The following is a 288,358-nucleotide window of genomic DNA, read 5'->3' as shown; positions in this document are numbered from 1 at the left end:
CAGCAGATGGTTTCTAAGCGATCGTCCTTCAGATGTCCTCACTCATAAAAATTCACATTAATGATGGTTATCATTGCAGCCTTGTTTATAATAGCAAAAGATTAAAAATAGCTGACGTGGTCAACAGGCCTGAGGGAAACATTGGGATTCGGTGACAAAGAATGAGGAAGCTCTCTAAGTTCCGAAATGGGAAATTGCCAAGACATATTGGTGAGTGGGAAAAGCAATGTGTGGGAGTGTATTAATGTAATACTAACGACAGTGTAACAATACAGATAGAATTGGTCATTGTGTATGTAAAATATTGTATAGGCAACATTAAAAGTCTAGAAAATTTTTTAAACCATATAAGGATTGTTTTTTTGTTTTTTTGTTTTTTGTTTTTAATGTATTATAGTTGGGCTCTGGCCAGTAGGCTCAGTGGTTAGAGTGTCAGCCCGTGCACCGAAGTGTTGCAGGTTTAATTCCCAGTCAAGGGCACATACCTGGATTCTAGGTTTCATCCCCAGCCTAGTCCAAATTTGTGCTGGAGGCAACCAATCAATGTGTCTGTCACATCTCTCTCTCTCTTTCCCTTTCTCTCTCTCTCTCTCTCTCTCTCTCTCTCTCTCTCTCTCCCCTCCCCCCATCCCTCCCTTCCACTCTCTCTAAAAATAAGTGGGGAAAATATCCTTTTGTGAGGATGAACAAAAAAATATATACATATACTGGTGGTTGGGAAACCTACATTTGCAAATGGGAACAGGGGTGGGAATAAAACTTTCCACTATATATCTTTTGAGAATTATTAAATCATGTGACTATAGAACCTATTCAAATAAATATATGTGATTAAGAAGAATCAAAACAGTGCAATGAATGTTAAGAGGGAGAAGGCCAGGACGAGACAGGAACTGTTAACAGGGGCCTGGCTTGGTTGCAGAGGAAGTAGCTTTTCAATGGAAACCTGATAGACAGATGGGCTCCGCAGCAGAGGGGTGAAGGAGGGCAGCCTGGGAAAAGGGAGCCCACGCACAGCAGCCCTGGGGAGGGCGGGAGCTTCGCCACAGGCCAGGAACGGGCAGAAGCCACTCTGGGGCTGGGATGCAGACACAAGCGTGTTGGGGAGACAGAGGGACGCGGTAGCTGACACAGAACAGGGGGTCAAATTGCACAGGCTGTGTTACAAAATGTGGGCTTGATCCTAAGGACAGTCGGAAGCCATTAAAGGGGCTTAAGCAGAAAAGTGATGGGATCAAGGTTATGTTTTGGATAGATTTCTCTGGAGCCTACGAGGAGAAGGGGACCGGAGGAAGCGTGAGTGGATGTTGACAACTCATATATCTGATAAACTGCTTTGGAGAACTATGTGGTGGTTTCTCCTAAAGTTAAACATACACCTACCCTGTGACCCGGCTGTTTCATTCCTAGGTATTTATTCAAGTTAAATGAAAACATATGCTCACAGAAATATTTGTACAAGAATTCTCATAGCAGCTGTATTTGTAATAGCAAACATGATGGCCCCCAGAAACCCACAAATTTCTATCAGAAGAATTCATAAGCAAATTGGGGGGTGTGTTTCTGGAGTGGAATTCTACTCGGCAGTAAAAAGGAAGGCACTCCTGACACAGACAATAGGAAAAAAACGGCACAGAAGTGTACATGCCGGGTGATCCCATTGCTGTGGGGCGAACTCCATGTATGGAAAAAGCTATCTGATGTCTACCGTGGTACACATCAGAAAGCAGTTGACTGGGGAGGAAGGGAAACTGACGTGAAAGAAAAAATGAAGGGATGTTCTGGGTGTTGGAAATGTTTTAAATCTTGCTGTACGTGGCCGTTACACAGTGTGTACAGCTGTCACAATTCATCAAAGGGAACAACCAAGAACCGTGCTTTTGATTGTATTAAGTGTACTTCAACAAACAAAAAAAGAGAGAAAAGGAAGAGTGGATACTGAGAAAGGTGGGAGGTGTTTACAGTAACCCAGGAGAAAGATGATGGTTGCCTGGTGACGATCGTGGGGATCAAATAAAACAACGTGTGTAAAGAGGGAAGCTTAGAAAGCCCGGTGCCAACCACAGAGCTGTGCACAGACATGGAAAAGTGAGAACTCCGTCCAACTTCACCCCTATCGAATGCTGGAGTAAATGTGGACATTGGGGATTGCCCCGAGGCAGTCCTGTCTGTTTGCAGGGGTGATTAATCATGATCTTCTTGTTGGTTTGTCACCATTTGGCAGGAAATGGATCCAATGACTGCTGAGATTCATAAGAACACTTGATTTGGCGGGGGGGGGGGGGGGGGGGAAGGGGGGGTAGGAGCTGCTTTTGCCAGGGATAGTTTTCTGCTGAAAACTGGCCTTTCCCAAACAAAAAAAGCATTCAGCTGCCGGGCTTGAGTCTTGGATTTATTTTTTTTGAATAATTAGGGTTTGAAGGATACAGAAGAAAGGAAGCAGACTGTCAGTTCCTCAGGCAGGGACCGTAATGATCAGTGACACGGCCACCCAGAGTTCGGGAGAGTTTGCTGGGAGCCAAGAGTGTGTGGGAAACACACGTGGGCTGCTTGAAGCATCTGCCTGAGTGCAGACAGGTCTGGAGAAACAGCTGTGCGGAAATCAGCCCAGAGCCATCTGAAGAGCTGGTCACTCACCATTGAACGGAGTCATATTTTTATGTGTGTTTGTTTTTTTCAAAGGCAATAAATTCCTAATTATTTGCTTTAATTTAATGGTGACTTACACACACACACACACACACACACACACACACACACCCATCATGTTCCATGAGCAGACACAGCTGGGTCCTTCCCATCCACACCAATGAACGCTAAACATCTGGGCGCCATTCTTGGGCCCTTTGTCCATCCAGAGGAGGCATCCCCACAGGCTCTTAGTCCCATGGGCTTCAGAGCAAGGAAGATCCTCTTCTGCACTGCGGTGGACATTTGTCATAGTTTTATTAGTTAAATCTGCCATCCAATTGTCATCCAATCCCTCTTTCTTTCTCTCCACCCCCCTCCCTTTTTTTTTTTTTAAATCCTCACCTGAGGATATTTTCCCATTGATTTAGAGAGAGTGGAAGAGAGAGGAAAGACAGAGAGAAATATTTATGTGAGAGAAACACATTGATCGGTTGCCTCTTGAATGCACCCTGACCAGGGCCCAGGCCAGGGAGGAGCTTGCAACCGAGGTACATACCCTTGATCGGAATCAAACCTGGGATCTTTGGGTCTGCAGGCCGACGCTCTATCCACTGAGCCAAACTGGCTAGGGCCCTCTTTCTTTATTAGGCTGATTTGTCTCAGTGTGATTTAGAACCCACCTTCCACATTGTAAGTGGACAGGATCTCTCTCTCTCTCTCTCTCTCTCTCTCTCTCTCTCTCTCTCTCTCTCTCACACACACACACACACACCCTCAGCCCTGCCACAGTCTGACCATAGGCAAGGGCCTTGGGCTTAGCCCGCTTGGTGGCTGGTGGTCTTCCCTGGAACTGGGAGTCTCCGGGGAGCCATAGAAGACGTGCCTGCAGCGGAGGCTCTCCGTGGAGACAGCTGGAAGTCATTTGTTCCGAAGCAGCCGAACCAGCACGCTGGCCAAGCTGCTGCTGCCCAGGCACCATGGCTGGGGCTCCTCGGGCCCCACCCTCTGACCCCCACCTCTGGATGGGGAAACAAGAGGGCTCGCACTCTGAAGGACAGGTCCATGCTCACACAACACATTATCATCAGAGCCAAAACTCACACCCAGACCTTTCCACTGTCCCCACTGCTTCCTTCCCCGCACAAGAATCTCCCTAATTTCCACCCACTTCTTAAGCTGTTCTCTCTATCCCCCAATATCCCTCCAATAAATTCCCTTTTCTAGGAGTGGCCTAGGGTCTGTTTTCATTGCTGGCACCCAGGACAGACACAACCATAAAGTAGTGATTTCATTTCCTACCGAGGCCTTCTCAGAAATGCTCCCCCTTGGTAGCTCAGGCACTCAGCCCCAGGCTTTGCTTTGAGGGCCTGGGGAAGACACCTAACCGGGTGGGCATGGGGCTGGGATAAGAGGATGAAAAAGAGGAAGGGAGCAGGGAAAGTGCCGTGTACTCCCCAGCTAGGCCCGAGGATCCAGTCGTGGTCAGCAGAGGCAGAGACTAATGGCGCCAGGTGATCTGATGATGGCACCAAGCTCTTGCCCTTGAGGTAACAACACAGGGAGGGAGGTGTTCCCACTTCGGGAGTGGGAAGAGTGAGGGTGGGGGAGGCTGAGACCTGCCTGGGGCCACACAGCACACCAGTGGCAGAACTGGAGTCAGACACAAATCTCATTTCTAAGCAGACCTGTAGGGACACTCTAATAAATGCACTGGCCAATGAGGGATGAGGGGGGGACCATGTGCCTCTTTTCTTGTATATGATTTCAGATTTGTACCCATGAGCTCACCTGGGCCTAGTGAAGGGACGAGATCATTGGATGATGTATTTATTTATTTTAAAAACACAAGGTAGAAAACCGCACCGAGCCCATGAAATGCAGAGCTGGGGGCGTGTCGGGCCTGTTTTGATTTAAGGGGAATGGATCCAGCTTGAGTGTAAATTTGAGACCATGTTCGCTTGTGTTACACTCTATTTCTTCAAATTACTTTTACGTGTCCCGTCTCATCGATTCCCCCCACTTCTGGGCGAGGAAACTGAGGCCTAGGATGTGAAATGATGTGCCCATGCTCCCACGACATATTATCACCTGAACCCAAGCCCAAGCCCAGACCTTTCACAGGCCAGCAATTAGCATCGCACCGATCGAGTTCAATGTAACAAGGTGACTTGGGTTGAGTTGTCCTGATGATCTGAGTTAGCCTCCTGGCATTATTCAGGTAAATAGTAGTCCCCCAGCTCCTTCCAAACACATTCAATCTCTTTCCCTGTCATTTTCTTCGCCTTTCCCCCTGCAATCCTCCTCTCCTCCCCCCTCCGCCTCCATTTCTCCATTAATCTCCCTCTCTTTTTTTCCTCCCTTCCTCTCCTCCTCTCACAAACACATTTGTTTTCTTACGTGGGGATGGTGTCGTGTTGATGGGCTGGGTGAAATGAGAAGTCTCTTTTAAGTCCCTGGAAGCAGAATATTTTCTTACGGATTTTTTGATTGTTTGGACTGTTTTGCCAGGCTAATGAAAAAAGGCTCCGAGGTCCCCTTATCTCAGGCCCACCAGAGGATGCCTTCAAGTTTTTGTTTTTGTTTCCAAGCTGGCTCCTTACAAATGCGTCCAGAAGGTCACTCTTGGGTCCCCGAGATAGCGGTGGGTGATCAATCACACACAGGACATCAGCATCACAGAGGATAGTCCGTGAATGGGGGGACCAGGGGAAGGAGAGCGGACCCTGAGCCGTGCGGAGCTGTGAGCTCGGTGAAGGTGATCTGATGGATGGCTTCCTCCTCAAGTTCCTGGGACAGGCACAGGTACCTCCTGGCTGCGCATGCCCCCTGACGTTTTACTCCAAATACGTAAAGATACACGTACATAAAAGCCTTCGACATTCCCAGATAAGTTGGTCATTGCAACTGAGCAAAATATAAAGACTGTGCTTAAAAGCTCCACGTGGGGTCCCCAGACAAGTCATTCAAAACCAACAGAGGGGAGTCGGTCCTGGCTTTGCCAAGGACAAGCTTTGTGAGCTCAGCACCTCCCCTGACTTCTCTCAAATAAAGTAATGGCCTCTGTGCCAAGTGCTGTGGAAGGACAGCATGGAAACGCTGGGAGCCAGGAGCTCACCATTAGGATCCTTCCCTGACCCCCAAAGGCAGTGTGTGTGGCTTTTTTATTTGCTTGCTTTGTTTTGAACTGCTTTTCAAGTTAATATATTTCATGTTTTCTTGGCTAGTTATTTCCAAGTCATCATTATTATCCACCAACCACTACCAATCTCTTTATTGCCTACTGTTTAATTGCCCCAACAATTGTAAAAGTTGATCACCATTTTCCATCGATCACTGAGGCTCAGAGAGGTTAAGTAACCTACTCACGCTCACACAGCTGGGCAGTTGCAGAACTGGGATTTGAATCCCCAACTGTCGACTCCAAAGCTCATGCTCCTTCTACGATACCGTGCTGCTTCAGGTATGTATGTGCAGCCACTCAGGGATCAATGCTTAATTTGCAGAACCAATTGCAGAGGAAGACTATGGGGCCCTTTGGTTAAAAATGTCACGACAGCAACAGGAGGACGTTCAACAACGCACGAGGCCTTTCTAAGGACGGGGCCTTCAGTGACTGCCCAGGCTGTGCACCCACAAAGCCTGCCCTGCCAGCCACAATTCACTTCGCAGATGTCATCTCCTGTCAAGGAGCAAAAGCATCCTGGCGATGGGCAGACCACAGGGCAGGATTTTCCAGGGCTCAGGCTTCATGGGCAGGTTTCCTGATGCTACCCAGAGGGTCAGCGTGGACTTGGGGGAACTCATGGGCGCTGTGAGGTAGCTTTCTCAGAGTAGGAACTTTTTTTTTTATGTGGAGAAAGGTACCTAGTCTTCTGCTCATAAGGGTGCTGACCACACCCTTATCTTTAAGGAGGGGAACAAATGGAACACAGCTAAATACTTCTTAGCCTCTCTCTCTTTTTAATATATATATATATATATATATATATATATATATATATATATATATATGTGTGTGTGTGTGTGTGTGTGTGTGTGTGTGTGTGTGTGTGTGTGTTTATTGATTTGAGAGAGAGAGAGAAGGGAGAAAGATAGAGATGGAAACGCCTAATCGGCTGCCTCCAACACATGCCCTACTGGGGATTGAGCCCGCAACCCGGGCACGTGTCCTGACCAGGAATTGAACCGATGAACTCTTAGTTCCTGGGTCTACACTAAACCACGGAGCCACACCGGCCTGACTTAGCCTTTTTTTTTTTTTTAAATGCAGACCAGACCTGTAGGTGTGCCTTAACCAAAGGCAGTGGAGGCAAAGCAGCAGGGCTTTGCAGCTGCTGGTTTATAAGCTTCCCTCCTGAAGGGAGGTGTCAACTCCTGTGGACCCAGGAGAGATTCTGGCCAAAAGGCCCACCCTTTTGGTCAATGATTCTTAATCAGTGTGGTATTTAATCGTTTGAGGTCATAGACTCATCATCTATGAAACTATGGGCTATCTCCCCAGAAAGAAAAGACACGTATGTACACAAAATACTTTGCATACAATGATAGACTCCCTGTATTGACCCCAAATTAAAAACAAAACCAAACCCTGTTTGAGACCATAGCTCCCCCAATTATAAAATTCTACAATGTTAGACCCAGACATAAACTTAGAGATCATTGCCATGAAAACATTTCCTTCCTCAGGGGTGAAGGCTGAGGTCACCTTGGATAATAAATGGTTCTACACATTTTCAAAGACTGACTCTCCTGATGGTCAACCCTACCCTTAAACTAGTTCCTCCACTCCTAATTTGCTCCTATCAAAACACAGTAGCCAACCTAATGCCACAAATGGCTGGTGTCAGGACATCAGTGAACATTTGTGGAGCACGCAGAAAAGCCAGGCACAAGTTCTTGTCCTTAAAAAGCTGGTATATGTCTAGGGGAGAGACTCAGCAAAAATAGAGAGTAGTGTGATCGTGCAATGATAGATGTTCAAGCAAGATAGACGGGTGACCTGGAGGAGGGAGCTCTCAGCTCCTCATGGGGGAGGACCCCAGGGGAGGAAGCAGTTACACAAGGTCTTTTTTTAAAATACCTATTTTTATTAATTTCAGAGAGGAAGGGAGAGAGAGAGAAAGAGAGAAAGAGAGAGAACATCAATGATGAGAGAGAATCATTGATCAGCTGCCTCCTGCACATTCCCCACTGGGGATCGAGCCTGCAACCCGTACATATGCTCTGACCAGGAATCCAACTGCAACTTCTTTGTTCACAGGTCAATGCTCAATCACAGAACCACACCAGCCAGGCTATACAGGGTCTTAAAAAATGAGCACAGGGCCATGAAGGAAACAGTCTTTTGGCCTGTGCAAAGGCAGAGCAGGGTGAGACTGCAGGAGGTGTATGGGAACTGGAAGTGGTCAGGATTCGCTAGAACCTAGGCTGTGTCTGAGGAACTGGTGGGAGCGGGGGCTGGCCGAGGAAGAGGGGGTTGAAGACTGGGACTTTGGCTATCACACTGAGGGGTTGAACCTAAGGAAGAATGTCAGCTTGAGTGATGGATTAAGGAGTCTCTTCCTGAGGATGGTGCAAGGAGGCAGATATCCATCTGTCCCGGATGGCCTTCTGAGGCTGGGGGTGGGGATAAGGACTGAGCAAGCAGGCTCTCTGAGATCCCTATCACTTCTCTCTTTCGAAATCAGCCGCAGCCAAACCCAAGAGAACACAAGAAAGGCCCTGTGAAGCATTCATAAATGACAGGCAATCAGCCTAACATATATCTCTAAGATGTCAATGAGATTTATTCACCAGAAAGGTACCATTCCTCTGCACTAAGATGGCATCATGGCCCTTCTCACCAATACAGATACATTATTTTCACTTAAATTTTTTAAATTTAAAAACTGAACTCAGTTTGATATACTGATGTGTTTCCTCTATAAGGCCTCACATTTTTTTTCATTCATTCTTAAAATTGAACCCATTTAGCCTTGGGGGATGGGCTGACTCTGAGGAAATATTAATCTTTCTTGAGAACATGTCCAGAAACACAAAAGGCTGCTCTTCCCATGTCACTATTCTCAGGATTTCTAGGCATTGTGGGCACTAAGTAGTTCTTGGAAGGGGTGTGTTTTCTAAATGCAAAATAAAAACTTCTAAGTATTATAACAGGATGAAGCCGATTGTTGGTCCTGATGGTGTTTTCCCCTTATTCACCACTAGGTGTCACAAGAAACCCGGTTTAAAAGGAACAAAGCTTCAACATTGCTGACCTGAAGAAAACAATTCCCTCTAGTGTTCAGATTTTTTCAGTTAAAAATATATATTTTTTTTTTTAGAGTAAAAATTGCAAATGTTCAGAGCTCTCTCTCCCGTAGCCACATAATGGTTTTACTCCCTCAGACTACCTGCGAATAAGATGGACAGTACAGAATCACACCAAACGGGTTCTTGTTGAAATAGCCACAGTAAACGCACATGGTAACAGGAAATTCCATTGCATTTGCACCATTTATTTAATAAAAATAATCTCTGCGATTATTTGCATTTATTTTTGAAGGAGGATGTTTTTCCTTCCTCAGAATAAGTTCAGGAAATGGGTGAAGTGTTCAGGAAGTTAGCTAAATGCTGATGTAAATCCAAAAGGAAGGTCTGTTGTTTGAAAAAGAAAAAAGAAAAAAAAGAAAAAAAAAAAAAGGCCCAAAAGAGCTAGGAAGTGCTTCTCTCTTTCACTTATGGAAAATGTTATACAGAATTCCTGATTTAAGAGGAAGAGGACTAGGAAAAATGTGTGTGCCCATGATATCTTTTTCCGTGGATCTGGTTGGGCCGACCAGACTGGCACTGATAACAAACAGTAGCCGGCAAAGAAAACTGTGTCGAGAAATGAAATCCAGATAGGAGACGTGACTGGGATTAAGTTTGTACTTAAATTAAACCCTTGCTAAGGAATGTGCATCAGCTAATCCAGGATATATGTATGCCTTGATAGGAAACTGAGTCCGAAAGAGGTGGCGGGGATCCCTTTGCACTATATAAACAACTAAACAGGAGGTTCTCCTCACAGGCACCCTGGGTCTTCAGCCACCAACAAATGGTGTCCTGCTGACCCAGGACGGTGAGGGAGAGAGTCTCACTGGGGAGATCCCGGCTCTTCAGGGTGCTGTGATCCTCCCCAGCCCTGTGGCCAGGAGGTTGTTATTTATCTGTGCTCGCTGTGCAGGGAGTGTGCTGTATCAGGTGTACAGAGCAAACACCGGCAGTTGAGAAAGCAAAGATTCGGCTCATTGAGCAGTGCCATGGAGGACACAGTTTGTTGTGGTTCCTGTGAAAATCGCTCCCTCCTTCCCATCTCTCTGCCATCACCTTCCTTCAGGCCTTCCTGTCTCAGTCCAGACTGGTCTGCCCGCCTCCAGTTTGCCTTCTCTCCAGCCACCAGACCGCAGCCAGGGCGAGCTCTGAAAGACACCCACAGGGATGTGAGCCTTCCTTGCCCTCAAACTCGGGCCGCCTACCCTGTGCCCAGCTCCGGAGAGCACAACCTCCGAGGCCTTTCGTAACTCGGCCCACCTGCTCTCCCACTCCAAGGATCTCCGGTTCCAGTTACAGTGAACGACTCACTGCCCTGCAACTCCCCACAGGCAGTTCTCAGCCAAGTGGATCACACATTTATTCTCTCACTCTGGGTCAAGGAGGCCATGCACTCTGTTGAACTTCTGTAGAACAGTCTCTGGATGCACAGAAATGTGACAGGAGAGAAGCAAGAGAACCGGGCCCAAAGGATACAGGGCAGACATACTGCACAGACCCACCTACTGGGTGCAAGTGATATAAACCAGCATGTGTGCTGGAAAAAATGCTCCTGATTAAATGCCTCCGATGGCCCAAGAGGAGTAAGTTTGAATTTTATTTTTTGTTTGAAATTCTATTTTTTGCATGTTGAATCCAGAGGGTGGTTTTGGTGAGCGGACCAAGTCATCTTTTCCTTAAAAAAACAAAACATATCTTATTGATTTTTTTACAGAGAGGAAGGGAGAGGGAGAGAGAGTAAGAAGCATCAATCAGATGCCTCCTGCACGCCCCCTACTGGGGATGTGCCTGCAACTAAAGTACATGCCCTTGACAGGAATCGAACTTGGGACCTTTGAGTCCGCAGACCTATGCTCTATCCATAGAGCCAAACAAGTTAGGGCAAGTGGACCAAGTCTTAAGGAGTCATGGTCTCTGGGATCCATCCCTTTTCCATTTTTCCTCTTCCCCATGCCCTCACTACACACACATTTACCTATTGAGGCAGACATGGCCTTCCAGGGATCAAATGGTGAGATGACAGCTGTCCAGAAAATGTTTTCCCATTGAGCACTCAGAAGCTGTTCTGTCCATGCTGAACCAACAAGGCCCTGGAACTTCGGTTAGGAAGCAATTGGAGGTAAATGTGATCGGACTAGCAGCGCTGATCCTTTAGGGTAGGGACAAGGGAGGCATGTGGTTTGCTGCCACGAACTTCTGGAGGCAAGGGTTGTGTCTTACTTATCTTAGGGTCCCCTACAGTGCCCTCCCAGGACAGTGGCTGCCACAGGACGGACCCTCATTCAGCTATTCAACAAATATTTACTAAGCAGTAGAGGATTTGTTTTTCCAGGTTTGGAGTTTTAAGCTTGTTAATAACAGCTGAATTCTTTCTCTGTTTTGTCATCTGCACTTTTGGACTCGGAGTCGGACCTTGTCTTTCATGGTTTTCCCAATCATCCCTCTCTCCCTTCCCAGCCCACTCTGATGTCTGCATACAGTAGGCTCCCAGTAAATATTTGCTGGGGAGGAGGAGGAGGAGGAGAAAAAAGCTGGAAGAGAGACAACTTCACAATAAGCAACACAGCGGGTAGGTGATCATTCTGAGATCCATCTTGGAGGTTAGAGAATTTTCTCTGAGGCTTTTGTCTAATCATGTTTCCAGAAAGTTCCGCCTCTGTACAGGCTCTTGTGGTCACCTTTGGTTTCTTTCCTGTGCTGGCCACATTTGTCACCAAAGCACCTCAGCTTCCTCTTCCTCCCTCTCAACCCTCCTTCCTTTCTTCCACAGATATTCCTGTAAGTCATGTTCAGAGGGCACACAGGTAGGCACCCTCGGGTGCTCAGAGTGATCCTCCGTGAGCTCAGTGTGGTGGGGGCTAGACCATTACAGACCATGCAATGAAGTCTCCCGGAGTTGAAAACGCAGAGGCGTACACTTACCAATGGCAAGAAGGAAGGGAGGCAGGACAGGGCAAGTAGGAGGGTCAGGGGAATCTTCCAAGACAAGATGACCTAAGACTCTACTCTTGAAGGAAGAATAGACACACCCTGATAGAAGAAAGAGGGAAGGGGTTACAGGCGAGGAGAAACACTTAAAAAGGCTAGGGAATGATAGGAAACAATGGAACTAGATTTCCTATGTGCCTTATCAACTCCATCTCTTGCTTTATACTCTACCCATTTACCTTGTAGCAAGTGAAGTGATGTAACCCTCAGGCAGTTTAGAAAATGTAGATAGCCAATCATTTAATCTCTTAAAGAGAAAGGCAATGATAACGTGGGCTAGCCGAGAGATTAAGCAGGTTCTTGGGTGCTTATGGGAAATGGGAGGCTGATGAAAATCAGGCAATGAATGTGAAATGTACAACATTTTATTTTTTTATTCTCTCTCCCTGAGAGCTGAGAAGTTGGAATTCTTTGCTGTGTGGAGGGTGAATCCATGGGTTTTCTTAGATGAGATAAAAAAATGAGGACAGAGTTCTTCTAGGAATTTCAGGTGGGGCCAACGTCTATTCTGAAAGCCTTTTGGACTAAACCTTTGCAGGTCCAACATTTTCAAAAACATTTAACGAGACGGTCCCAGTCCTACTGGAGTGTAGGGCTGGGACCATCTCGTTAGGACAACACCCTTCTCTGAGTGTGGTTTATTTCTGTTCACAGAACCTTGGAAGGCAGGAGGCCAAGCTGACCTCTTTAGTCAAGAGTCAACTCAGCTTTAAAATTATGATTGCATGTGAAAGCTAAAATGGGAAAGAGAAAAAAAATCAGTTCTCAGAACAGAAATGCTAAAAACCCTTGGGGCCACATTCCAGTCAAGGTCTTGGCCCTGTGTGCAGAGTGCTCCCCTTGGGGGTGGCTGGGCAGGAGAACAGCCGAGACCAGCTCAAATCAGTTGAGTGTCAGGGGTCACGGGGTTTATTCTAAAGGTGCTCAGCTTTCAGATAAAGAAATGTATCAGAGTGATTATGCTCCATAAACCTTAAAAACAGAAGCTCATGGCTGGCTAAAGCACTTACCCATTTCCAATGAACTATGTGCCATGATTAAAGAAACCAGAAGAATAGAGTAGGTATTGGTTTCCTAGAGCTGCAATAACAAACTGTGTGACTAGAGCACACAGTTCTGGGGCCTAGAAGTCTGAAATTGAGGTCTGCTCTGGTTGGCTCCTATTGAGGCCTCTCTTCTAGCTTCAGGAGGTTGCCTGCAATCCTTGGTGTTTCTTGCCTGGCCGACAGCTACATCACTCTAATCTCGGCCTCTGCCTTCACTTGTGTTTTCTTCTCTGTGCACTTGTCCAAATGTCCCTTATTGTAAAGATGGTCAGTCCTAATCTATTGTAGTACAAGCTTGTCTTAAATTGATGATGTCTGTCTGTAAAGACCCTATTTCAAAATAAGTTCACATTTACAGGCATGATGGTTAGGACTTCAACATGTCTTTTGGGTGGACACAGTTCAACCCATAATGGACTGTAAGAAAAACAAAAATGAAACCCTGGGCAAGGCCTGAGAAGACCTGGTGTCCAACCTCCCACCTCCTATTGGGGTTCCCTTGGACTCTCAGAGTTTCTGTCCTCCTCTCTAAAGCAGAGCAGTGCCTGCTCACTTTACAGATGCCATGAGAATAATATAATTTCCTTATTTTATTAATAATAATTTAAAAAATATTTTCTACTTGGAGAGTATTTCTACGAGTGCAAAGGATTATGAATTCATTTCAGATTGTGCCGACTTTTCCTTAACTTCATAACTACTTAATGGGTGGGTAATAAAATGAGAAACATGGCCAGTTTTACAGGGAAGAGAATTTAAACTACATGCTCCCCTTCATTTATGTTTTGAGATAAAAGTACAATAGCAATCTGCAGGGAACAGTAGTGCAGATCCCTGTGCCCCGGGCTTTTTACTCACACCAGCACAGGGTGGTACTTAGGTGAAACTAACGGGTAAAAAGCAATTAAAAGGCAAACCAAGAGGTCCTGGCTGGTATGGCTCAGTTGGTTGAGCATTGTCCCATGCACCCAGAGGTCACCATTCCATTACTAGTCAGGGCCCAGACCCAGGTTGAAGGCTTGATCCCCAGTAGAGGGCCTGCAAAAAGCAGCTGATTCATGTTTCTCTTGCTCCCCATCTCTCGCTAAAAATCAATAAAAAACATATATATATATATATATATATATATATATATATATATATATATATATATTTTTTTTTTTTTTTTAAAGGCAAACCAAGAGAGTCAATGTTCTCCTCTGGGACATTGCAGACATATCCAGGGGTAGTGACTCCTTTTCCCCTCCGTCTGTGTGGTCTGCGACCATGTCCTGAGAATGGCTTTGAATCTGCTTTGTCTGATGGTTTTTCTGAATTTGGGGACACAGACCACCCAACTTATAAAATTAGCTTAAACCGTCATTTTCCTGGCTGACTGATGCAACATACATACTTCCATGTCTGTTACACAAAATAGGACCATTGTATAGCCAGAAATAAAAATCTGCAGTCAGAAATAAAAAAGCCCCCTTTAAGAGGCCTAAAGCTCTTAGCAGTGATAGGGAAACACTGTCAGGCCAGCAGATTAAGTCAAAGGGACTTGAAAGGTGTATAAAAATCTCCAAACATATGGGAGGTGCCAAGAGGAGGTACCATGCAATGAGAGCCTGAGAACCATAGTTCTGTCCAAAGCATCATGTGACCACCTGGGCTTTCGTGAGGAGCACAGTAGTGACAAATGCTATTGACCTTGGACCTTGGGGGTTTGCTGACCCAGGAGAAACCCCAGAGGGGAAACACAGCCCCAGCGAAAAGAAACAAAGAGGCTCTCAGAAAGAAGCTCTCCATTGGCCCTGCAAACGGAATTCCCCGTTTCTCAGTGCTGGGTGTGTGTGCTTCAGGAATATGCCCATCACACACGAGGTAATAAACAAAAGTTTATTTTCCTTTAATACAAAAATTAAATAGCAAAGTTTATTTATTTATTTATTTTTGTACAGCGATAAATTAGAAATTTACAGTACAGACATCAATGCAGACACACGTTTTGTACATCCTTAAAGGCAGGGTCCGTTTCCTTTGACGGTCAGCAATGCGTTCAGGGCATGGGTAGCCGAGTTTGCCTGGTACCTCTACGTCGAACATCTGAAAGCTTCCAGGTTGGCCTCGAGGTGGCTGGGGCTGCAGGGAGGCACTGGGCTCTGGGGAAAGGGCCACAGAGCACGAGCTTCCCTGAGGTCTGAGCAGGCTGAGGCACATTCATCTTTTCACAGATCCAGCTGGTGTTTATCCCACCCTTCCTACCATGGGCTCAGGGGGCCTTCATCCTCAGACCTTTTAAAGTCCTACATCTCTGTGAGGTAGAAAAAAATTCAGAACCACCAAGATTTAGAACCAGCCCCGTGGTGAGAGACCCAGAAAGCGGCCTGCTCCGGCCCAAGCCCACCGCCGAGAGGGGCCGGAGCCCGTCGGCGGGGCAGGAAAGGTGACACCTGGGAGGCCCGGTGGGCCCAGCCATCACGGGGCACGGCTGCTCTTGCTCTTGCCCCTCTCCTCAGAAGCCTCTGGGATGACAGTGGTCAGGTACTGACTGTCACAGGGGGATCAGGGAGCTACAGAAGCTGGAAGGGCTCACACGGGACCGCAAACAGGTCCACTACCAATCACCTGGGTGAAGACTGGAAAATTTGCTGGTGCAAAGAAGGAGGGAAACAGATAAACCAGAAACAGAAACAAGCTACTCAAGGGCAATGGGGCTTAGAAAAGGCCTGCTTGGGGGGGCGGGGGAGGGGAGGAGCTCTGGCCAGGCCACAGTGAAGCAAAATATATTATTTAAGCCTCTGGTATCTGATCCTAGGTAGGAGCAAAATGCTCTCCTAGGAGTTTCCAAGATCTGCGAACTAGGCCAGAGGAAAAACGATAACCTGGGTCCTTTGCCAGACATGATACAAACCCAGCCGGGGACTCTGAACCCAAATACAATAAAGGAGCAAACCCAGCCGGGGACTCTGAACCCAAATACAATAAAAGAGTCCAGTGACTCAACATACTTGGCTGAAATGGCAACTCTCTCCAATCTCCTCCATCACAGATTGAAATTCAGGATGTAGATAGATTCAGGGGGAAGGGGGGTGGGGAGGCGGGGAGAGGGGCGTTTCAAGAGTCTGTGCTCTTTGTCTTCCTTCCCTACCTGCTGCTGAGGTCACCTCACCAGAATCCAGAATCCAAAGATTGCCCCATCCTGGTGAAATCCCTCTCCACTGAGTGCCCTCCGGGGCTGACTTCCTCCTCTTGACCTTAGGCCTCAGCTTAGCTCCCAGCAGAGTGAGCACTGAATTCAGTGACCAAGAGGCGGGGGTGGGGGGTGGGGAGGATGGGGGGGTGGGCAGGGAGGACAGGGCTGGGGGTGCTGGTAAAGCCACAGCTCAGAACTGGATACAGAAGCTTCCTGCACTCTGGGTTTGGGGGTGCAGGTGAGGGAGTGACCCGGGAGAGGAAAGTCAGAGAGCATCTCAGGAGAAGAGCGTCACCCCTTCTCAGGTTTCAGGCCCCTGAGCGAGCTGCCAGCTCAGAAGCAGCCTCGAGAGCAGGAAGCAGGTCTCCATAGAGGAAAAAGGATATGAATCAACCAAGTAGCACAACCAGATGGTTCTGGCCAGTTCCACCCTACCCCACATCACTCTGCCCTGAGACGCGGCCTTAGTGAGGGAGGAGAAAGGAGTCTGTCAGAGAGGAGGCTGGACAGGTGCCCTTAGGCTCTGCTGGATAAAATCTCCGGAGGCCTAGGCATGTATAAGAAGCTACAAATACACCTACGTATTCTAGATTTCAGATTTCCGAGAAAACAACAACCCTAACCTTTTTTCCTAGAATGATTGTCCGCAAATGTCTTTGTGCAAGCTGCATGGAACACCCCAAGCCCTGAACTGCCTACCCCCAAAGCCACAGTAGATATGGGAGCTCACGTGCTCACAGCCGGTTTCATCGTGTTCCTAGGGACTTCCCGAACACGTCAGGACACAGCGGTTGCTTCCTGTCAGAGCCCCGTCATCGATTTGCAGGGAATTCTGGGAAGGGATCAGAGATGCATCAACGACAGAAAGGCCCAAGAGGAGGTTTAGGGGATGAAGACAGTGAAAGAGATGGCCATTCAGACACACCCACACCTTCCCAAAACCAATGTGGAAGTTCAGCAGCCCTAGAACCATCACGGTCTAGGTCAGTGAGAACAGAGCTTTCCCTCCATGCCATCACCTATCACAGGGCTTACACAAAGTTGGTGCTCAAGCAATGTGCTAATAATTGACCTTTTTTTGTTTGCTTTTTTTTTTTTTTTTTTAGACAAAACCAATGTAAGAGGTGATGGGACCACTTTAGGGTAATTGGTGATTGACTCCTTAGCCACAAGCTCCTTTCCTGAAACCATGAACACTCTCCATGGCCCAGGGTGTGAAAGGAGAGACCCATCACCCGGTGACACTGCCAAGGCCAGTAATCCGGCCTTCATCCACAGCCACTTCTGATCAAGTACACTGCCCCCCAGGAGGCGAGAGCTTTGCTAGGGAGACAAGTTGTCAAGGCACAGAACTCAGAGCCCAGGTTCACTCAAGGACTCTTATTGTCATCATGATTTCTGCATCATTCCCAAATATTGAGCACCTACTCTGTGCCCTCTGCCAGGTGCTGCCTTGGTCACACAATCGCCAAAACATTACAAAGAACATTGCATGACAGACCCCAGCAGGCTGACAGCAAGGCCAGTGCCGGGCTGCACAGTCCTTCCCTTGCCTGGGCCAGAGGCTCTGAACAACTCCCAAGACACCAGAGCAGAGCGTGAGTAAGGGCAGGCTCTGCCCCTGGGTGCAGGCTCCAGGGCCCTGGCCAGCTATGGGAACTGTCTGCAAGCAGCCAGGGAGTTCACTTGTACATTTCATAAGCAATGCAGTCTCCGATGGAGTTCAACTGGTCCTTCCAACGACCCTTTCTCATGCTCCTGGAGCCCTGACCCCGGAGGCCAACCAAGGTGCTCACTCCCAGCAGCCCACTCCCCACCCCCCTGCCTACTTAGTGACTGTCTCTAAAAACGCCAGACTTTCTCTTCCAGAACCTGCAACAAGGCCTTAGATGCATCTTCATCTCAGACTGCTCAAGAATGACACAAAAGCAGAGGAGAGAAGGAAAATGTCAAACCATGAGCATAATGCTCAAACAAACAAAAAGCCATGCTTATTTCCAGAATTTGCCTACCTATTTGGAATTCTGAGTCCCTGGAGATGTTTTTTCCATTAAACAAGAAGTGATAAAAGAGCTTTCCTACCTGTTTTTTGTTTTGTTTTGTTTTTTTAAAGTGGGGCATGAATAAATAAATAAAGGAGCCATTGCAAAGTAGTCGCTGAAGCAGACAGGTAAGAGTTACAAGGAGAACAACCTGCGACAGTGTCAACAATTTGTCCCAGAGATCTGGCGATTAGAAGGCCTAAGGCGGGTTAAGAGAAAGGCCAGTTACAATTTTAAAAGAACTGCAACTTTGGCGAGGCTGCTAGGGGGTACCCCCTTGTAAGGAACATAAAGCATACATTTTAAAAGCTCTGGATACCTCCGCAAAAGGCAATTAAGACCTGTGCTGTTAGAGTTTGCAGTTCATTTCATATGGTCTACACTTTATTCCCTACAAGCCAATCGGCTGCTGGCTGGCATTCTGGAGATTCATTAGGCACCATATAAATACTCCAGGCCACACTGCCTCCAATGAAATCTTATACGGAGCCTTTGCCAATTACTGGGAAACAATTATACACCAAGTAGTTGGATTAGCTGTCCTTAGTCCCCTCTACAACTCTGAGAAAGTCCCCATTGTGGCAGGTAGACCAGACTTTTCCGATAACATTCTTATGCTAAAAGAAAAAAATAAAAGGCACTATCATTCCGAAAATGCAAGTTGACCACAGTTTGAAAGTCAGTTCAGTATACTTATTATGTCATGGTCCAAGAATGTGCTTTTAATTGTAATTGACACACACACACAAATTACACAGTTAATCTGTGTGAATGCAAAGTTGCCAAGAAACTTAACATTTTAGCTCTTCCAGACTGGCGTCTGCACAGATGCAATCACACAAAGTAAAATATATTAAGTCCCCGTTGCTCAATGCAACAGGTCTCTGGGGTCGGTAAGGTAAGTGGACTTGGTAAATCTCATTTTCCTTTGAATCAAGTGATTGTCAGAAAGTGAATCACCCTTCCTTCCCCCCTCATTAGGCACGCTGCAGTGCAAAAGTTCCTATAAAAATGCCTATTTTGAGTTATTAATGTAAGATGAAAAAAAAAAAAAAACCAAAAAAACAAAACAGCAGCAGCCTCGAACAGACATGTTGAAATTTAAGAAGAAGGGAGAGAAGAAAAATCCGGGGAATACCTTATGTGTGTTTGTACAGTACTTTTGTTTGTTCAAACAATTCTTTTTTATGACAAAGGCACTGAAAGATTCTGACACCACCTCTTGGGAGAGCAATCCTCAAGTTCTAAACAGCAGACAATGCACCACCGAAAATGTTTATGTTAGATCAGCCAAACTATAAAACTCGTGTGACACGTCTCTGAACCCGGCATTTCCAGTGTTTATAGATTGCTTTGCTATCTGAAAGACCCAGTTAGTATTTTAAATTTTAAAGAGTTAAAAAAAAATTTAATCTTTCTCCCAGCAAGTTACCTTACTCACAGCTCACATCCCACCCCTCAGGGAACAGCAGCATCGCTGGGATCTAGGCAAGGACCTCCACGCTCCAAGCTGCGACCTGCTAAAGTGATCAATGTTATGATTTTTCACAGCTTTGAAAGCCTCTAACTGGCTTTTCCGTTTTGGATTATTCCAAAGTCTGCAGCAAAATCATTCGTTTTAGGATGCTGGGGTGAGAGGGAGAAGGGAGTAGGGGAAGGGGGTCCCCTTAGGGTGGTTGGTTTGTTCAAACTGAGATTCATTGCATGAAACGTTTAGTGGCATTTGCGTCGAAATGCTGGCATGTCCCCCCCCCGTCAAAATTTGGGAAGCGTGGAGGCTGGCTAGCTTCACACCACCGTTTCATTGCCTTTCCCAGGCTTTACCCAACCGTTCACTCTTTTTTCTCTCTTTACCTTCCCAGAATTCACCAATCGGTTGGAACACTTCTGCCAGGTGTGAAGCGTTTTGGCAGACCAAATCCACATGCCGGAGGTGATGCCCACCAGCAGAGACATAAAGATTTTCAACATCTCGACGGCCATATTGGAGTCGTCCGCGGAATAGCGGAAAATCGCCCAGTTGGAGATTTCATAGAAATAACAGGCGATCACGCAGGTGGCGGGAACCGTGTACAGGACCGAGAAGACCCCGATCTTGACCATCAGCCTTTCCAACTTGTCCGTCTTTGTCCCGTCCTTCTGAAGATTCGACCGGATTTTGAACAAGGCCACCAGGCCTGCGGCGATGAACAGAGTTCCGATCACCAGGTAAGTGAACAGGGGGGCCACCACGAAGCCGGTGAGGGCGTCGAGGTTCTGGTTCCCCACGTAGCACAGGCCCGTGAGTTCATCCGCGTCCACCAGCCTCATGATCAAGATGACGATCGTCTTCACCGCGGGGATGGCCCAGGCGGCGATGTGGAAATAGGAGCTGTGCATTTCAATGGCCTCGTGACCCCACTTGAGTCCGGCTGCCAAAAACCAGGTGAGCGTCAGGATGACCCACCAGATGGAGCTGGCCATTCCGAAAAAGTACATCAGCAAGAAAATGATTGCACATCCTGTGTTCTTAAGTCCTTCTTGGATGAGAACGGGTTCTGCTGCCTCTTCAAAATCGCAGGATATCCTCTCCCGGCCCACCGTCAGCCTGACAATATAAGCGATGCTATAAATATTATAGCACATACTGAGAAATATGATGGGGCGCTCCGGGTAGGAAAACCTGGAGGAGTCGATGAGGAAGGTCAGCACGGTGAAGGCGGTGGAGATGAAGCACAGGCTGGCCCACACGGCCATCCAGACGTCGGTGAACTCCTTGGCCGAGCGGCTGTACAGGCCGGCGTCGTAGCCACACTTGAGGACGCAGTTCAGGCTCCTTTTCACCCAGATGTACTGATCGGAGTTGGTTCCCACGGAATGGCACTCTTCCCCGGGCTGGATGGAGTTTTTGTGGGGTAGCGGCACCTCCTCGTCTCCCGGCCCCTCCATGCACATGTGGTTGTGGTCATTCTGGGGCGGGAACTTGCTGCAGTTCAGGCTCTCCGGCCAGGCAAACCCGAATTCCTTCAGGACAGGTTCACAGCGTCTCTTGACAGAAAGGCACATGCCGCCGCAGGGGCCGATGGGGATGTTGATCTTCTCTGTGCACATTGGCACATACACGGAACAAAGGAAGAACTGGAAAAGTAACGACACGGGCAAAGAAAACAGTGACTTGGGGGTATGACCAAACGCTTGCACAAAGCAGAGTTGTGAATGCTTCCAGGCATAGCACACAACTACTTTTAAACCTGCCTATCGAGAGTCTGACCATTCATGCTGACCTCAAACAGGGATGCCTAGTAATCCCCTACACACTTTTCTTCTTTGGGGTCTGGTAATCCTTTCCAGGGGAACATAAGTAAACAAATGTATAAAAAGGACCCAAAGAATTATATAATCCCCTTTTGTACAATGCTTAATAAGCCTTAAAAGACTAACTTGGGAGTTCTCCCTCCCTTCTCAGCTACTATTTGAAAGAGCTGAACAGACTAATCAAATCATAGTCATTTTGGTGACGGGTGATTTATTTTTCTCTTCTTTTTAAAAAAATATATTTTTATTGATTTCAGCGAGGAAGGAGAGGGAGAGATAGAAACATCAATGATGAGAGAGAATCGTTGGTAGGCTGCCTCCTGTATGCCCCACACTGGGGATCGAGCCCACAACCCGGGCATGTGCCCTTGACAGGAATCGAACCCAGGACCCTTCAGTCCGCAGGCCAATGCTCTATTCTCTGAGCCAAACCAGCTAGGGCTGGGTGACTTATTTTTCATCCCCATTTCTTTCTTTCTTTTTTTTCTTTTTCTTTTTTTTTTTTTTGTTGTTAATATTTTATTGATTTTTTTTTTTTTTTTGAGAGAGAGGAAGGGAGACGGATAGAGAGTTAGAAACATTGATGAGAAGAAAACATTGATCAGCTGCCTCTTTGTATACCCCCTACTGGGTATGTGCCCGCAATCAAGATACATGCCCTTGACCTGAATCAAACCTGGGACCCTTGAGTCCGCAGGTTTACGCTCTATCTGAGCCAAAACGGTTAGGGCCCCCATTCCTTTATCACCATAAAAATAAAAATAAAGGCAAAAAAAAAAAAAGCAGACCCACCTCTTCTGTTAATATTCTCTCTTTTCTGTACTTTATCCCTTAAAATTATTGTTCATATCGAAACAGAAAGTATCCTAATTGAGATACTGTTAGACCCAGTGAGGGGACGCCGGAGGGGATGCATGTTGAGGCCTCTGGTCACCAGGGGTTCGTTTGGCCAGGTTTCCACTTTGAATAATAATGAAGCACAATAGGAAAATATAAATGTTAAGTCCCTGACACTGCAGGACCAGCAGGGGAGAGTGCAGTTGCTGTCCTCAATTCCTCCAGCATTGATAAACAGTCTGCTTGGCTCCTTACAGATGTTGTCTATGAAGTCTAGAGTTACAAGTAACTATTTTCCAGCATGTAAAGGGATCCAGTCCTGTCCTTCAAAACAGCTTGGCTGCCTCCCCAGGATACAAGCAATTAAAAAATATATATCCCTGGAAAAGCTGTTTCTCCAACAACAACAAAAAAAATAAATTGCCACTGATGTCAGGATATGCACTGTTTCCAAACCGAGAGCTAGAGGATCATTTCTTAAGCTTTTATAACCTAGTTCTGAAGGTCTGGAGCTTCCAGAGGGACACTTCACCAGCAACGGGTCTAATCCCAGCCATCTTTCTGAAACCACAATCTAACTTTTAAAATGACCCATATAAAAACACGCACCTAGTCAGTAAGCTGCCTGCTTGTTTCTTATCTCTAAGAAGACATGACCAGGACCACTGATTTCAAAAGCTTTTAGCCTGGACAACGATCCCCTATTTTCACGAATCTCCCTCTTTTCTAAAATAAAATAAAATAAAATAAAATAAAATAAAATAAAATAAAAATCACTCATAGCCTCATCAAACAAAACACAAGTGTTAGCACTTTTTAAAAATGTCCTTTCAATCGTTTTTCTTTTCCAATGAATAGGGTGTTGTTTTTGTAAGACCGTAATCACCCTGTACAGGCAAATTCTTTCTTCACTTATAACTGTAGGATGAACACGTTTTGTATCATTACATAAGCTTAAAAAAGTTGTCATGACTGCAAACAACAACAACAATCTCCCAATATGAGAACTACCTTCTTCCAACATACAGACTACCTTTTCCCCCAAGCTGTGTTTTCTCCCCCTCCAAGTACTAAACCTGCCCTCCACCCTGAGGATAAGAATAATCTCCAGCCAATGCAACCATTCCTTTCTGCATGACCTCTAACGTCAGGCGGGCCCCACGATTCGGGGCCACTCCTTAGAAAACGGGGCAGTGGTGTTTCCTTTAGCAAACCACCCAGAAATATGGGGGAGAAACGAGGTCGGTGAGGGAGAAGTTCCCAGCTCCTGCCTTATCTCTGCTTCCAAGTCTCAGCTGCAGCTGGCTGCCCCGCCGGGGACTCGTCCACTGAGCAGCGGCGGCCAGAATCCTTGGCAGAGATAACCCTCAGCTCCACTGGGGTTAGGGGCTTGGCCAGACACGGTGGGCAGGGGAGAAAAACGGAAGGGCGGGGTGTACGAGTGGGTTCTCTCGCGGGCCAGATGACTTACACAACGTTTTGGCTTCCAGTCCCTGAGAAGGGACAGGCAAGTGGGGGTGGGGATGGAAATCACTTTTTCAGGATTATACCCTTCAGCCTAGAAAGCGGGCAGGCGGAGGGGGGGGGGTGTAGGGGGGGGGGGTCTCGATTTAGTAAGGTTTCCACCGAATTAGTGTGGGGCGTCCCTGCCCAAGGGTTTCGCCAGGGGTGGAGGGTGGGGAGTGGGGGGATGGGGTGGGGGCGCCCACCTGCAGCTGGCTGGAGCAGCCGTACTGGATGAGCGGCGTGAAAGTTGTCAGCTGCAGCTCGGCGTCCGTCTGCAGCTCGTGCCCCACCAGGTTGGGCATCTTGGTCACGTTGTAGCCCAGGTTCTGGCACATGGAGATGCGGATGGGGTCGCAGCGCCGCTCCTCCTCGTCCCCAAAGCCCCGAGCCGGCCCCGAGAGCAGCAGCAGCCCCAGCAGCAGCCGCAGACGGAGACCGGCGCCCCCGGGCGCCCCCGGGACGCTCGGCCCTGCGCCCCGCCAGGCCATGGCCAGAGCCGGGGGGCAGCGGCGGCGGGGGCTGCTCCAGCAGACACCCCCAGTTTGCACGGGGGGTCGCGCTGCTCCCAGCTCCGGGGCTAGGGAGTGTGATCAGGCGCCAACCAAGGGCGACGAGGGTGCAGCAGCGGTCGGCTCTCCAGCAGCTGCGCGCAACTGTGCGGGGTGTTAGGCTCCCCGGGGCGAGGCCGAGAGACGGGCTGCTCGGGTCATGGCTGCAGGCGGCGAGCCTCGGACCCAGCGCCCAGCCGCGTCGGCTCGGGGGTCTCCGCGAAGCCCGCCAGCGCCCAGCGCCGCGCCGCTCTCACCGCCCGAGCCCTCCCGGGCGCTACAAGTTCGCTGGGCGGTGGCGGGGCTGGACGGACAGCGCGCGCGTCCAATGGGCGGGCGCTGTGGGCAGCGGGGGGCGGGGCCAGTCTGCCGCTGGAGTGCCAGGCCCCGCCCGCCCGCCGCCCTCCCCGCTCCCCCTCTTCTCCCCTCCCCGGAGCGCCCCGCCCCGCTTCCCGGCTCTCACTTTCCTCCCACCCGCTCCGCCGGGTTCAGGGGCTGGGCAGGGATGGAGTCGAGTCCCTCCGGCGGGGACAGCCGGCCCCCTCCCTCCTCTCCCAGGTGAGAAGTGCTCCCAGAATGGGTGGGCTTCCCTTTCCTTTTCCAGCGGTCACCTCGCTCCACGGCCACCTCCCCCACGTCAGGCAGAGAAACCCGTACAAAGAGCACGGGATTGGGATTTGCCAAGATGTGTGGCTTTAAAATCCCGGCTGTGTGACCTTGAGCAAATTGCACAACCTCTCGGCGCCCGCCGTTCTCCCAGTCCTTACAGAGACGTGGGAGGATGAGCGGTATAAAGCGTAAAAAGCGCTTAGCTCGGTGCCTGGTACAGCCCGCGCCCCGCAGCTCCGACCACTCCCGTCTTGTTCGGGTGGGAGCCCGGCCCCCGCTCCCCGCCCCCAGGCTCCGCCGACCCGCGCCCGCGCGCCCGCCCGGGAGCCCTGCCTCCCGCCTCCTGTGGGGGAGGCGCCCCGGAGCGGAGCAGCCGGGCGGCCGAGGGTCTCGCGCTCCGATTTCCTCGCCGCATGGAATGAAATTCCACAGGGGGATTGGAGAGGAAATGAAGCCGGGAAGCTCCGTGCTTCTCGGCCCGCCGCCCTTCCTGTCTCGGGGACACGGTTTCTAAATAAGGTTGGGAGGGAGAGAGGGCGGGAGGGGAGAGGCTGGACCTGCTCTAGAGAAGAAAGGGAGGGGGAGATGGGCTAGAAAGCGCCCAGCTACAGGGGCTCCCCTCTTCCTGGGTCCCAGGCATCCTTCCCTGCAGCCTGTATCTCTTTCTAACTTCTGCCTAGGATCCTGGGGATCTGGGGACCATGCGACCTGGTTTCAATCCAACTTAACCCCTCTCTCATTCTCAGCCCTCCCCGACCTGCACCCCCTCCTCCTCCCCAGAGCTGTGGGCTAGCTCCCCCTCTCAGGTTTTCAAGTGGGCCAGGGGAACCCTCAGCAGGTGGATTCCTAAGCCATGTACTTGTTGCTTTACCGATGTCAAGGTACTGTGAGTCTCAGCCTCTATCTGGCCATCCGTGAAATGAGTAAGCTCATGTCTGCATCACACAGTTGTTCTAGGCGTTAAATGAGGGAAATACCTGTAAGTCACTTAGCTCCGTGTCTGGCACAGTGTCTGGCAAGTGCCGACTATCTTAGTTATTGATGTGGGACAGCCTCTAGCTTCCGGCACTGTGCCAAAGTCACCTCCAGCTGCCCAGGTCTGAGGATCTGGGTGAAGAGCTTTCTTCTCTTTTTCTGAGATCTTCTGTCCAACACATGCCACTGTTTTCCTGGGGTTGGTGACAGGGACCACGTTTTTGTGGGTGCTTGTACCCTCCCACGTCAGCTAAGTCTGGCATATGGCGGAGGCTGGATATAAGTTGGAAGGAGGTCTGTGCCACTAGTGCTCATATTGTTTTGTAGTTTTAGTTTGGCAACTATTTCCTTGGCTAAAGGAAATACTGGAATCAACTTTTTTGTGTGTGTGTTTGGCTCTGTACCAGAACTGTGTTATACACATAGAAGCTGCACTGTCTCCAGCCATCATCATCATCATCATCATCATCATCATCATCATCATCTCCTGGGGAAGGAGACTCCACTAGCCTGGGAAAGAGATGAAGAAACTGAGGCTAGAACCAAAGTGATAGAAAATGAAAGATCAGTCAAACCAGGGCTCAAAAGCAGCCTTTCTGAGATGGGGAACAAAGTCGTTTCTCCAGAAAATTTCCCAGCAGGAGATTGACATACTCGGCAGTAGGGTTAAAGCTTCTGTATGCCTGTGCTGAGTAACACATGAGACCATTGGCCTACATAGATGAATAAATCATTAGGTGTATACATCAAGTCAATAGATGATCCCCACCCTCTAGGACTCACAGGAGACAAAGCATAAACAGGCAACTGTAACTCAATGCAGTAAAAGCACAGGGAGAACTTTAGGTGAATCCAAAGTAGAGGTAGCTACGTTAGGAGGGCTGCTCAAAGGGAGACTGTTGCAGGGATTCTGAGCTACTCAGAGAGCAGCGCTAGTGAGCAATGGCACTTCTCCTAGGGCACTTGCAGGGAGGACAGCAGGGTTTGCTTTGCGCTAAAGATATGTGAACATGGTTTATTAAACAGTGACCTCCATGAAGACAAGGAGCAGGTGCTGTCCCTTGCCTGGGGCCTGGCACATACAGGGAACATCGTTAAGTGCTGGGTGAACGAGTACTGTTAACAGATCAATAACAAATAACTCCTATTGAACTTACACCAGATTAAGGGTTAAGTGCTTTACATGCATATTATCTCTTTTATTTTGCACAACAGCTTGAGAAAACTCATGTTCTGGGCGGTTAAGCAATTTGCCCAAGACTACACAATAAGTGACAGAAAAGGGCCCAGATGCATGTCCACCTAGACCAGGTCTTGTGTGCAGTGCACGGTGCTGCTCTCCCCGAGGACACTTTGGACACTCAGTCATCTCTATAGTTAAAGGTGACCCTTTTATGTTCTGGGGCCCCTTGTACCTGGCCCTGGCCTCCCTGCCTCATCTTGCTTGAAGCAACTGTCTCCTTTCAGAACACTCGGAAGAAGAAGGCCATTCCCTGTCAGAAGCTTTTCCTGTCAACAGCTTTTCTTTCCCTGCATGGAACTCATCGCAGGTATTTTCCAAAAAAAGAAAGCCAGGGGAGTCACATTTCAGTCTGAATGTGGAAAGAAAACAAAGACCACAACTTAGAGCTAAGTCTGAATGGCCTGGAGCCCCTCAGCCTCCCTCTCGCAGAGTGGTTTACACAGTCGCCAGTCTGCTCCTGGTGACAGGCATGGCATGTTTGTCTTTGTTGCAGAAAACACTTCCAAGCCGAGGGCTATCCACCCTGTGACATGCAAAGCATTTAGGAGCAGAAGACAGGGACACATGAATAGGACCTTCCATTAGCCTCGCAGTGAAGGGCAGGCCATGGGCCCCTAGTGGCTCTGGCCCGAGTGCCCGGGTAGCTCCCTCTCTCCACTCTCTTAGGACACATGCAGCACACTCTGGAGGTGCAACAAACATGACTTGGGGGGCAGTTGGAGGGCTCTCTATTTGCATCTAATGAGAGGCCGGGTTCTAATTAACTCCTGTGATGTGTTAATTTTTCAACCTGACATTTTCTGCTCTAATAGATTCTTGTAATGGTTCCTAAATTAAAGGCTGCATTTAAAGACTAGCGTTTAGGTTAAAATCCACCACCTAGGGGGGTTGGGGTGGGGTGGGGGGTGTAAACATCCTTTCCTTCGTAAGGAAAACCTCTCATTTGCAGTTTTTTTGCTAACCCAATTAAGTGCTGAAGTAGTCACTCCAGAGCCTGCTTTTCATTTTCGGCGAAACAATCCAAACTAATCCATATTCAGTAGCTTCCAAGAAAAGTCTTATTCCAACCACTCACGAAGAAACCAGCTTCTTTGAATCTGGACAGAACATTTAGAACTCACAAAGAGCTGTCTTGATGGAAAATGCGAGAAAGTGGTTCATTATCAACCTGTTTAGTTTTTTGGGGGTGGAATTCACTGGAACTAAAACCTCACAGGATTGGCAATTCACTGTGGAAAACAGAAGCCTAAGGAGAAGTCATGCCACAGCCTATTAGTTTATAGATAGTCAAGGTGCTACATCTTCTCCAGTACCCAAACTAGCTATAAAACAGGGTAAAGTGGAACCCTAACCCTAACCCTAACCGGAATCTTGCTTGAAGAGGAAGAATCAAAGGCCCCAAGCGGTTAAGTAACAACTCTTAAAGGGCAGAGCCAAACCTTCTTTTTATCTATTGCACCACTCACCAGCAGAGAAGAATCCAGTCACCACAGAGCTCTTGCATGTCAAGGAATCAGAGCCCTGTTCCTCCTATCAAGTGTAAGACAGTACATAAAACATTCTATCTCTTGGTGGAGATGGTTTAATATATAGGTGGGTAACCATGAACCTTTGCAGGAGACAAAAAATAATGCAAACACATCCACAACTTCATTTCATTTCAATATTTATCAGTAAAGCCACTAGCCAATGTTTAGTGACAGGTTATTATGGGCATGTCACTGAGAGGTCTTTTTTGAACTCATGTCGCAGTCTCCTTTCAGTCACTCACTCCTTAGCTCTGCTTTATTTTCTTCACTAGAGGCCCGGTGCACGAATTTGTGGGGTCCCTCGGCCTGGCCAGCAATCGAGGCCTATTGTGGTGCCAGCTGGCTGAGGGGAGGGACCCTGGGAGTTTGGCTGTGGGAGCGCACTGAACACCAGTGTACAGCTCCTGCATTGAGTGTCTGCCCCTTATGGTCAGTGCACATCATTGTTCTGGTTGTTCCAATAGTCCCAGGCGTTTGGTTGTAATTGTTGCTTAGACATATATATGTGTGTGCAGATATATATGTGTTAATTAGAGGCCCAGTGCACAAAATTCATGCACTATGTATGTGTGTATGGGGGGAGGGGGGGAGGGAGGCAGGTCCCCTCAGTCCAGCCTGCACTCTCTCCAATCTGGGATCCCTTGGCCTAAACCGGCAGTTGGACATTCCTCTCACAATTTGGAGCCACTGGCTCCTAACTGTTCACCTGCCTGTCTGCCTGATCACCCCCAACTGACCCCTGCTGGCCTGGTTGCCTCAACTTTCCTCCCGCCAGCTTGGTTGCCCCTCATTGCCCTCCCCATGGCCTGGTCGCCCCCAACTGCCCCCCCTCTGCTGGCCTGGTCACCCCTAACTTCCCTCCGCTGCCAGTCTGGTCTCCCCTTACTGCTTCCCCTGCCAGCCTGGTCACCCCCATTTGCCCCCCTCTGCCTACCTGGTTGCCCCTAACTCTCCCCCCTCCACTGGCCTGGTCACCCTTCACTCCTCCCCACCCCCCGCCATGTGGTCATCCCCAACTGCCCCCCTGATGGCCTGGTTGCCCCCAACTGCACCCCCCCACCAGCCTGGTCGCCCCAACTGCTCCCCCTGCCTGCCTGGTTGCCCCATGCAGCCTGCTGTTCAGTCGTTTGGTCATCCCTCACTAACCCCCCTGCTGGCCTTGTCATCCCACAAAACATGTTGTTCGGTAGTCCATCCAGTTGTTTTGGTCATGATGGCCCCTGGCTTTTTATATATTGGGATAGATGGCACTCACAGATGTCTATAACTGGTTTGGTGGTTTACTTGCTTATTTAATTTTCTCTTTCTACCACCTGAAAAGAAGCTTCACAAGAATAGGGTCTTAGCGATCTTCTTCACTAAAATATACCTGGTGCCTAGGGAATGCTCAATAAATATTTGTTAAATGAATAAACTTACATAGTACCTGCTGTTGTTCTCCCTGTTTTACAGTTGAGGATACAGAGTCTCAGAAAGATTAAGAAACTTGCCTCAGGTCCCACAGTAAATGGCAGAGTTGATATTCCAACACAGGTTCATCTGACTCCTCAGCATATGCTTTTGACCATTATGCATACTCCAGTGGCTCCACAGTGTCCTCTAGGTGTGAAGTGCCTTATAGGGTATTGGAGATGGAATCCGTGCTAATCAGCTAGTTCCTTGCTTAGTCATTGAAGTTAATCAGTTAACAGCTATGTATTTACTGAGTCTGTATAGTATGCACTGCTAAGTTAACTAAATTATTCCTCCAATTGGGACAGACATTCAGGATGACTCATTTATCACATTTTGAGAATTTCCAAATGTCTGCATTTTTATGTGATCTTTCCTTAGTAGCTCTCAAATTATCAGTTTCAAGAATTTGACTAAATTTTAAGCCTCCCTACCTTAATTTTTTTCCATGATCTCTTTGGCTTTAAGAATCCCTACTAGGGTTTAATTTCTATTCTAAAATGAGAAGAAAAGGGCACATTTTAAGAAAACAATTTTCAGGAACATACAAAAAACAAACAAACAGCTGATAGCATCTGTTAGACTACAGAGGCTGGGAAAGAACCTTCCAGATCATTATTACAGAACCTCACTCAAAAGCCAAGACCCAGAGGGTGGAGATGACTTATCTAAGATAGGCTTAGAACTAAATATTCTTTTCTTTCCCTCTAGGAATCTTTCCACCATATCACAATGACTTCCTTCTACCCTCTTACCTGGGAAACAAGGGTTGTTGTCAGAACCAGGTTATGCTAAATAGCAGCAGACCCATTGATCATATCTGAAGCTTCAGATATACAGGGAGTTAGGTCATAGATTGTTCTGTCTAACCAGGTCCTTTCTCTTACTTAATAATACCACCACACATTACCACTCTCATGCAAAGAATAACTAAACATGCCTCAGCTGCCAATCCCTCATCTACCTCAGCCACTCCATTCCCCCTTCCACCTTGCCTAAACATTGTATTTTGGAAAAGCTGTATCAAATGACTTCCTAAATTTTGCTTCTGTGACTGCCATAGCCTCCCTTGAGGAGTAAGCCAAAGCATCCCTACTAGTGAATTCTGAATTATAGCATCCCCATGAGGCTGGAGCGGTGGGAGTTATATGGCTCGGGGAATATCAGAACTGAAAAAACAGTCTCAGAGACCAAGGAGTCTACCTCATCACCTCATTTGCAGATAAATGTGGGTATTGAGAGAAAAGGAAATGTTGACTGTACACTTTGATAATGCTAGCTAGATACAAAGCAAGGCTAGAAACCAGGCCTTCTGGCTTCGAAGATCAGTATTTATTATATGATGCTGGAGTCTTGGCAGAAGGGACACAGTGAGCCCTGGGGAAAAGGTGTTAACCGAAATACAATGTCTTTTCAGCAAGAAAATCAGGGAATTCTGTTTCCTTTTTAGAATTAAGCTACACCATAGTAACTCTCTACAGGAAAAGCAAAAGCAATATATTTTTTAAAAAATCATCCTAGGACTTTTGTGATAATTAAAGAGATACATATATGGAGGTCCTTACCACTTGGCATGGAAAAGCCTATTAGTTTTTCTTGTGGCATTGAGTTAAACTTGCCTATATCGTGGTGCTTAAATCCAAGATTTCTCCACTTCTCATTCTACTTGTGTTTTTTTGGTGCCTCTTAGTACAGGTGAACTTCCTGGGCATAAATTCATCTTATCTATAATAATAAAAGGGTAATATATTAATTAGACCAGATGTCTTCTGGATATCATTCTGGACATCCTTCCTGATGAAGCCGAGGCTAGAGGGAAGCCAGCCCGGGTCCCAGATGCCTGCGGTGGCCAGAGGCGGGGAACCCAGGTCCCAGGTGCCGGAGGGAAGCTCCATACTGTCTTCCACAGTGGCAGCCAGGGAAAGGAAGGCCTAATCTTGCACAAATTTTTGTGCATCAGGCCTCTAGTCCTATATAATAAAAGGTTAATATACAAATAGACCGAAGAGCAGAACGGCCAGTCACTATGATGTGCACTGACCACCAGGGGGCAGTCGCTACTCCCTGGTGGTCAGTGCACTCCCACAAGGGGAGTACCGCTCAGCTAGAAACCAGGCTCATGGCAGGCTGAATTTGTGCATCAGGCCTCAAGTATTCTATATAAATAGTGCCCTCTGGAGCTCTACAATATGTATCTCTTTATATTATGGTAGGACAGCAAATAATAGCTAAAGTGCTTTATCAATGTTAATATGATACTATCAAAGGTAAGGACTATTCTTATGTCTATTTGTCAGCGTCAGAAAAGAAGATTTGAAGATAGATCAGAGCAAGCAAATTAAGCCAGAGAGATCTGATTAGAAACTCTAACTTGACAGTTTACTAGTTCTGTGATGCAGACCAACTCTAACTTTCTGAGCTTCATTGTCTATAGCTTTAACATGGGAATAGTAAAAATAATGGCAGACACTGTTGGCTATTTAGCCAGTAGCCTCCCCATACCCTACTTGCCCAATCCCAACCTTTCTTTCTAACAATAATATGTCAATATCACATGCTTCAAAAGAAGATGAGCTCTTTCATAGTCCTAGAGCCTGGGGATAAATCTCTTCCCTTGCAAATGATTGGTTTAGGAATGGGTATATAACATAATTATAGCCAAGTATAAATGGAGCATAGGTTGGAAGGGCTCATCTTTTAGGACATTTTCCTTAAGATTTGCTTTTTCTCACTTTAGCTTTTGGATGTTATGACTGAAACTGTTATTGCTTTCTTGCTACCAAAAACAGTATAGGCCAAATGCTGAAGATGAATGTGGGGTTAATTTTTTCCTTAATTTTTAAAAATTTGTATATATATATATATATATATATATATATATATATATACACACACACACACGTGTGTGTGTGTGTGTGTGTGTGTGTGTGTGTGTGTGATTACTGGATCAAATGGGAGTTCCATTTTTAACTTTTTGAGGTAACTCCATACTGTCTTCCACAGTGGCTGCACCAGTCTGCATTCCCACCAGCAGTGCAGGAGGGTTCCTTTTTCTCTACATCCTTGCCAGCACTTGTCATTTATTGATTTGTTGATGATAGCCATTCTGACAGGTGTGAGATGGTATATCATTGTTGTTTTGATTTGCATTTCTCGCGTAATTAGTGACTTTGAGCATGTTTTCATATGTCTCTCGGCCTTCTGTATGTCCTCTTTCGAAAAGTGTCCATTTACATCCTTTGACCATTTTTTGATCGGATTGTTTATCTTCCTTTTGTTAAGTTATATGAGTTATCTTTAAATTTTGGAGATTAAGCCCTTATCAGAAATATCATTGGCAAATATATTCTCCCATGCAGTGGGGTTTAAGCCACTTTTAATTGGGTTTTCTATTTCTTGCACCTGAAGGTATCATAACTGACCCAGACATCAAGCAAGTAGACATATAAAAATTTATGGGTGGTCAGTAAATATTAGTTCTCTTCTTAGCATCATAGAGCAAGACTCTTTAATAATGATAATCCCTTAAATAGTTTAGTCCTTTGTCACAGAGTGCTTTCATAGGCATTTTTCTAATACACTATGAATTTCTTAAAGATTGAGACCACATTTAATTAATTTCTAGCTCAACAGGTGTTGAATGTATCTTAGACTATATCGATCTTTTAACATATTTCCTCTTCATTGATGTTCACTTGGAAGTAATTATCTAGGAACTGGACAAAGTGAACTTGACACAACTCTAGATGTATACCTCATGATACAATTGGTAATAGGACACCTTAATTTGATACTTTGGCAAACCTTATATTGAAAGTGATGTGCTTATATAGGATGTACTATTATCTAGGGCCTATGCTATATGGAAGGCATCATTAACTTAATAATTAACCTATCATGTGAACATTCCCTGTCTGTTAGGATTGCCACCAAGGACAGAATTAGGCTGCTTGGAAGGGCTTGGGTAACGTAGGGCTCTAAGAAGAGCAATAGAAAGTGCCAGATGTGACTCTAAAAAGGAAACAAGAATTTTAAGAATAGATCGCTATCACCTAGCTTCCTCTGCCTGCTGGAGGATATGGTCTTCTCTATACTACAGATCAGAACCAAGAAAGGGAGAGAGGAGGATCCCTATGAGACATCATTCCGTGTATATATTGGGAGAACGGGGTGTGGAGTGGAAGGAGGTTATCAAGGGAAAGGAAGTCTATGGCTGTTTGCAGCTTTGAGCTTTTTCCAAGAGGAAGAGCCTTTTTAAGGAACATTCAACACTTAACCATGAATCCCATGTAGTCTGTGTGAATGAAGGGAACCCTTGTCCAGCAAACCCTTCTTTATGGGTTTTCCCCAGCAAGGCTGTGAGGAAGTGATTAATATCATTTCAACAGCTATTCCCTCATTTAAGCCCTACCGATTCCAGAATATAGAAGGAAATGCATTTGGCATCTAGTACCCCAAGTAATGGTGTCAGTAGTTTTTCAGACCCTGCCTTGAGTACTACTGATTAGGAACTTTTGAGCTGGGCAACATATTTTGAGGAGAGACCTGCCAGCTAATTACTTTGATAGGCTTAATCTGTGAGGATAGGTCATGTGGATAGGAGAGTTAGGTCGAGAGTATGAGGCTTAGGTATTCTCTGTAGGAGATCCTCACTACGGTCCCCTATGCCCACAAGAGGGACCTTTACCCTGAACAAAAGGGCATGCACAATGTCAGGGCTGCTTCTAGCCCATGTTCTGTGAGAATTAGTAAAATCATCCCCTCTATGGGACACTGAGCACAGGGTTCATGGTTAGGTGAGAAAAGTAGAGCTGTATTTCAGCCCCACTTTCTCAGAGTGGGGTGCCTTTGTATACGGTACAATCTATTCAACCATATGGGATGGTTTTACATTATATGCAACCCTCTCATTTTAAAAAAATATATTTTATTGATCTTTCACAGAGAGGAAAGGAGATGGATAGAGAGCTAGAAACATCGATGAGAGAGAAACATCCATCAGCTGCTTCCTGCACACCCCCTACTGGGAATGTTCGTGAAACCAACGTACATGCCCTTGACCAGAGCCGAACCTGGGACCCTTCAGTCCATAGGCCGACGCTCTATCCATTGAGCCAAACCGGTTTTGGCCTCTCATTGGTTTTCACCAAGTGAGGATCATAGTAATCTGAGGATTAATAAAAAAAAATGTAATATGGTTTTTTGGGGGTCCCCAGTAGAACCCTAACTAAATAGCATTCTTTTTCTGATTGGGTTCAAAAGAAATGAATGAATGAATGAATGAATGAATATACATATAAATAAGCTAGCCAAAAATATTACCTTTATTATTGACAGAGCTAGACTGATCAGTAGATGCTACAGCTCTTTATTCACTGACTATTCAGGTACTGAATAGACACTATTTTTGAAACACCCCACACAACAATTTTGGGAAGTAAATATTATGATCCCTGTTTTGTAAATAAGGAAACTGAGTTTGTACGTTGGAGAATTCAAACGCAGGCCTGACTAGACCCATAGCTACCCCCATCTTCTTACTTGGCACCGCGACTTCTGGAGACCAGCTGGAACTTCCACAACCAGAACCTAATGAAATCAACCAGCAATTCTTAGGAGATTTCCAAAATTGTCCTCTGGCAGAGTTTTTTCCTTTCCCCAGGGTTCTCCTTTGGCACAAGCTAAAAAGGCCTGGCTCCTCCAGCTGATGTAGAAATGTGTAAAGCCTCAAGTCCTCCCATTCCAGGTTATTTTTCATTGCCCCTGGGAGCATTAGGTCTAATGCCAGCACGGATGTACTATTTTGAAGCTAAATGCATTTCTCAGAAGACTCAGGCATGGTGCCATTTCAAGGTTCTATTTTATATCATCACCCAGGTCTTTGGGCCACGGTGCAATGTTGCTGCCCAAGTTGCTTTGTCTGGTGTTTTGCCTCCCAAGCATGTTGGGGAGACTACATGCACAAACCCCCATATCCAAGGGCTGTTTTGCTCTCATGGCTTTCCTCATTCCAAAGATACATTTTTTCCTTCTTAGGTCAGGGTCCTTAGAAGCCCAGCCTGAGATGAGTTGTGTTTAAGAGACCTATTGAGTGTTTTCAAGGAGAAAGAGAACGAGAGAAACAAGGTAGGACAGGGAAAAGAGGCGAAACAAGGTTTTGGCTTCAGCTGGAGCCTGGTTTCGGCTAGATCCCATGGGGAGCTCTGGAGCACAAATTGCACCACAGGGTTAGCCTTGCCTTAAGATTAGGAGGACTGGCCTTTTGTACTCACCCCACCCCCTACGCCCCTGGCTGTGGAAGCCACATGCATATGCATGTAGCCTCCTGGTCAAGGTGGCTTCCTCTTAGCAATGGGCAATTCTCCAGAGAAGGGTGTAGCTGTGAGCTGTATTAACCAACTCTCCCAATAGCTCCAGAGACTGTCTGGTAAAAGGGATCTGGACAGGGCACCAGCACTGGTTCTGAATCCTAAGACATAAAAACCACTTGGCTCTGAGTGTTGGTTCTTTAATCTCAGAGATCCCAAAGATTATGCCTCACTGTCTATTCCTTTTTGCACATTTAATTGGTGAGTAAGCCAAGGTAAAAATCACAGAGCAGAATGGTCCTACATTTTCAAGTAGCTGTGACTAAAGATAATGTGAAAGCAGCATTCACCTATTTCAACATTCAGCCAGCCTGCTGAAATGCCTCACTCTGACCGCTACAACATAAATTTCATTTTCTATTCATGTTCATGACCAACAATACTGCACAGTTCACTCTTACAGTATGACCAATAGGTGGCACCAGAAACACCCACACTTAGTCTAACAAATTTAGGCCTTTTATATGTATTTGCTAAAATTTAAATTCTTCTCTGCTTAGATTATTTTCTTGTTGGAAGGCACTCAGAGCTTTAAATCCAATTCCAAACTTGGTAACTTACAGTTCCTCGTTTGCTGTTTGACCTCATTCTTGTAGGGTTATTTGAGTATATAACATATATATAAAAAAAATAGGGTGATAGGGCCAGTGAATTCAGAAAGAAAACATCTATTCATTAGCAAAAGGAAGGAAAAAAGGCCGGACTCCTGCATCCTTTTCCTTCAAGGTCTCTTGAGTGTATAAATGCCGAAGATTATTAGGAAATATTTGAATAACAGGATAAAAAGTCAAGGATACTGCTCCAAAACATGAACTTTATTCCCCACTGAAAACAGACTTGGATGGCAACCAAGCTGTTCAAGTATTGCCCTGGCCAATATCTGACCACAGGGCTCCACTCCGGGAAAGGTCTCTGAGTCCAATGTTCACCATTTTCAAGTTGGTTTCTTTTGAACTTTGTACTTTATTGTTGGTGAAGGGAAGTAAAGGGGGAGGGGTGCTGCATCTTCCAAATTTTTTTTCCCCCCCAACAATCAAGCATTGCATTCCAAAGAGCAGAATGGCTTAAGCAGACAAAACACTGAACTGAGAATTCGACCATTGTCATTATTTGATTCTCCAAGTAAAACTGTATGGTTTTATTGACCAGTGTCACCCAAATAGATTCAATAAAAATAAAAATAAAAATTTTTTAACAATGGGGATACTGATTCTTAGAAATATCATTTAGGTCTAGCCAGGACTTCAATCCAGTTTCTCTGACTCCAAGGCCAAGTTAAACCTAGATACTCCATGAGCTCACCATGCAAACTGGGACAAATCATCTCACCTCGCTGGACTTCAGTTTTATTTATAATGTGAGAGTCTGGACTGCAGGCCCCAGGACACCTTCCAGTTAGAAATCGCCAGATTCTGAATAGTACGTGTGGAGTGCGGTGTCCTGTGTACTGATAGGGATGGGAGGTGTGGTTTGGCCCATAGTCAGTAGGAAGGGAGGGTAAAACTCACTTTGATAGTGTTCCAAAGTGGAAGGTGACACGGCTGTTATACAATGCGTTCAACAGTCTGCTTCTTGTATTGGGGGGCGAGGGGGGAGGTGGGGATGGAGGGAGTAAATACCGGGTCCTGATTAGCCTTTCCGATACCTGTCGTCAGCTTATTATGCCGTAAACATTGTGCCTCTGGGAGCTTTCCTTTCCCAATGAAACAGTCCTGGCATTTGGAATTCCTCTTTCCATGGCATCCTCTTCTGCCTTGCATGCCGCGAATTATTTTCACTGCCCTTCCCTGAACCTTTACTATTTTTGCTCTGCCTTTTGGACAGCAAGGCTGATCAAATGGGGGTTTTAAAAAAAAGTTTCATTACATAAAAGATAGAGGCAGCAGGACTCTTCAAGGATACATGTGGATTCCTTCCCCAAACGTATCTCCATACTGTGAATGGGAAAAGTCAGGAGAAAGGAAGAACAGAAACTAGCCTTCATTGAGTGCCTAAGTGTGCCAGGCTGTCTGCTAAGTCCATTCGATATATATATATATATATATTTTTTTAATTTGTTTTTTTTATTATTTTTTTGCTTTCTTTTTAAAAATACTTTATTGTTGTAAGTTTTACATATGTCTCCTTTCCCCTTTGACCTCTCCCCACCTGCTTCTGCCCCCCAGTACATGCCCCCAACCCCTATTGTCTGTGTTCATTGGTCATGCTTATATGAATGGATGGTTGATTTCCTTCCCCACCCCTCCTCATCCTTCCCTGCTCCATATCTTATCTCTCTTCATCCTCTCGGATGGGGGGCAGTGTTGTATGTAGTAGAGAGATCTGGCCTCTGATCAAGGCCCTCACACTGCTCACCATGCAACTCTGGGCAATCTATGTAACCTTAGGCTTCCTTAGTGAGACAGTGTACACTGGGTACTCAATATTAGCCCAGAGTTAGTGCTCAGTGAATGTTAGCCACTGCCATTACTATTACCTCAAAGGGCAGGTCTTACTGAGTTCACACCAGATGAGAAAACTTAGGAAATTAAGTAAAAGATTTTCAAACTCATATTGATCTGACATTGTAATGGCTATCTGTTGTTCGTTTTCCCAGCACCCCCTCTTTCCCCAGGGAAACCATTCTACCTTCTCCCAACCCCCAACAATTTGCTAGGACAGACCCTATAGCAGTCAAAGATTGAACTCCAGCCAAAACCAGTTTGACTCGGTGGATAGAGCATCGGTCTGTGGACTGAAAGGTCCCAGGTTCCATTCCGGTGAAGGGCAAGTACATTGGTTGCAGGCACATCCCCAGTGGGGGGTGTGCAGGAGGCAGCTGGTCGATGTTTCTCTCTCAACGATGTTTCTGGTTCTCTGTCCCTCTCCCTTCCTCTCTGTAAAAAATCAATAATATATATATATTTTTTAAAAAGATTGAATCAGGCAGCCTGATTCAAATCTCAGATCTTATTAGCTACATAACTTTGCACAGACTCCTTAACCTTTCTGAGCCTTAGTTTCTTTGTCTAACAAATAGGGATTATAAAAGTTACTGCAAAAGTTAAATAAACCAATACAAATAAAGTAAGTGCGGCAGTGCCTGACACCGTGAGTACTCATCAAGTGTAAAGTATTATTCTTTTTACCTTACCTGTTTCCTAGCTACAGGATTGGGCACATGACTCAGTTTGGCCAATCAGAGTGACCTATCTTCTTCTTTACCATGATTGGTCTAGGGTAGGGTCAGCAAATTTTCCCTGTGAAGAGCAGATAGCAGTATTTTAGGCTTTGTTGGCTATATAGTCCATGTCACCATTACTCAATTCTACCTTTATAACAGAATACAGACATAGTCAATACATAAAGGAACGGGTGTGGTGTTTCCTCTAAAAGAGAAATTTGTGGGCACTGAAAATTTGATTTTCATGTAACTTTAAAGTGTTACAAAATATTATCCTCCTTTGGTTCTTTTTTCCTCTCAACCATTTAAACATGACACAGCCATTCTTATTAGCTTGTGTACTGAACAGGAGGTGTCGATTGGATTTGGCCTATGGGTGGTAGTTTGTTGCTTGATGCTTTGTTGACTCCTGGTCGAAGGAATGAGCATGTGACCCACAAAGGGTCCAAGTCCTGCTATGAGATAGAATTCATGGACACTGGGAGATAGTGTGTGTTTCTTCCTCTGGGTCATGATTCCTGTGTCTGTCTTCCTTCCCACATGGAGAGATGCTATCTGTGTCAGGAGAGAATGAAGTCAACAGTAAAAAGAATCAGAGCAAAGCGGAGCCAGTTAAGAGACTGAGAAAGAGAGATGGAGCCCTGAAAACTTCATTTGAGTCTCTAGATCTAGCCATGCCTACTAGCTCCATGAGCAAATACAGTCCTTTTTTTTTGAAAAATGCTTTGAGTCAGTTTGGTCACCTACCATGAGAGAATTCTGATAGAGACTTACTGGACTCATTTCCTTACATTATGTAATATCACCTTACAAAATTATTGTTATTATTATTTAAAATAATATTTTATTGATTTCAGAAAGGAAGAGAGAGAGAGAGAGAGAGAGAGAGAGAGAGAGAGAGAGAGAGAGAGAGAGAGAGAGAAACATCAATGATAAGAGAGAATCATTGATTAGCTGCCTCTTGCACACCCCACACTGGAGATCGAACCCGCAACCTGGGTATTTGCCCTGATCAGGAATCAAACCGTGACTTCCTGATTCATAGGTGGACACTCAACCGCTAAGCCACACCGGCCAGGCTCACCTTGCAAAATAATTAAGAAGTTCTTCTATTTTCTACTGTATTGTGTATTGTGTATTTACACTGGGGCCAGGTAGTTTGGTAATAGCTTTCACATGTGACCTCTCATTTACTTCTTACATCAACCCTCTGAGATCGGCGTTATTTTCCTCAAGCACAGAGACACATTTGATGCCAGTAGACTGCTTGCTTGGCTCCAATGTTGGTGGCAGATTGGAGCAGCTTGAGAGAATTTTTAAGGAGGTGGGGAATGAACTGCACAGGTCCCTTTTCTGTCCACCATACTCCACAAGGAAGAGTAAACTCTGTCAGGGCACGCTTAATCCCTTTTCTGGGAAGGAGAGCATGTACTGATTAGGAATTCCCAGTGTTCCCTCTGGCCATTCTGGGCAGTGGGGTGTGGCAGTTTCTTGCCCAGCTGCCCAGCAGAGAGTGGACAAGCAGCTGAAGTACGCTGATGAACAGCCTGGGTTAATCCAGGCTGCAGTTTGCAACTCCCTTGCAGGACCCATCCAGGATTTCCTTTAGAAGTATCACTTCACAGCAGCTGGCTGGCTTGACTTGGCCAACTGCTTGACCTCTGGCTGCACAGGGGGATTCAGCAGGTAGATGTTGGCCAGGCTGAGGAGCAGGCACACCCTGAGCTCCTTAGGACAGAACAGAAAGGCTTGTACAAACAGGGTTTGTATGATGGAGCCAGCAAAAATGATCCTCCACATCCGTTAACCCTCACCCTGATACATCAAGCCCTTGGAGTTTGGGAATGAAGACAAAGAACTACTGTATCAATAGTTTGAGGCTTGAATCCCTCCTTAGGCTCTGGGAGTTATAAGGTAGAGAATTTTGTTATTTTATGTTTACCTGACAATTCAGTAAAGTAGCAGGTACAAAGTAATATTTTTTTTTATCACCTAATTCATACTTGGCCCTGAGCATGGCACAAAGAATATTTGAGTGGATAAGTAGATGAGTCCTAGCATCTGCTTTCATAAGACAGGAAATGACTGAGAGGACACTACCTTGATGAGTTCCCCTCTTTGTTACTTTCCGGAACTCTTAGAAGTCACGTGATCTCTTATGAACATCTACACTACCCTTTAGTGCAATGGAGTAGAAAGTTACGTCATTTCACACCGCATTTTATTTATTCGCAGTGATTTTCCTAAGTACACCCTAGTAGCCTGAAAGAATTCGTGCATCTATGGATGAAAAAGGGGCCACATAATAAATCTGACAAGCTTAGGGGAGGACCACTATGGCTATATGGAGTCTTTTGTGGTTCCATATAAATTCTGGAATGATTTGTTCTAGTCTTGTAAATATGCCATTGGAATTTTGATAAGGATTGCATTAAATCTATAGATTGCTTTGGGTGGTATGGACATTTTAATGATATTAATGTTTCCTATCCATGAGCATGGTATATGCTTTCTTTACTGTCCTATAATTTTCTGAGTACAGGTCTTTTACCTCTTTGGTTAAATTTATTCCTAGGTGTGTTTTTTAAATGTAATCGTAAACAGGATTGTTTTCTTAATTTCTCTTTATCATAGTTCGTTATTGTATAAAAAATGCAATTGATTTCTGAATGTTACTTTTGTACTTGCTACTTTAGTGAATTCATTTATTAGTTCTGACAGTATTTTTGGTTGAATCTTTATGGTTCTCTTTATAGAGAGAGTATCATGTAATCTGCAACTTATAACAGTCTTACTTATTCCTTTTCAATTTTTTTAATTAAGGTATTATATGTGTACATATCTTACCATTGCCCTTTTCAATTTGAATGCCCTTTCTTCCTCCCTTCCTCCTTTCTTCCCTCCCTTCCTTTTTCCTTTTTCCTTTTCTTTCTTTCTCCTTTTCTTTCTTTCTTTCTCCTTTTCTTTCTTTCTTTCTCCTTTTCTTTCTGTCTCTCTCCTTTTCTGTCTCTCTCCTTTTCTGTCTCTCTCCTTTTCTGTCTTTCTTTCTTTCTTTCTTTCTTTCTTTCTTTCTTTCTTTCTTTCTTTCTTTCTCCTTTTCTTTCTTTCTTTCTTTCTTTCTTTCTTTCTTTCTTTCTTTCTTCTTTCTTTCTTTCTTTCTTTCTTTCTTTCTTTCTTTCTTTCTTTCTTTCTTTCTTTCTTTTCTTTTCTTTTCTTTTCTTTTCTTTCTTTCATCTGATTGCTGTGGCCAAGACTTCCAAACTATGTTGAATAAGAGTGGTAAAAGTGGACATTGTTGCCTTGTTCCTAATGTTAAGGAAAACACTTTTAGCTCTTTACTATTGAATATGGTGTTAACTGTGGGTTTGTCATATATAGCCTTTATTATGTTGATTTATGTTCCCTCTATTCCCACTTTGGCGAGACTTTTGCTGGGTTTTGTCAAATGTTTTTTTCAGTATCTATTGGTAAGATCAGAATATTTTTATCTTTCATTTTGTTTATATCATGTATTACAGTTAAGTGATTTGTGTATATTGAATCAGCCTTGCATCCCAGGAATGAACCCCTCTTGATCATGGTGTTTGATCTTTTAAATGTATTGCTGAATTCAGTTTGCTAATATTTTGCATCTATGTTCATCAAGAATATATGTCTTTAATTCCCCTCCCCCCCTTTTTTTTGGTAATGTTTTTGGTTTTGAAATCGGGGTAGTGCTGGCCTTGTAAAAATGAGCTTGGGAAATCTTTGGTAAAATTCACCTGTGAAGCTATCTAGCCCAGGATTTTTGTTTGTTGGAATTTTTGATTACTGATTTGATTTTGTTAGTAGTAATTGGTTTGTTTAGATTTTATGTGTTTTTTTTTTTTTTTTTTTTTCTTGATTCAGTCTTGGAAGATTGTATGTTTCTAGGAATGTATGCATTTCTTCCAGATTGTCCAATTTGTTCATAGTATTTTTTTTTTTATAATCCTTTGTATTTCTATGGTGTCAGTTATTATTTCTCCTCTTTCATTTCTGACTTTATTTATTTGGATTCTCTCTTTTTTTTTCTTGATGAGTCTGGCTAAACGTTTATCAATTTTGTTCATCTTTTCAAAGAACCAGCTTTTGCCTTCATTGATCTTTTGCATTTTTTTAGACTCTATTTTTGCTTATTTCCGCTCTGATCTTTATTATTTTCTTCCTTCTACTAACTTTGGACTTTGTTTGCCATTATTATTTTAGATCCTTTAGGTATAAAGTAAGATGTTTATTTGATATTTTTCTTGTTTTTTGAGGAAGGCCTCTATTACTATGAATTTCCCTCTTAGGACTGCTTTTACTATGTTCTATAGATTTTGGGTCATCGTGTTTTCATTTTCATTTGTTTTGAGGTATCTTTTTATTTCTCCCTTAATCTCATTGCTAACCCATTTTTTTTAAACCATGTTATTTAGCCTCCATGTACTTGTATGTTTCCCAGTATTTTTCTTAAAATTGATTCCTACTTTTATATCATTGTGGTCATATCATTTATATGATCTCAGTCTTCTTAAATTTATTGAGACTTATTTTGTGGCTTAACATGTGGTCTATCCTAAAAAAATGTTTCACTTAAAAAGAGTGTATATTCTGCTGCTTTGAAATGAAATTCTCTAAAAATATCAATTAAATACATCTGGTCTAAAGTGCCATTTAAGGCTGATGTTTCCTTGTTGCCTCTTGCTTGGGTATTAAAGTCCCCTATTTTGACTGCATTATTATCAGTCTTTCTCTTTATATTTCTCAATAGTTGTTTTACATGTTTATATATGCCTATGTTGGGTATATAAATGTTTACAAGTGTTATTATATCCTCTTGTTAGATTGGCCACTTTATCATAATGAAATGTTCTTCAGTGATTTTTTTCAAATAGGTTCTCAATTTCTTTTTTTTAATAATTTGTTTTTATTGATTTCAGAGAGGAAGGGAGTAGATCAAGCCCACAACCCAGGCATGTGTCCTTGACTGGAATCAAACCTGGGATCCTTCAGTCCACAGGACAATGCTCTATCCACTGACCCTAACTGCCTAGGGTGGTTCTCAATTTCTTGTTCAGTCTCTTCTCCTTCTAGAACCCCAATGGTGTGGTTGTTGTTATGCTTGATGTTGTCCCAGAGGTCCCTAACAATCCTAAATTTTTTCTTTTTTCTATTCTGATGGGTGTTTTCTGCTCCCTGTCTGCCAATCACTGATTTGATCCTCTGCTCTAATATTCTTTTAGTTCCTTCTAGTGTATTCTTGTTTTCAGTTAATTTATTCTTCTTTTCTGACTGGTTCTTTTTCATGGTTTCTATGTCCTTTTTATGTATACTGTCTCTTTGTTGAAGTTCTCACTAAGTTCATCTATTCTTCCTCTAAATTAATTGAACATTCTTATAACCAGAGTTTCAAACTCTGTATCTAGTAGATTGTTTTCCCTTTTCATTTAGTTGGTATTTTTGTTTGCTAGTTTGTGGGTTTTTTTGGTAAGTGTTCTCCTGTACTTTCATTTGAGGCATGCTTTTTTGTCTCCTCATTATGGCTGCTTCTCTGTTTGTTTCTCTGCATTAGGTACATCTGCTATATCTCCCAGTCTTGGCAGGGTGGCCGTATGTGGTTCCGTGGGCTCCAGTGGTGCTGTCTCTCTGAACCAGGTGCTCCAGGAGTGTCCCTGCATGGGTTTTGTGTGCCCTCTTGTTGTAGCTGAGCCTTGATTGCTATTGGCACATCAGTGAGTGGGGTTAAACCTCAGGCTGACTGGCTGTGAGGATTGGCCACAACCACACTATATGAGCTACTGTGTGGAGTCTAACCCCATTGAGCTACTCTGTGGAGTCTAACCCCAAGGGCTCTGTGCCTGCTGACACCGTTTGTGGAACTAACCTGAAGCATGGGCCAAGAGCAGCCACCTGCAAGGTACAGCCACCAGAAGAGCCCTGGTGTGTGAGCTGTGTGGGACAGGGTCCCAGGGAGTCACCATGGTGTCCACTAGGTTAATGCAGACTCAGATTTGGTGCTGGTGCTGGGCCTGGGGCTGACCAGCAAGAGGGAAATAGCAAGCTGAGGCCAGCTGCCACCTGCCTGGGGCCTGTGAACCCGAGAGCCTTTATTAAGTCAGCAGCCCACGCCAAGGCTGGCCGCTAGCTGCTGAAAGCTCATATAGACATTTTTTTTTGCTGAACCCTAACCAAGCTGAAATAAAATGATAAGTGCTGAAAATTTTAAGCAGAGTTTTTTTTAGAAGAAAAGTATTTAAAGTGGAGAAAGAGGGCCAAGTAGGGGAAAATGTGCAAAAAGGTGAAAAATTGGAGCTTGGCTATTTCCTGCCTAGCAGTCAGGCTGTGAACTCAATTCCCTCTTGCTTATTCTTAGGGCAAGGCTGAGCTATCAAGCTATAAATTCTACCAGTGTAAGTGTGAAGAATGTGGAGATTAATGTGGGGAAGTCTTCATTTCAGCAGAAGGGGTACAATAGTGGCCAGCTGGAGATGGAAGACAGAACACATCCCAAGTGTGAGCCAGCGGAGATTTGAAATTAGAATCAGGGCTCAACCTATGTTTAGGCTTTAAGATTCTGATTGTAAGTGGATAGGGCTGGCGAGTTGTTGGAGGAAATTTTGTAGAGACCTGACGTGACACAGCATTGATTTGCCAAGATAAAATTATTGGCAATATTTATCAGATCATTTCAGTCAATGCATTTCTGGGCAAGGGACCTGGTGACCTGGAGAGGAAGGGTGAAAGAAGAGGACAGCCCTGCAGAGGTGAGCTGCGGAAGGTCAGCTGATGCCTAGAGAGCCCATCTGGCTTTGCCATCAAAGGCAGCTGGAGAGAGACGGGTTGTCTAAACAACTTGCCAAATTTCCAGTGGGTTATGGATGACACCCTCCATTGGAACTCGTGGCCTGGGATCCAGGCCTGGAGCTGACTTTGGAACTTATTGTAGAGGATCATTTTTATCGGGAAGTGTGGTTTGGAATGTAAAACTGTTGAGGACTCTGACTATCTTTGAACATCAATGTTTGTTGGCATAAACGAAGGCTCTCTGGGTTCTTGGATATTTAACAACACCCTATTTCCTCACTATGGTTAGACTACATATAAACAATGACTGTGTGGGAACTAAGAATTCAAGGATGATGACCCTCTTAAGGTATGTTTTCAGTGGAAGGCTTTAAAACTACATTCTCTTGCCCTAACTGGTTTGGCTCAGTGGATACCCAGTGGGGTAGAGGGGGTGTGCAGGAGGCAGCTGATCAATGTTTCTCTCTCATCGATGTTTCTGACTCTCTATCTCTTTCTCTTCCTCTCTGTAAAAAATAAATAAAATATATTTTTTAAAAATTAAAAAAAATAAAACTATATTCTCTTAATAAAAATCACCCAAAGTAATAATACTTTTCTATATTATCTTAATGGCCAGAACATGGGAACTCTGTACCAACTCTAAAGTTGGGTAACCCATTTAACCTCTGTGAGCCATTTTCCTTTCCTTTAACCTGAAGGTAATAGTACCTTCTATTCTTCCGACAGAGGTTTTTATCAAAGTGAAATAAGAGAGCATGAGACCAAGTACTTATGTATGAGAAGTGATTCAATTGCATTACATGAAAAAGGGTTGAGAATCTGGTTTTAAATCCCAATTCTATGATTTACCACCTGTATAATCTTGGGTATGTTTCCTAACTTGTTTGTGCCTCACTCTTCTGATTTCTAACTACCTCTCCAAAAAATTGTAAAGACTGGCCCAGCCAGAGTGACTCAGTTGGTTAAGCATCATCTTGTGCACTGAAAGGTTGCAGGTTTGATTCCCAGTCAGGACTCATATTTGTGTTGAAGGTTTGATCCCTGGCTGGCACACCTACCAACTGTGCCAACTGATTAGTTTCTTTCTCTCTCTCTTTCTCTCCTCTTTCTCTTCTCTCTAAGCATGTCCTCAGGTGAGGATTAAAAAAAAAGTTGTGAAGACTGAATAAAGAAAGGATCTTGCTTAGAGATGGGGTGATACATTATACTGCATATGGTTATGACTCTTCTTAAGCAAGAAATACATGCTAAGTTTTTAGACTAGTATTTTACCTGGTAATGATAAATGCTAATTATTATCATTCATGTTTCTACCAGATATGGGGGGAAAAAACACAAAAACACAACACTTGCAGGAAGAATTTTTCTTGTTTCTCTAAAGAATGGTTGAGTAAAAGAGAAATCCATTCAATCCATGCAAAACCACCTAGGCTTTATTGGATCTAGAACTTTATCCACCGCTTTCGGAAATCCTGTTTCACAAGAATTTTCATTTTACTCAAATAGGAACAATGGAGGGACTAAAACCACTAACAGTATTTAATGCACAGGCAAAACCCAAACTGGGGATAGGCCTTGGCCATGATTCCTCAGCAATAACTTTGTAGCAACCACAGCCCCACAAAAATAATGTTCTGCCAGAAGCCTCAAAGCCAGGGTGGTGTCCTGCCACTAACTCACCACAAGAGATTGTATCAAAACAGTGGGGAAGAAGGAGCCCACATTCAAAAAAATTACAGGACAAAGAAACGCCAAGTCCAAAATATTCATAGGCAGAATGCATAATAACATTCATACTTGAGAGACCTAACTACACTAGGACGCTTTAGCTAGTAAAAACTTACGACAGGGTAAGAAAATTGGGTAAGCTTGCTAGAAAGCTAATAAAACACCTAGATATTTATTTTTCTAGCCCAAGGACCTAATAGTTACATCAAATTTTTTTCTGCTCATTACATCTTTTGGGAAGCAGTTCTATTTGTGTGTTTAATGAGTTTCTGAAAATGTATATGAAAAGTTTAATATATAAAAACCGAGCAATAGCCTTATATGTTATGTGAAGAATTTTATCCCCAAGAGCTAAAAAAAATTATAAAGTCCCTAGTAGATGTTATAAATGTTTTAATCTTGGGTTAAAAATAGAAACCTTGGTGTTACATGACATCTACGTGATTGTTAAAATTTTTGAAAACACAGTTAAACATTAAATACAGACAAATATTTATTTAAAATATATATATATATTTATTGATTTCAGAGAGGAAGGGAAAGGGAGAGAGAGATAGAAACATCAGTGATGAGAGATAATCATTAGATCAGCTGCCTCCTGCATGCCCCCTACTGAGGCTTGAGCCCAAAACCCAGGCATGTGCCCTTGACTGGAATTGAACTCGGGATTGTTCAGTCCAAAGGCCAATGCTCTCTCTACTAAGCCAAACCAACTAAGGGCAATACAAATATTTCTTATCTAAACTAATTACTTACCTCAAATTCTTCTCTTAGCCACCTTGAAATGACATTTTTTTAAATATATATTTTTTATTGATTTCAGAGAGGAAGGGAGAGGGAGAGAGAGAGAGAAACATCAATGATGAGAGAGAATTACTGATTAACTGCCTCCTGCACGTCCCTATTGGGGATCAAGCCTGCAACCCGGCATGTGCCCTTGACCAGAAATGAACCCAGGACTCTTTAGTCTACAGGCTGATGCTCTCTCCACTGAGCCAAACCAGCTAGGGCAAAATGACATTTTTTTAGATATACGATATTGAGTTAGTGTTAGGAAGAAGAACTTCCTTTTATTTTTTAAAAAATAATTATTTATTGTTGAAAGTATTACATATGTCCCCTTCTTTCCCCCATTGACTCCCTCCACCTACCCCCACCCCCACCTCTGCCCCACCCCAGGCCTCACCACCCTATTATCTATGTCCATGGGTTAGGCATATATACATACAAGGTCTTTAGTTGATTACCTCCCACTCACCTATCCTCCCCCACCCTCCTTATGAGATCTGCACTTTGTTCCATGCCAGTCTCTGGATCCACTCTGTCCATCAGTTTATTTTGTTACGTACTTAGATTCCACATATGAGTGAGATGTGATACTTGTCTTTCTCTGACTGACTTATTTCACTTAGCATAATATTCTCCAGGTCCCAGAAAGGAGAACTTTCTGATGAAAGTGTACAATTACTGGCGTGGGCAGGGCATTTTGCACAGGAATGAGCAACCTAATATATAGATTTTGATGCTATCAGTTTTCTGTCAAATTTCTATCTGGGATTAAGGTGGTAGAATGAACCTAGCCGGTTTCACTCAGTGGTTGATCATCGACCTATGAACCAGGAAGTCAGGTTTCAATTCCAGTCAGGACACAGGCATGGGTTGTAGGCTTGGCCCCCAATGTGGGGCATGCAGGAGGCAGCCGATAATGATCCTCTCACTGGTGTTTCTATCTGTCTCTCCCTCCTTCTTCCTTCCTTTCGGAAGTCAATGCAATATATTTTTTAAAAAGGTAGGATGATCATACAAGTCAACCTTGCTTCACCCACCCTTTAATATACTCATAATAACATAATTGAATAAAAAAAAAAAACCTTAGGGTTGGCATATTTAGCAAAAAATACATGATGTTCAGATAAATAATAAATAATTTTCTAGTATAAATATGTTCCAAATGCAGTGTTTTGGACTTATTATATTTGCCTGGCAACCATAAAAAGAATAAATCCATAACACTGCCATCAGCAGATCATAATTATGAAGAATTTTGGTTGCATCAGATTGGATTTGTCCTGTAATTCTACTTCTGTATTTACCTGATAGAAATGAAAAGGCATGTCGACAGAATGTTCACAGCAGCTTTATTTATAGTAGTTAAAAAAAACACCTAGAAACAACCAAATACTCATCAGCTGTATTATGGATAAACAATTTGAATTTGTCTGTCTAACAAGTCCCCAGGTGTGCTGACGTTGCTGCTTCAGGCGCCATACTTAAGGAACTATTGTTCTAGAAAAATTTATAAAATAGATTGTATCCGAAAGAAAGATAAAAGATCAAAAGAAACTGCCAGCTCAGCTGAAACCAGTTTGGCTCAGTGGATAGAGCATTGGTCTGCGGACTGAAAGGTCCCGGGTTCGATTCCAGTCAAGGGCACGTACCTTGGTTGCGGGCACATCCCCCGTGGGGGGTGTGCAAGAGGCAGCTGGTCGATGTATCTCTCTCATCGACGTTTCTAACTCTCAATTCCTCTCTGTGTAAAAATCAATAAAATATATTTTAAAAAAGAAAAAAGAAACTGCCAGCTCAGCTCAGAGACATGGTGACGACGAGTCAAGAACAGAGGCCTAGCCTAGGATAATTAATTATCTGGGTAATTAATTTCAGACCTGCATCCTGAAGAGTAAAGCCAGCCATGTCCCTGATCTCCCCACATCACCACCACCCAGTGGTCAGATAGAATCTGGGTTATAACCCCAAGAGAATGTGAACTTCCTACCTGGGGAGGGATAGTGATATATGGGAGTAAAAGGCTGAGAGAGATAAATCGAAACTTCCAAAATGGACTCGGAAGGAATAAACAATGAAAGTCATCTTTGTGTAGCTAAAAAATTCATGGACGTCCTGCAATGCCAAAGTGGCGTCCTCCCTGTCTGCCATGAGGGGAGGAAATGGGGGTGGAGAGGGCAAGGAGTCTTCAGCCTGCCTACCTGCCCCATGCCCAAGTCCCTAACGTGGAGTCTCTTGGTCAAATTCCGACCCACTCAGATGAAGATCACAGCTGCCCATTCTTTTAGGGGAGTGGCCTGCAGGGGGAGCCCATGTCAGGTACCTGAAGCCATAAACATATGAACAGACAACTAGGGATCACCAAGCATCTGAGCATCACCAGACATCAAGACTAGGAAGGGATAAGAAGGTCAGAAGAAGCAGGGATAACTCAGAAGACAGAGGAGACTCGGAAAGAAACACTAATTTGCATACTAGGATATATTTGAGAGGCTATGGCATGCATAAAACAAAAACACGAACGCAATCATAGCCTGAGACTGTAAAGAAATGTAATAGAAACTAAACACGGCTGAGGACTGTGTCTCTTACTGTCCCTCTCTTATTTTCTTTGTAAGAAATAATGGCAAGATGCAATAAAATATGCACAGAAAGCTGTGGAATAGAGAAAGATGGGATCCTGCCAAGGCAGAGCTGTGGGTTGGCAGGTGGTGCAGCCGTGGGATTCCTCCAACTGCTCATGAAACTGCGAGTGCAGGAAACTCCAGATTGGGTGTGGGAAAGGGGTTTTAGGGTGACATGTGTAATGTGTGAAAATCGGGTCGTATGAAATTTGAATATGTGAAAGTTAAGAACCATCTGTGTTCACATTCCGCTGGGCTTTCCCCAGAGCTTAGTCATCTAAATCCTTCAGCTTAAACCCAAGGTCACCATAACAAGAACTAGTATCTGTATATCACTCTGCTACTTAATGGCTTACAAAACCCTTCCACTCATTATTATAATTAATTCTGATCTTGGGAAGCAGCTAATGGCCCTAGTTCTATCCTTGAAGGAACAGAGGCAGCCAGCAATTTGAATCTTCCTTCCAGGAAATACAAAGACTTGTCAGAAAGGCAGTTTGCAAACTGCTTCCCAGAGGACGATCTGCAGATTGTTGATCCCGTGGGACCGTGGTTTTTAAACTGTAGTGTGCATCAGAATTGCTTGGGTGGCTTGTGGGAAAAAAACCACAGATTGCTGCCCCTACTTCTCCCCACTAACTCACCCCCTCCCTCCCCCCTCCAGTTTCTGATTCAGATGGTCTGGATGGAGCCAGAGAATTTACATTTCTAACAAATTCTTAAGTGCTGCTGCTACTGCTGGTCCAGGGGGTCCACACTTTGAGAACCTCTACCACAGGTATTCTCTGAACAAAGGATCCCAGGGTCAAATTGAGAGGTGTTTATTATGTAATAGAATGCAAAATAGCTTCTACTCTATAAGGGGAGGAGTAGGAAACATGAGACTGGTTATCCTATACTAGAGGCCTGATGCAAAAAATTCATGCAAGAGTAGGCCTTCCTCCCCTGGCTGTTGGCACCAGCTACCCTCTGGCACTTGGGACTTGGGCTTCACTACTCTGGGCTGCCCACAGGCACTCGGGATCTGGGCTGGATTCCCCAGGGCTGGCTTCCCTCTGGCCCTGGCTTTGTCAGGAAGGTCGCCTGGAATGATGTTTGGCCTAATTAGCATTGTTGTTTATAGGTAATAAAAGGGTAATATGCAAATTGACTGAATGGCAGAACGACTGGTCACTATGGCATGCACTGACCACCAGGGGGCAGATGCTCAATGCAGGAGCTATCCCCTGGTGATCAGTGTACTCCCATAAAGGAAGTGCCACTCAGCCAGAAGCTGGACTGATGGCTGGCGAGCACAGTGGGAATGTTAGGAGTGCAGTGCTAAGGATGTCCAACTGATGAGGGGCCTAAGCCATCAGTTAGACATCCCTTGAGGGCTTCTGGACTGCGAGAGGGTGCAGGCCAGGCTGAAGAACATCCTCTCCCCCCCCCCCCCCAGTGCATGAATTTTGTGCACCAGTACTCCAGTATTAGAATATTAGGTAAATAATTTTATTTTAAGAATATTTTAAAATGCTATAAGTGTCTTATCTTTTAAACTAAAATGGAGGGCAAAGATATAATGTACAGAAAAATAACTAAAATAAAAGATCTTCTACAAAGCTTAATGAAAAATTCTTAATGATCTGGGAAAATGTTTATGATGTACAATAGGATCTTGACCATGGACCTTAACATAGATCTATCTTTTTCTCTGTGAAAGAGACAGAGAGAAATAGAAGGAATTCCCCCAGAATTCTTAACAGTGATTATCTTTGAATTTTGAGCATATGCATATTTAGTGGATTTTTTTGTGCTTTCTATTTCATGGTATGTACATAATATTTATGCAGTCAGGAAAATAAATCTATAATTTGTTTAACAGGTGCTTAGGAATCTGTTAGGAATCTCAATTTTTAAAAATCCTCATTTTTTTAAAGACCACCTTTAAAATCCTACCTCTTTTGTTTACACAAACTCTCTGATAGAATTACACATTTCTTGTAACATAATTCAGACAAAAGGCAATTGGGGGCTATTTACCAGTGCACAAGAGGGATTATACCATTAAATCAACTAGGATTAAATTATCACGTTTCATTGCTTATAGGCTGTAATTAAGGCAAGTCCAAACTAGACTAATCTTTTCTCGTTTTTTCCCCTTGCTCTCCCTAATAATCTAATTTTGTCTTCTTGCCTACCATTTTTATGTATTTTACCCTACCGTGTTTGAAAACTACACCAAAGTTACAGGCCAACTTCTGATGATAAATGTCTTGTCAAACTTAGAAATGTTGGTAAGTAAATTTGTACATATTTTGATAAGCTGATTGCAGCAACCACATATCAAGAGAGTAGGGTCCTATGGTACAGGTTCATACTCTACAAATTTCATATAGGGAATTATTCTCTTAAAAATGTATTAAATCAAAATTAGCTAAATTTAAATAAAATCCTAGATAAATTCAGTGTAATTTGGGCTTGGGGGGGACAATAGGCAGCTTAAATCATCCTGGGACTATTTTTATTTTTTAAAATATAATTTTATTGAATTCAGAGAGGAAGAGAGAGGGACAGAGAGATAGAAACATCAATGATGAGTGAGAATAATTGATCGGCTGCTTCCTGCACACCCCCCTCCTGAAGATGGCAGAATCAAACCTGGGTCCCTTCAATCTGCAGGCTGATGCTCTACTGAGCCAAATAATTCTAATTTCTGTAATAGGTTCATGAAAACACCCCTTCAAATATTCAGTAGTACTGTATATATTGTGTATCTATTAAGTGCCCAATTCTGTAAGATCTACAAGAAGTTTCCTGCCATAAAGGAGCTTCCCTTTAAATCGGTAGAGATAAGATTCACACATATGAAGCAATAAAAGACAAACGAAGGACACTGTACCTGAGTGGCTCAGCGAAGTCAGCCCACTTCACAAGGGCGGGGCTACATCCAAGGCATCGCCACACCCTGTAAGCAAGACTGCAGCAGATCGGTGGTAGTTCAGGGTGTCAGCAGGATAGCAGATACTTAAAATATAGAGCAGGTTCTTGCTCTAGGAAGTCTTCAGCCAGGGGGCATTCCTCCTTTTTATCTCCTGCTTGCAGCCTTCTGAGCATTTATGATCCACTGCAAGCTCATGAGGGAAATAGACAAGACAGAGTATTTCCTCTCTTTTTTTTAAAAAAAATAAAATAAAGATATCACATTTATTTATTATCCTTTTTTAATCCTCACATGAGGATATTTTTCCATTGATTTTTTAAAATATATTTTATTGATTTTTTACAGAGAGAAAGGGAGAGAGATAGTTAGAAACATTGATGAGAGAGAAACATCGATCAGCTGCCTCCTGCAACCAAGGTACATGCCCTTGACCGGAATCGAACCTGGGACCCTTCAGTCTGCAGGCCGACGCTCTATCCACTGAGCCAAACTGGCTAGGGACAGAGTATTTCCTCTTAAGGAAGTATGACAGCTAAAATGCTTTTGGCTGTACATAAGTGAAAAGCCTATTCAAATGGACACAATAAAAAGGAAATTGCAGATCTCACAAGATAGCACAGCTTAAGGGTGGTTGCCAGTATATCAGGATTAGAGGCTCCTGTTAAGCAACCAGGTTTCTTTACCTGCACCTGTCCGCCTCCATCCTCAGGCTGGTAGCAGAACAGCTGCTGCAGTGCCAGGAGGCACTCCCAGGTGTGGGCATAGTCCAGAGCAGGATAGGCAAACTGGGACCCATGGGCCAAATTCAAACCACCACCTAATTTTGTAAATAAGGTTTTATTGGGACACAAGTTCCTTTACATGTTACTTGTGGCTGCTTTCATCTTATAACAGAAAATCTGAGTAGTTGCAATAAAGCATTTGAAAAGTTCTATCTGCCCAATAATTGATCCATACTTGTACCAACATTTTTTGGATACTGTCTTTCTCTGCATGGTACTTTAAGCTGAGACACACACACACACACACACACACACACACACACACACACACCGTTATTTTAAAGACAGATCCCAGACACTTGCTTCTCTAAAACTTATTTCCAAACTGCTTAACTCTGAACGTTTTCAAATCCTTGTTCCTTGTTGCTCCCCATCCTTGGACTGATTACGTACGCTCTGTCCTGTCTTCCTGCAGGTTTAGTATCTCCTTTAAGGGGCTCTCTTCCCCGCTGAGCCTGGTTCTTCAATAAGCTGAGGCGGGAGAGTCCTGGCAGGGGAGGAGAGGAAGGGAAAATAAGGTACCAGCTAATGAGGGTCTCCAGGGAGCCACGCGTTGTGCAGACCACCCACAACATGGCTGTCTTTCCATGGGAAGGCCGCTGCAGGCAGGCGTGAGGAACCTTGGCAAGAGGCTGAGGAAGGTGAGGCAGAAGAACACTTTCATTCATAGTTACTAGAGAAAGATTGTTGTTTTTTTTCCCAAAAAAAATTTCTTTTTTTTTTACAATTACCTGGGATTTTTTTTTTTTTTTTTTTTTTTTTTTCATACTCAGACTCCTGCTAAACTAGTTATTCTTTCAGCTCCTTCCCTTTCCTCGTCTTTCTGAGGCAGTGGGAAATTCTAGAGTGAAACTAGAGATGACTGAAAAAAAAAATCCATTTCAAGGTGACTTATTCTTAAAAGAAGTTTATATAATATGGTAACAATACTGATTGCAGAGGGAATGATGTCAATTTTCTGTGAAATGAAATGTTAAGAGAACTATTATTGATTGAGCCTCTACTGTATATTTTGTATATTAATCTCACCTCATATTCACAATAAGCCTGTCATATATTAACATTACTTCAGAATAGATTTGGCTGCAAAATGCAGGAAACCTAACCACAGTGGTCTAAAAAATTATAGGTTTTGTAATCCAGTAGGTGGTGCTGGTATTTATTCAGCTTCTCAGTGATGACATCTAGGAGTTAGTTTCTTTTTCGGAATCACTATCGTTAGCAAGTCAACATGTAGTCTTTGCTTGTCATCTCATGATTACAAGATGACTGCTTTAGCTCCAGATACCATATTCACATCCAAGGTAGAATTGGGAGGATAGTATAGGGCCACCACATTAGTCTCTTTTCTTTCCTTTCTTTCTTTCTTTCTTTCTTTCTTTCTTTCTTTCTTTCTTTCTTTCTTTCTTTCTTTCTTTCTTTTCTTCTTCTTCTTCTTCTTCTTCTTCTTCTTCTTCTTCTTCTTCTTCTTCTTCTTCTCCTCCTCCTCCTCCTCCTCCTCCTCCTCCTCCTCCTCCTCCTCCTCCTTCTTCTTCTTCTTCTTCTTCTTCTTCTTCTTCTTTTTAATCAGGGAAGCAAAATCTTAGCTGTCATACTTCCACAGTGGTTCAATGATTGAGCGTTGACCTATGAACCAGGAGATCATAGTTTGATTCCTGGTCAGGGGACATACCTGGGTTGCAGGCTCGATCCCCAGTGGAGGGTGTGCAGGAGGCAGATGATCAATGATTTTCTCTCATTATCGATGTTTCTTATCTCTCCTGACCTCTCTGAAATAAAAAAAAAAAAAAAAAAAATACAAGCTTTTTTGTTTTTTTTTTAACTTTCCAGAACCCCCCACTTCAGACTTCTACTTAGGTATCATTGGCCAGAACTGGCGATGGATGCCTTCAGTTGCAAAGGAAGTGGAGAAAGCAGGCACTAGGATGGTCAGGGTGGCCTTACACTAGAGATGAGCAGACAGCTACCGATTCTGGACACTGCCTGTTTTTGTCAATAAAGCGTTGTTGCAACATAGCCACACCCATTCATTTAAGTATTGTGCATGCTTGTTTTCATGCTACAATGGCAGGCTTGTGGCAGGAACTCCATAGCCTGAAAAATCTAAAATTTAATGTTAAAATTTTAACAGAAAAGTTTGCCAACCCCCACCTTCATTTAGGGTATGCCATTACTTAGGTTATGCACTTTCCTCCCCCAGACAAAACTGCGAGAGCTCCTGGTAGCAAAAGGAGGGGCACACGGTCCCTGGGTGGGCCACCAACATTATCTGCCACATGGCTATTGTTACCTGTTTTAGAAGAGGAGACAGGCTCAGAGAGGTTACGTAAACCTGCCCAAGATGAGTGTAGTCCTAAGTTCAAACTCAAGGCTTTCTGATTTCATGTCATTTTGACCATATCATATTCTTGTGAGTTTTCTCATCTCACAGGAGAAATGGGTGATGAAAAGATATGGAGAAATGTAGAGAAACCCACCTGTTATTCAATTCAGCCATTAGACAAGCTGTAGAAAAAGACAGAGAGCCAATGAATCTATCTTACTAGGTTCACAAAATAATGAAGCTTATAGTTTTTTTTTTTAATATATTTTATTGATTTTTTTACAGAGAGGAAGAGAGAGGGATAGAGAGTTAGAAACATTGATGAGAGAGAATCATTGATCAGCTGCCTCTTGCATATCCGCAACCAAGGTACATGACCTCGACCAGAATCGAACCTGGGACCTTTCAGTCTGCAGGCCGACGCTCTATCCACTGAGCCAAACCAGTTTCGGCAGCTTATAGTTTTAAATTGTGTTTTGATGCTGACTTCCCATGTTGTTTTCTTTGCACTACATAGCTAGTAGACTGTGATCTATTTCAGGATAGTTATTTTTTCCTTTCTATCTTTTTCTCCCCAGCACCTCACATAGTGTTTAACACAGAATCAGGACTCAAAGTGTGTCTCATATACCACTCATGTTTGCATATATTACCTCCCGAGTGAGGCTGTGAAGTACACCAGTGGATACCCACTCTGCACTCGACATACAGAATGCCTGGATGACATCCGCACCCCCACAGTGACCGCTGGGACTGAAAAGGATTGCAGGTGCAGTGTAAGGGCAACACAAGTCACCTTTTGACCTGGCTGGTTAGTCCCTTCTGTGTGTGATGGCCACAGCTTCTGTGTGAGTCTCAGACCTCAGCCTTGGGCTGCCTCTGTCCCTTTTATTTCCTCCGCAACCTTGAAACAAATGCACAAGGGTTAAGAGAGCCAACAATAGCATTCTCTGGGACAAAGGAAAAGGGCCAAGTTTTGAAAGGAAGAAGGCTTCAGCAAATGTATTTTTCTTCTTTTGTCTCTTAATTTTTCCATAAGTCAATCTAAGGGGAACTGGAAGAAACCACTCCTCTTCCCATCCTTCATTCCAGATGTCTCAATGTTTCTCAAAAGCCCTTCACCTCTCTTGTCTGCAGGTCTTAACTATTTCCTTAGCCTGGAAAACCCTTTTCTCTCCTAACCCCATTTACCTTCCTCAGGCTAACTCCTCTTGTAAGGCAAGGTTTTCCTTCCTATAAGTCAATTTCCTTTCTCAATAGTTGAAGATGTTCCTGATACCACAGCCATAGCCCAATTGTCTGTCTGCCTGTCTGTCTCTTGCATGAGTCTGTAAGCAAAACCTCGCCGGCTTATCCTGTGTGTCCAATTAATAATTGGCAACCGAGAGAATGGGAACCGGAGTAAGAATTCAGAGGGCCCCTACCCCTTCTTCCCATGGGCCAGGCCAGGGAATTCCAACTGGCATGTGATCCCCTCTTCCCCAGAGGTTTCTGTTTGTTCCTGGGACTTTGGAAAGCATTACCAGCGTCTTTGTTTGGAGATCTTATCTCCCTCCTTCAGCACCGGGTGTCTTGCTCCTCTATCTCTCCGGCCAGGCATTCCTCTGCTGCCAGGGCCATCCATCTCAGCTCTTTAAGCGGTGGAGCCTGGGTCCCGGACAGAGTGTAAAAGCCACAGTGTAATCTCGCTTTCTTTCAGGGCCACTGACCAGCAGAAACAAAGACTCTGCTGATAGGGCTCTCCTGATGCAGACCAGCCAGTGGCCCTGTAGTGTTTAAAATTCCTTATCTGGCATTGCTTGCAAATCGGCAGGCCCACAGGTCAGTGGAGGCTTATCTCCAGAGCTGGCGCTTCAAAGCGATGATGCTCCCCACTCCCCTGGGCAGATAGCAGTGTCAGTGAGAGGCAGAAGTAATTGGGATCAGTCAACTCAACACATAACACAACCCATTAACTGTCTTTTAAAAAATATTTTTAATTGATAGTATTACAGTTATCATTCATCCCCCCCTCACTCTCTCCTCCCTATTTTTTTTTCTTTTTAATTTTTCAATCACAGTTGACATTCAATATTATATTCGTTTCAGGTGTACAGCATAGCAGTTATACATTTACATAACTGACAAGTGATCCCCTCCCGTAAATCGTGCACCCACCCATTATAGTTATTACCATACGACTGACTATATTCCTTACCATTAGCTGTTTTCTAAAAGCAAAGTTTATTTTTGCTGTTTTTTCTCCATTGTAAAAGTAATCAGTGTTCATTATTAAAAATTTGGGCCCGGCTGGTTTGGCTCAGTGGATAGAGCATCGGCCTGCAGTCTGAAGCGTCCCAGGTTCAATTCCAGCCAAGGACACATGCCAGGTTGCGGACTCAATCCGAAGTAGGGGGTGTGCAGGGGGCAGCCAATCAATGATTCCCTGTCATCATTGATGTTTCTATCTCTCTCTCCCTCTCCCTTTCTCTCTGAAATCAATAAAAATATATTTTTTAAAAATTTGGTAAATAACAAAAAGTAGAAAGAAAAAATATCTTAGTAATTTAGCATATTTAATATGTTTCTCTTTAGTCTTTCGCTGGATTATTTCTTTAATAGTTGTGCTCATATACATCCTATCTAATAAGAGGGAATATGCAAATTGACCATCACACCATCACAAAGATGGCAGCACCCATAGCCACAAGATGGCAGTGCCCAGTCATTTCAGCCCCACTGGAGTCCCCCAGTCCTGGGGGGTTAGCCACTGAGAGCTGGCAATGTGTGTGGCCTGGTGGAATGCAAAGAACACTTGTGTCATTGCAGGCTGGGCTGAGGGACGCCCTCCCCCCGCCCATGCACAAATTTCATGCACCAGGCCTCTAGTTTTAAATCACAGTGCCATGAACTTGGGGTGCATATATTTTTTTGGATTTCTTCGGATATATTCCCAGAAGTGGAATCATGGATCATAAAGCATTTCTTTCTTCTTTTTTAAAAAAATATATTTTTATTGATTTCAGAGAGGAAGGGAGAGGGAGAGAGAGATAGAAGCATCAATGATGAGAGAAAATCATTGATCAGCTGCCTCCTGCACACTCCCCACAGGGGATTGAAACAGCAGCCCAGGCATCTGCTCTTAACTGGAATCAAACCAGAATCAAACTGGGACCCTTCAGTCCACAAGTCGACGCTCTATTCACTGAGCCAAACCAGTTAGGGCATGAGTTTTTATTCTTGCATATGGTATAAGAAGATGGCCTAGTTTCATATTTTTGCATGTATCTGCCCAATTTTCCTAGCACCATTTATTAAATAGACTATCTTTACCCATTTTATGTTTTTGCCTCCTTTGCCAAATATTAATTGACATAGAAATGCGGGATTATTTCTGGGCTCTCTATTCTGTCCCATGGATCCATATATCTATTTTTATGCCAGCACCATGCTGTTTCGATTACTCTGGTATTGTGGTAAATTTTGATATCAGGTAGCATTTGTTTCTTTGTTTTCTTGCTTGTTTTGGTGTAAGGAAAGATGGTTTATTCAAGAGCTGGCAGCCTGAGTAGATGGGGGACTCTCTTCCCAAAGACCATTTTAACATCTCAGTGCAGACAGAGTTTTTTATAAGGAGGGAGAGGGAAAACAGATCAAAGGGAGGGGACTGAAGAGTTCTCTATGCACACACCAAAGAGTCTACTCTGATGAGGACTTCAGACTAGTTAAGTGATGGACTGGTGTGTGCCATCCCTGGTTTTGGTTTTGTCATCCTGGTTTTACCTTTGAAGGTTAGTAAATGCCTGAAGCTGGACTGCCTAAAGGTCAGAGTCTGCATTTTTTGAAGCTAGTTCCTAGAATCCTTACGCAAACATACTGTTTATCAGTTTAGTTTATTACAAAAGGTTGTGACTCAAGAACAGGCCAGGGGGGAAAAATGAACAAGGCAGATATGAGGAAAGGACACAGAGTGTACACGACCTCTGTGAGTGCACCCACATCTTCATGTGTTCACCGTGAAGCTTGCATGTTTTTTTTAGTTGGGTAGGGAAAAAAAATTTATAATTGGCTCAATTAGCATTTCTTTCAGTATTATTGAGATTAAATGTTTTTTCTCAAATAAGTTTTTTTTTTTTTTTTTTTTAAATAATCTATGTCCTTTTGCACCTCTCTATTGGGCCATTTACTATTTTTTCTTATTAATTTTCATGTGAGTTAATTGTTATCTTCCATATATACTGTGGATACTTTATTCATGTTCGTTGCTTTCCATTTGATTTTGTTTTTTCTGGGGTACAGAATAACATCTTTGGGCTACTCCAATGTATTGCTTTTTAATATTGTGTTACCTTTTGTTACTTTTAAACAGCCATCTTCCTAGAGATTTGATAACCATTTTTTTCTTTCTTTGCTTTTATTATGTTTGTTAGTTTGTTTAGCTTAGGAGGGAAGTGATTAAGAACCCAAAATCTATTTTTTTTTTAAAAAAAACCTCCAAATCTAGAGGTCAGACTGCCTGAATTCAAATACCAGCTCTACCACCCATCAGCTTCATAAATTACTTAAACTCAGCACCTCAATTCTCTCATCTGCACAATGGGGACACAAATGTACATGCACGTCAAACAGCTGTTGTGACAAATCAATATATGTTCTTAGAAGCTTACAGTTAAGTGCTATGTAAGTTTAATGTATTAATATTTATTTGTTGTAGATTTAAAATATGATAGCTAAGCTCTATTTTCCTGCTTTAAAAAAAATTGCTTAATTCCCTCGCAGAACCTTCCACCTGCTCTCAGTGCCACAGGCTACGACTATGCTGTGATTGGCAGCAGCTCAGGTGGGCTGGTCAGTGTGCCTCAGGCTGCCAAGCTGGATGCCAGGGTCGCCGTGGTGGAGAGCCACCAGCTGGGTGGCACTTGCATGAATGTCGAGCATGTACCCAAAAAGGTAATGTGAAACAGCCGTCCACTCTGAATTCATGCATGATCATGTTGATTATGGCTTTCAAAGTTGTGATAAGTAAGTTCAGCGGGTGAGTTATTAAGGAAAAGCGGGATGCCTCGATGAGCCACCTGAACGGCATCTATCAAAATAACCTAACCAAGGCCCATAGAGAAATCATCCCTGGCCATGCAAGGTTCACCTGTGATCCCAAGCCCACAGCAGAGATCAATGGGGGGAAATCCACTGCTCCTCCCACCCTGACTGCAACAGGCAGGTGGCGCACCCTCACATCCGCAGGAGAGCCACCCCCGTGCCAGGTGCCAGCCTAGGACTAGCCAGTGATGGATGTCTTTCAACTGGAAGATTGCCTGGACCAGTGGTTCTCAACCTTCCTAATGCCATGACCCTTTAATACAGTTCCTCATGGTTGTGGTGACCCCCAACCATAAAATTATTTTTGTTGCTGCTTCACAACTGTAATTTTGCTACTGTTATGAATCGTAATGTAAATATCTGATATGCAGGATGTCTTAGGCGACCCCTGTGAAAGGATCGTTCGACTCCCAAAGGGGTCACGACCCACAGGTTGAGAACCACTGGCCTAGATGCAGGATACATTACTAGGGAGATGGCTGGGATCCTTTCTGCTCTGGGACCACTCCTGATCTGGCATGATAAGGGACTTAGAAATTTTGATATAAGAATCAATTCCAACTACAATAAAGAGCTGGAGAATGCTGGCACAGAGGCCCTGAGTACTTGCAGGTCAGGAAGTTGAAAAGACGTAACTCGGGCTTGGAATTCTGCATGGTTACTTCAGTTCCTGGTAGGAAACCCACCTTGACCACAATTCCAGATGTCGACTGGCTGCTCTGGGCCAACTGGGTGGGACCAAATTCCGGGGGCCTGGATTTAAACAAACTGGGGATCCAAACTGGTGACAAAGGTCATCTCATAAAAGCAACACATAATTTTTAATAATTTAAAACATAAGAAATAGTAAAATAAGGGAGATAGGTCTCTTGTACTATAGTTTTTTAGACAAAGGACACATCCTTGAAGCAGTTTTGTAACATACAGAGCACAGTCCTTGGCTCCAAAAACAACAAGAAATGATTCTGGGCACTTGCATTCTTTAAATGTGAACATCAAACGTGGGAAAGGTTTCAGGAGGCTGGTCGCATAATGAGGGACATTTTAGAAGTGATTCCAGAGAGAGAGGGACTCAATAACTTCCGAAGTCCTTTCCTCTGCTAAGAGTTCACAGTTCAATGAAAGATTTCAGTTTTTTCATGTGTGCTTGTCATTTTACTTTTTCCCCCTTAAAAACAATTTCCCAAAATCTGAAAATAAAATCAGTCTTCTTAAAAAAATTGCTTATTTTTTAAAAAATGTTTTTCACAGTTTTACCTACTTATTTTGTTGTTGTTGTTGTTTTGTTTTTTTGAGGATAGAATTTTAGTCATGCTCCTAAAAAAATTTCAATGAGAATTTTTCTGGGCAAGGCCAGTATCTGTAGAATCCGCACATTATCTCTCCTCCGGTGTGGATTCTATAGCATGGTAAGAGGCAGTGGTAAGAGCCACTGCTAGCTGGCTGACCTTGGTCAAGTTAGTTCCCTGAGATTTAGTTTTCTTATCTCTAAAATAAAGTAGAAATATTAATAATAGTACCTGGAATAAGCCAGATGTCCACTATGATATGGACAAAATATGATATAATCATACAATTGAATGTTATTTGGTCATAAAAAGGAATAGAGTATGATATATGCTATAACATGGATGAACCTTGAAAACATTATGCTAAGTGAAAAAGTCAGTCCCCAATGACCACATATTTTATGATTCCACTTATTGAAATGTACAGAACTGTAGAGACAAAATGTAATTTAGTGGTTGCTTAGAGCTTGAGAAGATGGGAAACTGGAGGGTGAAAACTAATGGCTACCAGGTTTCTAGTTTAGTTTCTTATGGTTTGAGGTGATTGCTAGTATCAAGAGTATGTGCCTGCATTTTTGTTGCAAAGGAGGAAGACTACTACGCTGGAAAATTATACTTAAATATGGGAATTTCCCCGAACATAGAAAGGCTATTCAAAAAACAAAGTCATGATGATAATCATATACCTAATATAAGAACAAAGATAAACTCCCAGGAAACCCAAAACCTGAGGTGGACAGAGAGAGAGAATCCCTAGAAGAATACAGAGAAGGAAAGGTGATATAGATGGAAAGAAAAGACACAAAGAAAAATAATGGAAGATAATGGATTAAAGAATTTCAAGGAGGGAGTAGTGATCAAGAGTGTTAGTATCCTATCTAATTAAGAAGGAATATGCTAATTGAACCTCACACAATCGCAAAGATGGCAGTGCCCACAGCCAATAAGGAGGGAATATACTAATTGACTGCCTCGCCCTCAAAGATGGTGGCACCCACAGCCAAAAGATGGTGGTGCCCAGTCCCCTCAGCCCTGTCAAGGCTGGACCCACCCCCAGGCAGGCCTGGCCACTCTGCACACCTGCCTCTGGAGTTTCCCAGTCACCTCAGTCCCCCAGCCACTTAGGGCTGGCCTGAGGCACCAGCAAGCCTCAGATGGCAGCTGCCCAGCTTCCCAGGGCCACCCAAGGCTCAGGTACCAGGGCCAGCCGAGACTTGCGCTGCTGTCAGTGTCAGTGGCAGCAGTAGAGGTGTGATGGGGAGTTGTCTTCTCCTGATTGCCAGGTTGCCTCCCACCCCTGAGGGCTCCCAGACTGTGACAGGGGGCAGGCTGAGCTGAGGGATCGCCCCTCCAGTGCATGAATTTTCATGCACTGAGCTTCTAGTTATACAGAAGTCAGATCAAACAAAGACTGAGAATTATCCATTAGTGTTAGCTATTAGGAGGTCATTCCTATCCTTAGTAAGAGAAATTTCATTAGTTTGATAAGGAGGATCCCGAATTTTAATGGGCTAAAAAGTAAATGGAAGATAATGATAGAAAGACATGTACTCTCTGCCCTAGCTGGTTTGCTTCAGTGAATAGAGCATTGGCCTGTGGACCTAGGGTCCTGGGTTTAATTCTGGTCAAGGGCACAAGACCAGTTTGTGAGCTTGATCCCCAGTAGAGAGCATACAGGAGGCAGCCAATCAATGATTCTTTCTCATTATTAATATTCTTATCTCTCTCCCTTCCTCTCTGAAATCAATAAAAATATTTTTAAAAAGGAAGAGAGAGAGAGAGAGAGAGAGAGAGAGAGAGAGAGAGAGAGAGAGAAAGAGAGAGAGAGAGAGAGAGAGAGACTCTCTCAAGACTTGGGGAGCCAGTGCTAGCATGTGGGTGTTTTAATAAACATATTTAATCCTTATGAAGTAGTGACTATTATTACCCCTCTATTATAGGTGCAAAAAGGCTTTGAGACCCAAGGTTATGTAAGGAGCAGACTGGGTCTCACACCCAGACTTGTCTGACGTCAGAAAGAACTCTTCTGCCCTGAATCACACTGCCAGCTTTTTATAATGGCTGTGTGTTTTAGGTCAGCCTCCATAATCACAGATTCACAGCCTAGGAAGTGATTTGAACTTCATTTCATTCTTGTTTGTTCTTCAGTGGTTCTTTCCAAGATCCTTAAAGCCAGAAAATATCCATTCCGCATCCTCTCTTCATGCTATATTTATTCCCCTGTTATACTTGTTTTTGAATTATTTCTTCCTCTTCGGGCAATACAAGTCTGATTGTTTTAATTTCCCCCTCTGAAGAACTTCCCATCTTCTCCACTTCCTCCCACTTGCTTCGACAAGTGCTGACTTCCTCCTTGTCTCCAGGGCCAGCCAAGTCATGCAGCCTTGACCAGTTAGAACATGCATCGCTCTGGTCACTGTGATAAATATAGGGATACGCTTGCAAACAAATTCAAGCCACTGCAAAGCGCTTCCAAGACTTACAACATACTGTTGTGAAAGAAGTCTTATTTTCTGTCAGGCCACAATCTTGGAGGATATAGGCCTAGCGCTTCTGGAAGCCATCTTCCCTGTACATAAAATCTGAGAACGAGGCCTGCACTTGGGAGAGCAGACCCACAAGATGAGAGAGTTGGGGTTCCAATGAGCCCCAATCAAGCCCCACTGGAGGCCAGCACCTCGGTACTTTTCTTTACATGAGCCAATACTTTTTGTTCGTTTGTTTAAGTCAGTCCGAGTGGGATTTTCTCTCGCTTGACAGAAACCAAGAAAGAGCTAATGTGTGTCCTGCATATTTTCTCCCCCAACAGAACGGTAGCCGTGGAGTACCCGAACTTTTCCCTCGTTCTTGGTGCTTCACCCCCACCAGTACCTAGGATGCTGCCTTGTATGTAGTAAGTGCTCAGTACATGCCTGATGGGTTCAGGGGAATTGAATGAGGTCTCATTCTGCAGCAGTCCCTGACAGGCGCTTCAGAAAAGCTTCTTGTCTCTAAGCTTGCTGCCTGTTGCTTTTGTCCCTTAGTCACAACAGCCGTCTGCAGAGGAAGTTTCAAATATTTGATCTTTCTGTTTGAGTCCATGGTAAACTGGAATTTGGCGTAAACACGTCCTTGGAATGCTCACGGCATGCTCCAACAGCACAGCTCAGAGCAGGCCGAGTGGGTTCCTCTAGCAGTGACTCAAAAAATCAAGTGCTCACCCCAGTCCTTTGTTAAAAAACAAAACAAAACCAAAACACCTAAAAACTGTTTTTTTCTCTGGGGGTTAATTCCTTTCACACAAAGAGGTTGACATCCTCTCAAATAAAAAAGCCGAGAATGAGGAGATTTTTTTTTCTGTTGCTGTGAACACTTGGCAGCAATTCTATATCAAAACGGCCATAAGCTACTGCGGTTGTGTACAGTGCAGGAACACTGCTCTTTGGAGCTGGGCTCATTAAACAGGAAAAACATAGAGAGAAAGAAGTACTTTCAGAACACATGGAGGAACACTGTTAAACGCCCTGTCAGCTATGGACAACTGGAAAATCCGGATTGGCTTGTACCATTAACTGCTGAGGTTGTTGTTTCCCATTGAAATATGTTCAGGAGAACTTTCTACCATAGCTGTATGATAAAACAAAAACATGAGAGGATATACAGAGAGTTGATCATATTAAGATTCCAATTCATTGTAACTGACCCTTACTGAGTCCTTATTATGTGGCAGATACTGTTGCAAGCATTTTACACACATTAGTAATAAGTAGGGGCCATTTTTACCTCCATTTTACAGATATGAAACTGAGGTACAGCATGATTTCTTAACTTGCTCAAGGTGGCACAGCCTGTAATGGGAAAGCTAGGATTCATACCAGGTAGTCTTCTTCCAGAGCTTCTGTTCTTAACCATCATGCTTTGCTGCCTCTCTGAATATTTGCACAGACAAATGGATACATTTGTGGAACTATGGGAATGTGATATTTGGGGAAAGCCACCTTGCACCATCGATTAAAATTTAAAGTACACACGCACATACACAGATACATTGACGTGAAAATTTAGGCGCATGCTCTACAGAAGTAATAGGTATATACTAAAGGGTTTATAGACCAGAATATTTATTGCAACATTGTTGGTAAGAACTGGAAAATCCTGAATGTCCAGGAATAAGTGAAAATAGATTTAACTGTGACACAATCATATTTGGCAGTTATGTTTTGAACGAATCTGGTCTCAATCTATTGATCTGGAAGTACATCCATGTTCACTAATGAAATGAGAAAAGAAAATAGCAAAGGACTGTGTTGTGTGATGCATTTTTATAAAACAATGATCAAATAATATATGATTATGTGAAAAAAATTTTTGAATTTTGGTTGTTTTTGCAGTGGGTTCAAGTGTAAACACGAAATAAGTAAAAGGGAGCAGAGAAGAGTTTGGTGAAGAAGAAAATAATAGTAAATAATGGTAGCTAACATTTATTGAGTGCTTATTCTGTGTCAGGCATGGTGCCTAATACAAAATTTCTCATTTAATTTTATGAACTTTGTACACTTGTAATCCCCTTTTATACACCAGAACACACTTTGGAAGTTGAGTTGTTGAAGATCAGTCAACAAATAGGTTGCAAAAACATGATTCGAATATAATGCTGATTGGCCCAAAGCCCATGATCTTGACCATCACACTGTAGTCAGAAAAGAAGGTGGGGCCAGAAGGTGGGGATTCTTGTTCACATGGTTAAAAAGGTTATAAAAGGAATGCTTCTCTTGATGTGATATATTTAATTTTTCATAATAAACACACACCTAAATAAAACCACAAGGATCTAGTTTCCTTGGATTGTCACTCTGATCTCATGTCTAGAATAAATTGCCATGAACTATTCCGATTCTTTCAACATGGGAACTTTGCACTCAGCCAGCTGGCTGGTCAGTCATAAGCTGAGCATACACTGCGTAGGACAGGGCCTTGTGGTGAAATTAAGACCAGCCTCAGGGGAAATGCAGAGTAGCAGGGATTGGCTCCAGGTTTCCAACCTGCTGTGCAGGCAGCCCAGGAAGGTGTTTTGATTATAGTTGCCCTGTGGGGATTCATGTCCTTCTTGAGTTGGCCAGGGAGTCTGCCTCACATTGGCACTCTGGATTCTCTCCAGACTCAGTCTGAAAAGGCCTGTGTTCTCAATTTTATTAAGAAAGTGAGCTTCCGGAGACCCCTTGGTCTCATGGGTCACCCATCATATGCCAGATGTTCTGAGTGAACAAAGCTAATGCCAATGATAAAGAAGATAAAACCATGATGACCTCATTTATTATTCTGGAATCCAAGTAAATTACATCTCTTCAATATCTTCAATTAGCTGCTCTGCCTTCATTTGCAGAAAGTCCAATACAGGGTGGGACAAAAGTAGGTTCATGTTGTTCATATGGAAAATAATACAATAATTTCCAAATTATCACACAAGAACAAACTCCATGTTTCATGTACTCATGTAAACCTAATTTTGCCTCACCCTGTATCTCTTTCCCCTGAACTATTCAAGAATTTGAAACATTTCCTTAATCCAAAGGGTTATAACCCACTTCCAAAAGCCAAGTTGAGAGAAAACTGGTGAATTGGTCAATGCAAAAGTTACTGTTTTTCTGCCACGCTGGGTCCCTGCTGTTCCCTCACTGGGCTTGACTTCGGCTGTGGTAATACCATTGCTGGTCCAGGTCCTGATCTGCTGCATGATTCACCAGTGTTTGCCCTCGAGGTTCAGCTCCTTGGCTCACTTAGTACACAGTCCTGGTGTTCTGATTGTTTCCCAGTAGCATTCTCATTTGTTGGGCCCACCCTTCCAACGACAGCCCTTCACTTAAGAATGGTACCTTTCAGGGGCCCTTCATCTTCTTTCATGCCAACAGGTCTCAGGCAGCACCATCCCCATCCATCTGAGTTCCAGTGACCTTGAACTTCAAAGAGAAAGGGTCAGAGCCCTTTTATTTCCTCTTAAGACTGCCTCCTTGTACCACTTCAGGGGCACCATCCATATTGTATTCAGAAGGAATTGTATTCCTCTGACTTGGTACTATACATCCCTCAGGGTGTATGCCTCAAACATCTTCAGAGTATAGGCATCCATCACATCGATTACAGTATGAATGGTGCCCCCTGAAGTGGTGCAACTCAGCACTAACCGCAATCCCAGCTTTCTATCCAAAGGGAAGTGGAAAGAATAGATATTTCAATACTAAGACACTCCATTATTCCCTTCTTCCAAGGCAATAGGTCTCTTGTAGTTGTATAATTAAGTAGGGTTTCTCAACTCATTCTTTCAAAACAAAGATCTGCTTCAAAGTGATTCTCTGAAGCTTATTTTTTTTAAATAAAACATAATTTCTGCTCCTCCAGGCACCCCATTACACAAATAATAATAGCTATCATTTATTCAGTTGACATGGGGCATACTTTACATGCATTATCTCATCTCTCATAGAAGAATGCTGAGTCTAATAATGGAGCTAACATGTACAGAAATTATAGTACAAAGTAGAATGTGAAAAAAAAAAATTATATGAGTGAGGTAAGAGCCAAGCGCCAAGAGAAGGAATATTTCCAGCCAGAGGAGAGAAGCAATATTTCCAGCCAGAGAGGCCCATTCAATCAACATCCAGCACAGAAGTATTGTCTGTGTTTTTATGTCCTGGTCTCAAGAATCTCACAGACCCTGGGCAAAAGGAGAAGGAAATAGGTCATCTTGGCAGTATGATGTCATCTGATGACTGCAATATGGCCATCAGGGCAGGCTCCTTGGAAGAGGTGGCACATGAGCTACAAGCATCGGAGGTTTGGGGGGGGCTTCTGAACAGACAAGGATGGGTTGCACCTGGATCTCATTATACCAGCCCCGTCCTCTAGAAGAGAGAGAGAGAAACAAGGGGTTGTTAACCTCCCTCCCCTCCATTCGATTCTCCTCCAAGGGCCTAATTTTGAAGCTTTTAATGGTAACCAGCCCTTCCCCTCTGTACAACTGGCTTTCCTCCCACCGAAGATTGCACTGCACTTTTCCCTACTTAGCTCCATTCCGTTTGTGACCTCCTCTCCAATTTACCAATTCTGATTCACATCCTCCATTTTTGCTCCCACTGAGAAGAAACAGCCGACTTTTGGACTTCCAAACCTCCTGGACAAAGGCCAAGCTTCCATAAACTCCAGAATATTATTGCGTGAATTAAAATGTTCACATGGTATCCGCCATGCCGTTACTCCAACATTTATTTTGGAAAATATTACATTTGGAAAATGGGAAGCATTCCAGAGTATTCTCTAACCTTGAAATATCAGTTAGACATAAGGGTATTTTGAGATCATTTCTTGCTCAAAAGTTAGCAAACAATCTGTACAATTAGTCACATAAAATTTCCTTAAATAACATTAGCTAAGGGCTCTGGGGCTTTAAAAAAAATGCCTATAGAATATTTGTGGAGAAATTTGGGGCAGAAAGCTGCAATTCTAACTCTGAAGCAAACTTTCAAAATGCCTTTGAGTTAAATCCCACTTGGCTCTTACTGCGCATTGCTCTTCCAATCACTGATGATTAGACCTTGCTCAGTTGCACTTGGAAAAATTCCAAGATCTTATATGCTTCAAACTCAATCCCTCTGGCTACAAGAGGCAAAGCAGCCTAGAGCCATTGACAAAACTACGCCTAAACCTGAAGGCTGAGGCACCTGGGAGCCCAAGGGGCCCACACATATTCCTCTTTTTGCCATTGGTTTCTCCTGAGCTTGGTTTTGCAGTGCTAAAGTCCCAAGAAAAGAATGCCAAGGGGTCTGCTGTCCCAGGAGGGTCTTATTGATGCACCTCATTCTTTAATGTGGCTCAGTCTCCAGTGTCTATGTTACATTTGCAGTGGCCACAATGCAAGTGAGAATGAAGAGTCTTGAGAAATAAGAAATCCTGATGTGATGGGCAGGTTTCAGTCACTGTGTGTTCTTTCAGGCTTGGAAATTTGATAATATTTGACACTCAACATTGCCAACCATCCCTTTTATAAAAAATAAAGTGCTATACACAAACCTGTGTGAATGAATAAAGGAAAAATAGAAAGGTGTGTACCAACAGACAACAATTTACCTCTGGATAAAGAAGTGTAATTAGATGGCGGTAATGACAGGCTATTGATTTACATATATCATTTTTATTACATTGACATTGTATTTATGTAGTGTGTGAATAAACATAAAGAAAAGTGGTAAAAATAAAATGAAAAATATTTCTTAAAAGAACTAAGTGTAATTCTATGTTCTAATATAGAAAGCTATCCAAGAAATGTTAAATTAAAAGTAGCAAGTTTAAAGTGGTATCATAATTCAATTTTGGGGAAAATGTAAATATATCCACACATAATTAGTAGTATGTGCATAGAAAAAATTATGAGGAGCATACAATAAATTATTGCTTTGGTTATTTCTGGGAGATGGGATGAAAGGGAGTTTTAGCTTTGAACATTGTATAGTCCCTAAAATATTTAAATTTTTAATATTAGCACCTCATTTTTTTTCTAACAAACAAATTTTCTAACAATCACCAATATAGTATTATGTTCTAATTTACTAGATATTGCCCCCAAAAGACCAGTGTATAACACTACATAGTCTGATCTGAACAGCTAATTCACACCCCAACCCAAATGATAATATTCATGGGAGGTTTTCATGTGCAATAAAGATTTCAGCTTTCATATCTATACCAAACCCTCAACAAATAGTTCTTCCTACAACAAATTTTCTTATTCTTTAAAAAAAAAAATTGATTTTAGAGAGGAAGGGAGAGGGAGATAGAAATATCAATGATGAGAGAGAATCATTGATCAGCTGCCTCTCACATGCTCCACTGAGGAGATGGAGCCCACATCCTGGGCATGTGCCCCGACTGAGAATCAAACCATGATCCCTTGGTTTATAGATCCACGGTAGCCAGGCAATTCCCTTATTCTTTTTATTCTCCTGGTAAACTCCTATTTATCCTTTAAAACCCAGCTCAACTATTAGCTTTTCTCTACTCCTTATGAGAATGTCTAAGCAAAATGAGAGGTGTCTCAGTGTAACATCTCCCTGCTTGGGTGGAGTGTAAGTGCCCCAAAGGGTAAGAAGGGCATCTGCATTGGTGTTGAGGGACCAGGGTGAGAAAAGATTAGTAAATAAGTAAATTTATTTATTTATTTTCTTTTAAAAAGTATATTTTTATTTACTTCAGAGAGGCAGGGAGAAGAGAGGGAGGGATAGAAACACCAATGATGGGAGAGAATCATTGATCATCTGCCTCTTGCAGGGACCTCAGCCCACAATCTAAGCATGTGCCCTTGACCAAAATCGAACCCAGGACCCTTCAGTCTGCAGGCTATCACTTTATCCACTGAGCCAAACCAGCTGGGGCATAAGTAAATTTATTAATTGGAGGTTTTTTACTATCAGAGTTACAAATATGGAACAGGAGAAAACTAGAATGAATTTTATGATGCTAGGTTGGAATTGGAGGCTCTCATATTTCCAATATAGAAATAGAGACAGAAATAAATGTAGATGCAAGTAACATAATATATATTAGAAATAAGTAATATATATTGTAAGATACACACACACACACACACACACACACACACACACACACACAGACAGACACACACTTCATTTGAAAGGCTTAGGAGCAGCAACATCCCATAGCAAGGAGGCATACTTAGCATCTTCATTTTGATATACTGTTTTTTAATAAAAGGGACCATAGTTCTTTGCAGGTTGGCTGATTTCAATGCTGGGGCAATGAAAGTGAAAATAGAAATGAACAAAAATAGATACAGAGGCAGAGAAGCATCAAACAGGCCATCAAACTTTAGTGGGAAGGCAGGGAGGGTAAGGGACAGGTAAGAGATCACCCAAAGGACTTGTATGCATGCCTATAAGCATAACTAATGGACACAGACACTAGAGGGGGTTGGGGTGGCCAGGAGGAGGTCAATGGGAGCAAAAGTAGACATATGTAATACTATATGTAATACTCTAAACAATAAAAATAAATAAATAAATAAACAAATAAATAAATGAATAAATACAAAAATAAAAATAAATCTAGACATCTTGTGCCAAAAAACAATAAAGGAGTGTTAAAAAATGATGGGGACATGTCTAAAGACCACAAGAGACAACTTGAGGGGCTCCCACTGGTTATACCTGGGACATTTGAGTAACAAAATATGTAATAATAGTGGATCTTAGCCTACTGGATACAATAGGAATCCGTGATTATATACTGATGTAAATAAATAAATAGAATGTTTAATGAGGAAATGGATATTTATATAGTCTTAAGGTTCTCCCTCATTGAAAACATATTAATTACAAAGAGAAATAGAATGACTTCATAGTGGACAAGTCTGGCAGACACCATCTTGATCAACTAATCAAAGTACCCATATCCAGTAATGGAACAAATCAAAATTGCATGCCATCTGATAGGATGCAATGAGAAGACATGATGTCACTTTTATGATATTCCTTTCTGAGGTGCATAACCAGAATCTTATCGTGAGAAAACTCCAGCAACAAATTGAGGGTCATTTGACAAATGAAATGGCCTGCAATTTTAAAATGTCAAGGTCATAAAAATCAAGGAAAGACAGGAATTTTTCAGAGTGAGGAGACTAAAGAGAGATGAGATAAATACAGCATGATTTTATACTGTTCTTTTACTTTAAAAGATGTTTTATGAACAATTATTAAAACTTGAGTAGGATCTGAGGAATAGAGAGTAGTCTATTGACATTGATTTTCCTGGTTTGGATGGGTTTTCTTTGGTTCTATAAGAAAATGTTGTTTGTAGGAAATACTAAAGTATTTGAGAGTACTAGGGCACCATGTTAACTGCTAACAAATAGTTCAGAAAAAAAGTTTTTGTACTCTTCTTGTAACTTTTTTGTAAGTTTGAATCTATTTCCAAATTAAAAGTTTGTTTATTTTAAATATATTTTTATTGATTTCAGATAGGAAGGAAGAGGGAGAGAGATAGAAACATCAACAATGAGAGAGAATCATTGATCGGCTACCTCCTACATGCCCCCGACCAGGGACTGAGTCTGCAACCTGGGCATATGCCCTGACCGGGAATCAAATCTTGACCTCCTGGTTCATAGGTTGATGCTCAGCTGCTGAGCCACACCGGTTGAGCTAAAATGTAAAAAAAAATATTAAAAACTCTAAAAAAAAATCCCAGGTAGACTCAAAGCATCTTTATTGGATTAGAAGCTCCCTGGATGACCCCAATGTTTAGTATTGGAAACTATTGGATTAAATAATATGATGCATTCCTTGATCTAATTTGAAGCCCATTAGATTAGAATCTCCAGAATTTAAGTCTGGATACTTTTTAAGATTTATTTACAATCAGTTCTTGGGATCTGAGAAGCTTGAGAATCATTAAAATTCATCGTGGAGGTCACTGAATTTTTTTGTCAAAGGCATGCAAGGTGTGGCAGTTTAGTATCAAAATAGTGCATTATGTTTGTACATCAAGGAACACGAGGAGGCCTGATCAAGCTTTCTACATCCTATTGCCAAAGAATAGGACCTTGGGGCAGCAGAGAACTGCTGCCAGGAGAAAGGTAGCCCTGGAGACCATCTAGATAGTCACTGTACTAGTAGCTGAGGGCATGAAAAGGTCTGTTGTTTGAGAGAGGACTGAAAATAGCTGTATTTTTATAGTTGAAAAGGAAAGTAGACTGGCCTCTGGTGGGACTCCGGGACTGGAATGGCAGTGGATTTGTAGTCTGTGTAGAAGTGACACCTGAGCCCATCTGAGTAAGTGTCATAGGACTAACTGGGGGGCTTGGAGAGCAATTGCATCTTGTAGGAAGGAGATCCAGTGGGGCCATTCTCTGTTGGTAATGGCACTGAGAGAATGGAGTCCCTCCATCAAAGTCCCATGCTGGCCTGTGCAGTGAATTGGGCCAGCAGTGGCATCTGGCAGGACCTGGACAACAGTGGGCATCCACTTTCCTTTTTTTAAAATATATTTTTATTGATTTCAGAGAAGGAAGGGAGAGGGAGAGAGAAAAAGAGATAGAAACATCAACGATGAGAGAGAATCGTTGATTGGCTGCCTCCTGCGCACCCCCTACTGGGGATCGAGCCCACAACCCAGGCATGTGCCCTTGACCAGAATCAAACTTGGGACCCTTCAGTCTGCAGGCCAACACTCTATTCATTGGGCCAAACCAGCTAGGGCTCCACTTTCAACAGCAACACCTTGGGGCATCAAGGACTAGTGTAGACACTGGATCCCAAGGCTTAGCTTAGCTTGAAGTAGAAGTCAAATGGCTCTCCTAAGAGGGCAGTAGACACCCTCCAGCATTCTTAGAAGATCCAGAAGAAAGGGAAAGGGTCTTAAGAATGTGACACAAGATTCACACTTACCTAGCCTGAGCAGCTCAAGTCACTTTTCCTTTAATTAGGAGACTTAGTCATGTGATCATAATTCTACCTTCAGCGTTGAGGAGTTTATATACCAGCTCCATTTCAGTGGACCTGCTTTGATTTCTACTGGACTGCTCGGCACATGTTGGGATCCAGTACATGATTACGGACGAATAGATAATCAGATGTGATTTCCACAAATCCAACTGGGAACTCATGTTAGACCTGCTTTTGTATTCTGCAAACCTTACATTAAACAAGTTACTAAGACACCAGGACTACATTTTATAGTGTATTCCAGATGCATATACCCAGTCTCCCACACCTCACCAGACTATGATTAAAAATGAGGTCAGGTTTACGTTATAAAGTCCAAATTACTGTGGCTCAAACTTTCATCTTCTCTGATGACAGGAAGTCTCACTTTTTACGAGGCTCCTCTTCATAAATAGGTCTTTGCACCTCCCAGTTGCTCACGTGTTCCACAAACCCATACTGTCCCCGCCACCTCTGTGGCTTTAGATTGCTTATCACATCCCATCCCCCCTCTTCCATGGTCACCTGTCACTCTCTGAAATTTTGCAATTGAACCCACCACATCTACACTGATTTTAGGGGAGGATTTTCTTCCCTTTACTAAATGTTTCTAAAGGTAGACACATACACACACACACACACACACACACACACACACACACACACATATATCTTTACTGATTTCAGAGAGGAAAGAAGAAGGAGAGAGAGAAAGATAGAGACATCAATGATGAGAGAGACACATCAATTGGTTGCCTCCTGCATGTGCCCTGACAAGGGCCAGGGATCAAGCCTGCAACCGAGGTGCATACCCTTGACTGGAATTGAACCCAGGACCCTTCAGTTCACAGGCCAACGCTCTATGCACTGAGCCAAACAGGCTAGAGCCAGACCCTTTTTAAAATTTCCTGCATCATAACAGGGCCTAGGATGTACCATTTAACAAAATTTTTACAAAATGGTGAAGGATACGAGAAAGGAATTCTAAAACTGACAAACTTAGAAATGGTTATGAATTCTGAATGCTCTTAGACTCGACAGCCAAAGTACAGGCTTTCAGGGCCTTGAAGTTGCCTTCCTGCCTAGTTCCCAGGCTCGGGTTGGGCTCTCTGGCAGGGTCTGCTTATCTTCTCCCTGTGGAGGTGACCTCCAGTGAGTTTGTCCTACGGAAAGCCCACGCCCCCAAACTCTGGCAGCCCCAGGAGAGCAACACATTTCTCCCTGTGGTCTCGCATCTCAGGCCTGCCTTCCCTACCCTCGTTTCCTATGCACTTCCTCTGGGGAAACTCCAATGGGGTCAGGTCTGTTCCTGTGGCCTCTGTGATATCATCACATAAAAGTGAAATATCCAATGGAGAACATTCCCCAAGCCCAGGTTTGAATATTACCACGTGTGAGATATTCACAGGCCAGTCTTCTTGGACTCAGCCTAGTGCAGCCCTATTTCCTTTTTGGCATTTTATCCACATGAAGTAAAAACCCAGACTGTAGCTTCCCTGTGGTCCCAGAATCTTCACCTGCAATCTCCTGTGAGAAGCTCTTTAAACAGGAAGCTCAAGAATCTCTACCCAGGTAAACAATCCCACCCTGGCTGGGGCATTCTACACCCACATCTTCCAGGAAACAGTGCTCCCACCTACAGGGATGCCACTCTGCCCATAACTAAGGCCGATTTTAATGTTATTCTGCAGAAAAGTTCAGATCTCTGAAGCCACAGTTGTCACACTTACATTCCAGAAAAGGGTCTGGTTCAATATTAGTATATCTAATTCATACATTCTGATCCTTTCCTCCAAACCAAGGATGAATCTGCCTCAAAATGAAGGAAAGTTTCTACCTCTGGAAAACTACTTGAAGATCTGAAATGACCACATTCAAGCCACTATCCCCACCCCAGCCTTCACAAAGTTTGGGCTCATTTTTGTCAGGGCTCCCGTTACAGGTACTGTGGACCTGTGATTCCCAGGATCTCTGCTTTCCACAGGGGTCTCACTCCTGAAGGGGCTTCCAGCTCTGACGTGAGGGTGAGGGAAACTGCCTGGAAACTCCATCCAGGGCACACAGCCCATTCCCGGTAATGTAAATATGGAATTAATTTTGACTTCTTTTTCTTGAACCTCAGCTATCTGACATGTCAGCATTCATTCAAAAAGAATTTTATAAAGGTTAAAGAACTAGAGTTAGCCAATTAGTGAACCTGAGATTCTTTAGGGATTCCATTTCTGGAGTCATAGGTCACTCAGAATTATATGGACTTGGAGGTGTGGATTTTAGTGGGTTTAGGTTGTATAGATTGTCAACTCAGATAAATGGAAGCAAAGGTGGATTTTCCTCAATACATTCTTGAGTGGACTTTAAATTGTATAATTAACAACAGCTGGCAAGTGCTCATGTCTTTTCCATTTATATTGGCCACTAGCCCAAACAATCAAAATGGGTTTTTGCAAATCATAAACTTAAAAATCGTCATTGGGGAATGCCAATTAAAGAGAAATTAAATCCTCACCCCAGGACATGTTCATTGAGTTTTAGAGAGAAGGGGAAGCGATTGAACCGGCAACCTAGGTGTGTGCCCTGACCTGGAATTGAACCTGCGACCTTTCGGTGTCTGGGATGATACTCCTACCAACTGAGCCATATGGGCCTGGACGGGGAGGCCATGTTTAACTAAAAAACAAAACAAAACAAACAAAACACAACTAGATACACAGAATGCAGAGAAGAGTCACAGAGAACTTTCCATTCTGTTCTCTTGCCTTCAGTTCCAGTCATTTCAGTGTTTATTGCCTACTATGTGCCAGACACTGTGCTAGGTCTTATAGTTGCTATCGAGATGAAAGAGCAAACCTATCATTGAATTCCTTTCCTCCTGGTTATGGGATAGAGGGGAGGGGGATGGCAGAAAATACTTTTAACTAAAATGTTAAAACTACAAGGCTGTTCTCAGTTGGTAACAGAGGTATGAACATGTGCTGTGGAAGCACAGAGAAGAGCAACTAACTCTACCCAGAAGGCTTCACAGAGAAGGTGCAGTTGAGTCATATATTGAAAGGTGAGTTAGAAAAGATCAGCAAAAGAAGAGACAAGAAGCCCTGGCTGTTTTGGCTCAATGGATAGAGCATCAGCCCATGGACTAAAATGTCCTGGGTTTGATTGGTTGAGGCACATGTAGGAGGCAACCAATTGATGTGTCTCTCTCATATAGATGTTTTTCTTTCTGTGTCTCTCCCCTTTCTTTCTACTCTCTCTAAAAATCAAAAGGAAACTATCCTCGGATGAGGATTAACAAACAATAAAAAGAGACAAGGATTTCAATATTTGTTTGATGCCTATCCTTCCTACTAGACTGACTATAATTCCATGAAGGTAGGGACTGGTTCTTGTTCAATGTTATATCTCTGGTATCCAAGTCAGCACTTAGCACATCTCTATTATAAAAAACCCATGGCCATGATGCCGTCACACCGTCACAACCAAATGCCAAAAGGTACCTGCTGAACGCCATATGATTTCTTCATGGGAACAAGTAAGTGTTGCTCTGTTCAATTCTCATCTTCCAACGAATGTCAATTTAAGTGCTCCTGAGAAGCAAAGGTTAGGGGAGGAAACTATTCTTATCTCCATCCACAACTGTCTTCAAGGTGAGCCGGGCTGTGCCCACAGTGAGATGTGCCCTGATGGGCGGGGACTTGACTCTGGGTCCCGTGGCGACCGGGTCTGGGTCTAGTGTGATTTTGCATGGTGGCCTCTAGTATTAAAATAATTGTTGACCAACTAAACAAATAGTATCTTAGGTAAATAGAAATATACGTACAATAGCAAAGGTGGGGTGAGCCAAAATAGGTTTATAGTTCCAAGTATGTGAAACACAGTTTATTCTTGTATTATTCATATGAATAATCTGCTTCTTTCCCCATCCTGCAAATAATAGGATGATTTTCCTAGGATATGGTTTAGAACATGAGCACCCGTTAGTTCCTGGAAAGGAAAGCAATGTGTCCTAAAACAGCTCAAAAGAGCGAGCACTAGAGAACAAGCTAGAAGATCTGAGTTCTAGTCCCAGCCCTGTTATTAACCACTTACATGACTTTGAATCATAGATTAGCCTATACAACCCTCAGTTTTCTTACTCATAAAATAGTTTGTAAAAGTTTATTTTTATAATCCTATATAATAAAAGGCTAATATGCAAATTGTTCCATCAACTGGGAGTTCCACTGGGAATTCAACCAGGAGGCCCAACTGGCCGGCCAACTACCCTCAGCACCTCCCCTGGCCGGCCCCATCCCTAATTGACCCCCTCCCACCCCAATTAGGGGTGGGGCTGGCCCGCAAACTGCCCACAGCCCCTCCCCCTGGCCAGAACAGCCTGATTGGCCCCGATCAGGGCTGGAGGACCAGACCCCACCTGTGCACAAATTCATGCACCAGGCCTTTAGCATTATATATTATTAAAAAATGAAATAAAGAATGTAGTATTTATTGCATCTTTTCCTTTTTTTTCTGAATGCAAAATTAATACATGCATCCAAGCTGTAATATGGCCTATGAAATACATACTGATCATTTCTCCCTCCCTTCTTTACCAAAATTTCAGTACTGACAAAATAGATGAATAAATACTCAAAAGTAAGGAATGTGTAATCAAACGAGAAAGCTGAGTCTCCTGCCACGTCAAAGCTGCTGCTCTTGGTCATGTGCTTCCCTGGCCAGGGCCTTCTAGTTCTCTCTAAGCTAGCCAAGGAGATGAACAGATAGAAAGTCTGAAACAATGAAAAGCTAAGCAGCATTAAGGTTACAGAGATTTTAGCATCAGCCTATTTTAAAAAGTTTTGTGCCGTGGATCTCCCTGGCTGCTTAGGCATTTTTAAAAGGTTTTGTGCCATGGATCTCCCTGGCTGCTTAGGAAGATCCTTCTGCCTTAGTCTGATCAGCCTGCTGTAACAGAAAACCACAGACCTGGTGGCTTGTAACAACAGAAAAGGAGGCTCAAAAGTTCAAAATCATGGTGCCAGCATGGTCAAATTCTGGTGGGGCCTTTTTCCTGGTTCACAGCCACTGTCTTCTTGCTGTGTCCTCACGTGGCAGAAGGGACAGGCTACCCGTGGTCAGCAAACTGCAGCTCGCGAGCCACATGCGGCGCTTTGGCCCCTTGAGTGTGGCTCTCTCATAAAATACCACGGCCTGGGCGAGTCTATTTTGAAGAAGTGGCGTTAGAAGAAGTTTAAGTTTAAAAAATTTGGCTCTCAAAAGAAATTTCAATCGTTGTACTGTTGATATTTGGCTCTGTTGACTAGTGAGTTTGCTGACCACTGGCTAAGCTCTTGGGGGCCTCTGTTATAAGGGGACCTCCTAATAATATCACATTGAACACTGGGATGTCTACATAGGAATTTGGAGGGACAAGAACATTCAGATCAGAGCATCTTTTCAGAATAATACATTTAAATGCATAAAATTAAAATATACAAGGTTATAAAAGAAATTATACTGAAATACAATTTTTAAAATATTACAATTTTGGGATATACTACCATATTAACAAATTAAATAACAAGGTCTCACAGTTGACTATCATTTTTAATATGTCTGAAAAATGTAATAAAATTGAAATATAATATGAAAATGTCTGTGATTTCTATTGGTGATAATGTCACAGATACTGCCAAAACTCCTGTGGTTTCTTGCCTATATTCAGATGGTGGAAAAATAGGATATTTCAGTTAAAAGTTAGTGAAAATAAAATTGTAATTATATTTCAGTCAAGTCCATGGACTCCCCTGAATTCTACCCACAGACCCCAGGTTAAAAAAGACTGATAGAATTTCTAGATTTCCTAAGAGCAGAGAAGATGTGATTCTTTAATTTTCTAGAACTGAAAAAACACATGATAGTTCAGATTTAAAAAGTTTACTAAATTCCGGCATAATAATGCAAAAAAAAAAAAAAAATGAAATAAAGAAGCATGACAAGAAACATATGGTAAAACACCAGCAATAAAGAGAAAACCCCCAAAACAACCTGAGTAGAAAGACAAATAACAAATAGCACTGAAATCTAATGAGCAAAATCCTTTGCAAGAAAACAATGAAGAAATATTTTTTAAACACTGAAATTTCCTTTGAATCTATAATTATATTTATAATGAATAATTATCATTAGTTTGAGGTAGAATAAGATAAAATTGAACATATGAATATAGAACAATTAGCAGTTCTGAACTAAAATAAACTCTAGTAAGAAAAAATATAATCCAGAAGGGAATATTGGAATGCAAGTATAATGTATATTAATTTGGAAAAATTAAGTAATATAGTAATATAAAATAAAAAGTGAAAGAGCTCTGTCATAATCTTTTATTTGTTGTGTATTCTCCTATATCTCTTTAATGCCCATGTAAACATGCACACAAATACATACATAATACAAAATACCTTTTATTCTTTAAATAACAAGCTCCCTCTATATAAAATGGTTTCTTGGTTTCTCCCCTCACCCCTCATTCAATGGAATATAGTGCCATCCTTCAATATTGTTATATGCAGATCTACTTCACTCTTTTTTGCTATCACATTCTACAATATGGATATATCATTATTCATTTAACACATTCCTAACATGGACATTTATATTGTTTTTAATAGTTGTTCTCTTATAAATAACTAGTGGCCCAGTGCATGAAATTGGTGCACATTAAAAGAGAATTAATTAGAGGAAATATTTGAATATTGCTATTTGCCCTTTCTCTATAATAGAAGTGTTGGAGATGAAAGAAAAATAGTAAAATGCATATGAAAACCTTCCTCCTGTCAGAGTCTGGGGCACGCCTCGGGACTCAGAGTCAAGTCCCCACCCACCCACTCACACCTCAAAATCACAGGAGACCCAGGCCCAGCCGGCCCCACCCCAGTCAAGTCCTGCATGGCAGGGAGTGCAGCTTTAGGTCCCCTGGCCCAGTGTTAGGGCAGAGAACATGGCTTCAGGTGGCCCAGCCTGGCCTCAGGTCCCCCACCCCAGCTTGAGGGCATGAGGGTGCGAGGGCAAGATAATCATTTGCATATTAGCTCCTTATTAGGACTAGATGCCCAGTGCACAAAATTCATGCATGGGGGGGGGGGCATCTCCTCAGCCCAGCCTGTACCCTTTCCCATCCAGGACCCCTTGGGGAATGTCTGTCAGCTGGTTTAGGCCCTCTCACAATTCTGGAATTCTGGCTCCTAATTGCTCACCTGCCTGCCTGTCTGGTTGCCCCTAACTTCACCTCCCTGCCAGCCAAGTTGCTCCTAACTCCCCCCCCCCCCCCAAGGGCCTAGCCATCCCTTATTGCCCCCACTGCTGGCTTGGTCATCTCACACAGCCTGCTTGTTCAGTCGTTTGGTAGTCCCTCTCTAATCCCACTGCTGGCCTGGTCGTAGGCAGCCATCTTGTGTGGGTATGAGGGCCAATTTGCATATTACCTCTATATTATATAGGATACTTGGAGAAATTTTCTGTCAGTTTTTCTATAGAATAGAGGGCTAGAATTAGAAGTGTTGGGTAAAAGATGAAGATGCTACCAAAATGACTTCTAAAAATATTGCTAACTTAAAGACTCGCTATAAGCATATGAAGTACAATATTTTATTTTAAATATATTTATTTATTGATTTCAGAGAGGAAAGGAGGAGAAAGAGATAGAAACATCAATGATGAGAGAGAATCATTCATTGGCTGCCTCCTGCATGGCCCCCACTGGGGATTGAGCCCGCAACCCAGGCATGTTTCGTTGGTCGGAATTGATCCTGGGACCCTTCAGTCTGCAGGCTGGCATTCTATTCACTGAGCCAAGCCTGCTAGAGCTGAAGTACAATATTTTAAAGAGGACAAAAAATGGAGATAATTTGGTTGTGAATTTTATTTTACAAATGACAAAAATAAGCATTACTTTGAGTGCACAGGAGAAATGGCTTTGTCCTTCAGACCAAATGTGCAAAACACTTTTCCAAAATTGATCACGAACTAATTTAAACAGATTTAGTGATGAAGAAACTCTTCAATTCTTCAGGTTTTATTCCATTAAAAGCAGACCATCAAATAAATCCTTGCAAATAATCTATTTTCATAAGGTAATCTTAGTGAGAAAAACCCCTGCCTTTGAATTTGATTCTAAACATGGTGGAGCACTGATTAGTGCAGTGAGAGTGATAAGATCCTTGATAAAAAGAATCTAAGTCATCTTAGAATTTGTAACATTCTAATATGTTAAGAATGTAATTGCTGGGCAGGTTTAGACATGTACTTAAAACTTTGAGAAGACAGGTACTGAAAAGTTCTGAGAGAGAAAAAGGCCTTTTACTTGAATCTTCAAATTAGAGTAAAACTATAGAGTGCTAACTATAAAAGGTCAACTATAAAGGTATTCTTTAAATTGTGTTTTACTAATTCAGCAAATATTTGAGTGTGCCTATGTAGTAGACACTGGGTTAGGCACCGAAGACATTAAATCTAATTTGGAGGATATTGTAGTTTGTAAGAACTTAATGTATTTGATATAAATTAATTCTCTAAATTATTTAAAATGTACCCCCATTTAAAGCAAAAATGTATCCCCGCTTTTGAATATATTTTTATTGATTTCAGAGAGAGGAAGGGAGAAATAGAAACATCAATGAGCACTGACCGGTTGCTTCTTGCATGCCCCAAACTGAAGGTGGATGGAGCCATCTTACTTTTCTAAGTTGTGAAAAATTGGAAAATCAGGTTAGAAAAAAAGGCACCTCACTAAGGAAGGACACACAATCTGGGCATGTGTCCTGACCTGGAATGAACTGTGACCTCCGGTTTCATAGGTCAACACTCAACCATTGAGCCACTCTGGCCAGGCTATATCCCCATTTTACAAATGAGTAACATCAATTGCAGAGAGGCAAAAATAGCCTTTATTTTAAAAGATTATATGGACGGCCTACTAGAGCACCATCTGACATACAAAGAAATACAAGAGATGGTCCCTGCCTTCAAAGCACTTTACAGTTTTAAGTACCAGAATTTCAAAAAGTATTAACAAAACATAGAGCCTTCACAAAGAAAAATAAAATGCTGGTACTTTGTGTCATGCATAGATTTTCAAAGGACTTATGAAAAGTTAGAAAAACAAGTTAGAAAAAGAGGCACCTCATCGAGGAAGAACATACAAGAGTAGCAGTAAGAACTCTAAGGATGTAGCTACACCCCAAAATGAATAATTGTTTGAGTCTCATTATGGTCAACAAATAAGACATTGTAGTTATGTTTGGACTTAGGTAAGAAAGCTGGGCCCTACATTTTGGAGGCCAATTATGTAATCTAAATGGGTGAAAAGTAGAATGCAAAATGATTAACTCCCCTTTTGTTTTTATATTTTAATTAAAAATAATTATCACTTATTAGAAAAAAAAAAATAAGGCCAACTGAAGCCCAAGGAGGCTGAGGAGACAATAAGAATTTAGCTACTTTCCATGAATTCCAGTGTCCAGGTTCATGGAACTATATGTATCATGGAACTATGTAACTTGTAGATATTACAGAATTGTGGAGCCTATGGATAGTTTTATGTGCTCATGGATAGTTTGAGAGGATCAGAAACTTGAGCTCGGACTCATGTTGTTCCAATACTTTAAAAAGTAAAGTATAAAAGACCATTTCTAGAAACTATAAACTGAGGTGTCCTGGGATGGTAAGCCAAAAATTCTAATGGGAGTCAGTTATTTGTTCCCTCAAAATAGTGCAGTTTCACACTAGTATTCTAAGTGCTGAGGGAAAGTGTAAAGATGACAAATAGGCGATCGATTTTGCCTCTTAGAAACTGGAAGTTTAATATGGAGTTAAGGAAGTAAACCAAAAGCAAGCAAATCAATAAGAAATGAATTCTAAATATTTTTGTCTTGCTTTCTTCTTTTCTTAAAAAATATTTTTATTGATTTCAGAGAGGAAGGGAGAGGGAGAGGGAGATAGAAACATTAATGATGAGAGAGAATCATTGATTGGCTGCTTCCTGAATACCCCCTACTGGGGATCGAGCCTGCAACCCTGGCAAGTGCCCTGACTGGGAATCAAACCATGATCTCCTGGTTCATAGGTTGATGCTCAACCACTGAGCCACACACACCGGATGGGCTTGCTTTCTTCTTTAAGGAGAAGATGCAGTGCTTTGAAATTTCTCTCTGCCAAGTCTTTCATTTACTGTTTATTCAATATTTTATTGTAAAACTTTTGTTCTTTGTGCAAGGCACTGTGCTATGTGGTACAGAAAATAATAAAGAAGAATCAAAAGTAAATTTTGCCTTTAAGGAGCTTACAGTAAGAGGGAGTTGTATTAAAAATTTTAAATGCAAGTGTCTTAGGTTGTGGGGGCTGATATAACAAAAATACTATAGACCGAGTGATTTAAACAACAAACATCTGTTTCTCACTGTTTTGGAAGCTGAGGAGTCCATGATGAAGGCACCAGCTGATTCCATGTCAGGTGAGGACCAGCTTCCTGGTTCACAGCCCGTGCCTTTGGGCTGTGTTCTCACAAGGTGGAAGCTATTGATAAGGGTCCTAGGAGTCTTTTATAAAAGCACCAGTCCCTTTCCTGATGGCTCCATCTCGTTATCTAGTCACATCCCAGAAGCCCCATCTCCTAATACCAACACATTGTGAGTTAGAATTTCTACATGAATTTGGGGTGGGTGAGAATGACACAAACCACCAGTCTACTGCAGTTAGTGATGAAGATCAGCTTGCATTCGTTCATTTAAAACAAGCTGTACAGTTGCACATATATTCATTTGAAACAGGAGGGTCAAAGAAGGATCACTTACCCTTTGAGACAACATGGAGGACCTGGAGAGTATTATGGTAAGTAAAATAAGGCAGAGATAGACAAATATCACATGATCTCACTTATCTGTGGAGTCTAATGAACCAAGTAAACTGATGAATAAAATAGAACAGGGGGCATGGAAACATGGAACAGACGATGGAATCTCAGAGGGAAGGGAGGCAGGAGCCAGGTGGAGGGAGATTAAACAAAGAATTTATATGCATTACCCAAGGACACTGATAATAGGGTGGTAAAGGCCTGGGGCAGGATGGGAATTGAGTGGAGAGGGATATGGGAGAAAAACTGGGGATATCTGTAATATTCTCAACAATAAAGATCATAAAAAAGAAAAAGAGAGGTCATGCAGCCCATGAGGGCAAACGAAAATAAACTGAGATTAGCCAGTTGTTTCACAGGTAGCCTCGGGTGGTTGTGTTTGGCAGAAGACAGTGTGGTAGATACTAAACAAATCTCATTTACCTTCCTTTTCATTTCCCATCGTCCTTTGAAATTAGGTTGGCGACAGATTCTGAACATGGATGTAAGCAGAGTAATTTAGATCACTTCAAGTCCTGGCCCTTTAAAATAAGAATAATTAATCCGAAACTATCAATAGTAAAGTTAATCTTATGCCTGCAACCAGTGGAGGCCCAATAAAGATGAAGGGGACCTTTAACCTTGAATCACTTCTTGGAGGTGCATTGCCCTGAAAAGCTGGCCAACCTGCTCTGGACTTTTTGTGATCACAGAATAAGCCTTTCTTATCTTAAGCCTCAGAGATTTAGGGGTGTATTTGGTACATCGGTATAGTTTAACTTTCTTGGCTAATACCCACAAATTGCCAAGGTCAGAAACGAGGTTTTGACAGCACACCAAGGGAGGCTCTGTCACAAAACAAGGCTAAGCGACACAAGCAAGCTTATAAATGAATGTATAAAGCAAAATTCCAATTTATTAAAGGGCAGGGAGAATGAAAAGAAGCCTTCTCATACAAACTAGGGTGTCGATGCTGCTACGGTCAATCCCTTTCTCTCCCTCAAGACAGGCCTGCATGAGAAATCAAGCCATCATCAAAGTTTGCTTGGAGCACCTGTCGTCCAGAAAAAGGACATTTGTCAGATGGATCACATGCTGAGTGACATCCTTCCAACAGAGCTCATGTATCCATGTCATTGTAAAGATGGTTTTGTCAGTGCAAGGTCCTTGTCCTGCAGTTCCCACTCCCCTAAGCCTATGATGCCTCAATGGCCTCGGTGGCTGTCCCTTTTTGTACTTCCATTCCTACCAGCTTTTCTTTTTAGGCATATTATTGACTCAGTCTAACCTTTTAGACAGATGTGACTGGCCTTGGAAGCATTGCTTTTAGATATTTGCTTCTAACTATTCTGTATGGATTTTGTATTTTTCCTCTCACAGAACCATCATAAATCTTTTACTTTCAAATTCTGTGGTGGGAGCAGCAGGAGTCTGAAGTGGGGGAGGCCGGTGTCCTTCGCCATGTTCTCCAAGTGCCAATAACTTCCTCAGACCAATACAGACCCTGGGAATTCCAAGGTCAGTGTGCCTGGATATTTTGTAAGGTTGTTTGAGAGCATTTTGTAGACTTCTTGGAAGGCTTGGAGGATGGTGAGAAAATTCTTATCGGAGGATGGAGAAAAAGGCACCCTTGTTATGTAGTGGAGAAAAAATTGGCAACACTCTTGCCTGCTGAATTGTGGAAAATAAAAAATATCTCTAACACTCAGGTGCATTTGGTTAAGGAAAGTGCTAGGCAGAATGTTGAAAAGTATCAGTTGATTAAAAAAATTTTTTTTAAATCATAGGTAGAGATGAGATAAATGAATTATTTACTTTTTAAGCATAATTTAGAGGCAATATAAAAAACCTAGGGTCGCCGGAACCGGTTTGGCTCAATGGATAGAGCGTCGGCTTGGGGACTGAAAGGTCCCAGGTTCGATTCCGGTCAAGGGCATGTACCTTGGTTGCGGGCATATCCCCAGTAGGGGGTATGCAAGAGGCAGCTGATCCATGACTCTCTCTCATTGATGTTCTAACTCTCTGTCTCTCTCCCTTCCTCTCTGTACAAAATCAATAAAATATATTTAAAAACAAAACAAAACAAAAAAAACACTGTAAAGATATTTAAAACTATTCTCCTTAGACCCCATCAGCTTGATAAGAGGGCTTCTAAATATTTGAAGGGCATTTCCCAAGAGTTTACTGACTCTCAGCTTGAGATGGAAAAATGTCTTTCTCAAAGACATTTGTGGGTATGGTCTTTTAAAAATAGAGTGATTATAATTTGATATATAGGAATCTCCCCAAATTTTAAAGAGAATTATATTGGCAGAAGATGGAAAATGTCTTCCTCAAAGAGATTTGTGAGTATGGCCTTTTAAAAATAGAGTGGTTATAATTTGATATATAAGAATCCCCCCAAATTTTAAAGGGAATTATATTGGCAGAAGCACTACCTGCTTGGACCAAAAGAGTATAAGAATCTCACAATACAAAAACTTTCAATTCCTATATGGCAAAAGTTTACATTTACATCTCAAAATGGAATATGATATTTAAAATAAAATAATGTGAAGAAAATTGTGAAGTTATGTTGCAACCACAATTAGCAGCAAAACCAAAATTATATGCAGCTATTTTGAAAAGCTTGCCTCATTATCAACAAAGAGAATGTGTATCTGAATGCTGCTGGAGTCGAGGTCCCAGTGTCTTTGCCATTGTGCTCATGCCTGATATGCATTTCGTTAATGACCACATGTAAAACCGAACAATTTAGTGTTGTTAAGCCCTCTGCACGAGATTCTTCTTCATTGATATCTTCAAACCAGAGTCTTCAATTTTCAGCTTGGCAGATCGTCAAAGCTTTGAATTCAGCCACAAGTTGCCAGATTAGTTTCCTTCATTTGCTGTGTATCTTCTTTGAAGAAACTCTGCTGCACCTTGTTGATGAACTCCAAGACTTTTTTTTTTTTTTTTAATGACAAGAAGCAACAATGAAGTCCCAAGAGTATATCCCGTCAAGCTACTGGTCATCGGCAGCCTAAAAGAATAAATGGCCCATGCAGACACAGTCTGTAACATCACCATTAAACCTGGTGGCAGCATGATGAGGAACCTTTCTTTTGAAAAAACAGCCTGAGGTATTTTATAATCCTATATAATAAAGATGCAATATGCAAATGGTCGTTACACCCTGAAGCATAACAACCAACTACATAGATGGGATCGTGGATCAGCTGGGGGTTGGAGCAGCCAAGAGCTACAGGAGGGGGCAGGGCAGCAAGCTCTAGTGGGGGTGGGAGGGCCGGAGGGAGCTACTGGAGGACAGGGCAGCTGCGGAGAGCTACAGGAGGGTGGCAGCGAGCTACTGGTGCACAGATTCATGAGTAGGGCTACTAGTAGTACCTTATAAAGCAATATACAAATGTAAGCTACTGGTTTACAAACTGCTGCATTTTGCAGTCTTCCCCTCCCCCCAACCCCCCCAAATCTAAAAGCACAGATAACCTTCCCTGAGACCTGTATCAATGCCTTCCCACTCTGGAATTTCTACAGCAGCGACAGACAGCAAAGATACAGAGTACACTTTCAATTCCTTTGAATCTGAAACTTTGTCTGAAATTGTCTCTTTGCCATCCAACTCATTAGCACTGTCATCTAATACCTGTGGCAACCATAACTGTGCCCTTCCCTTCTCAAATATCTTTAAGCCTCAAGTCTCCATTTCACAGTTAATTAAAATAAATTGCCTGTTTTTAATTGTATATAAAAATTTTCCTTAGTTATTGGTATTTTCTGTGCCACATGGAAAACATTATAATGTTTATCATTATGCACGCAAACTACATGAGCTATTGCATTCAAAAGCAACTGATAGCAACCATATTAATTGTTTGGTGATTAAAACAATATTCTTTAAGTATTATACATCCTAACAGGATAGTTTGATATGTATATTTAGCCTTTTACTTTATCTGAAACATGTTAGAAATTTTTGGGTTGATGTGTAACACATTTTATCTTTTTCCACTTAAAAGCAGGCTCCCATTTAGAAATTTCTTGCAGAACATCAGATTTTTACAGATGGATTATTAAATTTAGGTAAGATAATCATGCATTGCTCTTCCTATAATTTCGGAGGACAAATTCATGCTGTATTTCTGATTTATATCTTCATTGGAGAATTTTAAGAAATCATTGTAATTATCTGTTCCTATTCTACATTGTGTATAAGGTGTGCTATGGGGTAGGGGTGGGGAGAGGGGTAGGATAACTTGAGCAGGAGAGCTGTCTTTGGTCCTGAGGAAGCTGCTGGAATAACCGGGGTAACTGCACAGGACTTCAGGTTGTCCCCTTGGAAAGGGGAGGGTATATTTATCTGTGGGAAGCAGGATGTGCTCTGATATTTGGGTAGCCAGAGGCATAGAACTGTGTAGGGCAATGCTGGCTGTCCCCAATATCTGTTCTTATTTTGCTCAGTAATGAAACCTGAAAAAGCTAGCTGGCAGTAGTCCAACCAATAAACAAAGACTACATTTCCCAGCCTCTCTTGCAACCAAGTGTGCCCATGTGACTAAGTTTGGGCCAATGGGATGTAAGGAGAAGTACTTTGCATACATCTTTTGGGAAGTTTTCTTAAAGAGAAGTATATCCTCTTTTCCTCTTTTGCTGGTCTTCCCTGCTTAGCATGTGGATGTCTTGGCTCAAGGTGAAGCAGCCCTCTTAGAAGTCAGGGTGGAAATGAGAGGTAACAGCAGAGCAACCTGTCAGAGGAGTCTGGGATCCCTGTTGGTAATGGAACCAGTGTCTTAGCCTAAGTCAGTTTATATTGTATTTACCTGAGTGAGAAATGCATATCTTTTCATCACTGTTATTTGGGCTTTTCATTTAATGACTACTCCTCTTTTTTTTTTTTTTTTTCCTTTAAATAAGTATCTTGTGCCAAGACCTGTTTGGCTCAGTGGATAGAACATCGGCCTGCGGACTGAAAGGTCCCAGGTTCGATTCCAGTCAGATGGCATTTGACTGTAATTTAATAAGGGATTTTCCTCAAGCAAGGCTACTACATGGCCTCCCATTTCTTTCCAAGTGATGAACATCCTTGATATCATCCAAGCCATATACTTGCTACTCATGTTTAATCCCTGTAAGTTTTTTTAAATGGCATATTTAGAGCTAGCATAAATCACCATGCTTTTCAAAGGCGTGCTTTCGGAAGCCCAGAATATAAATACTATGTCTTCTTTCTTAGACTTTGGTTCTGTGTGTCCCATCTTACAAAGCAAATCGACAGTCATTCAAAGGCAGCAACTTCACAAAAGATGTGTAGGGGTTCTCTACAGTCTCATCCAAGATCTACTCTACTTTCTCTGTGGTTATTTGACTTTTGTCAGTGCTTAAAGAGGAGAGAACTGCTTTCTTTCTTGTTTTTATCTCCTCTTGTGAAGTAGAAGATATTCTCACTTTCATATTGTGGAGCCTAAGAAAAAAGATACCTACTGAAAAGGAATTGCTGGGGCTCAATTCAAAACACACACACACACACACACACACACACACAACAGAGCCTACAGCCATTTCTACATAGGGCCTCTTATGCAAACCACACTTCAGGGAGAATCCTGCAGTAAGGCGAACTGCCTGCCTGCACTGTGTTCCTGTTATCTGAGCCAGCTTTATAAGGAGGTTCCAGGAGTGGTATGTCAGCCAACAGGACTGAGGCTTCACCTGTCTCACTGGATCTGTGCAGCTATATGTCATCATCGTCACCAATCACTCAAAGAATCTCCATTCTGACTAATCAATAAAACTTGGAGGATGTGGAGTCCTCATTTGCATGAAGACAAACCAATCAGGGGTTAGGTGCCATTACTTCTGTTTACACACGTCAGCTCCTCTCTGGCCCTTTTCCTATTCGTGGGAGACTGAAGGACTGTGTTCCCTGGCCCCAGCAGAGCAGCACAGGGCAGAGCAGTGCAGACCAGAGCAGAGGGGAACTGCCTAGCAGGAAAGGGGCCCGGTCCCAGGGCCACCTGAAGCAGTGCTGTTCCACAACGAGTGCAGCTTCGTTATTGAACGGTAACACTATCGAGCTGTTTCACAGCCGTGCTGTCTCACGGTTGAGCTGTTTGCACTCAATAACGCTTCCTTCTTCACCGCACACCAAACTGGGAATTCCTGTTGGTGTTGACACCAACGACCATCCGTTGACAGTATCATTAAAACCTTTAGTGACTTCATCGCTCATTGCAACTGCATAAGCCTCAGTACAGTGCCTGTGGCTGTAGTGGCAGCTCTGACTCCGTGGCACTGCAAGGAGGAGGAGGAGAAGAAACCTTGTCTCTTTTGATCACATGCTGCTCAGTAAATATTTGCAGAACGAATGAAGGAAGGCTATATTAAAATAGGGTTCATCTAAAGGTAAGAAGCTCCTGCATTAAGAAACAACAGAATGTAGAATCCCAAGGAAACTGAGAGGTTATTGTAGGTGAGGAAACTGACATGTAGAGTGGTTGTAGGACACTCAGCTCCCTTGTTATGCCAGTAGTTGGCAAAGCTCTCTAGTCGGGCTTTTACTAAATGGATGATGAGTACTTGTCCTGGGTGCAACACCCAAGACTGCTCAGTGTCCCAGGGATTGTACAGGATAACCTATGGCCCTTTCCCCACACAGGAAGTGTATGGACAGAGCCAACATTTCTCAAGCCCTTTCAGGCCCCTTTCAAGCTTAGAAAGCCCAGCCATTGGGAACAGCGCGGTTGCAACCAGCAGGCAGCCTTCGCTAGTCATTACCTGGCACTCTAAAGAAGGGGAGCTCTCCAGGGTTCAATTCCCATTAAGGGCATGTACCTTGGTCGTGGGCACATCCCCAGTGGGGGTGTGCAGGAGGCAGCTGATCAATATTGCTCTCTCATCGATGTTTCTAACTCTCTATCCTTCTCATTTCCTCTCTGTAAAAAAAAAAAAAAAAAAAATCAATAAAATATATTAAAAAAAAATAATAAAGAAGGGAGCTGCCCAGTATAGTTGTCAGGCTCTCCCCTGGCAACCAGCTGCCTTTCCCCAGCTCCTCACAAAAACTTTTAATCCCTTTCTTCCACTGCCCTTCGTTCTACTTGGCCTTGCTTGGAGAGGACAGGGACTGTGGCACAATGTGACCCAAGTCAGCCACCAACATGGCACATCCAACCAACCAGGCGCTCTGTGGCCAGGGCGGGGCCTCAGGGAGGCAGGCGCGTCCCAGGGCAGCGGCGCGCGCGCGCACCTCCCGGCCGGACTCGGAGCGGCGGGCGCGCGCCCCCGGCTGGCGGGCGGGAGCGCGCACGCTCCGCCTCCCCCCCCCCCCCCGCCTCCCGGCGCGCGCCCCGCCCCCTCACGCCGCGATACGCCGAGCGCTCAACATCCGAGGACTCCGGCCCCGAGTAACCCCGCCGGCGCGACCTTTCCCCTCCATCCCCCACCCCCGGGCCCGCCCCCGGCGCCCGCGGTGGTTGGGCGCGCGCACCCGTCCTCCCTCCCCGCCTCCTCCCCACCTCCCTCTCCCTCCCAACCCCGGCTCACCCCTCCGCGTCCCCTCCGCGCTTCTCTGCTCGTCATGGCGGCGCTCAGCAAGTCCATCCCTCATAACTGCTACGAGATCGGCCACACTTGGCACCCTTCCTGCGGGGTGTCCTTCCTGCAGATCACGGGGGGCGCCCTGGAGGAGTCCCTGCGGATCTACATCCCCCTGTACCTGGTGAGACCCCGCAGCGCCGCCCCCGGGCGAGTTCGGGCTGGAGGGTGGGCCTGGGGGTGGGGGCAGTCCGGCTCCCCCGAGAGGCTCGGGGAACTCGCCCTGTGTCTGTTTCTCATGTGGAGGGTCAGAGTGTTTTGGGATTTTTTTTTTTTCGGGGGGGGAGGGGGGGAGGGAGGGTATTGGGATTGGGGAGGTCCCCAAGGGGCGGATGTCCCAAATCCTACTCCGGGTTGGGAGAAGGGGGAGGGGAACTTAGAGGTTGAGCTGTCATCTACATGCCTGTGTTTTGGGCCGGGGATGGGCTCCCAAGTCTGGGATTTAAAAGTTTAAAATTGTGACTGCAGGGACCTGCGTGATTTTTGCTCTCTCTCTCTGCCTGGAGGTGGAGAGGTCAGCGAGGCGACGAGAAATGGCCTGCCATCTTTCCTCATGTAAAATCCCTCTGTTCCCCCCATCCTCATTTTTTTTTTTTTTTTTTAAAGGACATAATTGACAGCAAGTTCATGTGACCAGAGATCTTGTCTCAGTTTGGAATGGCAGGATTGTGGCTTGAGGGTTTTGCAAGTTTTTTTTTTTTTTTTTTTTTTTGCAAGCTCCCAAAGCAGACAGACACCTTGGTTAAGATTTTTTCCGTGGTGATTTAAAGGGTGTTTCCAAGTCTTAGAGTCAGTGAAGGTGATTAGATCTTAGTTTATGGGAAGTAGGTCCTCTAAGTACTCAGCTTTACTTGTCATTGGTTTGGAGTTTTTAATAGAGAATATTTGAAAATATGTGTATGTATCACTTTACTGTTATTAGTTTGGAGTTCTAAATAGAGAATATTTGAAAATATGTATATGTATCACTGAGGACTGGTAAGGAAGTTTGTTCTTCGATGCTCTGACCAACATGTTTTTTTTTTTTTTAATAACCTGGTTCTTGGTATTAACGATTTATTACTTTGATTATCAAAGTTCAGTCTCTATTTTGTCACCCAATATGCATCTGTGTCCTAAGAAGGCAGAGGTCATGTTGTTTGTATTTCCTGAAAGTTTCATTCAGTATTCAATGGGTGGCTACTTCTCACCTCTCATTCAGTGATGATTTGAATTTATACCCTACTGTGCCTAGAACTGTGTCATAGCCATACTTGTAGTACTTGAACAGTTTGATTACTTATTACGGAGATAACACAGAAGATGGTAACATATCTCTGAGATTTCAGAAGCCATTTTTATTTTTATCATATAGACGGATGCCTTTCAAATCTGAATATGTTAGGAATCTCCTGGCAAGCATGTTATGATAGGGGTTCTGACTTAGCAGGTCTGGGTGGGGCCCGGGATTTTGCATGCCTGACAAATTCCCAGGTAATATAGATGCTGCTAGACTTAAGAGCCACACTTTGAATAGTAAGAACTGAGAGTGGAGGCCAATAGTAATAAACTTGTTACTGGAGCTGGAAATTTATCCCTTGATTTTCTTTGGCAAAGGTGCATGTTTATCTGTCTGCTTTTCCACAGGCATGTGTTCAGTCTGTAGTTCAGTGTTTGTTTTCCTTAATAGAACACCTACAAACATTTTTGAGCTCTTGGTATGTTCAATAATACAAAAAGATTGTCTCTGCCCTTATGGGGTTATGATGTATGTAGGGAGAGAGTTTATGCTATGTAATTTCTCTTTTGAAAATCTGTAATACTTTTATGCTGCTCTACTCATTCATTCGACAACTGTTTGCTGAGTGTTTGACGGTTGTCATAACTACACCCTAGACAACTTATTGGTATCTTCCATGATAGGGAAGTTCAGGGGGAAGCAACAGATATTTCTGTCCTTCTATTCCAGCAGTTGAGGTGTCAGGAAAGATTTGTGTTTTAGTGCTATGTCTTCAACTTTTAAATATTCTTGATGGTAAATTCTCCATCGTATTTGGCCTGTATCCCTTACAGCTGTGTATTTAAACTTTGGGTTGCTGTTTAGAAGTGGTTGTGAAATAGAATTTGTGGGAATTGACCCGTATTTTATTTTAAGAGAATAGAAAAAAAATTAGAGTCCATTGCAGGCACTAAACATAAACATTATTTTAAGACAGTTTTAGTTATATTTGTATCTGTGGCTGGGGCTACTTGGAACATATATAGCAACACTTTGCTCTTTATCAGTGTTGGGTAGTTATTGATTACGTGTGTAATTTCAGATGCCACAATACAGGTTGGTAGGGGAAGAAGTGGCCTTTTAAAAGGGATTAGAGATGTGAATTTGAATCTCTGCTCCATCAGCTACAGGCTGTTTGACTTTTTGCATGTTACTTTGACTTTCTCTGTAAGAATTTAAGATAAATCATATATATATATAGTTAATCCTTACCAGAGGATGTTTTCCCATTGATTTTTAGAGAGAGTGTAGGTAGGGGGAGAGGCACAGAAAGAGAAACTATGTAAGAGAGACACATCAATTGATTGCCTTCCCCACCAAGGCCAGTACATGCCCTTGACCTAAATTGGACCCAGCATTCTTCAGTCCTCAGGCTAGCACTCTGTTCACTGAGCCAAACCAGCTAGGACTGTATCACATATTTTCTAGTTCCTAATAGGTCTTGAATAATTAGGCCATTTTTTTCCCCCAGAAGATTATTATAAGCATGGTTTATTGCTATTTTAAGGGCATAAATGGGGCAATAGGGTGTAGGAATAGCAGCTATCACATAGTAGGGCCCTCATAAAGTGTTGCAATTATTAAAATAGTGCATTCATTATAATTAATGTCTCTATCTCCTGTTAGAATGGTGGTTTGTATTCAGTGCTAGCACAGTACCTCAGTGAATGCTTAATAAGTGTCTGAATGAGTACAGGACTGAATGAATAAACTCAGGAATAGCTCAGGAGTAAAGAGATATTCCACAGTTCTAAAGTAATGCCAGAGAGAATGGAAGGACAGTCTTAGAGGCATTTGACAAGAGGTATTTCACAGAAAAAATGAACAGGACACAGAGACTGACAATGTTAGGGGTGGCCGAAACCGGTTCGGCTCAATGGATAGAGCGTCGGCTTGGGGACTGAAAGGTCCCAGGTTCGATTCCTGTCAAGGGTATATACCTTGGTTGTGGGCATATCCCCAGTAGGGGGTGTGCAAGAGGCAGCTGATCGATGACTCTCTCTCATTGATGTTTCTAACTATCTCTCTCACTTCCTCTCTGTACAAAATCAATAAAATATATTTAAAAAAAATATTAGGGGTGGTGTGCTGACTGGTTTATGCTTCTAGGATTTCAAGCCATTGATGCTGTTTCCAACATTGATAGAAGTTTTGAAGGCAAACTGATTTAGGGGGAAACTTTTAATTATGTGTTTTCTGGAGCTTATAAAATGTGTCCTGTATATTTGCTTTTTATTATAACCTAGGGACCTGGTGCATGAAATTCATGCATGCGGGGGGGTGTCCCTCAGTGTGACCTGCACCCTCTCCAATCTGGAAGTCCTTGGGGATGTCTTACTGACAGCTTAGGCCTCCTCCCCATGGTCTCTGCTCTCTGAAGACCTGCCTGCTTGATGCCACCACAGGTGTCTGCTCTCTGTGGAGGCCTGCTTGCCCTTTGCTGCCACAGACACGAACAAGCAGGGCCCTGCTGTCTACTCTCTGGCTTGCTGCCACAGGGGCAAGCAGGGCCCTGCTGTCTGCTTGCTTGCTAGCTGCAGAGGATGTTCCTGCCCCACCCCGGCCACTTGCAAGAGCACCTGGGAGTGCCTGGGCCCCTGGGATGTTCCCACCCCGCCCCCAGCCACTTGGTGCCTGCAGGCCTGGAGCGACTGGGGCAAACCAGGACCCTGGGGGGCTGTTGCAGACCTACATGCAGGCCTACAGGCTCAGAGCGGCCTGGCTCCCAAAGATGCCTGTTCATGGGATGCAGGTCGCATGACTCAGTGTGCACACAAGCTGCTGCAGGGTAGGAACATCTGTTGTGTTCCTGCCCCGCCCCCGGCTGCTCCATGCCTGTGTGTATAGGCCCAGAGTGGCTTGGGGTCGTTCCTGGACCCTGGCTGCTCCGGGCCTATGTGTGGGCCTATAGGCTCAGAGCAGTTTGGGTCAAGAGGACGCCTGTCGCTGGGACCCAGGCCACTTAGTGCTGGTGCATGTGCAAGTGGCTGCCCCGCCCCTGGCCGCTTGGTGCCTGTGTATGCAAATTAACCTTACAGCTTTGCCGGGTTAATTTACATACTCACTCCTGATTGGCTGGTGGGCATCATCTTTTTTTATTAGTGTAGATATTATCCTTATGTTTTGCACTAAACTGATTGCTTTTGTTCCTTTTATATTTCTTGTTTGGTTCAATGCATCTATTCTCATGCTTCTTTTTCATTTTGTGTCCATAGCTGTTCTTAGTATTTGCCTTATAATGCTTAAACCATGTTGAAATGTAGATCACTAAATCTTTTTAATAGTGAATCTGTGTTTTCATATTTTGTAAAAAACATCCATCTTCATCATTGATTCATTTCATGTAGTTTTTTTTAAAAAAGAATCCTATGTATGTTGTACAATATGCTAACATTTTATGCATGTTCCAAAATGTATTTCAGAAAGTTATATTTTGTTGAAGGTTAGTTATTGCCACATATTCACATATGAAATACTGGTTACAGTGTTTAAACTGTAGCCTATTACTAAAATTAAGGAAAGCATAGTACCTCCATAATTTATGGCAATTTAGAATGCACAATTGTCCATTTAGGGGGATTCTATGCTGTTCAGGTTCTTAGGTGCCTTCTCTAAGAAGGAAAACTTGTTCACTCATCTCAGGTTGTTTTAAGACCTTTCTTACTTTTGCTATTCCTAGGTGACTTAACTAAGGACTACCAGATAAGGGTATTGACATTTACCTTTAGCTGACTCTTTTTGGGAAGGAATGAATTAAAATCTGCTTTTAAAATTGACCTTTAGATGTATGTTTAAACCCTTCTTCAGAATATGAAAATATTTACTTAATATTTACTTCCTTTGAACCTTTTAATCTAACAATTTTGTTATGATATAGAGGCTCAATTAATCATCTCTAGACTCAATTAAAATTTAAGTAAGAGCTGGAATTTTTAGGATTAAAAAACAATTTATGGACAGTCTTTAGCTGCTAAAGACTTTAAAACCATTCACTGAAGAAATCAATTCAGTGATATTGAATACGGGTTTGTTTTTTTTTGTTCTTTTTTTTAATGTTCTCATAGTTTCATTTTATGGGGAAAATGGCAATTCTATAAAACTTAACTACACTTACAAGAGGCTGTTTGGATTTCTGTACTTTAATATGGCTTAGGTAGCAGGATCCTAGATTCTGGGATCAAGTTGCCTGTTAGAATTCTAGTTTACTATTTACTAGCTGGGTAATCTCAGACAAATGATCTAACCATTCTTAGCCTCAATTTCTGTGTCTGTAGTATTGGAGGAAAATAAATTTTCACTCTAGATATCTTTGTGAGGATTTAATGAAATAAAATATGTAAAGTGCTTCTTGCACATAGTATGGACTGAATTTTTAAAGGCAGTGGATTAGCAGGTGTTTTAGAGGAAATGAGATCAGCAATCAGAGAGAGAGAGAGAGAGAGAGATCATACCAACTGCTGAGAATATCTGTCTGGATTATTTGACTTTTGGAAATCATGTAATTTTTAAATAATGTGGACTATTCCCCTTGTGATTATTTTGCTTGAAGCCTACTTTAGGGGGTAGAATTGAGGGACTCTTATCTTTCTATTCAAAGAGTAAATGATGATTATTATACTACTAGAGGCCCGGTGCATGAAATTTGTGCACAGGTGGTATGTATGTCCCTCAGCCCAGCCTGCAACCTCTCCAATCTGGGACCCCTTGAAGTATGTCCAATTGCCCTCTTCTACTGAAATTGGGCCTAAACGGGCAGTCGGACATCCCTCTCATAGTCTAGGACTGCTGGCTCCCAACTGCTCTCCTGCCTGCCTTTCTGATTGTCCATAACTGCTTCTGCCTGCCAGCCTGATCACCCCCTAACCACTCCCCTGGCAACCTGATTGCCCCTAACTGCCCTTCCTTGCAGACCTGGTCACCCATAGCTGCCCTTCCCTGAAGGCCTGGTCACTCCTAACTGCCCTCCCCTGCAGGCTTAATCACCCCTAACTGCCCTCCCCTGCTGGCCATCTTGTGGCACCCATCTTATGTCCACATGGGAACAGCCATCTTGTGTGTTGGAGTGATAGTCAATTTGCATATTACTCTTTTATTAGATAGGATAGAGGCCTCGTACTTGGGTGGGGCCCAGCTGGTTTGCCCTGAGGGGTGTCCTGGATCAGGGTGGGAGTTCCCTTGTCGGGATGGCCTGGCCATGCCCCCCGACAACCCAAGTGAGGCCCTGGAATCTAGGATTTATTTTTCTTCTATAATTGAAACTTTTTAACCTTGAGCAGAGGCCTGGGTTGGCTAGGGTGTGCAGGAAGCTTGGCTTCCTCCATTACTGATGAAACCAAACCTCTTGCTCACTCTGTGGCCTCAGCCATCTTGGTTGGGTTAATTTGCATACTCACCCCTGATTGGCTGGTGGGTGTAGCAGAGGTATGGTCAATTTGCATATTACTCTTTTATTAGATGGTATTTGTTATCCTTTGGAGATGTAACAGTCATTTGGTCTTTTTCTTTTAAATGAGCAATTAAATGATGAATTTTCCTGTTCATTAATATGACATTTTGAGTTTGTTGAACTTGTTTTTATTTATTTATTTATTTTTAAAGATTTATGCACTTGTTTATTTATTTAGTTAGTTAGTTAGTTTGCTGCTGCTGTTGTTAATTTTCACTGGAGGATATTTTTCCATTGATTTTTTTTTTTTTTTTTTTTAGAAAGAATGGAAGGAAGGGGGAGAAACAGAGAGAGGGAACACATCAATGTGAGAGAGACACATTGATTGGTTGCCTTTACCCACACTGGGGCCAAGGCCAGGGCCAGAAATTGTGCCTGCAACTGAGGTAGGTGCACTTGACCAGAAATTATGCCTGCAACTGTGGTAGGTGCACTGGGACCCTTCAATCTGCAGACTAGCACACTGTTCACTGAGCCACATAGGCTAGGGCTGAATTTGTTCTTATATGTTACTTGTTTGTTATTCTTTGGCTGATCTCTTGAGTACAAAGAACAGTTCCAGTACATCATTCACAGTTGGAAGTTGAAGATTTACTATTGCACTATACACTTGCTCAACCTATTTGTGTAGCAACTATCTCTGAATATACCTGGCCCAATCTGGCTTACTTTGACCTTTTAGTTATATAGATTAAGAAAACAAAATTAACATTGGAATATAGGATTTCAATAATTATGACTCATTACTGTTCATATTTCTGAGTTAGTTGATTCTTTTTTCCCCCAGCTTACTTTATTTAAAAAAAAAATTTGTTTATTGTTGAAAGTATTACATATGTCTCCTTTTTCCCTCTTGACCTCTCCCATCCACTCTCCCCTGCCCCCCTCAGCACAGGCCCTCACCCCCCTTCCTTCTGTGTCTATTGGTTATGCTTATATGCATGCATATAAGTCCTTTGGTTGATCTCTTACCCTCCCTCCAATAAAACAGATATTTGGTGGATTAAAAAAGATTAAAAAGCCTTCAAATTCTTAAGTATTTTTCAATCCCAACATTATTTCCTTTTGTGTACTCATTAGAAAATTCTCTTCAAATCAAAAGGAGTTCTCCTCTGTCTGGGACAGTTATCCTCTCTAATAAAATAAAACTGGTCCTCTCTGTCGTAACAGGTTTTCCATCAGGTTGTCTTCGTACCCAACTCTCTAGTTGACTCACTGTGATACAGATTATTTTGGATAACCAAACCTCTTATTTACTATTTAGAAAATTATATTTGTCATGAATTTTCACTCTTTAAAACATAGTTTTGATTATTTGCTGATAAATATTGATTAAAAAATATACACTAATGGAGAAGGACTGAGATTTGATGATTAGGTTTAATAATAGCTGAACCTATACTATTAGTATTGGAATATTTGTTTCCTATTCACTTACCAGTTATTTAAATGAGTCTGCTATTTTTAGGGTGTTGTGTATAGCAGTGTTTTTCAACCTTTTTTGGGCAAAGGCACACTTGTTTCATGAAAAAAATCACGAGGCACACCACCATTAGAAAATGTTAAAAAATTTAACTCTGTGCCTATATTGACTATATATAAAGTAATTCTCTTGAATAGGAATCAAATAAACACAAAGAAAGTATTTTATAATTACTTTATTACGAAATATTAAGTAAACAAAATAGTGAAAAATTATAAAATTCTTGTCTTGTCTGCACCTACGGCACACCAGGCAACAGCGGTTGAAAAACGCTGGTGTATAGCATCTATGTGCTATGTTGTATGGTGGAGAATAAGAAAATGACCTTTTAGTTATCATAGATTAAGGATAGTTGCTACACAAATAGGTGGAGAATAAGAAAATGCACTGGAGCCCTCACTAGTTTGGCTCAGTGAATAGAGCGTCGGCCCGCAGAACAAAGGGTCCTGGGTTCAATCCCGATCAAGGGTATGTACCTCGGTTGCAGGCTTCTCCCCAGACCAGGCCCTGGTCGGAACTCATGCAGAAGGCAACGAATCACTGTGTTTCTCTCACATCGATATTTCTCTCTCTCTATCACTGTCTATAAAAATCAATGGAAAAATATCCTCAGGTGAGAATTAATTTAAAAAAAAAAGAAAGAAGAAAAAGAGAATAAAAAATGAAAGGGAAAATGCACCAGGCATACTTTTTTCGTTGAGAGTTTATAGTCTAAGTGGGAAGATTAAGCATGTATTATCCTGTAATAAAAAGTCATGAGTTAAATACTCTATGTTATAGATAAAATGGTTTGAGAGATCATAGGTAGAAGATCACATTTGACTGAGAGATAAGGGTAACTTAATGAGAGAGGTGGCAGTTTAATACCAGACCTTGAAGGAAAAGTAGGATTTGGAAAGGTAGAAATGGTGGTGAGCAAAGATGTTCAGGTAAAATAGAATATGGTATGCTTTGAGGAATGACAGATGAAATTTAGGCTTTACTTGATGTAGTAGGCAGTCAATAAAGGTTGCCAACAGGGGGTAGTATGCTTGAAGTTGTTTCATAAAGTTAATGTGGCAGTGATATATAGACCTGTTAGATTTAGTGGCTCAGGTGTAAAGTAGGGGAAATAATCAAATGAAGCCAGGAGATTTTAAGCCTTGTTGTTGGGGTGGTAGAAGTTAGTACCTTGGGAAAAGGCACATATTTTCAGTGAAATATGTTGATTGCTTGGGGGCCTGTTGACTTTTACCTACTAGTGCAATATATGAGTAGAGATTGACCAGGAGGTATTGAGAAACATAGAGGTGCTATTCTAGAGAGAAGGTGGGGCTAGAGATTCAGGTTTAGATATCCTAAGAATTCGAAGCGCTGGTAGGTCAACAAGGAAGAGAGGTCCTTCAACTGAATGTTTAGAAAGAGAAGACAACCCGAGGAATATTCATGCGTGGAGTAGAGGAGGAAGCAAGAAAGCAAGCAGCAGTTAGATATGAAGAAGTTGAGAAGAGAGTGTTTTAGAGATGTCTTGAGCAGAGAGTCTTTGGAAGTATTGTTAAGAGGTGGGAAGAACATGGACTTGAATCTAGGTCCTGCCGCTAATTAACGTTGATTGCATTTCAGACCATTTTCCCTTTTGCATATTTCCTTCTAATAGACATAATCACACTATTTTTTTTTGTTGCTTTTTTTTGTTTTTTTTTGTATTCTGTTTTGTTATTTAGGGCAGAGCTCTTGATTTCTGAGGAATATCTTAAATTGGACAACAAGTTGTCAAAAAAGCACATGAACATTTCTAAGGAGTGAATGACTAGAGAAAAATAATCTTGTCTCATATTTGTGCATAAGCAATATAAGTAATTGCTTTTATTGATTATGAAAGATGACCTGGGTTGAAAGTCTGGAACGCAAACTTATGTTCCATAAACCTATCTGTATAAGTTTTATTACTGTTAAAAATATGAAAATACTTTGACATAGATTTATAATTTATTCATGAAATATTTATTGAATATCTACCAGGCATTATGCTAGGTGATAATTAGGAAAGGGGAGTTCATTCAAGTGACTGCTTAACAAAGATTTAAAGAAAAAGTCTTGGAAAGTCTTTTCAAATGTGTTGGTACAGTTTCTTGTATTACTTGTATAGTATAGTGAATGTGAAATATCTTTACATTCCCAAGGACTATACCAGCTACATACTAATTTATAATATTATTTGGTGCTTCGATAATTAAGAGTCTTAAAACATTTTATCATAACATGCTGTTGTATTGAAGATGTGTGTGAATCTCTGTTGATCCTAAGACTTTTAAATTGTCTTTTGATTAATCACCAACCCTAGCTTCCTTTCTACTAATGGATCTCCTCTAAAAGAGTATTGTGATTTGAGATATTTTTTGTGTGTTTTTATTCATGCTTAATATGAGATGAATCTGTTTTATCTTGGGAAACTAGGAGTAACTATATTAATAATCTATACAAATAAGAGAGGGATATGCAAATTAGCCAGGATTCTGTAATGTCACTGCCAAACAGCAGGGACCTGAGGCTGCATGGCACCTGGCCAGGGCGAGGGACCTCAGGCTGAGCCCCCTGCCTCTGGCTGGGCTAGACTGGGGACCGCAGGCCACGCCCTCCTCCCCCGCAGGTCTTCACAGGGACCTCAGGCCTCACTCCCCACCTGGCTGGCCTTGATGGGGGACCTCAGGTTACACCCCCTGCCCTGGTGCTGGGCTGGGAGACCTCAGGCCACACCTCCTGCCCCAACTCTGGGCCTAGGGATCTGAGGCTTCAAACACCCGCCCCCCTCCGTCTGGAGGAGCTTGATGGGGGTGGGGCTGGCCGAGTCTGGGTGTCATGTGTTTTCGAAGTATGTGTAGAATGGTGGGCAGGGACTTGATTCTAGGTTCCGAGATGTGCCCCAGACTCTGACAGGAGAGAGATTTTCATATACATTTTACTAATTTTCTTTCATCTCTGATACTTCTATTGTAGAGAAAGGTCAAATAGCAATATTCAAATATTTCCTCTAATTAATTCCCTTTTAATGTGCACAAATTTCATGCACTAGGCCACTGATAGTAAATATTTGTTAATGGACCTTATTTATTTGTTATTCAAATTAGTATTATGAATTGATAATACAAATCAATGAGGATTTCATAATTATACATGGGTAGAATCAATAATTCAAGTGAATGAATATAGGTTTTAAGTTATTTTGTTTTTAGCAGTATTGAAAAATATTCAGTGAAATGAATTTATGCATGAAATTATGAAAAGAAAGAAGAATGCTAGATCAAGTGTCATCAGATTAGAGCAGGTTTATTTCTAAGAATGCTGAATTTACAGTGTTTTCAGCTTATTACCATTTATTTTGTATAGTCTTTTGACTCATTACATGTGTCAGGTTGCTTTTGTTTCTTGATGCCAACTAGATCTTTAGAGTTTGGATTGTGATTAGTCCAGTTTGGGAGTTGTTTTGAAGGATTCTGTATCTGTTGGCAGTGACAGAGGAGGCTTGTTCGGATCATTCTTGATTTCTAAACCTTGAAGAAAGTAGTCCTGTATCTCAGAAACTCACAAGCCCAGAAGACATTGAATTAATCAGGATCAGACTGAGTTTCAGACTGTGCTTACTGTTCCATTTGGAGCGCATGGAGTGTGTTACAACAATTATTTACTTTACTTTGAATTTCATTTCCTCTTACTCTTTTCACCCCTCATTTTAATTTTTTTAATATTACAGATTGCCTACAATGTGTCAGAAATACCAGGGCATGGGAATGAGATGAGATATTTGTGGACATTATAATTAAGGGGAAGATACACACACACACACACACAGATTCAACTGTGATAAGTGCTATTAAAAAGTACAGGGTTTTATACGGGAGTGTTACAAGAGGACGCATTCTAGTGTGGTGGGTTTGGGAAGGCTTTCCCAATGAAGTGACATAGTGAGTATGTGAATATATATGAAGTGAATATGTACAAGGCCAGTCAGAAAGAGAGGCTATTTGATGATTTCTTAAATCCAATGCCCGGGTCAAGAATTTGATTTCTTCTCTTTAGAATTTGGGCTTTACTTAAACTTGAAGCTAATGTCAGTAATAAAACATTTCAGACCATATAAATACCTTAACAGATTCTCTGAAATTGAACCTCTATTCTAATAAAATCTATATTTTAGTTAAGGTAGTCAGAAAGTTTTAATTACAAATGTTAGACAAACTGTCTTAACAAGTTTGTCTTCACCCTTTAAAGGTAAATGAAGACAAGAAGAAAAAATAAAAGAGATACAAATTAGAAAGGAGGAAGTAAAACTGTCATTATTCGCAGATGATATGATATTGTACATAGAAAACCCTAAAGACTCCATAAAAAACACTGCTAGATTGAGTGAATGAATTCTGCAATGTAGCAGGATACAAAATTAACACCCAGAAATCCATGGCATTTTTATACACTAATTAGAGGTCTGGTGCACGGAATTCATGCACAGGGGGAGAGGGGTTTCCCCCTCAGCCTGGCCTGTGCCCTCTTGCAATCCGGACCCCTCAGGTAGGGTCCCTGGGCCTGGCCAGCGAACAGGGTCTTTTGGGGCTTTTCTTCTCCTGCTGCTGGCAGCTGGCCCCACTCCTGCTGGTGCCACTGCTTACTATTTGTGCAGCGCTGCTCCCCCCTCCACCGCCACCGGTCACTTTCCTCTGTGGATGACAGGCATGGGGTGTGATTGCTTGGCTGGTCTGGGTCTCCCTCTGCAGGACAATAGCTGGCTGGCCCACACACCCACTACACATTGCTGGCCGGTGGCCCGGGCCTCCCTCTGTGGGGTGATTGATCGTGGGGCTCCAAGATTGATTGCTCTACAGAGGGAGACCCACCCACCCAGCTGGGGCTACATGATTGATTGCCATGCAGAGGGCAGAGGGTGGTCTGGGCCTCCCTCTTTAGGGCAATCATGGGGTGATGGCAGGGCCCCCTGACCAATTGTATTGAACCCATCTTGGCTGTCCTGGTGCCAGTGTGTGTGTCATAGGGTGGTCATCTGGAAGGTCGTCTGGATGGTCTTTCTGCTGTTCAGCCATTCAGTTGATTTGCATATTATGCTTTTATTATTATAGATAATGAACTCTCAGAAAGAAACTAAAAAAAAAAAAAAAATCCACTTACCATTGCAACAAAAAAATTAAGATACTTAGGAATAAACTTAACCAAGGAGGTAAAAGACCTATACTCTGAAAACTACAGGACCTTGAAAAAAGATAAAGAGGAGGATATAAACAAGTGGAAGAATATACTATGTTCATGAATTGGTAGAATCAACATCATTACAATGCTGTACTACCCAAAACAAGCTATAGATTCACGCAATCCCTACAAATGGCAGATTTCACAGAATAAATACTCCAAAATTTATCTGGAACCAAAAAGACCACGAATAGCTGCAATAATCTTGAAAAAGAAGAACAAAGGTGGAAAAATCACAATATCACATATCAAGTTATACTACAAAGCCACTGTACTCAAAGTAGCCTGGTCCTGGCACAAGAACAGGCATTAGAGATTAATGGAACAAAACAGAAACCCCAAATTTTGAACCAAGCCATTATACTCAATATTTGACAAAGGAGGCAAGAGCATACAAGGGAGTAAAGACATACAATAAATAGTGTTGGGAAAATTGGACTGGTACACACAAAAAAATGAAATTAGACCATCAACTTATACCATACACAAGAATAAACTGAAAATGGATAAAAGACCTAAATGTAAGTCGTGAAACCATAAAAATCTTAGAAGAAACTGTAGGCAACAAAATCTCAGACATTTCTCATACCAGTATGCCCATTGATACATTTCCTAGGGCAAAGTAATGAAGGAGAAAATAAACAAATGGGACTTCATCAAAATAAAAAGCTTCTGCATAGCAAAATAAACCATCAACAAAATGAAAAGAGAGCCCACTGCATGGGTGAACATATTTGCCAATGATACATCCAATAAGGGGTTAATTTCCAAAATATATAATAAACTCATACAACTTAACAAACTGAAGATAAACAATCCAATTAAAAAATGGACAAAGGACCTAATAGACATTTCTCCAAAGTGGACATATAGAAGGCCACAAGCCATATGAAAAAATACTCAGTCACTTATCTGAGAGATGCAAATTACAATGACAATGAGGTATAACAACCATCAGAATGGCTATCATCAACCAATGACAAGTATTGGCAAGGATGTGGAGGAATGGGACCCTTAGTACACTACTGGTGGGAATGCAGACTGGTACAACCACTGTTGAAAACAATATGGAGTTTCCTCAAAAAATTAAAAATGGAACTCTCATTTGACCCAGTGATCCCACATCTAGGGATATATCCTAAGAAATCAGAAACACCAACCAGAAAGAATATATGCACCCCTATGTTCATAGCAGCACAATTTACAATAGATAAGATTTGGAAACAACCCAAGTGCCCATCAACAGATGAGTGGATTAAAAAAACAGTGGTATATCTATATAATGGAATATTACACAGCTGTAAAAAAAGAAAGAACTCTTACCATTTGCAACAGCATGGATGGACCTGGAGAGTATTATACTAAGCAAAATAAGCCAGTCAGAGAAAGATATGTATCACATGATCCTACCCATGTGTAGATTGTAATGAACAAAATAATTGATAAACAAAATAGACCCAGAGACATAGAAGCATGGGACAGACTGCCGAATCTCAGATGGAAGGCAGGAGCAAGTGGGTGGAACTTGTAGGCATATAATGTATAACCTATGGACACAGACAGTGGGGAAGGCCTGCCGTAGGGGGTGGAGATGGGCTGGAAGAGGTCAGTTGGGGGACAAAGGAAATGTATATAATCAACAAGAAAATATTTTTAAGAAATAAAAAAGTTATTTTTAAAAAAGAACTTCTGTGAAACTTCTGCGAATCCTCTGTACAGGAACTTGTGCCTGTTTATGTTTTGTAGCATATACCAACATATATTATGCTAGATTCTTAATATGTATTTATTTTTTGGGTCATTGCTTTCTTTTATGCCTTCAGTAGAACAAAAATCATTCATTTTATTTTACTTTTCATAATTTTTTATAGCTAGTATGTTTTTTGTCATATAATAATCATATTTGAATAACTGAATGAGTTTCTCTGATTTATGTCCTTGATTTTCTCTAATATCCAGGCTGATAAAATCTGTAACGGATTTTTAATTTAGCATTCAACTTCAATTTGAATTACACTTTATTTTTTCCACTTAACATATAGTATTAATTTTCTTAAAATTTTTTTTTTTTAAATTGAATTCAGAGAGAGGAAAAGAAGAAAAAGAGAGAGAGAGCTAGAAGCACCAATGATGAGAGAGAATCATGGATTGGTTGCCTCCTGCATACCCCTACTGGGGATTGAGCCCACAAAATGGGCATGTGCCCTGACTGGGAATTGAACCATGACCTTTTGGTTCATAGGTTGATGCAGAACCACTGAGCCACACCGGCTGGGCTATATTTCACTTTTTGTTTAGAACTTTTTCTTAATAATCCTCACTTTATATTTTTCCATTTATTTATTTATTTATTTATTTATTTATTTATTACTTTAAAAATATATTTTTATTGATTTCAGAGGGAGGAAGGGAGAGGGAGAGAGAGAAATATCAATGAGAAAGCATCATCGATGAACTGCCTCCTGCAAACCCCCAGGGGAACTGTCCCACAACTTGGGCACCCTGACCGAAATCAAAACCTAACTTCCTGGTTCATTGGTTGATACTCAACCACTGAGCAACAGGCTCCATTGAGAGTGAAAAGGAGGGAGAGGGAGAGAGAGAGAAACATTGATGTGAGAGAGACACATTGATTGGTTCTTCCTACAAACACCCTGACGGTCTGGGGAATGGACTTGCAACCCAGGTACATGTCCTTGACCAGGAATCAAATCATGATCCTTAGGTGGGCTGGCTGACTTTCTACCACTGAGCAACACTGGCCAGGGCTAAAACTGTTTTTTTTTAAGGCATAAGTATTTACCTCAACATTTGGTGGTTACTCATTTTATGGCCTATGTCATAATTCCTTTGTGTATTTTTTTTTTTACCCATTATTCCTTCAATAAATTAAAGTGTTTTCTGTTTCAGAAATTATATTTTTTATAGAGGAACCAGTAAAATACCAGTTTTTACTTTAATTTAAAAATATATGTTGTTATTCAGTAGCTTCCATCTAAGTCCTAATTTAAGTGGAAAAGTTGGTTGGATTAAAGAAAGACTTTCTCTTTTCAGATTGCAGCAATTCTCCGGAAACGAAAATTAGACTATTATTTACACAGACTACTCCCCGAGATCCTGCAATCTGCTTCATTTCTGACTGCTAATGGGGCCTTGTATATGGCCTTCTTTTGCATTTTAAGGTTGGTATTCATAATCATTAGTGGAGGTTAATACAAATTCCTGTGTTGAAACGGAAACGAACAGATGTTTATATAAATGTGCAGGTCACTGCTTGTATTTTTTTTCCTCTTTGTGAAATGACATTTATTTATCCCAAGGAAAGCTTGTAAAACCAGGAGTTGTGCGCCTCTTGCTCTAAAGATGTAACATAAACTTCAAATGACTGCTGTGATTAAATAGCAAAAGTATTTTACTTTATCACACAATTTTCTGAGGGCTACTGTGTTTACCAAGTTGTTGATGAGGATTTTTTAACTTTTCATTTTCATAAATAATGGATTCAAAGCAGTTATCCATGATATAGGTTAAGTCCACATGCAGTGAATAACTTCAAAAGGACTATAAACTATCCGTGTTTAAATATAAAACAGTAAGTTAGTTTCTGGCATATCCTACTGATGAAACTTTTGGTCCTGATTCAGTCTTATGCACCTTATTTGGAGACATGCTTCAAACAATGTAGATGTAGTTGGAAGTCAGTTTTTAGTCCTGTGATATGCCTAACATATTTATTAAATATTTACTTTTTATCTTTCCCCTACTGAATATTGAAAGCCCAAGTTAGTGTGTTTTTAATCTGTTAATTTTAAAATGCTAACTTTATATGGCTCTCATATTAGTGTGATCAAATTTAATGTCATTCAAAGTTCTGCAGGTATAGTTTAGCTACAATTAAAAATATTTCCAAATGTTTTTTAGAGATATTTCCCTTAGAACATTAGTACTTACAAATGTTCAGATTATGCATAAAGTAATTAATAAGGTTTATAGTAAGTAGTATTGTGAGTATGTCATGTCTTTAAATTGACCTGGAAATCTGTGTAAGAAACTCTTTATCAGGTGGTCTCTGGAAAGTTTCTAACATTTGTTAAAACTCTAAAACTAAGTTGTAAGATAACTAGGTTTTTAAAGAATTACAGTAATAATAAATTGCTATTGCAGCATATTTCTTTAGGTTCCATGAACCTATTTGGTTAAGTTGTTGAAACATAAACTACTTAAAATAAGGTAACATCTGTATTTCTCCAGTAATTGAATCATTGAGTTATTTTCCTTTAGTTTTTACATTCAGTAACTTCTTAAGTTCTTTGTGGATTTTATATTGGATTTATACAGTTTTCTCAGGCAGAAGGTTTCTGATGTCCGTTTTGGAAATACCCATTTATATATGCTTAGTAGGTTTTCTAATTCTTTAAAGCTAAGCTTCATTTTAAAAGATCATTTCATCTTTAATTCTTAGCCTTATTTGTGGATATCTCAGGACATATTGTCTTTGAAAGGAAAAAAAAGGTCTTCCTAACATCTCCATTTTTTTTCTCTTTAAAAATCTAAGCATCTAATGGTTTTATATAATGTGTGAGACACTATGCAGTGTCTTACTTTCAAGGGACATATTCTAGTAAGTGAAAAATTATATAAACATATAACTAAAGTAGAAACACTTTTTAGTAAGTGCTGTAAGAAAGAGTTATCAATGGTGATAGAAGCAAAGAGGGAGAGACATTTATTGAATATTATGTGTAAAAATGATAGTAATTATTGTAATAACAGTTAACATTTTCTTTGTATTTTCTAAAAGCTGTGTATGGTGCTAGGAAATATTTCATGTAGTCCTTATAACAATATGAGATTGACAATATTTTTCTCATTTGATAGATAAGGAAGTTGAGAACACAGAGGGTTTGCATAGCGAGTGATGTTGAATCCAGGAATTACTAAATGAATATGATCGGAGGAGAGATGTCTGTTAGTTTGCTATTGTCTGATGAGAGATAGTGAGGGTCTTATCTAAGACTAGGGGCAGTAGGTTGGAGTGGAATTTGAGAGATTAATTGCATATGAAATGATTTTTAATGTATAGGGTAAGGGAGAAAGAGAAGCCAAGGATGTCTCCAAGTTAGCTTCTGGCATATCCTACTGATGAAACTTATGCATGGATAGGTAGTTGTTGTTGCCAGTAACCTAGGAAAATAGGGGAGAGAGAATAAGTTCATGAGGAAGGAGAGAGAGATCATGAGTTTGTCTTTGGATATGTTGAGTTTGAGGTGCTGTGGACATTTCAATAGAGTGTGTACTGAGAAGGGGAGCTTCTATTTGTAATAACTGAAATTTATAACTGTAATAACAAACCAGAAATTTCGTATGAACATTCCAAATTTGAATTTCAGGAGGATACTTGGAAAATTCTACTCATGGAGTCCTGGCTTTGGTGCCGCTTTGCCAGCATCTTATGTGGCCATTCTAATTGAAAGAAAAAGCAGGTAAAATTTTACATATCTACATATTTAATTGAACTGATTTACTGTCCCCCATGTCAACTAGAATTTTTTTTTCTAGTTGCTTATTGTTTACTTTAGTCCCGGTATGAGAAATATTTCCATATATCTTTTTCAGTCTTGCAGATATGTTATGGAAAATTTAATTTTATACTTTTATTATTTATATTTATTAAGCCTAAAAATATAAAGATTAACATAGAGCAATCATACCAATTAATCTTGATTTACTAAAAATTAGAGTTCTTTGATGTGCCTAACTAAGATATGGCATACACAAATTGTAATTTAAAAATCTTCATAATCAGAATACCATGATCATACCTAAGAAAATTAACAAGTTATTTTTTTATTATCATCTAGATTTTTAATTTGATTCAGGGTCATCGAGTGACCTTTGTTAAGTCAATTGTTATTTTTAAGGCACCTTATTTATAAAAGTATTTTCAACCTGAAAATGTTCTATGTGAAATAATGAGATTTCTATAAAATGCTACAAACTGTTACGTACATAATTGTTCAGTCAGCTAAACAGTTGAGTTAAAGCTTTTGTACAAAAATTTTTTTGTCATCTCATGAGTAATTATTGCTGAAAACTGCATTGATTCCATCTTTATCCCAGAGAATCAAGATGGGGTCATGTATTAAGGGGTCATGTATTAATCAAGATGAGGTCATCTTTCAATTTATGAAAATGTTTATTGTAATCATCAATCTGCTGGTAAGATCCAATGATAAGATAGATCTTATTAGATAACCAAATGTTTACTTAAACCACCAGAAACCATTTTAAATGATTTTTTATACAAACTAGAGGCCCGGTGCTTGAAATTTGTGCACTGGGGGGAGGGAGAGTGGATTCCTCAGCCCAGCCTGCCCCCTCTCATAGTCTGGGAGCTCTCAGGGGATGTCCTACTGACAGCTTAGGCCACTCCTCTGTGGAAGGTGACTGGCTGATCAGGGAAGGGCCCCATTACCCCACTGCTATTGCCACTGCCAGCCGCTGCAGTCTCCAAGGTGTTTTCATCAACTCCAACTCCAGTCCCTTCATCACGAAAAAAATGACAACTTTCTTAAGGCATTTTCACGATGTTTTTTTCATAGGATATGACATTTCTTTCTTTTTTTTAATCCTCACCTGAGGATATTTTTCCATTGATTTTTAGAGAGCGTGGAAGAAAGAGGGAAAGACAAAAAGAAACTTCAATATGAGAGGGACACTTTGATTATTTGCCTTCTGTATGAGCCCTGACCTGGGCCCTGGCCAGGGAGAAGCCTGCAACCTAGGTACATGCCCTTGATCAGAATCGAACTCGAACCCTATGGTTCACAGGCCGAAGCTCCATCCACTGAGCCAAACCAGGTAGGGTAGGATATGATATTTCTCAGCCCCTTCAGCAGTGGACCTTCATTTTTTTTTTCTCTAAGAGCGAGGTGGAAAAATGCTAGATCACCTTCTTGGATTCTTATTACTCAAGTTACCAAGAGCACTGTGAGTGGTGTACCTGGAGCTTAGCAATGAGCAGTCCGAAAGGTGTTTCCTCTACAGCTCACGTGCAGAGGCGGAACTGCTGGTGCACTGCAGCTGGAGTAGGCCCCCCTGCCTGTGTCCACTCCGGTGCGGCAGCCTGGGCAGGCCCCCTTTCTCTGTCTCTGTCTCTGCTCTGGGCCTCACCTGAGTACACAGCCTACTCCTGACCTGTTGTGACTATTATGGCATCCTGGCCTAATTTGCATATTACTTCTTTTTACAGATAGATAGATAGATAGAATCTACATTTTTGTGTTCTCTGTTTGATTATATCATAAATCTTTTGGATTACTAAAATTTTTTAAAATCAAAGGATTGGTAGATGCTATTACCACATCATAATCAAGTCAGTAGTGCTGGAAACATAGGTTATCCTACTTGAGAGGACAGTTCAGAATATATAGTAATTAAGAGTGTGTATTATGGAGCTGTTCAATGTACAGCTTAGCTGGCTCTGCCACCTTTTGTGTGACTTCCATGGCTTATTCCTTACCTGAAAAACGGGTAGTGATAATTTACTCAGATAGTTATTCAGAGGATTAAATAAGTTAATATAGGTAAAAGTGTTTAAAACAGTGCTTGACACACAGTGTTAGGTTAATTGTTAAGTATCCTTATTGTTTTTTGCTCATGAGTAATGACAGTTATTCTGGTGGTTCTTGATCAATTTAAAAATGAATATTGGTTTTGGAAATATGATCTCAAAATATTTTACTCATAGATAGGTCTTATTTTTATAATTTTAGTTTAAAGTAATTAAATGTTTCTTTGAAGAACAGCATTTGTTTAAATATAACACCAATTAAAATTGTGCTATTGATATTAAAAGCTATAGCTTCTTTAAAAAACAAAACAAAAACTATTGGACTGGTGTACAGATTCATGCACTGGCCAGCAATCAGGGCTGGTCGGGGCCACTCTACCAGTCCCGAATGGGGACAATTGGGCGGGCTGGCCGGGGGATGGAACCATGGGAGGTTGGCTGGCTGTGGGAAGTTGGCTATGGGAGCACAATGACCACCAGGGGGCAGCTCCTGCATTTAGTGTCATAGCTACTGGCCTGTTGTCTGATTGGTCATAACTGTTGGTTAGGCTTTATATATATATTTATATATATATTGATTTCAGAGAAGAAGAGAAAGAGTGGTAGAAACATCAATGATGAGAGAGTCATTGATTGGCTGCCTCCTGCATGCCCCCTTCTAGGGACTGAGCCCAAAACCTGGGCATGTATCCTTACTGGGAATCAAACCATGACCTTGTGGTTTATAGGTTGACATTCAACCACTGAGCCACATTCAATGGGCAAAAACTATAACTTCTTAAAGCATAAGGAGGTTTCTTGGAAGTGATGTGATTACTTGGATTTTGGTTACTAATTTATTTTCTATTATTTTTATTTACTTTTGATAGGGAGCTTTATAAAAAAAGATACTTTTTGCTTTTATTTCATTTAAGTGAACTACTGCCCTAGTGTTTTGTTTGTAGACACTAAGTATTCACAAAAAGTTTATACACCTGTTTTAAATATTAATTGGAATGGTCTTACTGTTTTAAAAACCTAATAAAAATTTTAAGTCTAGCTTCTCTGTAAGTACTATACCTTTGTTGCTGAAGAAAAATTGATCCTTACCTTACTGTGATTGTTATGCAGTTGAACTCTGTGATATATGCTGATTTACTTCTGTTTATTAGGTAATGCATTAAATGCATAGAAATAGTTCTTTAGTTCTTTTCATTGAGGGTTATATATGCACTAGCAGGGGTCTTCAAACTACGGCCTGCGGGCCACATGCGGCCCGCAGAGGAGTCTGATCCGGCCCGCCAGGTTTTTTGGGCAGTGAGCGCAGCCGAGGCGTTACAGTAGGAATTAGTAGTTCATATAGTCCGGCCCTCCAGCTCTCTGAGGGACCGTGATCTGGGACCCACTTTAAAAAGTTTGAGGACCCCTGCACTAGAGGCCTGATACACCAAATTTGTGCAAGAGTAGGCCTTCCTCCTAAGTACCCATCAGCAGATGAGTGGATTAAAAAACTGTGGTACATCTACACAATGGAATACTATATTGAGGTAAAAGAGGAAATTCTTAACATTTGTAACAGCAGGGATGGTACTGGAGAGCATAATTTTAAGTGAAATAAACCAATCAGAGAAAGATAAATATCACATGATCTCACTCATTTGTGGAATATAATGAACAACATAAACTGATGAAGATAAACAGATCCATAGACAGAGAAGCATCCATCAGACCGTCAAACCTTAGAGGGAAGGTAGGGGATGGTATGAATAAAGGGGAGCGATCAATCATAGACTTGCATGTGTGCATATAAGCCTAACCAATGGACACAGACAACAGGGGTGTAAGGGCATGAGTGGAGGTGTGGGTGGGCAATGAGGCGATAAGGACACATATGTAATGCCTTAATCAATAAAGAAAAAAAAATATTTTAAAAAATTAAAAAAAAACATTAGCAGTGAACATGCATTTATCACTGGGAAATAGACACTCTGCCACATTGCTTTTGAAATCATCTGGGCAGCCTTGAATGAACTGATAGCAGTTTCATTAAAGGCTTGTTGGTGTAACTGTAAACAAAACAAAACAAAACAAACAAAAGAGTAGGCCTTCCCCCAGCTGCCGGCACCCGCTTCTCTCTGGCACCCGGCTCCCAGCACCCAGGCTTCCCTCCAGCACCCGGGACCCAGGCTTCCCTCTGGCCACCAGCAGGCACCCAGGACCCAGGCTTCTCTCTGGCCACCTTGCAGCCCTGGCTTCATCTGGAAGGTCTCCTAGTCAAATTAGCATATTGCCCTTTTATTAGTATAGATATGTATGTGTCAACCACAAATCCTAGTTTGGGGTCTAATTAAAACTTTAAATTTTAATTTTTTAGTATTATTCAGAAGCTAGTGACTTTTTTTATAAAGCAGGTTTTAAAAATGTTTTTGGGATTGACCTTAAAACATAACAAAATAAGTAGTTTTGCTCTGTTTTAAGGAAGTCTGGTCTGTGTTTATCTGGAATTGTGTAAAAGTTAACTTAGACTTTTTTATAGTTTTGAAAAATTATTTCTTACTAATCAAATTTTAAATATTTTAATAAATTAAGCATCAAAATCCTTTAATGGATGATAATTAGTTTGTAAAGGTTGAAGTTATTTATATTTTAAAATTATTATATCTAGTGACTGAAATGAAGCATATTAATATTACTAGAGGCCTGGTGCACGAAATTCGTGCATGGTCTGTATGCGGAGCGGGGGGGGGGGGGGTGGTCACTTAGCCCACCCTGCACCCTCTCCAATCTGGGACCTCTTGAGGGATGTCCGACTGCCCGTTTAGGCCCGATCCTACTGGGCTCACAATCCAGGACAGCTGGCTCCCAACTGTTCGCCTACCTGCCTTCCTGATTGCCCCTAACAACCTCTGCTTGCCAGACTGATCATCCCCTAACCACTGCCCTGTCAGCCTGATTGATGTCTAACTCCTCCCTTGCCAGCCTGTTTGCCCAATCTACAGAGTCTCCACTCTGGGATTCCTCTCACAATCCAGGACTGCTGGCTCCCAACTGCTCCTCTGCCTGCCTTTCTGATTGTCCCTAACTGCTTCTGCCTGCCAGCCTGATCACCCCCTAACCACTCCCCTGCCAGCCTGATTGATGTCTAATTGCTCCCCTACCAGCCTGATTGCTCCCAACTTCCCTCCTCTGCAGGCCTGGCCACCCCTAACTGTTCTCCCCTGCAGACTTGGTTTCTCTTAACTGCCCTCCCTTGCAGGCCTGGTGCCTCCCAACTGCCCTCCCCTGCTGGCCATTTTGTGGTGGCCATCTTGTGCCAACATGGGGGCAGAATCTTTGACCACATGGGGACAGCCATATTGTGTGTTGGAGTGATGGTCAATATGTATATTACTCTTTTATTAGATAGGATAGAGGCCTGGTGCATGGGTGTGGGCCAGCTGGTTTGCCCTGAAGGGTGTCCTGGATCAGGGTGGGGGTTCCTTTGGGACATGGGGTGGCCTGGGTGAGGGGCCTGTGGTAGTTTGCAGCCAGCCATAACCCCCCCCCCCCCCCTCAGTGACCCAAATGGAGGCCCTGGTATCTGGAATTTATTTACCTTCTACAATTGAAACTTTGTAGCCTGGAGCAGAGCCAAGCTTCCTGCTTACTTCAGCTGCCACCATCTCTGTTTGGTTTTATGTATCTTCTATAATTGAAACTTTGTAGCCCGAGTGGAGGCCTAGGCTGGCCAGGGCACGTGGAGAGCTTTGCTTCTTCTGTTGTCAGGGGCAACCCTAGCCTGTTCTTTTCAGCTCCGGCAGAGGCCATTTTTTTCTTGGGATTTATCTTCTATAATTAAAACTTTGTATCTTTGAGTGGAGGCCTGGTCAGGCCAGGGTGTGTGGAAAGCTTGATTTCCTCTATTGAAACCCAAGCCTCTCAACTGCTCTCTTTGGCTACAGCCATCTTGGTTGGGGTTAATTTGCATACTTGCTCTGATTGGCTGCTGGGCATGGCTGTTGGGTGTGGCTTGAGCAAAGTGATGGTTAATTTGCATATTACTCTTTTATTAGGTAGGATAGTTTTTACTTTAGGGAAAAGAAGTTTGTAATTGTACCTTTAATTCACAAGGAAAATCAATGATATGTTGATGTGGAAAGCCAATAGGCAGCTTGAAATGTGAGAAGCATTATAGTTATAAAAATAAAATTGGGGTGTTTTTTTCTTATAAGTGGTCATTGAAGCTATGGGAGAGGATCACAGTATAAAAGCCCAGAATACCCTTGTATGAGTTTAGAAGTTAGAAAACAATAACATTTAAGGAGTTAGTTGTCAATTGAAACATGTATGCATTCTGTCTCTTTTAAAATAAATATTAGTAATATATATGAAAGAGTGGAAGAAATATTATGTGGGAGGTTAGTATTATTTTCCAATTAGCAGCAATAGTCCTAATTTTTAAATCTCTGGAGCTGTTATTTAATAGTGAAATCATTACTATGAGATTATACATGTTGGACTCAATTGTATAATTTGAATTTAAAAAAAAATATTTAATCAAGTAAGAACATACAATATGGTTACACACACACATATACACATGCACATATGGTGGATATATATACATACATATATACATACATGTATACACATACATACACACACACACATATGTGTATATATAAATATATATATCCATCATCTTTTCCAGTCTCCCTCTCTCCTTTTATAGAATTAAGTGTGCTTTGCCAGCTAGTTCTTGACACTCTGTAAGAGGGCAGCTTACTTAAATCTTAATCACATCACCATGGGGTTCTGAGAAAGCTTTGAAGTTGTTTCCAGGGTTTCTTAAAAAATTTGTGCCACAATGAACTGTGATCATAGTAACTCAGCAGGAAGCATTGGTAACATCTAGTTTATCTGTAGGTGGGCTGTTAAGAACTAGTCTTCTCTTTCTTTTTCTAGGAAGTGCTTTGTTTGTGGTTCAGAGAGAAGTTATTCTGATGGATTTTGTTTCTTGGAATTGCTTTGGAATTTGCTTTGATTTTTAGTACTAGTTTAGGTAAATTAAAACTGCAGGGTGCTCAAGAAATGGACATGGATTAAAATATCAAAAATCGCTTATTTATTCTAAGCTTACTCAAGGGTTAGTTGTTAAATTTCACTGTTGCAGTTATGAAATTCCTAAAGTAATTATGACCAAAATGAAATTAATGGATTAAATGTAAATGTAAATATAAGTATGAAAGAATACCATATATTTTGTCCATAAATTTTTGCTATCTTCAAGTTTCATGTCATGCTATATGTCATGCTATCTTCACAGAAAGAAAATTAATTTGGTTTTATAATTAAGAATATTATCTTATTCGTATATAATTCTTTTAGTAAGAGTAGATATCACTACTCTTAAGAGAAGGATTTAACTTTTCTGCTTGTGTGTGACTCTTGGTTATTGATGTTACCCTAATTTTTCTTTATATAATTGATTTAAAATAAGTACTATTAGAACATCTTTGATTTAGAATTTTTGATAGAAGTTGGTAAGATTGGTAAAGACTAGTTGTCAAAATTTCAATTGTACAAATCATAGAAAAGAAGAGCTAGAAGGCACCTTACAGGTCATCCTATCAGTGATTTTAAAATTCTTTGTAGAGCAGCAGTAGAATTCAGTTGTTCTGCTGAGGTGCGTTAGGACCTGCTGAAGAGGGACATTGGGGTGGGCTGGGAGGGAGTTGTGGCTCAGTGGGCATGCCCTTTCAACCAGAGTAGGTCCAGTATGATGTTTACATATTGGTGATATATGAAAGTATTTTTTTTCTTTAAATAGTTTTTATATTTAAAAATGTAAATTAGAAAACTAGTTTTATTGCCTATTTTAGTGATACGGAGTACTGGAGAATTAAAGTTAACTGAAACCCTGATTTCCTAACTTCATTTCAACGTGTTCACGTAAATCATACTGTCTCTATGTGGCTTTAGTAATAATAAAAATCTTATTAAGCCCTTTTAAATAATGAACTATCAGACTGGATCTGACATCAAGAGGATTTCATTGACAATGTTATTATCAAGACCTGGACAATTGGTACTTATTTTTTAAAAAGTTTTTTTTTCTTTTCTTTGAATACTAAAAATGTTTATAATTGAAACTCAGGTAAGTTTCAGAGTTTGTTATTTGAACTCTGCCCTTAAACTCTTAAAACACCTATTTCCTACAGAATAGGATATGTTTCATTCATGGTCTCATGTATGATAAGTTAGATAAAATAACTAAAGGCATAAAATTGTCCCTATTTTTTAGTTTTTAGCTGAATTCTTATAAAGTAAACTTGGTAAATATGCATTTTTTTGTAGAGTGTTTCGAAGTTTTGTTTGTCCTTTGGCATTAGAAAGTTCACTTAGTGCCTGACTTCTCACTTAACAGTGGAGGTAGAACCAAGGTGACTTTGTATGATTTGTAATCATATCTAATGAGCTATTGTATTTTGTGTGAAACAAATAGAAGATCTGATTTTTTGAATAAATTTGCATTAAGTTAGAATTGTTTTGGTTTTGACTTTTTGTCAAGATAAATTCATTAGGATTCTTTATTAAATTTAGAATTCTCTAGTATACTGTAAAACAACGATTTACAACTTGTTTTCATTTTGTGGTATACATAAACTAATTACTAAAATTCTGCAGCATACCAAAACATATTTTTCATCAATCTGACAAAAAAAGGTATAATTTTGGTTCATTCACATCAGATGACTATTGTTGTGTTGGCTGTTGTTATTATTTTTATTTAACAGTCTAAGGGAAACCAAGTCAATGCCCCTTACTAAATAGTTAGGTATTGAATTAAAAATTCTTGCGACACACCAGTTGAAAATTGATGATATAGACTAATAGCAAATTATAGTATTCTTCCTATTAATAATAAGATAATAATTATTTTAAAAATTAAGATATAATTAACCTATAAGCCATTGTATTATAATAGTTTCAGGTATATAATATAATGATTTGATATTGCTATGTGCTCTCCACAATAAGCTTACTAGGCAATTGAAATTTAAAAAAATTTAAATTAATAAACATTAAACAGAATGAATCTATTTAGATCTGACTATTGGGGTATTGAAAAATTAGTTCAGCATAATCTACCCCTTTTTCTCAACTCCTGATAATTATTTTGATATATTTTTCAAAAATGATAAAGTGATCATTAAGTCAAATTAATTCTTAATCTCTTTTTAAAATTATTTTCAGGAGAGGGCTGCTCACAATTTATATGGCCAACTTGGTAAGTAATTTTTTTTGTTTTTTGTTTTGAGGGTTTTCCATGCGTTTTTAAATCTTTTTAAATATTAAGTTCCCTTAAAAAATAAAAATAAAGGAAAGCTGCTAAAATTTGAGAATATTTTTTGTCTCTATTTTTGAAGGATATATACAAACGTTTGAGAGAGGCTTGATGCCTCTGGTTTATTCCTGTCACATATGACTGGATTTCACCTATTTCAGGGGGAAAGTGATTCACAGGCCCGTGCCCTTTATGACATTTTTAGAAAGCATAGACATTCATCTTTGATAGGATCTATATCTATATCTGTGTATCTCTATACATCTTTATTTAAATTTCATATTATGTTTCTGTTGCCATTTATTATGGGAAAAATGGTGTAAGGTGAGCTCTTATGAAGTATGTTCTTCTTCCACATCAACACAGCATTGGTTCTATCTTCAAACACTCAGCATATCCTATTTAATAAAAGCCTAGTATGCTAAGTGTCCAGTCGTCCATTCAACCAAAGTGTAATGTGCTAATGATATGCTAAGGTCACTCAACTTCTTGCTGAGGCATGTACTGACCACCAGGGGTCAGAAAGTCAACTGTTAGACCAGTTGCTATGACGTGCACTGACTATGAGGGGGCAGACAGTCAACCAGTTGACATGACGTGCACCAGGAGGCAGATGCTCTGACCAGTAGGTGAGTTTGCTGCTGGGGTCCAGCCAATCAGGACTGATCGAGACAGGCCTGACATGCCTTGGAGCCCTCCTGTGGTCCCTTTCCAGCTGGCCAACCTCCCATGTCCCTCCCTGGCTCCGATCATGCATTGGTGGGGATCCCTTGGCCTGGCCTGTGTCCTCTTGCAATCTAGGACTCCTCAGTGGATGTTGGAGAGTGGTTTCAGCGCCATCCCACAGGCTAGGTTAAGGGACTCCACAGGTGCATGAATTCGTGCACTGAGCCTCTAGTGTAGGGGTGTCGAACTCAATCAGAGAAGGGGCCAAAATCTAAAATCCTGCCTAAATCGCGGGCCGAATGGTTTACTGAACAGTCATAAACTGACAATGTCATAAACTGACAGCGGAGTGCAGTGATGACAGCGCGGTGCGGGCCATATTGCAAGGCCTGGCGGGCTGGATTTGGCCCGCGGGCCTTGTGTTTGACACATGTGCTCTAGTGTAATAAAATAATTAGCTAGGCTTCTAAATTTCTGAGTTTACAGAAGTGAAATTAATGTTAACTAGTCTGGTATTCTTTATGGAAAATATGTAATTAAAATTATGTAATTTTCACTGTCACCTTCAGATTTATTTTTTTTATTTTTTATTTTATTTTTTAAAAATATATTTTATTGATTTTGTACAGAGAGGAAGGGAGAGAGATAGAGAGTTAGAAACATCGATGAGAGAGAGTCATCGATCAGCTGCCTCTTGCACACCCCCTACTGGGGATCTGCCCGCAACCAAGGTACATGCCCTTGACCGGAATCGAACCTGGGACCCTTCAGTCCCTGAGCCGATGCTCTATCCATTGAGCCAAACCGGTCCCGGCTCAACTTCAGATTTAAATAAGTATATTAAAATCTTTTAAAGTTGTTTAGAATTAAAAGGCAACATTGGAAAATTTAGTTAAAAGATAAATATTTATTTACTTGATACGTTCTTGAATTCTGTAACAAGAAAATATAATTCAGAATTATATTTACCAATTCATTTCAGTTACAGATTATGTAATTTTTGCTCTGAACTTACCATGCGTCAGTTACTGTGTTCATATGCTCATAGGCAACCAAGAGATAGTCCTTGCACTTATGGAGCTGGCTGTCCAATGGAGAAGTCACAATTTATAATAATAAAAGTGTAACATGCTAATTAAACTGGACATCCCTTCGGATGACCTTTCAGACGAAGCCAAGGCTGCAAGGGAAGCCCAGGTCCCTGGTGCCTGAGGGAAGCCCGTGCCGGTGGCCAGGGGAAGGCAGGCCTACTCTTGCATAAATTTCATGCATCAGGCTTCAAGTAGAAATAATAATATTTGAAAAGGACTGAAAGACAAATAATAAGGTACTGTGGAAACCGTATTAGTAGCAGCAAGTCATTCTGGGTGCTGCTTTCCTTTCTTATTAAAAAACAGCAACACTTAAAAAATATTATGTTTGCATACTAGAATGGATTTGATTTTAATGTGTTTTTTTTTTGTTTAGCCATGCACATGCTTTTCTGTACTACCACATGGTAGATACTTTAGTACCCAAATGCTGCATATATTTATCACTTATCTTTAAAGTCTAAGTAAACTTTCACAAACTTTTTTTATATTACCTGCTTTAGGTTGTAAATTCCTGAAAGGAAGATCTTTGACTTTGATATAATCATTATTGGAAAGTGCCCTTAAAATATTGTATTTTTTTTTAAGATTAAACTTTTTATATTGAAACTAGAGGCCTAGTGCACAAAATTTGTACATGGGAGGGGGGTCCCCCTCAGTCCAGCCTGCACCCTTTCCAAACCGGGACCCCTTAGGGGATGTCCGACTGCCTAAACTGGTAGTCAGGTATCCCTCTTACATCCTGGACCACTGGCTCCTAATTGTTCACCTGCCTGCCTGCCTGCCTGCCTGGTTGCCCCTAGCTGGCTCCCTGCCGGCCTGGTCACCCCTAACTGCCCCTTGCTGCCAGCCAGATCGCCCCAGCTGCCCCCTTCCTAACTGCCCTCCTAACTGCCTGGTTTCTCCTAACTGCCCTCCTTGCTGTCCTGGTCACCCCTTACTGTCCCCCTGTCGGCCTGGTCACCCCAACTGCCCCCCTCTGCTGGCCTGGTTGCCCCTAACTGCCCCCTCCCCTGCCAGCCTGGTTGCCTCTCAGTGCCCCCCCCACCCCACCAGTTAATTGCCCCCAACTGCACCCCCCAGCCGACCTGATCGCCTTCAACTCTCCCCTCTGCTGGCCTGGTCACCCCAAACTGCCTCCCTTTCTGACCTGGTCGCTCTCATCTCCCTCCCTCTGCTGGCCTGCTCACCCCTAACTGCCCCTCCTGCTGTCCTAGTCGTCCCTGACTGCCCCACCACTGCAGGCCTACCAACTACCCCCCTTGCTGGCCTGGTTGCCCCTCACAGCCTCCCTCCACCCTCGGCCGGCCTGGTTGCCCCATGCAGCCTGCTTGTTCGGTCATTTGTTCGTCCCTCACCCCCCTGCTGGCTTGGTTGTAGGCAGCAATCTTGTGAGGGAATGAGGGTTAATTTGCACATTACCTCTTTATTATATAGGATAATCCTAGATTTATCTGTGGTTTAAGAAATAATAGATTTGTAGTCTTTACCTAGTTTCCTTTAGTAGTGCTATCTTATAGTAGCATGAGAATCACGATATTTCCAGATATTTATTGTAGACAAGAGAGAGAATAGTTGTTTCACTGCAAGGATCCCCCTGCAGCTCTTGGGTAACTACATCCAATTTCCCCTTATTCTTACCACTCTCCTCCCAGTTAACCTCTGGCAACCTCTCATTTATTCTTTACTCCCATAATTCTATAATACCTATAGTTATTTTAGGAGTGGTATATAAATAGAATCATATAGTAGAGACTATTTGTGATTAGCTGTTTAATTTAGCATAATTTCCTGCCAATTCATTCAAGTTGCACATACCACTAGTTCATTCCTCTTTATTGCTGACTAGTGTTCAATGGTGTGGCTATATTAATTTATCCATTCACCTATTGGAGGATAGCTGGCTTGTTTCCGTTTTTTTGGCTATCCTAAACAATAAAAGCCTAATATACAAATTGACTGAATGGTGGAATGACTGGTGGAATGACCAGTAGCTATGAGACACACTGACCACTAGGTGGCAGATGCTCAACACAGGAGCTGCCCCCATCCTGCAGGCCCCAGGCCAACCAAGGCAGGTGCCAGCTGGGTGCCCCTTAATTACCCCACCAGTTGCCCTACAGATCATCCCTGATAGCCAGCCAGGTCTAGGAACCCTACCCGTGCACGAATTTTGTGCACCAGGCCTCTAGTTACAAATAAAGCTGCTATAAATATTCTGGTGCAGCTTTTTGTGTGAGTGTGAGTTTTTATTTTTCTAGGCTAATTGCCCATGAGTGTGATTGCCAGGTCCTATGGTAGTTGCTGTTTGTTTTTTACAGAAATTTTTAACTGTTTTTCAGAGTGACTATACCATGTTGTTGTGATAGTTTCTAGTTTAGAATAACCTTTGAGTATCTAGTTCTTTCTAAATGAAAAACTTTTTTGGGGAGGGGCATTTGTCTGTTAACTAGATTTGTACTCTCTGTCCAGATTAATAAAATTCAGTATTAGAAAAGTTTTTCAAAAAATGAAAAATATGAATTGGTCTTATTCTTTGTCAATCAGTTATAAAGATTCTGTCATTAAAAAATTTAATGAGACTAAAGGCTTTACATATAGATTTTGACTATGTCTAAAGGAAAGTGAATCTAATCTGCACATGATATATTCTGGATACTAATGATAATCCAATAAGCTTCATCTTCCCTTTATCTAAAGAGCCTTTTATTTATATTGATATTATGTAACTGTTACTATAGTAACAGGGTGATGGTTTCAGAATAAGTAAGAATTTAAGTATTTTTAGAGGTACTGAATTAAGCTTTAAGAATTAACTTTGCTTTATAACTTTATATTGCTTATTAGACTTAGTTGAAATTGTTGAGTTAAAACATCAACAATAAAATTCCTAAATATTGGGAGGTTTTATTTAAAAAAATTTTTAATTGTATTTAGGTATGTGTTTCTGATTTGGAAAGTACAGAAAAGCATAAAGAAGAAAGTAAAAGTTTATAATTTTACTGTGTAGTAATTTACCAATATTTTAGTGTTTGTTTTTTCTTATTTCATTCCTTTTTCTCCAGTGTATCTCATAAATGCACAGACAAAGATGTATACTCACATTATACACTATATGCCTATTTTTAAAATTGGGGGCATATTGTTTTGTGACATTTTTTGTTACTGTGCCAGACAGTTATTATTATTTTAATTGTATTGTTTTATTTTTATTTAATTTATTGGAGTGATATTGGCCAATAAAACCATACAGGTTTCAAGTGTACAATTCTATAGCACATCACCGCTGTTGCTCATGATGATGATTTTTGGAGGGTTGTCTCCTACCTTTTCACTTCTTGACCATGTCTTCATTATGAGTTGATTCTATACATACACACATACACAGCCCCACTCAAAATGTTGGGAACAGTGAAATAGTAACTATTTGGTTAGAAATAATATAATTTTGTTAGATTTGGCTGTGACATTTATTTATTCTTCAATTACACTGCTATGCCTTTGAATAATAATAAAAGAATATGCAGAACTGACTCCATATTATCTTTATCATCTTTGTCTTTATTTTTATCAGTGAACATTTATTTATTAAGTACAAAGCATTTTGGTAGGTGTTGGGCACAAATATAAGCAATTAATTTGTCCTTAAATTTTAATTTAGTTGAGGGAACAATGTATAACTAGATGTAGATTTAAAATGAATAAGTAATTAATTGTCCAGGATAGCATATTCATGTCAAATATTTTGTTAACAGTTACATTTCTTTGAACTTCAAAAAAGAAAGTTAGTTTTTGGCTGGGGCAATCAGAGGAGGTTTTATGATTTACTTGGGATTTGAACCTTGAAGAAAGGAGAGGACTTGGAGGAAGCTCCATCTTAGAGATGTGTCAAAAAGGCACAAAATTCTTGCCTTTCCAAGGATTGCCAAGTTCGGCCAAGGTTTAGGAAAAACTGCAAACAAAGGATAAGAGCATCTATTGTGTTAGATACCGTAGGTGAAACAGGAATTATGAAAATAATAGTCATTGCTTCTGAGGACCTTAAATATTACTGGGGGAGAGAACTATGTAAATCAATGGCAGGTAAAACACCTCTCTGCTTTTTTTTTTTAGTGTTGATAGTTATCTCAAAGTAGAAAACAGTACATTGTTTATACTATGTAATTATGAATATGAATTTTGCTAGTTATGTTTGTGTTATGTTGTGGGGTCAGGTAAAAAACTATATACTTTAAATAAGAGATATCTCTATTAATGCTTTTTTTAATTACAAAAATATCTTCCCTTGGGCTCCCCTGTAGTTACTCTTGTTATGCATAATTACCTTTTAGTAAGTTCTGCTAAATCTCAGTTATTAGACCAGTGGTTTATAATTGAAATGATTAACACTTTTAAAAATTAAAAACTTAAGTCAGTTGAATTAATACCCATCTGAAAATGCTGTTTTTTTGTTAAATGTTAGTAAACACATTTTGGAAGAAAAAGTATACAATTTTTCAACCAGTATAGTTTTTTAGTTTTTAGAATTGTTAGAAAAATAATTGTTAAGGTGTAAAATGTATAGAAGGTATGTAGAAAAGGTATAAAATAAAGAATTAAATATTTTTCTGGCTTCTGCCCAAGGTATGGCTATAAAATGATGGAAACATTTTCCTGGGGCTAATGTGCCAGAACCAATTACCCACAAGCACACCAGCTGCTAGGATGCCACAGTGTGATTAAGCGAGAGCACATAGCTTTGGCTAGTGTGGCTTAGTTGGTTTGGTGATGGGTTTGATTCCCTGTCAAAGCACATGCTCAGGTTGTGGGTTCATTCCCCAGTGGAGGCACTTATGGGAAGCAACTGATCGATGTTTCTCTCTCACATTGATGTTTCTGTCTCTCTCCCCCCTTCCTTCCTCTCTATCCCTAAAATAAATGAAAACATATCCTCTGTGAGGATTAAATAAATAAATTCAGAAAAGAGAACACATAAATTTTATGTTCACATGATTTCCTTTTGTTTTGTTGGTTGTTACAATGACTGAGGATTTCAGTCTTTCAAAATTCATCATATGCTGCTTGTAGTTATTTAAAATGCAATGTCAAATTTAGTTTAATTATAATTTATGACATTTAAAAGTCTTTCTATTTAAGTTCTTCTGAAAACTTCTCTCTGCAATTTCTTTTATGCCACTAACCATTCAACAATGCATGCATTTTAAGATTGTAAACATATATCTAGTAGGTTTGTTACTAGCATTTGTTTTTTAACTTTAAACATGCACTGTCTTTGAATAAAACATCTGTACTTGATTTTTCAAACATAGGGCTTGAAAATGTTGATTCAAATGTGTTCTTATAAAGCTACTTCAATTTAATTAGATTCAGCAGGCATATATTAAATCAGTGCTGTGCTAGGCACGTTAGGATACAAAAGAAATACAAAATGGATTGTAAACTAGTTGGAGAAATTTGACAGATGAAATAGAAAGAAATAAACTGAAAGTATTAAATTTAAAAACAGCTATAAACACCCTATCTCAAATCGCTCCTCTAAGCCTTCCCTGTGCAGCAAATGGTATCAACCATCCATCCAATTGCTCAGGTTAGAAACATAGGATCTTTAATTCTTTTCTTCTCCTTATACTCCTAGTCCAATCCATTAGGAAATCTTACTCTACTTCTAAAATATATTCTGGATCATAGAGTGACTACCTCCACAGTTAGTCTGAGGCTTCCTGTAGCCTGAACCTTACCATCTCCGGTCGGAGCTATCTTTATAACCTAACTGGCTTACATCTTTCCATTCTTGTTGTCCTATAATCTCTCTTCCAGATAGGAGTTAGAGTCATTGGAAATACAAGGTAGAGCATGTCTGACTTCTGCTTAAACTCAGAAAATCCTTTCCTTCCCATGACACCCCAGATACAATTCAAATGACTCACTGTGCCTTTTAGGGATTTGTGTAAGCAGCTTCCCCACACCTCTTTATTCTGTAATGCATAATTTCTATTTTTCATGGCATTATAAGTACTGAAATTGTCTTATTTATTTCTTTTCTCACTGTCTATAAGCTGCTTAAGAGCAATGACGCTTGCTTGCTTACTGACATGTCCCTAGAACCTACAAACAGCACTTAGCATATCTTATCTAATAAAAGAGTAATATGCAAATTGACCATACCTCTGTTACACCACCAGCCACACCCATCAGCCTATCAGAGTGAGTATGCATATTAACCCCAACCAAGATGGCTGCAGCCACAGAGAGCAGGAGGGAGGCTTGAGTTTCCCAGGCAATGGAGGAAGCCAAACTTTCTGCCTGCCCTTGCTGGCCTAAGCCTCCACTCAAGGATACAAAGTTTCAATTATAGAAGGTAGACAAATCCAAACAGAAATGGCAGTAGCCACTGAACAAGCAGAAAGCTTGGCTCTGCTCCAGGCTACAAAGTTTCAATTGAAGAAGGTAAATAAATTCCAGATACCAGGGCCTCTGTTTGGGTTGCTGAGGGGTGTGGCTGGCCTGCAAACAGCTATAGAAAATATACAGGCCTCTTGCCCATGCCGCCTCACGCCTCAAGGGAACCCCCACCCTGATCCGGGACACCCTTCAGGGCAAACCAGCGGGTCCCCACCCATACACCAGGCCTCTATCCTATCTAATAAAAGAGTAATATGCAGATTGACCACTCCAACACACAGGATCAAGATAGCTGCCCCCATGTGGACACAAGATGGCCACCACAAGATGGCCAGTAGGGGAGGGCAGTTGGGAGGCACCAGGCCTGCAAGGGAGGGCAATTGGGAGGCACCAGGCCTGTAAGGGAGGGCAGTTGGGAGTGATCAACCCTGCAGGGGAGGGCAGTTAGAGATGACCAGGCCAGCAGAGGAGGGAAGTTGGGGGTAAACAGGCTGGCAAGGGAGCAGTTAGACATCAATCAGGCTGGCAGGCAGAAGCAGTTAGGAGCAATCAGGAAGGCAGGCAGGTGAACAGTTGGGAGCCAGCAGTCCTGGATTGTGGGATCGGGCTTTCCAAGATAAATTCCCTTTCCATAATAAAAGAGATTCATCTACGCATATTTCTCGTTCACATACATAAAAACTTTTAAACTTTTCTGACAAATTAATTGTTGATTGGATCAATTTTATATGTTTTTTTATTATATAAAGGTTGGAGATATAAAAAATATAAGTAAATAATATGTAATACGAAAATAGGTAGGTAAGTGTAAGTACGTACCCGTCACTGCTCACCCAGAACATGTCCACCACTCTCAATAGCGAAATTATACTGATTCCCTCCGTGTCTTAAATTCATGTGGAGACATGTATGGGTGACTAATACCTTTATTGTTCAGAAATATACGTCCCGCCCGTTTCAGGGCATGACATATATTTCAAGGACGTATTCATACGTTCTACCCGTACCCGATATTGTTTATGTTTGACGTATTTATACGTCCCGCTCGGTTAACAGGTTAAAGTTTCCATGGCTCACTTGATCACAAAGGTGGGCATAGAGATTTTCCCAGAGACTGTAGTCAACCTTGTGAGCATGGAAAGGGGAATTGTTAGAGACTCTTTTTTTCACCTTTTGTTGGACAATTTAATGCCATGTTTTCAAGATATAGTCATATTGTTGTATTACTTTGAACTTGACACTGTTTTGAAGACCTCTGTGAGTTACTTTGTATGCTTCCAATGCATTGCTTCTGATTATTGCATACTGCACCAGGATATCCATGCCCTATTATACTTTATAGTAGCTTTATTGAGATATAAATAACAAACCATAAAATTTACTCCTTAAAATTTATCATCCAGCTGTTTTTAGTGTACTCACAGAGCTGTGCACCCATCACTATTCTCTAATTTTAGGATATTTCATCTGCTACATTTTACTTGTTCATTCTTCCAGAAATGGATATTCAGTTACTTCCATTTCTCAACATCACAAAGCAATGTGGTGATGAATATATTTACACAACCATTTTATGAGTTTCTCTGGGTGTGCATGGCTACAGGCTAAGAAGGTGGATTTTAGATTACATACTTCCTGATAAAAGGACAGAATTGTCTTGGGATGTGAGAAAATATTATTCTAGTTCATTTGGAGTTAGATTTATTTTTACTTTCAGAGAGAATTTTGTCTTGTGTTTCTTTGACTTGTATTTCTATTTGAATAATTTGACTATTCATCCTAGGAACTTCAGAGTTGTATGTTGAACTTTGAAACTAATAGGGACTCTGATATAAGTGGCTTGAAGGACTGCTACAGAGTCAAAAAGACCGAAGGAAAAGAAAGGTGTCATTTCTTTTTGGGCATGGATTATTATCATTATTCAACTAGTCTTTATGTACTTTTGTTTTCTGCTTGCCTTGTAAAGATAACATAAGATATATATTAAAAAATTGAAAGGCAAATATAAAGAAAATATTAAATATAAAAAAGCAGATATAAAGAAGCAGAATTTTACAAAGGAATATAAATAAAAGAGATATAAGAAGGAAAATACAAAAGAACCCATATACTCAGCATTTGGCTTCAATGGACACCTGAAGGAGGATGTGGCTCCTGTTTACTGCTGGTAGGAGTGAGTGGTCTCTATTGACACCCTTGGTTGGGAGTAGTTACCAGCTGGTGAGGATGAAAGCCTCAGCTCTCTACCTGGTTTTCTCTGAATTTCCCCTGCTCAGGGTGATGGGGCACCTTGTTTACAGCCTTGTGAAAGTGGAAGTCTAGGCTCTCCCCTTGGTCACAGATTGTTTGTTTTTTTCTGTTGTGTTTGGCTGGAGTATAATGGTTATTGTCTAAAAATTTCTGTTTTGATAAGCTGCCTTTGTACTGGTCATAAGACAGAGCAGGTTTTTATCTGTGCTTATTAACATTTCCAGTTTGTGGGCTTCTCCAGCTCCAAGTCTGGGATACATAAGGCAAAACGAAAACCTAGGTATTTACCATGGTGTCATTCTTAGGATTGTAAGATCTCTAGATGGTCTACTTTCTTCTTTCTACCTTTCAGCCTTTTAAAATTCGTTTTATATGTAATGTCTAGGATTTTTAGTTGTAATTAATGGGAGGAGTAGAGAAAATATGTATACCTGAATTTCCCAGAAGTCCTTCTTCACATAGAAATTTTATAAGGTAATCAAAAACATTCAAGCACACAAGGAAACAAGGCACCAAACAAGATCTGGCAAAAACAACAAAAGAAAAATACACTTTCAGAGAGTACATGTATTGGAATTATCTGAAAATGTTATAAAACAAGTGTATTTATTATGTTTAAAGTAAAAGATGACTTTTGATTCAGGCCAAATTGGAGTAATGGGGAACAAATTTACACTTCTGCCTGAAACAACAAAATAAATGAAATAACAGTTTTCAAGACATTGTACATTAAGCAATGAAGGATGATGATACCTTAGAGTTTGGAAACTAGATTGCAGATATGGTTATAGGTTGGGAGCTTTCAATATCAATTTCCCTGCTATTAGGATGTATAGACCCAAAATTAGTATAACAAAATACTAATTCTTACTCAAACATCTTTCTTAGATTAATACTCTCATTGTCCTTGTCAGTCTCAGATGATGTTGGATATTGCAGATATTTGACAATTCAATGTAGATTCATTCCAAAGAATTGAAAAATAAAATTGCAGATCTTGTAAAAGGGCATTTCATGTAGCCCTTAAAAGTTTATATTTCTGAACAAATTAAATCACAGAGAAGTGTGGCATTTAGTGGCTAAAGAAACTTTTTGAAATGTATTTTTATTTTTTAAAGTAAGGTTCCAGTTAGACCATTTCCTCACTATTTACTCTGAAATTTTACTTCTTGTTTTAAGTTGATCAAAATTCTCTTTGTGTGTTTTTAAAACAATTATTGTTAGGTACTGTGGACCTTCTAAAGTCCTTTTTAAAAAATTAAATTACATCAAGGAAAAAAAGAACTTAGATTGTAGCTTAGGAGCCCAACCATCCTCCCATATAATAAAGAGATAATATGCAAATTAACACTCATGCCCTTACAAGATGACTGCCTGGGAGGTGGACCTTTTGACGCTGACTGGCATAGAAACTGACCAATCAGGACCAAAACTGGGTGAATTTCCAGGAGCCAGTGGCTGCCTAAGAGGTGGAGCTTTTGATACTTACTGGCATAGAAACTGACCAATTGAAACAAATCTGGGTGAACTTCCAGGAGCCAATGGCTGCCTAGGAGACAGAGCTTTTGACACTGACTGGCATAGAAACTGACTAATCAGAACCTGAAATGGGTGAACTGTGAAGACAGAACCTAAGGTGGGGACTGAGGAGAGGTTTTAAGTGCAACAGCTGTTTGGTGTAAAGTGTAAGAAAGTGTTTCAATTTTTTAATGACTGGTTTGGCAATATAGTGCATATGGCTGGCTATCAGTCCAGATATAGGGATAGTGTATTTTTGTCTACCAAGAGCATCTCCTCCTGCTGGAAAAAACTCCTCCCAGCCCTCCATTTAAGCAGTCTAATTCTATATAATCTATCTATTCTAATAAGGGTAATATGCTAATTTTAGACTGTGTTGACCGGCCATCTTCTGTATGTCTAATTTCCTTCCAGACAAAGCCATGATGGTGGGGGTCAAGGCAGAGACAGTTAGGGGCAATCCGGTCACCAGGGGAGCAGGGGAGAGCAGTTAGGGGCAAGGTCAGGCCAGTAGGGGAGGCAGTTAGAGGTGATTAGATAGTCAGCCAGGCAGGAAGGCAGGTGAGTGGTTAGGACCCTGCGTTCCCAGATTGCTAGAGGGATGTCTGACTGCCGGTTTAGGATCAGGTCTAAACCGGCAGTCAGACATCCCTCAAGAGGTCCCCGATTGGAGAGGATGTAGGCCAGGCTGAGGGGAACCCCCCCCTCGCCCCCCCCCCCCCCCCAGCCAATAGTGTGTGTGTGTGTGTGTGTGTGTGTGTGTGTGTGTATAGTCACTCTTAAGTGATCAGTCAACCATTCGACCAGTTGATCATTTGACTAGTCGCTATGACGCATACTGACTACCAGGAGGCAGATGCTCAATGCTGTCCCCTGGTGGTCAGTATGCTCCCACAATGGGAGCATCACTCAGCGAGCTTACCAAGTGGGGGCAGCAGAGGCTGCAGGCACAGAGGGGCCGGGATAAGCAGGAGCTCCCATATGGTGCCCAAGCTGGGCTTGGGCTCCTTGGCTGCCTGCTGCTTCTTTGCATATTACTACATCCCTCAGAGGTTGGACTGCCAGTTTCAGCCCAATCCCCTGAGGAGTCCTGGATTGTGAGAGGGCAGGGGCCAGGCTGAGGGACCCCACCAGTCTTCTAGTAAGAATATAAAATCTATGCACCAAGCCTCTAGTAAGAATATAAAATCATTATTCGGCCATTCAGTATATTGGACTTAGTTCACAGAGCTAAGATTGCTTTTTGGATAGTTTCTTCCAGCTGTCAGAGAGTTATAGTTTATACTGATAAGATAAAATAAAGTTCATTATATGGCTGGTAATGTAAGGCTTTCAATGAGCTACTCATGAGAGTTGTATATGTTGGAGTAATGGACTGCAGAATAATGCTTACTCTATTTTTATATGTGTTACAAACCACTGTTAATCAGAAGGGCAAAAGAAACAGTACTTGGGGTGGTGAACACACAATACAGTGTACACATGATGTGTTGTGGAATTGTACACTTGAGACTTGTATAATCGTTAACCAGCATCACCCCAATAAATTCAATAAGGAGGAAAAGAAAAAAAACACAGTACTGACGCCGATTGCAAATTGAGGGATATATCTGTACAGACTTTGAAAGTAATTGTACAGATTAGTCAACCAAATATGCAGTACTTGTGCATTTTACAATAGAGGCTTTGGCTAGCTAGTCCTGCAAATAGCTCAAAAAACAGTAGTCTAAAATAGACGACAGAACCACTCCTCAGTATATTCACACATAGTTACCTTTATTTGTTTTCTTTGAACCCAAGAAAAGCAGCATTTACAAAGAATTTTGGTGTGACCTTGAATGTGCAGATCTGTAAAAGAAGCCCTGATAATAAGCCAGAGATGGGGACTGATTATGTACTTAATGACTTAATTTATATTGTAGTTTTAAAAATATACTAAAGAAATTTGTTTTATTTTAAGAACTTTTAGAAGCCAGATTTTAAGGAACATTTGTGTACTGTTTATATTGTGTTAGTAAAATAATAATATAATCAAAGCTTTTGACATTTTGTTGATACCATCTTAATAATTAAACCTAAATTCTAGGTCATTTTAGTTTAGGGACTTTTTGGAAATGATTTTAGTGACTTTATTTTGAAAGATTTCTGTCTCTATATTTCAAGTTGAACATTTTAAAATGTAATATAAAGTGATATTATTGGATGTGAGAGCTGTGGTTTATCTCTACCTCATGACAGTCCCTCTTTATTTCAGTAAATGCTTTAATAGTCACCTTCACTTTATATTTATGTAATTGACTTAACTAACTTTGAGGTTTACAAATTGTGTAATTTAACAGCTTAGCTGGCATGACTTTTCTGTTTTTTACATCTAGGTGATATTAGGTAAATAAATTTAGAAACATTCACTCTTGAGTACTTACATTTAGAAATATTAACTCTTGATTCTGCTTTTAAAAATACTATTTAAACAGAGGTTTTCTTATAACTTTAAAATTTTTTCTTTTTAAAACAAAATATATTTTTATAATAGCAGTTTCATGTTATAAATGAAAAAAAAAGTAAAGCATGTAGTATTTAAATTCATAATTGGGCTGGTCATTTTTGAATTCAGTCTAAGAAGGTGTTTGGGAAACTTGTAGCGTAATCTTAGAAACTTATTAAACTGATTTGTGTAGATTTTGGTTTATTTAATACATCAGCAAAATATATAAAAAATATCCATCTGTTGTTTACTTTTCATTTATAAGAGTATAGATTAAAGATAATTTTAGTTACTTTAGCAAGCCTAAAGATTAAAAATAGGTTTATAAAATCATTGTTCAATTTTTACTCTCGAAGAAAATAAAATAAGATTAATCTTGTTATTGTTTTATAGTTTTGACTTCCCTCTGGCCATTGGTATATATATCTTGGCTATTAATTGATGTGTTACAATTGCATGTATTGACATAGTTTACAATGAAAAATTCCACATTTTCTAGATCTAGAATTGACAAAATTCATCTGGATAATTGCTAGTCTTTATAAACATACTTTTATTGTGCTTAAAATCAGAAAACAATGACGTTTGAAAACCTATGCTTTTCTAACATATGGCTTCAATTTGCATTCTAATCAGAATATGGAAGTCATTACTCTGACATCTGAAACTGAAGTAGCAATAAAAAATTATCACTAACAGGACAGCAGACACAATTTAAGTTTTATTACTGGGTGGCCTTTTTGCAACTTTCCTGAATGTAATTGATTCCAGATATTAGAAAATTGCAATTATGAAATTTACTTTGGATGCATTTAAGATGGACTGTCTTAATAGAATTTGTATAAATTAGTGATCAATATCTAGTACATAGTTACACATATTAATATTAAAATTTATAGCATATGTGTACAAACACACACACACTCACACACACTCACACACACACACACACACACACACACACACATTCAAATGGGTGTATATAAATGTATAGATGAAGAACCAAAAAGATTACTTTGAAAATGCTAAATGGCTTAATTATAGTTACTATCTCTGAAATGGAAATGTTGATGAAAAAAGAATTTTAGATTTTATCCTAACTATTATTTTAAGTCATATAGTGAGATGGATATATTCTATAAGAAAGTAATTTATAACAGATTAAATTTTATTAATTTCTAAAGTTTACTTGAACTAAAGTATATCACAGTTATTTAAAGCACTTCAATAAATTATTAAAGCAAATTAATCAAGAAAATAAATGCATTGTTCTATAATGTTGTTGTCTTAAATTTTTAAGATAATCTTAATTTATGCATTCAGCAAGTATATTTAGACTACTCACATGTTCCAAACATGGGGCTAAGTGGTGGGGGAAAAGGATGAATTTATCCTTGAGAAACTCAAGGTTTAATGAAGAGATAGTACCAACAAATATACATTACAATATAATATGGTCAATAGTATTTTAGCAATGTGGAGGAAGGGCAGAACAAATTGCTCGGTAATGTTAATGTGAGGAAACTATTACTGAGGAGGCTATATTTGAAGGATTAGTAAAGATTTTCCAGGAAGATAAGCAAGACAAAAGGAATTCTCATTAGAGGGAGCATTATTCGAAGAAAACTAGAATCCTGAGTTGCCTTGACATATTTAGTAATCGTTTGCTTATTTATTCATTCTTTATTCACTTATATTTATTGTGCACCTCTGTACCAGACAGTGTGTTGAGTGCTATGGATGTCATAGTGAACTTGACAGACATGCATCATAAAATTCACTTTAGTGTGGAAGAATAAACAAGTAATTAAAATCAGAACGGGTGTTACAAAGGAAAGCATAGAGTGTTATAAGGTGTACTAGTGTGTGTAAGTACAACTATAATATTGAAGAAACTTCTGGAATATTGAGAAGTGATATAAGATGGGACTGGATAGTGGTTGGGGTCTATTTTGAAAGGCAATATACTGAGCATAGGAGTTTAAATAATATCTCATAAAAGTGAACTATAGGTATACTATAGCATGATCAAACTTTCCATTTTAGGATAAACACTCTGAAAGTACCAGAATGGCTTAGAATAGGAATACTGTTATAACATGGCCAATTGGGATGTTTTCAGTGTTTAGCCAGTAAAATGTTTTAATTGCTTAGAATTGGCATTTAGACTGGAAAGAGAAGATTAGGGAGTGTCAATCTATATCTGAATTTTTAAATTATGTTTTCAATTCTATTTGATACTATTTTCAGGAGGCTTCTATTGCATATTATCTGCCGAACATAAGTGACTCAATAAAGTGAATTAATCCTTCCTTTTTACCCAGCTTCTCCTTAACAATTAATGTTATCTAACTTATTTCACAAAATAAGACATATCAGACTATTCTTGATGAATACCTTTGCATTTTGCTAGTCTTTGGCCAAATTTTGATTTACATTAAAATATTAAACCATTTACCAGGATAAAAATCCCTTTTTTTTTGTTTTGTTTTGTTTAAACTTTCATTTACTATTTAGCTACTACTTAGTCGTCTCTCACTGGTGCAAATCTATTTTCGTGCTCTGTTATTTGTGACCTGGGCTAATGTTTAAGAAGAGGTATTGGCCAACTTGTTCTGTGTAGAGCCAGATAGTAAATATTTCCAGCTTGGGGGGGCCATGTGGTCTCTGTGGTAACTATTCAACTTTGAAAATGTAAGACAAAAGCAGCCACAGGCAATATGTAAAAAAAAATACTATGACTGTACTCCAATAAAACTTCCTTTATAGGTACTGAAATTTGCATTTTATATCATTTTTACATGTCAAGAAAGACAGTTCTTTTGATTGAAAAAAACCTATTTGTATTATTTGCCTAGGGGTACTGTAACCAGTTCCCACAAACTAGGGGGTTGAAGACAACAGAAATATAGTTTTACAAGTTCTAGAGGCCAGGAATCTTGGTCTGCAGGGCCATGCTCCCTGAGTCTTTGGAAGAGTCCTTCATTACCTCTTCCAGCTTCAGGTGGCTCCTGGAAATCCTCAGATTCCTTGGCTTTAAGCTGCATTGTTCCAATTCCTGACTTTGTTGTCGCATGGCTTTCTTCCTTGTTTCTGTATCCATCACCTTTTCCCTTCTCTTGTAGACACCAGCCATTGGACTTAGAGTTCACTCTAATCTTCTATGACTTCACCTTGCTTCCATTTGCAAAGACCCTATTTCAAAAAAGGTTACATTTACAGATATTGGGATTACAATTTCAACATATCTTTTAGAGGGCCAATATTTGCCCTATATTACTATTTAAAAATATAGAAAACATTCTTAGCTGGTGGGCCATGCTAACTAGGTGGTAGGATGAATTTGGCCCATGGCTGTATTTGTTAACTCCTGATCTAGCCCAGTTGGCTTTTCATTTATTCTCTGATTAAACATCTTATCCTTATTGGGAAACAAGATGAGAATTAACATTTATTGAGCCCCTACTATCTTCCAGACATTTTGCTGAGTGTCTTGACATTAATTATTACACTGGTAAGCTCTTCCAGACTTGATATTTTATTTTAATCACCTTTTTATTCTAAGGAGATAGATTTTGAGAAGATCTTGTGAAAGTATTCAGGGAGAGTGAACATTAAGTAAATAGACCCCTTGATGCATTTGATTTGTAGCCAAGAAGACTGTTATGGCCATACAGAATGATGTGAAATGATATTGTAAAGATAGGTAGAGGAGAGTTTATATTAGGACATTGTTGGCTGTGATGAGTTCAGATTTTATTTTACATCTACTAGAAAACCATTGGAGAATTAAACAGAGTGATATGATGTGATTTGCCTTTTAGTTACTCTAGCTGATTTGGGAAGAAATAATTGTAGGGGAGATGGGGAGCAGTATAGGAAGTCTGGGGGCCAGCTCTCAGGCTATTGGAGAGATGATTATAAGAGCTCCTGAAAAGTTAAATGTCATGTAAAATTATTTTAATTAAACTTTACAGATAACTTTTGTAAGTGAAGATAAATTTTGGTTAGCCTTAAAAATTTATACAAATTTGTTTGACTTGTTTACTAAAGACAAATTTGCAGTCAGTGTGTGGACCATGTGTCTTCTCACCACATCTCCCACCCATTTTCTTAGTGTGGAGAAATAGTATTATGTTAAGATCTGCTATGGGCATACTCCAGTACATTTTTACTTTTACCAGTGAAATGTACTTAGTTATTTATATATATATATATATATATATATATATATATATATATATATATATATATATATAAAAGCCTAAGGGATCAAACGACCAGATGTCTGTATGACTGGTCGCTATGATGCACATTGACCACCAGGGGGCAGACACTCAACGCAGGAGCTGCCCTTGGTGGTCAATGCACTCCCACAGCCAACCTTCTATAGCCCCCTCCTCCTGGCTGGTCGGCCCCAATGGCCCTGATCGGATCAGCTGGCCAACCGCCTGTGGCCCCTTCCCCCTGGCCTGCTGGCCTGATGTCCCGAATCTGGGCAACCAGCCTCCTGTGGCCCCTCCCACCAGCCAACCTCCTGTCACCTCGATTGTCTCTGATCACTGGCCAGGCCAAGGGACCTCACCCCTGCACAAATTTGGTGGGATCCTGCACGAATTGCATCCTGATATCTTGAGCCAGAGATAAAGGGATGAATTCTAGCTAGCATGACATTAGTTACCCATAATCTTGAGAATACCCATGAGTGTATTGTTAATAACCATCTTAGCATTCATGATGTAAAAAAGGTTAAAACCCCTATTCCAAGTGAAAGGTAACCTTAAAGTGCTATGCAAATATAGAATACTAGAGGCCCGGTACATGGATTTGTGCACTGGTGGGGTCCCTTGGCCTGGCCTGTGGGGATTGGGTCAAAATCAGCAGTCTGACATCCCCCGAGGGGTCCCAGAGTGTGAGAGGACACTTTGCAAAGTTGCTGTCACTCAGCAGCTGCTTCATTGAGTGTCTTCCCCCTGGTGGGCAGTGCGTGTCATAGTTACTGGCTGATTGGCTGGTTGGCTGGTTGCTTAGGCATATATATATACATATATATATATATATATATGTATATATATATATATATATGTAAAATTCACAGGATTACTATAAATCTTCATTGATCATTTTGAAAAATAATTATAATTCACATTTTTTTCAGTAGGCTTGAAACAAATCTTTGTAGCTGTGTCTTTATAATTCTGGACTATTGTGCCTATGTATATAAATGTATATTTTTACATGATAGTAGCACCAAAAGTTTTAATTTAGTTTAATTTCACTTTTATCAAATATTTAAAAATATTTCATCAAACAATTGTTGATAATTATTCTTTCATTAAAAGTGAATTTACGTGATCATAATAAAAATTAAATTAACTTTCTAGAAAAATTTAGTATACTGTATTCCTTTTTTTGTTTGTTTGGGAAGGAAATTTAGTACTTGCTAACAGTGTACAGATTTATAAGTGCTATAGATTTCTTTTTTATCATATAGCACACTATTTATATGTATACATACTTGTGAGAGAAAGGGACTCTTTGATTGAACCATTATGAACCTGACATTTTTAAAGAGACATGTTTCCCATTTTTTTGGTGTTAAAAATTGCTAATAAAGTTTCTATTAAGTATGGACTGTGCATATTTGGAAGTACTAGAAAGGCAGTATTACATTTAAATAAGGTTAAGTAGGCATCTAATTACTCAGTAGGCAAAGATACTGTATGTGTTTACAAAATTTATATTAGGATTCTGAATTTTTATTGGTGTAACTTATGATGGAAATAAAAGTCAACAGCAGAAGCAAACAAGTACAGGAAATAGTGAGAAATAGTGGAATTAAGGGGGAAAGATTAAGAACTGGAATTTATTACATTCTTTTTAAGAACACACGTACAAGTATAGATTAAAAAAGGCTTAAGTTTATTTACGATATATTTTTTATTAACAGCCCAAACCTAGTAGAAGCCAACATTGATTGAGAAGTTTTGGATTTTTTCCAATTTCTGTTTACTTTGTTCAACCCATAACAAGGTAATCTGGTTTCTTTTGACTTAAATAAGACAAAGAATTCCATATTGAGTCATTGTTTATAGGTTGTTAAATATTTTAGTTTGGTGTCTGAGGATAATGTTTAGCATTGTGTTCAATTAGTGTGAACTAACTAGTTCAAGTGCCAGATTCTTAAATGTTTTACTGCAATTAATACAAAATTCTAAGGGCTCCATTCATTATAAGTCACTTGCTCCATGGGTGCCAGCTGCACGGTCTCCGTAAGCAGGCTTTTTTGGAGAATAATCAAGACTCATGGCCTCCAGGTTTGTGGCACCGGAATTTCACTTTCTGACACATCACTGTTTATTTTTATGAGCCACTCTGTTTTCATTCCTAGTTCTTCCTCCTGTTTTAAATTATGTTTGGAATTGAATTTGTATGATACTCCCGTGTAGTTAGAAATGAGTGTAATTTGGTAGAGCATACTGGAAAGGTGTAACAATAAACAAACAAACAAAACTTTTTGTAATTTAGGATGCTTATTCGTCTTCAGTAGATGAAATTTTCAACCAATTAACTATAGCAGTAATGTTTCTTCCTACTGCTGTTAGCGTCAGATATCTGTAAAATGATGAGGAAGGCAGATTTTTTGTTTGGTTCTTTCCAACTTCTTTTTCAGTATCTTTGTTCCTATTTCTGTTTTTCTTTAGGTGCCTATCTTTGTCAGCTAAGTTTTCATAAGTTTCCTGTGTCCAGAGATATTTGCAATTTAATGCAGATATTTGTTAATGAATAAAAAATCCTGAGTGTCCAACAGAATACAATAATGCAAATGTGGTTTCAGGCACTGTGGGAGGAAATGAAGATCTGTTTTGGAGGTGAGAGGGACTTTCAACATCTTTTACATCCAAAAGTGCTCTGCCTGATCATGCTGGGTCTAAAGTTTACTTGAGTGTTATTGTGTCCAGCTCCAGTTATTCTCTGAATTTGTTTCACAGAGAAATTGCTGTATAGTTGTATAGTCTAGTAAAACTCTTGGCTTTTAACCTTTTATAATTTCCCATTAAGAATATTGGAGCTGGAAAACACATCTACACTTTGATGACACTTTTTATCCTGGTCTTGATTGCATGTGTGTGCATGCATGTTAGCATGTATGATTGCACATATGTATATGCATGTACAGAGATACTTGAATCTTTCTAACCCTCTGAGTAGGTCTTTGCTCCAGCTGTTCCAACTCTCTGAATACTCTCTCTCTCTTTTTTTTTTTAAAAAAAATTTTACCCCTTGAATGTTTCTTTTACTTAAGAGAATCTTTAGCAGAACAAGTATTTGTGACTTTCTTGCTATCAAGAGAAGGTTAAGGAAATGCTTTTGATTACTGAGTTATCACTGTACCATTTTTAGTAACATTAAGTAGGTAGCAGGAAAGTATTTATTGAAGAAATGAGTAAGTTTACGACTGGGGTGTTTCTCAGCATCTAGAAGGATTCAATTTAGTGCTCTGACTGTCTGATCATGCTGGGTCTAAAGTTTACTTGAGTGTTATTAGGAAATTGGAGAAGAGGCTGTGTGTAAATTAATAAAGAGACTAGACATGAAATATAAATTTGGAAGGCATTTTGGGGAGCCTAGCTTCAGTAACCAAGTTCTCTGAATTTCTGGACCCCTAGCTTTTTATTAACACAAATTGCCCTTAGGCAAAGCACATAAACATATCAAAGGCAAGGTTTGGTATACAGTAGGCATTGTCAGGTTGGAGGAGTTGCCTTGGTCTGTTCCAATACCAGGCCATAATATATGCAGATTTTCAGGTTTGGGGAAATGCTTTTATCTATTCCAGCAGCAATAATATGTATCTTCAGCCCTGCTGAATATAGAAGCCCATCAACCTTGCATTTATTATGACATGCTGAAATTAGCTTCCAGCAGTTTATGTCAGAGTTTCTTTAGATATTTTCAAGATACTTAAACTTTTTTTTTGTTAATCCTGACAAAAAATATTACTAGGAAATAATGAGAACTGTTATCTGTTGTTGGTAGGAGTACAAATTAGTACAACTTTGGAAAACACTTGGCTCTTTTTTTCTTTTTTTTTTTAATCCTCATCTGAGGATATTTTTTTTCTGTTGATTTTCAGAGAGAGTGGAGGGAGAAGGAGAGCCAGAGAAACACAGAGGTGAAATAGCCACATTTATTGGTTGCTTCCTATATGCCCCTGACCCAGGCAGGGAGCATACAACCAAGGTACATGCCCTTGACTGGAATTGAACCCTGGACCTTTCAGTCTGTAGGCCAATGCTCTATCCACTGAGCCAAACTGGCGAGGGCCACTTTGGCTCTTTATAATAAAATTGAATGTACACACATTTTACAATTCATCAATCTATTCCTTGAATATGTACTAGAAATATTTTTAATCATGTGTATCAGGAGAAACCAACCAGAATGTTTAGAGCAGCAAGTTTATAATTTTAAAGTTTCATCTCAAGGATACATCAGCAGTTGATTATTAGATAAGTAAATTATGTATTCATATACTATATGGCTTAGAAGCCTCAGGCTGGTTCTAAGAAGCAGTAATTTAAACTATTTCTTCTGAATGCCCATGCTATTTCTTTTTTGAAAATTAAACAGCTTTAAGTTTATTTTTCTTATGGTTATAGCTTAACACTGTGAATATCTGGGGCTTTTGCATCTTTTTAGTGTCTCATTTTATGATTTATAACTTCTGTTTTCCTTTAAAAAAAAAGTATTAGTGCTATGGCTGTAGTTGAAATCTATAGTGAAGTTTATATGATCAACAGAGTTTGTGTGTGTGTGTGAGTGTGTGAGGGATACATGTTCCATACTGTTTTGTAAATAATCTAAAACTGTTTACATTCTCTTTTTGGACAGAATGAGCCCCAAATTATTAAAATATAAGTATTTAGGAAACTATTTCATAATTCTGCAGACATCTAGAACCCAGAATATTTAAGGACTGATAAATAAATGTGGAGTTCTACTCCATGAAAAAGATTTTTTTTAACAAATTCTGAGGTGAGGCTGATTTTTCACTGGGCTTATAAATACAAAACATTGGGTGAGATTAGATGACTCCAACGATAGGAATTTAACTAATTTAAAACATGTAATAGCTACTCATTCACATGTATTTTGTATTTGAATGCTAGTAGCTGGGTAACTAACTACCAGTGACAGAGTTTAAGTACATTTACTTTTTTAAAGTATGTTACAAGGAATCTTAAGAGTAGCAGTTTCAGGATTCAGTGATGTCACCTAAAACTCAGGCTTTTAAAATAAATTCCATGATGATAGTGATGGTAGTGAAGAATATACAATTCTGATTTTTTTCTGGGAGGACTTGGATGAATAGATTAGAATTTAGGACATAACTTCTTGAAAGTAATGTTCTATTGATATTTTGGAAACCATATGATTGAGATTCTGACATCATAGAAAAGGAATGGCCTTCATTATTCCCAGTTCTTCCTTCTGATTTTCCCTCTCCTTAGTGTTCTTTTCATGGTCTATAGAGATTAGACTGTGCTTCTGGAAATTATAATCTTTATTAATGTACTCTTGGTACCGTAGTGTGAAGTGAGTAGCTGTTACATTTTTTAAATTGATAAATTCATATGGGTAGAGTCATCTAATATCACCCAAGTTTTTGTATTTATTAAATTAATTTAGTTGAATAATAGATGCTATTTAAACAAAAATGTATTTTTATTTATTTCAGAGAGGAGAGAGACATGGAAACATCAATGATGAGAGAGAATTGTTGATAGGCTGCCTCTTGCATTACTCCTACTGGGGATCAAGCCCATAACCCTGACTGGGAATCCAACAGTGACATCCTGGTTCACAGGTTGATGCACAACCACAGAGCCACACGGCCGGGCCATGTTATTTCTCATTTATGTGTTTTGTTAGAATATTTTTCTTTTTCTTTTTTGCCTTGGTATATGACCTTCTATTTTCATTTTTCTTTTTAGGTTGTATGTACAGGGGTGAATAAAAGCAGATTTACAGTTGTTCATATGGAAAATAATCCTATGAAATAAAAGCCTAATATGCTAAATGTCTGGTTGTCTGGATGGTCATTCAACCAATCAAAGTGTAATATGCTAATGATATGCTAAGGCACTCAACCACTTGCTATGATGTGCACTGACCACCAGGGTGCTGATGCTCCAACTGGTAGGTTAGCTTGCTGGTGGGGTCTGGCTGGTCAGGACTGAGCGAGATGGGCTGGACATGCCCTGGAGCCTTCCCATGGTCCCTCCCCTGCTGGCCAACCTCCAGTGTCCCTCTCTAGCCCTGATCCTGGTCAGGTCCCTCGGCCTGGCCTGCACCCTCTCACAATCCATGCTGAGGAAACCCCCTCTCCCCCCGAGTGCAAGAATTTGTGCACTCAGCCTCTAGTACAATAATAATAACATGGAATAAACCCTGTGTTTCATGTACTCACAACTGTAAACCTATTTTTGCCCACCCCTGTATATACTTTTTAAAACTAGACTTAATTTTCAGAGCAATTGTAGCTTTATAGAAAATTTGAGCAGAAAGTATAGATAGTTCCATATTTTTTCTTCCCCCTTTCACCTATTATTAACAATTTACATTGGTGTGGGACATTTATTACAATTGTTAATCGTTATTTGACAAACCTACCTATATTGATACCTTATTATTAACTAAAACTCATAGTTGACATTAGGGTACTATCTTTGTTTTGTACAGGTCTATGGATTTTGACAAATGTATAATGTCATCTATCATTATAGTATTATTATAGAGGCCTGATGCACAAAATTTGTGCGAGGGGCTCGCCACTCGCAACCCTGGCTTTGTCCAGAAGGTCGTCTAGAAGGTTGTTTAGCTTTTATTATTATAGATGGGATAGTTTTATTGCACTAAAAATCCCATGTTCTATCTATTCATTAGTCCCTAACAACCATTGATCTTTTCACTGTCTTCATATTTTTGCCTTTTCTAGAATGGAAAAGTTGTTTATTTTTATTATTAGGTTGTCATATAAAAAAAGAAAAGAAAACATTTTACTTCTTTTTAATCTGGATGCCTTTATTTTCCTTATATAATTCCATTTGCTTGGACTTTCGCTATCATATTGAATTTAAATTGAGCTGACATTTTTTCCATTGAGAAAGTTCCCCTCTATTTCTAGTTTGTTTGTTTTTTAAAATCCTCACCCAAGGATACTTTTCCATTGATTTTTAGATAGAGTGGAAGAGAGAGGGAAAAACAGAGAGAAATATGGATGTGAGAGAAAGACATCAATTGGTTGCCTCCTGCACACACCCTAATCAAGTCCCTGGCTGGGGAGGAGCTTACAACCTAAGTAAATGCCCTTGACTGGAATTGAACCTGGGACCCTTCGGTCCATAGGCTGATGCTCTATGGTAGGGGTGTCGAACTCAATCAGAGAAGGGGCCAAAATCTAAAATCCAGCCTAAATCGCGGGCCGAATGGTTTACTGAACAGTCATAAACTGACAATGTCATAAACTGACAGCGGAGTGCAGTGATGACAGCGTGGTGCGGGCCACATTGCAAGGCCTGGCGGGCTGGATTTGGCCCGCGGGCCTTGTGTTTGACACATGTGTTCTATGGGCTGAACCAGACCGGTTAGGGCTCTATTCCTAGTTTTTTATGAAAGTTTTTATTATCAGGAATATATGTCAGATGTTTTTTCCATATCTATAGAGGTGATCATGCGGTTTTGTTTTTTAGTTTGGTAGAGTGAGTTATATATTTCAATGTTTGCATTTAAATTAATCTAGACTAAACCTCACTTGATATATAATTCTTTTTATATGTTGTTGAATTCAGTCTACTCAAATTTTAAGCATATTTATATCTGTGTTCATGGGGGTTTTCTTGTAATGTTTTTGTCTGATTTGGCTAGAGTAAGTCAAGAAACATTTCCTTCTTTTGAGATTTCTGGAAGAGTTTGTGTAGTTGTGGAATTATTTCTTCTCTAAATGTTTGTAAGAATGTATTAGTGAAGTTTTTTTTGTGTGAGTAGGTGCTTAATTACTATTTCATTTTTAAAAATAGATATAGAGTTACTTAGATTTCAGTTTTCAAAATTCACTATATTGGGAAACATTGGTTAATAACATTGCATACATTTCAGATGTACAACTTTATAATATGTCTCTGTGCTCTCTATCTAATATATTTCTTTTTATGTAAGTCTTGATAATTTGTATCTTCCAAGTAATTTATCTATTTCATTTAAACTGTCAAGTTAATTGGCATAAAATTGTTTATGTATTCCTTGATTATTTTTTTAATTTCTGAATAATTTTTAGTGATATTACTTCATTCCTGATAATAGTAATTCATGCCTTCTCTCCTTTTTTCAAATTATAGTGCAGCTTGAGAAATGTTTTATATGTATCTGAAAATAATGTTTTTGCTTTTGTTTAGTGTAGTGTTCTATATACAGCAATTAAGTTAAGTTGATTGGTAAGTCTTCCAGGCTCATTTGATTTTCTCTCTATTATCTCATCATTTATTGTAAAATCTCTGACTATAATTGTGGATTTATCTTATTTGTCCATGTAGTTGTATCCATTTTTGACTCATGTTTTTTAGATCTCTGTTTTTGAATGCACAAATATTTAAATTTGTGTCCTCTTAATGAATTGATTCTTTTATTCTTATGAAATGGCCTTTATCTCTGGTTTCATAATCCTCTATCTAAAAAAAATCACTTGCAAGAGAATGGCATTAACATTATTATTATTTTTAAAATATATTTTATCGATTTTTTACAGAAAGGAAGGGGGAGGAATAGAGAGTTAGAAACATCAATGAGAGAGAAACATTGATCAGCTGCCTCCTGGAGCACACCCCCTACTGGGGATGTGCCAGCAACCAAGATACATGCTCTTGACCAGAATGGAGACTGGGATCCTTCAGTCCTGTCCACTGAGCCAAAGTTAGGGCAACATTATTGATTTAGTTAAGCCAGTAGCCTTGTAAAAGAAGGTAGAAGGTAGATTTTGTTGGAATAGGGAAAGGAAGTGAATGAAGGGGCAGGTATGTTGTATAGTCATCTAACAATTACTACATATGCTGACTAAATGAAAGATCATATTTATTTTTTCTATGTTTTAACATTTTTTATTGAATTTATTTGGGTTGGCATTGATCAATAAAATTATATGGGTTTCAGGTGTACAATTCTATAATACACCATCTATATTTTGTATTGTGTGTTCACCAAGTCTCATTTCATTACCATTTTTCTCCTCTTTACTATCTTCTACCTCCCCAGACCTCCCTTTCCCTCTGGTAATCACCATACTGTTGTCTATGTCCCTGAGGGTTTTTTTTTCTTTAAATTAATCCCTTCACTTTTTTTCACCAAGCCTCACCTCCCCACCTCCCATGAAAGGTCAAATTTAGGTATAATTTTTTATACCCCTCTTTTGAATATGAAGTTAAGCAGACTCTCAGTTATTATAATATTTGATATTATCATCATTCAATGGATATGAAAATTCAGTTGAAAGGAAGACTCAACTCTATTATTTTGTTTTGAAACCAAATTGAAGCATAATTCTAAATTTCAACTTTTGTATTTTTGTTTCTTCTTATTCTTTCTTAGTTTGAGTCTAAGACCAAGAAGATGACTGTGGGAGAAAAACCCCCCATCCTTTTCTTAAGGTTTATTTTGTTCAAAGAGGAAAAGTAGAACATAACACAGTACATACGCTATTCCATCCTGTCACATTGGATAGAACATGACAGGACATATATTTACAAAAGTACTCTCCTTTAGAGCCAGATGACTGCTGTCAATTTGAAAGCAAACCATCTGCTTATTGTTTAAATTCCTGGATAACTTACCAACCCACATCTGTAAACAGAAGTAACATTCTTTATAGCCTTAAAACTGCTGCTAAGGTCTGTTGTCGTCATATACAATGCATATTTGCTGTGTACTGAAGGAAAACAGATTTTGACATGTAAGATGTCTAAAAAGATCAAGTTGATTTCATTAACATGAAAGGCTAGTGAATTTTATCTTCAGTATTTACAATTGTTATAATAAAGTTTGGGACATATTTGTTCATACCTTGGTTAAAACCCATAACCAAAAACTGTCAACCAATAAGTGCTCAATTGATGTATTCCAAACAACTACTTACTTATTAGCTCTTAATTATTGCATTCATTAAACATTTATTGTTTCTCTGGTGTTAAGTGCTAGGGGTATAAATGGCGAGTGAAATGCAACCTAGAGTCTAATGAGAATGAATTAGAAATTACTATAAAGGATATTGTAAAAAGTATAATGCTATAAGTATTAATTGTAGTATTATATGTTGTTGAGAGAAATAAAAGATTCAGGAATGACAAGTTTTTGCTTGGGCAAATGGGTAGATGGAAACACAGGTACAAGAACGTGTATAAGAACAATTGGTCAGTTTTATATATAGTACTTATTTTTCTTAATTATCAAGTTAAGTATATAGGAGAGTAATGGTGCTTAAATGGTGATATGTGCAGAATTTTGAATGGAATGTAGAGATTTCCTAATATTCAATAGTTTACCCTGCTTGTATTCCTAAGTCTTCTTATGAGTGTGACAAGCCTACTCTATTGTTTTATCCATTCTAGGTCATTCATCTCTCGCATTTATTGTTGGCTTTAGTATTTCTGCTAATTTTTTTCTACTTTGGTCACTACTCTACATCTGCCTAAATTGATATGAATTTAAGATGAAAGGTAAACATGTCTCATTTCTAAAGAAATTTTCATTAGGATAATACTAGGCTTTTCTGTAATGATTGGTGGAAATTAAATTCCCAATTAATTGAGAATTGCGTTGGTGAGGGGGGCAGGTGTACATTCTTTTTAAAGACAGTTTTATTTATATTTAGTTAACATCACCTGTTATAAGTATACAATTTGATGAATTCTGACAGATGTTTATAGTTACGTGACTACAACCACAATCATGATGCAGAATATTTCTCTCTTTTTCCCTAAAAACTCCCTCTTTCTCCTTTGCAGTCAGTTCCCTCCCCCATATCCCAAGTCCCAAGCAATCACTAATCTACTGTCTGTCAGTATAATTTTGGTTTTTCTACAGTTCATACAAATGGACATATGTTTTTATTTCTCTTGGGTAGATACCTAGGGATAGAATTTCTGGGTCTTATGGTAAAGTGTATGTTTAACTTTATAGAAGACTGTCCAACTTTTTCCTAAAGTGACTGTAACATGTTTTATTTCCACTAGAAATGTGAGGGATCCAGTAGCTCTGTATTCCCATTGTCACTTGGTATTGTCATTCTTTTTACTTTTAGCCATTCTGGTGCATGTTTAATGGTATCTCATTGTGGTTTTAATTTGCATTTCCCTAAAGATTAATGATGTTGAACCTTTTTTGTTGATTTTTTTGCCCATTTATATATGTATGTATGCATGTCTGTCTGTCTGTCTGTCTGTCTGTCTATCTATCTATCTATCTGTCATCTATCTATCTATCTATCTATCTATCTATCTATCTATCTATCATCTATCTCTAACTAGCTAGCTAAGTGACCAAATGACTGATCGACCAGACAAGACACACACTGACCACCAGGGGGCAGACACGCAGGAGCTGCCTCCTGTGGTCAGTGTGCTCCCACAGCGGGAGTGCCGCTCAGCTGACCAACCTGTTTCAGCAGCCCACCAGCCAGCGGTAGCCACTCACTTCCTCAGTAGTCCTGCAGGTCCAATCTCAGAGAACGAGCCAGGCACCCATGGACTGGCACCACCTCCTGGGAGTCGGCCTCGTGGCCCTTCTAGATGCTCTGTAAGGAAGAAATGATATAAAAGCGGCAGCCAGGTGAGAGCAACAACTGGCATGAATGTCAGCAGGACGTATCTGGATCCTGGGCCAGCAAAGGCATCCCACCGCCTACCCTACCACCTTTAGAATGGGGGCCAGACGCAGGGCTTGGGTGCAAACCTGTGGCAAGTGCACTGGGGCCCAGATGAGTGGCAGGGACAGGCAGGAGCAGTCAGTGGCATTGGACTGCTGGTTTTGACCCAATCCCCACAGGCCATGCTGAGGGACCCCGCCCGTGCACAAATTCGTGCAAAGTGCCTCTAATATGTGTGCATATATGTATATATGTATATATTCCCCCAAAGGTATACACACTATGAATAATTATTAATTCTAATATTTCTTTTCAGATTTAACCTGTTGGAATTAATAGTTTTTCAAAGTGTGTTTATATATTTTGGGACATCCAGTATATGGGTGTGTGTGTGTGTGTATTTATTAGGGTGTCTGTATATACACATCTATATATATTGAAATCTTTTGCTCTCTAGTTTATTTAGTTATATGTCTTATTTTTGAGTTGTAAGAGTTATTTATATATTCTGAATGCAAGTGGTTTGCTAGATGTATATTTGCAGTTATTTTCTGTGAGTAGCTTGCTTTTTCATTTTCTCAATTAAGTGTTTCAAAGAACAAAGAGCTTTTAATTTCATTGAAGCACTTTTATCAATATATGGTTTTCTGATGCTGCATAAGAACACTCAACATTTAGTGGCTAAAAATAGCAGCAGTGTTTACTTTGTATGGATCTGCAGTCTGGGAAGGGCTTGCCCAGAATAGACCATGGCTGCTCTCCTTGACATCAGCTGGTGCAGCTTGGAAGCTAAGGGCTGGGATCATTTGAAGACTCACTCACATGAATGGCTTCTGGGTTTGGAGTATGTGAATAGATAGATGTTGGAATACCTGTGGCACCTCTCTATTTCTATGTAGTTTCTCTAGCATGCTGATTTTCAGTCTTTTTCACTTCATGGCATACTTGAATTAATTACTGAAATTCTGCAGCAGACAAAATACATATTTTTGCCAATCTGACAGAAAAATAGGAATAATTTTGATTCATTAACACTGGGTGACTATTGTATTGGCTATTGTCATTTTGTTGTTGTTATTAATCTTCAACTGAGGATAATTTTTCTATTGATTTTTTTTTTCTTTAGAGAGAAGGGAAGGAAGGAGGGAGCTGGAAAAAGAAAGAGTGAGAGAGAAGAGAAAGAAACATTGATGTGAGGGAGACACATCAATTGGTTGCCTTATACCTGCACCCCAACTGGGGATGGGGGTCAAACCAGCAACCTAGTTGTGTGCCCTTGACCGAGAATTTAACCTATGCACAGGCCAGTGCTCTAACTACTTAGCAACAATGGTCAGGGCTGTTGTCACTTTTTTACTTGACAATCTAAGGGAAAAGAGGTCAGTGCCCCTGACTAGTCAGGTTTTGCATGTTTAAAAAATTCTTGTAGCGCATTAGTTGAAAAATCTCTGCTCTTAGCATTAGCATGCTAGCTTTAAGGCAGTTAGATTTGTTACTTGGTGGTTCCTGGATCCTAAGGCACATGTCCTAAGAAAGTGAGGACAGCAGTTAGAAGTCACTTTGCCTTTTATGAGTTAGCTTTAAAATCAGCATCATTTCTGACTCATTATGTTTGTTACAGTTACAAAGGCAGTTTCAAGTATCCTCTGTTCATGAGATATGGGATAGGATGTATATGAGTGTGGCCATCTTTGGACAATATAATCTGCTGGAATTAATTAATTTTTTAAATGTTTTGTTCTCTCCCCTCTATATAACATATCTTTGCCTAAATGAAGATTATAAAATATTTTTCAGTATATTCTTGAAGTAGATTTATGGTTTGATTTCTAACATTAAAAATCTATGTTCCATTTTGAGTTAGTTTTTGTATTTGGAGGAAAGGTTGAACTGAGGTTCACATATTTCTGTTTGGAAATACAGTTGTTACATTTTCATTGGGTGACAAGACTATTCTTTCTCCAGTACCTTGGTACCTTTGTAGAAAATCAATTGAACAACACAGTGAGGGTCTATTTCTGGATTGTAACCTTATGCTAATTCCACACTGTATTGATTGCTGAAGCCTTCAAATCACGTGGGATAGGTCTGCCAACTTTGTTCATTTTTAACATTGTTTTGGCTATATTTTATTGTGGAGTTGTTTTTCTTCTCCTTTTGTTGTTGTTGTTGTTGTTGTTGTTGTTGTTTTTTGCATTTCTGTATAAATTTTAGAGGCATATTGTCAGTTTTTACAGAAATGTCAGGATTTAGTTCACAGGCCATATTTTGATGATCCCTGGTGTAAAGAAATCTATTCCTTTTATGATGAATGATTGGCCACGTAAACTACTATTTCTTACCATGTGGGATTAATCTAAATGTCAATTTTTTTTTTCATGAAGAGGAAAGTATTACTTTCAAATTTCTAGTTTGAAGTAAACATTGGAATTCAGTCTATCTAACCCTGTCTTTGGGTCACACATTTTACCAGGTGTTCTTCAATTGCCTCTGTAATAGTATGATTATAGTTTGAAAATTAATATATAAGCATAACATAGATGGAGATGCAGTCATTCCAATATAAGTTCTGTGTTTGATGCTACTTTGGGTCTGTCCCATTTATGTGCCACTCATGGGTCATTCTAGGACTTGGTTGGTGGTAGTTTTTTGTTTGTTTGTTTTTTAATCCTTACCCAAGGGTATTTTTCCATTGATTTTAGAGAGAGTGGAAGAGAGAGGGAAAGACAGAGAGAAACATCGATGTGAAAGAAACACATCAACTGGTTGCTTCCTGCACGTGCCCTGACCAGAGCCTGGGCCAGGGAGGAGCCTGCAACCGAAGTATGTGCCCTCGATCGGAATTGAACCCATGACCCTTTGGTCTACAGGCCAACGCTCTATCCATTGAGCCAAACCGGCTAGGGATTGTTTGGTAGTTTTAACTGTAGTTTTGTTCCCAAAACCTTTGCTTTGCTGCTTGGGTCTGTTCTGTGCCTATTCTTATTCGGGGTGAACCCTGTACTTGTGCCAGTTCAAACAGGTTTAGGGAAACTCCTTTTCTAGCTGTCCTTACTGGGATTACCCCTGTATTCTCTCTGACACACTGGCTCTCCTTTTCCTGGTCCTCTGTCCAGAAAGATGGCATTTCTCTTAGTTTTAGTGGCCTGCACTGCTGTCACAATTGCAGAAACTCACAGAACCTCTCATTGAGACAAAATGGCTAGAGAAAAAGTGACTGAAATAGATAATGGGGAGTCTTCCTCTTTTCTTTCAACTGCTAAGCTCCTCTTTTCGCGTACCTTTGACCAGAAAAACAGGATATTTTTTCCAGTTTTAACTACTGGCACTGCTGCTTCTTGGGACCTATCCTTAGGGCCAAATTAAGATAAAAAAAGAAAAAAAAAAAAAAGAAAAGAAAAGAAAAGAAAAAGAACAAAAGAAAACAGTCCCAACAACCAGGAATTAATTTCCTACACATAATCTGACCCACTTGGTCCCTTTTCCCTGTTTTCTGCCCAGAAAGATAGAGTTTCTCTTAGAGGGTTTTCTATAGGCAGCTATTTGGAAAAATGAGAATGATCATGGTTTGGGGACATCGCAAAGATCTTGGTTGCTATGACAATGTGTTTATGTAATTTGAGGCACGTTATTAGATTTGTATCATGCACTGCTTCTTGTGGGAGAAGCTGATAGCTAACGCTCAGTTGTCTTATTTTGTATTTTTATCATCATAAGGAAGGAAAGCAGCTGGTGCTTAAAAGCCTCAGTATTTAACATTTTCTTCTCTGGTCAGGAAAAAAAGCTAGGGAATGAACTTTGAATATGATTTCTGTTGACTTTTGCTAAATATTCTTGAAATAGTATAAGTTTTCTACTTTTCTGATTGACTTGACATGAATTATAGTAATAATGGCCATATAGCATGATGTAATAATTGTAGTTGATTATTTTATATAGTACGATAGGCCTGGTGCATGAGAATTTATGCACTGAAGGGGGGTTCGCTCAGCCTGGCCTGCCCCCTCTCACAGTCTGGGAGCCCTCATGGGCAGAAGGTGACCTGGCAATCAGGGGAAGTTGACGCCCCATCACACCTCTACTGCTGCCACTGCTAGCAACACAAGCCTCAGCCAGCCCTGGTTACCTGAGCCTCAGCCAGCCATGGTTACCTCGGTGGCTAGGCAGCTGCCATCTGTGGCTTGCCTTCACCTCTGGCAAGTCCTGGGCAGCTGTACAGCTACCATCCAAGGCTTGCCTGATCCTCGGATGTCAGCTGGGCAGCTACCATCTGAGGTTTGTCTGCACCTCAGGCCAGCCCTGAGCAGTTGGGAGGCTATGGAGACTGGGGGACTCTGGAGGCAGGCGCTGGCTGAGGGAACTGGGCGCCGCCATCTTTGAGGGCATGGCAGTGAATTATCATATTCCATCCTTATTGGCTGTGGGCGCAGCCACCTTTGAAGGTGGGGCAGTCAATTAGCATATTCCCTCCTTATTGGCTGTGGGCACTGTCATCTTTGTGATGGTGTGAAGGTTAATTAGCATATTCCCTCTTTATTAGATAGGTTAATGCCTTCATAATGTCAACATTTTTTTTGGATGTGTGTTAAAAGTTAAATTTAACTCATATTAAATATTGCAGATGTAGCCTGGCTGGTGTTGCTCAGGGTTAAGCATTGACCTATGAACCAGGAGGTCATGGTTCCATTCCGTCAGGGCACATGCCAAAGTTGAGCAACTGGGAGGCTGAGAGGAGTTGGGGACTCTGGAGGCAGGCGCCGGCTGAGGGGACTGGGTGCCGCCATCTTGTGGCTGAGAGCACCACCAGCTTTTAGGGCATGGCAGTCAATTAGCATATTCCCTTTTTATTGGCTGTGGGCACCAACATCTTTGCAATGGTGCAAGGGTTAATTAGCATATTTTCTCTTTATTAGATAGGATCCTTTAAATTGCCAATTGATGTAATTTTTAATTGCAATCTGATTATTGACTTTTAAAATAGAATTGGAATTCTTCATTTTCTTTGAGATATTAACAGTAATATAATTATCATTTTTTTTAGCACTTACAGTTTCTTTTGAATTACGTACTTTTATTATGCTTATTTTGCTAATGATTAATTTGAGCTCAAAGCAGTGAAGTTGTTTGGCTGAGGTCACACATTTCACAAATGGCAAAACTAGAGTTTGAACCCAACAGTCTGTTTCTAAAATTTTCTCTCTTAATCTTTATGTTGTATATTGTTATGTATTTCTCAAGGTGCCGCCAATACATAAGTCAAAGATGTGATTCATGCCCTTCATGACCTCACTGTTTAGCCGATGAACTAAACAATAGAGAGTCATAAAACAGGGTAAAGTGCTGTGACTCTGACAAAGATTTTTGTTTTTCAGATTCACATCTGTGACTAAGGCTCATTCATCTTTGATCTTTCATTGGTCCATTTCTTAATTTTACGTTTTAAAAATCAAAATTAGTATTTCTCAAACAACTTTGCATCTTCAGAAAGTGCTGCCCTAAACTAAATCTTGGATTCATTATTTCATATTTATCTAGCTCTTTACAGAGTTTTTTATGCATAACAGGAAGAGAAGTTGATATTAGGAGGGCAGAGCTTAGAGGGTTTGAATGCCCTCCTTAAGATTGCCTAGATAGTAAGTAGTGGAAATAAGATAACAAGAAATATATTGCTTGGTTAATAAATAAGTATTTGCTAAATATAATAACTTCATGTTAGATTAACTCACTGAAGTCTTAATATAATACTTTAAGTTATTACAATCATACTGCTTTTCAAGGTAAAAGTATATCAAGAATATATTTCTTCACGTTAATTTTACTTATTTTGTGTTGGTTTAATGAATTAAAAAGTATTATTCTGTAAGAGCATGAGTCTCTATTGAATTTGGATTGTTTTCACTCTGGGAGCTACTCAAGGTGGTACTGGCTGGTATTATAACATTTCCCCAGAATTTTGTTTTAAATCTGTTTTATATTTTAGTATAACAAAAATTGATACTTTTGATTTTTTGCTTATTATTATTACCAAATAGTACAGGTGCATGGTAGCATGTTAGAATAGAAAAAGAAAAATACCCTCATATGAACTTGTATATTTCTGCATATCTTCTTTGAATTGCACATATACACAAACACAAAGATCCAGTACAGAATCTTGCATTTGTTTTAGCTAGATTTCATGCCTAAGTCTTTTATCTAGCATTCTTCTTAAAAAGTCTCTCTTGGTAGGTAACCTGTGATGTATAGGTGTGTTTCCCCCTCCCCCCCCCACGCCCCCCGCCATCACTGACAGAAAATGTTTAATGAATGTTTTTAGTATTTGTAGTATTAATCACTTTAGTTGTTACCAAAACTCAAGGAGAGAGAAATTTCAGTCAAGAATTTGCTGGTGGTAAATTTACAAAGGTTGAAAATTTGCCCTGTATCTCATTGTTTTGGACATTTGTTAGTCATTGTTTGGATGCAAGTAAATTAAAAGCAATCTTTTTAGTGGAGGTCAAAAGGATGTTGTACACTCCAGTGCCTCCCTATAGAATCAAAGGAAGCTGAGCTCAATTGACCAAGTGCTATTAGAATGAGACATCCTTAAACATGTTGGTGATGAAATAAATCAATTTAGTTGGAAAGAAAGATTGAATTTAGTATTCTTCTTCTACTGTGGAAAGTGCAGAAAAAAGAATTAGATCTTCAAACAGCCTGGGCTTTTGTCACACAAAAATGCAAGTTATTTGATCTGGTTTCGTTGTTGCATATTTTATTCCAAGTGCTTGCTGCCTCTGCCTTTTCCCTTTTGCTCCTCAGATATACACAGTAACTAATCTGACTTAGGTGAGTACTGTCACCAGTCACATCACTAGATCAGATAAGGACTAAAAAGAAACAGGAAGATGGAAGATATAATTTAATATCCATATCATTAGAAATAGAAAAAAAAAACCAAAACCAAAACCCATCATTGGTGAGAATTTCTTTCCTTTAGTAACATTTCCATAAATAGTTCTTTCATCATCAAGGTGTGTGTTTTAGTAAAATCTGTTATAGCAAAGTCATTCATTTATAAGTTGAGTTTTATTTGGGAATGTGCATAAACCTCTCTCTCTTCCCATTACTAACCTGTTTAACTCTCAGTAAATTATAGGTTGGAATTATATTTATATTGTTCTACAATCACAAAATTTAGTGTAGTGTTTGCCCTAACATGTTTTATTTTCTCTTTTGTTTTCTTTATTTTTCCTCCCTATACCCTCTTCCACCCTCCCCGCAGCAATCATCACACTGTTGTCCCAGTTTTCTCATTTAAAAAATTTTCTAACTTAGCATTTAGACACTAACTCCCCACCACTGTGTATGTGTGTGTGTGTGTGTGTGTGTGTGTGTGTCTGTGTGTGTGTGTGTGTAAGATTACTACCCCTCACAGCTAAAAGTGTGATCGTGTTACAGAAACTATGGATGATTCATTTTCATCCAAAAATCTTTGAAGGAGATCCACACCTAAGAGTAATTTTAAGTATAAGATTAGTGACATTTGGGGAGTTCCCCCCCATTTGTTTGAAAGATAAACTTGATTTATTTAATTTGTAGAGTTCCCTGAGAGATTATCTCTACATTTTGAGTATAAAACAATTGTGACACTGTGTTGTTAATATTGACCTTGTTTTATTCATTTATTTATTTATTTTAACTTTTTTGACAATCTGAACTTTAATAAATGAATTCTGACCTCTGTGGGGAAAATGTTAGAAAAAAATTGCTTTTATTTCTAAGTTACATGCTGTATTTTACCAATAAAGTTGAATTAAAAGGAGTTACCTTTTAATCCATATCCTTTCTAGCTCATTTTTCCTTCACAATTCTTAAACCATGAATTTTGCAAAACATGATTTGCAATAACAGAGACTTATGATTTTCAACCTGAGCTGGACTTTTAGTAATGCATGGTAGTTAGTTCTGTGTTCCTTTCCCTTTTTTTTTCCTTTTACATGTATGACATACTCTTACCCTTATCCTTAAGTTAGTATCTTTGTCACTCTCAGAAGGTTATCCTGTCTCCTATTTCAGATGGAAAGGGAGGGGGGATAAGAGGAGAGCAGGGGTAAAGGCAGAGAGAGGGAGAGAATTTACCTACTATATTTGACCTTTTTCCCTCTGCAGGAATCTCATTCAATATCCATTTTCTTCCTGTTTCTATAAATTCTCCCACCTTACTGAGTACTTGTACTTAGTCATTAAGAACAAGCTTTCATCTCTTCTATCCTAAAAATTATCCTGTTATCAATTTTCTCTCAACTCTGCTCTTTCTACCCTGTTTCCCCGAAAATAAGACAGTGTCTTATATTAATTTTAAATTTTTGCTCCCAAAGATGCGCTAGGTCTTATTTTCAGGGGATGTCTTAATTTTCTAAGAATACGGTACACATTTATTGTTAAATGAAAATAAAGGAAATTTATTACCTGTATACGGTACGGTAGTACGGTAGTTGTCAACACAAACCAGACAAACTGTGAATCCTACAGTATCAAGAATTTACTCATTTATTCAATGACAATCATATCATCATCTTCTGGAACATCATCATAACAATCCAATTTCTGAATTTCCTGGTGAATTTCTTGTGACTCCGTTTCTTTTAGAATCAGTGGACCAAATCTCTCATGTTTAGCCTAGGGGGGCCTTGTTTTCAGGGGGATGCCTTATATTTCACTTAGAAGGAAACCTGTGAGTAGGTCTTATTTTCAGAGGATGTCTTATTTTCTGGGAAACACAGTAGCAACAACTCCATCTCATTCTTTACATTTATTGCTAATCTTTTGAGTTTACTTACTATTGCCTTTATATCCTTCTATTCAGGCCTCAACTATATTCTTTAAAAAAATTTTAAATTGAATTTATTGGGGTGACATTAGTTAATAAAATTATGTAGGTTTTAGGTGTACAGTTCTATAATAGCATCATCTGTATATTGTATTGTGTGTTCACTACCCCAAGTCAAATCTCCTTCCATTATCATTTATGCCCCTTTCACTTACTCTCTTCCACCTCCCCCCTTTCCCTTTCCTAATCACCAGATTGTTGTGTTTCTGAGTTTATTTTTTTCATAATCTCTTTATCTTTTTCACACAACTATCTATTGTATAAAAGCCTAATTGGCCTTTAGACTGGTAGCTATGACATTCACTGACCACAGGGGGCAGATACTCAATGCACAGGCATGGAAACATGGAATAGGCTGATGAATCTCAGAGGAAAGGGGGAAGGTGAGGAAAGGCATGACAAGATTAACCAAAGAGCTTATATATATACTAGAGGCCTGGTGCATGGATTTGTGCACCAGTGGGGTCCCTTGGCCTGGCCTGCAGGAATTGGGCCGAAACCAGCAGTCAGACATCTCCCAAGGAGTCCTAGATTGCGAGAGGGTGCAGGCCAGGCTGAGGGACCCCACACTTCGGGCCTATAGCATTCTTATAAGCACTAGTCTGTTATAATTGTGCAGTATTTTTTATCTCTTTGTAAGATTTTACATTGATTTCTTATTCCTTTAGAACAGTGGTTCTCAACCTTTCTAATGCCTCGACTCTTTAATACAGTTCCTCATTTTGTGGTGACCCCCAACCATAAAATTATTTTCGTTGCTACTTCATAGCTGTAATTTTGCAACTGTTAATGAATAGAAATGTAATTATTTGTGTTTTCTGATGGTCTTGGGTGACCCTGCTAGTGGTTCTCAACCTGTGAGAACTGCTGCTGTAGAGTCTAAGACCATCGGAAAATACAGATATTTACATTTCTATTCATAGCAGATAAAAAAAGTTTTTATCAAGAATTTACAAGTAGTTTAAGCAGTCAAATAGTATGCTGCAAAACTAGAAAAAGAGAACCCTTCTTCATGCCTTCTAGTGCCTGATCTCCACCATTGAGAGGCACCCATTTGCAATCCTTTTTATCATTTCTTCTGCTACTGACTTCCTTATATCCAAATTAACATGTTACACTGATTTTTGTATACATACATCAATTTTCTTACAATTTCCTCCAATTTTCCAGTTCTCCTGGACTTCTTAAAATTTTAAGTTTTCTTTTTTTGTTCATATACTAATTATTAAAATTGATGTTTAGTAGAGAATTTTTTGGATTTCATTTTCAATTATTAAAGGATGGTAATGCGTTTCTCTTATGCCAGATTAAAAAATAATAGCACATATTGAACAGAGGAACTTGCGTCCTCTCTTTTCCAACAGAATTCTCTCATGCAGTCCTTTCCTTTCAGCCTCATTGGTATCTTACTCATCTCTGTCTGTGCCAAGCGTGATTTTACCTACTGGCCTCTGAACTGGCCCCTTCTGAATGGAACACCCCTATTATGGCCTGAACATTTGTGTCCCCCTAAAATTCATTTTGAAAACTTACCTCCCAGTGTGATGCTGTTAGGAGTAGGGCCTTTGGGAGGTGATTAGGATTAGATGAGATCAGAAGGGCTTTGCCCTCATGAATGGGGTTTAGCATCCCTGTGAAAGTACAGAGAGAGCTTGCTTCTGTTTGCTCCCTGCCACAGGGGATACAAGAAGATAGTCACCTGGGAGCCGGGAAGCATGTCCTTACCAGACATTGAGTCATGAAGCTTATCCCTTATATTATTTCTAAGAGTTTTATAGTTTTAGCTCTTACATTTAGGTTTTTTTTAAAATCCCTTTTGAATTAATTTTCGCATATGGTATAAGGTAAGGGTTCAGCTTCATTCTTTAGCATGTGGATATCTAGTTTTCCCAGCAGCATTTGTTGGAAAGACTGCCCTTTTCCCGTTTGAATGGTCTTGATACCCTTTATTGAATATTATTGGACCATATATATAAGGGTTTATTTTTGTGCTCTATTCTATTTCATTGGCCTATATTTCTGTCTTATGACAATATCACACTGCTGTTTGATTACTATAGCTTCATATAGTAAGTTTTGAAATTAGGAAGTGTGACTTCTCCAAGTTTTTTCCTCCTTTTCAAGTTTGTTTTCACTATTTAGGTTCCTTATAAAATTTAGGATGGATTTTTGTATTTCTGCAAAAAAGAAAAAAAAAAAAGGGGGAATCACTAAGATGTCAATACTGCCCAAATAACTTTGGGCAGTATTGACATCTTAGTGATATTAAATCTTTCCAATTTGTGAACATAGGATGCTTAGCCATTTGTTTATGTGTTCTTTAATCTTTTCAGCAGTGTTTTGTAGTTCTCAATGAACAAGTCTTTTGCTTTTTTAGCTAAATTTATTCCAAAGGTTTTTTTTTTTTTTTTATGCTATTGTAAATAGAATTCTTAATTTCCTTTTAGGGTTATTTATTATTAGTGTATAGAAACCAATACATCTTTTTTTGTGTTATTTAATATATTACATTACTGAATTACTTCATCTTTTGTCAGTATTTCACTGGCAGACAAGTGATTTGAATTAAATTTAAATGGAAACTAAAAACCAGAACAATTTCTGATTTGAATGCAAGTATTAAATTTTTATTTTATTAAAAATATTTTAATTGATTTCAGAGAGGAAGGGAGAGGGAGAGAGTGATAAAAACATTAATGATGAGAGCGGGTCATTGATTGGGCTCCCTCCTGCATGCCCCCCACTGGGTATCAAGCTTGAGATGTGGGCATGTACTTTGACAGGGAATTGAACTGTGACCTTCTGGTTCATAAGTCGACACTCAAACACTGAGTCACGCCAGCTAGGCTAAATTTTTATTTAATCTTTGTTAATTAAACTAAGGTTTAAGCTTATGTACGTGTACTAATTTGGACTATAGGTCTGAAAAAATACTTGCAAATCAAAATTACCTTAAAAAATTTAGTTTGAACTCTTGATGTCATTAAAAGCTTTTAGAATTGATATTTCTGGCCGAAAACCGGTTTGGCTCAGTGGTAGAGCGTCGGTCTGTGGACTGAAAGGTCCCAGATTTGATTCTGGTCAAGGGCATGTACATTGGTTGCAGGCACATCCCCGGTAGGGGGTGTGCAAGAGGCAGCTGGTCGATGTTTCTCATCGACGTTTCTAGCTCTCTATCCCTCTCTCCTCCTCTCTGAAAAAATCAATAAAATATATATTTAGAAATGATATTTCTGGAGTATAAGTTAGAGCTTGTAGCTTTTACTGTGCCTTATTCATGTTTCTCTAGAAGTTGCTGAAAATGTCTTTTACAGTTTGGAGGTGGGATTGATCATTCTAGATGATTTTTTTCTTTTACAGGCCACAGAAACATTATTTAGAATGGGCGTAGCAAGAGGAACCATCACAACCTTAAGAAATGGAGAAGTAAGATGATAATTTTGATATAATTATTAATTCTTAAAGATATATACATATTTTTAAAAATATAGTTTTATTGATTTTAGAGAGAGGTAGGGAGAGAGAGAGATAAATAGAAATATTAATGATGAGAGAGAATCATTGATCTGCTGCCTTCTGCATGCCCCCTGCATCTCTGGCCTGTGCCCTGACCAGGAATGAAACCACGACTTCCTGGTTCATGGCTCAACCACTGACCCACACCGGCCAGTCTAATTATTAGTTCTTAATTCATAGAACACCACTTAAAAATGTGAATTTTATGATGCTTTATGTAACAAATTGAGAAAAACCTGTTGTATATCTGACCTAATAATCTATTTTAAGTAATTCAGTCATATTGGAACCTGATCTAGGGCTGAAAATGAATTGCTGAGCCTTTTAATCTTTACTTACCAATTGTTTTTATGCTTAAAAGAAAATGACATTTTGTTTAATAACAACTTCTGGAAATATATATTTTTTAATGAAAATAATCCCATACTTTCCCCTTCGTTTTCTGTTTTATGCTCTATAGAGCTGATACTTTTTTCTTAGGATAAAATAATTTGAAATGCTGATATTTATTACAGATTAAGAGAGACAGAGGGAAAGGGATGGAGAGAAGAAGAGAAAAAGGAGGGGAGAGAGAGAAATGGAATTTAGTCTGCTCTTTCTTATAGTAGAGGCTCAAGATACAGATTTTAAATTTTGACTTTTGTATTTCTACCAATTCTTAAAAAAGATTCTACCACCTGAAATACATTTTATTCAAAACTTACTAGTCTAATTATCATTCTACTTTATAAAATGTATTGGTCAATATATATGCTTGTTAGGTAAAAATGTACAGTCATTTGGAAATCATAGACTCTTAAATGGCAAATATCTTTGGTATTAATTTGTAACATATTTTTGTATGAAAAAGACAAGTGACCCCTTTGTATTCTCAACAAACTTAGTATGTGGTGCCAGCTTAAGAAAACATTCTCATTAATAAAGTCAGATATATTTATCTACTTCGAATGTGTCAAAATGAATATCCGTAAATTACTAATAATTTAGTAATTACTGTGTATTTTCTCATGGGGGAATGAACTTTTGAACTTTATCTTCTGTAATAAGAAGGTTGGGAAAATGCATGGAAGGCAGTTTTATAAGAAATCTGAGCACACCAACACATATTGGATATGTACCTATTTGTGGAAGTAGTTAAAGCAGCTGTATTTTGATCTATTTCTCCCTCAGATTGCTACAGGTGACTAACCTGGTTAACAGGTATTAATGTTGGATAAAGTGTCTTTAAATTTTTTAAAAAAATAATAGTTTATTGATTTTTAGAGAGAGAGGAAGGGAGAGAAGCATCCATGTGAGAGTGCAACGTCGAATGGCTGTCTCCTGCCCCCCGCGTCCCCTTCTCCCCCAGGTCTGAGCCCCAAACCTGGGCATGTGCCCTGACTGGGAATCGAACCTGCAGTCCTTTGGTGCACAGGATGATACCCAACCAACTGAGCCACACCGGCCAGAGCAATGTTGGACAAAGTTTCTAACATAAAATTGAAACTGGAAGAAGTACATTTTCCCCCTTACATTTTAAGATCCCTAAAGATGGACTGTGTCTTCCAGTCAGTGGCACCTATAGTCACCATTCACTATTATTCATATTTATGATTCATATTTAACATCTCTTAAATTGTGAGATTTCTTATAAGACTATGATATTTTAGAGTTGATAATGTATGGTAATATTTTGTATTTTAAAAATTATAGTGAAATGATATAGTAAATATCCAGTAAATGGTAAGTAGGATAGGCCACTAATTAGTATTAATTATTTGAATTTTAGAAGTAGAATATTAAAACAAAGCAAATATATTATTGAATATGTGTATGTATATGGGTGGCATACACATATTGCAGATGATGGTGGGCTGAGTGCTATATAATATGGTTCCTGTTTTTAGAGTAACTCCCTGTCTGCTGGAGGAAACAATTTTATCAATACTTGAAAAAAAAAAATCTGGAAAGAATAGAAATGCTTAGTTTAGGTGGAGTATGGAAGTAACCAGAGTGCAGATTCCACTTGAAATGTGCTAAATTTTAGTATGAAGGCAATAACAGAGATATCATTTGGGAGTATGAGATAAACAAAAAGGTTAACGATATAAGGAATTTTTTAAAACAGAAGCAGAAATCACCATGTTTATCATAATGGAAAATTTTTGATATGTTAAGAGGAGAGTGGCACAGATTACTTATCCTACAGCCTTTAAAAAATTGTCCTAGCCCATTACCACAAAATTATTTGTTAAACGGGATTAATAAGTAACCCTATGGCAATTATATCTGGTAGGAGGACTAAAGATTGGAATATCTAAATTAAAAAAAGAACAGCTTTTGAGTAAATTTGTTATCTGGATGTGTGATGACACTTAACTCTGCTAGCTTACCTTTCACTGTGATCTGTCACTATGTCTACATTTTGTCTACCTAATTGGACATTTCTGCTTGGACATTTTAAGATGTTGAAATTTGAAAACATGGCTCCTCTCTGAAAGTAAAAAGGTGTTTTTGAAAGAGTCTGAAACGTACTTTATAAATTATAATGAATCGTTGGAGAGTTTAAGCAAAGAAGTGATATCTTTTAAAATCTTCATCACAATTCTGCAAGGGAATAATTATTATGCCCATTTTATAGATAAACCGAGGCTCAGAGAAGTGATCAAACAGCCAGGAAATGGGAGAGCTGGGAATTAAACTCCAATAAGACTCCAAAGCCTATATGTCCCCACTATACAATGCAATCTCCCTCAATGTAATTTGCTTTACTTGACTAAAGTTTTCTAATCATTCAGTTGTCCTATAATTTGACAGTTGAAAATAGCATAGTAATTAAGACTCCAAGATGATAGAATCAGCCAGATTTTTAATGCATTCTCATTATCACTATTATTTATTCAAATATGTAATATATGACATAAAAATGAATAGAAAAAATGCTGACTCTTTCACAATTCTGTTTTGGGATAGATGTCTAGCCATGTTGATGTGCACTTTGCACAATCCTGTATATGAGCTACCTGAATTTTTGTATCTTGATTAAGTTACATAAGCTAGAAAGCAGATAATTTTCTGGGTAGAATATTTTAAAATGTGTTCTTTATTTTGGGGTGGCAACTGAACTCAACACCCGGGCATGCGCCCTGGACAGGAATCGAACCATTATTATTATTATTATTATTATTATTATTATTATTTTCACTATTCCTCTTTTAATATCACCTTAAAAAATATGTGTGTTTAACAGGTAAAGTGTTAGTATTTCAAATAGTGAAGTCTCTGAGGCCTTGTGGCTAGTCAAATGCCAGTAGCTAGTGGCTTGTAAAATCTAATTGAATGAGCAGATATTGACAGAGCATCTTAAAGCAGATGTGACACATGGCACTGGAATCAGATCTAGTTTCCTTTTCTTTCTTCTCTAAATATTAATTGAGTGCCAGGCACTGTTGTAGGTGCTGGTTTTTAAATGTATATAAAACTAAAATGGTTCCTACTCTTAGGAAGCTTTTCAGTCTAGTGGCTGAGCCCATAACCTGCCACTTGAACTTTGCCAGTCAGTATCATCTTCTGTAAATGGGATAAAAGCATGATGCATTACTCTGTGAGAAATAAGTTAGACAATATGTATAAAGCCACTAGCACAATATATGGCACAAAGCAAGTATTTTAGAGTTTAACCTGTACTAAATGGTAGCTATTTTTTTAATGTAATTAAACATGATGAAGTGTTTCTTTTTATATTAGAGTGAGTACATGGAGAGCTTGGGATTGTGTTTATTTATAACAGTGTGAACTGATACTGGTAGTGAAAGACAGACTTTAGATATTATGGGGGTCAATAGCTGTATTAAAAGCAGTGTTATTGGTACTTTTGAATGAACATTTCCTTCCTATGGGACTCAAGATTTTCAGGTCAGAGCATATTGTCAGTGCCCTCTGCTGTCTAGTTCCAATAGCTCAGTAACAGAGAGAGTATATGGTCAGTTATAACTGAATACTGCTAATCATAATTTTGTTTCTACATCTAGAATAAACATAGTAGGGAGAAGTGTAATCTTACAGAAAAGCTAACATGTGCAAATAAATAAGAATGCTATTTAAAAAACAAGGTAAAGCCATTACATAATGAAGATTCAGTTCTGATAATTGCAAGATTTATTTGGGCAAAATTCCTACTGAGAATGGTAAGATGCTAACCTTTCAGAAATGCAGACTAAGGCTCATATGGTCCTGTCAAGAAAAATGGGATTACCTCTTCTGCAATAAGACCTCTGCTTTATGTATTGTATTTTAATAGAAGAAAATATTAAGATACTTTACACATGTCTGTTGCATTGAAGTATACTCTTTGTTAACTTGATTAGCTATCTCTCATATCTCCATATCACCTAAAGAAAAAGAAAAAATAATTCTCACCACTCTGGAAGGTTCCCAAATAACTCAAGTCTATTGATTTTTTTCTTCTGTGAGTGATTTACAAATTATATGTTTATTAATAAACTATACAAACAACCTATTAGAATTTAGCCCAGAAAAGTTATTATGTTTTTTCTTCAAGCAGAAGATAGAATGTAGTTTAAAAAAAAACTATACATATATATATTTATGAAAAATGGATCATATCTAAAGAAGGAGAAAAGAAATAAGTATGGGAAAGTATCTAGACAGAAAAATTAAGGCCTAGAGAATTTTTATAACAAGCAAGATATAGTCAAGGAAGTTGCAAACCTGTTTCTAATGAAGTGGGAAGTTATCTCTGAGATAACTGGAGCTGCTGGTCATTATTTCAGGATGATGAAAGATTAAATGAGGCTTCAAGCAAGTTGTGGAATTGTTACCTTGCTCATTTACAAAAAGTTGTTTTCTTTAGTAGCCATCAATCTGGATGGCATAGATATTGAACTGCCAGACACAGAAGACGGGTCTAAGTAACATCTTCAGTTCTCCAATTCTATGAATCAAAACATGTTACATTTTGGCAGGTGCTTAGAAAATTTAGAGTCCATGCCAGAATTGCATAATAAAACATTGAGCTTTAGAACTTGTATTTTATTCTTGCTGAAATATTTTATCATTGTCACTAAATCTCTTTAAATGGATCATCACATTCTGTGCTATGGGATTTCATACTCCTGATGAACAAACTGAGTTTATTTGGAAAATTCTGGTGAAGATAAAGAAGGCCAAGGGCCAAAGTGAGGTTTGAAAAATATCAGATACAGTGTTTAAACTTGGTGGTCTTGTCTGTACCAACTTCGTTTGTGCCTTTATGTACGAGATAATTGTCTTTTGAAATGCCCATATTTTCTTCACAATAGTAACTCTTTTGATTTAAATACAAAAATAAATGTGCCACAATTTTGCCCTTAAACAGAATAAACAATATCTGGACAATATCTGGCTAACTATGGAACACTTAGGTTTTATTTTTCAAAAATTGGAAGGATTCTTAAGATAACATCAATTTGTTTTGATCCTAATAACAGCGTTAGGCCAGGAAAGCAATTATTTCCACATGGGCAAGGCCAGTCCCAACTACTTCCTGTCCACCAACTGCTCATGAACTTAAACTTGCTTACCTTGGTTTATATAGCTGGATGTGGTTGAATGCATTAGGAAATGCAGGCTCTACTTAAAGTCTTCAGAGATATAGAAAACATTTCTTTATATAAAGGATTTTTGTGTATAATGTTCAGCAGCAAGTAATTTAAACTTTTTGAATTACCAAGGGAATTTAATTTCATACACATACATACGTATAATTATGACCATTTTGTTTATACATCTTTTCTCTTTGTTGACTCTTGACTGCATTCTTAATAGGTGAGTTTGTTATGTAGAGACAAATATTACTTATGGTGGTTGAGTAGGGACATGGCCGATCAGAAATGAAAGGATTTGTAATAAGTGATGTGGTTGATTATTCCAGTGATGAGCCTAATCCTAAAGCTATCACCATGAATCACTCCCATTAGCATAGCAGACATTCCTATCACTAAGGAAATTTCAAGGACTTTTGAATCTGTGTACCAGGAACTGGGAACAGAGACCAGATATATTCCTTGTTATAGCATAGCCTATAGATTTGCCTTTTCTGAAAACTTTGTATACAGGTATCCCCCAAAAATGTATACACACTTCCACAGCTGGATAGCTCAATTTTGAAAATGAAATGTATTTAAATAAAAACTGCCTTTATAACTCTTCAAAGTGTATGTATAGATTTTTTGGTCACTCTGTTTATAGAATTATACAATATGTATTCTTTTGTTTCTGACTTCTTTCACTTAGCATGTTTTAAGGTTCATCCATATTAGTTTTCTTTTTCATGACTGAGTGGTATTCTATTGTATGGATATTTTGTTTATCTATTAACTAGTTAATGAACATTTGGATTATCTCTAGTTTTTGGCTATTATGTATACTTCCGTGAGCATTTGCATAGAAGTCATTGCTCTGACATATATTTAAATGTCTCTTGGGTTGATACTTCAGAGTAGAATTGCGAGGTCATATGAATAAATTTTTAAGAAAAGTGGCAGTACCATTTTACATTTCTAGTGTCAACGGATAAGGGATCCAGTTTGTCAGATTTTTTGTCATCATTTGTCATTATCAGTCCTTTTTATTACAGCTATTCTAGAAACATGTAGTGGTATCTATCTTATTGTGGTTGTAATTTGTACTTCTCTAATGATCTTGGACATCTTTTTATGTGTTTTATTAGTCATTATTTTTGGTGAAATATCTAGAAATTCTGGATACAAATCTCTTATTAAATATGATTTGAAAATAAATATACTTTCCCAAGTCAATGGCCTGTCTATTTTCTAAGTAGTATCTTTTTTTAAAAGAAAAAGTTCTAAATGTTGATAAAGTACCATTTATTAATATTTTTTTGTCTCATATCCAAGGAATTTTTCCTAACCCAGGGTCACGATTTTCTTTTATGTTTTTTTTCCTAGAAATTTTATGAATTTTGGTTTTATATTTAGATGTATGATTCACTTTGACTTGATTTTTGCATATGATATTTTGCATATGTACATCCAATTATCCCAGCAGCCTTTGTTAAAGAAAAAAAAAAGTCTTCTTTGCCTACTGAGTTGACTTTGCCAAAAATCAATTGACCATAAATGTTAGAAATTATTTCTGGAAATTTTGTAGTTCTGGTTCTTTAAAGATGGAGGAAGCACTGTCTGTCTATCTCTCCCACTGATCACAACTGAAAACCCCGAAAAGAATACATAAACCAATCATCTGATATCTCTGGAAAGTAAAGAATAACAAGAAGTTTGGGGAAGGAGGTAAAAAAAAAAAAGAGTGACTGTTCCTTTGAGTTTCCTGTTCTCCCCCACCCACCATTCTTTATTTCTTGGCTAGGATTCCAGGGAATCTCTCTTCTTGATCTAGTCTGCACAATGGATCCAGACAGAAAAAGCTCTAAGAGAAACCCTGTGTTCCTCTGTGTATGGCCAGAGACCTGGAAAGGAAGGCCCATCATGAAGGAGACTGTGCAGAAAAATACCATTTTTTTTTTTTTTTTTAATGTTCTGTATTTTGATTTCATTCTTCTGGTGGGACTGCAGGTGGCCCCAGTCATGGGGCTGTCCTCCAGCTGTGGCAGTGGCAGCTATGCAGCCATTTAATCCTGAATGGTAATCTGTCCCTTTGACCAAAGAGACTGAAAAGGGGCTCCTGTAGTCTAAGAAGTGTGGGGAGACTTTCCTCCTTTCTCCTCATCACTTCACCCTTGAGTCAGATGTAATTGCAGGAAATGTGCAATGATGGGAGTCAAAAAACCAGTGTAGGCAGAGGATCAAGAAAAGGGGCCTGGGAGACAGACTGTGGGAAAAGTCATGGAGGGGCAGGAGGTAGAGAAAAAGATGACCTAAGTCTGTGTGTGAAGTCTGAAATCACCCCTGAGCTGAGCATGTGTGGAACTCCTTTGTGGAACCATAATAGAGGCTTTGAGAACTTAACTACAGCGTAGACCACTGCCCTTCGGTGGCACATATGGGGATATACTGAATGGCACCAAAAAGACCTGGGAAATGGAAAATGATATTGAAACCACAGCCCATAGAAGGTGGGTCAGGACTTGTGTTTGGAACCTAACAGGGTTGGTTGCCTACAACAACAACAACAAAAATAGCAACAAAACGACAACAAATCAATTTTCCAGAGGACCAAAAGTCTTTAACATGACCAAGAGTGTCATAATACAAGTCCCTAGGGTACAATCTAAAAATATTTGACTACCAAGAACCAGGGAAATTATAACTAATTGTAGGAAAAACATTAGTCAACAGATGCCAAACCTGAGATGATCTCAATTTAAGAGTTATAATAGAAAGTGCAAACCCTTGACATGAATGGGGATATTGAAGTTTCAGCAAAGAAAAGAAACCATAAAAAGAACTAAATTCAAAATTTTGGATAGAAAATGAAAACAACAAATATTATTAAATGCTAAAGCAACTAAGAATTTACTAGATGACTTCAGTAGCAGAATGGAGAACGCAGAGAAAAGTGAAGTTGAAGAAATTTAATAGTAATTGTGAGAAAAAAGACTGAAAAGCAAAGAATAAGAACCTGAATGACAATAGCAAAGGTCTTAACATTTGTGTTGTAAGTGTTTTAGAAGACAGAAATTTGTGCAGAAAATAACATTTGAAGAAATAATGACTGAAAATGTCCAAATTTGGTAAAAGACATTTACCCATTCACAAGGCTTAGTGAACCGCCCTACCAAAAGGCTGCATATTGTATCGATTCCATCTGTATGACATTCTACAAAAACAAAAATTATAGAGATAGGAGATCAAATTAGTAGTTGGCAGAGATTGGAGGGGTTGAGTACAGAAGGACAAAATGAGGAAATGCTTTTGGTGTTGGAACTATTCTGTATCAAAGTATTGAATTTTTTTTTTAAAAAACCCATAGAACTATACACCTTAAAGAGTAAATTTTATTGTATGTAAATTACAAGACAAAAAGGTAATGGTTAAAACAAAAAACCCATGTGAATTGAAAGACAATACTGCTCAGATCATTGTCATTCTTTTCTTTCTTTTTTTTTTTTTCCTCCTCACCTGAGTATATTTTTCCATTAATTTTTAGAGAATGGAAGGGTGGGTGAGACACACAGAGAGAGAAACATTAATGTGAGAGAGACACATTGATTGGTTGTTTCCCTCATGCGCTCCAAGTGGGGCCAGGGATTGAGCCCGAAACAAAGGTACCTGCCCTTGGTGGGAATTGAACCTGTGACCCTTCAGTCTATAAGCTGATGCTCTAACCACTGAGCAACCATCCAGGTGATCATTCTCATTCTTGTAATTTTCCTTAGGCTGTTGAAGATTAAGAAGAATAGTTCTGTAGATTATTTTTTCCTTAGGCTTCTTTCAGGATTTTTTTCTTTCTTTAAAAAAATTTCCCCCCCTCTAGTTTTAAAATGAGATGCCTAGGTATGGTTTATTTGATATTTATCCTGTGTAGCGTTCTCTGAGCTTGCTGTCACTATTTGATGTCTGACATTAATTTGGGGAAATTATCATTCTTTCAAGTATTTCTTCTTCTGGTATTGCCATTACATGTATGCTATACCTCTTTGGTTGTTCATAGTCCTTGGATATTTTTCCCCCCATCTTTGTTCTCTTTGCTTTTCAGTTTTGGAGATTTCTTTTTTTATGTATCCTCAGGATCAGAGATTCTTTCCTCAGCCATGTCATCTACTAAGCCCATCAAAGCATTCTTCATTTTCTGTTGCAGTGTTTTTTATCTCTAGCATTTCTTGTTGGTTATTTCTTAGGATTTTCATCTCTCTGCTTACATTGCCCATCTGCTTTTGGATGTTGTTGACTTTGTCCATTAGAGCCCTTAGCATATTAACCATAGTTTTTAAAATTCCTGGTCTGATAATTGCAACATCTGTGCCATATCTGGTTTTGATGCCTGCTTTTGTGTTTCCACCCCTTCTCCCCCCGCCCCCCCCTTTTTTTTTTCATTTTAGGACATTTTGTAATTTTTTTCTTGATAGCTGGACATGGTGTTCTGGGTAAAAAATAACTGTTTTAAATAGGACTAGTAACATGGCAGTGAGGTGATGGGAGGAGAAGCATTCCACAGTCCCCCAAGTCCTGTAGGGAGCCTGTGCCTCTGGACTGTGAACTTCACAAGTGTTTTTCTGGTGAGACTGGATGGCTCAAGTGGGCTGGAGTTGGGTATTTCCCCTCCCCCGGGGCAGTGAGGCTCTGATGATACCCTGGAAGGGTAGGCTCTGGTTAACCAGGTTCTTCTGAGGGTCTTTTTTCCTCTGCTTGGAAGCACCAGGGGATTTTTCTCTGCAATTTATTGTGAAAACCTAGTCAAGTTCTTGGAGGTAAAACTCACCCTTTTGACTGGTTCCCCTGGAGTTCTTAACTCTCAGACTTGTCACTATGGAGCCTCCAGCAGTTCATTTAATGATCCCAGAGGTTTTCCTACCCAGGCCCTGGTTTCCTGCGAAGGTGAGCCAGGACCCCATGTGGCCTCAGTCAGGGGCAGAGGTTCCATTCGCCTTGCTTCCTCACTTTCCTCACCTCTCTCACAGATCCTAGAAGAGTTGTTGGTTTATTTAGTTCGTCCAGCTTTGTACTTGTTAGGGTGGGCTGGCACGTGAAACTGGAAATCCCCCAGATTTTATTCTTTTAGGAGAATTGAATCCTTGCACTCAATATAACTGTATGATGTTCGTCTTTAGTTCGTTTTACATGAAGATGCCAATTTTTATTTTATTTTAAAGACAGGATTGGTATCGTGGAGTGTATTTGAAATGGGAATAATGAGCCTTGGGTTCCTTAATAAAGCCCAAGAAATAACTGGAAAAACATTTGCTAACAATAAAGTTTCAGAACAGAATTTTGAATATGTGATACTATTTAGCAGTGTTAGAATGAAGTCTTTGTTTATTTTTTTCCATGTAAACTTTGTAATTTTACAAGCCCAAATGAAATGTATATATGTTCTGTGTTTCCTGTTAACAGTAGGCATATACAATGTACATTTTGTGATTTACATGTTATTTCTTTTTTTAAAAAACATTACATTCAAATTAGGAGGAGGAATAGAAAACAAAGTGCTTTCTTATATGTGTGTTTAAATTAAAGCTACAGTTTCTTGTTCATTGCTCAAACCTTGTGACAGCGGATAATAGAGGGTTGTGTTTTATAAAACTGAAACAAGTTAGATTAGGTAGAGAAATATAGACTCAAATAGATTTTATAGCTCTGACAGCTATTTTAAAGTGTTGTTTATCCTGTGCTTTAAAAAAATAAAAAGGATTTTTTTGTACAAAGAGCCATCTTTAGCTTTGGTTTGATGGGTTTTGTCTAGGCTACTTTGGCGTTAAAGTTAGTATTTTTTTAAAAAATGAAACCTTTGCTTTGTATTTTTACCAAAATCATTAGTACAAGAAAACCCTTGAAAAAGAAGTCAAGTTATATACTAGATGCAGTCTTTTTATCATTTTCTTTAAGAAAATATGTAACATTTTAAATACATAAAATTTGCTAAACTATGGTAAGAACTAGTTGCTTCCAAAGAGTCATGGTAAAACCATATGAAGGAGTTTTCCATTTTCTTGTGCTACATGGGCTGTGCAACAGCGTGGGGAGGCAAAGCCTGGCCTGGCATCCCGAGGCCACCTCTTCTGTCGCCAAAGGAAAGAGGATCAAGATGTTCTCTTACCTCATGGATTGCTAAAAAGCAGATGGTAATAGCTAGTTGTACTGTGCCAAAAGATAATAAAAGGTTCAAAAGCCAGTAAATATTTGTTGCAAACAAACTGTGTGCCCTTTCCCATTTCTTCCACTTTTCATGTTCAAATCCTGCCTCTTCTCATAAGAGTCCCAGTTCAGTCCTTCCCTCCTCTTCACTCCCCCCAGCTGGAAGTCATTCCTGCATTTACATTTGTTACTTAGTCTCTTAGAGCCTTATGCTTCCTGCTAGATTTTAAGCTCTCCAAGGACAATTTTTGTGTCTGATTTTCCTTTGCATTGTGGGTGGCACTTTGCACATAATCCCAATTGATATGCGGCGAGTCAATGGAAGACAAATTGACAATAAGTTAAGAGGAAAAAAACTGAAAATGGAAGTTCTCTCCTGTATGCATGTTTGTTTAAGTTGCAGTTTCTTGTTCACTGCTTAGTGATAGGGGGTGGAAAGTTGTTTAGTACAGGCATACCTAAGAGATACGTGGGTCTGGTTCCAAAAGGTTGCAATAAAGCGAGTCATAATTTTTTTTATTGGTTTAGGGTTCAATTTGTAAAAAAGTAACATATTTAAAGTCCAGTATGCCCATGTCGCCTGTAATAATTACATATACCTGTATGATAAAATGATTAAAATGGTAGCACCTGAAACAGGGTGCTGTGAATAGTAGGTGGTGAAAAATATGTGTTGGTGGGCAGGAATTTGTATCTCCTTAAATCTCCAATATCTAGCCCTATCGTCTTTCTATTTCTGTGGTGTTTGATTATTAAAACAATTGATTTTAATGATAATGTGATAGGAATATCTGAAGGTACTTTGCATAACTTACTACTTATTATTTAATTTAATGAGTATTAGATATGATTAGTAAATATGTTTTGTTTAGAATATTATATTTTAAAACTGTGTTCTATAATAGATACAGGGAAATGTAATGATCAGTAAGATATGGCATCTGCTTCCATGAATCTCACATAAAAAAATTTTAAAATTGATTTTTAGATAGAAGAAAAAGAGAGAGGGAAAGAGGGAAGGGGAGGGAGAGTAGGAGAGAGAGAAAAAGAGAGAGGCAGAGAGAAGCATCACTGTGAGAGAGAAATATCTATCGGTTGCTGACTATACTTCAACCAACTGAGCCACATCTGCCAGGGCCAGGAATCTCAATTTTAAAAGTATTATTTCATTTGAGTTTCTTTTAATTTTTCTTTTGAATAGTTAGCGATAAATATTTTAAATGAAGTTTTTGTTAAATAGTTTTCATGTAGAGTGTTAGTAAAATTAATATTTCAGTCTTACTGTGGTATTTGATGGATTTTCACATGCACGTGACCTACTAGGGCTTAATTACTTTTAATTCCAACAGAACAGAGCTCTGCAGAGTTGAGGTTAAGAAAGGGCAGGGAATGACAGCGATTGCTTGAAGCTAAAGCTCTCTTGTATCTGAATTGTAACTGTGTGAATGATTTTTTTCAATTGGCATGGTTTAGTAATCATTAAAGTTTTTTTTGTGTCTATAGTCTGTAGTAAAGTTAAAGGCAATTAAAAATTCCTCCTTAATATTTTTAATAACAGCAATTTTTTAAAATGGTGGTTACACTGAAATTATCTGACAAATGTAAAAACTCTTACAGATTGATTTCTTAGGATAATTGAAATGTGTATGCATTGCTTCTGAGACTTGCAAATCACATTTTCTGTGTGCTGTTTATATATTAACACTATTGTTTAAAAGTCCCAACAGGGTTTGATAAATCTTAATCTGTTTTGTACTAAGAGCAGGTTTAGTGAACATTCTCTAAATAGGAAATTTCTGCAGTGTGTCTTGGAAATATTTTAGAATCTTTTAAACTCAAAAGGAACTTTGTATCTGTTATTTTATTTGCTCTAATGGAAAATTATTTGAGAGAAATTGAAACTTTTTCTTTATATAGTTCCTTGTGGATTATCAGTGATCCAAAAACTCATCAGGAAAATTAGAGGACAGTTGATTGAATATCATATATATGTTATATATAAGGAAAGTTTAATTTCAGATTACTTTTTAATTCATCAGTTTTCAATCTTCAATAGTATTAGGTTATGCTTTTAAATGTGACTCTTTGAAAAGTGAGGAGTGAGGAATTACTCTGTAGTTTTGCCTGGCAGAATAGCTTTTAGATAAGAACTTCATAGAAAGAAGTAATTTAGGGTTGTTGTTTTCTAATTCTCACATGAAGATATGTTTTCATTGATTTGAGAAAGAGAGAGATCAGTTGCCTTCCATACACTCCTCCTCTCCTCCCCACATTCCTTCCCTTTCCAGAGATTTAACCTGCAACCTTTTGGTATATAGAATGACACTCCAGCCAATTAAACCACCTGGCCAATTAAACCACTTCAGGTTTTGAAAATGGCAATAGAGTGGTTTTTAGAAAATTATTGTTTAATCCATATAGTAAATGAAGGAGTTGCTAATGCTAAGTATGTTTTAGAAACTATAGACATGACAAATTGTGTTTACATATATTCCATAGCATTAGTTAGGTGCTCTTCTCTCTTTTTCCCCTTAAATATTTTTGTGTTATATAAGGGGCTTTACATATAAAGAAGTTATCTTTATTCTGTATATATTGCTTTCTATATTAAATGCCTGTAGTTTCTAGCCCAATGGTTTGAATGTGATATATGCTCAGTAAAACACTCTTGTGAGTCATCATCAATTCTTAAGATTTAAAAATGCCCAAGATATAAGTGTTATTACTCTTTGGTTTACCTTTTTATGAAAACCCAGTAGGCAACATCCTCTTTGCTGTATAAAAAATTTTGTGGTGCCATATATATACATTATGAAAGGATTTTTCTGATAAAAATTTCTTTTTATTATGGAAAAAATCAAACTCATATAAAAAAAGAGTAGCCATCTTCCAGCTTTAATAATTACACAATGTCTTCTATCTATATCCCCACCTACTTTTGTATTATCTCCCCTCAGTAATTTTTGAAGCAATTTCAGACATATAATTCAATCTGTAAATATTTTAGTATGTATCATTAAAAGGTAAGGACTTCTATTTTAAAATATAAACATAATGTCATTTATCTCAAAGGTTTTCTTTATTCACATTATTTACTCAATCAGTATTCATATTTCTCCTGTCATCTTTTTCTCTCGTTTGTTAAAGTGAGAATGCAAATACCCTTCTAATTGGTAAATAAATCTTAAATTTGTTGTAATTGGTTGGTTCTGTTTCCTTCAACTTCTCTCCAGTTTCTTAGAAACGACTTCAAAATATGAGTAATTAGCTATTTAAAATTATTATAACATCATATGTTTAAACATAATTTATATATTTATATATTTCAATCCATTGGAGTTATCCCTTTTTTCAAATTTCAAATTTATTTTTTCCATCTCCATTTATCCCTTCTATGTTCTCTTCCACCCCCCCCATTTTCCTCCCCCCAGCAGTCATCATACTATTGTTCATATCCATGAGTTCTCTCTTCTGTTTTGCTCAATTCCCTTCCCTTCACCCAGTACCCCTCCTCACCGCCCCACCCCGTCAACTCCACCAGAGTTGTCTGCCTGCTCCCTATCTTTGAGTCTGTCTCTGTTTTGCTTGGTATCGATAGTTCAGTGTGTTCATTAAATTCCACATATGAGTGAAATGATATGGTACTTCTATTTCTCTGACTATAGTTATCCTTCTTAATTGTCAGATTGTTCCTCAAGATTGCCAGTAGAAACCTCCACAAGGTGGCTCCTTAATTTCTTTGATAGAACCTAGTAGTGCTCTGGTAAAATGAGATGTTCATCTTACACATAACACCAGCCATTTCTTCCAGGAGCCATGGTTAATTTACCCATGGATTGTAACTTACAAAATATTTCTATCTTTCAGTCCCATGAATTAAAATTTTGACTTGACTTAGACAGTTTTGACTGTAGAATATATGAGTGGATCATTTCTTAAGATTAATCTACGATTGAAGTTAGCAGCCTGGGATTTAGGTTTTTCCCTAGGAATTTCTATTATTGATAGTAAATTTTATCTTTAAAGTCGATAGATTTTTGTGATATGAAATTTGAATGAGTAGCATAATAATATTTATGTAGCTTCATACATATATTTATAAGCAATTATTTTCACTTATGAGTAGTAAAGCAGATTTATAAAATTATGATTTAGCTTTGTTTGAAACATTGTGAAACTTAGTAATTTGAGTCACCCAATTGATGGTCTGATATTTTTCAGTCAGAGATATGCCACATTTAGGTTTAAAATTGGTGTAGAAGTGAACATAAAGTTGTTTTATAAAAAGAGAGAAGGGAAAATTAAGGATTAAAAAAAACAGTATTTAAAGATGAGGTACTAGAAAATGTGGTTATTATTGTGTGGTTCTCATGGCTTATAATTAAATGTTTTAGCCATGATTGATTAAGATATTTTATCCTATTGAGTTCTCAAACTTTTTTTGACTTTGATATTTTTAAAGGTTTAGAAATGTCAGTGCTTAATTTGTGTCTTTGATATGTCAAACCAAGTAGGGTCATTAATAAAAATCTTGCAATTTATTTCCCACAGAGATTTAGCTGGAATTTATATGTCAGAGGTTACATAGAAGTACTTCACAGAAAAGCTCAGAGTTAAAGACAGTAAGTTAGTGGGGCCATGCAGGGAAAGCATATGTACCAAGTTGAGTAAGTGGAGTACCTGAGGCCAGATTCTGATTAATGTGTCCACGTGAAATGAAAACAGGGAATGGAGAAGTAGTTACTGCCTGTGATAAAGTATTGTATTGCCAAATCTAAGAGATCCGGTTGAACTCAATATAACCTTCCTATGGGCTTTGGGGATCTTTCAGATCGTGACCTTACCTGCCTTGGATTCTCAAACCACCTTCTCTCTGAGCCCATGCCGAATGTGGTCTGTTGTAACGACTGCAATAAGATGACCAGAAACATGTTGTGTATGTGCGTGTCCCCATGTGCACTTGTGTGTGCACGCAGCACCGTTTAATTTTCTCTATGATGATAGTATTTTGACTACTGAGAATCCTTGACAAGTTGAGGTCTTTTACTACTTTAGATTTCAAAGATTGGAGCATTTTTTAACCAAAAGGTAAAATTAGAAAGAAAATGTCTAGTCACCATTGTTTTAGTAGCTTCTTATTGTTTGTGGTAATGTAAACAAAGTCAGATTCCTTTGCCATTCATTCATGAAGCACAGAATGTTACATATGTCTGGCTAGAGGCTGTTTAATTGCCTATCTTTCAAAATTAAACCTTCCTAGACTGTATTATATTTTGAGACTCAGTTAATGTCTGTATCTGACTTTGTTTAGAAAGAGCACTTTGTGTTTATGCTACAGGATATTTTGTTTAACAAGATTATTTATTCAGAATGACCAGCTACAAATTCAGACTTGAGCAATGAGAGAGAGCATGGCCACAGACTCCTCTTTGTTGTGACGGTGAAATTTAGCGGTAACTACATGGTGTTCAGATGCCAGTTTCTGTAAAGTGTTGTAGAAGGGGAGCCAGTGCAGTTGGCACAGGCATCTTTTTGTTCATGGCCCACCCCCAATCTCATACAGAGGCTTTTATTAAAAAAAAAAAAAAAAAAAAAGTAAGTCATAGAAATTCCCTACATTAGTTGAATTGAGCTAATTTAAAATCAAATCTGAAAAAAACTTATGACCTCGCATTTTGTACATTTTTAAAAATTCTTTGAAATTCCAAAGTATTTGTTAAGTATTTGGATGTGATTGTCTAAGAGTCAGTTTCAAGTTTTCCAATTACTAAAGTACCACCAAAAAACAAACAAACAAAAAGCTAAGAAAAATGATTGCTTGATTCTTATTAAAAATACACATTTTTCTCTTTCACCCAGTGAGACTATCACTACTACTTCTTTTTTTGGGCAGATGGTTTTCTGTTTTCCATGGCATTATCTATAATAATCCTCAAAGACAGCAGACAAAGATAAACTGGATTTAGTCAGTGACAGTACTTCAGAAAGAGAGTGATTATGTTTATCAGGGAGAAGAGCTTTGAAGTCTGGAGAATATCTGTAAACAAGTAAGAATTTGAGGGGTAGATCAACTTGGGTCCTAACCAAGTTATGAAGTAAAGTGAGTAGATTTTTGTAAGACAACTCTCTTAGGAATCCGTTGTTCTGCTTGATTTAATTAAAAAGGATACCTGGATCTGCTGTTCTGTCTTTTTTCTATCTGGCTTTATTTCTCTTAGTATAATCCTCCCCAGTTCCCTCTATGCTGTCTCAAAGGGTAAGAGATACTTCTTTTTTACTGCTGCATAGTATTCCGTGGTATAAATGCACCACAGCTTTTTTTTATCCACTTATCTACTGATGGGCACTTGGTAATCTTTTAAAAATTTTACTTTATTGTTGGCAATATTACAGATATCTTTTATTTTCTCTGTTTTCCCCCTCCTCCCACATCCCTCCCCCACCCCAAGCCTTCCCTATGCTATTGTCTGTGTACAATGGTTATGCATGTATGCATATATTTTCTTTGATTAATCTCTTACTATCCTTCCCTCCTACCCCCTGAGATTGTTATTCTGTTCCATGCATCCATACCTATGGATCTATTTATTTCTGTCTCAAAGAACTCTTACCTTAGAGTTTCTGTTATGTCTTATTGATTTTCCTTGTATTTTATACAAATTTGAAAGTTTTCCCATTTATTTTTCTAGAGAGCTAAATGTTAATCAGACCATATACCAAAATTATTTTAGTTTGCTACTAATAAATGAAAATGAATCCTTTTTGTGAGTGTTGTAAAAATTAATTGCTACCAAGTAGTGGGGGAAATAACTATTAAGCTTTACAATTTTTGGTTATGACATTAAAAGTATCTGAATTATTTTTTCATTGTATAATCAGAAAAAGAGAATTAACTCAATGAGTTTTCTTTCATTTTTCTGTAGTTCATATTCATGTCTGAGGTGTTTATTAATGATGAACTTCTTGTAAATTTTTACTGGGCCTCTGCCAAGCTAGAATATAGTAGGATGCCCAATAAATTTCTATTTAATTCATGTATATTGAAGCAGTGCTATAGAAAATGATGAAATATTTTTGTGGTAAGACATAGTCTTGTTATTTTTCCTCCTCCCCCCCCCCCCCCCGCCCCCAGTTACTGGCAGGGACAATTAATGTAGTAATGTTCAGATTATGATATTCATGCTTATTCTTTAAAATCTTCATATGTCTGTTTTGAGTCAGCAAAACACATTTAAAATATAGTATGCTCTTGTGTGAATTTTAAGTCTCTTAATGGTTTTTCCATTGCTTTTAATGAAATAAAGTAACCTTTCCTGGCTTCACACAGAAGGCAGCATTTCCCCTGCTGAAGTGTTTGTTTTGTTTTGTTTTGTTTTGTTTTGTTTTAAAGGTTAATGAACATAGACCTTCATTGAGCGAAGTGCTGGGAAAGCTACTATTTCTTGCACATATTCTTAAAATCAACAAAATACTACCATAAGACAACTAGTCCCCACTATAGTAGGACTTACAAAGCACTGTGCACTATGGCTAAAGTATGCAGTATCTTAGTCCAGCTAGATGTATATCTTTCTGCAATTTTTTAAAAAGAATCTCTCAAACAATTTAGTTGAAAACACTTCAAAAATTTTCTCTTAATCTATACTAATAAAAGGGTAATATGCTAATTGTACCGGACATCTTTCTGACATCCTTTCAGATGTCCTTCTGGACAAAGCCATAGTGGCGGAGGCAGAGGCAGAGGCAGTTAGGGGCAATCAGGCCGGCCGGGGAGAACAGCTAGGGGTGATCAGACAGGTGGGCAGAGAGTTTAGGGGTGATCAGGCAGGTAGGCAGAGTGATTAGGGGCGATCAGGCAAGCAGGCAGGTGAGTGATTAAGAGCCAGTGGTCCCGGATTGTGAGAGGGATATCTGACTGCCAGTAAGGCCCAATCACAGGAATTGGGCCTATACTGGCAGTCGGACTTCCCTTGAGGAGTCCCGGGTTGGAAAGGGTGTAGGCCAGGCTTAGGGTCCTCCCCCTCCCCCCAACTACCCCCTGTGCATGAATTTTGTGCACCGGGCTTATAGTATAGTATATAAATTCTTTTTTGGAAATATTTAGTATTTTAGTTTTCTCTACATTTTATAGTTTTACTTTCTTAAAGAATAATAACATGAATACTGACAATAATACCAATATATTTATGTATAGTCGAGCATTTGATTATCATAAAGCATACGAATGAAAGCAACCATAAAGCTATAGGTAAAACGATTGCCTTTTATTCCTAATTTACCTCATTGAGCAAGATTCCTGTTGCCCTTCACCTCCTCTGTCAACCCTCCAGAATTCTCTTTGAAGTCACTGGTGGCTGCAAGTGTGGGAGTAAAGCAAGAAAGGGAAACCTAACCCAGGGTACTTAGTGCTCTCAGTGAAGTTGATGACAGTTAGCTGTGAACAAGTGTGTCTCTCTTTCAGCACTGAAATATCTGCACTACATAACAAGTCACATGTGATGTGGCATTGTTTCTATAGGAAATTCTAGTTATCTTGCTAATTTCCTGACACTGTCATAATTTTAGCTTTTTCATTACATCATAAATAGATGAGTTACATCTTCTTATTAAAGTTATACATGCATATGCCATTTAATGAATATTGTATGCTATGTTTCTAACCTTTAAAACCATAGTATTGTATTTTTTATTTTTTAAAAGTAAAGTATGCCTTTTTATTACAATGTGAATCATATATTAAAAATTAAGTCTTAGCTATCTTTACTTGAAGGAAGTTGATTTGAATATTCTTCGCAAGATATCAAATGCAAGTTTAACTAGCCAAACAAGTAATTTATTGACTGTGAAATGTTTGTCTTTCCTTCCTCTTTCTCTCTCATCTTCTCTTCTCTTCTTGCAAATGATGCTGTAAAGAATAAATTTTATTTCGTACTAGAGGCCCCGAGGCATGAAATTCATGCATGAGGAGGGGAGTGTCCCTCAGCCCACCCTGTACCCTCTCCAATCTGGGATCCCTCTCACAATCCAGGATTGGACCTAAACAGGCAGTTGGGCATCCCTCTCACAATCCAGGACTGCTGGCTCCCAACCACTCGCTTGCCTGCCTGCCTGATTGCCCCTAACTGCTTCTGCCTGCCAGCCTGCTCACCTCCTAACCACTCCCCTACCAGCCTTATCGATGCCTAACTGCTCCCCTCCTGGCCCTATTTCCCTAACTGCCCTCCCCTGCTGACCCAATTGCCCCTAACTCTCCTCCTGTACATGCCTGGTCATCTCAACTGCTCTCTTCTGTAGGCCTGGTCCCCCCCCGCCCCCATACCCAACTGACCTCCCCTGCAGGCCTGGTCCCGCCTCCCTCCCCTCCCCCCAACTGCCCTTCCTTGCAGACTTTGTCACTCTCAACTGTCCTCCCCTACAGTCCTGGTTCCCCCCAACAGCCCTCCCTGCCAGCCTGGTCACCCCTAACTGCCCTCCCATCCTGGACTGGTTGCCTTTAACTGTTGTCCTGCTGGCCTGGTCTCCCCCAACTTCCCTCCCCTGCAGCCCTGGTCCCTCCCAACTTCCCTCCGCTGCAGGCCTGGTCCCCCCCTCCCCCTCCCAAACTGCCCTCCCCAGCAGGCCTGGGTCCCCCCAACTGTCTTCCCCTGTAGGCCTGATCACCCTCGACTGCCCTCTCTTGTAGGCCTGGTCTCTCCCAACTGCCCTCCCCTGCTGGCCATTTTGGGTGGCAATCTTGTGTCCATTTGGGGTGGCCATCTTGTGTGTTGGAGTGATGGTCAATTTGCATATTACTCTTTTTTTAGATAGGAAGTTTAAAAAGTCATTTCCCTACTCTACAAAAGTGAACATTATTTTTATGTCTGTTCTTTCCACCCTGTGGTATGTTTCCTGCTGGTGTTAATGTTCCATGTTAATAACAATGAGTAAAGCTTTAGACATTTCAACAATATGGCATTTGCTTAATATTATGGTACCATTTTCAAACAATTTTTAATATCTGGGCAAGACTATTTTACAGCAATTATAATCATGTAGAATGATATTATTCTGTTGGCTAGAACTATAAAAGATTTCAACCAGGCTTTAAAACCTGCTTTAATAATTTTTGGGATATTAAAATCATCTTACCTAATAATAGACAAATATGTAAATTGACCGTGTCTTCGGTAGGCCACCAGCCAATCAGGAGTGATATGCAAATTAATCCAACTAAGATGGTGGGCAAATTTCTATATCCAGGCAGGGCAGGCAGCACCAGGGCCTGCCCGAGGGGTCCTGGTCCATAGGGGGCCCAGGGAGGTGGGCTGGGCAGTGTGACTCTCAGCACTGAAATATCTGCACTACATAACAAGTCACATGTGATGTGGTATTGTTTCTGTAGAAAATTTTAGTTATCTTGCTAATTTCCTGACACTCTGTCATAATTTTAGCTTTTTCATTAAAATCATAAATAGATGAATTACATCTTCTTACTAAAGTTATGCATGCATATGCCATTTAATAAATCTTGTATGCATGTTTCTAACAGGCCCAAATCTCAGGGTCCTGTTCTGTAGGGCATGAGGGAAGGCCCACATTTCCTGCTGTTTCTAGCAACACAATTGTCTATTTATTGTGCCGGAATTCTCCTGACCCCTTACAAGGACACTAAATTCCCTTGGGGGTTGATTTTCAATGATAGCTGTTCATGGGAATTACTTGAGGAGTGTGTGAGTGTGTGTGTGTGTGTGTGTAAAATATTCCAAACAAGTCTACTCCTTCAGAAATTAGTGTTCCAATTCTGTTCAATTTCCAGAGATTCTGATTTTGCTGATTTGGAGAGTATCCAGGCAACAGTAAATTTTAACTGTCCCTGAATGATTCTAACCTGTGGGTTAGAAGCCACTGCTTATGTTTATGCAAACGCAAGAGCCAAATGTCCAGGTAAAATACAGAAATTTCAATTGTACAGCTCAATAAATGTTTACCTATGTCTACACCCAGGTAGCCACCATCTAGAATGTTTTGTTCAATCTTTCTCCATTAGCAATAAAGGCAGAACCAGCTACTTATCTTGGAGAGAAGAAAAAGAGAAGACAAAGGAGAATGAGTGGGAATATGTAATAATACCTCGAAACAGTACCTCCCAATAATTTTATTTATCAGATTATAGGCTCTTACTCATCTGTGTTGTACTTATTGGCAGTCAGACATCCCAGAGGGGTCCTAGATTGATGAGGGTGCAGGCTGGGCTGAGGGACCCTCCCCTACCCTGCCGTGCACAAATTTTGTGCATCAGGCTACTAGTGAAAAAATAATATTTATGCCAATTTTATTGGGAAATATTTCAGAATTATGCACTAAAACACAGTAAATAATATTCATGAACTGCTGCAATGTTGAAATATTCAAAAATTAATTTAAATATTTGATTAAATGAAGGTACATTTATGTTATAATTTTTTATAGTTAAAATCAAAATGGTTATTAAAATTACCTTAACTATCACTTAATAGACTTTTTTTTTCTTCACTATAGTTAGCTTGGCACACATGCTGATGAAATAAAAAGAATGACACAGTAACAAAAATGTATATTATGCTTGATTATTTTAGGATATGCCAGTCTTTCCAGCCTAAAAATTCTTGTAATTTATCTATGTCAGATTTAGATGCCTGGCTGTGGGAACATTTTGTTTTTCTTTTGTGCATAGTTGGGACCATTATTTTTATGGAATTTGGTGTGAGGAACCTGAAGTTGAGGTTTCATTTTCCAGGAAGATTTTTTTCAGTTGCCAAGTTGAACTCCCAGTCAAGGGAACAATTTGCATATTAGCCTTTTATTATATACTAGAGGCCTGGTGCATGAATTCGTGCAGCAATGGAGTCCCTTGGCCTGGCCTGCGGGATTGGGCTAAAACCGATAGTTGGACATACCCTGAGTGGTCCCAGATTGCGAGAGGGTGCAGGTCAGGCTGAGAGACCTTCTCATTCATGCACGAATTTTATGAACTGCGCCTCTAATATATATAAATTTACTTTTTTAATATTTGGAAAATGTTGTGAAATACTATAGGAACTACATTTTGGGAAAATGAATTTATAATTCAGTACTTGAATTACTTTCATATTCATGTATCACTTTTTTATATTCATCTATGTCTTTGTTGTATTAACATAATTGTTGTTATGAATGACCTTTTTCATGATTTCTATTTTAATTAAGACAAATTACTAATTTATATTTTGAAGGAGGAGAATTTAACCTTAAATCCTTGGTTTGCAATCATTTTTATTTTTTAAGCTTTGTTTTGGCTGAAATGGTAGGACATCATAATTGGAAATTTGGACTGTTGCTTGATAATAAACTTTTGCTTTTTCAAAAAGCTATTCATAAAGGAGACATGCTCGGACTACCTTTTGCAGCGTAAATAATGCAGCACTGACGGTCGAGAACATTCTTAGAGTCTAGACGCTGGGAACTTGTGCAGTGCTATTACAAGTGGTTTAATGTTTCTGAATAGCTTAGGTTAGCGGGAGTGTCAAGAGGATGGAAACCTCCTTGTATTGACCTCTCTGAGACAGTGCATTCATGTCAAAAACTAATCAAGTGCAGCTGCAAGATTAATTGTGTGGGGAAGCTATAAACACAGAAAGCTGTGACCTCTGCTCCGAGCTCTGTTTTATGTACAAGCATTCACTTTGGAACTACTGACTGTGAACTTGAATGGACAATAATTTACTCAATTGAGCATACAGTAGTGGCATTTAATCATCACTGAGCTTGTAGCATGAGATGGACACTCCACAGATTTCTAGTTGAAGCAATGGAGGAAGTTAGAGAAGGGCTGAGTAAATGAGAAGAGGGGAGGAAAGAACTTAGGTTTCTTCAGAGAAATTTATCATTATTAACCTTTGAATTTTTTTCTTGAATACATTTGCTTATAATGGAATTTCACTTTAATCCTCACTATAACTCATTTCTTTCTTTAAGTCTTAATAATTGTCAAAAATCCCTTATTAAAATATGTAAGTTTTAGTAAGTATTCACTTGATAATTATCTGATAGAACTGAAATGTTTTATTTTTTTTATTATTATTTTTTATATATATATTTTTTATTTATTTTTTTACAGAGAGGAAGGGAAAGAGATAGAGAGCTAGAAACGTCGATGAGAGAGAGTCATCGATCAGCTGCCTCTTGCACACCCCCTACCGGGGATGTGCCCGCAACCAATGTACATGCCCTTGACCGGAATCAAACCCGGGACCTTTCAGTCTGCAGACCGACGCTCTACCACTGAGCCAAACCGGCTTCGACAGAACTGAAATGTTTTAAAATTATGATACAATAGTTAATTTTTATTTTTGATAGGCAATTGTTTATCTACCTTATATTTATTTATAATTAAGATGGGCATTCACAGGGCATTAGGTTTTGTCTACATACATCCAAAACTTTTATTATTTGGAAAGTAACCTATCTGGATATTTGCATTATCTTATTAGGATTTTGATTTTGATAATTGTAGAATTCAAGATTGTTAAAGTTGCATAATGACTTACCTTTATAGTGTATAAGTTATTTTAACTTTTTTTTTTTTAATAGTAATAGACTTTATTTTTTAGAGCACTTTTAGGTTGAGCAGAAAATATGGAGAGTTTCTATATTGCCCCTTCCTATCATTAACATTCCCCCATCAGAGTAGTAAATTTTTTATAATGGCAAAACCTATATGGACACATCATTATCAATGGAAGTCCATAATATATTTACTTTAGGGTTCATTCTTGGTATCTTTCTTTCTGTGGGTTATGACAAAACTATAATAACGTATATTCATCATTATAGTATGATACAAAGTCATTTCACGGCTCTAAAAATCCTGTGTCCCATTTGTCCATTCCTTTCCACAAACTGCTGGCAATTACTGATCTTTTTACAGTCTCTTTACTTTTTTCAGAATGCCATATAGATTCGCTTTAATTTAGAAATATGCATTTTATGTTTAACCTTGTCTTATTGTAGCTTGATAGCTTTTTATGTTGATTGTATTATTTCATTGTATTTTTTTTTTTAACTTTTAGGAAGAGAAAAAAGCTTACCTATGGTAATACTCTTGGTTTAAAATATTTTCATTCTTGCTGAATGAAGTACAGTTATTCCTGTTTTCACCTGAAGAAACTGAGATACAGAGAAGTTATAACTTTCCCAAAATCACATTGCTAAGAATTATAAATCTAAGAATTGAATCCTGGAAGACCTTATTCCTGGTACATCGTCCTATCTTAGAGAAAGAATATGTAGCATATATAAAAATGAATGTGATTTTAAGTGCTTAATTTTTACTAAAATAGTGTATTTTTATATCTTTCATGTTCCAATAACTTTTTTTAGTGTGTAATGAAAGTAATTAAACTGCTTTTGGAAAAGAAAATGTAATGAGTCTGTTTAGAATACTACAATATATACAGTGTCATTTTACTGAGGTTTTAACAAGGCTTTAAGTAGTTGCAGTTTAAATTTCACTAACCTTTAAGATTTCATGCAGTAAAAATTATTTCTTGGCTTTAATTCTTGTGTAATTTTGTGAATTGTATATCTTTCTTGGTAGAGCAGTCAGTTACTATACCATGGTAATTGTGAAGGTCATTGTTAAGAAGCATGCTACTTGGAAGAGTTAATTTTATCATATGATGACAGCTGATGTCAGCTGTATGTATGAAAGCTCCTACTTTGGGAAATCTGAGAAGTGATTTAAGTTCATATTTAACATGCCTTTTCCCCCTCCAATTTTCAGAAAACTAATACTTGAGAAAAAAATTGCACATATAATTAATACATTGACAATTTTTATTCAGTTTTCTAAAATATATTAATACTAAATTTATATTAAGCCATCCAGGAACTTTATTTTAATGACCATTAAGGAGGCATTACACATATATAATACTATAATGGAACCTGTCATATGATTACATTTTCTGAGACATAGTAGGAGATTAAAAACACATTCTCTCATATTCACACACACAATTCTGTTTTTTATTATAAAGAAAATTCTGTAAAAGTATTTTTCTTATTACTACTCTAGTAGTTTAGAGTTTTATTAATCTGTGTAACTGCTGAGAGACAAGTGGCAAACCATATGTGTATGTATGGAAGATACTTTTATATTGTGCATGTGTGTAGAATGTGTTGCATATAAATAATAACGATAGAAATTTATTGTCAAGCACTGTGCTAATTTATTTATATGCATTTTCTCACTTAGTTTTTTTTAACCAATAAAGTGGCTGTCATTATTTTCATTTTAAAGAAAAATGTGGCTTGAAATTGAATGCCACATGATAACATTATCGATAAGTAGGATATTATTAAGAATTATAATGAGATTTTACCCTACTTGAAGGCTAACAAGTTATCTTGCCATAGTTTCATGGATGCATGCAGAAGACATGATATTTCTGTTCAGAGACAAAATCCTTTATGATAGTAATAGCAGTAGACAGAATATTATCATTTTCTTGGGATGGTTCCTTAAGCCTCATTAATTTCCTAGGGTGAAGTAAAGAGGGCCAGGTGACACCTGCAGACATGGTAGATTAGTGACAGGGGAAGAACCCCGAGCCTGGGAAACCCAAATCTTTTATAATAAGCATGCCTTTTTTGCTCCAGAAAAAAAAAAAAAGAAAACTGTATGTTCTAAAGTTATTCACTGTGTACAGAAATCCTTGAAAGATAGCCTGGAACAAAAGATGGGTGTCTTTCTTGTAAGACATGCACAAACATGAAAGAATCCTCCATGCCCCACAATTGTATATATGACTCCAGAGCGAATCTCTTAACTATTTCTGTTATATTGTCTCCTTGACTGAAATCTTTTTGTTTTTATTTGTTCTTTTCCTTTTCTCCCTATGAAGTCTTTTCTAGATTGTTTTCAATCAGTCAAAAAGTTTTGAGAACTATCCCTTTCTCTCCAACATCAATGCCATTACCCATTTCTGGACCCTTGTCCTTTTTTGAGGCAGCTGCTGCAGATGACGTGGGAGGTCTTTCCCCTTGCTTTACTCGCCCCTCTGGCTCTCATTCATTTTATTTTTTTTGGCTGAAATGCCTCTTTCTGAAAGTCTCTTATGAGTCTGTAATTACTTAGCTAATCTTTGCTCAATGAATGAATCAATTGAATATTCATACAGATGATCCATAAAATCCAGGTCCTTTTGGCTTAGTATTTAAGGCCATTTATAAATTGTTCCTTTCTTGTCTATTCAATTTTTCTTCCTAATGCTTCCTACAGAGTCTAATATAATACTTATTTCTATAGCTATTCTTTCTTCATATAGTTTCTCTTGTCTGAAATGCCCTTTGTAGTTTTTTTTTTCTTGTTTTTTTTTTCTCCTGAATTCTATCTGTTAGGCTCTGCCTTCTCCATGAAACTCTCAGATAGTACTGAATGCGAGCATTCTTTGAGCTGTTACTGTGTGTGTGTGTGTGTGTGTGTGTGTGTGTGTGTGTGTGTCCCACTGTTTTTAATCAATATTTATTGTTTAACTTTAATTTATTGAATTAAAATCATTTTTGTTTTGCCTTTGGCAAAAGTCAAAGACTATGCCATCTATATTCTTTTATATCTGCTGCTGAACAAAATGATAGCTGTGAGCTTCAAAAGAAGTGAGAAGTAACAGATGGGAAAAAACAGAGCTGTTGTGATAGTTGTAAGGAAGACATGGGAGCACGGTTGAAAGACGTTTGTTTTAAGGAGTAATGTAAGAGGAGATGGGGTAGATACAGACAGATGGAATTGTGGCTGTGGCTTTTCACTGGGCAATAAGAACCTATTGTAGATATTTGAGTAAGAATGGTATGATGAAAATGGTACATTAGGAAGATGTACCTAGTTTACTATGTATTGGGATAATTAAATGCTGATAAACCAGCCTGAAGATGTTTGTAGTTATCTGAATATTAGTGGATGCCATAGATATTCAAATGTCCAAACTAATACGTGGAGGGGTCAGAGGCTGGAGGAGAGCGCAGGCATCGCCATTTCTGCAGAGAGACATAATTAAACACCACAGTTTAGATATTCTTTGCAAATTTAATACAGCAAGCTATATAATAGCCAGATTTTAAAAAATCAGTTAACTAACATTCGTGATGCTAATGTTGGCCCGTGAGATAGGCAGATGAGTAAGACTGCAATCTCCTTTATCTCAAACCTAAGATTAAAAGTGGGCTCCAGACAAGACCAAAATCTAACTTAAATCAGTTTAGATATTGTTGTTGTCTGGAGTCCATGCTTTGCCCTCACTGTTTCTCCACATGCCACTGGTCACAGGTAGGAATCTGGGTAATTAGGAGAAATAGCGAGTGCCTTGGAGACTCTTCACCCTCCCCGAGATCACAGAGAACATCGCTGGCACGTAGGTTCGATGGGAAGGACGTGGGCATTCACTTTCTTACTAACTAATAAATCTTCATTTTCCTTTTATCACTAGCTCTAGCTGGTCACTTATGTCTGCACAGGTGGCTGTGAGCTACTGTTCTTGTCATTTAAAATGTGATTCATTTTGTAATACTTTTACTGAAACATAACTTTGTAGTAACATTTCGTAAAGTGAGGAAATGATGTGTATCTGGTTTGAAACGTTTATGCTCTGTTCCAGATTGTTGGCAAAGCTTCAGATACTGCATCTGTGAGTAATATGTAGTAATTCGTGAAGTGCTGTGATTTAGTGTTCAGTAAGGCTAATAGTACATGTCTGTATATAGTGGATAAAAACTGAGAAATGTGAAAATTTGTTATAATTACTAATCTCAAATTACTCGTGATTATACAAAGGAAAAATGATAGTGCATTTGACTCACTCAGGAATTTTTAAATGTTATGCTCTTTTTATCTTGGGGTACAAATTTCTTCTATAATTATTCAGAGATGAAGTTTTACTAAATGAAACTGTAAAAACAAATCTCACAATGAAGGTAAGTTTTTCTGAAGTATTCATAGTATAACCCAGGGGTCCTCAAACTTTTTAAAGTGGGGGCCAGATCACGGTCCCTCAGAGAGCTGGAGGGCCGGACTATATGAACTACTAATTCCTACTGTAACACCTTGGCTGCGCTCACTGCCCAAAAAACCTGGCGGGCAGGATCAGACTCCCCTGGGGGCTGCATGTGGCCCGCGGGCCGTTTGAAGACCCCTGGATAACCGGTGATGGTGTTACTAAGAGGCTAATCAGAAGCACCTGTTAGGGATATTCACATTTAATGTTAGTTTAAGAATATTTATTACATACATAGAGTATACGTAACTGGTATAAAGAGTTTAATCTACATGAATTTAGTGTTTCAAGGTACTTTGGCAGGGTACTAATAGTTTAAAGACTTTATAGCTGGAATAATTATTTTGACTTTAGTGTAGTTCTGAGTCTTAATTTCTTAATTCCACTTCAAAGCACCTCTGTTCTATACAGCGAGGAATCCTCATGGTAATGGGACCCTGGCTAGGACCTGTAGGGCTACCAGATCATTTTCTCCCGGTTACTCCAGGTTACCAGTGAAAACTTCCACATAACTTAGTAAGATTGCTGGTAGATATGCTAAAGTCTTATTCACTGGAGACCTGTATTAGGAAGTTACTTTGTTTTAGGCTATCAGTGGTTGCCATTCTTTCGGACCTCACAGACCACTGGTTGCCGACCACTGCATAGCTCAAGTAAAGGAGAGCTAGGAAGGAAAGCATACTACCTACATAGAGCAGACCATGTAACACTTCCTTTGTATTTTGGCTGCAGCACCAGGTTATGAGACCAGAAATACATATATGCTAGTAATTATGATGTTTGCTTAATTAAATGGTCTTATTTTAAGTATTTAAAAAAATTTACCCTATATTACATCACTATGGAATGTTATGGGGAGGAAAGACTGAATATATGATTCACTTAATGTAGAGTTTCAGCTGTTATAACAACTGATTAGTTATATTTTTCAGCCAATATTTTGAATAAGGTATTAGCTAAAGGTGGGTTAGCAGCCAAAATATGCATCTTTATTAGTCCATTAAAAAGTATGTTCTAGGTTTTATATACCCATAACTGACTTCCTATTTAACAATGATGGAATATTTAAGGAAATATAGGTGCTAAAGAATTGTATTCTATTACCTATTATAAATTCAATTGTATATCTAAGACCAATAGAATTTATTGCTCTTTAGTAATGCAAAAACTCACGTTTTCTGTTTTAGATTTATTAAGAATTTTAAATGATCTTAAATTATGTTGTTTCTAAAAGGTATCTTATATTTCTGTTTCTTATTTAGACAATGTCAAATTACATTGTTCATTATTAATATTTTAATATTAGGTGGATTAAAATATCAATAGAAGCAGTTAATACTGGAAATTATTAATACTAAGAATGGTCTACAATCACTTGGGTAGAGTTCATTTAACTTTTGCAGGTAAACTAGTCTTCAGTTTTATTTGCATATGTATACAGAAATGAAATAATCAGGCAGTAGATTTGTGTTGAATTTTAGTAGATATAAATAAACTACTCTGATTTGTAGTTTGGGGGTATAAAAATCCAAAATGAAATTCATAGATAATAAGGCAAATTTTCTTCTAGACACTCATTATATACTCACTACTAAGTACTGGGTATATTTAATTGGATAATTTATTTTTATTTATTTTAATATATTTTTATTGATTTCAGAGAGGAAGGGAGAGGGAGAGAGAGATAGAAACATCAATGATGAGAGAGAATCATTGATCAGCTGCCTCCTGCACGCCCCCTACTGGGGATTGTACCTGTAACCCAGGAATACACCCTGACCAGGAATCTGTCTGGTTCATAGGTCGAGGCTCAAACACTGCGCCACTCCTGCAGGGATGGATAATTTATTTTTTTGCTCAAGTAGATCTCAATATATGTCAAAGTTTAGTTACAATGACATTTTTGAGGCAGAGTAATTACCAATATTTTAATCTTTAGTTTTCATTTGAAAACTGGTTATTTTATCCTCTTTCCTTTTTATAAAAATGAAATCACACTTCCACAAATGCCAGTTTATACTTTGGCTTCTAGTTTGATTGACATGAAGGAATGTGTACTTAGGATTGCTCAGACATTGAGACTGTGTGCCAGGAACCACCTGCTTTCCTTAGGAGCCTTTTCTATTAAAATATTAATCAGATTACTTCTTGTTATGGACAGAATTTTCATGTAAAAATTTGGCTAACATACACACATACCTAATTTTTGCCATGCCCCACATTTCAGACACTAAGTAAATTACATTTAGAAAAGCTCTTTAGAACTTTGCAGCTTCCACCCCTTATTAGTCTGGTTTATTGTTAACAATTAAATTTTGAAGACAGGGAAAGCCAATTTATCTTAGTTTCAAAGTTATTTGGGTGTTGTGAGGACTTATTTTTGAGGTTATTACTCCATTTTACTCCTAATTGTCCTCCCAGCATAACAATATTGAGTTGTTCTGCTTTGCTGATAATACTGTTAGTTTATCTCATTCTAACTTTGTGGGTGGACAGCATTGGTATTTAGGCATGGTGTTTTAGAAATATCCCAGGGAGATTTTTATGTGTGCTATGATTTGTAGAAAGTTATTTTGAGAAGATCTAACTTTCTGAACTATAAGAAATAAAATAGCCACTTGAAAAAAATTGGAGTCAAATGAAAGAAATAACTAAGTCTGTAATTTAAATGAATAAACAAAATGACTGTTTCTTTTGCTTCAAGATAGATAAACTTTTGCAATGAAATCATGTCCCAAATGTCTATACCTCCAATAGCTGCATTTTCAAAGTACTACTTTGGGGAATGTAACCTAGAGTAAGTATACATTTATGTTATTGGTATTTTTAATTAAATGAATATGGATGTATTCATAAAATAGTGGAGGAGCTAAAACTCTGTAGCTATGCTAATTGCTACTAAAACAGATTGTGGGAACATTGGAAATACTCTTCTGAGAAAGCTTAAGAAAATCTTTGTTCAGTTCTTCCCATGGCTTTTGATGAAATGGAGGAAAAAAATGAGGAACAAAAACCAAACTATCTTTTCTTTCATGAAAATTTCTGAATGAGTACATGATTATCAGATTGTGAATATAATTGAGGGAATAAAATACCATATGAGGATCACATTCTTCACTGTGAGACCTCCTGCTTCCCATAGAAGCAGGCATTGTGAAAAAAGCTAGTAATATGGAGAGAAGAGAAAACAAGCTAGAGCTTTCTTCAGGTTCAGACTATACTCACATTTTACAAGTTCATTTGTTTTGAGTGTATTTAGAAAGTTCAGGGACTATTCTTTGGTAAGAGGATTCTGAATAGGTATTATACATACAAATCTATTTGTATGTCTATCTATGTATCTTATGTATCTATCTATCTTCCATCTATCCATCCATCCACACACGCATACATACAATGTGTATTATTGCTATTAGAAATGTAAGAGTAATGTGCTTTTAATGGGTGAAGAGTTTGTGCAGATATTTCCACATATCAGTGCCTAAAATTCTGATCTTGATTTATTTTATTTTATTTTATTACTAGAGGCCCGGTGCATTAAATTTGCACATGGGCAGGGACCCAGGCCTGGCCAGTGATCAGGGCTGATCATGTTTCCTGCCTCCCCGCCCCCCTCCTTCTCTCACTCCCTCAGTACCCTGCCACCACCGCTGCTGGTTGCCTACCATGTTCCATCCTGCCTCCTGGTGGTCAGCGCACATCATAGTGAGTGATCGAACTCCCGGTCTCCTGGTTGAACTCCCAAAAGGGACACTTTGCATATTAGCTTTTTATATATATATAGATTATTATTTTTTTATTTTAAAATATATTTTTATTGATTTCAGAGAAGAAGGGAGAGGGAAAGAGAGATAGAAACATTAATGATGAGAGAGAACCATTGATTGGCTGCCTCCTACACTCCCCCTACCGGGGATTGAGCCTGCAACCTTGGCATGTGCCCTTAACTGGAATCGAACCCAGGACCTTTCAATCCACAGGCTGACTCTATATCCACTGAACTAAACTGGCTAGGGCATGATCTTGATTTTAGACAGACATAGAGTGCCTCCCTCATTTTGTGTCATAATGTAGATTGATTCTTGAATCTACATATACTAAATTTCATACAAGGTATGGACCACATGCAACTAGAATACAAAGCTGCTGCTTTGCAGGAGAGAGGTAAGCCCAGTATATAAATCTTTTCTCTTTAATCATTTTGGTATTCATAAGTAATAGCTAATCCTGGATGAAACTTGATTTTACAGTTATGCTAAGTTTTTTAAAAAAAATAAATCTTTATTGTTCATATTATTACAAATATTCCTCATTTCCCCCCTTCCTTTTCTCCTCCCCACCCTCTGCCCTTTCCCCACCCCCCCATTGTCCTCATCCATAAGTGCACAGTTTATGTTCAGTCTCTTCCCATAATCCCCACTCCCCTTTTCCTTAAGAATCCTCAGTTCACTCCCCTTCCATACCTCTGATTCTATTATATTCACCAGTTAATATTGTTCATCAGATTTTTAAAATTCTTTTGGTTTTTAGATTCACTTGTTGATAGTTACATATTTGTTGTTCATAATTCTTATCTTTATTTTCTTTCTTTTCCAAAAGAACCCCCTTTAGCAATTCATATTATTCTGGTTTGGAGGTGATGAACTCCTTTAGCTTTTTTTTATTAGTGAAGCTCTTTATCTGACCTTCGATTCTGAGTGATAGCTTTGCTGGGTAGAGTATTTTTGGCTGTAGGTTCTTGCTATTCATCACCTTGAATATTTCTTGCCATTCCCGTCTGGCCTGCATGGTTTCTGTTGAAAAATCAGCTGACAATCGTATGGGTGCTCCTTTATAGGTAACTACCTGCTTTTCTCTCGCTGCTTTTAATATTCTCTCTTTGTCTTTTGCTCTTGGAATTTTAATTATGATGAGTCTTGGTGTGGTCTTCTTTGGATTCCTTTTGTTTGGAGTTCTGTGCACTTCCTGGACTTCTAAGTCTAATTCTTTCACCAGGTGGGGGAAGTTTTCCGTCACTATTTCTTCCAGTATTCTTTCAGTATCTTGCTCTCTCTCTTCTTCTGGGACCCCCATAATTCTGATGTTGGTTTGCTTGAAGTTGTTCCAGAGGTTTCTTACATTATCTTCAACTTTCTGGATTTTCTTGTCTTCTTGCTTCTGCGGAGGAGTGTCTTCTGGCTCTTTATGTTCCAAATCTTTCACTTGATTCTTGCAATCTTCCATTCTGTTTTTAGGACTCTGTATAATATTTTTTTATTTCAGACAATGTATTCTTTATTTTTTGTTGATCCCTTATCATTTCTAGTTGATCCCTTTTCATATCCTCATAGGTCTCATTTATTTTATCTGCCTTTTCAAGGAAATTCTTGAAAAACCTTATAAGCGTGGTTTTGAACTCTATATCCAGTTGCTTTTCGTCCTCCATTTCATTTGTTTGTGATCTGTTTCCTTGTCTTGGCATTTTCGCAGCTTCCCTGAGTTGATAGCCTTAAAAATCTCTGTGTTCTGCTTGGATGGAGCCAAGTTTCAGCATGGAGCCTACACCCTTGGCTTCCCTCAGCCCTGCCCTATGAGGCTCCTGAGTCTCAGTGTCCCTCAGTGTCCTTCGATACTCACTGCAAGCACCTCTGAGAGAAAGGCGCCCTCGAGTTTCGCCCACTACCAAACAGTCTAGGCTCTCCCCCAATGAGCCCGGAACTGGGGTTCAGTTCAGTTGGAAGTGGGGTTGGAAGTGAGGTTCAGAGCAATCTGGAGCTTTTGTCTCCTTCCCGCTAGGGCAATCCCGAGGCACAGTCAACACTCCGTTCTCTGCATGCAATGTGAGCGCCTCCAGGACCTCCTTTCACTGCTCCCCTGGGTTTCCGCCTTACAGCTCAGGCTCCCTCTGTATGAGCCTGGGTCCCCAAGGTCTCGCCCAGAACTGGGGTTCAGTGTTGTTGGATCTGGAGTTTAGCACAGTCTGGAGCTTTTATCTCCTTCCCGCTAGGGAACACCAGCCAGGCACTCAGCCTCCCCCTCCTCTCCAGCTTCGTGTTCTCCGAGCGCACAACGTGTCTCCGTACCTTAGGCTTTTATAGCTTTTCTGATTTTTCTTCTGGTTTTCTCTTTCCTTCTCATTGTAGAATTTCCAGTCAGTCGACTTTCCTGTAGTTCTGGGTAATGTCCATTTTGTATTTTAGTTGTATTTTTTTGAAATTGTTGTATGAGGCTGCACTTAGGTGTTTACCTATACCGCCATCTTGGATTCTCCCCCTTTACTTTTTCCTATGCTAAGTTTTTATCTTTTTTTTATTCTTAATTTATTTTTATTGTTTGAACAGACTAGATAAACATTTAAGATTCTTCTCTTTGCCCTAGACCCATGAGATATTGAGCAAAATTGACTTTGAATGTAAAAAAATATATATATTTTAAAAATATCGATAGTGATTTTCTTATTTTTATTACATTCTTATCTATAAATTGTTAAAGTACTTTTGTAGGTAGTTTGAAAAACTTTGTATTTCAGCATCATTATGTCTCTTGGTGGTAAATTTGATAGAGAATCCATCTTGCTGTTTGGGAGGAAAAACAAAGCATAGAACAAAGGTTGTCCAACAAAGCTAAGAGGCCTTGACTTATAGCAGCGATTTCCAACCTTTTCCACCTCATGGCACACATAAACTACTAAAATTCTGCAGCATGCCAAAACATTTATTTTTTGCCGATCTGACAAAAAATAGGTATAATTTTGATTCTTTCACTCTGGATGGCTTTGATGTTGATGTTGGATGTTGTTTTTTTTTGTTTTGTTTTGTTTTGACAATATAAGGGAAAAGAGGTAGGTGCTTCTGACTAACTAGTCAGGTATTGCATGTTTTAAAAAATTTTTGCAGCACATTAATTGAAAATCAGTGACCTAAAGTGTTTCCTTAATAAGGATGGGGGTTCAAAAAAAAAAAAATTGTGTGTGTGTGTATAAAGTTTAGAAGAGATGACTGAAAAATCTTTTACAGTTTATCTGATTCAGAGTTTAAGCATTTGCTACCGTGCATCCTCCTCCCTTTTTTGTAGAGGTAATGATTACTTTAATTGTGCTTTAAAACTTTAAAAATTTTTATTAGCAAAAGAAAACCCATTAGTTTTGGACCTTTCCTTCCTGAAAAGTTGGGAGTAGGTAGGAACTGAGTATGCAGAGAGGAATCTGCAGCTGGATGGAAATAGTGAGAACCAAGACTCATCTGAGCAATGCCATGCCTAATTGGGGAAGGATTTTCTCAGATGAATTCTGGAATGAGCATGTGCCCAAAAAACTGACAGCTGACTTGAGTGTGGGCACAGAACACACCATTTTGGAGAACTAAGTGACATTCCATTATACCAGGACATGAGTACAGTTTTCATAGACTGTGCGTAAAACAACAGTGAAGATATTGCGTATATTTCTATTTGTTGCTGATGGCCATTTTTAGGGGGAGATTATACATTGGGATTGAATTGGTTCTCAGTGGACAGTTAAAATGTGAAACTCAGCTGGAGAGCAGCTGTTGGCTTTTTGTCCATAGTGCAGTTTGGTTTGGTAGAAAAGTGAACAAGTACTGTCTTACTGGTCACTGTAGTTATATTTAAAATAACCCTCACTCGAATGGTCTTTCTTGCCTTTATCAAATGATAGATGGACATTTGAACTGCCATACTGACTCGTGTTATTTGTGGCCCTGCTGTGATCCCTCTCAAGTAATCTGGAAGCTCTTATTTATTTATTTTTGTAATGTCTTTGAGAGAAAAACATAATATCACCCTAAGCCTGGTTCTTATTTGAGGTTAATGGGAATGCTAACCTTTGGATGAGAATAACTAACTTACTACAAATTGTCTTACTTATAATAATAAGGTTTCACTTGGGTGACCCGTCTACTTTGCCCTGCTGAAAACACAATATTTTTTCAGCTTTAACTTTGCTCGAGTTCATATAAAACCTTTCTCTTCCTCCTACATGTGCTTAATGACATGTGAGGTTTTTGTTTGTTTTGTTTTCTGAATTGAAAAAGTAACTTCTTTGGCAGCGTTAAGGTAAAGAATGGTGGTGTCTTACACATAGTTATGTAAACATATTGAAAAACTAGCTCATGCAACTTTTGAATCATCTCACTTTATATGTAAAGGTTTTTAGTTTTTTATTGTAATGCTTAGATTACTTATTTAGAAATTTAAAAGTATATTCCTTAGATCTGTTTTTCTTTAGTAGGATAAATATTTTAAAGAAGTTTTGAGGATTATGAAGCTTTCTTATCACCTTTTCTTTAAAAATTTTTTTTAAAAAAATTGATTTTAGAGAGGAAGGGAGAGGGAGAGAGAGTTAGGAACATCTGTGATGAGAGAGAATCACTGCATGCCCCAAACTGGGGATTGAGCCCACAATTGGGGCATGTGCCACGACTGGGAATCAAACCATGACTTCCTGGTTCATAGGTTGACGCTCAACCATTGAGCCATGCTGGCTGGGCACTTTTGCTTTTCTTAAACCTGGCTTATAATTTAAACAGTGAGTTGTCTGACACAGAGACTATATCTTAACTTACTGGTTTATCTGTTGTGATGAAAATAAGACATATTCTGTAATTAAGATGAATAAATTTATAAAAGCTCTAATTCTTCAATGGGAGATTTTAAAGGAATCTCTGCGAGAAATCCAAGACAGCTCATGGACCTTGGAATTAAACACACCTGGTTACCCGTACTGGTTCGATCACATAACTGTCTCTCTTTAAACTTATTCTCTGAACTGGTAGAATAATCTCTCCATTGCAGGGGTGTTTTGAGATTATACAAAGTGATGTATGTCATAGACTTAATATATCATGTGACATAGAGAGTCATTCAGTAACATCAGCAATTGATGTTGTTGTTACACTAGTATTTTAATGACATAATACTGAACTTTGAAAGGTTCTCTCTTACTCCCTTTTTAAAACACTGTGTTTTTTTTTAAAAAAAAAATGAATCATATGAGGACTAACCTTGGAAGCCCAGTAACCACTAAATCAACATTAATAGGAATAAAATATTTTCTAAAGGCCTAAGGGTATAATTAAAAGCCTCAAATTTGAAATTAAGTAGTCCTAGTTTTGAGTCTTAATTTTGCTGCTTAAGTATTCTGTGGTTTTAAGTGAGTGACTTACCTTCTGAGTCCAATTTCCTCATCTTTGAAATGGGAGTGATTTAAAAAAAAAAAAAAAATCATTTTAAGAGCTATTGTTAGTAGTAGAGATATTTTTAAAGTACCTTATACAGGTATTATACAGTGCCTGGCACTATCCTATCTAATAAAAGAGCAATATGCAAATTGACTATACCTCCACTACACCACAAGCCACGCCCACCAATAATTCAGTAGCAAGTATGCAAATTAACCCAACCAAGATGGCTGCGGCTACAGAGGCTTGCAGGAGGCTTGGGTTTCCCCAGCAATGGAGGAAGCCAAGCTCCTGTAGGCCTGGCCTGCCTTGCCCTCCGTTACAAAGTTTCAATTACACAAGATGAATAAATCCCAACAAAAATGGCTGTGGCCATGGAGTGAGCCAGAGGCTTGGCTCCGAGCAAGGCTACAAAGTCTCAATTATAGAAGATAAATAAACCCCAGATATCAGGGCCTCTGCTTGGGTGGCAGGCCTGCAAACCACCACAGGCCCCGTGCCCAGGCCACCCCATGCCCCAAGGGAACCCCCACCCTGATCCAGGACACCCTTCAGGGCAAACCAGCCACCCCCCACCTATGAATCAGGCCTCTAGCCTATCTAATAAAAGATTAATGTGCAAATTGACCATCATTCTAACACACAAGATGCCTTCCCCCATGTAGCCAAAGATGGGTGCCAGCAGGAGAGGGCATTTTGGAAGTATTAGGTCTGCAAGGGAGGGCAGTTGTGGGCGATAGGCCAGCAGGGGAGGGAATTTGGGAGAGATCAGGCCTACAAGGGAGGGCAATTGGGGGCGATCAAGCTTGCAGGGGGTCAGTTAGGGATGACCAGGCCAGCAGAGGAGGGAAGTTGGGGGTGACTGGGCCTGCAGGGGTCAGCATTTATGGGGGACCAGGATTGCAGGGGAGGGCATTTAGGGGTGACCAGGCCTGCAGGGGAGGGTAGTTAGGGGCAAGTAATCTGGCAGGGGAGCAGTTAGGCATCAGTCAGGCTTGCAGGGGAGTGGTTAGGAGGTGTATAGCCTGGCTAGCAGAAGTGGTTAGGGGCAATCAGGAAGGCAGGCAGGCAAGCAATTAGGAGCCAGCAGTCCTGGTTTGTGAGAGGACTGCCCTACTGTCCATAGGATCTGGCCTAAACGGGCAGTCGGACATCCCTTGAGGTGTCCCAGATTGGAGAGGGTGCAGCCTGGCCTGAGGGTCACACTCCCCGCCCCCTGCATGAATTTTGTGCACTGGGCCTCTAGTTTTTAAATATAAGTCATTGCCATCCTTTATTTACAATAAACTGCATTTTCTTTACATGATAGAACAGAGATGGGAATCAAGTGAATAATTGGTTTTTATAGCTTCAGTTCTGAGAATATACCCGTATTTTCCGGCGTATAAGACGACTTTTGAAACGAATAAAAGCCTGCTCAGAATAAAAGCCTTGGCCAGATTCAGAGAGGCGGTCTATTAAAAAAAGAACTGGTGTTGCCTCGGAAGTGGGGGGTAGTCTTATGCAGCGAATATAGGCCTAAACCTATGTTTTAACTGTAAAATTAAGGGCATCGTCTTATACTCCGGAAAATGCGGTACTTTCGGTGAGTATTTTGTTCGATGAAATTTGCATATTATTTTTTTAAAGTTTTTAATGAAGACTGATGTTTTCTACATATCTTTTATCTGTAAATTTTTAAATAGCGAGTTGTTTTAAAGCTATATATTCTATAAAAATCTGCCAGTAGAATTAGACTTTTGTTGTAAAGAGGAATGTAACTTCTAGGTTGTATTAGTTATTACATATTGAACCTTTTCTATAATTATATACATTAAGTTATTTTATTTCCATGGAAGACAAACAGCTTACCCAATTACCATAAAAAAAAACAGGGTGCCATATATGTCTGTACTTCCCAGCCACTATCTAACATAGCTGTTTCTACAACTGGAAAATTTCAAGGTTAATATGTTGTCAGACTCTGTTTGCTGACCTTGAGGTATAAATCAAGAATGGTGAGCAGTGCAAGGAAGAGATGAGGCCCAAGTGTTTGGCATATTTAATGTAATTTCCCTTAATTACATTCAGTTCAGTGAGAACAAGTACTTTCATCTGCTTAACATATGTATATGTGTATATTTGTATATATGTATACATAAGTTTATATTTTTCTATAAAATATACATATTTTATGAGATTGGTGTCTATATATTAGTGCTATTTTGTTTTAAAATGATTTGGCTGGATAGTGGAAAGAAAGACTTATAGAATCATAGAATTGTGGAGTTCAGAAGGATCATACAGATTAACTTATTTAAAAATGAAAAAGTTAAAGCTTAAAAAATGAAAGTGATTTGATTAAGTTTATAATCTTAAATTTGGAAATCTAAGACATCCTTTTTCATTCTAGTCTGACATATGTGGCTCTGAATTCTTATAAAGCGTTTTGTATTTTTCCTATGTTTGTTTTGTCAAGGAAGGGAAACTTAAAAAAAAAATAATAAAACTGCTAATTTGAAACAGAGACAGATTAAAAAGATGGGCATATATTATTATGTGATTTGAATTATGTAAGGATTTTTATAATTACAAAACAATACATAGCTTTTTAGTTTGAGAATACCGTTGCTAAAAAATATGTATTAACTGAAGCAAACCAATATTATGGTAATATGTTTGTGTTCAAAATTAAAATATATATCTTACAAATTGTGATAATGTGTATTTATCCAATAAAAATGGTTTCCCCAAGAGACCATGTATTTTCAGAAAAGTTGAAAATGTTTAACGGACTTTAAAGTACAATGTATGAATGGGAATACTATTTAGTTTTTTGAAGATGATTGATATAAATGGAAACTGACGTCATTATGGAAAGCCTTATATATCAATAATCACACATGCATGGAGTTAAAGTAAAGACTGTGCCCTTTGGGACTTTATGTTCTAAGTACAGACAACCAAAAACAGCATTGCCTAAACATACTGAGCAATCTAAATAATAATCAGATGTTTTGGTGAATACCTTTATAGAAGTCATCGCAAGTGATGGAACTCCCGAGGGAACACTTTGCATATTAGACTTTTTTATATAGATATAGATATAGATATAGATATTTTCTGTACACTGTTGACTTAAAATCTTTTGACTTAATACTTTATGAGATTTCCTTTACATGATTACTTTTATCTAACCACTCATATTCTTCCTAAAAATAGCTAATAATGAATTTATTCCTAGGGTTTCATATAAGTATAATCAGTTTTTAAAAAAATTGTTTCTGCCTGGCTGGTGTCGCTCAGTGGTTGAACATTGACTTATTAACTAGGGGGTCCTGGTTAGATTTCCTGTCAGGACACATGCCTGGGTTATGGGCTCAATCTGCAGTAGGGGGTGTGTAAGAGGCAGCCATTCAATGATTCTCTCTCATCATTGATGTTTCTATTTCTCCCTCTCCTTTCCTCTCTGAAATCAATAAAAATATATTAAAAAAATAAATAAAAATGGTTTCTAAAAGATCAATCCTAAAATAGGCAATTATATGAAGAAGTTAAACTGACTGATCAAACAACAAACAAAAAGTTTTATAAACCTGCAGTGCTCTCACTCATAAGAAGAATAAACCCATAATATATATTTTATTTCACCCATCAGTTTGATAAGGATAAGACAGTTTGATAAATCACAGTTTTTGTGGGTATAGGGAAATAGCTAGTCTAAGGAAATATCTACTTTCATATATGTTAAAGGAAATGTATCAAATTAAAAATGCACCTGTCCTTCTTTCTATGCAGTGAATCCAGCTCTAAGAATTTACCTCCAGAGATATAAGTGTACATGTTTACAAAGTGTACTTTGGTATTCATTATTTATTGCATCTCCTCTAAGTAATGAGATAACATATGCTGATCAGGACTGAGAGAGATGGGCCAGACATGCCCTGGAACCCTCCCACAGTGCCTTCCTGGCTGGTCAACCTCCCTCGTCCCTCCCTGGCCCCCATGGTGTACGAGTGGGATCCCTTGGCCTGGCCTTCACCCTCTCGCAATCTGGGACCTCTTGGGGGATGTTGGAGAGCCGGTTTTGACCTGGTCCCAGAGGCCAGGCCAAGGGACCCTACTGGTGCTTGAATTTGTGCACCGGGCCCCTAGTATTATCATAAATATTGAACAAAGGGAACAAATAAAAGTGTAGTATTGCAAGTTTCTGTATTACATGTGAAGTGGTATAATATCACTTGAATGAAAACTATCAATTTAAAGATGTAAACTATAAACCCTAAAACAAACACTAACATAAGCTAACAATGGGGGGGGGGGGGGGGAAGGAGCCATAAAATATTTAGTTAAAAAATTAAATAAAATTGAAATTAATGAAGTAGATGGATTCCAGTAAATTTTAAGGCACAACCAGTAGAAACGACCTAAAATAAAACACGGAGAGTAAAGAGAAAAGCTTTGTTGACATAAATCAGGTTTTGTTCAGGACTTGTGTTCTGGATTCTTTCCATATATAGCTCAGAATGTCGTGTACTTAGTATGGTGTGTTTGAGGGGAGCTTTAATCCAGATTTACTATGTTCTGATACCTGCTTTTAGGAGAAATTTCAATAGCTGGTTTATTATATCCCACAAAAGATGATTATATATTTTAGGAGCTTTTCTTATTGATTAGAATTGGTTGACAACTGGGCTGTGTTTTACATTTTTAAAAAATGGTCATCTTAATATAATAGTTAATAAATGTGATTTATTTGCTGACTTAATTATAAAGCCATTGTCTTTTTAAAAACTTGCTTCTTTAGCCATTCTTGTGTTTTTTTATTTTATTTGTTTGTTTTTACAATTAGTTAATATATAATATTGTATTAGTTTTAGGTATACAACATAGTGATTAGACTTTTATATAACTTAAGAAGTGATCAACCCACTAAGTCAAGTACCCACCTGATGCTATACATCATAATTACAACATTTTCCACTATATTTCTTAAACTCTACTTTTCATCTCCATGACTATTTTTATAACTGCCAATTTATACTTCTTAAATCCTTTCATTTTGTTCTCCCCACCTTCCAAACCCCAATCCCTCCCAAAATCTGGCAACTATTATTTTGTTCTCTCTATCTGAGTTTGTTTCTGTTTTGTTCTTTTTGATTTTTAGATCCCTAATATAAGTGAAATCATATAGTTTTTGTCTTTCTCTGACTTATTTCACTTAGCATAATACCCTCTAGGTCCATCCATATTGTTGTATTGATAGATGGCAAGATTGCATTAATTTTTTATGGCATTCTTAGGGATAATTTTAAAAATTGTCTCTTCTTTTTTGAACTGTGTTATCCTTCTGCTCAGCCTATATACATATACACATGTAATTACAATATTTATATATACTTATTTATGTGTATACATTCTTTATTACCTTAATGCAGTTTATTTGAAATGTAAAAAATGAAAGATGTATGACTATTTTTGTACATCTTTAAATTGTCTCAGGTACAAGAATTAATAGTATGTATGTTCCTTTCATAAGACAGCCCTATGACAATGTCAGTATTCATTTGCAAGTAATGTATTTTCTCCTGTTACAGGTCCTTTTGTTCTGCATCACAGCTGCCATGTACATGTTCTTTTTCAGGTATGTTCTGTTATACCTACTTATTTTAATAGAAAAAACAGTGTTCCTTTATAATTTCCATCAACCATATAACTAAAGTGTTACCAAAATAATTGTATCCTATGAGTGGCATGGGTTTTGTCTTGTTTTGTTTCTAGAGTGGTTGAGATAAATCACTGCACCTTAGTAAATAGAGATAGAGAGGGATTTATTTGTTCACATTCTACTTAAAGAATGTGAGAGCTGAATATGTAAATTATTAGTTCTCAAATTATGATGGGTATTTTTTTTTTTACCTGACTTCAGATATTCTTATATACAGTTAACATTTTAAATTTACAGAAGAATATGTGATGGTAGGGTTTAATCTAAGTCTTCTGTGAAGGTAACCTAGGACATTAATCATAGCCTTTCAAATATTAAATTAGCTCAGGATGTAAGAGCTGTTTTTTATTGACACTGAGACTCCGAGGAATAAGAGGGAGTGTTAGGATGGCTCAAAATTTTACTGCCAATTACAAGGATGTCTGTCATTGTTACGTAACCATAGCAGCATGAGAATAGGATTTTTGTTCAGGAAGAGTCCACTTCTTCCTAGTCTTCCTTTTCAGTAACACCGTAATGCCCATTTAGTTTATTCCTACTGCACTCATTTGAATAAACCCTTTCTTGATGTTTCTGGATTTACACAGAATTCAGTCACAGCAGGAAAGACCAGACTTTTAATATTAAAATTTATATTTAACTGATAAAGGCAGTTATGGATTTTAATAAGATATATTTGTTAGATATTTTTCTTTTCTTTTTTTTAACCTAAATGAAGTAATTTAACCATACCAGGATTTTTTAACAACTAATTCCCTGCCAGACATCCTAAATAAATATTTGATAAGCACATTTTAACTTTATAAAAAATGTTATGCAAATATAAAGTGATGATGTTATTATTTTTATAAAGGGACAGCCAGGCTGTTAGAAGGAAGAAAAATAGATAAAGTTTCAACTTGGTCTGCAAAGGATTGGTAATGGTATATGTAATATTTTATGGCGGTTAATAATGACTGACAAATCATTGCAGCTATCTGGTGGTCTTTGTGAAATTGTTTGACCTACCATTTTAATACAGCTTCATGCATACCATACAGTTTCTGTGGTCTCATATTTTAATAATTTAGGGGTGGGTAGAAGAGTTAAATAACAAGCTATTTCATTTTTGTCAATTTTCCCAAACTTCATAATCATATATAGAGATACATTATTAGGACAGTACTGCAAAAGTTTATGTGGTTTATCGCTATGTTCTGTATTGTCTGAAGATAAAGCATATCTAATAGGGAAAATGTTAAAAAAGATAAAAAACTTATTTTTTTTAAAAGAAAAAATAGAAACATTTTTTATACACATAAGAGAAAAGTATAATATCAAGTAAGTTTTCTTTTTATTAAAATTCCTAACAGAACAGGTGGTTAAATAAAATAACCCTTTCCAATATGGCATCTGAAGACAGCATATTTTGTCAATATTTAGCATTTGTTAGTCATCAGAAGTTTTTGAGGCTTAACAAATAAATTGTGTGTTGAATATAGTGATAATGCTCAGTTTTTAGCATGGTTCTTTGAAAATTGCTGCCATCAACCTAGTATTTTTGGTGTAGAAAGAAAATCAACCCTATAAATATGTATTTTGGTGCAGAGTTGCAGGGCCTTTTCCTGTTTCAGTCACAGAAACAACACTTTAAAATACTTTCCAGAAGGCTCAATATAAGGTTTTATTGCCAAGATAAACATTTTCAATTTTCTGAGGAAAGGGGTTGTTTTTCTCCTAAAAGAAGCACTATCACCAAATTCCTAGTGTTCTTGGCAGAAGTTAGTTTGAATAACTCAACAAAATGGGTTTGGCAAATGGTAAAGTAAAACTATTTATAAAGTACTACAACCAAATAAAACAATGTTATATGTTTGTTTGGAATGAACAAGCAATATTGTACATAACAGTTACAAGTCGAATTGCATTAGAATATTTTATTCTTAAGATTCATTTTACTGTCAATACAGATATTTGAGACATATTTATTCCATTTATTAACAATCTTTTTAGTTCCAATTGATAAGTCAATATTAAATAATATTGTCCCCAGTACTCCATTTATGGTAATCTCTTTTGCGAAAAGGCTAAGAAAAAATATTTTATGTTAGAAATGAGTTAACTTGTGTTTTTATCCTAACCCATAAATGTGGATAAAGGGAAATGAGACCCCCTTTCAATAGAGAGAAAATGTGCCAATTTTTTAAAGAAAAACTTGAGGAAGTTGTTTCATAAATATTTATTATATGAATTTACTTGACAGTGTTTTTAGTAATGAAATATTGGTTATTAAAATGTGTATATACTTTTGCATAGTTTTTAATAGCCTTTTTACAGGTATGGTTATTTTATCTGATACATGGTGATCTCAATTTTCAATCTGTATGTCAGAAATAAGGCTCACATTCCAATGGAATCCTAAGAGCACTTTAGAGGCTTGGTTAAAAAAAGGTAACATGTGAGGAGAGAGTTCTAGTTTTGTTCCACCTCTTAACCAGTTGCCCATCCAGCTATCAGGCTGTCTATTGATACCAACACATACTATAATATTTGGAATATGTTTTTAAAGACAAAGGTTCTCAGTTTTACCCTAGTGAGCATATGTCATAATTGCTCTGACTCCTTTGTTCAATTATTTATTATTTTGTATGTTGTTATCATAGCTTCACCATAGAGCATTGTCTGTCACTCGCAATTCAGGTCAAGCAGAAGTCATGGTGGAAAACTTGATAGAATTCTTTGTCTCATGCACCCCTTGGAAACATTTCTTTACTTCCAAATGTGTGTTTATGGGTAAAGCAACTTACATTTTCTCAAGCCAAAGAATTCATCATAGTCATTAATTCAGGCTTCATTAGGATCTTCCCAACAGTCTTGTGGAGAAAAGAAGTTAGTTTCTTTTGAACTACTAGCTCTTTTTTGTTTTAATTGAGAAGCAAAAGAAAGACTCAACAACACAAATGCTGTTCCGAAACTATTACAATTAATTTTGCTCATAAAAAAATAATGAAACATGCAATACCTTTAAACATTGTAAGTTTTATGTTCAATGTTAAGTTTCTGTGTCTGGAGAACACCAATATTTTAAAAATGATGTAAATGAGCTTCATTTTTCCTTTTTTAAAAATTTACTTTTATTGTTGAGAGTATTACAGGTATCCCCTTTTCCCCCTATAGCATTCTCCACCCCAAGCTTTGAGCTATGCATATATGCATGTAAGTTTTTTGGTTAATCTCTTCCTGTCCTTCTCTCCCCCTTCCCTCTGAGATATCTGCTAGTCTGTTCTGTGCTTTCATATCTCTGGACCTATTTTGTCAGTTTATTTTGTCAATTTATTAGATTCCACATATAAGTGAGATCATGTAATATTTATCTTTCTATGACTGGTTTATTTCACTTAGCATAGTACTCTCTGGGTCCCTCCATGCTGTCTCAAAGGATAATAGATCCTTCTTTTTTGCCGCTGCACAGTATTCCATGGTATAAATGTACATACCACAGCCTTTTTATCCACTCATCTACTGATGGGCACTTGGGCTGTTTCCAGATCTTAGCTATTGTAAATAGCACTGCTATGGACATAGGCATGCGTATATTCTTTCTGATTGGTATTTCAGGATTCTTAGGATATATTCTTAGAAGTAGAATTGCTGGGTCATAAGGCAGTTTCATTTTTAATATTTTGAGGAACTGCCATACTGTTTTCCACAGTGGCTGCACCAGTCTGCATTCCCACCAGCAATGTACTAGGGTTCCTTTTTTCCACATCCTCACTAGCGCTTGTTATTTGTTGATTTATTGATGATAATCATTTTGACAGGTGTGAGATGATACTTCATTGTGGTTTTAATTTGCGTTTCTCTGATGATTAGTGATGTTGAGCATTTTTTTCATATGTCTGTTGGCCATCTGTATGTCTTCTTTGGGGAAGTGTTTATTCCAGTATTATAATTTAATTGGATTATTTGTCTTCCTCTTGTTCAGTTGTGAGCTTCTTTTTTCTTTAAATAATTGAATTTAAAATAGACAGTATCATAAAGCGTATTATGACAACTTTGATCCCATCTAGTGAGTACCTAGCTAGAATTTTTTTCCACCTGCCTTTAAAAGAACAGCAGCAAAGCAAGTTTGTTTAAACATGTAGAACAAAAGGCTCAGACTTGTCATAGTACATAATCTACAGGCTACAAATGATTCACAGCAGACTTATCTCAAACTATATAAACATTGAAAAGCTTTGCATTTTTAGTTAGAAACCAGTGCAAATTAAAATGTATTTTGTTTTAGACAGAAACATTAGTGATGTGGCTGACATATAATAAATTCTCATCAGCCGTCTGGAAAGGCACAACTGATAAAGCATTTCATTAGTCTCAAGATAAAGATGTAATGTTTGTATTTAAGAAAAATGAAACTATTTATTGGCTGAACAACCTACAGATATTGAGTGAAATATGTTTGGTTGTCCTAGAATCTCTTTACATAAACCTAACTTAATATCTTCGAAATAACTTTAAATGCAAGTAAAGAACTTTTGCTCTGGGTCTTTTAACCATTTTCTGTTTTTAATGAAAGTCTTTTAAATATTGAGGTTCTACTTCTTAATGGATTGCCTAGACATACACATAAATCTTGTCTAGAAAATTACATATAGCATTCAGATCATAAATGTTTTACCTTAGGGTTAGGAGGGTTTGCCCTAAATAATTAGATTTTTATTTTGAAGGTATTACTTCAGCGATGTAGAGAGTGTATTGGGAGTTTAGAAGGAGGACACAGTGACTCGTAATGGGAGGGTATTATAGCAGTTATCCAGGAATGGTGAAAACATGACTGAGAGTTATGGTAATGATATGGCGAAGAGTGGATTTATCTAAGATATGAGGATTGCTGCTAGGATGTGGAAGAGAAAAACACTGGAAGCTGAACAAATTAGAAGATGTGTAGAAGTTGACATATATATATATATCAGTGGGCATATATATATGTATATATATCAGTGGGCATGAGGATTTGAACCTACACAGTCTGGATCCAAAGTTCATGCTCTTAATGAACTCTGCTCCACAATAGTGTCCCTTGATTACTTCTAAGAGAATTCAAGCAGAAAATAAAGAGAAGGGTTTGAAAAAAATCACACAGTGAATTATAGCATTCCTCATAGCTGGTAAAGTAAGTAATTAAACTTAACAGCTTCTAATTTGAATATCTGTATCAGCAAAGTCTGTTGTAAAACTTTCTGTGATTGGTAATAATGCTCCTTAAACAAGAAGCAGGTATTTTAGCACACAGAAGAGAATTCCCAGGACCTGGAAGAATGGGTGCTCGGAAACAGTCACATATAATTTAAATATATATCTATTAAGCTCTTAGAGGAAAACTGGTATGGAAACATTTTGTGTACAGTGGCATGGTGTTTCTTGTGTTTCTACCATTAAACCTTCCCCTGGTTGCCACATCCCAGGGATGTCACTTTGTTGTAGGCACCTTTGCATGCATTGGAAGAGAATGAGAACGTCAGGAAACTTCTCTTTCTCAGGTGCATTTGAAAGAGGAATGTTACCTTGGAGAATGGCAGAATGGAGAACATGCAAGTGTCCTGCAAGGCTTGCCAGCTCTCTCTCCCCAGACTGTCAGAACTGCAGTTTAGAATATGCATAGTTCTGAGACATTACATTTTAGAATTAGAAGGAAAATGATAGAAGTCACAAGCATATATAAGATCATCATTACAACACTGTCTTAATAAGAATGAAAAATTTTTGCTCCTTATGAGTTAAGATATTTTTTTACTTGATAGTGACATTTGAAAAGTACAGTTAAAAAAGCTTTATCAACAAAGAATAATGTTAGAAATATATGCAGATATAGTACAACATTAAAGGAACTTATTAATTGGAGGGAAATAAGATTGAAGAATCTAAATACATTTATTTATATGAAAAATTTAGGCTTTTAGTGAATATATTCTCAACTGGAAGTCTGATGCATTTCTGTTGGTCAAAATGAAAAGTCATAGATTACCATTTAAAGACTGATCACAAGAATGCTCTTTAACTGCAAAATCCATTTCTAATACATTCCAATTTAGTTTGATTGAGAATTAAATTTGGAAATATAAATTATCATTTCATAACTTGTTTATATATTGAATATATATTTCACAAATTATATTTGACTACATATTGATTAACTTTTTGAAGAAGAATCTTACTGTATTTATTTTTTATTTGGGGCGAAGTGCTTTGAAATCACCTTCTTTGCAATAGAAAATTATTAAAATGAGTAAAAGGACATAGAAGGACATTAAAAATATCTTGTTTTAATATTTATATGCTATATTATATATTTTTCTTCTTGCATGCTCTATTCTAGACATTTTTCAAAATATTATAGATAGCAAAAATTGGAAATCTTTGGATTTATTCTAGAGTGTATCCTTAAAACTTCAAATAAAACACCCATGTATGTAGGCTTATTTCTCATGCTGTGTAGGTTTAGTGACAGGGCTTACTGGGAGAGGAAGTACATCACAGCTGTACTGAGCTGAAATCCACAGTAAAATAAGATTTTTTCACCATTATCAATTTCCAACCTGGATTCTGTTTTTAACATGTGACTGAGTCACTGAACCAGGAAGGTGTTTACCTGCAAGGTGAACTGGTTGAAATAGGAGAAGCTTTTAAGTTCTAAAATTTCAGCCAGAGTCTTCCTTAAGAGAAAGGAAAAAGTGGGTCTCCTCCATCTTTTATAGTCTCTTGTCAATCACACAGCCTTCTTGTACTGGTTGCACTTCTATGCTGACTGAGTGCTGGCTGTTTGTCTTGTTCCTGTCACCCTAAAATGCAAAATGAAAGGGGGTGGGTGGGCAAGCCTGTGGGTTCTCAGGCCTTAGGGAAATGAGTAGCTTGTGGAAACCCAGGTCCTCTGGATCCAGGCTGCCCTGGAATGCTTTCTTAGGTGATTTTTCACTGAAATGGAGCATGTAATTCTTATGGGTTTGAATTCCTTAGGTATATTCAAGGCAAGAATGATATTCAGAATCAGATGATGGAAAGCATTTGAGTTTATGAGATCTGATTTCTTCTATCACAAAAACATCAGCTCTAATACTGAAGCACAATTGCTGTCTTCTGTTACTTGTTTGAATGTTAAAAAGTGATTTTTGAATTAGATAATTCCAAATTCTAATATTTTGGATAAACCCCCTTACAGGATGTCATTTTAAGATACTTTAAGGGATTCTTACGGAAGATAAGATTCTCTTCACTTCAACCTTTTCAAACACCAGCAACTTTTACTAGTATAAAACTTGTAGGGAGATTTATTATAGCGAGCCAACCTTATTGAAGTCACTTGAGTCCTAAGAATTTTATAATTATTACTGAATAGCCATTTGATTTCATATCTTCTACCCATTTCTTATTTTTAAAATTTATTGCGCTGATTTGTAGGAGCTTCTTACATGTGTTAATATTTAGTATTCCCTGTTATACTGTTGTACCAATCAGCTGTTGTGTAAGCTACAACCTCAAAATCTTAGTGGCTAAAATAAGCAAGCTGGCTGGGCCGGCTCTGTGTCACACTGCAGGTCTGTGGGCAGATGGGGCAGGTCTGCTCTGCTGTATTCGGGCTGAGGCCTACGCTGTGCAGGGAAAGCTATCTTCATGGCAGTGGCATGAGATTTGTTTTCACTGACATCATCTCTAAAATATCAATATGAGTATATCTCACATATAGAGTATCACACACAAATATCTGCTCATTTACAAAGCATTTTCTTTGTATATGAGTTCCCTAGCTGTTGTTCAGAGTTTTTTTTGTTGTATAAGCCATACTTATTAGGTGTTGTCTTCCTAGCATTCAACTCAGTTTTCATGGAAGCTAACTTTATTCCTATTTGTTTTATGTAATAATGTAGGCTAGTCACATAATTGCATTAACAAAAACAAGTGATGTAAAACACATTTGTAGAGAAACAGCTGACTATTGGCAAACGTATTACTCAGTTGGTGTGAATAGACATGTCTATGGTCATATTTGGGCATGGCATTTTTATCTTTGAGCAGTCACTGTGAATATTAAAATGTATTACAGGGAGAAAATAGGGAAGCTAAAATAAATTTATCTTTTGTATATAGTCTCTTACATGGAGACTACATTAGAGAATTTTTACTGCAAAGAGCACATTTAAAAAAATATTTACCAATACTGGATTCTACATCGTTGGTCTCTGTAATATCATCATCTCTGTCCTTTTTTCCACTCTTTAAGGATTTTTTCCATGACTTAAAAAGCTTTCAAGATTTGTCTCCTATTTTTTGTTGTTGCTATTTATTACAGTAAAGCCAAACTTTTAAGTCATCCTTTTACTGTAGAAACCATTTTATATATTTGACCTATGTATTTTTTCTATTTAAAAATATATTTTTATTGATTTCAGAGAGGAAGGGAGAGGGTGAGAGATAGAAACATTAGTGATAAGAGAGAATCATTGATTGTTGCCTCCTGCCACTGCCCCTACTGGGGTTTGAGCCTGCAACCTGGGCATGTGCCCTGACAGGGAATCAAACCGTGACCTCCTCATTCATAGGTCTGTGCTCAACCAGTGAGCCACGCTGGCTGGGGTTGACCTATATCCTGATGCTTATTTATTCTAACCTAAAAATAACTGAGGTCCAAGAACTCATGAAGTCTTTGCCAACTGCATTATTTTAAGTTAATTTGGTATGTTGCAAAATTCCAAAAGAAGTATTTCCTTTAAAGTGACTAATACTGTATAGCTGGTGATATTTATAATCATTTCTGATATTTATCATTAATTGATCACAGATGTATCATTAATTGTTTCCTTTATGAAATGTGAACAGATAGGTATTGACGATTTATTTGAACAGCAATTTGTACACATTAAGGATTTTAATTGTTTTAATTTAGGAAATGTAGTTCCAGCCCTAAGCACACTGGATATAGTCAATTGTCATTTAAATGTAATCCCTCAGATTTAAGGTGTAAGAATTTCTTCTAGGAAATCAGACATGTCTTAAACTCTATTTTGTTTATTACATTTGAGTACATTATTTTATTTCTACTGTTAATGTTTATTTTGTTGACTAGATTCCCAAAGAGATTATAATTTTTAAAGCTGTGAGCTACTTGAAATTTTATGAGTCTGAAACTATGTTGTGTTGTAGAATATGGGTTTTACTTCTTATTTTTCTGATCAAATTTGCCATAGTAAGAACAAGCTACAATCGAAATATAAAACTTTTGACATAAAGAAGAAATTGGAATGTTACTAACAGCTGTTGTCATAAAAAAGATCGACTAGAATTTTGTGTGTCTAAAACTATCTTCTCAACAAGTCTCTCTTTTAGCTTACTGAACTTAAGTACTAATTCTGCTCTGCTTAATCTCACTTCAGCAGTCAAATATCATTTCTCTTTGTTCCACACATGAATTAAATAGATACTAAGCTGGTCACATCTACTTTGTATAAGGTTCTGTTTTGTCTAAAAGTATTCTTTTCAAAACATAATTCCTCTGGATTTAACTATTTTTACTGGCTAATAACATCCAGATCTGATCCAGATCTTGACCTCTCACCCCATTTCTAACTCAACAAATCTAACTGGGTTCTCTGTTTTAGGCTGTTGAACTTTTTGTTTCAAATTCAACATATTCCTTCTTTTCAGCATTCTCTTCTCTTTTTTTCTACCCGTCAGTTATGTCTTCTCTGAGTGGTCGTCCACTGGGTGGGGATAATGATACAGGCCACACTTGGGGCACAGCAAACTTTCTCTCAGTGCCCAAGCTTATTTAGAGTGTAAAGTAATTGAAAGAAACTGCTAATGTACCCTAAGTAGAATCTGTTTGTATTCTCACATATTTGTAACACTTTTCTATAAGAAATAGTGCAGAAAGTTAGTGAAAGAAACTTCAAATTCTTAGGGGAAGAACTATAATGAGAGAGAGAGAGAGAGAGAGAGAGAGAGAGAGAGAGAGAGAGAGAGAGAGAGAGAGAGAGAGAGAGAGAGAGAATGAATGAGAATGAGAATGATTCTGAGGAACAGGTACCTATCTATATATAATCAGCTTTGATGGAGTCATATGTTAATTGGGATTTTACATTTAAATCGCATATAAGCACATGTGACTTAAAAAGGCACCATACCAGTCTGTGCCTCTCGGAGCTCAAGAGCCAGCTTGGCCCTTCTTCCTGCTGGTGAGGCTTTGATGAAAATGAAATAATTACAGCGAGGTAATATTTAGTGAGTGCTTGCTTTGTGCCAGGCTTTGTGCTAAGGGCTTTATAAACACTCTTGAGTTAATTCTTACCATTACCTACTACCCACTAGGGTAAGTACTGATGTTTTCCCCATTTCACATGCGGAGAAGCTGAGGCTTTGAGAGGATGAGCAACTTGCCAAGAATTGTATAACTAGAAACAAACCAATTTGATTTGAATTTGGGTCTTCCTAACTTCAGAGCCTGTTCTTTTCATTTCTCAGCCTGCTTGACTACACCAGGAACTCCCAATCTTTTCCACCTCATGTTCTACTTAGAAAGTGTTAGTGTGGGTTTTCACAGCATGGTGGGAGAAATGGCTGAGGAAATGGTGTTTGTTGCTATGGTCTGGGAGTTTGTGTATCTCCCCTTCCCCAATCCTCCCTCTACCTTCTTCCCGTCCTCCCCCAATTCTTAACCTCCAAGATGCTGGTGTTAGGAGGTGGGGATTTTGGGACTGGATTAGGTTGTGCAGCCTCAGGGTTTGGGGGTTCAGGGCCCTTCTTGAATGGGATTAGTGTCCTTCTAAAAGAGGTTCAAGGGAGATGCTTTGTTCCTTCTGCCTTACGAAGACACAGCAAGAAGATTCCATCTCTGGACCAGGAAGTGGGTGCTCACCAGACACTGAATCTGCTGGTGCCTGGATCTTGGACTTCTCAGCCTCTAAAACTTCCAGAAATAAATGTTTGTTGTTTATAAGCTACACCCTGGATGGCATTTTGGTAAATCAGTTCAAATGGGCGGAGATATTTGTATATAAATTACTTTAATATGGAATGTGAAGTCGTCATAACATAGTGGCAAGAACTACGTGCAACTAACAGGAATGGTGCTGTGGTTAGTGTAATTAGGAAGTTAGTGAATATTTCACTAATGAGCATCTTGTCCCGGCCTGGAAAGAGGAACAGAATTAAAACGCAACAGGTCAATAGGTTGGTGATGAGGACAGTAATGCAGATTGAGTTGATACCATCAGGAAATACTTAGGTGTTGCTTATAACTATGTTTACATGTGGGAGAAGGGAGAGAGAAAATAAAAGAACCCCATTATTCCTTCCAGTCTCTACCTTATTTATTTCTTCCTGTTTATAACCAAATTTCTCAAATCAGGTGTCCACATTTGCTTTCTTATGTGCTACTATAATCTGATTTCTACTGCATCTTGCCTTTCAAATTGATCTCACTGAGGTCATCTAAGACACCCTGTAACTACATCTACTGGACATTTTTTTGTTCTTATCTTACAAGGCCTCTCAACTACTTAGGATATGGTTGCCCATTTCTCATCTCTGAAAACTCGCTTTCCTTAGTTTTTCTTACATCATGCTCTCTTGATACTTTTTGTCTGGCTATTCCTCCTCCTCCTCGTTCTTCTCTTTCTTGTACCATTCCTTAAACGTTCATATATTTAGTATTCTTTTCTAGGACCTCAGCTTTTCTTACTCATTATATTCCCTGTGAGTTATCTATGGCTTCAATTACCATTTCCTTACTAATGCCCCTGTAGTCTATATCTGAAGCTCAGATTTCTCCTGAACTTCAGACCCACAAATTAAACTGCTTACTTGGTTCTCTCACTGTCCCTCGACATAAATTTGTCCAAAATTGAACTTATTTTCTCTGCCTCAGCACTGCTCCTAATCCCGTCTCCCTCAAACTTTGAGTATTCATCTTAGTGAATGGAATTTCCACTTACCCAGTTGGTTTCAATTGGAAATTTGGCCACCATCCCTAACTTCTCCTTTTCAATTACTTGAATATTTAGTCACCAAGAATTATTTGTTTTACCTCCTTAACTCTATCTTGAGCCCCGAGACTTTATTCATGCTCACTGCAGGTGCTGTATTCTCTAACCACAGCTGCCACAGCCTTGGTTACCACAACTACCTTCTCATAGGTCTCCACACATCTACTGTCTCTTCTGTCCAGTTCATTTCCCAACTGTGACCAGAGAGCATTCCGATTCAATGATACACTCTTTCAGGCAGATTATAAGGCCTTCACAAATGTCTGGTCTCATCTGGAGCACTGGGAGTGCAGGATTGGAGTCTGTTGCTTAAACTTGAATACCACTTACTAGCTTGTGTGATTTTGGGACAAGGTACTTATCTTCCCTTTGCCTCAGTTCTTTGCTGTTTTAAAAATGGGGCTAATAATGTGGCCTAAGATTACTGCTATAATTGAATGACTTGTTAGAACAATGCATGGTACTGTCACCATAAAGGAACTGGGACCAACGTCAGGCCACCTTAGCAAGCTCTGGAATGTGTTGGTTCTTGACTTCATGTGGGAAAGATTTCACAATATAAGTTCAGGTGATGTTGAGAGTATATTTATTAAAGCTGGGGACAGTGAAACAAAAATAGAAGAGGCAAGATCATAGCAACAGAAGTGAGCCTAGGCAGAGCTGCCTTGGCCTTTTAGAAAGAAAGTCACAGAAGCAGAATAAGTGAGCCATATGGGCTGTGTGGACTCAGGAAACAGTTACAGAGGCAAAAGGAGGGCCCTTGGAGTCTGGTTCAGGGGGTTAACCTGAGACGAGCTGCCACTGCACACTGCTTACCTGGTTGCAAGTCTCCTTGGAAACTTTAGAGCTTAGGAAAAAGAAAGCAAAGATACAAACCTGAGGAAAGGGGTGTGGAATGGCTCAGGCATGCTCAAGAGAGGGTGCACACTGGGTCCTTTGTCTTATGAGTTTTTATCTATTTTCTAAAGGTAGCATTTTTAGGGGAGGGCTCAGGGAAGGATCTCAATAGAATTTTCACCAGATTTCCAGGTGTGTCCTTTACTAATGCCATTTCATCAAAATGAGCATAACTGGGTCATTCACTGGTCAGTTTCAAATTCAAAGAATGTCACCAAAGGAACCAAGACTAAGGTGGGTCTGCCTGGCAAGGTCTGGAGTGTGCAAACCACTTGCTGCTAAGTGTCGTAGGTTAGGAAAGATAAGACCTGAAGTTTATTACCTGACTGTAAGTTGCTTGGCTGTTTAACTATCTACCTCAGTTTTTCCATTTCACTCGCCAACAAATTTTCCTAGCTTCTTACTGTCCTCCCTCAGTACGTATTCATTAGTCAATAGATGTTAACTCCCATTATTATAATACTAGTGGCCCAGTGCACGAAATTCATGCACCCTCTCAATCAGACCCTTTGGGGGATGTCCTACTGGTGGCTTAGGACATCTCTCTCTTTGTGGATAATAAAGAACTTTATAAACTGATGAACAAAAGTATAGAGACACAGAGGCAGTAAAGCATCAAACAGACTGTCATAGCAACAAGGTTAGGAAGAGATGGGGGAGATAAGAAATCAACTACAGGACTTGTATGCATATAAGCATAACCAATGGATGCAAAACACTGGGTGGTGAGGGCATGTATGAGAGTGGGGTGGGGAGACATTGGTAATATATATATATATATATATATATTATATATGCATATAATACCTTAATGAAAAAAATGAAGAAAAAAAATAGGACATCCCTCTCACAATCTGGGATCGCTGGCTCCTAACCGCTTCTGCCTGCTGGAACAAACCTCCCCGTGAGGCTTCCAAGCCTTGTACCTAAGCACCTCTTCATCAAGGATGCTCCACATTCTTTCCTCTCCCCCGCCCCTTACCCCATTCTTAATTGTCCCCCTCTTCTGGAGGGCAGGTGGTAGGCTTTGTACTCATTGTGCAGGTACACGCCACCATGAGGCGGGATGGGAACTGGGGCCAGCATGGGCTTGCTTTTGGGCCAAGGTGGGAGCAGGAGTCATGGCCTCTCAAGTGCTCAGGCCATGGTGAGGCCTGGTTAGCACTGGGAGCTTCGTCTGGATGTCCTTCCACGCCAGCAGTCATCACCTCTTGTTTCCTGCATCTTGGAGCCACTGCAGAACCTGCCTCGCCTGCCAGCCCCCTGTCCCTGCCTGAGCCCCCCCGGTGCACCCCACATTGGTGCAGCTCTCTGCTCCTTGGGCTGCCTGCCTCCTGGCTGGCTGCTTCGCAGAAGCCACAGCACTCACCCCGGAGCTGCCCCTCAGGCAGAGAACTGTCTGTGTGCCTGAGGATCCCCAGCACAGCTCTTGGCCAACCTCTTCGCTGAAGCTTCCTCTTTCAGGCGCTCTCCTCAGACCCCCAGGAGCATGGCTCCAGCAGCCCCACCTCTCCGTGGCTCCCTGCAGCCCATGCTCCACTCAGCTCTCCCAGACTACCGGCCTGTCAGGATGCTTCTGGGGCACCCTGCTGCAGGCACCCTGCTGCAGGGAGCATAGTCCTGGGGCCGGGGATGTGGGTGTGGGGAGCAGCTCCAGTAAAGTTTGGTAAACTCCAGGTCAGCTGCATGCTGCAGGGGAATCTGCTTAGACCTGGAGTGCCACCCTGCAGCCACACCAACCTTGTGAACAGTCCTGATGTGATGGCATCCCAGACATATTTGCATTTTCTTCCATTTTACATATATATATATATATATATATATATATCCTTACATATATTATTTTTAAAATTCAGTCTCATAATATTTATGGAAGAGGATATTTTGTGAAAATTTGATCTGTTGTTTAAAAGCATAAGGCAGTGGCATCTGCAGCAGCTAATGTTTATTGGGCCCTACTATGTGCTGGGCACTGTGTTAAACACTTAATGTACATTATTTTTCTTCAAAGAACTTTATAAGAAATATTACTGGTAGCTCTATTTTATAGATGAGGAAATAGTCTGAAAAGATTAGGCATCCCTATTCAACATAAAGCTAAAATGTAAATCCAGATAGATGACAAAGAAATTCTCCAATTATTCATGCTTTAAAATGTTTTTTATTATCTGTCACATCTTTTGAGGCTGTGTATACACACACACAAACGCACACACACACACACAAACATGCACACACAACCTCTCTAATGGTTTTTAAAGACAAGCTAGTGTTATTTTAAATATATGTAAATTATAATAATTCATCTGAATTTTCTCATACATAAAATATTTTCTGCAAGTAAATTATAGTCTCAGAGGCTAAAGAAAAAAATGCCACGCTTCAGCCTTGTAACATGAAAGATTTTGGAAGAATAAGATAGTGAATTTCAGTTGCCAAAAAAAAGAAAGAAAGAAATATTACAGGTTGTATATTACCTCAGGCTTTTTAAGTGAGACATTCTGAATTAGGTTCAGTGGAGCTTGTGTTAAATATGTGCATCTCTTTAGTGGTGTTTTATAATTGTGCAAATGCACAAAGGAACTAATATCCTATTGACAGTTCAGAAGTTCTGTTCAGGCTTGATTTAATCTGACTCTGGGCTTAGTGCATTTCATTGAAAGGAGAGCATTTGGAATGGAACTTTCGTTTGAAGATTTGGAATGTTTATATTGGGTTTTTATTTTATTTGTGGTAGACTTTAAATGGTGTTACATCAAGTACTATGTTTTTAAACACCAAACAGGCAAGATACTCTTGTGAGAATGGATTGGCTTTGGTTGCCACCTATCTGGTAATACCTTTTTTCTTCAGTTCTCTGGAAAAGATTACCTAACAATTATTATCATTCATTCTAAATTTAATTTGCTATCATGCATACCAATTGCATAGTTTACTTTTGTTCTTTCTTTTGAAGAATCTTTAAAAGTTAATCTCGTTTTTTTTGTTTTGTTTTGTTTTGTGTTTTATGTGTGTGTGTGTTTTTATAGCTTGCCCTAGCATGCCAAAACTATGAAAAAATTTCAGTTTTGTATAGTCTTTTTTTGCTGTAGACTTTTACATAGTCTTTTTTTTTTTTTTTTTTTTTTTTTGTATAGACTATACAGAATGTATAATCTTTTGTTCTTTTTGTTTCTTTGGTAGAGAGATTACAAACTATGCTCTCGACTGTCAAGATGTAGACAGCACAATTCATAAGTTAATTGCCTCACTGCTTTTTTACTAACACGAGGTAAAGACTTTTTCTTTGATGATTTTTCTTACAGACATATTAATTTGTATTACTCCAGGTGACTTCTGATTTTTAATCTACTTTTAATAACATCTTGGAAACTATTTATGTCTGTACTGGTGGTTTTCAGATCATTCATCCTGAGATTTTAGTTTGAATTAGAAATGGGGGAAAAGATAATATTAAACTCCTTTTTTTTTTTTTTAACACAGATTATACTTTATTTTAAATACTGAAATGAATTTTAATACAGGAAACAAAGACAGCATTTTGTGAATTTATCACTCAAAGGGATATCTCTACTTGAAGGGACCTGCATGTTACACTTTAAGAGATGAAATGTTACAGTTTGTACACCAAAATTAAAAAACGAAATGGTTACCAAAATAATGGAGGTCAGGGAATCAAAAAGGTGAAAGGTCATACATTATTAAAAAGAAATACAGAGAGACTGCTGCATCATGATCTCTCATTCGTGTTCCAACCCTGCCTCTCTGGGTAGACTTGAACATGTAGGCAGACATTCAAGCACCTCCTCCTCCTCCTCCTCTTCTTCCTCTTCTTCCCCTTCTTCCTTCTCCTTCCCTTTCCCCTTCTCTGAACAGAGAACTTTCCTCCTGTGAACTTCTAAGTGTAAGCAAAAAATAAACTTTTATTGTATTCCACTGAGATTGTGGGGTTATTCCTTACTGCTGTGAAACTATATTCTGAATGATACAGAACTACTAAAAACTTATTTGCAATATTAATGTGAATAAAGCAGTCTTTACCTGTAAATGAAGATATGACCTTTAGAAAATACGAACTGCTTATGACAGTTCTTTATCTCAAAATTAATCTTCAGTACCCTGGCCTTTGAAAATATGGAATATATTTTATGAGAATGTGGTGTTTACATGGCATGTTGGAGTCTAGAAGTAAAATTGGGAACCAGTGTTCTTAGGGAGAAGCAAAGGGCTGGGGCCTCTGGGCTTCCTTTTGAGTACAGCACCCTTGGCCTGACTCGCTGTTTAACACCACTGGCACCACAGGTCCTATGAGAAAGGTAAAATAGGATTAGGAACTACAGCTAAAGACCATCAGTATTTCACATTACACAGCTAGTTGTTGCCACTTAGACTGTTGCTGTGGTTGCCTATCGAACATCTGCTTTGCATGTTTGAAAGTTGGGACAGAAAATGGCTCAGTTGACAGAAACAGTTGGCCTACAGTTGTGAAAATATGCATCATTTGTTAGCTGCTTAATTTTTATTCCTTTTTGCTTTGTTATTTTACCCATAAAATGGTCAGGATAATGTCTACAAATAATGTAAAGATATGAGATAATGTATTGGCATAATATATTAAAGTAGAGGCCCGGTGCACAAATTTGTGCAACAGTGTGGTCCCTGGGCCTGGCCTATGGGATCAGGTCGAAACTGGCTCTCTGACATCCCCAAGGGGTTCCAGATTGCAGGAGGGAGCAGGGGACCCCATTGGTGCAGAATCAGGGCGGATAGGGTACAGGAGGTTGGCCAGCCAGAAAGGGACCACGGGAGGGCTCCAGGGCATGTCTAGCCTGTCTCACTCAGTTCCTATCAGCCAGACCCCAGCAAGCTAACCTACTGGTCAGAGATTCTGCTCCCTGATGGTCAGTGCACAGCATAGCGACTGGTCGACTGCCCCCTGGTAGTCAACCCACAGCATAGCAAGCAGTTGAGCTGCCTTAGCATATAATTAGTATATTCTTCTTTGATTGGTTGAACAGATGACCAGGTACTTAGCATATTAGGCTTTTATTATATAGGACTAGAGGCCCAGTGCACAGATTGTGCATCATTTGGGGTCCCTCAGCCTAGACTGCACCCTCTCCCAGTCCTGCACCCCTCAGGGAATGTAGCAGTGTGCAAAGTTGCAGACGGCCAGGGAGGAGCCCGAGCTGACTCAGCGCTCAGCACTCAATGCTCCTAACGGCTCACCACTCATTCCTAGCCATTTGCCACTTACCTCTTGCTGCTTGCTCCTTACCACTTGTTGCTTGCTCCTCAGCTCCTTAGCACTGCTGTGGAGCCACTCCCACCACCACTCCACTTGCCAGCTGTGAGTCCGGCTTCTGGCTGAGCGGCACTCCTGTTGTGGGAGCACACTGACCATCAGGGGCCCGCTCCTGTGTTGAGCGTCTGCCCCTGGTGATCAGTGTGTGTCATAGTGACTGATCATTCTGGTTGTTCCATTGTAACAGTCTCTTAGGCTTTTATATATACAGACTAGAGGCCCAATGCATGACATTTGAGCACAGGTAGGGTCCCTAGGCCTAGCTGGTGATCAGGGCCGATCTGTGGGACAAATGGTGGGGTGATTGGGGGGCCCCTGCTGGCACCCGCCTTGGCTGTCCTGGTGCCACCTACTCGCCAGCCCTGCCTCTCCCCCAGCTACAACAGTAGCCTCCCTCATTGGGGGACCCCCTGCTGGCACCAACCTTGCTGGCCTGGGGCCTGTGGGTAGGGGGAAGCTCCTGCATTGAGCGTCTGCCCCCTGGTGGCCAGTGTGTGTTATAACGACTGGTTGTTCTACTAGTCATTCCACTATTCAGTTGATTGGCTTTTATTATATAGGATGCTTAGCTCTGTGACTACAATTTAGAAGGTGCTAAAATTATCAGAGTTTATTTCCCCTTTTGTTCACTTCATTTGAGAAAGGTGATGCTAATACATCATCAATGATATTAGAAAGGAATAACACTGTTCCTTTTCTTGTGTATAGTATCCTTTATAAATCCCTTTATTTGCCTCAGTAATTCATAAAACTCAGGAGACTTTGAGTTTCTTGCAGGGCATGAGCTTTTTCTTTTCCCAAAGGCTTATGAACGTACCTTATCAAAATAGTTCCTCTTATCCTTCTACAGTATAGATCCTCAATCATTAGAATAGATTGTATTTCTTCTTTACCTGTTCAGCAGTATAATTATCATGTTCATATTTATGCATGTAAACTATGCAAAAATTAGTATATAGAGATATTTTTTGCACCTGGTGACATCTATATGAATAAGTATTAGACTAGTTGTCAAAATACTGTTTATCTCATGCTCATCTGGTAATAAAAAGTTGTTGACGGCTCACCTGGGTGGCTCAGTGGTTGAGCGTTGACCCATGAACCAAGAGGTCACCGTTTTTATTCCCGGTCAGGCACATACCTAGGTTGGGTTTTAGGCTCTATTTCCAGCAGGGGTCATGCAGGAGGCAGCCAATCAATGTTTCTCTCTCATTGATATTTCTACTTCTCTATCCCTCCTCATCTCCCTTTTTCTAAAATCAATAAAAACATTTTTTAAAAGTTGTTGATGAAGCAAATTTCTCATATCAGATCCTGCTTTGTCCATTGTCTTACATTTGAGAATTCTTGGTTCCTTATTCAGAGCTCCTTGGATATTGTTGCCACATGAAAGAAGAGTCAATATTCAGCAGAAATTGCAACAGAGGTTTAAAAAAAATGCCACAATTGCAAGTTTATCCTAATCTATGTAAGGACACTTTGTTTACTGATTATTGATTCTGTAGAAGTGAAGATTTATAGGTTTAGTAATACATAGTTGAAGCATCTTTTGTGGTAAATATCAATGTAAAAGAAGTTTAAAACAAACTCTAGTTTAGTTTTAGAACTAGTCTTGCTTTATGTAGAGTAGCCTTAAATTCTTTTTCATGAATCTTATGCCATGTAAAAATTGGATTTCATACTGTGAATGAGACAGTCTAATAATCAGAACATTGACTTCTTGGGTAATTAATGCTACCCTTAAGTAACATATAAAATGACAGTGAATTATTTAAAATTTTGATCCACTTGAAAAAACATAAAATTTTAATTATCATGTTATTGTTTCCATGGTATTTTTTGTATACTAGGATTTTGTAAAATAATAAACAGAGTAAAGAGTATGAGTGACATAAGTATTAAAGAGTGCCAACCTTTAAGATATTTATAATAGAAAACATATGCTCTTCCAGAATACACAGATCCAAGGGCTGATGAGATATTTGTTTTATAAAACAGTGATGAGATGTTTGTTTTATAAAACAACGATAAGATGTTTGTTTTCTAAAACAATTACTAATGTCTAGATAATAACTTTAAAGTCTACTGCGTGTACATGAAAGGTTTCTGTATTGCATGCTCATGCTTCTGTTAATAATGTTGTAAGATAGGAAAGAAAAAAGAGCCTTTGTTTTTTGTATGGTAACTAGAATAATTTAAAAGTAGCATGCGTTCTTTATTTTTCATTATTCTCTTTTTAAAAAATTACATGTTTTTTAAATGTACAATTTCTCCCTAAACATATTAAATTTCTATTTATTTAAAATTAATAGCATAATTTAAATATATATATATATATTTTATTGATTTTTTTACAGAGAGGAAGGGAGAGGGACAGATAGTAGAAACATCAATGAGAGAGAATAATCCACCAGCTGCCTCCTGCACACCCCCTACTGGGGATGTGCCCGCAACCAATGTACATGCCCTTGACCAGAATGAACCTGGGACCTTTCAGTCCACAGGCTGACGCTCTATCCACTGAGCCAAACCGGTTTCGGCTAGTAGCATAATTTTTGGATTCAAATTCAAACTAAATTTTATTCTCCTCAATAGTAATGATACATAGCTGTTATCCACCAATTTTATTCAGATATAGTAAATATTTTTACAGTTATAAGATGGCTATTGTGTTTGTGACACTCAGGTATTAGAAAAACTACATTAATGCTTAAGAATTTGAGGTAAAAGTTTCTATTCTATATAATAAAAGGCTAATATGCAAATTGATCGAATGGCAGAATGACCAGTTGCTATCATGCACACTGACCATCAGGGTGCAGATGCTCAACCCAGGAACTACATCCTGGTGGTCAGTGTGCTCACATAGGGGGAGCGCCGCTCAGCCAGAAGCCCTGAGCCAGGCTCATGGCTGGCAGGCATGGCGGTGGTAGCCGGAGCCTCTCCCGCCTCCTTTGCACTGCTAAAGATGTCTGACTGACGGCTTAGGCCTGTTCACCGTGGAGAGTGGGCCTAAGCTGTCAGTTGGACATCCCTCGAGTGCTCCTGGACTGCAAGAGTGCACAGGCCAGGCTGAGGAATCCCCACCCAAGTGCACAAATTTTGTGTACCAGGCCTCTAGTCTATACTTATAAAAGGGTAATATGCTACTTAGACTGGATAGACCGGACATCTTTCTGGACAAAGCCACGGTGGCAGGGGCAGAGGCAGAGGCAGTTAGGGGCAATCAGGCCAGTAGGGCAGAACAGTCAGGGGTGATCAGGCCAGCAGGGGAGAGTGGTTACAGGTGATCAGGCAGTCAGGCAAAGGGGTTAGGGGTGATCAGGCAGGCAGGCAGAGTGGTTAGGGGCAATCAAGTAGGCAGGCAGGTGAGTGGTTAGGAGCCAGTGGTCCCAGGTTGCAAGAGGTATGTCCAACTACCGGTTTAGGCCCGATCCCACAGGGGTCTCAGATTGGAGATGGTGCAGGCCGGGCCAAGGGACTCCCTCCCCCACCCCCCATGCACAAATTTCATGCACTGGGTCTCTAGTTTAATAATAAAATGAAAGGTATCATATTAATTGTTTAGGGAGTGAAAGCATTGTTGGTATTCAGCCACTGAAGCTCTGAGAATCAAATTATATAGGAGTTGAGCTAACATTGAGTCCATATGCAGTATCTGGAAAACAGCCAGTTGCAGCTAAAACATTTCCTCATGATGTTCATTAACTTTCCATAGAGAAAGTGTTTCACACTTAGATCAGCTCTTTTAGAATGAGAAAATTTAGAGCTAGTACAAATAATATTTAATGCTCAGTTTATAGACCAGACAGAAGCCAAGATTTTTGGTTCTGCACATCTGGTCATGATGGTTTTGGAATCTTTACACTCTGATGATATGTCTTTGTTATGACTTTAGAATATTTTCTGGCCAACTCATTAAGCAGGTATGGAAACAAATCCTGAGTCAGACCAAGTTTCTATCATGCATGAAGAACACTGGACTCTTTTCATCCTGAAAGAGAAAAACAATTCTTTGGATAGTGTTTTGGAGCCATTTTGCCATATTGTACATAAATGAAGAGTATTACTCCTTAATGTTTTCTCCTCCTTGTCTTCCAGAAAAAGAAAATATGTTACCTTTCATTTGAGTAGTACTTTTTCGTATACTTAGAGCAACTTTTGATAAGGAGCTGAAGACTTCTTGAAAATAATTGTCATGCGTCATTTATAAATTATTAAAATATTCTGTTAAAGGTGAATTCAGCCTTATTAGCTCTCATTTTCATATAATACTTAAAGAAAATGAAAGAAACATTAAACTTTCTTCAGGTGGCTTGTATAGTGTGCCAAAGAGTCAGTAATAAATTATCTCTGGCATACGAACAGGAGCATAGGGCATTTGGTAGTTTATTTCATCCCTTGGGCATAGCTTATTATTGAACACTATGCAAAAATATCAGTGATCACATTGTATGCACAGAGATGACTTCTCATTAAACATGTTTCCAGTTTATTTAAGAGCACTCCTGGAAATACTGAGAAAATCATTTAAGATCTTTTTATATGCATTTAATGAGGAGTAGTATCCTGAATTATACAGACTTATAGAATATATAGACTTACAGTTAAAAGGTTGTATTGAAAACATTTCTGTTTCTGAACAAAGATTGAATCTCTTCCATGACTCAAGTAATGAAAAAAGAAATATTTTTTTGAGGATAAGCCAATTTATATATTATTGGACATAACACAGACCACCCAAGCCTGAAGCCTACTGTTTATAGTTAAGGATCTTAAGTCTACATATGCTCTTGATGAGCAAGACTTATCTTTGTTCCAACTAGAAAGTTTTATGTCTACAAAGGGTAATAATTTCATGTTTCTCCCCCTATTCTTGGCTAGTAAAATTCTGTCATGTAGATTATTTTATTTACACAGGGGAAAAGAGTTCTTTGGACCTCAGTAATAATAACATTGCTAAATTTCATCTATCAAAGGACTAATGTTTAATATTGTTGGAGTTATATTTGCCTTCCAAACCATTTTCTTGTATAAATATATATGTGTGTATGTACATATACGTGAGTATATATGCGCACACATAAAATGTAGCCGAAATGTGTGAATACCCCCCCCCACCCTTAGTTTGAGATGGCTGCAGGGCATATGTGTCTTTAAAGGACAGCTAGCTTTCACTGGAGACAAACAGGCACAAAAAAGCACACACACACAATGTAACTGACTTATTTTTAGTGCACAATTTGTAGTTTGACTTGAAGCTTCATTCTCTTTTACTCAGCCATCAAATTTTAGAATTCTTCAGAGACTGATTCTAGGCTCTCCTCTTTATTCTCCTTGTAAACAACTTGCCCCACATTCATAACTTTAACTGCTAGTTAATTGGCGGGAAGAAAGAGTAAATGGTACAAAGCAGAAGATATCACTCATGGGTCTTGTTTTTTAAATCTTCACCGAGGATATATTTTTCATTGATTCTAGAAAAAGAGAAATATCCATGTGAGAGAGAAAAATCAATAGGTTGACTCACGCATATGCCCTGACAGAGGCTCAAACCCACAACCTAGATATGTGCTCTGACCGGGAATAGAACACTCTACACTTCAGTGCAGAGGATGGTACCCTAACCATTGCACAACACCAGCCAGGGCAGTAATGAGTCTTCTTAACTTCCCATTGGAAAATCATGTCTGATAGTATCTTTGATTTTCAATAAAGGTAGGCTCTTTGAGGTAACCAAGGAGAGAATTAAAGGCCTGAACAATTTGAAGCATTTGAAATATTTGTTTTGTATAGATCAGAGTATAATGGATCGTGATTGCCAGGCTGTGTTCAGGATCCATATGAACGTGGTGATCGTATTTTGTTGTATAGTTTTCCCTTATAGCACACACTTACTTCATTTTAGATACGGAGAAAGTAGTTTTATACAGGGTTGCAGTTTTGCCAGTGGAAGTGATGCAAGGACTCAATGGGAAATGAGCTTAGGAATAGAGTGTTTTCTAGGGTTATTTAATTGAAGCTGGATAAGGAGGATAGGGAAGAAAGAAGGCATTGATAGATGGGAAGAAATATGAAGCTAATGAATTGGAAGTCTCTAAAGAGGCCAGAGAACCTTCCTGGTGGGAGTATATCATCCTCAGAATTAGAAGTAAAGGAGAATGTGGTTGAAAGGTGAACTGTTTGAATAAACAATTCAAGAGCAGTTAGGATGACAGGATTACAACAGCAACTGTGGAAGTAGATGGTTTGAAGTGAAGAGGAGTTATTCACTGGAATTAAGAAGTCTGGAGTACTCCATGGATCACACATGTGGATGTTTGAAGTCACCCAAAACAATGGAAGGATTTGGAATTGAAAGAAAGACTGTGAATTAAATTCCAAAGCCTTTGATGAATAAGGGAGAATGGCAGAGAGATTAGTGCATACAGAGTGATGAAGAGGCAAAGAGAGCGGTATGACAGTGGCATGAGCCTCAAATGATCGAGATCCTTACTAAAGAATTGGGGTTAATGGTATAAAGCTAGAAAGAGCAAGCAAGGAGGAATGTGGCACACCTTAGTTTGAGATGGCTGCAGGGCATATGTGTCTTTAAAGGACAGCTAGCTTTCACTGGAGACAAACAGGCAAAAATCAAGCAAACAAAAAAACAAACAAACCGTTTTCAGGTATGGTTGGGATTAAAGAACAAGGTAAAACAGATAGTCTGTATGCAGTAAATGTGATATATATTGAGCAACAATAAAAAGTTGATTGAGCTCTAGTTGTTTGGCCCAGATAGAGCTCTGGCTTGTGGACTGAAGAGTCCCAGGTTTGATTCCGGTCAAGGGCACATGTCTGCGTTGTGGCTCCATCCCCAGTAAGGACCATTCAGGGGGCAGCCGATCAATGATTCTCCTTCATTATTGATGCTTCTATCTCTCTCTCCTTCTCTGAAATAAAAAAAAAAAAAAATACTTGTTTTGAAAAGGTTGACCGAAACACTGTGTCCACATGTGTTTTGGTTTTCATGTGTATTTGCGTTCAGGAAGGAGAATACATGTTATAGATAGATTTTAATAATCTCAGCATTAATAGGGGATGAAGTCAAGAGTACTAAGGTGAGTAGGAGAAAACATCAGAATTATGGGTGAACAATCATTTCAAAATTTAAAAATTTATTTACACATTTACTGTATAAGGACTGTAGAATTCTATTTGTAAATGTGATAGATTGATTATGTACATGATAGAATTAAGTCTTGGTAAATGTCAGGTACTGCTTAAAATGCTTCCAAGTTTCCCTGGCCCATTGCTCAGTGGTTACAGCATCGACCTGCAGACTGCAAGGTCATGGGTTCAATTCCTGATCAAGGGCATGTACCTCAGTTGCAGGCTCCCTAATAGAGGTAAGTAGGGGAGGCAACTAATAGGTGTGTCTCTCTAACCTTGATTTCATGTTGATGTTTCTCTATTTTCCCTGCCCCCCTCCATACACATACTCTGTTGCTTCCATTCTCTCAATGGAAAAAATATACAATGATAAAGATTTAAAGAAAAAATGCTTCAAAGTTTTATATCCTTTGATTTAATGATCATATTTATAAATTATCAATATAATATAATAGTTGTTTAATATATAAAGTGGTAAAACAAAATACAAATTGTTTTCTTAATGAACAATGTCATTGATCTTTCTTGGAAATATTTTGTTTAAATTTCCCAGTGGAATAAAATACCTTTTATTAAACAGATATATTTAGTTGCACCCATATTCTTTTATTGGACCCTGTATATGTTTGAGAAAAGCTCTCTGTGTTGAGCAATTTTCTCAAATCCATTTAACATTTAAATATCCTATCTGATAAAGAGAGAATATGCAAATTGACTGAGTAGTTGAGCAGCCTTAGCATATCGTTAGCATATTATGCTTTGATTGGTTGAATGGCCAACCAGACACTTAGCATATTAGGCTTTTACTATATATATATATATATATATATATATATATATATATATATATATATGTATGTGTGTGTGTGTATGTGTGTGTATGTATATATATATATATATATATATATATATATATATATATATATAATAGAGGAATATGCAAATTGTCCGGGACACCATCACAGTAACAGTAATGACCAGCAGGTTGCCTGGGGTGACAAGGCTGGCATGGGGGTTAGTGAGGGATAATCAAACAACTCAATAGCAGGCTGCATGGGCAACAAGGGTGGCAGGGGGGGCAGTTGGGGGCGACCAAGCTGGCGGGAGGGGGGGCAGTTAGGGGTATTAGGCTGGCAAACAGGTGAGCAATTAGGAGCCAGCAGTCTCAGATTGTGAGAGGGATGTCCAACTGCCGGTTTAGGCCTGATCCCCAGCAGTCGGACAGTCAGACATCCCCCAAGGGGTCCAGGATTGGAGAGGATGCAGGCTGGGATGAGGGGATCCACTCCTCATGATTTTCGTGCATCAGGCCTCTAGTGTGTGTGTGTGGGGGTGTGGGTGTGGGTGTGGGTGTGTGGGTGTGTATATCTCCTATCTAATAAAGAGGTAATATGCAAATTGACTGTCATCCCAACACACAAGATGGCTGCCTCATGTGGTCAAAGATGGCCTCCACAAGGTGGCCAGCAGGGGAGGACAGTTAGTGGTGACTGAGCCTGCAGGGGAGGACAGTTGGGAGGGACAGGCCTGATTTGACAGTTACTTTAAATACATAGGAAACATCCCATGCCACAGCCAGGACTAGAATCTGCCTTTGTTTTCTGCCTCTCGGTCTAGTGATATTTCCTGCAGGGGAGGGCAGTTAGGGCAATCGGACAAGCAGGGGAACAGTTAGGCGTCGATCAGGCTGGTCAGGGGGTGATCAGGCTAGCAGGCAGAAGAGGTTAGGGGCAATCAGGCAGTCAGGCAGGCAAGTGGTTGGGAGCCAGCAGTCCTGGATTGTGAGAGGGATCCCAGATTGGAGAGTCTGCAGGTTGGGCTGAGGGACACACATACACACACACACACACACACACACACACACACACGGCATGAATTTTGTGCACTGTGCCTCTAGTATCTTGATATTGTGCCAAACACTGTTTAAGTATTTTACATATGTTAATTAACCTTTAAAACAACCCTTTGAGGGTAGTAAGTACCATTACCACCACCCCATTTTCACAGATGTGTAAACTTAGGTATAAAGAGGCTTAACTAACTTGTTGGTAAGTAGCAGAGTCAGGATCTGGGCACAGTTGTCTGGATCCAAAGTACATGCTCTTAACCATTGTGCTAAACTACTTTATGTGATGTGAAGAAGAGTATGATTCGTTAAAAAAAAACCTTTTTCTTTCTTACATTGTTTCTTATTTTCTCAGCCTCTATGGATTACTTAGGATTGGGTTCAGTATTAAAGGTGGAAAATACAGTGGCTTAAACATGAGAGAAATTTATTTCTTACATAAAGGACACTCCAGGGCTGATAAGGGAACTCCAGTTATTGTGTCCTGATCAATCACTGCCTGTGCCATGATGGCTGCTGGAATTCCAGCCATTGAATGAAACTGTTTTACAGGCCAAAAGAAAGGCAAATGGTGAAAAAGAAAAAGGGATGGTCTACAAAATTAGCTTTCTTTAGACAAAGCTCCACACAACACTTCTGTTCTCATCTTGTTATTCAGAAGGAGCTGGGAGTTGTGTTTGTTTTTATTCTGGATAGCAGCATGCCTAACTAGATAATGGGTTTCTGTTACTAAAATAGAAAGGGAGAATGAATACTGGGTGGGTATCTGCAATCTGTGAGACACCATCCTTGGTATCCACATCTTTTCAGACTGGTCTTTTACACTGATTGTATCAGCACATTTTGAACCGAGAATTTAAATAACTGACAGGTGAAGACAAGAACTGAGAAAGAGTAGGATGGGGTATTTTGTCCCTCATGGCGTACAGTGGAGGTGATAGTCATAATTGCTGTCATTTTCAATTAGAGTAAAACTCTTTCCTAAAGTGATAAGAGACGTCTAGTTATGTATTCACATAACATGTGTTACACTTTAACGGGCCAATAAGAAACAGTATTTAAAAGTGAACTTCTAGTTCTGTGTAGGGGGAAGGGATTCCCATCTGTCTGTTTCATTTCTTTAGGTTTATTGGAAGAATTGATTATTGAACTGGGAAAGTCCTATATGATCAGAAGGAAGTCCCTTCCTAATTCTCCCTCTCTCACAGGAGAGAAGCACTTTGTCCACTGCATTTTGAAGAATGGGGGGCCTGGTATATCTGATTTCACATTGTTGTGGGAGTTTCATTACATAGGAAAGAACAAAGTTATTTGAAGGGAAAAATATTTCTTTGGAAAGGTTTTTTTTTTTGTTTGTTTGTTTGTTTGTTTGTTTTTTTCCTACTGAAGAAAATAGTAAGCCTGAAATAGTTACTTACTAAGCTTATTTCTTGTTTTAGTCACAGTGTGGATTTCAAGATTGTTTTGGTGATACATAAAAACTTTTCATGAAATTAGGGAATTTTATGTATTATATGTATTTCAAAAATATTACATGAGACTAAATGCGATGATGAATTCTTATTTCGCTGTAAGACAGTGTGTTCTGGAATACAGGATAGCTAAGTAATTCTCCTTTACTTTCAGGGGAGATTAAGTACCTACTCTTTAAAAATGGTCTGAATATGAATAGTTACATGACTTGTTCATTATACACACTCTGTCATCTGTCACATTTTAGCTGACTCAAGTTTCCAGTAAATGATTTAAGGATTTGAACTAGAATGAGAAAACCTCCTGTATCTTTTTTACAAGAGTGTATCAGGAACAAAATTCTGACCTCGAGGGTTGAAGATATTGAATGGACAGTCATGGATTTCACAAAGAATTCTTTTCTGTCTCTTCCTTGCTATTGTGTTTTCATGCTTGCTGCACAACTAGTTAAACCCAGTTTACTAATGTTGTTTTTGTTCTTTATTTGTTTTGTTTCTTGCTTGTGGAAACCTGATTAGAGCTTTTGAGAGTGGAGTTTAGTCAGAAGTGATTTATTTTCTGTATCTAAGCTGGATTCCAGCTGTTCGAGGTTTTTGTCTTCGAAGTCTAGGTTTCAGATTGAAAAGACAATTCTGGTTAAGATGCCTATCCTTGTCTTTCTTAAGTAGTTTAAATTCTTTGTTTTTCTAAGAATTTTTCAGAATTTTAGTTAGATTTTCATGTTAAAAATTACTCTTCTAAAATAAATTTGTTATACTGGTAGGATTATAGACTGCAAAAATTTTTAAATGGTTTTAAGGAAGGATTATATGTATTTTTAAAGTTATTTATATTTTTCTAATTTTAAGTAGCCAAATGAATTTTAAGTAGCCAAATAGGATTCAGTAGGCTGTCTCTATGTAAAGTCCTGCTTACTGTGCAACAATATTTCCTTCATGCTTGTGATTCAGAAGTCACAAGCTCTATCAATGTGTAGAGACAGACCCCTGTTCATGCTTACCGTATGATTTGTCATACCCTGTATCTTTCCCTGAGTCCTTTTTTATTTTATTCACCAAAGTGTAAGCATTTTTACATCTAGTTTTGACTTACATAGCTTGTCAAACTCCTGTTTATTACTAAAATTATGTTTCATAGCCTTCTTCCTAATGTTATAAATTTTAAAAGTTCTATAAAATAACATGTTCTGGAAAGGTTTCAGCCATCATTATTTTTAGACTACAGATTTCTGTTGACTCTCTCAAAAGTTTTTTTTAAATTTTTTTAGAGGAACTTTCAGTTTTTCTCATTAAAATTATACCTAAGGACACATCTGTAAACATCTCAATTCTGTTTCTCTTTTGAGAACTCTGTTATAAAGTACTTTTCATGAAACTTGCTGTATCAGGTTACCTATCAGTTTTCCTTTAGAAAGGTCATTTGTGATTGCTTCCTTCTTGACTGTAATCCTTAGAAGAAAAGCCCCTTGAAAATTATACACCAGCACTCAAAAAAAAAAAAAAATGTCTGTAATCATAGTCTTATTGGGTTCAGTTGATCCATCACCAGCTCCCTAGTGCTACCTAGTGTGGTTACATTGACTTCCTATGGATTTCTATGAGGTTTTCGAGGTTCTAATAACAATGTAAAGAAGAAAGTTCTGTCACACATTCTATTACCACCCTATTCATTTTAATCTTTAGAAAGTGACTTAATATATCCTGGCTACAGTTACCTTTGTAGTTATCTAGAGTTGCATTGTTCAGTATGGTAGCCACTGGCCACATACAGCTGTTGAGCACTTGAAATGTGACTAGTCCAAATTTAGTGTGCCATTAAGTATAAAGTACAGCAGAGTTTGAAGACTTAACACAGAAAAAGATATACTATTAATAATTCTTTTTTATGTTGATTATTTGTTGACATGATCATGTCTTGGATATCTTGGGTTAAGTGAAATATGCTGTTGAAACTTATTTCACATATTTCTTTTTACTTTTTAAAAATGGCTGCTAGCAAATTTAAAATTAGATCTGTAGCTTGCATTATGTTTCTTCTGGATAATGCTGCTCTGGCAGAAACAAGGTTAGAAATGATCTCTGTGGATCCTCTGATCCCAGCATTGTGATGATTCTGGCTGATGCTCTGATTAATTCTGGGACCATTATTTTGTTCTTGATGGTTATGATATTGTGGTCTCTGGGGTGGATTTTTACAGTGTGTTCTTTTGGAACGTAGGGCTCATGGAAAATCCTTTCTGTTCATCAGGGCATGAACCAAACTACCTTTGTTTTGAAAAAATTTGTCTTTTAAACCTTTCATTATGCTAAGGTCTTGTCATTTCTTATGTTTGGCTTTTCTACCTGGTATAGCAATTATCCTGCTTTATCCTTTTATTATTAAAAACCTTAAGTTTATTAATTTTATCTCAGTAATTCCATTTATTCTGTCCAAGGCTTTGGCCCTTATTTTTTTTCATTAGGTCTCAAATGGTGCAGTAGAAAGAATGTAGGCATTAGAGTGAAATGTCTTATTTCTAACTCTGCTTCCTCCTTAATAGCTGATCAATTTTGGGCAAAACATTATCTTCCTAAATTTCATTCTTTTTATCTGTAAAATGGATGTTGTAAGGATCAAATAAAACACCATATAAATATCATTATTACCTACCCATGTCATTCTTCTTAGGCCTTTTCTTTTCAACCTTCTTAGGCCTTTTCAATGTCAAGGGCACTATCCTTTTCTCTAGTATCTTTCATTCCTTGCTGTTTATTTTTATTTCATTTTAAATCTTCTCTTTCTCTGATCCACTGATATTTTTAGGTCTATTGATCTTTAGTCTTTCTAACAGACTATGGCTGTAAAAAAAAAAAAAAATAGAAAAAATATCTTACATAATATTGCTCACAAATTGGGCATCATGACTTGGAATTTGGATGTGGATTTCAAAAACCTAAGATCATAGATATAGAAAAAAGTTTTAAACACAATCACAGGAGGAGGGGGAATACCACAAATGGTAGAAATGAAGACCTAAGAGAAAGCAAGAAAGGAATGGACAGATATTGAATATTTGCCATGTTCTAGGCATTGCTCTTGATAGATTATTGCTTGTTAACCTCATTTTATGCTCATCACAAGCTTTTAAGGGTGAGTTTTATCCCATCTCCCTTTATCTTAGAGCAATGTTTCCCAAAGTGTGGTACGTGTACCCCCAGGGGTACGGCAAGAGTTCGGTGGGGGTACATGTTGTACCAGAGTTTGGTGGGGATATGCACTGCACCATGCTTAGCTGCGCCTAATTCTACGTTCTCATGGGTACGAGGGGTACTCAGTGTTAAGAAAATTATAGAAGGGGTACACATATGTCAAAAGTTTGGGAAACACTGTCTTAGAGGAAGAAACTGAAGGCCAGGCATATTAAGTAACTTGCTTTTAGATTATGTAGGTCCCTCCCTCATTGTTTATCTGCATTTCCCCCAGATCATTGTTTGGTAAACACTCTTTACTTCGGATATTTGAGTTCTGTGCTAATGATGTAGATAGTGTTGGTCTAGCAAAGTAAATGAAACGAGTATTTTTTTTTTAAAGGATATCGGCTAATGAGATTGTTGAGATGTAGTTTTTACTGTTTGGGGAAACAGTTTCTAGACCAGTCTTTAGAGTGGGTGGAAGGTGTGGATGCAATAATTCAGGAAGCCTTCCCATCCCAAGCTGGAAATATCAACAGAACTTTCAGGTCTGAAGCTGTGGAACACTAAAAATGCAACCCTCCAATGTCTGACATTCTTTACCACATTCCCTGGGGCCCAGCTCTGGCTCTTCAGCCAGCTTAGCTACTCCCCTTACTGGTAGGCAGAGTTAAAATGGTACTTGTAAATTTGTGAATTATGCTGAGACTTTCAGAGCTTAATCCAGATTTATTTGAAATGTCTTCACAAGTGTGATTTTTAACAATCTTTGCCTACTTCCTAGAAGCTTTCCTCCCTGTCTACATTTGTCTGCCTATTAGCTCCCTAATGCTCTTCCCCTTACATGTCTTTTTTACATTCCATCAGTGCATTCCTATCTTCTGACTTTCTGGCCAAACTATGTTAAATATCCTGTGCTTTAGAAGTCTTGTGGCAAGTATTTTATCATGTAGACCTAGTAGCAGGAGTGAGTGAACTCCTTAGAGTTAAATACGTATTTTCAACTGCATGTCTTTATATTAAAGAAAGCTAGACAAGACATTTATAAAATACTAGAGGCCCATTACATGAAACTTGTGTACTGGGGAGGGAGTGTCCCTCAGCCCAGCCTGTACCCTCTCCAATCTGGGATCCCTCTCACAATCTGGGTCTGCTGGCTCCTAACTGTTTGCCTGCCTGCCAGCCTGATTGCCCCCTAATCCCTCCTCTGTCAGCCTGATTGATGCCTAACTGCTCCCTTGCCAGCCCAGTCTCCCCCAAATGCCCTTTCTTGCCAGCCTGGTCGCCCCCAACTGCCCTCCCTTGCCGGCCTGGTCTCCCACAACTGTCTTTCCCTGCTGGCCATCTAGTGGCGACCATCTTATGATGACATGGGTGTGGCCATCTTATGACCACCTGCAGGTGGCCATCTTGTGTGTGAGGGTGTGATGGTCAATTTGCATATTACCTCTTTATTATATAGGATGATTTGTAAGTGCACTGGTTTCTAAAGAAATATTTTTCGCCCCCTCCCCAGACCGCCCCCCCCCCCCCCCCCCCGCCAAGGAGTTCTAAGAGGCATCTGCTGTGTTTCTAGAGCAAAAATAACTTTTAATCTCACCTTCGTTTCTCGTTTTAAGTGAATGAATATTTGAGAAGCTCTTGTCTCCATGTTCAGGCCCCTATTCTTTTCTATTAAAAAAAAATATGTGAAGTGCTACCATTACATTGGGTAATTTTTTTTTCCAAATGAAAAAGAAGAAAGTTATTTTCTTCTACCCTGCCTTATGGTTGTCTTTTATGTTTTCACTTGACTCTCCTTCCTCTTTTAATCTCTTGAAATTTTGACCCTGATGCTTGAATTCCGTTCCTTTCTTTCTACAAAAAATAGGATGCAGAATAAGGCATGGCCTGAAGTCATAAGTAATTCCTGCATTTAAATGCTAGCAATCGTGACAGGCTCCTTGAGGCAAGGCCCTTGGCTGTTGGGTGACCACATGGCTACTGGGCTCACTCTAAGAATATTCAGTTGTAACACACTGTTGCCAAAAAGAAAATAGAACAAAACATCACTCTGTGTATTAAGTATTTGTCTTGCAGGGAACTGAAAACCTAGAACATAGCCTACACATACACACTTGTAAGAATTTTTCACCACGTTGGAGTCTCAGAGTGAGAAAAGCCAATCTAGTTTAGATTTTAAAGTTTTCCTCCCACTTTTCCCTGCTGCCAATCTCTACAGGGACCCCTAATCATGTAGCACTGAAAAATATTAGCTTTTGCATTTCTAAATAATAATATGTTTTTGATTCAGCATCATTTAATTTACATATGCAAAGGAAATATGAAATTAGTAGCTAGGGTGGCATGCAAGGAGGGGATTAAAATATAATTAGGACTACTTAGATTGCACCCATGCATTAGTTTTGCCCATCTTTAAAAAAGAACATCAGACTTCAATCTATAGACCCCAGGGAATTCTGAGCAGTCCACTGCTGCCACCACTGGCCATCACATCCCAGGAGGAACCACAGCTACTGCAGCCAGCTCCAGTCACCATCACTGCAACCTGAGCATCAGGCCAGGACCCTGAGCCTCTCACTGCCCCAACCTCAGTGCTGCTAACACCAAGCTTGGCACCGAGGGAGAGGCCATAGGGGACAGGAAAGTCATTCCAACGAAGGTTTTGGAAACACTAAAATGGTTCAGTGTAAGAAATGATAATGGTTTCAACAACAGGAATGACACCAAGAAAGATGTATTTGCACAGCAGACTTCCATAAAGAAGAGTAACCCTAGGAAATACCTTCCTGTATAGGAGTGGATTTTGATGTTGTTGAAGGAGAAAAGGGGATGGAGGCAGCAAATGTTGAGGGCCCTCGTAGAGTTCCAGTGCAGCAGTATATATGCAGGAGCACAAGGTAGACCAGTGAGACAGATGTGTATTGGGGTATAGACCACGATTCCACAGGGATCCTCCTCACCAAAGAGTCTGGAGAGGATAGCAATGAAGAAGAAAAGGAAAATCAGGGAGATGAGACCCAAGGTCAGCAGCCACCTCAGTGTTGGTACCATAACGCTGCAACTTCAGTTACTGATGCCGTGCCCAGAAAACTCTGAACCACAAGATGGCAAAGCGACAGAAGCAGCTGATCCACCAGCTGAGAATTTGTCAGTTCTCAAGCCTGAGCAGGGCCAGGCTGAGTGAATGCCAGCTTACCATCTCTTAACCATCATCCCAGTTTAGTCATCCAACAAGAAAAAATGAATATAAAATCACAGTAGTAAGAAATGAACAAGAGATTGGAGTGGAAGACATTAATTGCCTTATTTTTGCTCGTTGACCAGATAACTAGAACTATGTGCATTATCTGTGCAGCATGGGGGTTTTTAATTATTTTTATCTCAGGGTATATTTTTGGTAATGACAAATGTGTTTTAGAAAAAAGCCTGGTTTTTCTCAGTACATCTGTAAAGATTTTTAAATTGTTTCATATCTGTTCGAATTGGAAATATAATTACTGTAGAATATAGTGTTCTGAGTTATCGCACAGATAAAAATTTCTTACTGAGGGACTCATGTGCTGGGCACTGATGTACTAGTTACCACTTATTGACAATAGCACTGTGTATTTTATAGAAAGTACTTTGTATAATGTGCTGCACTTTTCACATATACGTGTTCTCCGCTGGATTGTAAACTCCTGGAGAACATGCTCAATGACTAGCCTCAGCACTTGGCAGCCTTCCTGGTATATGGGCGGCTCCTAGTAAATATTTGTGAAGTATCTACCTGTGTTAATGAGTGAATTAATGATGAATGAATGTGAATATTGACCCAACCTACAAACTTCATAGTCTCAACTTGTTTACTCAATTACATTTCCTAGTACACTGACAAACACGCATATATCAACATCTCCCGTATCCTGTCTTTAGGACTTGATAGTTTTATATTTAGAGTCATTGTTCTATTTTATCTGGGGAATTTAAAAACTGATCGTAATTAAGAAGAAAAAACTTCTATTTAGACCCCAGTTTATACATAGTTATGTCTAAGGGTAAGTTCATACTAAATTGGCAGTGTAAAATTCAATAAAAATTTAAATTAGGGATGATCACTGGGAGTTGTTAGTAAGTATTGGAATAGCTGATTAAAAAATAAATTTTCTTAGAAAGTAAATAAGAATAAACCCCTAAAATCGCTGTTAAAAATGAGTAAAAGAACATGGCACCCAATTGGAAATATAATTACTATAGAATACAATGTTTTGAATTACTAAACAGGTACAAATTTCTTAATGAGTGACTCATGTGCTTTGCATTGATGTAGGCACTTGGGATATGTAATTGAACAATGCAAAATTTATGAATGCTTTAGTAATTAAAAAAACTCAGAATACACAGGTGTTTATGCATACATGTAAAATGTTAATAACATGCTGTAGGAGAAGCCTATTTCTGAAACCAGCTGCAAAGATTTTTAAGATTATCACACTTAAAATGAAATACTGAAGTTATTATAGAAAAGATTAAATGATGTTAGGATTTGAGAGGAAAAGGGGCATTGTGCTTTGACTTTCCTTAAATTTAATAAGCAATTAAATATGATACAATTGATCTTCAACAATAATATAGTTGGCCTGAGTGTAGACTATGTTATTGTTCACAAAACTTTGCTTTTCTTCCCTGGGGAAGCATTATACTTCCCTGCCCTATTGACATCATGCCTGGCCTTGGATTTTCTTTGGCTAATTAAATATGAGTGGAAATGATGTATGTTTACTTTTGAGCTGGAGCTTTGAGTCAAAACTTAGTGTCCTATAGTCTCCTCTCTCTCTCTCTCTCCCTTTCTCTCTCTCTCTGTCCCTCTCTCTCTCTCTCTCTCATAGTCAATCAAACTGAATAGATGCTTCTTCATAATCCTTAGGTCCAAAGTAAAAATGACATGTAGTTGAACCATAGCCAACCCTTGTTTGACATGTAGCATGAGCAAGAAATAAAGTTTTGTTGTTGAAATCATTGAAATTTTACCACTGCATCATAACCTAGCCCAGTTGTTCTCAAATGAGAGTGGACATAGGAATCATGTGGAGATTTTGTGGCATGTTGGACTCCACTCTTAGAGTTTTTGAATATAGTAGGTCTGGGTGGAGATCAAGAATTCATATTTTTGACAAATTACCATCTGATGTTGATGCTGTTCCAGGGGCCACACTTTGAGACTTCTGGTCTAGCCTGTCCTAATTGATACAGCCCGTTAATAGGACTACTTAGATTGCACCCATGCATTAGTTTTGCCCATCTCTAAAAAATAGCCACAGCCTGGATATCTTAATTACTCAGTCAATGCCATGACAACAAAATGCAGAATGTTCCCAGCCTCATTATTAAAGAAGTAAATGCCATATCATTTGATCCTTTGATACTCAGACATGGACACACAAAATGTCATAAGAAACCCAAATTTAGTTGGGTGGATTAGATAACTATGGATATTACTATGATATTAGCCAGAGTCAATTAAAAGCCTCTCCTTCCCCCCTACAAAGAACAAAGTCTCAAAAAGAGACAGTCACATCTAATTGTGAGAGAAATTGCCATTCCTGATGACTTGGCAGGAATTCTCTTGGAAAAGAAGGGTAGGTGAAGAGGCCCTTGCATATGGAAGGACCGGGATGAGCAAGGACAAGGTGAGGAGATGTGTAATGTGTCTGAAAGTAATGAGAGTCAGAGAGACAGATAAGGGAAAGATGACCTCATGAATTTCTTTCAGAAGTTAAATTTTTTTTTTAAACTGTATCTTTAAAAAAAATATTTTTTATTGATTTCAGAAAGGAAGGAAGAGGGAGAGAGAGATAGAAACATCAATGATGAGAGAGAATCACCAATCAGCTGCCTCCTGCACATCCCTCACTGGGGATTGAGCCTGCAACCCAAGCATGTGCCCCCGACCAGAATCGAACCCAGAACCCCCAGTCTGCAGGCTGACACCCTATCCATCAAGCCAAACCCGCTAGGGCCAGAAGTTAAATTTCTTGCTTGTTGTATAATATGAAACACAGTGAAGCTTCAGTTCAGTACTGTTTTTTTGTGTGTGTGTTCATGTCTGGAATTGAGGTGCTTTTAAATTGTAAGTTCCTAAAGGTGGCAAATTAATATCAAGGGTAGGCCTTCTGATTGTCCAGGAAATTCTGCAGGGACTAATGTGAAAAATAGCCCTTGTGAGGGGGAGGGAAGCCTGCACCGATTTCTGACCAGAGCACACTTTCAGGCACATCACGTTTAGATAGGAACATGGGTGGATGTGAGAAATTGGAGCCTTTAACACTGTCCATACCTTTAGGTCCTTGGTAAAGTCTCTGTGTGTAATGTCAGTTGGAAGAGCATAGCTCTCTCTCTTCATTCAGGTGAAATGTGGTTTCTATTCTACTACCCAGAATCCCCTACTTCTCTGTAGTATTTTCTCTCCACAGTGAGCCCTCACTGTGGGCAGTTAGACTATTGGAATGTAAAATGATTTTACTATTGTGTAAGGGTGTCTAAAACCAAACTCTGTTTTCTGGCAGATCACTTGATTTCCTTTGGCCTTGGTTTCTTAATCTGTAAAATATAAATATCAGGTTACCTGAGTTCCAATATTCCATTTTTCTAATACCATTTACAGGCCAGCAAGGTTGCAATGTGTGCTAATTTGCCCAATTTCTGTTATACATAACACGAATTAAGTAATCATCTTTGTGATGAATAAAGTAAGCTGAAGTTTTTGAAATGGTTGCTTTTCTTGTAGAGTTCGGTTACTCAGTAGTCCTCAGTTAATTAAAAAATAGTTTTCCAAATGATGTTTTTGCTTCATTACATGTAGATTCTTATTTTATTTATTTTAGATTTGAACTTTGATGTAAAATAAGCATCTCTTTACGAGAAAGTGTCTCCTGATTTTAGAGTTTCAAATAGCTGCCATTTTATTCGTTAAGAAAGCCAGATGCCATCTTGCTATTATTTATGAGCACAAGGAGGCCACATTTTTTTAAATTGACAACCCAGTCTCTATATATATTGTATAAATTATAAGTGGGTTGACAATTATATTAATACGAATGCATGAGCTGTTCTAGGTTTTGTGACAGGGACAAGGACTTTAGTAAATGTGACAAACATCAAGGAATTCAACTACTTCTATTCATAAGAATTGGCTTAATAAAGCATATATGTCATGTCATAAACAATATGTCAAACCCAGGAAAACCAATAGTGAAATGACAAAAGGAACACTGTTAAAAAGAAAAATTGGTGATAAATTTTAGGTTAAAATATTAGATTTAAAAATTTTAGCAGTTGGACTTCGGATCCAGAAAGTGTATGCCTATGAGGAATATTTGCGAAGTCTTTGTGTAATATGTTCTGCTTCACACTCACTACTGCATTCCAAAAGGGTGCTTCTGGGTTGCCACAGTGTCTTCCCTGCTGGTATAAACCACTGCTTAAAACCATAGTTTAAAAGAAACAACATGGCAATTCATATAAATAGACTTTAAAATAAGATTCTTCTAACTCAGAATAAAAATACGACCTCTATCAAATTACACAGAAATCTTATGGAAGCTTCAGTCAGATAGAGAAGCCAAACCAACCATTTACCTTCACTGCTGGTGTCTGAGTGCCTGACTGGTGTCACCTACACAGAAGGGGAGGTATGAGCAGGCCCAACTCTGCAGTGTGGGGGTAGACACAAGCCCTTCTGTTTCCCTGGGGTTTTGCTTCTGCAGACATAGAATTGAGGGGGTGGGCTAGTGGCCTGTAGGAGCCCTTCTAAATAAAGACACCTAAGTCGTCCTGAGAACGCACCTGGAGCAGACGTTTAGGTGACGAAAGAAATGGATGAAAAATGGTAGGGTGGGCAAAATATTTCTTACCTTTCTGTGCCATCCTCAAAACTGGTGGACAACACAGTTCAAGGAAACCTTTGATACTTTCATCTAATGGCTGATGTTGCTAAAGAGTGAGCAAATGAGGCATCTGACATGAAATTTTGGATAAGACTATAGAAAGGCCGTGCCAAGCTTGTGTAGAAAAACAGTGCAGTGCTATGTCAACTCAGAAGTCAGGACTTCGGCCTCTGGATTTTAAGAACCATTAGTCTGGTCTGGAGATGCACAAATCTATAGTGTGCAGACCTCTTAAGAAGGTGTTTCCAGAAATCCTCCTCCGAGGCAGACACCTTCCATGAAACTGGTTCTAACAGAAAGGATGCAAGAGAGTTAAGTGCAGGGTAGGCTTTTTTTTTTTTTTTTCTTTTACAGAACAAAACATCATCCCAAAAGAGTGATGGCTTCTCACATTCTGTCCCCTAAAAAGATTATAGATATCACTTCTGAAATCTAATACTTCATTTTCAAAATGCATTGCTTGCTGTCTCTTTAGGCAGCCATGCATTATAAACCTTAAGCACATGACAGTCACATGATTTCTCCAGTAAGCCCAGGGCTTCCATAGCTGTCCTGGACCTATGGACAGAGCAGCCAGAGCAGTCCTGAGGAGTCAAACATTAAAGCTTTCTCCACAGCCACGCGCTCCTTTGATGTTTGGGTTATTGAACACAAATGCACTGAGTAATTTGTCTTCGACATAGTCCATTTCTGTTCCTACAGTGTTGGCTGTGCTTCCTTTCCCATGAGCCCTCTGACTCCACCTTGAACAACTTCAGAATCTTCTCTGTCTTCATGTATTCTGGAGCATAAAAAAGGCCATTACAATCCCTGGTTCAACACCAACTTTCACACCTACGTGGTCAGACTTATCTAAGAAGTGTTTTATCTTGTTTCCTGCTGACGATGTCAGGGTGAAGGCAGCCCTGGTGGGCTGCAGCTTCCTCTTGCTCACAGCCTGGACGGTGGCCCAGACTACAGAGTTGACATCTTCGGGGTCCAGGCACACGGGCGGGAGCGCCGCAGCCTTTCCCAATAGACACGTGCCTCGTTGGCACCGCCATATTATTTTAATGACATAGATACCAACATGCATTTGAAAACAAATTTATGTTGATTCAGAGATTCTATATAATTGAAAACATTTGTTTTTACCCTTTTTGCCACCATTATAGAAGGGGGAAAAGTGAACATACTTGCCAGTCTTGAGGACTTAAAAAAGATTAGTTCAGTATTATGGTTATAATTTTGTTTAGTGTAAATAATTGTTGCCCATAGCAGTCCCATCTTAAAAACTTGATAAGCTTTTTCTTAGACTTACATAAAACACCATTTCAATCTTAAATTTAGTTTTTGCCTATGGTTAATTTGTCAATTCTAAACACATGACATTTCCAGTTTGACTGGTATTGCTATTCCTTCATTTTGAGACATCCTAATTAACAATTCTCTTAGACACAGTCAGAAGGTTCTTTAGCAATTTAAGACAGCTTGGAGTGTGACTTTCCTTAGTTTGGATTTTAAAGCAAACTAGTTCGAATCTCTCCAAGTTTAAGGAGAAATCTGATTCTATTGGAGTTGTTACTGCAAGTTTGAATCCAAATGTTTCCAATTTCAGTTTAGGCCACACCAGGAAAAAGTACACAGTATTCATCTGGGGACTTCACAATCACACTTGATTATCCATAACTGCTGCCTGCTTCAGTAGCTTTCCTGAGGTTCTTGAGAACAAGCAGTGTTCCATTCTGTAGGAAATAAATGTACTGTGAAATATTTACCACAATCAAAAGTAATATCTTTAATACACTGGGAGAATTTACTATTTAAAGAATCCAATTGGAAATTATTTTGTAGATTTATAATGTGTTCATGAAGCTATCAAAATCATCTTCCCCAAATTTATTAATTTGCTGCTATTCCAACTTCAGATTTTTATATGTGCGTTTTCTTAAATAAGAACATAACGTTAGTTATCTTGTTTTCTCTTATTAAGTGCCATGTGCGGGCTGAAACTGAAATCTCTCAGTCTGTTTTGTTTTCAAACAATAGTAGACGTAAGAGGAAAACCTATTGTTTGTGTGTAAGCAATGTAATTTATTTTAGTCACACATTACAGATTCTGGTAGTAAATCCAACTGACTGAGTTAATCTGTTGGAATATACATATGTGATTAGGAAATTGAAGATTTAAAAAAATGGAGGGATCTCTTACCCTTTGAAACAGCGTGGATAGACCTGGAGAGTATTATGCTAAGTGAAAGAGGCCAGTCTGAGAAAGACAAATATTACATGATCAAACTTATTTGAGGAATTAATGAACAAATGAACTGACCAACAAAATAAGGCTCAAACCATGGAGGCATGGAACAGACTGGCATACCTCTATGTGAGGTTGGGAGAATGAGAAGAGATAAATCAAAGAACTTATATACTCGTATGCATAGCCCATGGACATGGGCAACAGGGTAGTGAACACCTGGGGTAGGAACTGAGAAGAGGGGGGTTAGGGGTTGATGGGAGATATCTGTAATACTATCAAGAATAAAAAAATATATTGAAATAATAATTAATGAAATTAATTCCATGTCAATCTCCTTTTTTATATTCTTATTAGTAGATGTCAATAAAAATCTATATTTGATCAAATTTTAATTACTGAATTATAACAGATTTAAGGTGAACGTCAATATTTGAAAATGGATAAGGAAAATTAATTTTAAAAAAGTGATTTATTCTTTTAAGTGGGTTTTTAAAAACAATAAGAAAATTTAACTTAAAAAGGAACTACATAAAATTGCATGAGTTTTTCTTTAAAATGAAGACAACTGTGGGTAACAAATTTAAGGCATTTAAATATATTTTGTTTTGGTTTTTCATTTTCAAATTAAACTTTTCAGTTGTGTTATTCCAAATGTATTTGTTTTTAGTACCAATGATAATAAGATTATTACATTCAACTTTTGAAGATCCAACTATTGTCTGTAACTATAATTTATCATGAAGTTATGTCATTCTTATCAAATCCCCAATATATTTGAATTAAAAAAAAAGTCTTGTCCTGGCCAGTTTGGCTCAGTGGATAGAGCATCAGCCTGTGGACAAAAGGGTCCCAGGTTCGATTCCAGTCAAGGACATGTACCTTGGTTGTGGGCACATCTCTAGTGCGCAGGAGGCAGCTGATTGATGTTTCTCATCGATGTTTCTCATCGATGTTTCTAGCTCTCTGTCCTTCTCCCTTCATCTCTGTAAAAAATCAATAAAAACATATTTAAAAAATGTCTTTATTGAATTCAAAGAGAAGGGAGAGGGATAGCGAGATAGACACATGGATTGGCTGCCTTCTGCACACACCCTACTGCCTTCTGAGTCTGTAACCAAGGCATGTGTGCCCTGACAGGAAACAGAACTGGTGACCTCCTGGTGTATGGGATGATGCTCAACCAACTCTGCTATACCAGCCTGGCTATACTTGACATTCTTTTAATTCTGTTAAATAAAAGAATAACTTTTACTTTTAATACTTAGAGTGACTGTGAATTATGGCATCAAAATATTAAAATATTTTAAGAATTATCACATTTGCATGACTTTTAAATTCAACTTGTCTTTTTTTGTGCCAATCTCTTAGCATATTTAATTGAAATTTTGTATATGTTACTTTTTGCAAATCATTTAGGGAGATAGATAATGTAAAATGCTGGACTAAGGAAATTTGAAGCTGAATTAAAGTGTAAATTCAGTAAGTAAGTCCCTAGAAAGAGCCCCTGATAAAAGAATTGTATGTTAGAACTTTCAGTCAAAATTATTTTCACTTATTTGGCAAACATACACATAGTTTTACAGACTCCCTTTTTCATGGTCAGATATGGTACATAACTTATCTTTGCATTTCTGAAGTCATCAGCAGCACAGCATCATCTGTATGTTAGATGCTCAATAAATGATTAAGTGAAGAAAGATAGATGATGTAATATTTAACCAATATTTGAGTTTCCTTCTAACCAATTCAGTGAGTAAAAAGGGACAAAAGAACTCTGAAATTGATATTTAATGAATTTTTTTTATCCTTGTAATGACTTAATTACCCATGTTTATTGGGATCATAGTTTCAGAAAATTCTAGTCTAAACCATTTATTTTAGTTAGCAATTTTTTGCCTTCTAGCGTAACTTTTACATGAGTATTAATTAGTAAAATTGACTAATTTGAGTTTTATATCTCTGCCATTGTGTTGATGAAATGGAGATGATACCTTTTATACTGTTTAATCTGTTCTTAAATGTTTAGGTATTAATGTTTTGAATTAAACTACACAAATAATACATTAATGGTACCTGTAAAAAAATTCAAAATGATATATAAGTATCGAATAGTCTACTGAAAATGATTTGAGTTATATCCTTGTGAAAATTTCTATAGCTGTATGCTTTCATTCAGATGTAGAATATAAAACAAGAAACAAACTCTTAGAGACACAGAATGGTGGCTACCATAGGGGAAGGGAATAGTGAAGCGGGAAGGGTGAATTGGGTAAAGCAGTGTTTCCCAACCTTCTCTCATGATGAGAATCACCTGGTGGAGTTGTTAAAACACAGATTCCTGAATCCCAACTAAGAAGTGCTAAACTAGAATTTTTGAGAACATATAGGTAAAATTGCATACCTAACTTAGTGCTCTGTATATAAAATCTGTCTTAGAGCACTAGTTAAGTATACAATTTTACCTATATGTTCCCAAAAATTCTAGTTTAGCACTTCTTAGTTGGGATTCAGGAATCTGTGTTTTAACAACTCCACCAGGTGATTCTCATCATGAGAGAAGGTTGGGAAACATTGGGGTAAAGGATGTCAAACATATGGTAATGGAAGGAAACTAGACTTTTGATGTTAAGCATACAGCAGAGTATACAGATATCAGGTTATAATATTGTATACATGAAATTTATATAATATTATTAACCAATGTTACCTAACTTAAAAAAAAAATCAGTATTTTAAAAAGGCACGTTTTGGTGTGGCAAGTTCTGCTCCCCTATAGAATAGGAATCACTCATCATTTAAAGTTTAATATTACCATATTTACTCGGGAGAACTTAATGCAATTTAACTAATATTAGAAACATTTTGAATACTTAAAGATGTATTTTTTAAGGAAAACATAAAACAAAATGTTTGATGGAAAAATCACATCAAAGAGCTAAACATTGTTCCAAAAATGGTTTACTAGCGACATCTGCTGGTACAATGCTGTTGTAAAGCTAATAGTACCTCATGGAAGAAATTTCATGGAAATTAAGCAAGATAAAAAAATCTTTTGGTGAAACTGTTTTTTACTATCATTTACAATACCTCTCACTGAAAAATTATTGTGTCTTTGTAGGTTACCCCCCACTGGCATTTCACCAAGAATATTATTTTTAATAACAATAAAATTAAATTTTATACTTTCTTGTATATAGTCTTAAATTCTAACTTAATTAGTTGTATATCAACTAAGTTGTTTGATGTAATTCCTCAAATTCCTTTTCCTCCTCTTCTGCCCTGGCTTTGTTTTTATGTCATACATACCAGAGAACTTTGCAACTGTAGAGAGATTCAATAACTATGGATTTAATCATACTACTTATTTGTCACTTGCGTGCGTAGACTGACTTTGGTAGAAAGGTCTATGTACATGAACTAATTGGATTATCTTTATTTAAACTCAAAAAAATGAGTGAATCTATTAGGAGGAGAAATTCATTATTTTTCATAGAAGATATTTTCTGCACTGGTAATTATGGAGGAATAAAATATACTCGCTCTTTGGAGATTTTTTTTATTGTATCAAGTTCCATGGATTTAAGCATTACTTATATATGAATCAGACTTCACTCATTTTTGAACCCAGACCTGTATAGTCAGCTCCTTGCTTCCTTAACATTTCCATTTATAGCTAATATGCACCTCAAACTTAACATGCCTAAAACAAAATTTTGATTTTTCTCATGAAACCTGTTTTCCCCCCAGTCTTTCTCACTTCAGTAAATGGACATTTTTTATCTTTCCATTTGCTCAAACTGAAAATATTTCAATAATTTATAAATTTCCTCTTTTGTTCATAACCCATGTTGAAACCGTCAAGAAATTTTACCAATTTTACTTTTGAAAATCATCCAGAATCTTAATCACCTCTCCACCTCTACCACTGTGATCTAGACAAGCCACACTTTCCCCCCCCCTGGAAATTAGCCTCCTTGCTTCTAACAGTGCCCTCCTGTCTCCTATTTCCCAACCAGCAGCCAAATGTTATCTTCTAATTTTAAAACACATATTGTCACTCCTCTGTGAGAACCTTCCAAAGTTCTTAACGTGCCTAGAGGGCTTCATAAGAATTGTAGACCACTCTCTCCCCCCATAGCTATTACTGTGACCTCATTTCCCACCGGTTTCCCTCTCCTCTTCTGCTCCAGCTGCAGGAGCCTTGTTCTGCTTACCTGCCACGCAGACTCCTCATCAAGGGCTATGTACTTGCTCTTCCTTCAAACTGAAGTGCTCTTCCCTCAATTCAGTAAGGTTTCTGATCAAATTACCAAATTCCACCTTCTCAGAGAGGCCCTTTCTGACCACACTATGTACAAAGATAAGGCCTGACTCCATCACTGTTTCCCCTCTTACTCTGTTTTTCTTTCTGCCAGAGCAGTGATCATCACATGACATATTTACTTTTTCAATGCTGTCTCTCCCCAATCTAGAATGTCAGCCTTTTGAAAGTAGGAATTCTATTGTTCACTGTTACATCCTTAGAACCAAAACCAGTGCTTACACATAGTGGGCACTCGGTCAATATTTGTTGAATAAATCAGTGAGCCTCCATACAAGAATGGAGATTGTGATTTAATTTACATTATAATAATCAAACCCATGAAATAGTGATGAACCTTCTAATGAAGTCTGCTTTGTAGAAATCTTCATGTTGATATCATACTTTTTACATTTATACAGAGTATAATAGTGTTTCACAGTTAGGTTAAGGCTCCAACAATACCCGGTGTCAAAATGCAGGGCAGTATTACTATTTTAAAGATTCTTTTTATGGGAATAATTGCTTTTTTGTTCTTTTGACATCGGCATCTGACCCTCAATTACATTAGCAGACCTTACACACATGAATGGAAAGAAGAATAGCCCCTTTGGAATCCAGGCTAAGACTTTATCAATATGAAGTGCTTCCCACAGGGTTCAGCTGAAAGAACCCAACTTCCATCATAATGAAATTGCAAATTCATTTGTATATGCCCTTTTATATTTGAAAGCTACTTTTTGATGTTTGGTCTGCAATTAGATTTATTGTTGAAGGTCACAATATGCCCTCCTGACTAGACCAAGTTGTCAGAACCCTTTATCTATTCAGCACTGCACAAAGACAAATGGCTATCTTGTAACAATAACACACTAAAGCTGCAATTTGTTCCCAGTTGTATATAATCTTTTAATCAATCTGCTGCTTTCTGTTTTCCAGTCAGTAGACCACTAGCCTACCCCCTCACCACCACACCTCTCTAGAAATTCCTCAATTAGGGGTTTTAAATTACTGAGAAACACTTTCTTCAGATGGAAAAAGATAAGTTTAAGATTTTTAATGCTACAGTATTCCCATGCACTATTATTAGCTTAAGATATAAATTCTTTTGCCTTTACCTTCATTCCATAGGTAATTATGCAGTGTGTTAGCTAAATTCTATGGTTGCATTTCTCACTGTTAACATGACCACAAAGTAAATCATGTTGCTTAACTGAAATGAGTTCTCAAGTGTTTTAAAACATTTATGTGCACACGGAATGAATTTTGTCTGACATTTTATCTGCCCTCCAATAAAATATTTATCTAAAATTTAAGATAGATTTCTTATGTTTTTGTACATTTTCTTTGTGACTTGTTATATAAAAGATATACAGAGAGTATTGCCCAATTAGACTTGAGGTTGTATTTTTTGTCCAAGAATAGCTAGGGTCATATTGATATACATTACAACATTATTATATCACCAATCTTTATAGTTTCTCCAAGGGATTTTGATATTAGATACCCAAAGATTCCTTAGTAACTTGATCATAACTATAAAGCAAAATAATGTCCTCATTTTAAAATTTTGTTGAAATAGTTTTTGCAGATCTGACTGTCTTTTTTTTTTCTTTTCTTCTTCTTCTTAATTGTCATGTGGTTTGAGTCTCTCCTAATTCAATGGAATTCATTTTTTCAGGAGGAGGTATGACTTTTAAGTTAGATGAATATTTTTTCCTCCAGAATTCTGACTACTATTTATTTTGTAACATCTGGGAAGTTGCTACATTTCGGGGGCCCTCTGCACAGCTATGGAATAGAGAAACAACTATTCATACAGTTGGGATATAATGATATGAGACAACACATATAAAGGCCCAAAACAATGCTCAGCAATAGGAAGTAGTCATTAAATATTATTGAAATCCTCTCTCTGTGCTTTCCCCACACCCCTACCCTGTTCCCCATGCTCTGTGATATGAGTGGGCTTATTCAGAAGTTAAAACTATTGAACTAAACTTGAAGCTTTTTTTATGTGTGTGCCTGCCAACTCTGCATTGCTCTGCATTCATTGCATTAATAAGTAGGGAGAAGTCAGGACCTTGAATTGACCTTTGCATAATACCCAGCAGGTGTATGTGTCCTTTTACTTCAAAACAAATAGCTCCCCTATGGATTGGGTAGAATGAAGAATGTTCCACTCCCAACCTTCATTTCAAGTCCACATGGAGCCCTGGGAAGATTTGCTTAAATCTCTCTTCAACCTGCAAATCTGAGAGTTGAGCCTAAAGTTATGGCAATATGATGTAGGAAAACATCGTTTTATGTAAGACAGCTTGCTTCTCTATAGCTTGTTTTGACCATTTGTACTGCTCTGATTATCAGCCTAAAAGTTTCGCCTTTAAAAAAATAATCATTTTGCAGAAATATTTCAATAGTTAATTAATATGCTACTTTATGTCTCAAAACATGTAATTTAATCATTGCACATTTTTGTTGTTGTAGGTGCAAAGATGGTTTGAAAGGATTCACATTCTCCGCACTTAGGTAAGGAGCATATTTTACTTTATGTTAAGAAGTAGTAACATAAAGTAACAACATTACTAAAAAGTAATGTTGTTATAGATAATTATAATATTTATTGACTCAATTTTTAAGTTGGATGTAATTTTAGAAGTCAAAAAAGTGACGTTGTAAGTATTTCATTGAAAGCATAATTTATTAGATCTTCACCTAAATGGTCAGTCAGTCAGCATCTACTTTGGGACCTATTGTGTGCCTTATACCATGAGGCATTAGAAAATAATTACCAGAACTCTCTCCTCAGGTGGCTTAGAAAGACAGTTTCACATGAACAATTATTGGAATATTAAGTACTTAATAGTGTTGTACCAGATTATGAGGCTTTTTAAAAATATATATTTTATTGATTTTTTTATAGAGAGAAAGAGAGAGGGATAGAGAGTCAGAAATTTCGATGAGAGAAAATCATCGATCAGCTGTCTTGCACACCCCTTTCCCCCCCTCCCGGGGATGTGCCCTCAACCAAGATACATGACCTTGACTGGAATCGAACCTGGAACCTTTCAGTCTGTAGGCCGATGCTCTATCCACTGAGCCAAACTGGTTTTGGCAGATTATGGGCTTTTTTAAGGTAGGACTCAAGCTTTGTCAAATATCTTATAGCCCATCACTTGCCACAGTAATTGAAACATGGTGGACATTCACTGTGGAAATGTTGGCTAAATTAGCATTGTATTTTGTAGTTCACCATGTACTTTCACATAGGATTAGAAAACTAAATTTTCACAACAATTCTGAGATGGTATTTTTATGCCCTTGTGACATGATGAAAAATCTGAGGTTTAGAATGTTTGACTAATTTAATTTAACACCACACAGTGGTTATATATACTAATTCCAAACCCAGTGCTCTTCCAGTTTATGTCATAAATGTTGCCTTTTTTCTTCTTCAAAGTACATACAGCAAATGCTTAGTGAAGGTTAGTAGTGTGGTATTTACTGCAAATATGGGAGGGAAGCATTAGGGTAGGCTTCCATCCTAGGAGAAACTTATATGATTGTCTCAGCAGATTATTTTGAGGGTCAAATGAGCTAATGTAGGAAATGTGTTTATAACTATATGCATGACACATAGTGCTCAAAACATTGGTTATTATTATTTAAATTTTATTTATCAGTTACAGTTGACATGCAATATTAGTTTCAGGTTTATAACATAGTGACTAGAGGTTTGGTGCATGAAATTCGTGCGGGGGGGGTGGAGGGGTTCTTCAGCTCAGCCTTTACCCTCTCCAATCTGGCACCTCTTGGGGGATATCCGACTTCTCATTTACTGGGATCCCAGTACTGGGATTGGGCCTAAACGGAAAGTCGGACATCCCTCTCACAATCAATGACTGCTGGCTTCCAACTGCTCACCTGCCTGCCTTCCTGATTTCCCTAACTGCTTCTGCCTGCCAACCTGATCACCCCCTAACCACTCCCCTGCCAGCCTGATTGATGCCTAACTGCTCTCCTGCCAGCCTGATTGCCCCTAACTGCCCTCCTCTGCAGACCTGGTCACCCCTAACTGCCCTCCCCTGTCAGCCTCATCTTCCTTAACTGCTCTCCTCTGCTCGTCTGGTGTTATCCCCCCCACCCCAATTGCCCTCCCCTGCAGGCCTGGATCCCCCCCAAACTTTACTCCTCTGCAGGCCTGGTCACCCCCAATTTCCCTTTCCGGCAGGCCTGATCCCCCCCAACTGCCCTCCCTTGCAGGCCAGGTCCCCCCTAACTACTCTCCCCTGCAGGCCTGGGTCCCCCCCAACTGCCCTTCCCTGTAGGCCTGGTCACCCCCAACTTCCCTCCTCTGCCAGCCTGGTCACCCCAAACTGCCCTCCCCTGCATGCTTGATTTCCCCCAACTGCCTTCCCTTGCAAGCCTGGGTCCCCCCACCAACTGCCCTTCCCTGCAGGCCTGGTCACCCCCAACTGTCCTCCCCTGCAGGCCTAGTCCCCTCCAACTGTTCTTCCCTGCAGGCCTGGATCCCCCCAACTGTTCTCCCCTGCAGGCCTGGATCCCCGCACCTGCTCCCCACCCCACTGTCCTGATCGCCCACAACTGACCCCCACTGATGGCCTGCTCACCCCCAACTGGCCCCCCTGCTGGTCTGCTTACTCCCAATGGCCCCTGCCATCCCATTTTGGCCTGATCACCACCACCCCTCCCCCCAAAGGTCCCAGCCCCTCCTTTTTTTCCTTTCTCCCTCCCTCTATCCCTCCCTCCTTTCTTCTTTTCTTTCCTCCCTTCCTTCCTTCCCTCCCTCCCTCCCTCCCTCCCTCCCTCCCTCCCTCCCTCCCTCCCTCCCTCCCTCCCTCCCTTCCTTCCTTCCTTCCTTCCTTCCTTCCTTCCTTCCTTTCTTCAGTGCCTCCTTGAGCGGAGGCCTGGGCTGCCTGGAAACTTGCCTTCCTCCATTGCCAGGGGCAATTCAAGCCTCCTGCTCAGCTCCAGCTCCATGGGCGCTGCCATTTTTTGTTGAGATTTATTTAACTTTTATAATTGAAACTTTGTAGCTTTGAGCGGAGGCCAGGGCGGGAAGCTTGGCTTCCCCCAATGCTGAGGCAACCCAAGCTTCCTGCTTGCTCCAGCTCCATGGCCAGCCACCATCCTTGGTTGGGTTAATTTGCATACTCACTCCTGATTGGCTGGTGAGTATGGCTTGTGGGTGTAGCCCAGTGATGGTTAATTTGCATGTTTCTCTTTTATTAGTGTAGATTATACAGTTATGTAACTTACAGTGTTATCATGTAGATAAGTCTAGTACCCATCTGACATCATACATCATTATTAAAATATTAGAGGCCCAGTGCATGAAATTCATGCATTCAGGGTAGGGGGGGCACCCCAGCCTGGCCTGTGCCCTGTCATAGTGCAGGAGCCCCACAATTGATCACCCCAAATAGGTAGGCTCTGCCCGCCCCTCCGGGTCTCCTCAATGAATTGCCCCAAAGAGGTAGGCCAGAGCCAGGGGTCCCACCTCCAGGCCAGGTGGAGTCAGGAGGCTGGACCCCCAGACTCTCCCAGGCAGACCTCGCCACATGGAGCCAGGACCCCCAGGCAGGCCTCGCCACATGGAGCTGGGGGACCGCCAGGCAGGCCTTGCCTCGTGGAGGCTCCGGGCCGCGCTTGCAGCATCAAGCCCAGCCCCATCCACCTACGTGCACCTGCTGTGCATGCAGCCATCTTGTGACAGCGTGAGGGCATCACAGTGTGACGACTACATAGGCTTTTATTAGTAAGGATTATTGACTATATTCCTATGCTATACTTCACCTCCTGGTTACTGTTTGTATAACTGGCAACTTGTACATGTTAATCCCTTCACCCAATCCTTAATTTCTTTCCCATCTGGCAACCATCAGTTTGTTCTCAGTATCTATTTGTTTATTCACTTATTTATTTATTTTTTTTAGATTTTACATGTGAGTGAAATCATATAGTATTTGTCTTTCTCTAAATTATTTTACTTAGCATAATACTCCGTAATTCCATCTATGTTGTTGCAAGTTGCAAGATTTCATTGTTTTTTTTACGGCATATATATATATATATATATATATATATATATATATATACACACACACACACACACACACACACACACACACAAATATTTTGATGGAGCAATATTTTTATATGTATGTATATATACATATATACATATATAACATCTTGATTGGTGAACATTTTGGCTATTATAAATAATGCTACATTGAACTTAGGGGGTGTATATATGTTTTCTTATTTTTTATTTTATTTTTTTAAAATATATTTTATTGATATTTTACAGAGAGGAGGAAGGGAGAGAGATAGAGAGCTAGAAACGTCGATGAGAGAGAAACATCCACCAGCTGCCTCTTGCACACCCCGTACCGGGGATGTGCCCGCAACCAAAGTACATGCCCTTGACCGGAATCGAACCTGGGACCTTTCAGTCCTCAGACCGACGCTCTACCACTGAGCCAAACCGGTTTCGTCTAGGGGGTGCATATATCTTTTTAAAGTAGTGTTATGAATTCCTTTGGATAAATACCTGGACGTGGATTTTCTGAGTCATATGGTAGTTCTACTTTAATTTTTTGAGGAACCTCTATACTGTTTTCTATAGTGGCTGCACCAATTTGAAATCCCACCAATAATGTACGAGGGTTCTGTTTTTGCCACATTCTCATCCACACCTGTTTGTTGATTTATTTATTTTATTTTTTTTTTAATTTTTTTATTAAATATTATCTCTGTACATATACCCTCCCATACATGTTTGTTGATTTATTGATGGTGGCCATTCTGACAGGTGTGAGGTGATATTTGATTGTGGTTTTAATCTGCATTTCTCTGATGATTAGTGATATTGACCATCTTTTTATATATATATTAGAGGCCCAGTGCATGAAACTCATGCAAGGTGAGGGTGTCCCTCAGCCCGGCCTGCACCCTCTCCAATCTGGGACCCCTTGGGGGATGTCGGACTGCCGGGTTAGGCCTGATCCTGGCAATCGGACATTCCTCTCTCAATCCAGGACCGCTGGCTCCTAACCGCTTGCCTGCCTGCCAGCCTGATAGCCCCTAACCACCTCTGCCTGCATGCTTGATCGCCCCCAACTGCCTTCCCCTGCCGGCCTGATCACCACCTAACTGCTTGCTCCCCGTGCCAGCCTGATTGCCTCCTAACTGCTTGCTCCCCAACGCCAGCCTGATCTCGCCCCTAACCACCTCTGCCCTGGCTCCTGCCCCCATAGCTTTGTCCGGAAGAAGGCAGGATACCCGGAAGATGTCCAGTCAACCCGTTCTAATTAGCATACTATTCTTTTATTAGTATAGATTGGCCGTCTATATGTCTCCTTTGGAGAAATATCTATTCAGATCCTTTGCCCATTTTTAAAACAGACTGCTTTCTTTTTGGTATTAAGTTGTATGAGTTCTGTATATAGTTTGAATATTAACCCATTGTTAGTTGTATCATTGGCAAATATCTTCTCCTATTCAGTAGATTATCATTTCATTTTGTTGTTGGTTTCCTTCCCTATATAAAAACTCTTTAGTTTGATATAGATCTATTTGGTTATTTATTTTTCTTTTGTTTCCCTTGCCTGAGAGATATACAAAAATAGTATTACTAAGAATGATGTCAAAGAGTTTACTGCCTATGTCTTCTTCTAGAAGTTTGGGTCTTCAGAATAAGTATTTAATCTATTTTGAGATTATTCTTGTATATGGTATAAGAAAGTGGTCCAGTTTCATTTCTTTGCATGTTTCTGTCCAGTTTTCCCCACACCATTTATTAAAGATACAGTACTGTCTTTACCCCATTGTATATTCTTGCCTTCTTTGTCATAGATTAATTCCATATAAACATGAGTTTATTTTGTGTTCTCTATTCTATTCCATTGATCTATGTGTCTCTGTTTATGCCAATCATGCTTTTTGATTACTATAGCCTTGTAATATAGTTTCATATCAGGTTACATACCTTCAAATGTGTTCTTTTTCAAGATTGCTTTAGATATTAGCCATACTATGTCCTTTGATTGAAGCAGTTAGTCTGCTTACATTTAGTGTAATTATTGATAGGTATTATTTTATGACTGTTTGTATTTCTTCTCTGTTTCTTATTACTCTGCTCTCTTTTCTTGTATGTTGTTGACTTTGTGTAGTGTCATATTTGGATTCCTTTTTATTTCTTATAGATTTTTTGGTTTGTGGTTACCACGTGCTTCATATATACCAAGCTATGTTTATAGCTGTCTACTTCTCAAGTACCTAAGTTCAAACACATTCTAAAATCTCTATAATTTTTACTTATCCCCTCCACGTTTATGTTTTTACTTATTGTATATGTATTTGTGTGTATTCCATAATTTATTGTTGTAATTAATAAATTACTCATCATCTTTCTACTTTTGTCTTTTAACCTTTGTACTAGCTTTATAGTTGGTTGATCCACTGCTTTTACTATTTACCTTTGTGAGAATTTTTTCCTTATTCATAGTTTTAATCTTTTTTTATTTAAAGGAGTGCCTTTAACATTTTCTGTACTTCTGGGTTAGTGGTGAGCTTTTTCTTGTCTGAGAGCTCTTTATCTCTCCTTCTATTCTAAATGATAGCCTTACTAAGTAAAATAATCTTGGATGTAGATCTTTGCTTTTCATCACTTTGTATGTTTGTGCCAGTGTCTTCTGGCCTGCAGAGTTTCTATTGAGAAATCAGTTCACAGTCCTGTGGAAGCTGCCTTATACATAATTAACTGCTTTTCTGTCACTACTTTTATGATTCTCTACTTATCTTTCACCCTCAGCATTTTAATTATGCTGTGTCTTGTGTGGGATTCTTCAGTTCACCATGTTTGTGACTCTCTGTGTTTTCTGGACTTGTATGTCTATTTCCATCACCAGGTTAGGGGAGCTTTCAGTCATTATTTCTTCAAAAAAAGTTTCCATCCTTTGCTCTCTTTTCTCCTGATACCCTTATGATGCAAATGTTGGAATGCTTGATGTTGTACCAAGGGTCCCTTAAACTATTTTTTTTTAATGTGCTGTTCTGATAGAGTGTTTTCTGCTACCTTGTCTTCCAGATTGTTCATTTGATAAACTACTTCATCTAATCTGCTCTTGATTCCCTCTAATATATTCTTCATTTTGAACTGATTTTTTTTTAAAATGTTTCATGTCTCTTTTTGACATTCTCAATAAATTCATCTACTACTATTACCCTACCTTCCTTGAGCATCTTTATAACCAGTGTTTTGCATCTGGTAGATTGTCTCTATTTTGTTTAGTTCCTTTTCTGAAGTTTTTCTCATGTTCTGTTCTCTCATTTTGGGACATGTTTCTTTGTCTCTACATTTTGGGTGACTCCCCGTGTTTGTTTCTATGTATTAAGTAGATCAACTATGTCTCCCACTCTTGGCAGAGTGGCCTTATGTAGTAGGTATTCTGTGAGACTCAGTGTGTAGTGTCCCTGATCATCTCTGGCAGGTGGTTCAGGTGGTCTCAGGTGTTGTGTGTGCCTCCTGTTGTAGGTGAGCCTTGAATGGGATATCAGTGGGTGGGATTGTATCTCAGGCTGACTGGCAGACCATCCCACAGAGCAGCAGTTGCTTTAGTGGGGCTCTGGTGCCAGCCAAGTCTGCCTTTTGGGTGTGTTGTTTGTGGACCTGGTTGGGTGCTGCTGTGGTGTAATTTGAAGCAGGCCAGTGGGTTTGTTGATTCTGGAGGCTCTTGGGAGAGGCTGTGGGATAGGCCAAAGTCAGTTACTCCTGGCTTGAACTGACTAGTGGGAGCTACAAACTGATCTGTGATTTGTTGTTGCTTTTGCTAAACTTAGAGGTGTTTGGAAGAGGTTGTGCTATGAACCAAGACTGGTTGCCATTCTGGGCCCTGGACTCTTTAGTGGGCCCCATAATGTAAGCTGAGGCCAGCTGCCTTGTGCTGGGTTTTTGGCCATTTACTTGATGTTATATTCAGGCCAACACTGGACACAGCTTATGTCAGGCTTGAGGCCACCTGGTGGAAATTGCAATGTATGTTGAGAACAGTTACCCCTTATACCAGACTTGGGGCTGCTTTGCAAGAGGTGCAGGGCACACCAAGCCCAGCTGCTACTTGTTTGGGGTTTGTGGATCTTTGAGAGATCTTAGGAAAGTCTATAGTGGGGCTTAAGCAGCCTACTTAAGCAACTTGGGTCAGGAGTGTGTATATACTATATATGACCTTATACGGCATTGCAGCTACTTAAAGTGACATTAAATATAAATTTACACTAAAAAATGAGAAACACATTAAATTGTAACTAATAAGTTTTAGAGATAAAATAAATTTTTATCATTAACTAGTTGATCCAAGTTAATAGTTCATCTGCTTCTTCGTTTGAAAAAACTTTGTAATAGCTTAAAAAGGTGGTGACTTAATTTAAAAGGGTGCTTTATAAAAGTGCTATGTTATATTTTACTTGGTTAATTTAATTTTTAAAAAACCTGCATTGTTAAACAACTGACTATTGACATTTTTTGAGTATTCAGATTTCAAAAGCCAATTTTTAACTTTTAATACATTGATTAGATTTGACATATATTGTGAAAAATATTTCAAATGATAAGGTACTTTCCATATTTTATTTATATATAAACAAAATCAGTTTATTTTCTCATTGATATTTTTTTAAAAAATGGTGAAAAATGTCTCACATTGTGCTTTTTTCTTTAGGTTCATTGTAGGGAAGGAAGAAATTCCCACACATTCTTATTCACCAGAGATAGCATACGCAAAAGTGGAACAAAAGGCAGAGAAACAGGAGGAAAAATCTCGAGGAATGAATATAATTGCTCTAGTCAGGAAGCTTGTGGATTCAATGTGAGTTCTTTATATTGATATTTTAGCACACTTTGTCTTGATTTATATAATCTTATTACTATGCTAAGGTATTTTTGTGTTTGTTTTTCAATTTTGATGATTTTTTTTTTTTTTTACCAGAAATTGTGCAGAATTTTATAAAAGGCACATGGTGGCAAGTGAATGTTATTAATATTTCTGTCACGACTATAGATAACCATATGCCTTTAAAATAGGTTACATGAAATTGAAATACTTTTCTATTGCAAACTAGGCAGAGTTGCAGAAGGCTAGAATAGGGAACTTTAAGAACAATTACCATGGACTAATCAAAATGTGCCAAGTGTGGAAAGGAGAAAGAAAAGTTCTGAGAGAGATTTAAGACGATGCAGGAATAATACGGAGCAAGCCTTAAGTAAAGGCTATTTGGAAGAGTAGAAATTTTTAGGGTTTTAAAGAAAAATAAATTTTTAATTGTATTTTATACAAAGAAGTCTATGTTTCATACAAAGTAAACCTTGATTTGTACTTCAAGTGTAAATATTCAAGAAAGTAAATTTAATAGTTTAAAATTAAGCCAGCTGATTAAAATAATATTGGTAGTGATGTTTTAGAGAATATGACATGAGAAGGCAATATAGAAAGTCAGGGGAGGGGGGGTCAGTTAAGGAAATCTGAGGCTCTTTAAGGAATTGGAAGACCTACATTTGGCTCTCATTTTGCCCCTGCTGGTTGTATCCCAAAGTCTTCATGGGTTAACCAGGGTCAGTAGTCTCTATTAAGGAGTGTTGTGTGCATTAAATGAAATAACATATGACTTGACTCACATACATGAGCACAAAGTAGGTGCTCAAAATGTTTACTGAATTTAAAGACTGTCTCTTCATTTTGGCATACATCACATACAGAAGCTAAGAGAACAAGAATAGTAGATGGCAGGAATAATTTTGGTAGTGATCTTAATAAGATCAAGAATTTGCTTAATAGCAAGTTCAAAATGGTTATGAGTTACCTTAGTGGAGAGAAGGGAGAAGGGATTCCTCTTAGGACATCACTTCATCAGGAATCCCAGGGAAATGCAGAGAATGTGTCCTGTGGGGGGTGATGCCATGGTCAGAACTGATCAGGTCATGGCAGAACTTGTCAAGTAGCCTTAGGGAGCGCACTGATATGAGAGCAGATGTAGGATAATGCAGAAGCAGAGCAGAAAATGCAGGGCCTGGGCAGTCCAGAACTTAGGAAGCCATTTTAATGAAAGCATAAGGAAAGAGTAAATGACAGTATGGTTGGTATCAGAATTTAACTGTACTAGCAGAGAGAGTTTAATAACTTCTGTTGTAGCTCTGGTAGCAATGGCTGAGAAATGTCTTTGAGAGGACACTTAGCTGTATGAAGAGTGATGGTTTCCATAAGGCACTTCTTCTCTGATTCATGCCCCCAGCTTTAATCACTCAGCAACTTCACGTGACCAGTTATGTTCTGTCATCCTAATGATATAAGGGCTGTGGTTCATGCGGACCATTGCTGTCACCCTTGAGTAGAAAAGGCTGTCTGTAGACTCCAGCAACAGAGCAGAATTGGATTTCAGAAAAAGTCTTACTAATCAATTTGCAAATGGAACTACATACATGTGAAGCCAGAATATCGCTCTACAAGTAATTGTTATAAGCAGGAAAGAGTGTGTTCCAGCCATGAAGCCAATTCATTACCCACCATCTGAAAGAGTTATAAAAACTGCTCTTCAAAGAGAAAGGGGGATAGGTAAACCTTCGTTAGATGTCTTACTTATTTTTTTATACCCAGAGTAAATAAATGGTGCAGGAGCCAGCACACAAAAAAATGACAATGAGTGTGTCTTGAACAGTAGTCCTCCTAGCAGAAATGTTTATTAAGTACTCAAGGACTAAGTGCTTTAAGGTTAGATCACAAATAACCTACTTTTGAATTCCCCACAATCTATATCTATATTTATTTTAAAAACTGAATTTTGAATTCCAATACTGTATCATGTTTCTTTTCCAGATGTTTTCTCTCAAATATAATTAAGTATAAATTCCTGTAACTTGAACACATTCTCATTATGATTTTTGCTCAAGTGCTGACTTCATGGATGATTTATGGCCATTATATTCTTTAAGTGATTTAAAGCTTCCAAAAGATCTGGCAGAGTAAAGAGATATATATATGCATATTTTTAATATTTAGTCACAGATATTTACCACTGTGGTTTTTCTGTTCCACATTAAAACGTTTTTACTATAGTCACGTATTTTATACAATGTGTCAAATGGTGAGCAGCAAAGGAAAGGAATCTGTTATCTTGCTTCTGTATGTCCTAAGAAACCAAAAGATGAACACATTTAGAAACAAGTAGGTAATGATTTCTACCTTTTTGGTTAGAGAGGTTTAAGCATATCTATACACACACACACACACACACACACACACACACACACACATTTTAATTATAATTAGTGTTTTGCTTTAATTTCAGATGTAAGCATGGACCAAGGCATAGATGTTGCAAACACTATGAAGATAATTGCATCTCTTATTGTATTAAAGTAAGTATATAAAAGTATCTTTCAATTTCTATATTTCTAAATTAAATATAGAAGTAATTTACTTATTAAAATATAATTTCAAAGTAAATTGAAACGTTGACAATAAATGTCATTCTTTGCATGTGACTTGAAGAATAAGAATTTTGTGAGATATAGTAACAATTTAGCTTAATATTCACTTACCAGATCTTTAGTTAAATAATTTTAAATTTTGCTTATTTAGAAAACAGAGTGAAACAACAACAACAAAGACAAGGCCCCTGGACTGTGTTGTGTGCTGGCAGATCAGCAGTCACCCATGCACACTGCATAGTCTGGTACAGTAGCGTTAGATTTTGGACTTGTAAAGCTGCTACATTTTTTTAGGCATGGAGTAACTGGAGCATGTCCACAGTTGCTCTGCATTAAGCAAGTTAACTGTGCCCACTGGCATAAATTCCTTGATCCCTAATATATTAGTGACTCTCCCTACCCGCCCCCACCCGTGCCTGCCATCTCCCATCACCACTCACTCTGGGAAGGAAGTTATTTTCCTTACAGTTAGTCTGGCACAGATGGCACCACCTGCTGCTGCAAGTTCTCCAGTTTTGGATGGTGCTCTAACAATTCTGATGCCTTAAAAAGTGTATGATCTTTCTCACAACATCTGATCCGCACTCAGCTGCTAATAAGAGCAGAGCTGTGCAGCATCCTCAAAGACAGCCTCCTGATGGTCACTCAGAAGGGAGGGCCCATGTCTCATTAGTGCTTCTGGATGTGCGTGCCTGTGGCCCAGTTGCTGATAGTGGCATCAGCCCAAGCCAATACCTTACCCATGGAGTCCCCAAAGACATGGCCAGGTGTAAGAGCGATAGCATATTCTTTCAGTTGTGCAATGGTTTTTGACACTCTCCTTCCAAATCTGATTTTTTGCTGCACTTTTAAAATGCCAAAAAAAAGAAAACAAAACAAAACAAAATAACACATCATTGCTGGCAGTCTCAGAGTCTGCCACTCTGCCATTCCCAGAGTTATTCTTCCCTCCAACCGGACACTGTTTCAAGGGGAGACCTTAGGAGGAAAACTAAGAGAAGCATCTGATTCAATCAGAAGAACTTGGAAAGGTTTGGGGAGAGGGTGGTAATATTAAAAATTTAATGAGAATTACTAAGCAATGAAAAAAATGTAGTCTTTCTTTCTAATGTGTACCACTACTATAAACTTGGTAATTTATGTGTAAGTTGGAGTATTTTGCCTATGAATATAAAATTTGGGTAAGGAATTTACAACACAAATGTAAAATATTTTGACAGAGCACCTCATTATTCCAAGGACTCAGTTACACACTTGTTAAATCATATCCCTGGGTAAATAATCAAATGAATTACATTCCTCTCAGCTCACTATACTCCATTCTCACTAACTTTTGCCTGCATTCTCATACCTGCCGACCTCATTTTTGGCTTTGTGCTTTCTATCTAAGCTACCGGAAATGTTTTTCTCATGTTAGCTCCTCCTCTTTTGTGTCTACTTAAATGTCACATCCTCGGTAGCCTTCCCTTACCAGTCAATCCTAGTGCCCTACTTCCTAGAACACTTACTGCAATCTGTAATTATTTTTGTTTTATATACTTCCTTATTTTCTCTTCCTCTAACGAGCATGAAAGCCTCACTGAAGGCAAGGACTTTGTATCTTCTTCACTTTTCTCGCAGCATCTAGTGTAATGCTTAGCACATAAGAGGCAGCAGTGAATATCTCCTGAATACATAGAAGGGTGAATGGATGGAGGAATGAATGGCCTCTTGAAAACCAGGTGAAAAGACTGAACATAAGTGCGATCCTTGAATCTTTAGATTAATATTATAAGGTTATCAAAGATAGAAGTGTGAACATTTCGTGTTTCAAACTAATACTAGGCAGTTTCAGTTAAGCAAATGCCTAATAATTTATACTAATTGGTTGGACAATTTAATTTTCATTTTTTTAACCAGGTATTAGTTTCAGGTAAATTAACGAATGTTTCTTCATAGTAATTTTTTTCCCCCCCCCAAGAAAGAAGGCTGTTATCTGGAAGATACAGACCTGACTTCTGGCTCTTAGCAGCCAAGCACTGCTAAGAATGTAGACATTTCCCCATTCCACCAGGGCCAGAGGAGAATGGGAGACCAGTATTAAAATGTATTGTTTGAATCATGTATAAAATCCTACTCTTTTTTGATAACTTTTGTTTTGTGCTAATTGGCATTTTTCAGTCTCTCAATGTTAAGTGACATCTAAACTTCATTTTCCCAAACACTGAAATGAAATTGACCATCACTAGTCCTCTCTCCGTTCCCTTTTGCACTATAGGGAAATAGTAGCAGGTAATACGAAGGAATGTTGGAAGCAAATATGGATTAGTAGCAGATTTGCTTTTACAGGTTGTGTGGAGTATACCTCAAAGCTACCATTCTCTAGAGATGTTTGAGCATAAATATAAACCTAGATATAACTACTTATTTTTCTGGGAAGGTCTTTTAACTTGATCATTTAAATAGTTGATACCAAAGGTCTAGATAAATAATAAAATTATCTTTCTGTCAAAAGAATTGCTGCTCATACTGATGAGTAAGGAGTTGCCAAAAGGATTTGGTTTTGTTAACTTTTTTTTTTTTTTAACTTCAATGCTTTTATTTCTAAAATTTAGACGTGGTTTAGGAATTAAAAATCCTGATTATTCTAAACAAATGTCAATTTTGGTGCATAGACAAGGTTGAACAAGTGCTTGTGAAACTTTTTTCTTTGTAAATCAAAGAAAGTGTATTCACTGCAGGTTTTGCCCTTGTTTTTAAGGTAATTGTTTTAAAATTGAGGTTTTAACATTTAATTTTGAAAATGGCTGTTAAATATACTTGTGTCAGTTTTTTGGAGTTCTGTTTTATTCTGAGACAGTGAAATTCAAATGTAGCAGACTTTAAAACTTGGTGGTAAATCAGAATTTCCTCCCCATTTTCTCCAGGGTTTCATCAGAATGTTTAGCGTGGGATACTTGATCCAGTGCTGCCTCCGAATTCCCTCTGCATTTAGGCATCTGTTTACAAAGCCGTCAAGGCTGCTTTCTCTCTTCTACAATAAAGAAAATTTTCAGCTTGGAGCTTTCCTGGGCTCTTTTGTTAGTATATACAAGGTAAGGCTTTCAGAAGAGAAAAGAAAAATGGGAAATAAATAACATGGCTATTGTTAGTATGTGCCCCATGTCCTTAACTCATCTATCATTTTTTAAAATGCTTCTTTTTGTAGTATTCAAAGATGTATATAATATATTGGAAATTAAAGTTGGGGAAATTTCTTATTTTATAATGTTATTTATATGCTTGGAAGTACATACATACTTGCGTTTATACATAATAATAAATATTTTCAGACTCACATTTTTTTCCCAATAATGGAGACACTGAGAAAATACAAACTTTCTCACATTTCTAACATAAAACAATGACATTAATATGGTTGGTCTATTTGTTTTAAATTATTTTTAATGCCTGGTTTTAATTTAAACATATTTCAGACCCTCCTAGCTGATGACAACACTTAATAGAATCAGTATGATTTTCTGTTGTAACATACATATAGGCAATGACTTATTTTACTTTTCCACTCACTATTCCTACTACATTCTCTTACACCACTTTTTGCATGTTCCTATAAATATATCCATACATATATAAGCACATTCCTAAACACACATTAACGATACAGTACTCTACAATTTTAAATAATGGCCTTTTGTTTAATGAGAATTACTAATATATAAATAATATTTCTGGCACGTTATTAACCAGTTAAAATTTAGATTCTAAATCTAAATTCTAAATAAATGTGATAACTAAGGTCAATCTGTATGCATACATCTGCAACACATGTTAAACGCAAAATTATTTCTGAAAAAAATGGAATTCTGGCATTATTTTGGGTAAGATGGTTATGTACATATTTACTTATAAAAGGTGGATACTCACGTACTTTTTCATTCCTAATTCTAGTGTTTGTATTTATTCTTAACATAAACTTTTAAGTGTTTTCAGGTGGACTATTCAACACTTTTTGCTCATGTAGGTTATTCTCTACTAACTAACATATCTCAGAGTATATATATTTTTATTTCTGTTACTATTTATTTGCTTAGGTAATACAAACTTATGATATTAAACTAAGGAAAATACAAGTAGGTCAGAAAACCTTTTAATAGAAAATATTCCTACAATGTGTTCCAAAGCTGTATGTAATTTAAAAAATATTGTCAGTGCCTTTAGAATCTTCATAAGAATGTAATCAGGAGAAAAACAAACAAGCTTATTTCTCCTGTGTCTTCTTGGTGAAGGGACCCTTTCTCCACTTTGTAATGTTCCTGTTTATCCCTGGTGATAATCCTGTCCTGAAGTCTATTTTGTCAGATAGTAATATAACTACTCCAATTTTCTTTTGATTATATTTGATAGTGTATTGTTTCTAACTTCTTATTTGAAATTTTCTGTTTTCATTTTAAAGGTTGGTTTCTATTAGGCTGCAAATAGTTGGTTCTTTTTTTATCCAATTTGCTAATCTCTATCTTTTAACTGGTGAGTTTAGACTGTTTATACTTAATGTTTTTATTTGTTATGGCTGAGTTTGAATTTATCTTCTTGCCAGTTGTTTTGAATTTGTTCCATATTTTATTTTGTCCTTTCTCTTTTTTTATTTTTTGTTTCCTGGATTTTTAAAAATATATTTTAATTTTTAAAATTTATTTTAATAGCTTTATGTATTCTGTCTGTACTGTACGCTTATTATTTATACTTCTTTTAAAAATGTAGTAATTTCCTTAGCATTTATAACAAATATTTTCAGTATATTATACCACTTCATTATATGTAAGAATCTTACAACACCATAATCCTAATTTTTTCTTTCCATTTTTTTTTTGTGTGCTATACTTTTATCTTTTCATATGTTATAAACCCCACAACACAATGTTACTATTTTTGTTTTGTATAAGGAGTCAGAAAACTTTTTCTGTAAAGGGCCAGATAGTAAATATCTTAAGCTTTGTGGACTATATGGTCTCTGTCATGACTAGTACTCAAATGTCTTGTATGAAAGCAGCCAAAGACAATACATAAACGAATGAGCATGGCAGTATTCCAATAAAATTTTTATCACATTGTAATAACAATTGTGCTTTTTTATAAATTAGAATTTTATATAATTCTTACATGCCACAATATCTTATTTTTTATTTATTTTTATCCATTTAGAAGTAAAAAGACAATCTTAGCTCCCATATAAAAGCGAATGGCAGGGCAGATTTAGCTAGTGAGCCATACATAATCTTCTGACTTCTGCTTTAGACAGTTAATTCAGTTTTACAGCAGTTAAACATTTGCCTTCAATTTACCATTTCAGGAGCTCTTCATTTCTTTTTGCAGATCTAATTTTTTATCTGGTATCAGATTCCTTCTGCATGCAGAACTACCTCGGTAACATTTCAGCTTCTGTCTGTCTGAGAAAGTCTTTTTAACCTTCAAACTGAAAAATATTATTTCTGGGTATAGAATTCTGGCTTGATAGATTTGTAGTTTATCCAGCTTTCTCTCCTTGTTAGAGTGGGATTGATACTTTCCCCAGTATTCTGCATGTAGACCAAAGTAGAACCTACATGCATTTTTTTTTCTTCTAGAAATGAAACAACTGAAGTCATGTATTTTCTTTTTGACACAGGGTACTAGTTGCTTCCTGCGCTGGGTCAGAAACCTGGATGATGAACTGCATGCTATTATAGCTGGTAAAGCAATGATTAAAAAAGAATCATTATTGTATCGATCAGTAATAGGACTGAGTCAGGAATAGTTTCCAAATTTATCTGATCTCTTTGTATCTCCTTTCTCTGTAATACAATCCCTATTGCACTAGTCTAAACATTTTGTATTTGTGAAGTTTAACTATCAAGGCACTCTTGCCATCTGGTGTTTTGAGTTCACAATATATCTGCCCTCTAACAGGCCAGAAATCCTAGGGAATGTGTCACAAAAGAACATGAAATCTTAAAATATTATAGGAGTGATTATGGTACTATTTTAAATGCAATTAGATTTCTTAAAATATTCTGTTTTTACTAATGGTAAGTGACATATTTTAATGATTTTTATTATTTTTTTAGTCATGTAAATAATTTCATAAATACTAAAGAAAGTTTCCTACAAGTTGCATTGTATGTACTGTTTAAGTTGAGTAGACCATTTTTGGGGGGGTATTTATTGGTAGTTTTCCTACTATTAGAATTCCAGGTCTCCTCCCACCTTGGTTTTCCATTTATAGAATGAAGACAATAATATGAAAAGAAGTGTGATGATAGCACTAAAAATAATTTGAGCAGTTAGGAGAACATATGAGTAATTATTTTCATTTACAATTAGAAATGATACAAATAGCCTTTAAAAATTATTTTTGAAAATTATGTTTGGCAAAATCACCACTGTTTTAAAGTTAAATTTGGAATGTGAAGTTTCTTATAAAATATGTATCAAAACTGTGTGTCACTAACTCTGAGATCAATTTCTTAATTTAAAAATACAGGATAATAAGAACTCACCCATTTTAATGTTATTAAATATATAATGCCCCTTATTTTGATGTAACAAGGCAGTGCTAAATATCAATTTTTTCCTACTTAAGCAAATTTAAATTTCCAAATGACTTAATAACAGATACTTTAAGGTCTGATGAGTTTTGCCTTATTTTTTCAGGATTTTTGGCAGGAGTATCAATGATGTTTTATAAAAGCACAACAATTTCCATGTATTTAGCTTCAAAATTGGTGGAGGTAAGCAAACATTTTTATCCATGTATAGTACCAAATTATTCATAGCTGTTAAGTTGCTTTAGCAAAAAATATATATTCTAATTTTTTAAAGTAAATTCTAATCCTATAAAAGTATTTAAACCAAATCAATTGCTCTGTATACTCTTCTTTCTTTGTATTATTTTTAAGTATACACAAATGGAGAAAGAATAGTAATTAACCTTCATGCACCCATTACACAGCTTCAACATTAAAGCATTTGGCCAATCTCATTTCATCTATACCACTCCAACGTCTCAACTACTGATTTATCACTTTTATTTTTAATGTTTTATTTATTTATTTGTCTGTTTATTTATTTGTTTGTTTATTTATTTATTTTGGGGGGGATGAGGGGGAGAAACACAGATGTAAAAGAGACACATTGATCAGCTGCCTCCTGCACATCCCCTACTGGGTATTAGGCCCACAACCCAGACATGTGCCCCACTGTGAATCAAACCAGTGATCTTTTAGTGCATAGGATGATGCTCAGACAACTGAGTCACACTAAATAGGGCAAGTACTGATTTATTTTAAACCAAATCCTAGAGTCACTTTGTCTATGAGCAATTCAGGATAAATACTCCTAAAAGAATAAGGCCAATGGATAAGAACTACTTAAAAATAAATAAATCAATAGTATCACCAAAATATAGCCACAATACCATTATCTTACATTAAGAAAAACCTAATGATTCTTTAATATTATCATACTCGTAGCCTGGTGCATGAAATTTGTGCACAGGGGAGGGGAGGGTTCCCTCTGCCCAGCCTCCACCCTCTCCAATTGGGGACCCCCTGGGGATATCCAACCACTGGTTTAGGCCTGATCCTATTAGCATATTACCCTTTTAGTAGTATGGATAGATTATATAGATAGGGTTGCTTATATAGATGGGGGTGGGGGAAAAGCCTTTTTTATCAGGAGGAGATGCTCTTGGCAGACAAAAATACATAATCCCTATATCTGGACTGATAGCCAGCCATATACACTATACTGCCAAACTGGTCATTAAAAAATTGAACTGCTTTCTTACACCTTACTCCAAACAGCTTTTGCCATTAAAACCCCACCTTAGGTTCTGCCTTCACAGTTCACCCAGAGTAGGTTCTGATTGGTTGGTTTCTATGCCATTCAGCATCAAAATCTCTACCTCCTAGACAACCATTGGCTCCTCACACTTCACCCAGATTTGGTTCTGGTTGGTCAGTTTCTATGCCAGTCATTGTCTGCAGGCCTATCCATGAACCTGATCAAAGAGGTGGGGCTGATCAGCCTCCCCAATGGAGGCCCAAGAGAAAGGGAGGCATGGCTGCTGGCCAGGCCTGGAACAAAAGAGACAAAAGCTGATTTACAGCTGCCATGGAAGCTATGGATCAGACCCTGCTTCTCTCTCCAGGTCTCTCTTTGGGCCTGATCTGCAGCCCCATTGGTAGTCAGTGCTGGGTCAGGGTGCCCTCAGCAGCAGCAGTCAGTGCTGGGCTGCCACTGACTTCTGGTTGGTCGAGCCTTCGATTGTTTTGGATGTTAAGGACCCTGGGTTTTTATATATTAGGATATCCCATTAGAAATTACATTTTCATTGATTGTCTCACAAAAGTTGTTTTTCAATACCTTTGTTTTAATCAGGATCCAAAAGTCTTTTTAGTTTATTATAGTTACCCACCCCTTCTTTTTAACCCTTGCCATTTATTTGTTGAAGATGTAGGCAGTTAGTCCTATGGAATTTTACTGACAGCATTCTCGCTGGTTGTGTTAACATGCTTCTTTAACTCTGTATTTCCTGTAAACTATTTTATCTAGAGGCTTAAGCAAATTAAGTTTCAAATTTTTTTTTGAGGGCGAGAGTGGTGTGTTGCAGGCATACTCCATAGTGACTGTGCGAATTCCTATTGCCTTACGTTAGGAAGCACAAAAATGTCTGCTGTTTTTCCCTGTTGTGCTAAGGTTGATCAGTGGACTCAGTGTTGATAGAGCCAGCATAAGGTTCCCCATTAGACTGTACTTAGTTATTGTATCAGTCATTAATGATAATGACCAAGAATTATTTAAGTGAGGGTTGCAAAATGGTCATAATTGTGTGACCATTATGTGTGTGTTTTCTGTATTTAATAGTGGGAATTTTTCTGAAAAAGAACTTTCCCTTTTTAACTGTTTGGTTACTCTGAAATAGTTTGTTCACAAAGCCATAATAAAATGCCTGATTACTTCTCTTTATTTACCAGTGTTCAGAATAAGTTATTCCCTAGCATCCTGCAATGTTGACCCATGAGTTTTTATTTTCAAATGTTATATGAAGTCATGGATTTTAACATATTTGATTTGTTTCAACTCATTGTAATCATTGGTCTCAGATGACCCTTATTTGGCTCTGAGAACCTCTTAAAGTTGACTTCTGTCTCTTTTTGGCATAATACCAGTATCTGTGATAGCTTTCATGCTTTGTGGTAAAACTAGATATTCCGGGCTCATCTGGGACATTTCCTGATTGATAGAATCAATCAGTCTTTTCTCCAATAGCCTTAGTTTCTTTTGGTCAGAAATGTCATTCAGAGACTTTTGTGGGGTGCCAGAGGCTTTTTGCTCCCAGCCTAGCCATTGTTTCTTGGCCTTTCCAGTAAACAGAGCTAGAGAATCCTTCCTCTGTCTCCTACCTCCCATCATTCTTTTTAGAAAAGGAGAAAGTAACTAAGAGCATATTGACATTTCCAGTCAAAATTAAGATTATATATTTTATTTAACTTGTTTGATTTTTAAAATTTTTATTTCACTGAAACTTTTTATCCTTATGACATTTAGAGAACTTCACATTTGCTGAGAGAGAGAGAGAGAGAGAGAGAGAGAGAGAGAGAGAGAGAGGGAGAGAAATGCTTTCTCAGTGCAGTCCATGCAAATGGAAGTCATTGGAGTGTTTAAAGCATGGAAATAACATGATTTAATTCACATTTTTAAGGAGAACATTCTGTTTGTTACATAGAAAGTGGATTACAGACAAATCTGGAGCTGGGAAAATAAGACAGGAGATGCTGGTTTGTGTCAGGATAGTAGCAGAAGAAATTGAGAGAAGTACACATATTTAGCACGTTTAGGAAGTAGAGTTGACAAGTCTTGTTATTGGAGAGGAAAAGGGGAATGAGAGAGGAAAAATAACCCCTAGCTAGCAAAATACATTCTTTGACCCTGGGGGAATCCATTATTGACACCTAGTTTGTAAAAAGTATGTTTGACAGCCATTAACCTAAGTGGCAAGAGGTTTTTTAAGCCAAGCAATGGTATTGTTCTTTGTTCTCATTTCAGCAGCCATATTTGATCTTGGCCAAAGAAGCTGGTATATACAGCGTGCCTCCGAGAGCTCCTTCAAATATAGGGAATTAGCAATTTAAACTTATCAGGTCCTTTGTTGAATTTACTTACTATGGTATAATAGGCAATTGTTTCCCTCTGATTGGAGTTAATTTTATATTAAATTGCTGTAATGCTATATAATGAATATTAAATAAAAATCAGTTGTATAAGCAACTTTATTTATTCATTTAATACCTATCATATTCCAATTGCTATGCTATGTGCTGTTAGACATATAGAAATGTAGGATATAGTTCCCTTCCTTCAACTTAGAATCTAGTTCAATAGATGTGTTTTATCATAAGAAATTAGGAACACAATTATTCCATATATCAAAAGATAGCTGTTTCATATAACATTTCTATGATTCCATTTTACCACATCTGAATTTCATTTTCATCACTGTGAATATACTTTGTAAATGTATTGTCATATTACTTTCAAAATAATGGTCAATGTTTATTTTGTTTTTTAAGTAGATCTATTTATTTAGGATTTTAAGTGGATTATAATTATTTGCACATAACGCATATGGAAGTTAATTATATATTAAAATGCTGTATATTTATGAAAATTAAAATGAATACTAATTAAAAGTCAGCTATACAGATCAGTTTTTCATGGAAAAAATTACCTTATGTTATTTATTTTATGAGCTACTCATATCTTCTTGAACATCCCTCTACCCTTTTATAACATCATTCTCTTTTAAACTAGTTTTACTTTATTATTCCCATGTTCTAGAAAACCAGTTTCCATGAATTATTCTATGTTCTTTCCATATAAGTTAACAGGCTGTTCCCCATATATATTATGTACTTGCACCTGCTTGTTAGCCCTGCTTTTTTTTCTCTTATCTAGCTGTTGATTCTATGCCTCTTATTAAAACTGGGGCCATAGACTAGCACTAGTCCATGGACTGTTTCCAGTGATGACAGGATAAGTAGAGACGTTTGAGAGTCAGCAATTGGACCCTTTTGTAGCGACTTGACAGAGTAATTGTCTTTTGAATATAATAGTGAAAATTCAGTTTTGGGTGTTTTAAATTTGTCTTTCTAGTAATTTGTTTTTGTTATATTATAAAAGTATCAAGTTATAACAACTGGACATATTTTAAAGCTTTTGGTTTGTTTGTTTTTATGCAGATAGTTTGAGAAGCACTACTCAAATGTAGTCATTTCTGAAATTCTCTGTGGTCCTAGACAGACTAGTTGCTTTCTCCTCTGGGGAGCCAAAATATATTTATTTATTATTAATTTATATATACAGATAAACATCTAATGAGGCTATATGATATCTATATATACCTTGTAGCTAACTTACAGCCTCAGTAGAATGCATTAATAATTTCTGTTGTGCACTAACCATTTTTTTTTTCAGACTAGCTCCTAGCATAGTATCCAGCATATAGTTAAATGAACACCATTAACTATTCAATGTATGAATGAATAGATATAACAGGGAGTGGAGGACCTGAGCATTTTGCAAAAGCATTGAAGAGTAAATGATATAAAAGAGGCAGAAGTAAAGTTCCATTGAATTTTACAGAAAAGTATTATTATTGATACCTGGGGTCTGGGGTAAGAAAATGAGGGCGTGGGGGAAGGCTAGCACTTAATGCTGTTGTAGAAGATGATTTGAGCCTCGAAAGAATTGTTAGGATTTTGAAAAGTTAGAAAAAGACTTAGAATGGGAGCATATTGCTCAACTATCGATACATTGTTAATGCTATTTAAAGTTGTTTTCTTTACAAGTCTTGCATTATGCTTGTTTTGCAGACAATGTATTTCAAAGGCATTGAAGCAGGCAAAGTTCCCTATTTCCCCCACGCAGATACTATCATCTATTCCATCTCTACAGCAATTTGCTTCCAGGCAGTAAGTATGGCTTTTTGAAATGAGAAATAGAATTATTTCTCTTTTTAATGTGCATTGAACCAATGGGGGAAAAATAAAGGCCTAGGAACATTTTTGTTTATTATATTTTATGCTTTTTGTGTGTGTGTTTTTAGCAAGATAGCATTCAAGTTTCAAATCATTAAACATATTAACTTAATGGGCCAGTTCCTGTTTTAGGAGCACAACAATTTTAGGTTTAAATAGAGTGCAACTTTTATAGGTAAATTATTACTTTAGTACCTTGGCTAAAATGGCCCAATTTAATTATACTTATTTTAGAAAAAAGATACTAGAGTCATAAGTAAGAATAATTGCATTTCTACAATATTATTTAGGCATTGAGGATAAGGGTAAAAATTTTGCTTAATAGAGGCATTATTCAATCTCTTTAAATCCTGTAATCATCATTATTGATGTTAATGGTATTAGGGCTGTTGGAAAATTTTGCACTTTGGAGAAGTATTGCTGCCAACGCAATAAACTTATAACTAGTGAAGTGCCAGCTACCTAATGGGTATTCAGTAAATGCTTCCTGATAATACTGACTTAATTAACTCAATGATTATTTCCCAAGCAATATTCACAAAGATTCTTGATAATTATCAACTTAAACATAAATACATGTTTTTTATTATGGTCATCACTGTCATTTTTAAAACACAATGAGCAATAAAAATAGCGGTAAGCTACTCTATTGCATAAGACTGCTAATAATCTTTGCCATTTACTAAAGGAACTCTAATAAAGACCGAATACTCTCATCTTAGGCCGTCATGGAAGTTCAGAATCTGCGACCATCTTACTGGAAGTTCCTTTTAAGGCTCACCAAGGGCAGGTAAATGACTGAAATGTTTTAACTGGTCATAGAAACAAAGTAAGATTTTTTTTTTTTTCATAAGAAAGATTTTGAATCTTTTGGTCTCCTTGCAGGGATATTCTTTTATTCGTAAAGTAGGCTATCCATATATAAATAAAATATGACCAGCTTAATAAGAATAACAAGGAGTATTCTTTTGATAAATGTTATTTTGATTACTTTCCCCCTATATTATTTTAGATATTTTAAGTGTTGTAGATTAATATCATGCTGATTTGCAAATTAGTTGCTACCTAACATACTTAAGTCTCACTTTTAAAATGTCTGATCTCTTCTTTTTGATTATAAATATTAAACAGCTTCATATGAAATCATGCCTAAACAATGAACTGATTTCTATTTTGGAAAGACAATTGTGTTCTTTTCCCTAATATTGTAACCATACTGTCCTTTATCTTTATTATCTTATTCTTTATTGTTTTTGTGAGCATTTCCTTATCTTAATCTAATTCTTTGGGAGGCGGCTTGACCTCCTAGAAAGACCATGGGCGTTGGAGTCGGATAGGCCTACTTTTGTCAGCTCTGAGACCTTTAGCTGTGTCGCTAGTGGGGAAGTTGTTTACCCTCATGAGCCTCAGTTTTTTTCCTTCTACCATGAAACAATAATACAAACTTTGTAAGGCTGAAGGAAAATCGAAATGTTGATAATAGCACTTAGCCCTTAATAGATACTCAGTAAATTGTTGCTGCTAATAATATTACCACTATTAGTAGTAATAATAGCAAACAATTATAGAGTGCTTATTATGTCCCAGATATGGTTTTCAGATACACACGTATGTACACATACAGCTTCCATATCCATACATGTGTTTCATCCTTAAAATAACTATGACATAGGTACTAAAAACACCCCAATTTTACATATCTGAGATGCACAGAGATGTTAATAGCTTTCCAGAGTAATACAGCTAGTAAACGACGGACCTGTGATACGAGCCCTGCAGCCTGGCTAAAGCCTTCCTGTTAATGATGCTGGCGAATGACTTGAGGAGAATTTCACTGCTGTCTCCTCCAGAGGAAGTGCTGTGGACAGGCCCAGAGACACAGTCCTTCCTGCACAGCAGCTACATCTGTGTCTTCTAAAAACTTTGTCTCTCTTAGGTTAGGTGACAGATAAAATGAGGGTGGGCTTTAACTCTGCTGAGCCTATTAGAATTTTGAAAACCTGTGTGCTGTTTATCTTTTAATTATTAAATATTTGCTCATTTGGATGTGTTTTCTGCTGGTTGTGAGGCATTAAAATCACTTATGAGAGAAATTACATTTAATATCTTTGCCTGGGTAAAGGTTAACCCATTCGTTGTTTATTTTAGATACTTGTGATTTCATCCATCAGAAAAATGGTCATGAATGTATTTTTCTGTTTGACGTTATCTATTAGAAAGGGTTTGAAAGAATGATGATAATCTCTGGGGTTTCCGGCCTGGGGATTAGTATCTCCTTAAAGAAAATACGGACAGTGCACCTTGAGGAAGTGCGTCTTTTGTCATGCCAGACTTTTCTCTTTTTTCACCTCATAAGTCAGGTAGAGTGAATCATCTCATTTTATAAACTCATTAAATACTTCTTTACTGTGTCCTCTGTTTTACAGATTTGCTGTCATGAACCGAAAAGTCCTTGATGTTTTTGGTACTGGTGCATCTAAACACTTTCAGGATTTTATCCCTAGGTTGGACCCAAGATACACGACTGTAACACCAGAGTTGCCCATCGAGTTTTCTTGAAGATGGCTGTAATTTATTAATGTGTCTTAACGTTCCATTATTTTATCCTGGAGAGTTAATTATGTTGAACAAAAAGAAGGGGGCCCGAGCTTGAATTTCAGTGTTATTTCAATGACAGATGCTCTTTTTTTGTTTGTTTTTCTTACCAATCAGAAATACAGAAGCTTTTTAGGAAGGTGTTGCTTAATAATTAAGCTCCCTTTGTAGCCAGAATCTGATTCTAGATCACTGTAGTGGTTGACATTATGATATATTATTGATTAAATTATGTCAACAAGCAATATTAAATAATCTATGTAAAAAAATAAGATATACTTAAAATTACTTTAAACGATGATTTTAGTTCATTCCAGTAAAATTCTTGGTTAAAGCTGAGAATATTTCTACATTTTGTGATACAAGGCTCATGGGTACATGGATTTGGTCTTATGTCTTTGGAATTGGTAACTCGAGTAGAGAAACGTGATGGGTATGAAGTGACTCTTCACAGACAATGCTGCTTTAGTGTAGACCGATTTAAGTGGCCATTCTTACTTCAGGGATTCAGAGGCGGCTCTCTTACTGTCTGGATAAATGCCGTGGCATCCACACTCTTCTTCCACGGGCTCCCTCATCTCTCTCCATGGTCAGCCGGGCTGTTCTGCAGCCCAGGGGACCTATGTGCTGATGGCAGGTTAGGTACAAGTGGAAATTGACACAACTGATAAAATTGAAATGTATGGTTTAATCTTTTGCAGAAGCATTACACTTGAATATTTAAAAGCAAATGAAGTTACTTTGAAACCTCCTGTAGGTTTGCTATGTTTGCTTTCATTAATAAGGACTGCATTTTTCATAGCTAACTCTGTATGCCATTGTCGACTTAGAAGGGATCAACATTCTATGAAACAAAAATAGTTTGGGCAGGTTTGGCAGTTTTGTTTCCTCTCAGCTCTTTCACCGACACAGTGGATGTTTTACAACTAAAAAGTGTAAAAATCCAGTGGTTGTTCAAGAATTCACTGTGTCACTAATGGCATTCAGGTTCTCTAGCCTCTTCAAAAAACCATTGTCACCGTTTTTACTCCTATTAGAATAAGGAAGTGACAGAATCCATCACTGCTGATTATGAGTTAGTTCAAGACAGATGTGATTGAAAAACCATGACTCTTAGGGTTTTTCAGGGAAAAGTTATACTTTTCTAAGTTAATCAGAGGCTTAAGTGGTTGTGATGTCTACAGTTAATATGGGGGTGATGGTATATTTTTAAATATAATTTTGTTGCCAAAAAGTTTTAAGCCATTGTAAGTTAATTATGCAGTGGAACTTGTGTTGCAACAAGAATTATAACCCAGACTTTAAAAATGCTTAATCCTCCATATTCAATTTCATCAAGCCTTGTACACTTCTGTTTACATGTAACCCTACCCTTGGTTGTTATGGAAAATTGAAACCCAACAACAAGACAGACTCTGATGCCATGGTAACAGAGAGCGACTCTTTAATTTGGGCAACGTTTTGCATTGTGGTTAACTTTTCAGAATTGACTTGTCTCTTAGGCAGTACTGTTTAAAAGATCATTTTGGTTTTAGACTTCAAAATTGATTAATAAATTAAGTTCTAAGTTTTTATTCACTGGAATCAAAATGGTGATTAGTACTGGATTTACTTGTAAAATGGAGCATAACAGCAGAGAAAAAGCTCTGCTGCTGGTACCTCATTTTCTCCATTTAGAAACTGTTTATAACATCTTCCTGCAGGTTCAAAGAAAAGGCATTTTCATCCATAAGTTGTTTTTATTGACATTAAAAGGCTATGATATTGGAAGACAAATTTTACTGAAATATGATGGGGTTGGTGAAATTTTATTGGTTTAAAAGGTGCATTTCTATGATTTACTTTTTCTTTTTTACACATGACAGTCATCTTTTATTTTATATAAAATGTGAAAAGAAATAGCCATGGTGAAGCAGAATACAATAGTGAATGTACAGCTTGAAGGATTACTTAACTGATTTGCACTGGTGAATAGAGAAGGCGGGTTTGACTTGCTTGGGACCGACTGCAAAGTGGAGTTGCTTGAGCAAACACAGAGTATTTTTGCGTTCCTGATGACAATCAAAATGAATCTCTCTCTACCTCTAACTAATCAGGTATTGACTGACAACTTGGCATCTTAAATAAAGTCAAATATATGTCTCCATTCCAACATATGTTTTTAGTCCATTTATACGCTGAAGAAATTTTGCGTATGGTAACTTCCCACCAGAACTGATTGTATTAAACATTAATATGCCCCCTTACATTTCTTACATCTTTATGTCAATTGAAAAACAGGGCGTTGGAGTAATTGGAGTATTTGGTTGTTTCGTTGCCATTTCTTATATTAATAAAATCCTAGTGTTAGTACCAGCCAGGTACCAACTGAACTTATAACAGATTGTCTCAAATCTGTAGGATTCCTACCAGTTTTTCATCAGAGAGGTTGAAGTCCATTTTATTACTAATTTCTTCAATAAAACCTTTGGTTCAGTTATGTTTTTTATAAATTCCAAGTTTACTTTTATAATTTTTTTTTCTTGATGTCTAAATATTGTCACTCAGCTGGTACCAGGTTTATCTTTTGCCTTCATTTGTTGTTTAGTCGGTTGTTATTAATTTAAAATTTTATTCTTTGGTCTCAGATTTTACAATTTACTTTCTTCTAGAATGAACATGTCTTTTGTGATGAAACCCACACTGGTTCATTGTCACCAAGTGTTTTCTTGTTGGGCTTGAGTATCATCTCCTTATGGATTGTGTCTAGGCTAACATCTGATTTAGTTGTGAATTGCTTCTGCGTGTATTTTACCACATCTCTGAGTTTCTGAGCCCTCTGCCAACGCACAGTCAATGAGAATCAGTTTCCCTGGCCCTTGGGGGCTTCATCGCTTGCTGACGTGGCACCCTCCCATGGTGGCGTCCTCCAGGCTGGGCAGAGGGCACGCATCCCCAGAGAGCAGTGCCCCATGTTCTTGCTGCCTTTGAATCCGAGAAGCCACCAAGTTCAGAGTCCTTGAACGCTCCCCGTGATTTATTTCCATGTGTGTAAGTAAAAAGTAGTTTGGCAGGACAACAAAAGCATCCTTACATGGATGGCATTTTGTTCCATGAAGGCCAAAGTGTTCATTCCTGAACTGTGACCTTGCTCAGATACCTGATGAACTTTATCTCCCCCAGTACCTTGAACTGCTGCTGTCTCCTCATATTCATTTTCAGATAGAGATTTTAACTG

At 38.9% G+C, this 288,358-nt stretch overlaps 2 protein-coding genes, 1 long non-coding RNA gene and 1 pseudogene across 6 annotated transcripts; 2 read left to right on the top strand and 2 right to left on the bottom strand.

Annotated features, from left to right (window-relative positions):
* Positions 1–18,217: 18,217 nt before the first annotated feature.
* Positions 18,218–24,616, bottom strand: FZD4 (frizzled class receptor 4). The gene is made up of 2 exons (XM_084895001.1): positions 24,017–24,616; positions 18,218–21,293 (listed from the first exon to the last, which is right to left on the bottom strand). The coding sequence occupies exons 1-2, from the start codon at positions 24,299–24,301 to the stop codon at positions 19,965–19,967; spliced, it is 1,614 nt and encodes a 537-aa protein (XP_084751127.1). The 5' UTR covers positions 24,302–24,616; the 3' UTR covers positions 18,218–19,964.
* Positions 24,617–24,842: 226 nt separating this feature from the next.
* LOC311628221 lies at positions 24,843–75,844 on the top strand. Its single transcript, XR_014795977.1, has 3 exons — positions 24,843–24,919; positions 62,435–62,605; positions 75,765–75,844. It is a non-coding gene; the product is annotated as an uncharacterized lncRNA (long non-coding RNA).
* Positions 75,845–94,745: 18,901 nt separating this feature from the next.
* Positions 94,746–286,811, top strand: TMEM135 (transmembrane protein 135). 3 transcript variants are annotated; one of them, XM_084895226.1, is made up of 15 exons: positions 94,746–95,089; positions 111,442–111,569; positions 113,778–113,870; positions 123,176–123,209; positions 165,827–165,892; positions 210,529–210,575; positions 259,471–259,512; positions 267,729–267,875; positions 270,349–270,418; positions 273,397–273,564; positions 276,135–276,198; positions 277,160–277,236; positions 282,382–282,480; positions 283,269–283,336; positions 284,973–286,811. In XM_084895226.1, exons 1-15 carry the CDS (start codon positions 94,949–94,951, stop codon positions 285,103–285,105), a joined length of 1,377 nt encoding a protein of 458 aa, XP_084751352.1. In that variant the 5' UTR covers positions 94,746–94,948; the 3' UTR covers positions 285,106–286,811. The 3 variants fall into 3 exon arrangements, with proteins under 3 accessions (XP_084751352.1, XP_084751351.1, XP_084751353.1); XM_084895225.1 differs by lacking the exon at positions 165,827–165,892; XM_084895227.1 differs by lacking the exons at positions 94,746–95,089; positions 111,442–111,569; positions 113,778–113,870; positions 123,176–123,209 and adding an exon at positions 140,287–140,291.
* LOC311627514 (iron-sulfur cluster assembly 1 homolog, mitochondrial-like) lies at positions 251,037–251,519 on the bottom strand (annotated as a pseudogene). The gene has a single exon. The product of its transcript is annotated as an iron-sulfur cluster assembly 1 homolog, mitochondrial-like (transcript).
* Positions 286,812–288,358: the final 1,547 nt, after the last annotated feature.

The sequence above is a fragment of the Pipistrellus hanaki genome (assembly GCF_964339955.1).
Source record: "Pipistrellus hanaki genome assembly, chromosome: 9".
Lineage (NCBI taxonomy): Eukaryota > Metazoa > Chordata > Mammalia > Chiroptera > Vespertilionidae > Pipistrellus > Pipistrellus hanaki.
Note: the sequence above shows the minus strand (reverse complement) of the source record. Positions and strands in the feature narration are given on the sequence as shown.

What these genes read in the sequence shown, in the direction of transcription:
- FZD4 (XM_084895001.1), bottom strand. Translation starts at nt 24,301, where the DNA reads ATGGCCTGGCGGGGCGCAGGGCCGAGCGTCCCGGGGGCGCCCGGGGGC. An exon ending in GCTGCTCCAGCCAGCTGCAG is followed by an intron (nt 21,294 to 24,016) that starts GTGGGCGCCCCC and finishes TTACTTTTCCAG; the next exon opens with TTCTTCCTTTGTTCCGTGTA.
- TMEM135 (XM_084895226.1), top strand. Translation starts at nt 94,949, where the DNA reads ATGGCGGCGCTCAGCAAGTCCATCCCTCATAACTGCTACGAGATCGGC. An exon ending in TCTACATCCCCCTGTACCTG is followed by an intron (nt 95,090 to 111,441) that starts GTGAGACCCCGC and finishes TTCTCTTTTCAG; the next exon opens with ATTGCAGCAATTCTCCGGAA. An exon ending in CAGCAATTTGCTTCCAGGCA is followed by an intron (nt 282,481 to 283,268) that starts GTAAGTATGGCT and finishes CTCTCATCTTAG; the next exon opens with GCCGTCATGGAAGTTCAGAA.